Source organism: Schistocerca piceifrons, chromosome 4 (genome assembly GCF_021461385.2).
Source record: "Schistocerca piceifrons isolate TAMUIC-IGC-003096 chromosome 4, iqSchPice1.1, whole genome shotgun sequence".
NCBI lineage: Eukaryota > Metazoa > Arthropoda > Insecta > Orthoptera > Acrididae > Schistocerca > Schistocerca piceifrons.
The window spans coordinates 148,793,503-149,081,860 of NC_060141.1; the positions used below are offsets into that span (position 1 = coordinate 148,793,503).

Sequence of the window (288,358 nt, forward strand, 5' to 3'; positions counted from 1 at the left end):
CCTTCTTAACCCAGCGTGTCACCTTCCTGGATGTTTACCACCACCTCTCCAATGGCTTAGCCCACACTGGACCCACCAATCACCTCCACATAGACAACTGTCACCCCTTTCACACAAAAAGATCCCTCCCGTACAACCTGGCCACCTGTGGGTGGCATATCTGCAGTGACAAGCACTCTCTTGACCAGAATGCTGAAGATCTCATCAAGCCTTTGCAGACAGGCACTATCCCCCAGGCATGGTCTGCAAACAAATCTCTCTCACCCCCCCCCTACCTCCCTCCCCCCACACATGCCCTATCCTCCCACAACACCAAGAACCAGCTACAAAACAAAGGAGTTCCCTTCCTTACCCAATACCACCCTGGAGAAACTGAACCACATCCTCTGTCATGCATCCTAGTACATCTCTATGCCACTCCTGATCCCAACCTCCTGCCACAGGGATCACATCCATGTGGAAGGCCTCAATCCACACCCCCCCCCCCCCCCCCCCAACACTTCCTACTCATATCTTTTCATAGGCTTATCATAACACAGAGGCCCTGCAACCTATGATAGCAGCCATATCATACAACAGCTCTGCAGCAATCATTGCACAGCTGTGAGAATGAACAACTACTGCCGAACTATGGCTAAGAGCATGGTAGGCCACCCTGTGGCACAACATACAGCTGAACATAAATTACATGCGGGATCTCAACAGCTGCTTCACGACGTGGGGCATCTGGATCCTTCCCTCCAGCACCAGCTTTTTTTGAAATGCACAGGTAGGAATTGCACTTACAATGTGTTCTCCACTCCATACATTATCCTGTTTTCAACCTATGGTAACTTACCCTGTGTCCAACAGCTTCCACCCCCTATCCTATCACCTCCTCCCTATTCATGGCCCCTTACTGTCACTGTGTGCCACCCTCTGTCTTTACCCTTCCCTGTTACTCTCCTTTTCTGCTCCTTCCACTTTCCTGCCCCTCAGCCTCCCGACGTTGCTCCATTTATTTAACAATGAAGTTTGCCAACAGCCATGCAATTGAATTGTTAATTTATTTTATTTTTAAAAATAAAATAACAACTCAACTGCACAACTGTTGGCGAATTTCATTGTTAAATACTTGACCAAACACTGCCCCATGTCCACAATGGATCAACAGAGATTGCTCCACTTAGTCCCTACATGCTCTGCCACACAACACTTCTCCTCCCTCCATCTGCACCCTGATATTCCACCCCCTCCCCCCCCCCCCCCCTCTTCCCTACTCCACCCCAGACTGCTACTTCTATGTCTACACGATTACTCTGCAATTCAGTGCCAGGCAGAGGGTTAAACGAATCACATTCAGCTATTTCTCTACCGTTCCATTCTCTAACAGAGCACAGGTGAAACGGATACTAAAATTTTCCTGTGAGAGCTCTGATTTCTTTTAGTATGAGAATCATTCCTCCCTATGTAGGAAGGCAACAAGAAAATATTTTCACGCTCTTGAGGAGAAAGTTAGCGATTGAAATTTCATGAGAAGATCCCGTTGCAACAAAAAATGCCTTCGTTTTAGCGATTGTCACACAAATTCACGTACCTGTGGCTCTCTCTCCCCTATTTCACAGTAGTACAAATTGAGTTGCCCTTCTTTGAGCTATTTGATGTCTTCTGTTGATCCTATCTGACGTGGATCCCACACCACCTGCCAGTACTTTAGAAAAGGAGGTACGAGTTTAGCGTAGGCCTTCTCTTTAGTATTCCTTAGTATTTTGCCAGTCAATCTTAGTCTGGTTTGCTTTACCCACAACATTACCTATGTTAGCATTTCAATTTAAGTTATTTGTAATTGTAATCCCCAAGTATTTAGTTGAATTTACAGCCATCAGATTTATGTAACTGATTGTGCATCCAAAATTTGGAGGATTCTGTTTCGTATTCATGTGGAGGATTTCACACTTTTCATTATTTAGAGTCAATTGCCATTTTTTGCACCTTAGTCATTTTGCAATTTGTTTTGATCATCTGATGATGATAAATGATAGCATCCTCTGCAAACAATTTCAGCTGCTGTTATTAGGACGCACAGAAAATTACTGTTACACAGTTGAGATTGTTACAACATGAACCAAACTGAAATTCCAACCATTAACTCACAGCAACGGTCCACTGAAGGCCGCATTATCCTGCCTCTCAGATCTGTTCAGCTGGAGCTCTCATTAAGACAAACAATTTTTTTTTTTAAAGAAATGTTACTCAATACTTCAATCTTGGTACATGAAAAAGGCCTCCTGCTTTAACAACATGGTCGTTGCAAGAAGACCCTATAATCTCCACTACCTTGTTAAAACATGCCATTGACTTGAAATTAACAAACTAGTGCTTGCTACCTGATTCTTCTTACAACAGCTGGCCTTCACCTCTTTCATGCCTCCACCAAGTAGCAGAGGTTTTCTTTTCTTTCATACTCTTATCCGTAAAAACTGCGAAATACTTTTCTCTTTCTTGTTTTTGTCAATGTACAGAAATACTCTATGGTTATAAGGTTTATCATCAACAAAAACTTTCCAACTAATAGTTATATCTTCAAACTTCCTTCACAGCATCAGTTTTGTATTTGGTGGTGGAAGTAAGATAGAAGTAGGTACATCAGTTTTATCTCAGATAATGTGTCTTCTCTTTACTCAATTGTTACATATACATAAAACAGAAACATATTAAGTCATTACAGTCATACAGATTTAAAACTGTATGCTGGACTGATGTGAAGTTCCAAGTCTGCATCTCCGTTGCCAGTTAACAGAAACCATCACATTAATGCACTTTTAACAAGCAATGAGATTTATTTAAGATATGACATTCAAATTAAGAATAAACAGAAAATAAACAATGTTAATAATCTTTGTAACAATTCACTGTAAACACTAAGTACTTCTCAGTATTTATTAAATGCAATTTACAGATTTGTACAGTCACCTGCAATAACTTACAGAAATGAGAATCTGCCTGCACTAACTACCTCTCCCATTTACACAAAGAACTAATACATCTACTTTCTAGGCACTGCCATATCATAATAAAATTTGAAGGTCATGCCAAGTCCAACAGCACAAAGTCCCAATGTTGTATGGTACAGTAATTTGTCCACAATTCCACCTTTGAGAAAAACGGGAAGGCCATCATTAACCTGGAAAAAGAAACAAAAAAAAAGAGAGTGTTTACTTTATATTATCCAAGCACATGCTATGCAAATCTTACTCTCCATACTTTTTCATGTTTTTCTTATCTTCTATTTTGTGCAAATATTCCCAGTACTTGCACTCAATAGTTTCATTACACATGTTGCTAAGACACTATCTACAATGTTCTATTTGTGGATTACTGTGGGCAGGTGGGTTCAACTGAACATTACTGGCAAGTACAAGTAAACTAAAAAACATACCAAATAATTGTAACTTATGACAGTGTCTGAAGACAATGTCTAGATCAGGTGGCATTTTTATGAATTGTATGAACTGGAAGCAAGGACTACCACTCAACAAATCTGCTATATTTATTTACTTGCTCTCTTGTTCTGAAATTGGAAGCAACAGTACCATGTTATGCCAGATACTGAGAGATTACGGCCATATGAACAACACTAGTGGGACAGTTTTTCTGGTAACTTAATTATTATTATTATTATTGTGTCAAACATATACATCATCATTAATGCATTTCACGGCAATTGTGATTCCAAACACAATTTATAAATTTTTTCATTATGTACAAGAAACTATACACAAAACTTTTATGAGGATGTTCTCCTTGGAAAAAAAAAGTGATTTCCAGCATTGGTTATGTCTATTGAGTAGACAACAAAGAAATTTAAGTTGATCACAGGTAATTCTTCAGCGAGAAGCATGGCAATTCATGCTGTTATGGTTAAGAATAATGAGCAATATGATACAGTAGATTTCACAGTTAAGAGTTAACCTTCGCTACTTTCAAAGGAACTGCAACCACTCATCATTGCTGATTTAATCCATGTTCATGTTATGTGCAGGTCTTGGTCAGAAATGAAAGTGACAGAAATGGAAGCTCCAGAAGGCCAAGGCTTTTTTTTTTTGTTTTTGTTTTTTTTTTTTTTTTTTTTTTTTGGGGGGGGGGGGGGGGGAGATGACACTGCATTTATTGATGTTTTCATAAAAGCCATGAGAAGGAAAGGCGTAAGAAAGTGTATGATTGTAAATATGTTTTCAGGAAGGGATTGTACACTTTAATTATAATCTCTTCTTCCAAAGTTTTTTGCAGAGTCCTTGTGGACTGTAGTGTGTAAAATCCTTTCTCAGATATTTATTTGCCTTTCGTTTTCTTGCCTTTAATGAAAATATTAATAAATAGCTAATATTGAGTATTACATCAATTTTTTGCTGTGTAAGTAAAGTAAAAAAGAGTTTAGAAATTATGCTAACATAAATGGTTCACAAAAATGCCTTTTTTTAACCCTTGGCCATCTGGAGTTCCCACTTCTGTCATTTTCGTTTACAGCCACATCCTGCTTATACCATGAAATTAGGGCCAAATTGGTAATATGTTTCGGTATGATCCACTTGTTTAGAAACTCCTTGAACACAATAACTCATTTTACATGCATGCATACAACACATCCTGATAACCAGGGGCCTTCAAACTCAATCATCTACATTCCACTCACTAGCAAATGTTAGAAGGATTTCTGCACATCTCATGCATTTTCTTTAGCAATTTTGGGTGCTCTTATTCAGAGCTTTACATAGTAGTATCTAAACTGTTAAAATTAAACTAATGAATGAATGATACTATCTTAAAGGATGTGTACCTCATATTCCATCAATTTTGAACACATGCTATACGCCTTGTTTCGGAGTTTGGTAATAATTACTGGCTTGGTTGTACAGAATTTTTTAGAAATCAATCTTTCAATTTTACGTGCCAATGAAAAGCACTATCATATGTCAAGGCATATTCCTGATTTATTTTCTCGGACACCAGGTATTTTACGAGTCTCTTGATATCCAATTCTTCTTATATCATCCTAATTTTTCACCAAGCATGCATACTGCAACAAATATCCATTATCTCTGCAAGACTTTCAAAGATCATAAAGTTTCGCCATAAATTTCTTCACTCATCTAGTATTATGTCTTCTACTTTCAGTCAAAACTGACATCATTCTATTGAGCTTTCCATGGCTCATATTTCACTTCTACACAATGTTGAGTTTCATACCTACACTTTTGATGTTTGATATCAGTACATACCAGTCTCTATTACTGAAATGAACCTATATTTGCCTCCACCAATATTCTGCCTTACTCTCCCCATGTATGCCTGTTTCCACTCTCTGAAACTTTTCACATTCTCCACTGCTTCTTTGACAAACACCAAGCATCTAAAACCTTCCAGACACTACAGTGAACAGACTGTAGTCATACGAACTACATATCCAAGCGTAATTACTTGTAAGTTCAAAAAAAAAAAAATGGCTCCAAGCATTATGGGACTCAACTGCTGAGGTCATTAGTCCCCTAGAACTTAGAACTAGTTAAACCTAACTAACCTAAGGACATCACAAACATCCATGCCCGAGGCAGGATTCGAACCGGCGACCGTAGCGGTCTTGCGGTTCCAGACTGCAGCGCCTTTAACCACACGGCCACTTCGGCCGGCACTTGTAAGTTCACACACACTTCATTACAGTCTTCTTCTGTCACTATCTCTCTGTTGAGTGTGGACCCCAGAGACACCTGACAAATGTAGCTGCTGGCTCATTCCTTGTAGGCTAGCTGAAGTTGAGCTAGAACACTTCATAAGATTTATCAACCAACATAACATCAGATATATTTACCTTTTTTCTTTTAATCCAGTCACCTTAGTTGATTCTCTTGAAGTAGAGGTCCTGCTAATCACTGCCTCTGAAATCACGTGTGAAGGCAAAGAAAGGCCAACTTCTTCATAACTTCTACTCATCTCACATAAAAGCATGTCCACTACTTTCCTTTTACAAATATACATTTGCTTGAATGGGTGTACAAATCATTACAGTGACATCTGAATTAAAGTAGAACACAACTTTGATACTACATGCACCTCTATGGCTCAACATGACATTCAAGATTACAATATATTTCATCTTCCACAAAACCATCTAGTCTTGTTTTATTGTTGGAGATTGTGGTTGCTCTCTAATGGTCAAACCACTGCCAAGCCATAACAAGAAAAGGTAAAAGCCTCTGCTCACAGCAGGTGAAGCAGTTTGTCATCACACCTTGCCATCTTCTCATACTCCACACCTACTCTTTAACGTCTGCACATACAAAAACAACCACCCACTCACACTACATGTTTTCCAACTTACTCCCTACTTAATGTTATTCTGTCACAATCATCCTTCTTTGTACTACACAAGGAGTGAAATGTCATTTGCCTGAATGTCACTATGTTGAGTGTGGACCTCAGAGATGTCTGACAAATGGTGGGCTGTAGTGGATGTAGTGGAGAACGAGTGATGGTCTGCGCTTTGATTGGCAGCAAACTGAATGTGGGTGTTTATGACTATAATTTTAATTTGCAAGCTCCCCAGATAACAAAAGTCTGTAATTTCATATGAACTGTATCTGCCAATCAAGTGAGGGAAATTTGTGGCTGAAGAAAATCAGATGCATTTGCTAGACTGTTCTGCTATCAAAGCTTTATTGCCTCCCATTTAATATTTTTGAGATGAACTAGATAATGAGTTGTGTGCCAGCCAATTCTACAAGTGTGGCTTCAGGAATGAAACAGACATAAGTTGCCTTTATGTGTAATGATCAAATTGTTCTAAGCTCTGATAGCATGTCTAATATTTTATGGATTTTAAACACCAGTTGATGGCCTAGATTCTATACTGACAATTTCAGCAACTCCTAAGGCAACATTTGGAGTTCAAATCCTTCACTATTCTGAATCTCTCGCTAAATTAGTGGTTCCCCTATTATTATGACTTCAACCCCCTAATGTGGGGAGCCACACTGGGAACCAGAAAGAAAGACTAGTTTAGCTTCAGATGTTTTTTTGTTGTAAAAGGAAGTATCCATCGAGAGATTTTGATGCTCCAATAAAGTGCAATTTCTGAGGTGTCAACTAGTGTGTTAATGATTAGACTTGTAAAACTATTAAAATTCCATTACTGATGATTGACACATTTAAAGGGCAAGGACTATCCCTAGCTTCCAGAAATGTTAGTTCCTATCTCGCTGAGAAAAGAGGGATATGATTGGGAGGGTGGAAGGAGGACATGTCTCTGCAACCCTAAGTTAAAAGGGACAACCCCCCCCCCCCCCCTGAAGTGAGCCCAAGTCAAGACGAAGATAATGAGGGAGGCGACAGAATAGGTTACGGTAAAGATGAAAATAAAGCAGGAAAATAACAAAAAAGCTGATGGAAGTTCGGTAAATAAGGAAGTACTGCCAATGAAGAAATATGTAAGGGTAGGAAATGGGGTGGGGGGGGGGGGTTAACAGAGATGAAGCATAAGAAGCTGGTGGAATGCAATATGCTGGAGAAGAAACTTCCACCTCTGGAGTTCTGGGAAAATGGTGCTGGACGGGAGGATCCAAACGGCTCATGTGGTATAGTAGGCACTTGGGCCCAATGAGTCCTACTAAAGAACATACTCAACCAACTGTGTACAGTTATGCCCCCAAGGTATACAATTGTTTTGCAGGCATGCAAGAGTTCAGCCAGTGGCAATTATTCTTATGTAAAAACCCATTTATTGAACATGTTAGTTGGCAAAAAACATTTATTGTTTCACATGTTGCTCTACCTTTCTGAAGTTTTAAGATTAAAAAAACACACACACACACACACACACACACACACACACACACACACGCACGCACGCAGAGAGAGAGAGAGAGAGAGAGAGAGAGAGAGAGAGACAGAGAGAGAGAGAAAATAAATTTTAATTTCCCCAAACAAATTCTTCAAATCAAATTACTCAAATTACTAATGGTGTCATCATGTTGTTGTTGTGGTCTTCAGTCCAGAGACTGGTTTGATGCAGCTCTCCATGCTACTGTATCCTGTGCAAGCTGCTTCATCTCTCAGTACCTACTGCAACCTAAATCCTTCTGAATCTGTTTAGCGTATTCATCTCTTGGTCTCCCTCTACGATTTTACCCTCCACGCTGCCCTCCAATACTAAACTGGTGATCCCTTGATGCCTCACAACATGTCCTACCAACTGATCCCTTCTTCTAATCAAGTTGCATCACAAATTTCTCTACTCCCCAGTTCTATTCAATACCTCCTCATTAGTTATGTGATCTACCCATCTAATCTTCAGCATTCTTCTGTAGCACCACATTTCAAAAGCTTCTATTCTCTTCTTGTCCAAACTATTTACCGTTCATGTTTCACTTCCATATATGGCTACACTCCATACAAATACTTTCAGAAACAACTTCCTGACACTCAGATCTATACTCGATGTTAACAAATATCTCTTCTTCAGAAACGCTTTCCTTGCCATTGCCAGTCTACATTTTATATCCTCTCTACTTCGACCATCATCAGTTATTTTGCTCCCCAAATAGCAAAACTCATCTACTACTGTATGTGTCTCATTTCCTTATCTAATTCCCTCAGCATCACCCGGCTCAATTTGACTACATACCATTATCCTCATTTTGCTTTTGTTGATGTTCATCTTATATCCTCCTTTCAAGACACTGTCCATTCCGCTCAACTGCTCTTCCAAGTCCTTTGCTGTCTCTGACAGAATTACAATGTCATCGGCGAACCTCAAAGTTTTTATTTCTTCTCCATGGATTTTAATACCTACTCTGAATTTTTCTTTTGTTTCCTTTACTGCTTGCTCAATATACAGATTGAATAACATCCTGTCTCACTCCCTTCCCAACCACTACTTCCCCTTCGTGCCCCTTGACTCTTAGAACTGCCATCTGCTTACTGTACAAATTGTAAATAGCTTTTCGCTCCCTGTATTTCACCTCTTCCACCTTCAGAATTCGAAAGAGGGTATTCCAGTCAACATTGTCAAAAGCTTTCTCTAAGTCTACAAATGCTATAAACGTAGGTCTGCCTTTCCTTAATCTATCTTCTAAGATAAGTTGTAGGGTCAGTATTGCCTAACATGTTCCAAAATTTCTACGGAATCCAAACTGATCTTCCCCGAGGTCGGCTTCTACCAGTTTTTCCATTCATCTGTAAAGAACTCGCGTTAGTATTTTGCAGCTGTGACTTATTAAAATGATATTTCAGTAATTTTCACATCTGTCAACACTTGCTTTCTTTGGGATTGGAATTATTATATTCTTCTTGAAGTCTGAGGGTATTTCACCTGTCTCATACATCTTGCTCACCAGATGGTAGAGTTTTGTCAGGACTGGCTCTCCCAAGGCTGTCAGTAGTTCTAATTGGAATGTTGTCTACTCCGGGGGCCTTGTTTCGACTCAGGTCTTTCAGTGCTCTGTCAAACTCTTCACGCAGTATGTTATCTCCCATTTCATCTTCATCTACATCCTCTTCCATTTCCATAATATTGTCCTCAAGTACATCGCCCTTGTATAGACCCTCTATATACTCCTTCCACCTTTCTGCTTTCCCTTCTTTGCTTAGAACTAGGTTTCCATCTGAGCTCTTTATATGCATGCAATTGGTTCTCTTTTCTCCAAAGGTCTCTTTAATTTTCCTGTAGGCAGTATCTATCTTACCCCTAGTGTTATATGCCTCTACATCCTTACATTTGTCCTCTAGCCATCCCTGCTTAGCCACCATATTACATAAAATTTCGAATTGTTAGGAAATAAATCAAAACCCAAAATGCTTAGCATGTTAAAAAGCAGAATGTGCACTTTATAGTGTGTTGTAGGGATCACACTGTGGGCCTGCATAAGCCTAGGTAATAATATCACACAACTGCAAGTCATGTTGAAAATTCCAACAGCTCAGATACCTAGGGCAGGTCGAACCACACATTTTATCAAGTCTTTCCATACCATAAGATGAGCATTGCTTTTTGTACTGTCACTACTGGTTCTGATTCTCACATCTGGACCACGGTAATGAGCTAGAACATGATGTATCAGACTACAGCATACTTTTGCAATTGAAACAAATCCTCCATTCCACACAGGCAACAACAACTAAATCCAGAACATAAACGGCAGTAACAGGAATTTAAGCTTTACTCAAAATATATGGCTCTAGAAAAGTGACCATATATCATTCTTTGTAATTAATGGTAATTCAGGGGATCTGCAGACATTCGACTATGCATACATCTAAAGTCTGCTAAGCACATACCAGAGATGTTTGCAGTCATGGAAATACTTTGATGGCATCTTAACCCTAAGTGGTTTCTTGCAGTAGGACTTAATGATCTGCAATCCCAGTTGTTTGTTGCTGGCACCTGTGTTACTATTCACAATAACAGCATTCTAGTGAAGACAAAGTCTGGCTTATATACAATATCTACAGCTCCACAGAATCTGGTGTCTAGATAATTTGATCACAAAGAGTGCATTTTGTTAATGTTTAATAACACTTGTTCTTTTTGAGAACAAACTGTTCTCCTTTCACTAGTCAGCCTCCTGTGTGTCTACACGTGCATTTGGAACACTGAATTTCTGTTAGTACTAAAATTTAAACTGTGAGAGTCATTCCAAGTATCACTCATCCCATTTTGATTTCAACTACAAATGACGGGGTCAGCAGAAGGAAGAGCCAACCCACATGAGTCTGTTCCTTAAGTTGTTGCACATTATATGCTTGGTTAAATTCAAAGACAAGACATACATAAAATAATCATATATAAATTTGTTTTGGAGACTGTTCTTTCTAATGACACATGTGGAATTAAGTGTTATCAGTTTTTTGAGCATTTGAACATGCAACAGATAATGTGATCAGACTAATCATTGTTAAATAATTGAGAGTAAACATTTTCTTCTGATGACCCCATCAAATGGAACATGTAAGAGCAACAGCAACATTCTTGGAACTTTATATGCAGACGCTGCATTCTTTTTCCAATGTTGTCTTTACTGAATTGTTATTTTATAGCAGGCTTTATTCAACACGATCGCACACTTAAAATAAATAAATTAATTCACAATAAAGGATGGCAGCCAAAAACAGTTGCAGGATAGAATTTTTTTATTAAAATTCTTGACCAAGGTTTCGGTACATATAAATATACTTTCATCAGAAGTACATTTCCTGAATAGAAAGACACATTCATTAGAAAAGCCATATCAACGAAAGTGAGAAACAGAAGCTTAAATAACGGTGAAATTGCTAAAGTAATACAGGCACACAATCTTTAGTACTTACTAAAATTACATCATGCACTGGAGAATAATGAAACAATTATGCCAAAAGGCGTCGTCAGTAATTAAAATATCATCTCCATTTGTACAACATGTGTAATGGGTACAGGATCAAAGCGAACAGTTTAACAATGTTACTTCGCCTATGAACTGTTGAGACACGAGTGTGAAGGCACTAAGGTAGATTGTTTCGCCGAGAGAGGGCACTTGCATATGCCAGACTCGCGCATATTACAATCCATAAATACATACATAAGTGCATCAAAATTATTAAAGGTTGTGTTAATTCAAACTTTGTCTTAATAAATAAAGCGTATCACGCCAATTAAAGACATTTATGTAAACTAGAAATATAGAACCAAATTTACCTGTGTCCTAGTGTCAAACGGATAAAGCTTGCGCTTGGAACATCTAACGAGAGAGGGCACTACTGTAATGCGCGAGAGTCTCGCGTAACATAGGCAGTGAAATACATATTAGCGAAACAACCAAAATGTTATAATAAAACGAAACCATCTGTCTGTATGAATAAAACATAGTAGTCATTTAACCACACATACACATTGAAATTCATAATTAACATACAACACAATATGTAGATCCCAACAAGATAGGAAAAGCGCATTTCACCGGCATCAACAAGCAAGAAAATAACTCCTAGTCAGCCAGACTATATTACATTAAGGCAATGAGGGGTTTGAAACTGTCTAAAAAATTTTTGTTTCGAAGCTGCACCTGTTCATTAAGAACAAAACCATCTTTTAGAGACAGATGCTTGAAAATCTCTAATTCTACGTTTGAGGCTATTATTTACGGAAAAAGCAACTCTATAACCGTATTGTTTCTGTAAAAGATGTTCCAAGCGCAAGCTTTATCCGTTTGACACTAGGACACAGGTAAATTTGGTTCTATATTTCTAGTTTACATAAATGTCTTTAATTGGCGTGATACGCTTTATTTATTAAGACAAAGTTTGAATTAACACAACCTTTAATAATTTTGATGCGCTTATGTATGTATTTATGGATTGTAATATGCGCGAGTCTGGCATATGCAAGTGCCCTCTCTCGGCGAAACAATCTACCTTAGTGCCTTCACACTCGTGTCTCAACAGTTCATAGGCGAAGTAACATTGTTAAACTGTTCGCTTTGATCCTGTACCCATTACACATGTTGTACAAATGGAGATGATATTTTAATTACTGACGACGCCATTTGGCATAATTGTTTCATTATTCTCCAGTGCATGATGTAATTTTAGTAAGTACTAAAGATTGTGTGCCTGTATTACTTTAGCAATTTCACCGTTATTTAAGCTTCTGTTTCTCACTTTCGTTGATATGGCTTTTCTAATGAATGTGTCTTTCTATTCAGGAAATGTACTTCTGATGAAGGTATATTTATATGTACCGAAACCTTGGTCAAGAATTTTAATAAAAAAATTCTATCCTGCAACTGTTTTTGGCTGCCATCCTTTATTGTGAAGAATTTCAACAGTTGCTGCTGCAGCCATGTTTAAAATCTTGAAATAAATTAATTAATATTTTTACAGTTTCAAAACTGATACTATTTTACCTTAGCTAAATGTCACAACCATGTCACATCTCCTCCCCCCCCCCCCCCCTCAATCTTCCTCTCTCATTCATTTACATCGTAATACGCCAGATTAAAATACATTTGCGTTACAATACAAAAGTATCTATATGAAGGGTAAGATAAAAGCAACCAACTAGCCAATGCAGAAAAATGAAGACAACTAGGTTTTACACAAAATTTGAAAACTCTCACATTTGTCTGTCTGTCATCTAAAACATAGGCTTAATCAGTTTTTTTACACAAATGCAGCAAGTAAAAAATGTGGCATATCAAACACTGTGCATCAGCACTACTGGGCTCTGGTGTGCTCTCTTGCAGGGCGAGAATATAAGGGAGCGTATAATTTTAAGTTTTTATTAAATTACTTTCTTTCTTTTAGTGGTTCTCACGAGAAAGACCACAGCTGGGTGAGTGTTATCACTGAACACAGTTTCTTGTCGACCACTTCTAAACATAGTTCTTCCCACTAATATTTAACACTTTGCATTAATTGTAATTTAACAGTACGCAAGGGAACTGTGCTACACTGTGTGCCTCACATGCCACTCATGGTCAGGCTTGGTGGAGGATGTTACTTTTTAAGACAGATTTGCAAATTCCACTGGATGAAGAATCACAGAAAGTATTTGTTGTAAATACACACTTGGGACTGTTCAAGTATTTGTGTTTGCCCTTCAGCAGTGCTTCCACACTGCCATTTTTCAATGTTACTTGGTACAGCTGTCTGCAAAAGTGCCATTTGTTCAAACTATCTTGACAATATTGTAGTCTCAGGTCGTACACCAGCAGAACATGTTGCCAACTTGCACACTCTTTTTCAAGTGTTGTCGGAAGCAGGGCTCAACTGTCATCTCGAAAAGTTGACTTTTTTCAAACTTAGGTCATGTGATAAACAGTCAGGGTGCGCACCTCCTCCAATCTCATTTGCTTGCAATCTGTGACCTGCCTGTTCCTCGCAATGTGTCTGAACTGCAGTCAGTACTAGGCAAGATGACGCACTACATTTGGTTCATACCAAATGCCACCCAGATCACGCCTCCATTGCATTGCTTCTGTCGCAAAAATGCGCCTTTTGTGTGGACTAAAGACTGTCATGATGCATTTCAGAAATTCAAACACGCTTTGCTTTGTGACAGGTGTTCAGTGCATTTTGACCCTGCCAAGCCAGTAGTTTTGCGAGTCAATGCCTATGGAATCGTCGTCGTGCTTTCACACAGAATTGGTACACATGACAGACCTGTTGCTTTTGCTTCAAAGTTGTTAAACTCAGTGCAATTATTCTCAAAGAGAAAAACAGGTTCTCGCTACTGTGTATCGTGTGGCAACATTCCATCACTATGAATGGTTGCAAGTTCTATTTAGCGACAGATCCCAAGCCTTTGTAGTCCTTGTTTCATTTGTCAAAGCTGGTTCCTGCACGCACAGTTGAAAATTTGCAATGCTGGACTTTGTTGCTTTCATAGTATCAGTATGAAATTGTGTACAGACCTACAGCAAAGCATGGCATTGCAGACGCCCTATCTCATCTTGATTGGCCCAGACCCTGATTTTGAGGCATCTGCCACATATTGTTGCCAATCAATGGGCAGGACTCTGAATTACTGGAAACTATTCTCTTGCATTACAGAAAAATAGCATAGGTCATGGAAGCAGACCCAGATCTCAAGATTTTGTTGCATTATATCACATGCCCTGGCCTCATTCATTGAATAGTATACAGAGCTCAACTGAGCGCCGATATTTTGCACATCTTCATTGCCTTTCAGTTCAACAGGGTGTGATTCTAGTTCAAAATGACAATCCCATGTGCTTATTCCAAAAATGTTGCTAAAGGATGTGTTCTGACTGCTCCACCAGGAACATTGGGGAATTGGACGCATTAATAGTTATCACAACGACATTTTACTTGGCAGGGCATGGACGCCCACTCTGAACAGACGATGTCACACTGTCGCGCATGTGCTGAGAACAATCTGCTCTGCAACGGACATTCGCAGCTTGGCCCAAGACTTAATCGCCATAGCAATGAGTGTACACTGACTTTGCAAGACCATTTTGGAACACTCATTGGCTTGTAGCGGTAGACTCTTTTAGCAAGTTCCCATTTGGGGTGCCTAAGAACAGCACATCATGTAGCACCATGTAAGCGTTGTCCTCCATATTTTGCATCGAAGGTTTGCCAGAAGTAACTGTGTCTGACAATGGACCATAGTTCAATTCACATGACTTATCAGTTTCCCCTTCCAAAATGCCACACCATTGTCATGTAGTGAGACTGCAAATGACAATGGGGATGCAGACAGGATGCTGGACTTAGAGATGGGTCAGGAGTCACGACTGTGAAGGATGGTGTACTCGCAACCGTATCCCGCCATCTAGCTTCCGAGGCAACAGAAACATCGTCCGGGAAACTGCTGTGCCAGGGTAAACGTCCAGGCCTGAGGCTATGTACTGGGACTATGATGGCGATGACAGGTCCAGGTCCATGCGGTCAGTGAGTGGGGATGGCAGGGCCAAGTCCACATCGTCCATCCGCTCCTCCAGTGTGCCCTGGTGGCACCAGCGGGTGGCTGGGAAGTCCGTGTGGTCCCACTGGTGAAGGTCCGTCTCGTGGATGGGAGTGATAGGAGACGAGAAAGAGTTGCAGCGCAAGTTTCTAAGTGTGGGTGGTGCAAAGCTTGCCCATCTGTTGCTTGAAAGTGCGTACGAAGCATTATGCTTCTCTGTTGGACTGCGAGTGAAACAGAACACTTGTTACATGACGAATGTCATTGCGTTCCCAAAACTGATCAGTCATGTGAATTGAACTATGGTTCATTGTCAGACACAGTTACTTCTGGCAAACCTTCGATGCAAAATATGGAGGACAACGCTTGAATGGTGCTACATGATGTGCTGTTCATAGGCACCCCAAATGGGAACTTGCTAAAAGAGTCTACCGCTACAAGCACGCGCGCGCCCACACACACACAAACACCAACCTGCTGGACGGGAATCGAACCTGAGACCCCACGGTCCAGAGGCAGCAGGGAGGGGAGGGAGGGGGGGGGGGGACGACATGCTGGTATAAGCTGGCACCAGCAGACCAGGCGGCAAAGAGGTTGTGAAACGACAGAGGCCAACAAAAGACTCCCAAGAAACGCCCTGATAATGCCAACTCTGCCGCCACTATTTAGATTGTCGCTGTGGACCGGAGAGCGAGTATGTTGTGCCAAGCAAGTACCAGTGTCATCAGTTGCAGCCCAGCGGTAATCGCAGTACCACTTAGCTCCACCACTAATTCAGAGACAGGCAGCACATAGCAACCACAATTGTGAACATAGCAGACTTTGTACTTCACCAGCAGTGAGGCTAACATGGAATATTCAGAAGAACTTGTACCATGACTAATTTCTTGAGTTGAATAACTATCCATTCTTATGGATAAAAAATCCAGTTAATGTGTGCAATTTGTGTTTTAGAAGGATGATACCAGCCACCAAACAACATCCTCTCCTTGCTACTATGGTACAGCTCTACAGAGACAAGGCGACATAAAATGAACAAACTTCATTACCTTCTTCAGATTTTAATTTTGCTTTGGGTAATCTTTTTCATTATTGCAATCGTGCAGTTAGATAACAATTGAAGTTAATAATTTTTTGGGAACTTGCTCTACCAGGTGGTGATACTTTGGTGAAGGCCAAGACATGTTATTTCACCCACAAGGTAACTGGAGGAGGGGAATCTAGGACAATGCCAGCTGCCATCATCACTAGTGTCTGGAACATGGGTAGATGGCTACCGTCCAGGTGTGGAGCAGCAGGGAAACATATAGACAATGGGGCAGGACAACTAATGTGAGGACTGTGGGGTACAGACACTTCAATATTGTTTTAGAACAAGCTTTCAGTGCGATCCACCAAGTCCTGAAGACTTTCTGTGTGTTGATGGCAGTCACTTGACCCCACAACATCCCATTTTCTCTTCTGAGAATTAATCTGGCTGATATGCCTTTTGAAGCTTGATTTGCCTCACTATGTGGATACAGATGGGAAACCACTTGCTAAAGATGGATATTCAAATGCTAAAAGGAGGTATTGTGACTGGACTTGTGAGATGGAATTTGCGATTGGCTCATAGTTAAAATCATCCCAAGGGTGGCTGGTTGGTTTGTTTAAAAGAGGGAGGGGAAGGGACCAAACTGCGAGGTCATCAGTCCGTTGTTCCCGGTAAAATAATTACACAACGGAAAGACAAAAAGAAAGGAGACATATAGCACAATAATAGGAGAATAGAACAACCAGAAGAATAACAGGACGACAACCAACACTACCATAGACAAAATAGGAAAAGAAAACCAGAGAGAGAAGCAAGAAACTGATAGAAGGGGTAAAAACAAGAGAGCGTATGACTGACTGGCTGGCTGGCTAGCCACGAGAATAAAGAGGAAAAGCCAGCCACTCTGCGACACATTAAAACATCCACCCTAAAAGCATTAGAGTGGAGAACACGAAGGGACAAAGGACATGCTCTACAACTTATATAAAATGATAAAACCCACCATCACGTATAAAACGTAAAACTAAATTAGCCGATGAGGCGTTGTCAGCTAAAATTAATGGCATGAGTCCGGCAACTGAAGAGTTCGTCGCAGGGCAGCCAAAGAAGGACAGCTCACTAAGATATGGGCCACCGTCAGCCCGGCGCCGCACCGGCACTGAGGTGGGTCATCACAGCGCAGGTTGTAGCTGTGTGTCACCCAAGCGTGGCCAATGCAGAGCCTTGGTGTACAGCATGGAGGTGTACACGAATGGACCACAAGTATAGGTGACAAAGGCAAGGACTCCAGTTCGGGAAGTAGGGATCGGACGCAAACTGCAATTGGAAGCCCTGGCCTGGGCCGCCGATGCACGAGATAAACTGCAATGGGTGGGAAAAGGAGACGGTGATTCAGATGCGCAGGAGAACTACGAACCTGTGTAACATAACTGGCCAGCAGTTCAGCAGTTGTACATGCCTAACCTGCAATGGAGGGACTTGTCCTAAGCTCTCCTGCCACTAGGCGAACGCCACCATGGTGCACCGAGTCGAGTAAATGCAATGCTGAGGGTGCCGCCGAACCATAAACCAGGCTCCCATAGTAAAGGCGGGACTGAACAGGACCCTGCAGAGTTGCAGCAACATAGAGTGTTCTGCACCTCAGTTGGTGTTGCTCAGGCAGCAGAGTGCATTGACGTGCTGCCAGCACTTCCATTTAAGCTGACGTATGTGAGGAAGCCAAGCCAATCGGGCATCAAAAACCAGTCCTAAGAATCAATATGTCTCCACTACAGTGAGTGGAAAATACAAAGCGGCAGGAAATTTTGGATCAAAATCGGGAGCGCGCTTCTGAGACCCCACTCGTATCATGTGGCAAGGGTATGATGTCACCAAGTTATGTCATACGCTTTTTGTAAATCAAAAAAGATGGCAACCAGGTGTTGGCATCTGGAAAAGGCTATTTGGATGGCAGACTCTAGGGACACAACATGATCAGTGGTAGAGTGACCCTGGTGGAAGCCGCCCTGACATGGAGCCAGTAGGCCTCATGACTCCAGGAGCCAACCCAACTGCCGACACACCATACATTCCAGCAGCTAACAAACAATGTTGGTGAGGCTGATGGGCCGATAGCTACCCACATCAAGGAGGTTTTTATACTGGGTTTGAGCACTGGAATAATGTTGCTCTCCCGCCACTGTGATGGAGAGACGCCATTGCACCAGATCCGGTTGAAGATGATGAGGAGATGTCGCTTGTAGTCAGATGAGAGATGTTTAATCATGTGACTGTGGATCCGATCTGGCCGAGGAGCTGTGTCAGGGCAATGTGCAAGAGCACTGAGGAGCTCCCACTCTGTAAATGGGGCATTATAGGATTCACTGTGGCGTGTAGTGAACGAAAGGAATTCCCCTTCCAGCCACCGTTTGAGAAAGCGAAAGGCTGGGGGTAATTCTCTGACGCACGGCAAAGTGCTCGGCACACTGCTTGGAAATCGCGAGTCTGTCGGCAGATAACATGCCATTTATGTTAACACCGGGAACACCTGTTGGGGTCTGGTAACCGAAAACATGTATGATCTTTGCCCAGACTTGGGAAGGTGATGTATGACACCCAATGGTTGAGACATTTATCTCCCAACACTCCTGCTTCAGTCATCTGATAAGTTGGCAAAAGTGGGCACGGAGACATTTAAAGGCTATGAGGTGGTCCAGGGAAGGGTGCCGCTTATACCACTCGCCGACTCTCCTTAATTGCTTCATTGACTTTCGATGACCACCAAGGAACCGCTGGGGGCACCCTAAAGAAACAATTGCTGCACTCACCTGCTCAACCATCACACTGATGTGACCATGTGGGGGGAGATTCAGCAGTGACAGCAGAGGTAAAGGTTTCCCGGTCCACCTTGTTTAAAGCCCATCTGGGTAGGCGTCCGTGGGCCTGATGCTGGGGCAGTGACAGGAAGATGGAGAAGTGGTCACAACCACACAGGTCATCATGTGCTCTCCAGTGGATACATGGGAGAAGTCCTGGGCTGAAAATTGATAAATCAATGGCCGAGTAACTATCACGAGCCACACTGAAATGTGTGTGTGCCTCAGTGTTTAAGACTCAGAGGTCGAACTGAGACAGTAAAGTTTCAACATCTCTGCCTAAGCACTAAGAGATGGGCAAACACTTTCATCCTTGGGAACTAGTTCACTGCTGATCGTTCTTTTTGGGAACCGTTCATTTTTACTTGTTCACCATTCATTTGTGCTTGCTATATGGTTCTTATGAAAAACTGAAAACTAGTAGTGCAGGTGACTGAAGGATGGAGGGCAGCAAGAGGGGGCACTTGCCTCCCTCTGGAGTACAGAGTTTTTATTCATTACAGAATTCTTATACACTTTTAGAAGTGATTTCTGTGATTCTGCAGAACCTCTCGTTTAGCCAATTGTAGCGTTGTGTGGCTGATCGCAGGGAAATAATATACGGTGGCGCAAGGAAAACCGGCCCTGAGTACAGACTGTTCGCCAAATACGGACGATGTGTTGCCTGTTACGAGCACATACAACAAACAGACAAACATGTAATAATTAGACAGTGAAGAAATAACAAGCTAATGCAAGCAACAATTGCAAAACAATTGATGATAATGTGTAGAGAGCTGGAGAATAGAACATGACAAACTCACGCGACGCGCATGGGCTATAGCACATGTAGTCTTGTAAACTTGTTGGTGGCTGTTTCCTAACTTAATAGACCACAAGTGTCTTGTATAAAATTCTTCGTTTCGACTTCCACTACATAGCTATGCTACGTTGAAAACTATAATCGTTTACACCCTATATATACTTCACGTTGTCTCTGTGTTCGAAGGCGAAGTAGACTTCACGGAAGCATAAAATAAAAAGTGGTTTTCTCATCATACTTGCGTCACACGCTTAGTGAAAAATTAGGTTTTTATGTTGCATTATTAAAGTTAATGCAGCAATAATGAGATAATAAGTAAATACGATTTTATGACAATCTATGTCTTTTCAAATGGAGAGGCACCGCTTTTCGTACTGAGCCAAAATGACCCACAATCCACTCCCCCCCCCCCCCCCTCGGTCCTTTTGTTCATCTTGTTGAACCGTTCCTTTGCGCCCGTTCCTTCACAAAGTACCCATCTCTACTAAGTACGGTACCACCCCACTAGGGTTTATAGCGTTAAAATCTTCCAAAAGTAGGAAAGGTTTAGAGAGTTGATCAGACAGTGCAGTTAATGCATTCAGGGACACTGCACCATCTGGAGGAAGATATACATTGCAGGCAGTTATTTCCTGTGTCATCCTTATTCTGACAGCCACAGTGTCAAGGGAGTTTGAAGGGGCACAGTTTCACTACAGACTGAGTTTAGGGCATAAACACAAACTCCACCTGACACTCGATTATAGTTGCTATGGTTCCTGTAGTATCCTTTATAGCCGCGGAGGGCAGGGGTCCGCATTGCTGGGAACCAGGTTTCCTGGAGGGCAATGCAGAAAGAAGGTGTAAGGCTTAACAGTTGCCGTAGCTCAGCCAGGTGGTGGAAGAAACTGCTGCAAAGATGATGTCATTGTGAGACTGAGAAGGCACGGAACATTCAATGAGGTAGTTTACACCTCAGGGTCACCTGCTGCCACCGAATTTTTGCCTGAGCAGTCTATATCCATTGTGTCGGAGGGTCCGAAGAGATGTAGGTCCTCAGTGGACACCAGAATATCCATCTCATATGCAGACACACAGCCTGTAGGTAGCGGTGGTGCGTGTGCCACCGCAATTCCCTTGGTCTTGGGGAACTTCTTTTTGGATTTCTCTCACTGTTCCTTGGGTTTCCCCGGCTGGGAGGACTTCACTGATTCAGTCTGACTCAGGATGAACATGAAGCTCTACGACCAACTTCTTTTGGGCTCTCCAGCCACTGGTGGGTGTCATCTTTCCCACACGCAGAAACCTGGGAATGGAGTGACCCAAGGGACCCCTTCCAAGCGAGAGGAGCTGAAGAAGACTTGCACTTCTCCGTCTCAGAAGTGGGGACTGATACCCCCCATGGTTGGGGGTGGGGGGTGGTGTTGCTTCTGAAGTAGCTCTAGCTGCCCCCCCCCCCCACCAAGGGGGCAGCTAGAGACTTCTGATTCTGTAAGGCGACAGTAAAGCGAGGAACTGACGGGGTGACAACTGTTCTTGTAGTGGCGGCATATTAGGAAGTCATAGCCACAGGACATAGGCGCTCAAATTTTCTCTTAGCCTTGGTGTAGGTCAGTTGGTCCAGGGTCTTAATTTCCACGATTTTCTTCTCTTTCTTTAAAATCCTGCAGTCTGGGGAGCAAGTTGAATGATGCTCTCCACAGTTGACACATGAGAGGCAGGGCACACGGAGTACTGGGATGTGATGGACATCCACAATCTCGATATGTGACGCTGCAAGTACAGTGGGAAGACATATGGCCGAACTTCCAGCACTTAAAGCACCGCATTGGGGGGAGGGATATATGGCTTGACATCACAGCGGTAGACAATCACCTTGACCTTTTCTGGCAATGTGTCACCCTCTAAGGCCAAGATGAAGGCACTGGTGGCAACCTGATTATCCTTCGGACCCCGATGGACTCGCTGGACGAAATGAACACCACGCTGCTCTAAACTTGTGTGCAGCTCATCATCAGACTGCAAAAGAAGGTCCCTGTGGAATATAATACCCTGAGACCATATTTAAGCTCTTATGGGGTGTGATGGTAACAGAAACATCCCCCAACTCCCCCAACTTGTCACAAGCGAGTAATGCCCGGGACTTGGCAGAGGATGCTGTTTTTATCAAGACCGACCCAGAGCACATTTTGGAGAAGCCCTCCACCTCCCCAAACTTGTCCTCCAAATGCTCCACAAAAGACTGAGGCTTCATGGACATGAAAGATTCCATCAACTCTTGTACATACGAGGTGCCGGGGTGAATAAGCTTCACTGCCATCCTGGCATGGTGTGGCCAGGGAGGGGAACGATTTGGGGTAATATTTCTTAGCATTGAAGTTAGACTTTGCTCGCTTAGGACTGCTGGTGCTGGACCACCAGCAAGAGATGACGTACTACACTTCGTGACATGTCATCCACCCTGATGCTACCCACTCCGACCAGGGGGCCTCCCAACGGGTGCCACCTAGCCTCAGCAAGAGCCGCCTGGCAGGATGGTCATTGCCGGGAGTCCCGATGCCTCAGGGAGATGGGCATCTACTCCATGGCATGTGTGGGGAGTTAATGGTGCAGGCATCAGCACAGCGATCCCTGTGTTGTCAGGGGGCTACAACCAACAGGGTACATGGCGGCCCCACCACAACGGACTGGCTACCATGCTGGATATCAGGTGACAAGGAGTCCATGGTCATCGCCTGTGTAGTAAGGCGCCCTTCCCCAATTGGCTCGCTCTTTGGAATAATTTTGAGATATGGAGGTCAAACCCGACAGGGGACCATCACATAAGGGCCGAAACATTTGAGACTCCTTTTAGTCGTCTCTTACGACAGGCAGGAATACCTCAGGCCTATTCGAACTCCCGGAGCTGCAGGTGGGCCTTCTAAGGCTTACCAATGTCTGTACTGTTCGGGTAATTCCTTCATGGTGCACTGTTCCTGCCCCCCCCCCCCCCCCCTTAGGATTTATTTTAGCATAAGAGGCCTGCGGTCTACAATGATCATAAGGAAAGGAATTTGGGGGGGAGGGGGGGAAGGTAGACTGACTGTAATTACAAAAATGTATTATACAAACAGAGTAATGCAACGACAGAGATTTGCATTGTTGTGCCATTCTTCCATCGCATTCTGTGAAACTAAAACCAAAGTCAAGACAGAGCAGAAAGCTCAAAACAGTAAGGTGCCTTTACTGTTGTCAGCAGCATGTACTGTGAGGGGATGGATCCACATTTGCATTGCCTTTCACACATTTTCAGTGCAAGAGAGATCAAACAAAATGGGGTACAGAATTAAACAAAATACAACTGCTCTGTGATGTCAATCAATGGGTATCACAGTTCGCTTATACCAAAATTTTCGGAAAATATGGTTGAAAAACCTCTGAAATTTTGTCAGAATTCACATTCACGCTGCATGTCTTCAGCATAGAAATGAGCAATTTGAGAATACGTAAGTCTTCCAGTACATCATCAGCTATCTTCCTCATACTAATACTTCATTTCCACACAAGTTTTCTGAATCCACTGCAGCAGACAATATCTTTACTTTATCCTTCACCTGAGTGGTAAAGGAAATAGATAAGTTTGTAGACTTATGTTCTCTGAAAAAGGCATTTCAACTGATTAGGAGAATATAGCTTTCAGAACAATAGGTGGACATGATGAGCAAGTGGATATGATCCTACGACTGAGCATTCTGTATACAGCAAAAGTGTAGATGAGACAACCGAGTATGATATGGCCAAAGATCTACTCAACAGAGTGACATTAAGCATAGTCGCCAGTAATTCTGTGCATTTGTTACTTTACTTTCCTTGTGAAGAATAGTGGACCGAGCTCTTCTCCAGTCTCATAAGACTGATCGCAGCGTGTGGGATTATTGACAAATATGGAAAATGATGGGCCAGTCTTGCAGGGCATTTGTTATAGAACCGAAATTTCGTTTGAGCCTGGTTACCTGATCCTTTGAATAGTTTCATATTTTTCCACCAGGCCAAAAATCAGCCAACAAAGACATGAGATCCCGCAAGTTAGGTAAATACACCAATGTACCTGCACATCGTCACACTCAACAAGGAAATTCTATATGCAGTGTTCTATGTAAACTGGGTAAAAAAACAAAAACAAACCCTACCGTAATTACTTGCTGGAATGATGACAGCATTCTACTGAATAACAACCAATAGTTAGTAATGTCAATGGCCAGCCTCAATTATGTACAGGAAACGCAAAGTTATACCTTCGGGCTGACACTTAATAGGACACTCAAGTAAACTTTGCAATAAAACCGCTACATGGCAAACAGAGTGTCACATCCTTTTGCACAGTGTTGGGATCACCTCAATATGCAAGTCTTCTTAATGTTACATTTGTTGCAGACTCCGTCGATGTTTGGCTCGAGCCAATAGAAAACACGTAAAGTAGCCGATATGGTGTGTCAAATCACTGTAGAGTTGCGGGTAGCCACCAGTGATTTAAAAAACGGTAACACTTTCAACAAAAGTCACATGGCACAGTTATTACCGTCCAAAAGGCATCGCTAAGGCAAATAGCCTTCTCCTTTATGTCTATTTCCTACTATCTTACCTGAAATTTTTCCTGTTTCGCCTTCAGCTTTTTGTATCCTGGATGCACATTATCTAACGGAGCGCCGGTTGTGGCTTTCCTCGTCAGCTGTGATGTCGATAATTGCCGTGAACTTAGCTGCAGCAGCTGAACCGCCTTCTGAGGGAAACAAATTTGCCAATGAAATCGTATATCACAATTTTCACTCAACGAATATTTGAAAACATAAGTTATATACCTTAGCCGAATTCATTATCTCCGTTATTTAAGAGCAACAACCCACACCGAACGGACACTCAGTAACTTTATTCGGTTTCGGTTAGATTATCGGCTCGACGGCTATCCTTTTTTTTGCTCCCTTGGCTTATCAAGAGCAAAGATATTAGAAACGTATAACGAGGTGCATGTATCTTCTATCCACAGTTAAATGTTCAGTTTCAGTTAAAAAGTTACATGGAGAATTAACTGGCAGTGGCAAATTGTATTTTATTGTAATACTGCTTATTTAAAAGCTGAAGCTGTTTAGATTGGATACCTCTACTATTTTCTCAATTCAGATGTATTGGCATAATGGCGGATATGTGGTGACTACTGGGAAGTTGTTGAGTAGTCTGAGAGAGTTATGTTTCCTAATGGCTATGATCAGATTGCTGTTTGTATAATTTTACTGGTAACTGCTAAAAGTGTTTTGCACTAATATTTATGAAATTTGGGAAGGCTGGTTTAATGATTTCCAGCATGTTTTGGTTTGATGATGTTTGGTAGCTGACGTCATAAGAGAACTAACATGGCGGGTAAGTGTTTGGTGTTGTGAATGGGTAGGCGTATTTTATGCTGTTACCTACACAATCTCTTCGAATTCTTTTACTAACGCTATTATATTTTGTCTTTCAGATTTATTTGCAAAATATAACTGTACATATTGCCAGGAAGATATCACGGGACTAAGAATAAAGTGTGCAGAATGCCCTGATTTCGATTTGTGCCTACAGGTAGGGCGCTGTACGTCACGTGATGGTGGTGGGGATGCTAATGGGCGGTAAATTTGTAATTCGTAGTGACATTTATGAAAGATGTTTTATTTGTTATGTTTTAGTGCTTCTCTGCTGGAGGAGAGATTGGTCAGCATCGAAATGATCATGCCTACCAGTTCATGGTAAGTACAATTATTATTTATGCGTCGTTGGTTATTAGTGATAAAAATGAAGACTTTACAAGGCATACGGAATTAAAAGGTGATTCATCATCCTGGTAAATAAGTGGTCTCTCTTTCGTGTTACACTAGATTTTTGTTTTACTTTGTTGTAATTAGAAGAGTTTATTTGTGTAAATGTTTTTAATGTTGAGAGATATCACATTTGTTTAACTTGTATTGCAGAGGCAAACATGTAAACTATTAGGTACTGTTATCTTGATTGAAAACGATGAAGGTAAGCAATTACCTAGGCGTATCATTACAGTCCTTGTTTTGCCAGTTAGTTTGCATCCACAAAGTTCGAATTTAGTTTAGGACTACGCTGATATCGTTTTGAAATCAGTGCTGCAATTTCTTTTTAATAATGTTAGTCACAGTACTCGTTATTGTATTGAAACACAATTACAAGCGCCTAGTAAATAGCAACAAAAGATAAAAGTACATTTATTTACTTGTCTGTGTAATGATTAAGTGCTCGACTTTTTGTACTGGCTTGTTGGATCAATAATGATGCAGTGCATCATCATACTGATTATTATTATTTCCCCTGAACTTCATGCAATAGTCTTTTCCCTATTAAATTTACGCGGGAGTAGTAAAAATCCAGTATTGTGCACACAGACCAATGACGTCATTAACATGGTGGAGCTATGAGCTTTAAGAAATAATCAGTGTTTGAGATCACTAGTAACACAAAAATAGTAGCATAACATAAATGACAAAGTAATGGTGTTTCCACAGGAGTGTGGTTAAGGGGAGTGTCGTTATTAATTCCTTGAAACATATTTGAAACTTGAAAATATTAGACCACAGTGGGAAAAAAATTGAGATTTTTGCCATTTACATAATAGCTACTACAGAATGCACACACACCTACACACATCATGCAATACCTTAAATTGTGGTTGGTGGATAATGAGCACAGTGCTAGCAGTGGATAGTTAGATGTTCCTCCGAGTTCAGGCGAATTTGTTGTCCGAAGTGACACCATGTGTTTACTGTAATGCTCCTCAAGCCGCTTCAGCATGATTCTGGCCTTGTGGCACAGACAGTTAGCTACCTTGCTGGAAGATGCCATTTGTCACTGGGAAGAACATCAAACATGAAGGGATGCAGTTAGCCTGCAAGTATGTTTAGTAGTCCACAGCTGTCATGCCCCCTTCGATTACTACAACAGGTTCTGTGGAAGTGCAAGTAAATGTCCCCCATAGCGTAATACTGCCCCAGCTGCACTGCATACAAGATGCGACAATAAAGTAATGAGACTGATGTGAAAAAATATTTGCTTACTATTTTAGTCAAATCTAGTGTTGTCTCCTTCATAGTAGTTCCCTTCTGATTGCACACACTTTTTCCAGTGCTTCTACCATTGATGGTAACATTTCTGGAACTCAATTCCTGTAATATCCTCCAAGGCCCTCGTCACAGCTTTTTGGACATCTTGTGTTGTTTGAAAATGGTGCCCCTTGACTGCCATTTTGACTCTTGGAAATGGAAAAAAGTTGCACAGAGCAATATCTGGTGAATAAGGTGGTTGTGGTAGTACTGAAATTTGTTTTGAGGTTAAAAATTGCTGTACTGACTGAGCAGTATGGGATGGCGCATTATCGTGATGCAGAATCCAATTATCAGCAGTGTTGGCACGGACACAAAGAACTCTTGTACGAAGTCTTTCTGAAATTTCTTTGCAGTAATATTGGTTAACTGTTTGTCCAGGAGGCACCCACCCTTTATGAACAATTCCCTTGGATTCAAAGAAGCACACAAGCATGCATTTCACTTTTGACTTTGACAAGCAAGCTTTTTCTGGTGTGGGTGAGCCCTATGAACACCGTTGCAAACTTTGACGTTTTGTCTCTGGGCGGTACTGAATAAACCAACTTTCATCACCAGTGATAACACGGCTCAACAATCCTGAATTGATTTCCATTTGCTCTGACAGATCGGCTGCCACATTTTTCCGTGATTCTCGCTGTTGTGGTGTGAGATTTTTGAGGGCCATTTTTGCACAAATCTTTCTCATACCAAGACGAACTGTTTTTTGATTGATGTTTAGTTCTTCTGCAATCATTTTCATGGATTATCTTCGATCAGACCGTATGAGTTCACACACCCTGGCCAAGTTGACACCTGTCCGTGAGGTTGATGGTCATCCACTGCAGTCTTCATCTTCAACATTCGTTCTGCCTTCACTAAACATTTTATGCCAACAGAAAACTTGACCGCTTGACATAACCTCCTCTCCAAAAGCCTTCTGACACTTACCATAAGTTGTCATCGAATTTTCACCCAATTTAATGCAAAAAGAAATGGCATACTGTTACGCAATATTATGCGGTTCCATTTCCATGACGAAAGACACAAACACATGCTAACTTATTACAGCACAACGCACGACTGAGCAGTTGCGTCAATGTGCAACTTGGATTAGAAGCAGCTTATAGACCTAGGTCAAAGATATTGTACCTATGCACACCTGCAGGGTTGCCACACCTTGCAAAGAAAATCAGTCTCATAACTTTATTGTTGCACCTTATATGCGGCACGGTGCATGTTTTGAGCAGCCTTTCACTGGGTGGTGATATATCTAGAAAGACCATCAACCTGGACTACCAAGAAACAATGTTCATGTGACTAGGTGACACATTTACAGTGATCCACAATCAAACCTGATGATCCTGTACCCACTGCAGTTGTAATTGGCAATTTCATTGGGTCAGCGTGAGAATGTGTAGGGGTCACTTGCTGCTGAGCCCCATGTTCAACAATGTGACTGAATGGTGTACTCCAAAACACTTACCTGCACCAGCTTTGTAATCTGTTTTCAGATCTGTCACAGATTATCGCCTATCTCACTTTACGGAGTGGGCAAGTCTCTAACTTCTGCAGTTTCTGATGAGGTGTGAGCACCCAACACCTTATCAATTATGTCAGTAGAATTGCCCATTTGTGGCCCAAATCATTGCTATACTATGAATATCTCTCTCTCTCTCTCTCTCTCTCTCTCTCTCTCTGTCTCTCTCTCTCTGTCTCTGTGTGTGTGTGTGTGTGTGTGTGTGTGTGTGTGTGTGTGTGAGAGAGAGAGAAGGGGGGAGCTCTTTTTATTGTGACACATTTGTTGGATTTGTCAACTGATACCCAAAGTAGGGCTGTTACATTGCAACATAACCTAGAGCTCAGGCTACACCACAGAGCAGCCTGTCACCAAAACCACTATTGAGAAAATGCAAAAAGAAAGTAATATTGTGATCATCAATGCACCCTCCACCTCCACTAGTCCTATATGGGTCTGGTACACAACACGATCTATGCTATCACCCACATTAACTAAGACATTTTGTTAAAGAACAAGTACAGTATTTGAATTGAGACATATAAACAGAAACATTGCATATGCCAATTACGTAACATATGATATCACACTTAAGTGGATATACCGATGGTTGGCTTTGTTCACTAGACTGATTTGCGTGTTCTGTGTGTGACCTTTGGTCTTCATTGAGGTTGATATTTCCCCATGTCCAGTGCTTTTCCAGATATTTGTTACCATTAAATCTTTTAATACATGACAATAGGCCTACAGAGATTAGAGATACTGCCTTAGGAAAACATCATAACCATCATGTAAAATTTTGTTTACTATTTTCACTGCCTGACAGAAAAGTGAAGCACCCAGAAGAGGAAAAGAAAATCAAATAAAACTTCAGATACTGAAAGGGTATGTGATGTTATTCTAGTGATTACAAAATAAGTCAGATTTACAAAGAACTTGGCAGTATGAGTCCTCTTTTGTCAGTGTTATGTTGCACACCCTGTGTTGTGGATGCATGGACTGATTCAGTTGGGAAAGCTGTCATAAAGCCATTGTAGCTTCTGAGGCAAATTGACCCACAACTTTCTAATTGGTCCTTGATATCCTGGGTACTGGCACAAGTATGGAGTAGACATCCAAGCTGGTGCCACATATTCTACCAGGGACAGGTCTGGGGACCTTATGGGCCATGAGATTACCATAGCATCATGCAGACATCTCATTGACACGTGCCTTGTGTGATGGACATTGTCTTGTTGAAAAATGTCAACAAGACACTGTTGCCTGAGAGGTAACAAATGAGGATGCAGGATGTCTGTTATGCACCATCAGAGTTCCCTCAGTCACTGCTAGCTGTGAATGAAGTCATACCCAAAGGCTTCCCACACTGACGCAAATATCAACACTGTGCCTGTCCAAAACATTGGATGAGTGGGACCTTTGCCCAGGTCACCGTGATACTCACTGACGAGGATCATCTACGGTGGTTCAGAACCAGTATTCATCCCTAAACAATGCAACACCATTCAGCAGCAGTCCATGTTTGCTGGTGACAGCACTATTCCAAATTCAGCCATTTGTGTTGTGGTGTTAATGGCAGCCTGTGAATGGGCTGGTAATTCCCTGTTCTGGCCACTGCTAGTAGCCAGCCAATGGTGTGAGATGACACACGATGTTGCAGAGAGTCTGTTACTAGTTCTTGAATGGTAGATACTGTTGTGAAGGGGTTACTATATGCTTGGCAAACAATATGGCAATCGTCCCTTTTGGTGATCTACTGGAACCTTGATGAGTATGCTTGCTTTCATGTTTCCATGCAGTCACACATCTGAATGCCCTACATATCTGGATACTGCATGATTTGACCAGCCAGCCAAATGAAGATCCGAAATAAGACCCCTTCCAAACTCTGTTTGATGCTGATAACACTTGGGTTATATGAGTATACAGCACCCTCAGTATTCTTCACAATGATCACTCATCATCTGATAGTCTTCACATCCCTTATGTACTGTACTAGGCCTGGTAATAATGCAAAACATGGACAACACTAAAGTGATCTGCTGGCCATTCTACATCTCATAGAGAATTGAAAGCCTTAATCATTTACATGCCTGCTGATGGCATTTATGTGTACATTGACATGTGACCATGTCTTTTGTGTGCTTCCTTTTTTTATTTATTTATTTTTATTTCAACTTCAGATCACACAAATGGTACCATTTCCGGTTTTGACTTTTTACCATAAGATGATTTGAATACGTTACGTAGTAACTTGTCAACTGGAGAGACACTCACCAAAACAACTTTCTCACATTGTTGTGAAATTGTGCACTGCAGTAAAATTTTTTGATGCCATTAAATTTGTAAACTTTTCTTGTGTACATTATTCTCTGAGAAATGGACAGATGAGATAAATGAGTGCACATGTAGTCCAGATATTAGTGTTACAGTTTGAAAAGTAGTTGGCTCAGATGAAGACATCAGTATGTTCATGTACTGTCTACACGTACCCACATAGACATATACAGAGCTATGCCATCTAAGGGCAATAATAAATTTCAAGCAGCAAGTGTTAACAAAAACTCAAAGAGCAGCAAACCCAGTCAGTGGTTAGAAATTTTCTTGCACGAAATTTTGTGCATTTCTTACAGCTTCGTTAGTTAATATTAACTCTGTGGGAAGGACATGCAATTTTTTTATTATTTGTCTAATTTTATTTATTTTTATGATAGAGGGAAACATTCCACATGGGAAAAATTTATCAAAAAACAAAGATGATGTGACTTACCAAACGAAAGCGCTGGCAGGTCGAAAGACACACAAACAAACACAAACATACACACAAAATTCAAGCTTTCGCAACAAACTGTTGCCTCATCAGGAAAGAGGGATGGAGAGGGAAAGACGAAAGGATGTGGGTTTTAAGGGAGAGGGTAAGGAGGCATTCCAATCCCGGGAGCGTAAAGACTTACCTTAGAGGGAAAAAAGGACGGGTATACACTCGTGCGCACACACACACACACACACACACACACACACACACACACACATATACAGACACAAGCAGACATATTTAAATTCTTACCAATTTTTAATTACAAATATTCAAATTTTTTAATTAGGACAGCTTTTGACAACTGCAGCATCATTTGAAGAATCAACAACTCAATGTGCAGTGTCTTATCCTACATGCTGGCACTCTCACATAGATGATATATGCATTCCCCAACCATTTAACTAATGACATGGTGTCATTCAATTTATGCGAACAAATTGATATTAATTCTGTAATCCTCTTCACTAATGTGGATGTGTACAGAAACTTGGGTGGAACACTTTACCATTGTGTGCACAGGACACTTACCAACATGTCGAGGTACCAGCATGATGACATTTACCATCATCCTCAACAGAAAAATTGCACCCTACACACATTGACTAGTAAGTCGTAATGAACAAATGTTACAGGAAGTGAGATGGAAACTGTGTTCTACTTTGAGCCAACATGTTAGATAATAGAATCAAAACTAATGAAATTGGTGGAGCTTATGTGCAGGTTGACACTATTCCAGCTTTCATTCTAACCGTCAGATGTTGCAGATTTATATTAATCTGAAATGAAAAGAACTCTTACCCCTTACATCACTTTAGGCATGTTCATACAGTTGCCTGGTATAAGTTTACCAACTGTCATATGGGTTGTGTAGCAGTGCCCTTGATACCGTCTACAAAGCCTCCCATGTGACATAATGAGGAAGTTTTGTTTGTGGCACCAAAATCTTGTAGAGAATATGTCAAATTAAAAAAGAATGCAACAATTCCTAATTGTCCGGCACAGCTATCAGATAAGATCTGAATATGTTCCATAATGGGAAACTCTTATTGAAGGATCTTAATTATGTTCTTCATAAAAACCCACACACTGATCTTGTTGTGAGTTAAGTTTTCGCTGATATGTACTAACCTTCTCAGCACTGTTATCATCAAATTGAGCAACAGCAGTGAAGGGAGTGACTTGTTGATATGTACATGCACTCTGTACACCACCCTGAGAAGCATCAGTATAACTGAAGAACAGCTGTTTCATTTTTAACATTTTTATGGAGTCTTCAGAATGTTAGGCCTACATTTTTTAATATATCACTCAGTTTTGAAAGCTGTTAACTGCTTTTCAATTTCTTTCAAACGTCTACTGCTTCTCTGTGTTCATCTACAGTGAATCTTCAACTTTCTGAATCTTCCCTTATCATTCTTCCATTCAGTCTCACTGTCCACAATGCACCGTCCACTAGTCTTTGAATCGAAAACTGTTTACATTCACGTTATTAACAGATGTATAGTATCATGCCCATAACTTTCTTTTCTCAACTTCACTTCAGCTGTATCTGAAAAAGACATCATTAATGATTGTAAGTTTTATAAGTAACTACAGGAATTCTAAACTTCCATCATTAGAGGATTAATCGTTATAGAATTTATTGTGTTAAAATTCGTGATTAAATTTAATATCTAGTAAGCATATTGTATGTATAACATGATGTAAAACCTCCTCTTCTACAGGTCTTCAGCATACATAAATGAAGATCCAGTTTAGAGATATATTTCTAGAATACCTAGGTAGTCAATATAGGAAACAGATCCACCAATGAATTTACCACTCAGCTAACAAAGTTCAAATGTTCTATTTGTGGTAAGATGTATATTTTTATTTTCAAAGACTGTATTTCCATAGGGGTAATGCAGGAGTAAGTTTAATAATGAATAAAAAATAGGAATGCGGGTAATCTACTACAAACAGCATTGTGAACATATTGTTGTGGCCAAGATAGATACGAAGCTCACGCCTACCACAGTAGTACAAGTTTATATCCCAAATAGCTCCTCAGATGACGAACAGATTGATGAAATGTTTGATGAGATAAAAGAAATTTTTCAGATAGTGAAGGGAGACAAAACTTTAAGTCATGGGTGACTGGAATTCGATAGTAGGAAAAGGAAGAGAAGGAAATTAGAAGGTGAATATGGAATGGGGGTAAGGAATGAAAGAGGAAGCCGCCTAGTAGAATTTTGCACAGAGCTTAACTTAATCTTAGCTAACACTTTGTTCAAGAATCATGAAAGAAGGTTTTATGCATGGAAGAAGCCTGGAGATACTGGAAGGTTTCAGATAGATTATATAATGTTAAGACAGAGATTTAGGAACCCGGTTTTAAATTGTAAGACATTTCCAGGGGCAGATGTGGGCTCTGACAATAATCTATTGGTTATGAACCGTAGATTAAAACTGAAGAAATTGCAGTAGAAGAAGAATGGGTAGCTTTGAGAGGTGAAACAGTGAAGGCAGCAGAGGATCAAGTAGGTAAAAAGACGAGGGCTAATAGAAATCCTTGGGTAACAGAAGAGATATTGAATGTAATTGATGAAAGGAGAAAATACAAAAATGTAGTAAATGAAGCAGGCAAAAAGGAATACAAACGTCTCAAAAATGAGATTGACAGGAAGTGCAAAGTGGCTAAGCAGGGATGGCTGGAGGACGAATGTAAGGATGTAGAGGCATATATCACTAGGGGTAAGATAGATGCTGCCTACAGGAAAGTTAGAGACCTTCGGAGAAAAGAGAACCAATTGCATGAATATAAAGAGCTCAGATGGAAACCTAGTTCTAAGCAAAGAAGGGAAAGCAGGAAGGTGGAAGGAGTATATAGAGGGTCTATACAAGGACGATGTTCTCGAGGACAATATTATGGAAATGAAAGAGGGTGTAAATAAAGATGAAATGCGAGATATGATACTGCGTGAAGAGTTTGACAGAGCACTGAAAGACCTAAGTCGAAACTAGGTGCCGGGAGTTGACAACATTCCATTAGAACTACTGATAGCCTTGGGAGAGCCAGCCCTGACAAAACTCTACCATCTAGTGAGCAAGATGTATGAGACAGGCGAAATACCCTCAGACTTAAAGAAGAATATAATAATTCCAATCCCAAAGAAAGCAGGTGTTGACTGATGTGAAAATTACCAAACTATCAGTTTAAGAAGCCACGGCTGCAAAATACTAACACGAATTCTTTACAGATGAATGGGAAAACTGGTAGAAGCCGATCTTGGGGAAGATCAGTTTGGATTCTGTAGAAATGTTGGAACACGTGAGGCAATACTGACCCTACGACTTATCTTAGAAAATAGGTTAAGGAAAGGTAAACCTATGTTTCTAGCATTTGTAGACTTCAAGAAAGCTTTTGACAATGTTGACTGGAATACTCACTTTCAAATTCTGAAGGTGGCAGGGGTAAAATACAGGGAGTGAAAGGCTGTTTACAATTTGTACAGAAACCAGATGGCACTTATAAGAGTCAAGGGACATGAAAGGGAAGCAGTGGTTGGGAAGGGGGTGAGACGGGGTTGTAGCCTATCCCCAATGTTATTCAATCTGTATATTGAGCAAGCAGTAAAGGAAACAAAAGAAAAATTCGGAGTATGAATTAAAATCCATGGAGAAGAAATAAAAACTTTGAGGTTTGCCGATGACATTGTAATTTTGTCAGAGACAGCAAAGGACCTGGATGAGCAGCTGAACGGAATGGACAGTGTCTTGAAAGGAGGATATAAGATGAACATCAACAAAAGCAAAACGAGCATAATGGAACGTAGTCTAATTAAATCAACTGATGCTGTCCGCCCCGGTAGCTGACTGGTCAGCGTGACAGGCTGTCAATCCTAAGGGCCCGTGTTCGATTCCCGGCTGGGTTGGAGATTTTCTCCGCTCAGGGACTCAGTGTTGTGTTGTCCTAATCATCATCATTTCATCCCCATCGACCCGCAGGTCGCCAAAGTGGCGTCAAATCGAAAGACCTGCACCAGGCGAATGGTCTACCTGACGGGAGGCCCTAGCCACACGACATTTCCATTTTCCAACTGATGCTGAGGGAATTATATTAGGAAATGAGACACTTGAAGTAGTAAATGAGTTTTGCTATTTGGGGAGCAAAATAACTAATGATGGTCAAAGTAGATGGGATATAAAATGTAGACCGGCAAAGGCGAGGAAAGCATTTTTGAAGAAGAGAAATTTGTTAACATAGAGTATAGATTTCAGTGTCAGGAAGTCGTTTCTGAAAGTATTTGTATGGACTATAGCCATGTATCGATGTGAAACGTGGCCGATAAATAGTCTGGACAAGAAGAGAATAGAAGCTTTTGAAATGTGGTGCTACAGACGAATGCTGAAGATTAGATGGGTAGATCACATAACTAATGAGGAGGTATTGAATAGAACTGGGGAGAAGAGAAATTTGTGGCACAATTTGACTAGTAGAAGGGATCGGTTGGTAGGACATATTCTGAGGCATCAAGGGATCACCAGTTTAGTATTGGAGGGAAGCGTGGAGGGTAAAAATCATAGAGGGAGACCAAGAGATGAATACACTAAACAGATTCAGTAGGATGTAGGTTGCAGTAGGTACTGAGAGATGAACCTTGCACAGGATAGAGTATCATGGAGAGCTGCATCAAACCAGTCTCTGGACTGAAGACCACAACAACAACAACAACAACAACAACACCAATGACAATATTTCCATGTAGCCTAACATGTTTTGAATACTGTTCCATTAAGAAGAAACGTTTCTGTGGGAAACTAATTTTGAAATAGTGGCCCACGTTTGTATGGAATAACATTGGAGTCTATGAAATATGTGTAAGTGCAGACTAGTACAAACTGTGGAGACGAAGTGACCTGTCGACCTATTAACTGACATCTAACAGAGTTGAGTGATATGTAAGGCTTAGTCAGTGTAGGAATTCAGCAGTGGTAGAACATCCCAATGAGTGTGACATGGCCATACAATTCTAGGAATCTGGCGTATTTGTTAAGTAGCACTTGCCTTAAAGGCAAAGATATGAAAGGCAATTGAGATAATGGAAGTGCCTGCCAACAGAAATCATGACAATGAATACAGGCTTCCATCATATTGACTGCCATCAGTAGAAAGCCTACAAGCCAACTGCAGTCACAAGGCTATTCCATCGGGTACAGCAGCCTAAGCCATGTAGCACATATTGTTTTAGCTGCCATTAAGCATTGCAGGAGTGGTATCGCATCGCATCAGAACACTGGCTTGCCCCTCATTCAACACTATCATTCACACAGCTGTTTTTCGTAGTTTCTTGGTTACTACTGTTCCTAATTATTTTTGAACTTTATTTTTTGCACACATTTTTTGGTTTTTGTAACTACAGACTTTAGGATTTTACAGTAATGTTGGTTACCAAATGAGGATGTGCAGCTGTTAGGATGCTGACCTCGTATTTTAGAGGATGGAGCTGCTCTGCCCAGCCATCCTGATTTGGGCTTTCCGTAGTTTTGGTGGATCACTGTGGCACATTCTGGGACGGTTCCTTAACCTAGGCCATGGCCGATTACCTGTCCTACCCCTGTAAGCTACCTGTTCTATCCCATTAAAGCATAATATGTATGTTGTGTGTTATATTTTGGCCTATTGATTAGTATTGTATTACCTTGACAAATCTTACATCATTTTGAGATTATCCCTGGGTGAATAAAGATAAGCCAGTAATAGAATTTCAGACCTTTACTACATCCTGTCCTGTTAATGGGGTAAAGCTCTTCCTCACTGGTACAAGATACATTAATCGCTGGATTTCTCCTTCCGTGGTTGTGCTTCAGTGACTGGTGTTAAGGTACACAAGTGCCTATATTTGGTTGAAACTGAAACTCCAGCCACTGAAAGGTGCCTGACACAATGTATAGGAAGATGCTAAATATATTTCATCTTTTGGATAGCATTTATCCCATCTAGTAAGAGGTCTGCGTTTTCAGGATTTGGCAAATTTTATTTTATTCTTTAACTTTGTGGCTGGATCTCTTACTGATGCCACAGTTATCAAGGTAACGTAAGGGAAGGAAGCTGTGTGTGTCATCTGTATGTGAATTCACCCATTTCATAGTCTGTGCATTAATGCTTTGGATTTTATTTGGGAATATTAAATCAGTTCATCCTGCTGCAAATGTAGGCTATAAAGCTGCACTCTGTAGAATCAAGTTATTGAAATGTCGCCCACGTTCACTGGGAGGAGGTGGCAGAAAATGAGAGCTTTATTGCCCACCTCATAGACTTACTACCTTATGAAATATAGATAAACAGTGAAGTTGAAGGCCTTTGCATGGGATGTTAAGTGGTGGAGAAATCAAATACTATTCCTATTTCAGGAAGCAAAATATATAAATTATATCTTATTTATAAGAACCATTAATATGATACTGGAAAGTGCTAAATGCAGTATAAATAATAGTTGACTGGCATGCAAACAATACTGAAATCATTACTGAGCTTCTGGGTGTCATTTATCAGGGCTAGCTATATCTACATCTATACTTTGCAAACCAGTGTGAAGTGTGTGGCAGACCTAACAGACTAAGAAAAATGTACATATTCTCTCGCATGATTAAGTTGTGCCAACACTGCAGACCAAATGAGGTTACACTGTCCTACATACTGTTCTTTTGAATATGTAGCCAAGATGTCATATCTTTCTTGCACAATGTTCTGGCAACATAACTGGTCGCCATGAAATGCTGCTTGACGTACTGTGTTGTCCAGGGAAACTACTACTCCCGTTTATATATTCTGATTATCCCCTCCCTTTGTATTGCTGTGATGAAGGGAAGGGAAGGGTTAGACAGTGAATTGAAGGGAGGAGAGGCTTCCCCAGCCAACCCAGTGTGTCATGGAGGACTTGATGGTGGAGTAGTGTGGAAATACTGTCCCAAGAAGACATGACAACCTGGCAGCGTAGCTGAAAGGACATTCTGCACAATGAGTATAAACATAAAGTGAGAATTTACAAATACTATCATATGCTTTGGAAAAAATCATCTTTGGCATGCAATTCATAACTTAGAGGTAATTTGAGTTGCCATTCCTAACTTCTTATGAATTCAGAAGATGGGTACTGGCTCTCTCTAACACATGCTGTGACCTCCACATGTGGTGTTTTTGTCCAGCTAAATGCTCCTATTTCTCCTGCTAAGATTTTTACCTTCCCTTTTCTGTTTAAATTTTGCGCTATCATATGTGCTCTTTGTCCCTTGCCCCCCTCCTTCCTCTTCTGTACCTATTTCTGCTCTCTTATTTATTTTCTCTTCATTTTTGTTGGCCTTAAGTCTGTTTCTTGTGCCCCTCTCCTATTTACTTATCTTTCTTTTGTTTTTCCACATTATGTATTGTTGCCACCTTTGTTTTATTTTGTGTTTCACATTTGGCGCATCCATCTGGCTGTTTACTGCTCATTCTTTAAAGTATTCTGGATATTGAATTGTTACTTTCTAATCATTTCCTTTGCATGGTGTCAGTCTTGCGAGGATTTGGAGAAGTTTCCTCTCCCTTCAGCACCTGTCCATGTTCTGTTTCTTTTCCTTGTTGTCTTAGTTTATTCTAAAGACACAATTAAAAAAACAGAAATCTGATATTCAATGTATAAAAACGAAAAATAAAATAAAGAAATAAGTAAAAACACTTGATGTGTCTGTAAGATCAGCTTTAATTGTTCTGGGTTTTTCATGTGATTCTTGATGTTGCTCTTCTCTTGCAAATATTTTTATTAAGTTCTGTTTTCATTTTGAATGTATTGTCAGTACTAGATTTATCAATATCTGCTGGTGCTATCCTTGACTGCTCAGTCTTTTCTACGATAATTCGTAAGATTTCTGTGATGGGTAACGCAAATGAAACAGGTAAAATGAGTAGCTGATAGTCATTCAGATGTACAAATTTTGCCTGATTAAAACTGGGAGTGTTGCTTTGTGGTGTGGTATGATGTATCTCTTTGGTATAGAGATGTATGTAATACTATGATAAGGCATCGTGTGAGCAATACTGTGTATAAGGACAAATGTGGCAGGTTTGGTGTTTATAATGTTAGTTCCCTCTGTCTGTCCTGCTCTGAATGTTGAACTTGTGATGTCATCCAAATAACATGGTAGTGTATTTTTCATGTGCTTACCAAATTCTTCCTGGCTCTCTCACAAAATGACTTTTGCCGATTACATTTCCTCTTTCACATGATATTATTCCCGTAATATTTAATTTGTATTGTGTCATATGATGCACAGCTACATTTTTCATGTGGATTGTTGATTTAATACCTCGTATGGAGGTAGACTCAGAAACCTGAGCTATTTGTGGCACTATATACTGCATCAGGAATGAAAAAGCATAGGGGAAAAAAAGCTTATTAAAGAATCCCATTTTCAGTGTTAAAGACTTTGCTGAGTCAGTTATTGAATGTTGTATGTTACTCTTTCTTAGGATTCGGGTGCAATTGGAGTTGGTCTTGGACGAGGTGGATGGTCAGCTCGTGAAGAACTGCATTTATTGAATGCCATTGAACAGTATGGCTTTGGAAACTGGGAAGATATAAGCAGACATATAGAGACTCGTACAAGTGAAGGTAATTTATTGTCCAGGAATGCTTGAGCATGTGTGAGGGTTTATGGAGGAGGGTTTTTCAATACATTAAAACAAAGAATTATTTTCTTTGTCTGATTCCAGCTGCTGTTGAATGTTTTGTACTTCTCTATAAAACAAGCAACTCTTTGTTCATTACAATTGCATTTTGTCATGCATGTTTGTTTAACGGCTTCACTGATTACTCTTTGGTTTTCATATAGTGCTTTATATGTGACATTGCATTTTCAAAATTTGATTCCATGGTTAATTTTTTATCATGTATTGGAAATTAACAAATGCACATCTAATTGCAGAAGCCAAGGAAGAATACATATCACGCTTCATAGAGGGAAGCATCGGTCGTTTAACATGGCCTCCTGCACAGAGTTCAAAATCGAAACTGACTGATCAGACATGCACAAATTCTGATCCACTTTCTCCTACACTGACAGCACAGCTGCCGCCAATGGATATTACTCCAGAAGAGGCAACACAGCTTGGATATATGCCACAGCGAGATGATTTTGAGAGGGTATGTTCTTCCAAAGTGTTCTTAACATGGACTTAATTAGAAACATGAAGAATGCAGCTACATAAATGAGACTGGCAAACACTATTGTGGAACAGCTAAATTGGCAGTTTGGGGGCAACGGGAGGGGGGGCAGGCAAGTATTGGAGGTGCACCCTCCTCTTTTCTCCTGCCCCAACCTGTGTTCTCATTTTTGACATCAGTCATCAGAAATGGCCTTCGTGTTGTCTAGCCAAATCCAGCAGACTACGAAGCTTTGTAGCAGCTGAGGAGAGCTCCGCCTACCATCCTAAGGGAGCCATGGGTCTGATGATGGTTATGTAAAAATAACCGAAACCGGTTGCCTATATCATTGAAACATAAATGGTGTGATCAAGACTGAACTTTAGTCAAAATATAATAATCTGTTGATCACTGTATTCCAAAAATGTTTACCAAAATTGTATTAAATATCTATTGAATGTTGTAGAATATTACACCAGTGTTGTGTGTGTTTCATTCATTAGATTAGATTAGATCAGTTTTTCATTCCATAGATCCTCATGGATGTGGAACATGCAATTTTTTTTTAAGCTGAAATAACAATACTAATAGTATGAATATATATACAGTACATCACTTGTTTCTATTAAAAAATTCATCAATGGAGTAGAAGGAGTTGGCCACTAGTAAGTCTTTCAGGCTCCTTTTAAACTGATCTTTATTTGTAACTAAATTTTTTATGTTTGTTGGCAAATTATTGAAGATGAGTGTTCCTGAGTAGTGGGCCCCTTTTTGAGCTAAAGTAAGTGCTTTTAAGTCCTTGTGCAGATCATTTTTGTTCCTGGTATTGTATGTATGGACTGAGCTGTTTGTTGGAAAAAAGAGATATATAAAATGTTCTACGAAGAACACAAAAGACAATTAATTATCTCTGCCTGCTAGTTTCGACATGTGTATAAATTAGAAAACTAAGTCCCCTGCTTCCAGCAAATAAAAGCAACACAAATGTCAGCAGAGGCCATGCACACCTTGTGGCTGTTGGGCTGTCTATTGCTATATTGTTGAGAGGAAAAAGGAAATGGGAAGAAGACAGGAACAGTGTTTACATGTCCTGGTATGAAAAACAAAGTGTAACTTAGAATTCAGGGTCCAAAGACTCATATGAAGCAATGATAATACTTTCTAACAAATTGTTTTAGGCACTTACCTTCAGAAAGTTGTTTTCTTGAAAATTTCTAGTGTGGCCTATGTACTTAACCCAGCTTCCCACAGTAATATTAGCAGTGGCTTCCTCATGTAAATTCTACGCTCATTTAATTCTGAATATGTACTTTTAGATGCAACCTTTCCTTTCATTGTGCCACCATATTTTCAGTTGGGTTGTAGTAGAAGTTGGCCTGGTTTTGAACGGACTTGTGGCATGTGACTTCTCCAACATATCCACTTTTGTATAGCTTCCAAAATTCAAATGTTTCTCTCTTCACCACTGAGTTTCTTTCATCCTTGTGTTTGAATTAGTCATTATCCATGTTGATGACACAACCCTCCTCTGAACTGCATAGTAAATCAGTGATTTGAAATGTCACTATTCATCTTCTCATGATAATTGCTACATTTCTGAATGTAAATATTAGATTTGCATTTTTGATATAACTGTATTCTGATGACTTTTCTTTTGCTAGTGAGCATTTTTCGGGTCGCCATTGCCCTTTGCATCCTGGCAAATATGCTTCTTGGAATAGTTTTGGATGAGTTGGGTATCATTAATATAAATAATTGTCTGACTGATTTTCTATCCCAGTGTTGTGCATTTTATTCAGAAAAGTTGCACAAACTGTTGCAATATTAAATTTCTCCACCAGAACACATCTTTCATTATTGCATTTTCTGTATTTGGATCCTGATGATTTCTGAATCATGCCAACAGAATCTTGTCATGTAAGACATCTGCTATCTTTTGCTGAATGGGTTACATGCCACAGTTGTACAATTCCAGTACAATATGACAGACAGTATCCTTCTGGAAATCATCCAAACCAGTGATATTTCTTCTTCCACTAACATTTTTCCTCAGATATTGAAACTTTGTATCTTGATCAAAAACAATGAGAAGATAATAGTCTTGGTTGCAATGTTGAAATTACTGTTTACGTATTCACAGTGATGCATGTTTCACCTACTTCAAGGCATATTCACATTGTCTGATAAATGTTGATTAGCACATTATGGATATAAATGATAAAATATCTGCAAAAATAAATTGCCCACTTCACGTACAATAAAAATATTCAAGGCAGATATATGCTCCTGTCATGTATTAAAAAGCATAATATCTGATAACTTTGCTGGGACATGTCATACGGTCCAGTGAATACAAGGTAGCATGAGGCCTGTACAATCTGTCAAATGCTAAAATTCTGGAAACGTCATTCTATATCCTCTGACCACATATGCATAAAGTGTGTGTGGTCATGGTATACAGAATTATATTTCCAGCAAGTTTACGATATTACTGGTTCAAAACTCTTATGACCAATGCTGCCAATTTTCTTGTTCACAATAGTAGATATTTGTGCTTCTCATTTGTGTAGCATTTTCTGGTATACGCTCCTGTTCTATGCCAATCAGTTACAGTGCCAGTATGGCTCTTATATACTCTTTGACTTACTCTATGGCACTATATTGTACTTGAATATTCTTATTCCTTACATCTTGGCTCATGACATTACTTTTATTTAGGAATATGACAATGGAGCAGAATCATTGGTGTCGTCATTGTTTGTAAACAACATTGAAGATGAAGAATTGGACATTGGTAAGTGTCTCAAAAATTTTAAGATAGCTCCTTTTTTTTCTTTTTTAAGGCATGAGTTAGACTATGAAAAAATATTTTATTTTAATCAGTTCTAAGCGATTGAATATACATATGCATTCGATTCGTACTCTGATGGCATATTGCTTGCTGAACGAACACTTAGTGTAAAACAAATGGTGATTCATTTATTTAACCAAAAGTAAGTTTTGGTCTAATGTTGTGTCACAAATAGGAATATACTGATGTCATTGTTATAATTTTTCAGCACTGAAACTGGCCCAGGTTGACATGTACACAAGACACCTTCGTGAAAGGGCGAGACGGAAGAGATTGGTGAGAGACTATCAGTTAGTTTCGCAGTTCTTTGCTTCCAACAGGAAAGACAGACCAGTGCAACGGAAGAAGCTTTCTAAAGAGGAAAGGTAAGATTTGGTACCTATGTGTAGCATGTATTGCAGTAATCACTATTGTCACATTGTGACCAAAATAATCCAAATCCAAAATCAGGGTCATCAATAGGGTACAACACTTGGAACTGAAGGCACATTTACTACAAAGTCAACATACAGATAGAAAGAAACAGAACTGAACTGGATGGAGAGTGCTGCTGTTTATAGAAGCATCGAATATTCCAGACTGTACTAACATAAGGACTTTTGAAACCCTTCCATAAATTATAAATACTGACTAACAAATAATTGCTGTTGGTTTGGTGTGACATGTTGACCTGCAGTACGCGATCCAGCGATACTAACTGCTACGCCACATTGCATGCACCACAACTTGTGACATTGCTCTCTCTCCTGGAGAGACCTTCAGACCTTCTCATAAGAACCAATTATAGCCTCCTTGATCTAGATGTTATCAATGGCTGTGCTGACAGAATTTCACAGCCTTGTCATATTGTCATGTGCTCTTCACTATGGTGAGCATTGAAGGCAGACCCTCTGTCAAAACTTCATGTTTGTTGAGCTGGCCTTAAGTTCCCTTGAGCGAGAAGTCCCCATCACTGATTTGTGCCTCAGGACTGCAGCAGGGCTTCGCATGGAGGTCATGGACGACATCTCCACACTTTTGTGTTCGTGATGCAGTGTCATAATCATCCAGAGTAGTGCGTTAGTAACTTTCCTGATATTTCGCATTTCCTCACAGGTGTAAAAATCCATATCGAGTCTCCTATGCTGAGTCTCACCAGCTGCTGATTGGCATTATAGTGCTCTTGATGATTCTCTCGTGTGTCCAGAGTGCATGTCAAGCCAACTGTCTTGCTTCTTCAATCCTGATATGATACATCTCATGTAGTTGCGTTAGTAACATCTGGTTGAAATGGGAACAGTGTATCTGTTGTCATTTTGGCCTTGTGACTGTGGAGCAGAAAGAACAGACTGAAGTCTATAGTATCTTGCTTCTCTGTGTTCTAGGGAACTCTCATTACTGTCAGTGTTCTATCCCAATCTCCATGTTAATCATTAACTTACATTGAGAGCATATCTGCCAGCGTCTTAGCAAAGCATACTGTAGGTGGTAAGCATTTTTCATCCTGCTGGTAATATTACAATGTGAACTTACCTGTGATACTAGTCTTGACTGAAGAACTTTTACACCATCAGAGGTCATCACACTGGGTCTTCTACTAGGGACCTTGCAATTTCTGGAGCGTCAGCATTTGGTACAGCTTTGGTGGCAGCGTAGCAGATGAGGTAGTCAGTGCAGACTATTATCCATCAATTCCCATTTGTTAACTTAAGGAACCTCCCTAAGAAGTTGAGTCCGATCCAGTGGAATAGTGCTGCTACAGGTGGAACTGGTATCAGATGGCTCGAAGGTAATTGCGGCCCATGTTTCAATCAACTGGGTATTCCTGAAGTCTCAGTGCCTATCTCACCAGGTGACTCGATTGGTACTTCGTGCTAGACAATTAGCATAGAGAATGGTGATCTGTCACAACAGTGAATGATTTGCCAAATAAATACAACCAGAACTTGTTAATGGAGCTAACAACTGCCAGGCACTTTCTCCTGGTTGTAGAGTAATTCATCCTAGACTTCTTGAATTTCTACAAAACTGCAGCTATCCGTAACCTCTAGTGTCTGTCTGAAGTTCTGTCTTGGCATTCTCATCATATGTTGCTAGGACTGGAGCTGTTAGTACTTTCTTAAGGACAGGGAAAAAACTTACTTGCACCTCATTCCAGGAAAATTTGGCATTTCTTCAGTATTTCTTTCAACAGATGTTCCTTTGTAAAAGAGCCTTTTGTTAACAGCTGATAGTACGAGCACATTCTGAGAAAACTTCTTATATGACAAATATGCTTAGGAATCAGAAAATTTGTGACTGCTCTAATTTTCTCTGGATCGGGAAAGGCTCCATCACCATTAACTGGATGCTGCAAGATTTTTATTTTGTGGTCAATCAAGATGCACTTTATTAGATTCATGTGGAGGCCTGCAGTTGGAATACACTTCAATGTGGTTGTCAGGTGGCTTAGATGATCTAAAATGTCTGCAATGAGACCGTGAGGCAACTAGCACCTGGACAGGTTGCTCCTCGATGAGATTTCCTAACACCTAGGCAACTGTTGGCCATGGAGATTTTCATCTGTGGTGGCCTCATCTCCATAGATGGTTGCCTTACTTAGTTTTCCTGCATTCTACAGCTAGATGATTGTTGGAACGAGGGGGGGGGGGGGGGGGAGAATCAAATATAAATGGGATTTTTGTTCCTGAACATCAACAGTTGGTAGGACTGGCTCCACACTTCTGCTACACTTAGGCGGGACCGTTAGAAGTGAGGAGATCATGTTGTTAGATATTTCCCTCCATTTCGTCAGTAACACTCATGATGTCTGAGCAACAGGTGCACCCCCTCCATTGCGCAACACATAATTATCAAGTTTCTTGCTCGTGAAGGAGTTAACAGCAGCAGAAATTTGCCAAAGATTGACTGCACAGTTCGATGATAAAACATTATCAAGGACACACGTGTTTGCCTGGCATAAAAAGTTCAAGGAAGGACAAGAATGTGTGGAAAATCAGCAACACGATTCCCATTCTCGGACCAGCATAGCAGACAAAAACATTTGTGCAATTAAAGACATTACTGACGGCGATCGATGGACCATAGTATCAGAAATTGCACAAAAAGACGGAATCAGTTACGGGAGCTGTCAAGCAAACATCACAAATGACCTACAGTTCCGTAAAGTGTGTTCCAGCTGGGTCCCTAAACTTTTGACCTAAAATCTGAAGTTGAGATGTTTGGAGGTCTGTCAGAGGCTCACAGCAGGGTTTGCGGAAGAAGGTGATGCATTTTTGAGTCGGATCGTTACCTGCGACGAAAGATGGGTTCACCACTACACTCCAGAATCCAAACAAGCCAGTAAGGAGTGGCGGAGGAAAGTGGAAGCAGCACCAGTGAAAGCCAAGACTCTACTGTCAGCTGGTAAGGTTATTTCAACAATTTTTTTCAATCAGCAAGGTGTTTTGCTGATTGATTTTTTGCATGAATGATGCACTACCAATGCTGCTTACTACTGCGAACTGTTGAACAAAACGAGAGTTGCATATCGCTGCAAAAGATGAGACCAGTCGATTCGACAGGTCATCCTCCACACACACACACACACACACACACACACACACACACACACACACACACACACACACACACACGGATGGCAAGATGCCAGTATAGCCCATACAAAAGTGTTCCAAAACTGCTCCAGGACCTAAATGTAGACTCTGTAGAAGAAACAGTGTGATTTCCTTGCAAAACGCAGTTCGATAAATTTGTAAACTTCAGTGTTCACCGAAGGCTGCGTGACAGTTCTGAAGTGACCATAGAGAATCATGCATGGGACTACTGAGTATAAGATAGAAGAGATTAGAACATGTGTCAAGACATGACTGCAGTAATTTTTTTTGTCTCAATATGTGAATGGAATTGCCTAGAATGTCACTAACATTGGTATTAAGTACCCACTGTTGTGCACTTTACTGTGACTTGCACAGTGTGTTAGTATATGTGTACATTGATCAGGCAGAGCATTATGATCACCTACATAATAGCCATTATGTCCATCTTTGGTATGATAACAGTGATGACGTGTCGCGAATTTGGGTCTAGAAAATATCGTCCCCTTAATACAGTGCAGTCTGTTAAATGGCCACTAGAACCTTTAGTGCAAGTGATCATTATACCGCGAACCGTATGTTTCTACCTCTCCCCATTTCTGAAATATTTATGGGCAAAGTTGTAAAGATCTTTTTGGAACACCTGTATTTTCCATACGTATTTATGAAGACAATGAAAAGCCTCTGACAGTTGGCAGTCACGTGCACTGTGACGCTGCCCTGCCTGCCAGACAAATGAATATTTTTAGTGTTGTTTGCCTTCTACTCATTGAGCTGGCTTAAAACTAACTAATGTTTCTGTTCCTTATTGGAAAAGAGTACTACATTTGAACATGAACATCTCTATAATGCTCTGTCACAGATCCTTGTTAATCTCATGTGTGATTTATATCTGCTGATCGGTAGGAGATGCGTGCCTGCTGGCATTCTCAGCACTGAAACACAAGCAAGGATACATTGCCCCCTCTCATATCCTTGCTACCCATGGTACATCTTGGCCATCTTATTGCCTACTGACTATGTGTGTCCATAACAGCAATCTGATTTGACCCAGATGTCAGGAGTTTTGTAGGTTTTTGTCTGTAGTTGGCAGTTTAAGTGATAACAGGCCTACCTCAGTGATACGTCAGTTTAATTAGTTATGTTTTAATGGCACTTGGAACAACTTAATCCACAACAATATATGAATCAGTTTTAAATGATGAAAAGAAAAATTACTCCTTTCAGTACATAATTAAAAGACATGTATAATCCTCATTTATAAATTTTGCATATCCCCTGACATATATTTTTCCTTACCTTTGGGGTTAGGGCTACCCTTTGATGGTATATTGTAGCACTGCTTTAGTTCAACTGACGAGTACTGCAGGCTGGTGTCAATCAGAAGAATATACTTTAAAGGAGAGACAGCATTGGTCGTATATTTTTGTTTATTATCGCAAAATCGATTTTCGGTCACTTAGTGACCATCTTCAGTGCTGTAATATATAACTTAAATTAGTAAGCACTGGTGTCACTAAGCTTACGGTGATCACATAGCCGTAAGCTTAGTGACACCAGTGCTTATTAATTTAAGTTATATATTACAGCACTGAAGATGGTCACTAAATGTCCGAAAATCGATTTTGCGATAATAAACAAAAATATACGACCAATGCTGTCTCTCCTTTCAAGTATACCCATTATCTGGTCGTAGTGCACAGGACACTATGGAGTCGCCAATCAATAATCAGAAGAATGATTGGATAGCTCTGTCAGCTAAAACACTAAAGACTGGTTTCGGTCAAACAATGAAAACTCCAGGTAGGAATATGAACAATGCAATAAAAGACAGATTGCTACTCACCTTAAAGAAGACACATCACACTGTAGACAGGCACAAGGCACAATTAAGACACTTATTTAAAGCTCACAAGTAAGTATGCGAAATGACAAGAGTGTCATATGTTTTCATTCAGTTGCTTCCCACATCCTGCTTACACCCACACACACACACACACACACACACACACACACACACACACACACACACAAAGGATAATAATCTAACCTACATGTAAAACTACAACCGAGAGACTTGACTGTTTTCATTCAATTGCTGGTTTCACTCGACTAGTCCAACTGACTGAACAATTATTTTCATTTGGTTGCTCCCCAAAAGCATGAATGAATAATTCAACCGATATGTAAAACTACAACCAAATCAATCGATTGTTTTCATTTAGTTGTTCCCACTACTACAATCATTCATTGACCATCCTGGTATGGCAGTTGAAGATGTTGTTGTTGTTGTTGTTGTTGTTGTTGTGGTCTTCAGTACTGAGACTGGTTTGATGCAGCTCTCCATTCTACTCTATCCTGTGCAGGCTTCTTCATCTCCCAGTACCTACTGCAACCTACATCCTTCTGAATCTGCTTAGTGTATTCATCTCTTGGTCTCCCTCTACGATTTTTACCCTCCACGGTGCCCTCCAATGCTAAATTTGTGATCCCTCGATGCCTCAAAACATGTCCTACCAACCGATCCCTTCTTCTAGTCAAGTTGTGCCACAAACTTCTCTTCTCCCCCATCCTATTCAATACCTCCTCATTAGTTACGTGATCTACCCACCTTATCTTCAGCATTCTTCTGTAGCACCACATTTCGAAAGCTTCTATTCTCTTCTTGTTCAAACTAGTTATCGTCCATGTTTGACTTCCATACATGGCTACACTCCATACAAATACTTTCAGAAACGACTTCCTGACACTTAAATATATACTCGATGTTAACAAATTTCTCTTCTTGAGAAACGCTTTCCTTGCCATTGCCAGTCTACATTTTATATCTTCTCTACTTCGACCATCATCAGTTATTTTGCTCCCTAAATAGCAAAACTCCTTTACTACTTTAACTGTTCCATTTCCTAATCTAATTCCCTCAGCATCACCCGATTTAATTTGAGTACATTCCATTATCCTTGTTTTGCTTTTGTTGATGTTCATCTTATATCCTCCTTTCAAGACACTGTCCATTCCATTCAACTACTCTTCCAAGTCCTTTGCTGTCTCTGACAGATTTACAATGTCATCGGCGAACCTCAAAGTTTTTACTTCTTCTCCATTAATTTTAATACCTACTCCGAATGTTTCTATTGTTTCCTTTACTGCTTGCCCAATATACAGATTGAATAACATCGGGGAAAGGCTACAACCCTGTCTCACTCCTTTCCCAACCACTGCTTCCCTTTCATGCCCCTCGACTCTTATAACTGCCATCTGGTTTCTGTACAAATTGTAAATAGCCTTTCGCTCCCTGTATTTTACCCCTGCCACCTTCAGAATTTGAAAGAGAGTATTCCAGTTAACATTGTCAAAAGCTTTCTCTAAGTCTACAAATGCTAGAAACGTAGGTTTGCCTTTTCTTAATCTTTCTTCTAAGATAAGTCGTAAGGTCAGTATTGCCTCACGTGTTCCAACATTTCTACGGAATCCAAACTGATCTTCCCCGAGGTCGGCTTCTACCAGTTTTTCCATTCGTCTGTAAAGAATTCGCGTTAATATTTTGCAGCTATGACTTATTAAACTGATAGTTCGGTAATTTTCACATATGTCAACACCTGCTTTCTTTGGCATTGGAATTATTATATTCTTCTTGAAGTCTGAGGGTATTTCGCCTGTCTCATACATCTTGCTCACCAGATGGTAGAGTTTTGTCATGACTGGCTCTCCCGAGGCCATCAGTAGTTCTAATGGAATGTTGTCTACTCCCGGGGCCTTGTTTCGACTCAGGTCTTTCAGTGCTCTGTCAAACTCTTCACGCAGTATGTTATCTCCCATTTCGTCTTCATCTACATCCTTTTCCATTTCCATAATATTGTCCTCAAGTACATCGCCCTTGTATAAACCCTCTATATACTCCTTCCACCTTTCTGCCTTCCCTTCTTTGCTTAGAACTGGGTTGCCATCTGAGCTCTTGATATTCATACAAGTGGTTCTCTTCTCTCCAAAGGTCTCTTTAATTTTCCTGTAGGCAGTATCTATCTTACCCCTAGTGAGACAAACCTCTACATCCTTACATTTGTCCTCTAGCCATCCCTGCTTAGCCATTTTGCGCTTCCTGTCGATATCATTTTTGAGACGTTTGTATTCCTTTTTGCCTGCTTCATTTACTACATTTTTATATTTTCTCCTTTCATCAATTAAATTCAATATTTCTTCTGTTACCCAAGGATTGCTATTAGCCCTCGTCTTTTTACCTACTTGATCGTCTGCTGCCTTCACTGCTTCATCCCTCAGAGCTACCCATTCTTCTTGTACTGTATTTCTTTCCCCCATTCCTGTCAATTGTTCCCTTATGCTCTCCCTGAAACTCTGTACAACCTCTGGTTCTTTCAGTTTATCCAGGTCCCATCTCCTTAAATTCCCACCTTTTTGCAGTTTCTTCAGTTTCAATCTGCAGTTCATAACCAATAGATTGTGGTCAGAATCCACATCTGCCCCAGGAAATGTCTTACAATTTAAAACCTGGTTCCTAAATCTCTGTCTTACCATTATCATCTATCTGATACCTTTTAGTATCTCCAGGATTCTTCCAGGTATACAACCTTCTTTTATGATTCTTGAACCAAGTGTTAGCTATGATTAAGTTATGCTCTGTGCAAAATTCTACAAGGCGGCTTCCTCTCTCATTCCTTCCCCCCAATCCATATTCACCTACTACGTTTCCTTCTCTCCCTTTTCCTACTGACGAATTCCAGTCACCCATGACTATTAAATTATCGTCTCCCTTCACTACCTGTATAATTTCTTTTATCTCGTCATACATTTCATCTATTTCTTCATCATCTGCAGAGCTAGTTGGCATATAAACTTGTACTACTGTAGTAGGCATGGGCTTTGTGTCTATCTTGGCCACAATAATGCGTTCACTATGCTGTTTGTAGTAGCTAACCCGCACTCCTATTTTTTTATTCATTATTAAACCTACTCCTGCATTACCCCTATTTGATTTTGTATTTATAAGCCTGTATTCACCTGACCAAAAGTCTTGTTCCTCCTGCTACTGAACTTCACTAATTCCCACTATATCTAACTTTAACCTATCCATTTCCCTTTTTAAATTTTCTAACCTACCTGCCCGATTAAGGGATCTGACATTCCACGCTCCGATCCGTAGAACGCCAGTTTTCTTTCTCCTGATAATGACGTTCTCTTGAGTAGTCCCCACCCGGAGATCCGAATGGGGGACTATTTTACCTCTGGAATATTTTACCCAAGAGGGCGCCATCATCATTTAATCATGCAGTAAAGCTGCATGTCCTCGGGAAAAATTACGGCTGTAGTTTCCCCTTGCTTTCAGCTGTTCGCAGTACCAGCACAGCAAGGCCGTTTTGGTTAATGTTAAAAGGCCAGATCAGTCAGTCATCCAGACTGTTGCCCCTGCAACTACTGAAAAGGCTGCTGCCCCTCTTCAGGAACCACATGTTTGTCTGGCCTCTCAACAGATACCCCTGTATCGCTGAGGCACGCAAGCCTCCCCACCAACGGCAAGGTCCATGGTTCATGGGGGGTTCTTGTCTACTATGTTGTAGTTTATCCATTCTACTACATTCTGCATTGCCATTTGGTGGTACATTGAAATGTGAATTTGCCTGAATATGTTAGATCAGGCGCGGCTCGTAATTAAAGGCTCTGAGGCGGAGCCGCTCCAAAATATATGTTAAAGTAAATTTCGCAAGAACGTATTACATAATTTAAATTATCAGGACGAATTTTGCATATTTCCCATCCCGATTAAAATAACGACGGTCAACGTTTTTGGAACTGTTTGTATTGATAGATGTTTTCCATACGGTTAGTAGTGTTTAGGCTGCGCCTTGGAACGTCCATAAGCTGCATGTAGTAGCGGTTTGGGGGCGTGGCTTCAACATAGTACTGCTCTTTATGGGCGACCCGAAGGCTCAGAGCTTGCAGCCTAAGGGTGTCATACCAACCACCACATGTTTTTCACGTTCCACTGTCTATGTAATAAAGGAATGTAGAGAGGCCGAAACTTTGCTATCCAATCTCTGTCTCTGCACATCTCTACTACACTTCGATGCGTCATTAATCGATGTTTAGTATTATTGTTTTGATAATGTTTTACGTAGTTGTTTTGTTTCTGCCATTGGATATTTTATCCACATTTAGAATAAGTTTGCAAATATCCTGCCAGAGTGCACTACACTACAGCAACATAACAGTATTGCCATCTAACGAGAGTTTCATAAGTGATTAGAGGACAAAGCGCGCGAAATTTGTCCCGTTACTTTACTTTCCTTGCTTGCTGATGGTGACTGCTTTTGTTGATACCGTGTGATATTAGCAAGTTTCTTTTTCGGAGTGTATTTTGCAAGATTTTAGTGAATTTTACTTGCTTGTAAGTATCTGCAAATACCGCGAGTGTGAAACGATCACAGTATGAATTCAGTGTGCAATTTAATAGGTAAAAACCGGAACACGGCCATAGGATGAAAGTGAAAGAACTTGGTGCACCCAGACCAGCTCTAACAATCAATCAAGAACAGAAACAATGGAAATCTAGGCAAGGATACAAACACAGTTTTAATAGAGCAATGTACGATGCAGTTGTGTGGTTGTGAAGTGAAAAATGCATTTTTCTGTTTCACCTGTCTTCTTGCAAATAGTACTGATAGTGCCTGGACTGAAACTGGTATCACTGACTTAAAGAATTTTCACGCAAAGGTGAAAAAACATAATTCCAGTGAAAAATATTTAAATGGTTTCATTGAGTTTTCAATGCTAGGGAAAGTGGACATTATTTGCCAATTAGACAGTGCTTACCGCCGTAATATAGAGATATATAATGAAAATGTATCAAAAAATCGGCATCTTCTGGGTAAACTGATAGACTGTATTAAATTTTGCGGCAAATTCAAGCTTGCCTTAAGGGGCCATGACGAAACAGAAGATTCCAAAAACCCAGGAATTTTTCGAGTATTAGTCAGTCTGATCATAGTATGAAGGCTTTCACGACCGGATGACATATCTTCTGGTAAACCTTCCGGGATGTAAGGTCGTGGTCCATGAAACTCTTCAGCTCCTAACGTTTCGTCCAGAGCTGCACTGGACATCTTCAGAGGGGTGTTTCTCCTCCGGTGAGTCTTGCCGACTGACGAGTCGGGCGTCTGAGAGCGACTTATACATCGTAGAAAGTGTGCGTGACCAGAGTTACACATGATATGCAGAGATAATCTTTGTCAGAGATAAAACTTAACTATCGATCGTAATCTCGTCATGGATAAAACTGTCTAGCAATTCTGTGGCGAGATTACGATCGATAGTTAAGTTTTATCTCTGACAAAGATTATCTCTGCATATCATGTGTAATTCTGGTCACGCCCACTTTCTACGATATATAAGTCGCTCTCAGACGCCTGACCCGTCAGTCGGCAAGACTCACCGGAGGAGAAACACCCCTCTAAAGATGACCAGCGCAACTCTGGACGAAATGTTAGGAGCTGAAGAGTTTCATGGACCACGACATTACATCCCGGAAGGTTTACCAGAAGATATATTAGTCAGTCTGATGCCACAACTGGACTGCATCTTGAAGCAGCACATTGAGAAATCAGAAAACCGTGTTTTCTTAGGCCTATCGAAGACAATTCAAAATGAACTCCTGGAATCAATTTATGAGGGAAATATGGCAGTTGCACGGATTGCTCATGCCACCCAATCACAGCACAAGACCTGTGACATCACCAAAGCATCACAGTATCGTCATGCGAACTCATAAACTTAGAGCTTTGGGGGTAAACCACAATGAACACCTTAAGTTTAGAACTGAAAACACCAAAAATATTAAGCAGCCGCAAAGTTAAGATTCATCGCATTAAAGATCTCTCCGAAACACGTCTTTTCATATGATTTGCTGCAAAGTGACAGAAAATTTAATGATGACGTATAAAAACACTAACTTCAGATTTTAACTCGAAGTTAGCTTCTAATGATATTTAATACCTGATTATAGAAGATACAGTACGTAAAATTATGGGTAGAGTGTGATCTGCCCACCCCCCTCCCCCTGAATTCTTAGTTGTTTATGTCAGACTAATCTGTAGCGTAACACTAGGTCCATGTTGGCTCTGATCGATAAATGCCACAGCCTTCCCAAGTATAGAAACCACGAGCTGCACCTGTGTTAGATATTTTCAATAGTGTCCATAATTAAAGTTCCAGTTTCAAAATGCCGTAGAAAGACGACATGCACACCAACAGATTCGTGGCACACAGCTGTTCCTCAGTTTGCATCCAAGGTGCCCAACATCACTGTCTTTGGGAAGGATACTGCACCACTTGTGAAGCTGTTTTAGAAGAATGGTGACTATGTGCCAGTTGCACTGCAGAGGTTTCGGACTCTCATGTGTATGACAGAAGGCATTGGTCCAATGTCTACCAAGGGTCTGGAGAAAATGATTACCAAATTTTAAAAGACATGTTCTTTTTAAGTGTGGCAGAGGGAGGAAAGCAGTTGATCTGACGTCTGTCGAAAATATGGTCACAGCATTGCAGAGGTGTTGAGTGGTAGTCTGCAAACGTGCAGTGCGTGGGGAAGTGCCCCGCCCGAACGTTGGACATGCCTGTGAGCACAGTGCATCCAACGAAACATAATGCATTGATATCCATACAGAATCACTCATTTTTAGGAGTTGCTGCCTGCTGACCTGCCAGCAAGACAGATGTTAGCTCTGGAATTTCTTGCTCACATGGAAGTGAAAAATAAATGGCCATTGAACAGTCAGTGGACAGACACATTGTTTATCTTAGAACTGTATTTTTTTGGAGAGACGAGTCGTGTGAGTCCTGTTACCTGTACCTTCACTGGTAAACACTATGAGTCTTTTGCGCACCATCATCATTCCCATCTTTCAAGGACGTGGATGTTGGTAGGATCATTTTTATGCAAGGTGACGCTCACCTGCGAATTGCACAGCAACTGAATGGTTGCTGCAGAATCATTTTGAAGATGTTTGAATTATTAGCTGTCATTTCCCTACAGCCTGACCAACTGGATCACCTATCTTAACCTATCTTAATCTGTGTGACTTATGGCTGTGTGGTTTTCGGAAAGATGCTGTGCTTAGTGCTCCCATTATGAACGTAGCTGAACTGTAGGTACGCATTGCGCAACACACACTGTGTGTGGCCCCCCAGGCACTCCAGTCTGTTGTGGAACACACCATTTCTCAACTTCAGCTTTTGGCAGAAAACAGTGGACAGCATGTTGTACATGTCTTACACTAGTGCGGTAACAATTATAAACAGATGTCATTTTGCTTTGTAAGCAGTCCTTGACCCCATGACAACTTTTCCCATCTGATGTGACACAACCTTGCTGTGGTGGATGAGCTTGCATAACTAACAGTGCCACAGCTGTTGACTACCGAACTCAAACCATAGCCATTGTATTACAGTTCATCTGTAATTTGTAGCTGACCCCATCTATGTTAAGACACTTACAGTGCCATTTATTGGAACAATTTTCGTTAAATTTTTTTGTTCCATGATGTTATTGTCTTCCTCACGTCGTAATATGATATTCAAATTTGACGCCATTCTGAGTGGTGGTTCTCCTTCTACAGTATTCTGAAATGGGAACATTAATTATAGACACTGTATAAAAGCAGATTAAAAAAAAAAAGTCAAGAAAAATACTGAACATTTAAAGCATGCTTAATGTTCAGTTTCCATCCCTAAAAAGGCTATTTGGGAAAAAAAAAAAAAAAAAAATTATAGTAAAACCCTGGAGAAGTCCCGGGAAAATCAGGGAAATTTAGTCAGACACAGAGTGGCCACCCTGTCTGTAGTCAGACTTGTGGGCTGAGATTATTGTACTGTCTGTTAAAAAAAGAGAAGAATGAGGGCTCTGGATTTCTGAATCAGCAGAAGTTGTTCTACTTTGGCCTGATCATGTGTCTGGGTGCTGCCAACCTGTGATCTAATATGAAACCTCATGTGTGTAGCCATGTCAAAGTGACTGTTGTGCTGTGTTGCTGTGTCGCACATTAATATGTCTGTGGATCAGTGACAAAGTGGTTCCTGACCCATTATGGGCAATGCCAGATACACTTTACACTTCTTGGTGTAGAGGAAATGTTAGAGCCATACAGAGTGGAGCAAGAAAAGTACTTGATAATGTCACTGGATGTTGAGAGTAGGAGAATGAAAATAAAGAGTTGCTTCACACTCTTCCTCACAGCCGATGAGACAAACAGTGATGTACATAGAAGCAAGTTTCTGTGTTGTGAGAAGAGTTCAGAAATTTTACGCAGATAGCTTGGGAAATCACTTGAAACACCTGGCAAAAAGAGGTAAAATTCAAGAAGCGAACTGATGCAGAATTAGTAGCAAAAAGCACCATTACTCAACATGAAACTATCAATTTCGATTTTACGATCCTGTATGCTTTCGTTATGTCCCTCTGCCAACTTTTACTTTCATAGATGTGCAATGTGTAGCAGTTGACAGCTGGTATGGTGGCTAGTAGATTGCAGCCTCAGCACCACTTGGAGCATAAACGAACATGTGAGTGCGAGTGTTGAGCCAACACTGCTTGGTATAATCGCAGCTCAGGTCTCCTCACTGCCCCTCTCCCCTTGGCAGCAGACAGTGTGCAGGGAGAGGACACTCCTTCCTTCCTCTGCACCCCTCCCCAGTCAGAATTTTTTCTTTTTTTTGTGAATAGACTGTATGTACTTGCCAGTATTGTCCAATTGCTTTTCAGTAGGCCTTGCCCATGTGCCTTCCCTCATCCCACTCTTTGTAAGACAAGAATCGTATATCCGCATAGTCTGAGGCTTTTCTCTGTCCTTTTGAAGTTATTCTGCATATGGCTATCAATGTATTCTTGGAAAAAATAGGTATGGTAATTCCTTTCCACAGATAGAACTTGGATTTCGTGAATTTTAAACACTTTCATGCATCACTTGCTGCACAAGGAGTGAGTAATGTGGAAAATTGTATAAAATTAACCGTAACTCAAGTCTGGGTTCCTTCAGTTCACAACTCCCAATATTCTTACACCCACACTACACTGCTGATGACCCAGGAACTCACACTTACTGTTGGGTCTCTGACAGTCCAACCCATGGCACACTAACTTCGTGCATTCAAAGAGTTTAGCTGGACATGTGGACAGTGCTAAATCTCAGTGTACTCGTGTTCTCAGTAGTCTCAACCATCATCTGAGTGTGCCTGCATATCAAAGCATGCGATCAACGTTACTAATTTCTTTGCTGATCATGCGCTGTCAGATACCTCAAGTCGGTACTGTCATTTAGTAGTGTCTTTGTATGAGTGCAAGCATCTATCAAAACGTATACGCTGTGAGTACAAACAGCTGCATAGCATGCCAGTCTTGGTTGGATATCAAGATTTACACTGCTCAGCCCCCTAATTCCTCACCCACTCCGGGTTCGGGGGTAAGAATAGGTCTGTGGTATTCCTGTCTGTCGTAAGAGACGACTGAAAGGAGTCTCAAACGTTTCGACCCTTATGTGATGGCCCTGTCGGGTTTGACCTACATATCTCAAAATTATTCTGAAGAGTGAGCCAATTGGGGAAGGGCGCCTTACTTGGTGCATTGTGTCCATCGTGCGTTGGGATCTTTCACCAGCTTATTTGTCGTTGCATTGCAGTCCTGCCCGCTCTCCATCCCTTGGGCACGGATATGTTTCTGTGTGCACTTTCCACCATGCAATGTGCAGTGTCACTTTCTGCACAGGCGATGACCATGGACTCCTTGTCACCTAATATCCAGCACGATAGCCAGTCCGTTGTGGTGGGGCCGCCATGTACCCTGTTGGTTGTAGCCCCCTGACAACACAGGGATCGCTCTGCTGATGCCTGCGCTGTTGACTCCCCACGTCTCCCTGGGGCATCGGGACTCCCGGCAATGGCCATCCTGCCAGGTGGCCCTAGCTGAGGCTGGGTGGCGCCCGTGGGGAGGGCCCTTGGTCGGAGTAGCTGGCATCAGGGCGGATGACCCGCAATGAAACGTGGCACATCTTCTCTAGCTGGTGGCCAGCCGCCAGCAGTTCGAGGGCTCACTTTAAAGCTAACGTATATGACCCCAAATTGTCCCCTCCCTGGCCACACCATGGGAGGAACGAAAGGCTATGAATGACAGTGAAACGTATTCGCCCTGGTATCTCATCTGTACCAGAGCTGACAGGGACTACTTTGTGTCTCTGAAGCCTCAGTTCTTTGTCGAGCATTTAGAGGACAAGTTCGGGGAGGTGCAGGGCTTGTCCAAAATGTGGTCAGGGTCAGTCTTGATAAAAACAGCATCCTCTACTCAGTCACGAGCCTTACTCACTTGTACGAAGCTGGGGGATGTTTCTGTTACCATCACCCCCCCATGAAAGCTTAAATATGGCCCAGGGCATTGTTTTCCACAGAGATCTTCTTTTACAGTCCGATGACGAGCTGTGTGCCAACTTAGAGCGATGAGGTGTCCATTTCGTCTGGCGGCGTCCACCGGTGCCTTCATCTTGGCCTTCAAGGGTGACGCATTACCTGAGAAGGTCAAGGTGATGGTCTACCGTTGTGATGTCAAGTCATATATCCCTCCCCCGATGCGGTGCTTCAAGTGTTGGAAGTTCGGCCATATGTCTTCCTGCTGTACTTCCAGCCTCATATGTTGTGATTGTGGTCGTCCATCCCGTCCTGATACTCCATGTGCCCCGCCACCCATCTGTGTCAACTGCAGAGAGCACCCTCCCCCTTGCCGGACTGTAAGATTCTCCAGAAGGAACGGAAAATAGTGGAATACAAGACCCTAGATTGACTGACCTACACTGAGGCTAAGTGGAAATTTGAACAACTTCATCCAGTACGCATGACGTCATCTTATGCCGCCACTGTCACTCCTGCTACAGTTCCCATAGCTGCACCACATACCGTCAGCTCTCAGAGCCAGAGGACCACACCTGCCCCTTGATGGTGGGGGCCACTTCTCTCTCTGTTGCTCCCGCACCACGTACCTCGGGAGCAGCACCCCATCAACCACCGGGGACACCAGTCCCCACGTCTAAGCTGGAGAAGTGTAAGTCTTCTTCGGCTTCTCTTGCTCGGAAGGGATCCCTTGGGTCACTCCTTTCCCAGGTTCCTACCAGCAGCACAGCAGCTTCGCGATCCTCTTTGGTCCCGGAGACTGACTCTGAAAAGCCCTCCCGGCAAGGGCAACTGAGGGAACTGCGCGAGAAAGCGAAATTGAAGACCCCTAAGACCAAGGAACCTGCGGTGGCACCTACTCCACCGCTACCTACAAGCTCTGCGTCTGAGTATGAGGTGGAGATTCTTGCATCCGCTGAGGACCTCGATCTCTCCGGTCCCTCGGACGTGATGGATGTTGCTCCTGTCGGTACTCAGTCGGTGGCAGCAGGTGACCCAGCAACGTAATTTGCCTCCTCAGTCCCTTCACGCCTTTCTCGGCCATGGACAATGTCATCCTCCAGTGGAACTGTAGCGGTTTCTTTCACCATCTTGCTGAGCTCAGACAACTTCTCAGCCTTCACCCTTTCTTCTGCATTGCTCTTCAAGAATCTTGGTTCCCAGCGATGTGAACCCCCTCCCTCTGTGGCTATCGGGGCTACTATAGGAAACTGGCAGCTTATGAGAGGGTATCTGGTGGCGTCTGCATCTACGTCCTTCACACTCTTCACAGCGAGTCTGTCCCTTTACAAACACCTTTAGAGGCTGTTGCTGTTCGGGTGTGGACGACTCAGGCTGTCAGTGTCTGCAGTCTGTATCTTCCACCAGATGGTGATGTCTCACAGCATGTCCTGGCTGCGCTCATAGCCCAATTGCCGCCACCTAATCTGTTACTGGGTGACTTCAATGCCCATAACCCCCTGTGGGGTGGATCAGTGGCAACGGGCAGAGTCAGCACCATTGAGCATGTGTTGGCACAGCTCGACCTTTCCATTTTAAATGATGGTGCCTTCACATATTTCAGTGTGGCGCATGGCACATACTCAACCATCGACCTTTCGATCTGCAGCCCTAGCCTCTTACCGTCTGTCCAGTGGAGTGTGCACGATGACTTATATGGTAGTGACCACTTTCCGATCTTTCTGTCACTGCCACAGTGTCACTCTTCTGGGCGTCCTTGCAGATGTGATATGAATAAGGCTGACTGGGACTTGTTCTCTTCCATTGTCACTATTGAGCCTCTTTCCAATGAAGCCGTTGATGTGGTGGTTCACTCGGGTCACCACCAGCATTTGTTACTGCCGCAGAATCTGCCGTTCCCCGTTCTTCTGGGTCTCCTCGGGAGAGGACTGTGCCTTGGTGGTCGCCTGAGATCGCTGAGTCGATTAAATATCACCGGCGAGCGCTCCAGCGTCAGAAGCGACATCCCTCATTAGAACACCTAATCGCCTTTAAACAGCTGCATGCGTGGGCCTGCCGCATCATTCACCAACACAACAGGAGTGCTGGGAAAAGTATGTGTCCACCATTGGCCTCCATATCTCTCATCGCAGGTTTGGGCCAAGATTTGGCACCTCTATGGCTATCAGACCCCTGTCAGTGTCCCTGTGCTCTCACTGAATTGAGCAGTTTGTACTGACTCCAACATAATCGCAAACTGCTTGGCAGAGCATTTTGCTCTGAGTTCTGCTTCTGCAAATTACCCACAGGCCTTCTGCTCCCTGAAAGAGCGGTTGGAATGTCGGAGCCTTTCATTTCACATGCGCCACCCTGCATCCTACAATGTTCCGTTCAGTGAGTGGGAATTCCAAAGTGGCCTAGCTGCTTGCCCTGATACAGCTCCCGGGCCAGATCGCATCCACTGTCAGATGCTCAAACACCTCTCGGCGGACTGCCAGTGACGCCTCCTAGACCTTTACGACCGTATCTGGGTCGAGGGTGAGTTCCCGTTGCAATGGCGGGAAAGCATCGTCACCCCCGTTCTAAAACCTGGCAAGAACCCACTGGAGGTGGACAGCTACCGCCCCATTAGCCTCACCAATGTTATTTGCAAGTTGCTTGAATGCTTGGTGAGCCGGCGGCTGAGTTGGGTACTCGAGTCTCGGGGCCTTCTGGCCCTGTCTCAGGGTGGGTTCCGTAAGGGCCACTTTGCCACCAATAATCTGGTGAGCCTGGAATCTGCCATCCGTACGGCCTTTGCCCACTGTCAGCTCCTCGTCGCTGTCTTTTTTGACATGCGGAAGGCATATGATACGACATGGCGGCATCACATCCTCTCTAGGCTTCATGGTTGGGGTCTTTGGGGTCCGCTGCCAATATTCATACGAAATTTTCTGTCACATCGTACCTTCTGTGTGCAAGTTTCGGCATCCCATAGTTCCCCATGAGTTCAGGAGAACGGGGTACCGCAGGGATCTGTCTTAAGTGTCTGCCTGTTTTTAATTGCAATTAATGGGCTCGCTGCGGCAGTGGGAACGTGTCTCTCAGCATGCTTGTATGCTGATGACTTCTGCCTCTACTATAGCTCCATTGGCATTGCAGCTGCTGAACGTCAGCTGCAGGGTGCTATCCGCAAGGCGCAATCTTGGGCTGTAGTGCAAGGCTTCCAGTTTTCAGCTGCCAAGACCTGCATTTCTGCCAGCGACGCATTGTTCACCCTAAGCCATGACTTTATCTTGTCGGAAAACCTCTTGCTGTGATGGAGACCCATCGGTTTTTGGGTGTGGTTTTTGATGCGCGGTTGACTTGGTTCCCTCACATTCCGCAGCTTAAACAGATGTGTTGGCGGCATCTTAATGCTCTGCGATGCTTGAGACATACCAGCTGGGGAGCCGAGCGATCTACCCTCTTACGGCTCTACCAGGCGTTAATTCAGTCCCGTCTGGATTATGGGAGCCTAACTTATGGTTCAGCATCCCCTTCTGCGTTGCAGGTGCTGGACCCCATCCTTCACAGTGGGATCCAACTTGCCACTGGATCTTTCCGGATCAGCCCTGTGAACAGCATACTTGTGGAGGCAGGTGTCCCTCCGCTGCGGTTACGGCGCCAGTGTTTACTGGTTGCTTATGCTACACACATTTGTAGCTTGCCCGGGCATCCTAATTATCATCTCCTGTTCCCTCAGTTGGTCGTCTATCTCCCAGAACGTCGGCCCCGGTTGGGCTGTACGATCGCAGTCCGTGTCAGAGAGCTTCTCTCCGGCTTGGGGTTTTCCCTCTTCCACCTCCTTACTGGGCCCCTCTGCGTACTCCCCCATGGTGTGTGCCCCGCCCATGCCTTCAGCTCGATTTGGCACAGGGCCCGAAGGACTCAGTCCCTCCTGAGGCCTTCCGCCGCCGCTTTCTTTCTACCCTTGCCACGTATCAAGGCTCTGGTGTTGTTTATGCTGACAGTTCGATGGGTGCTGGTTGTGTCGGTTATGCTCTCACTCTAGGGGACCATTACGAACAACACTCATTGCCGGCTGGCTGCAGCATTTTCACTGCTGAGCTGGTCGCCATCTTTCGTGCCCTAGAGTATATCCACTCCTGCTCAGGTGAGTCCTTTGTTATCTGTAGCGACTCCCTGAGCGGTTTACGAGCTATCGACCAGTGTTTCCCTCGCTCTCGTCTGGTGATGGCTATCCAGGAGTCGCTCCATACTCTTCCCCGTTGCGGCCGCTCTTTGGTGTTTGTGTGGACACTGGTCATGTTGGCATCCCAGGAAATGAACGTGTTGACATGCTGGCCAAGCAGGCTGCCGATGCACCAGCCTTATCAATTGGTCTTTTGGAGAATGACCTCAGATCCGTTTTACGGCAGAAGTTACTTCGCACCTGGGGTGAAGAATGGCGCTCCCTCCCTTCACCCAACAAACTTTGGGTCATCAATGAGGCTACCGGTGCGTGGCGCTCCTCCTTGCTGGTCTCTCGCAAGGAGTCTGTTGTCCTCTGCAGGCTGCGCATTGGGCACACCCGGATGATGCAGAGCCACTTATTGTGCTGTGAGGACCCACCTCTATGTCGCTGCGGATCCGCTTTGACGGTGGTCCACATTTTGTTGACCTGTCCCCTTTTAACTGCGCTCAGGCAGACGTTTGCGGTGCCTGATACGCTCCCTGCACTTTTAACGGATGACACTGCCATGGCAGACTTAGTTTTGCGTTTTATTTGTGCAGGGGGCTATTATCACTTGATCTAAGTGTTTGTCTTTATTTTGTGTTGAATCTGGCCATTGGCCTACGACTTTAGACTGAGTTTTTTAGTGTGTTTCTTGGTGGTTGGCTTTTCCTTTTTTTATCTCTATGGTCGGCCATCCACTGTCACACTTTGTGTGATTTTAATTCCTCTTGTCTGGTCTCTGTTTGAGTCTTTTTTTGTCCTGTGTTGTCTCTTGTCGTCTCCATTGTTAGTTTTTATTCTTTGTGTGTGTTTGAAGGTTTCGGAAAAGGGAACCGATGGCCCTAGCAGTCTGGTCCCTTCAATCCCACTATCCAACCAACCAACCAACCTAATTCCTCACTAAGACATAATTAAGGATTCTCTTGGGCGTAGTAACCTTCTGTGAAGACTAAATAGATGTAACGTGAAACTGCAATGATAAATGGCAGCATTTAGTTACCTGAATTTATACATTTTAATGCATTGTGATTATCTGTACAGATATAAGACAATACAGTTGTAGGCAGCTAGATAGATGGTACCCATAATGTGTGTACAATTGTTATGTTCTAAAATTCAGTGTATCTTCATATAGATTGATGTAAAGTGTCCAATTGTTCTAGGGAATTCCAGGATCGTATGAGGGTTTTCACTCAGTTTCATACTGCTCAAGAACATGAGCACTTCCTAAACAACCTTCAGAGGGAGAGAGAACTTAGACTACGCATCAGCGAGTTGATGAGGTATCGACGCAATGGCTTAACTCAGCATGAAGAGTGCACTCATTTTGAGCAGCAACGTCTACAGTTTGAGGAGTGGAAGGAAAAACGATCTGTAAGCATGTCACAGACTTTATTCCTGTACTTATTTACTTTCAGATACAATGTGTCTGATAAATCGAATAAGTCGGTATGTTAAAGTTAAATCTGAACTAGGCTGTTACATTTCAGATGTCTTCTTGTTTCTTGTACAGATTTTTGCCTAGTGAATTTCCAAATTAGGTGTAAATACAAATGAAACTTCTTATGGTGCTTGATAGTTGTAAAACAGTTAACTTTTTCATTGTATTATTTCAATCCTGATGCATATTTTGACATGACTGATAGCACTTATATTCATGTTTACAGTTGTAAAATTTCTTCATATGTAAACTTAATATGAATTTTTGTATTACCACTTTGGTAATACTGTGCATTGTTTTATATATACGGGGGTCACTCCAAAAGAAATGCACACAATTTTTTTTTATCCATCTTTTATTCTATATGTTTGAAAGTTTTACAGTGTGTAGATACATCCTTTAGGAACAATATTCTCATTTCAACACATAATTTCCATCCCTCTCAACTGCTTTATGTCATCTTGGAACCAGTGCCTGTATACCCGCACGGTAAAATTCTGGACCAACCTGTTGGAGCCACTGTTTGGCAGCATGCGCAAGGGAGTCATCATCTTCAAACCTTGTTCCACGAAGAGAGTCTTTCAGTTTCCCAAAGAAATGATAGTCACATGGAGCCTAGTCAGGACTGTAAGGCGGGTGTTTCAGTATTGTCCATCCAAGTTTTGTGCTCGCTTCCATGGTTTTTTGACTGACATGTGGCCGTGCATTGTCGTGCAACAGAAAAACATCCTGCTTTTGCTGATGCGGCTGAACACGACTCAGTCAAGCTTGAAGTTTCTTCAGTGTCGTCACATATGTGTCTGTCAGCAGTCACCAATTTGTTAACTCTCTGCACATTGTCTGGAGTGAGTGCAGTATGAGGCCTGCCTCTGCGAGGACAATCCTCAATATTTCCGTGCCCGCTTTCATCCCGTAGCCTGCTTGCCCACCAACTGAATGTACTGTGATCGACAGCAGCATCTCCATACACCTTTTTCAATCTCTTGTGGATGTTTCCCACTGTCTCGTTTTTACAGCACAGGAATTCTATGACCGCACGTTGCTTCTAATGAATGTCAAGTGTAGCGACCATCTTGAAGACATGCTGTGACAGCGCCACTCACGGGAACAGGATGAACTAAGTTTGAAAACAAGCAAGAAGGATGTATCTACACGCTGAAAAACTTTCACAAATGCAGAATGAAAACTGTATTTTTACAAAAATAGTGTGCATTTCTTTTGGAGTGACCCTCGTAGATATACGAGGGTAATTCAGAAAGTAAGGTCCGATTGGCCATGAAATGGAAAGCACAGTGAAAATCCAATGAAGCTTTGCACAGATGTGTGGGGCAGTGTTTGTAGTATTCTTTTCAATTATGAGCACACAGCAAGCATGTAAAGACGCTTAGAAAATAGTCTCTCCCACCAGCTGTGTGTGTCTGCTGAGAAATTTTGCCTGATTTCATGCAACCCCACATAACTTAGCAATCACACATTCTCAGCTGCTTACTGCAGGGACAAGAAAGAAGCTTCTGCAGAATTTTCAATGGAAAGTGTTTTATCACCAACTATACAGCTCTGACTTGGCTCCCTTTGATTTTCATCTCTGCTCACATGAACTGCTGGCTATAAAGAAAACATTATGACACAGACAACAAACGGAAGACCAGCATAGAGAATTGATGGAAAGCACAGACAGCTGCCTTATATGACGAGTGTGTTTGAAAGCTGGTGCAACACTATGACAGAAATCGTAAGTCAGAGCAGTGACTGTGTAGAGAAGTAGCTGGAAGGTGTGGGTAACTGTTGCAAGTAAAACATTTTTGATTTTCACTGTGACTTCTATTTCGCAGCCAATCAGACCTTACTTTTCATATAACCCTTGTAAAAGCAGATGCTTATAACGGATGATACCATGATGGAGATGGAAAAAATCTGCCATACTTAACCAAATATGATGACAAATGACAGAGCTACATGTAAACAGACCTTTCCTGTTCAACTGGTGTGAGATATCAGCATAAAATGCTCATTTTTGGCTACACTGTAGAAACCGATTGCTCTCTCTCTATTCCTCCTCTTTCTTTTTTACTGCTCTTTCAGTGGTAGCTTCTTGTAATCTCCATCATTGGAACACCTCTTGTTCCTGTTCTCTGTGTTGCTTGAGTCTGTTTTCTTCTTTTAATTGTCTTGTCTCTATCTTTTCTCTCTACTGTGCATTTTACAGTGATGTAATTTTGTTATTGCAGCTCCACAGAAAGGTACTCCTGTCTCCTGTTCGGGAGCGATCAAAATGTTCCTTTATAAGCTACTTCACTTTGTATTCATGATATGCAAGAGTAAAATAAGGAGAGCCAAAATATTTTTAATTTCTTTATGGGAACCTGTTGAAACTTTGCGAATTACAGTGTAGAAGAAAAGTTTGCATAGCCTCTTTTTAGAGGATTACCAATTGTGAATCCGTTTCTTGAAAATAGACAAGATAAATATTATGTTTTGCAGGGGTGGTTATTTTCTCTGCTCCCTTCATGTGCATAGTAACAACATTTTATGGATGCCTCTGTATATTTTCCAAAGTGTGGAGTACTCCACCTACACAGTATGCTGCTTTTTATGCTCGCAGCAAAATTGGGTAATCAGTTCTTTTGCTGACATCTCGTATTTTAATGGGTCGATATAATTATTTTACCCGATTAATATTTTAGTCAAAGACTGCCAGATTTCACTATATAATATGGCATAATTTATCAAATGAAGTGCACAAATACAAATCCATGATCATTTGTAACTGCCTCACAAATAAGCGGCAAACTTACTTAAATTTTTTAAAGTTGAGGGTTTTTATCCTGCCATTAATTAAATGATGGATGTTTAGTAGTGTAATTTGTCATATAAGATTCTAATTATTGTTCTCTTAGTCATAAATTCAGACTATAAGTAGTAATTCTACCACAATGTTACTGTTAATGGCATCTGATTTGCTTTTGCCTAAGCTGATACTTGTCCATTGAGCGTAACAGGCAGGATTCCAGTTGTAAAAATTTAAAAAATGCTGCTGTTTATTTTGTTGGATCTATGATTTTTCACAGTGACAATGTGAATTGTTTTTTGAATTATACACTATCTCCCAACTAATCAGTTTGGTGTTATATAAGGAACACTCAAAAAGTTTCCATTTCAGGTTACAGTCCAGAATCAGTATGCCGAACAGGCACAATTGCTGTGACCTTCGAGGCAGTCACTCAACCAATGCACCAGGTTGAAAGTACCCATTTGGTGAAACACCAGGTCCTACTGCATGAAGAAGCCCAGAACTGCCTGCAGCTTATCTTCATCCGACAAGTCATTTTTAAGGGATCAAGGGCATGATAAACACACAGGGAGAGATTAGGACTATAGGGCATGATGAACTTCACACTTTTTGGCCATAATGGATGAGGCTGGCCTCTTAGATCGACCAGCATCTTGTGTCGAATTGCGAGCAGCACAGAACTTGGCACACCAACCCACAACAGAAGTTTTTGACAGACATGCTGCCTTGTACATACTCTTTATTCTCCGATGGATGTCTATTCTTGTTTGTCCTCTGGCAGCCAAGAAAAGAATAATAGCATGTTGGTCCTATTTGGATGCATTTCACAATAACGCCGCCATAGTTCTTGTTTCTGCATTTACCACATGCACTTTGGGAAGACGTGCATGCCATGTTAATCCCTTGGGTAAACGTCGATGCATTGGGGTCGCTAATTGCATATACGCTGCAGCAACCCCCTCAGATGGAAACTTTTTGATCACCCCTTACACACATCTTTATTTCCAAAATCTGGTGTGACTTACATGAAAAAATCTGTTTCATAATTCTGAACAACTGCTAAGGGAAAGATCTGTCCTGTTAAGGATACTTGTGTATTGTTCAAGCAGAGAGCTGAGTGTGTTGACTTGTAGACTTAAATAATTGAGTTATATCAATGGTAAATATTTTGATTGTATCAGTTTGCCTTTTACCTAGGGCAGCAGTGGGTCCATCCTCTCATCGCAATCAAGAAAAAGGTAAGCATACAATTATATATTTTTTCAAACCATTCTGTTTTTGAGATAAGTCATTATTAATTTGTATACTATAATTTTGTCCTTGTATTAATGGTACGTTTTTTAGTTTTATTAAAACTCTACCAAAGTTAAAGGAATCATGAAGATGGAAGGGCAATAGTTTGCAGCACAGTATTTCTTTAATTATTTTATTTTATTTCAGCTATTTTCTCTTTTTCTTAAAATTCCTATTTTAAATGTGGCATATCAGATTGTCAGTGGACATTTTGTATTTTGCACTCTTATGTCCAGAAAATATTGTAATGAATTCATTGTGTTGTTTCTTTATTCTTACAGTTTTCACAAGTTTTGTTTTAAAGTCTCTTAATGAAATCTTAATCAGTTACTAATATTTCAAATGTGCCTCCTTTTCATAGTATGTCACTTGTGATGTTTATATTGTGTAGACCTTCTTTCGTCGGTCTCTTCTGATCAGTTAATCTTCACTGTCTTTGAAATGATCATGTTAAATGGTGAGTCTTAGTATGCAAATATGTCCATAGAAACTGAAGAATCTTGGGTATACTGAATTGTTGATTTGGGTGCAGAGATCTGCAAGGAAGTGTACATAAATGATCAGATGGACAGCGTGAGCACCAATCTCTGGCTGGGTGTTGATGCACTGTTGTGTATCAGAAGGTGTCATTGTTGAGTAATTGTAGGAGGATACTATATGACTTAGACAAAATTTCTAGTTGGTGTGATAAATGGCAGCTTGCTCTAAATGTGGAAAAATGTAAGTTAATGGATATGAGTAGGGCAAATATCCCATAATGTTCAAATACAGCATTAGTAGGCTGGTGCTAGACGGTCACATTAATCAAATATTTATATCTAAAAACAAAGATGATGTAACTTACCAAACGAAAGCGTTGGAATGTTGATAGAGACACAAACACACACACAAAATTCAAGCTTTCGCAACCCATGATTGTTTCATCAGGAAAGAGGGAAGGAGAGGGAAAGACGAAAGGATATGGGTTTTAAGGGAGAGGGTAAGGAATCATTCCAATCCCGGGAGCGGAAAGACTTACCTTAGAGGGAAAATCCTGCTCCCGGGATTGGAATGATTCCTTACCCTCTCCCTTAAAACCCATATCCTTTCGTCTTTCCCTCTCCTTCCCTCTTTCCTGATGAAACAACCATGGGTTGCGAAAGCTTGAATTTTGTGTGTTTGTTAGTGTCTCTATCAACATACCAATGCTTTCGTGTGGTAAGTTACATCATCTTTGCTTTTTGATATATTTTTCCCACGTGGAATGTTTTCCTCTATTATATTCATATCATTAATTAAATATTTAGGCGTAAGATTTGCAAAGTGATATTAAGTAGAACAAACACAAAAGGGTGGTAGTACAAAAGGTGAATAGTCAGTAGGCTTCGATTTATTGGGACAATTTTAGGAAAGTGTGATTCATCTGTCAAGGAGACTATGCATAGAACTCTAAAGTGACCCTTTCTCGAACACTGCTCAAGTTTGGGATTGTCACCAGGTAGGATCAAAAGAAGACAATTAAGTAATTCAGAAGTGGGCTGCTAGGTTTGTTATCGATAGGTTCAATCAACATTCGAGCATTATGGAAATGCTTTGTGAACTCAATTGGGAATCCCTGGAGAGAAAACGATGTTCTTTTCGTGGGACATTATTGAGAACATTTATACAACCGGCATTTGAAGCTAACTGCAGAACGATTCTGCTGCCGCCGACATCCATTTTACATTAGGACCATGAAGATAGAGAAAGTAGGGCTCTGACGAAGGCGTACGAATAGTCGTTTTTTCTGCTGCTCTATTTGCGAGTGGAACAGGAAAGAAATGACTACTAGTGGTACCATCTGGTGACTTGTGGGATATGTATGCAGGTGCTAGTTTTCCATTGAGTCAAATTTCAGTTTGTTATGTGAAACCATACATTTACCTAACAACTTTACATTCTTGTTATTTGGTGCAAAATTAGTTTGACCAATAATGGCTATGGCCTCTGATGCATACAAAACTGCTAGTGGGATAACTTTCTTGTAACATCATAATTTTCTTTTGTTTTAGTCCATGTTATTGTCTGTGTCACTTGGAATGCTATGGCTCATCGTAAATTCTTTGCACCATCCAACCCTGATGGGGAACTAAGGTAGAGCAAATGGATAAGTGTGAAATCATTATATACACCATCTCAAGCAGAGCTTTCCTGCAATTCTGACGTAAATTTTCAATGTAATAGGGTTTCTTGTACTAAATGTAGTCATCCGATTTAGTCATTAATATTGCACATGCTCTATAGTTTGTCTACTTTTATTCTTAATGTATAAATGCTTAGTAGATCACTAGATAAAGCATTTTTCAAAGCTAGCAGTTCACCTTGATTTTTACATCAAGAATTTACTGTGTGTAATCATTTATTTCTTTTTCATATTCTCCGTAGTTTTGTCTATAATCTATTCGAAAAAGGCAGGAGGATTGTGTCTTGCCACGCATCAGTACGTGTTTTTAAATGCTTTGAAATATGTATGTGTAATATGTCTTTAGATATTGTAGTTGTGTGTGTTTGATGGATTAGATATATAGTCTTCTTATTAACTCTAGAATTTTCCTTCGTACTAAATTACTGAATACCGAGACCATAACATACCTCACTGATGGAAGAATTACAGTAATCTGTCCATATTTAGAGTTCAAATTTGATTTATTATTCATCAGTGGTTTTACTGTGATTTAACATTCACTTTTGGAAAGAGCACTTTATTTACTTCAACATGGTGCATTGCAAATAAGAGTCTTATGTTGTATGCTCTGACTTCCTCGCATCATCTTCACATGAGAGTGTGTACACATTCCAGAAGTCAAGACTTAATTACACTTTGGATAGTTATAAATTTTGCACTGTTAAATTTGCTCTTACTAAATGCACACACCATTCACATTTGAGCTGTAGCATTAAATAATTCATTGGAGAAAATCAGATGCATGTTGCATAATCATCCAGTGAGAATACTACACACATTTAGAAAGTACACTATTAAGCTAGCAAAATATGTGCTCATCACAAAAATGAATAAAAGAATTTGTGTGAGATTTCCCTAACAACATTAAAAAGAAGAAAGAAGTTGTAATGGAGCCAGAACAAACATCATCAGGACTCTTAAACTCATTGTTTAGTGTATTTTTTTTTAAATAGAAAATCAATCCTCAGCCCCAGGTACTCTCAATGTCTGTTGAGGCTATATTTATTCTGGTACATCCTCTTTAGCCCCACATCTATTTTGCGGTTGCCAACCTTCCTTAAACTAGCATTGTACAACTGTCATGTGGTATGTCAATTTTTATCAGTTTAGGAGATCTGTAAAATATGTTTTTAGGCAGCAACAAAGTGGAAGAATTTTTGCAGTAGTTCAGACCCACCTTGATGTACTTCTTTTGCAGTGGTTTTTTCCAGTCCTGTTGTACAGATTCCTGGAACTCGGTTAACAATTTATTGAGTTTCAGGAATTTCTTCTCTGATTTCAAAGTACATCTAGTGTTACTTTTTTTTAAGGCAGACCTTGTTTTGGTGAATCAGTCACTAATGTTCCATCTGCTTCACAGAAACACAGGTGATTAATGGTAATGGTGCAAATTCTCACAAAAGTCCTTTCAAACATTACCTGCTCCATTTGTGAGGAAATCTTCTCTAAATTCTATGAGACTGCCTTTGTTAAAAGTTTGTTTTTACTTTCAGACATTATGTTTGAAATTTGTTGCAAGGGATTAGCAAGTTTTTATGATCCAGTTCTTGTATGTGCAGTAGTCTACGGAGAGGTCAATCAAAAAGTTTTCTGGTTTCCAGAATTCTGGAAGGCATGACGTCAGCAACTATTCTGCCTAACGAAATTACGCAAGTTGCAGAGAACCATCAAATAACAATTTCCTTTATTATTTGACAGACTAGTTTCAACTTTATGCTCATTATCAAATCATCCAGTAAGCTATGCAATAATTTTCATTATGACAGCCACATGAATGTTCATTGTCGTTACACATATCTTTAATATAAAGCAGTAAAGGGCTGAACTTCATTCACCAGTTAGGTGCAATATCATGAAAACAAATGGTACTCATTACAACTTAAGAAACTCAGGACCCTACTAATCATTGTGAAAAGTAGGTCATATAAAAGTGGTCGGGACAAGGATAAGTACATAAAAACATGGAAAAACTGTAGAGATTCCAAAAATGGTTCAAATGGCTCTGAGCAATATGGGACTTAACATCTATGGTCATCAGTCCCCTAGAACTTAGAACTACTTAAACCTAACTAACCTAAGGACATCACACACATCCATGCCCGAGGCAGGATTCGAACCTGCGATCGTAGCAGTCGCGCAGTTCCCGACTGAGTGCCTAGAACCACTAGACCACTGTGGCCGGCTATAGATTCCAAATCAAAGTTGTGAAGTGCAGTGCAAATGATGACTATATTTAAATTCTAAATATAAGTGCAATGCTGCCTGGAGTGTTATTAAAAGGGAAATTAATAATTTTGATAAATAAATCTGTATCCTTGTTGACTATGATACTTTCAAAGAATGTTTTGTAAATAGTGGCAGTACCATCACGCCACATAATAATTCTGCCTTAGATGTAGAAGCCTGGGTCACATCATGTGAAACGGACAAGATGTGAGAAATTTACTTGGGCCTTAATCACATTAAATTACATTCGCAAATTCACAAACAAACTAACCAATTCTAAGCCAAAAGACAATTTACATTCAGTAATTACATCATAACGTGTATAGCAAAGAAAATCAAAATATCACTTCTCTCAATGTCAGAGTATTCAATGATGAAATTTCCTCAAAAGTCTTAAACTCGCAGTTACATTGTCTATGTATACAAAAGGTACTAATCATATTTATGATAATAGAAAATTGCATGTGTAGAAAGATGTATAGCTATTTTGAAAACAATGGAATTTTAAGTGAAAAGCAGTTAAAGATTCAGGTCTCACCTGTCAACTGTAGAAGCAGTTGGAACATTGATGAAGAGTGTTTATGAAGGGTATGGAACAAGGATACTGTGTTTGGAACATTTATTGATTTAAGCAAAGGATCTGACTCAGTCTCATACAATATGATTATCTAAAAGTTGGACTCCTAGGGCATGGAAGATAAATCATGCCATTTATTCAAATCTTATTCAAGCAATGGGTTACAAAAGGCAGAGGGGCAAACAGTTTACACACAGGCAGTTTTGCATCAGGCCATAGTATTTGCAATTGTTGGTTGGTTGGTTGATTTTGGGAAGGGGACCAAACAGAGAGGTCATTGGTCCCATTGGATTAGGGAAGGAAAGGGAAGGAAATCGGTTGTGCTCTGTCAAAGGAACCATCCCGGTATTTGCGTAAAGCGATTTAGAGAATTTAGGACTACCTAAATCAGGACAGCTGGACACGGGTGTTAACTGCCGTCGTCCTGAATGCAAGTCCAGTGTGTTAACCACTACGACACCTCACTTGATTCTGCAGTTTTATTGCACTGACTAAGAGCAGGTGGGCAGAGGTGGCCAAGCAGGTCACACATGTGCAGAATGCATGCAATAGGGCCATCTGGCAAGTAGCCTACCTGCACCTGTCCATGAATGAATGAGCTGGTGGGCACTTGTGGCTGCCCTGGCCTCATAGGGCAGTATTGGAACAACCTGGTTTACAGCTTTTATATGCAAATAAGAGAGACCATGATACTCCCAGTAAAAAAGAGAAATGCCCAAGGCCCTGTTCTTGGCAGAGAACCCAGCAGAAACTTGTTTAAATGTCTTGGCATTCTGACAGTGCCCAGCCTGTATATATATAAATTTTTAATCTCTACTGGAAAAAATTTGGAAAAATTCAACACGAATTATGATGTGCATGTACACAGTCACTTGTTGGATTTGCCCTCTGCAAGACTTGCTATAGTCCATAATAACTACAAGCACTTACACATAAATTTTTTCAATAAATTACCACCTACAGCTGGTATAATGGCACTAAACAAATATAAGAGCATAGTACAAACTTAGCTAAATTGCAATTAATTCCTAGAAACTAATAATTATAACGTGTTTTCCTTAAGTGATAATAGAGTATATTTTAGTTCTTTAATAAGCTAGTTATTTTGTGTTTTCTTTTCTGTGTTCATAATTGATTATTGTATAAAACTTGTCACCACTGTAAACTTTGATGAAGGTACTTGTATAAAAAAATATTGAAAGTCTAATAATGATTCTGGTTATGATAATATCCTCAGAAAAAATGGCAGTTTCTTCATTAACAATAAAACAGTGTATATGATATCACAGATTTATTATTATTATTATTATTGTTATTATTTTTGCTTCTTCTGAGCAGCAACTTGTCGCACAGGTATGAAACCTATTGTTTCAGGGATTAAATTAACGTTACATATAAACTGTTGTGCATTAGGTTTTGCAGTTTTGTGTTATCAGTAGTAATTCAGTAGTATCATATTTGTTTAACATGCGGAATATGTCCCATCACTGGTACAGATGTTCTCTTCGTATTAATATGAATCCATAATGACACAGAGGACGAAAAACATTTTAATATCATATCTATTTATATGTTGAGTATAGGCACCAATATTTGCATTGTGTTTTATGTTGCTGATTTATTATGTCATTGTCATGTTTTCACTGTAGAGAGACATGTGACTTAAATGGGATACATAAATTATTTATTAGAGAAAGAAACGACGACGGCTCATCTTCTATCGAAGAAAGGTCCACCTGCAGAAGCAGCAGAAGTCCCAGCCACGATAGCAGTGGAGATGGGGTGGAGACGATGACACCAGAGGAGATCTCCACCCTGCCAGAATACCATCTCCTGACACCTCATGAAGTTAAGGTAATACAACCTATTTATCTAGCCTTTGTTACTGCTGCTGTAACTTTGATTACATTCTCTTATGCTTTGAGATCATAATGTTCCCAAATTTATGCTTTTAACACTACAGTAACAATGTCAACTTCGTATGTAGAAATGCACAGTCATGTTATTTTTACGTACAATTACCACACACCGGTAACTGAGATAGTATAGTGATGTTAAAATCTTCCTAGAACTAGTATTCATGAAGCAATGAAACTGAAGACTACATATAATTTTTGGTAACATTCAAAATGCTATCAGAGATGTGACAGTTGTCGTAGTATGCAAATGGACAGGACATTGTCTGTAAATTGTCGAATAGACTGTGAATTACTTAATTATATAACAGTTGATGTGCTTATACATCAAATAGTAGTATTTTATGATAGAAAAATGAGAAACAAATATAGGCTTCTGAATATTATATGTTTTGAGTAGATGACATGTAACTTTACTTGGAGAAACAGTCTCTTGTGAAGCATGTTAGAAACCTTTTTGATGTTATAGTCTTTATTTTCTAACAGTGCGATGATCGTACAAGAGTGTTTGGGATGTACCTTTCCAAACAGTGAAGAAAGTTTATGTATGGGGAAATATTCTTCTGGAGTGAAAAGAAAGGTGCCTTTGCAGCACCTCTTCCCTTTCTGTGCTGCATATCTCTCCTCCTGCTATTCTTTTTTCCCTCCCTTGGGGAACAAGTCTGGGATATTTGTGAGAATGTGTTAGTTTCAATAACCCGATAGTTGGAACAGTCCCACATTTCCCGCCTCCCCCTCCCCCCCTCCTACCCTTCCTCTGCTTTGGCATTTGTGGTATGTCTTTCTCTCTTCTTTCTCCCTGTGCACTCCTGAATGCCGGCCCATACATTTGGTGTGGAACAGGCGACTGGGTAATGCATAATTTCCAACCTCAGGTCGATGGGTAGGGTTCACCTGACAGGCACTTGCGGCTGCCCCTGCCCCGTACCGTAATGCATCCCCCCAGTTGGAAGGAGTGCACCATTGGAGCTTCTGGCAATCATGGGGGATTTTTTTGTAATGAGCCAGTCGTCGTCGTCATCATCATCATCATCATCTTCATCATCATCATCTCAGTCTCCATGTTACTAAATGTAAATGGAACGAGGCTAAAGATTCAAAGACTCTCCTGGCTGCACTTCGGTTCCTTGTTGTATCACATACTGAAGGAGGTCAGTCCTATGCTATGGTTAATCTGTTTATTATTCAGAAAGGTGCTGCAGTTGTGAGACCTGTGAAGTCATGCTCTTGTTAATGTGTTGGGACTTTGCTTCTGGAGACCAATTGTGATTTTCAAACCCAACAGCTGCTTACAGCTTCTCTCCTCCATGGCTCTCCTGTTTGTGTTGATGACCACCAATGCTAAATTCTTTGCATGGTGTTGTTTGCACTCAGGTGCTTGATGGTTGACAGAGGGAGAAATCCAAACTTACCTGTCTGATCAGGGCGTCACTGCACTCCATGGAGTAGTGAAAAATGTTGATGCAATCCTATTGCCCACATGCACTCTTTTTCTCACACTTTATCGAGTAGTGCTTCCACCGAAGATCAAAGCAGGCTACAAAGTCATCATGCTCCAACCTTATATTCCAAACCTGATGCATTGCTACCAATGTCAACCTTACAACCACCTTTGCTTGTCCTTTCAAAACATGACCAAATGTGTTACTTGTGTAGGGATTCTCATGAGGGTGATTGACTGTCTCCCTGCTGCATCAATTGTGATGTCTCATACTGAGACTGTCCCGTGTATTTCAATGAGCGGACAGTCTAGGAAATCTGTGCGAAGAAAAGGTACTTCACCCTGTCACTTGCAAGTTGTTGGCTTCTCGAAAGCGCAGCATCTTGCCATCCGGCACTTACAGTACCGATCTTGATATGCCTTGCTCCAAAAAGGACAGGGCCAAACAGATTTGCAACCTCTAATTCAGCACTGCGGTTGTAAAATTGCCCAGTATCATGGTAGCATCCCCATCTCCTTTTCCTACAGCTGAGCAACAAGCCACCAAATCTTTGCCCCTGGCAGCAAAATCACCTGCTACACAACTGGCAAGCTGGAAAGGACTTTTTACGTCCTTCCAGCCAACAAACATCTTTGAAGGGCGGCACTCAGTGGCCGCCAAGGTACCTACCCTTCATATGCTCTCTCCTTCCCATGCCCTGTTAGGACTCTTTTTCCAATGGAACATTCACAACATTAGATCAAACAAGGAGGAATTACAGCTGCTCTTGAAATCGCAACGTCTGCTTGTTTACTGCCTCCAAGAAACAAAATTGGGTCCTCACAAGAGCTTTGACCTGCCCCATTTCCTTGCAGTCCTCTTTGATCTTCTCCCTGAGGGTGGACTCATCCGGAATTATGTCCATAGCCAAACCATCTCACTGAACACTCGGTTGCAAGCTGTTGCAGTCCGCATTGCCCTACCTTGATTCACCTTTTCTCTTTGCAACGTCTACATCCCTCCGTCATCCAGTGTCACCAGGGCAGACTTCCTCCACCCTGTTGGGCAGCTCCCTCAACCCTTTTTGCTGCTCAGTTAGTTTATTGCTCACCATCCCTTTTGGGGCTCTCCCTTAACCTGTCTGAGAGGTTCTCTCTTGGCTGACCTCAATCAACTCAACCTCATCTGTCTTAACACTGGAGCACTTATGTACTTTCAGACTCAGTGCACACCTGTGCCCATTTAGACCTCTTGTTCTGCACTGTTCAGCTTGCCTGTCATCTCCAGAGGTTTGTTCCCTGTGACATGTACTTGAGCGACCATTTCCCATGCGGTATCCATTTGCTGACTCCTACCCCCACCCATGTATAAAACCCAATTGGCAGCTTTCTAAGGCTGACCGGAGGCTTTACTCCTCCCCAGCAACCTTTGACGTACAACAATTTCCCAGCTGTGATGACCAGGTAGAGCACCTTAACAACATTCTCCTTACCGCTGCAGAACGTTCCATACCTCACACTTAAGCTTTACCATGCCATGTCCCAGTCCTCTGATGGAATGAGGCATGCCATGATGCAATTTGCATTTGGAGACGTGCTCTCCATGTTTTTAACTGTCATAATACCATGACGAACTGTACTCGTTATAAACAGTTGTCTGTGCAGTGTCATTGCATTCTTTGGGATAACAAAAGAGCTAGTTGGGTTTTATTTACTAGTTCTTTCAACAGATTCATTCCCTCTTCCATCGTGTGGGGCAATCTCAGTCGGCTGTCTGTCCATTCCCCAATTTCTGGCCTGATTGTAGCAGATGTCATTGTGGACCGTATTGCTATCTCCAAAACCTTTGGCCACTATTTTGTGGAGATTTTGAGTTCTGCTCACTATCACCACAGCTTCCTCCCTTGGAAATGAGTGGAGGCGGCTTGGGCGATACCCCTCTCGTTTCAGAATTTTGAATGCTGCAATGCCGTCTTTACTATGAGGGAGCTAGATGATCCTCTCACTTCATCCTGATCTTCTATCCCAGGTTTGGACAATGTTTGCATTTAGATGTTTCAGCACGTTTCTCTTGCGGGCAAGCAGTTTCTCCTTCGTACATGCAGTCACATGTGGGCAGATGGCACATTTCCCAGATACTGGCGTGAAGCCACTTCCATACCCATACCTAATCCCGGTAAGGAGAACCACCTTCCTTTTAGCTACTGACCCATTTTTCTCACCAGCTGTGTTTCCAAGTCGGTGGAACATACGATTCATGGCCACCTGGTATGGTGGCTTGGATCTCGCGCTCTACTAACCACTTCACAGTGTGGATTTTGAGCTCGCCATTCTGTAGTTGACCACCTTGTCACTTTGTCCACCCATGTCATGAATGGTTTTCTGTGGAAATACCAGACTGTGGTTGGATTTTTCAATTTGGAGAAAGCTTATAACACCTGCTGGAGTGTTGATATCCTCCTCCTCTCTACATGTTGGACTTCCAAGGCTGCCTGCCCCGTTTCCTCCAGGAATTTTTAAAAGATAGGGTTTTCAAGGTACATGTGGGTTCTGCTTTGTTGGATACCTTCATCCAGGAGAATAGGGTACCTCAAGGGTCTGTCCAGAGTTCGTATTCTTTGCTATAGCCATTAATCCTATCATGGCGTGTCTCCCACCATGCATCTCTAGCTCCCTTTTCGTCAATGGCTTTGTGATCTATTGCTGTTCTCCTTGAGCGGCTTCTTCAGCATTATCTTGACCATCCTTATTTGTGGGGCATCAACAATGGCTTTTGCTTTTCCATCGACAAAACTGTTTGTATGAATTTCTGGCAGCACAGTGGGTTTCTTCCACCATCTTTACATCTTGGGCCTGTTGCCCTTTCATTTGCTGAAACTACAAAATTCCTGGGACTCGTGCTCGATAGAAAACTTTCTTTGTCCTCCCACATGTCTTACCTGGCCACCTGCTGTACCCAGTTCCTCAGTGTCCTACGTGACCTAAGCAGTACTTCCTGGAGTGTGGATCCCTTGTCCATTCGAAACTAGACTATGGGTGTTTCGTTCATTCATCTGCACATCTGTTCATCTTACGCCTTCTTAATACAATCCACCATTGTGGAATCCATTGGCCACTGACGCCTTTTACACTAGCCTGGTTGAGAGTTTCCATGCAGAAGCTGTTGAACTACTGCTGTCATACCAGCATGATGTTCCCCAGTGGATGCACGTGACGTTTGTCTGTCACGCCTGGCTAACCATCCTATGCCTCCATTTTTGATGATTCCCTTCACTGCCAGTATGTAGTGTGCCCTTCTTGTCTGTTACCTCCTGGAATTCGCTTTTTACTCCTACTCCAGCAGCTTAACTGCATGCTACTGGCCAGGTTCCGGTTGGCGTGAACCCTTCACTGCCTTGGCTTCATGCATCAGCCTGTGTCCATCTTCATTCGCTTCCTAAGGAAATTAATCCATGTCCGATCTACCGCTACAAGTTTTACAACATTTGCACGCAACTTAGCAGTAGCACCTTTATGTACACTGATGGCCCTAAGACCAACAGTGGTGTTGAGTGTGCCCTCATCTTTGGCACTAACCATTATCGGTATCAGCTTCCAGAACATTGCTCAATATTTACAGCAGAGCTCTTCGCCCTCTATCAGACCACTCAGTACATCCAATGACTCAGACTTTTTAATTGTGTCATATGCTCCAATTCTCTTAGCGCTCTTCAGAGCCTCTGTGTGCTGTATACAATCCATCTCTTAGTGCAACGAGTCCACGGGAGCCACTGTGATGCTCATGTGGATTTCTGTTCATGTCAGTCTGACAGGAAATGAGGCTGCTGACGCTGCAACCAAGCCTGCAGTCCTCCTACCTCGGCTCGCTAGCTCTTCCATTCCTCTCCTTGATCTCCTTGTTGCTGTCTGTCGGTAGGTGGTGTCACTTTGGCATTACCATTGATTTTCTCTTCATGGGGACAACTTCCAGGGAATTAAAAACTTTTCCCAGCAGCTACTTGGCTGACCTCCTCTAGGCCCTCTCACCATGAGGAGATCATTTTTTTAGTCATCTCCATCTGTCTCCATCTGTGCTCGTTGTCGTCAATCCTTGGCGGTTCACCATTTCTCGAGTGAATGCCCTTTTTTTAACCAGTTACATTCTAGTGTATGTTTGTCATCTGAGTTATGAGCCATTTTAGCGAATGACATGCGGGCTGTTGACCACATTTTAATTTTTATCCATCGTAGCAATATGGCAAAGGACATTTAATCTTTGTTCGTGACTTCCGCTGTCTCTACGGCGTATTTTGTGGCCCTCTCTCAAAGAGGAAGTCCTTGGTCTTAACTCTCTTTCCTTCCATTGATTGGGCGTAATGTGTAGCTGCTTTTAACTTCTTTTTTGTATTAGTGTTCTAAGGCTATAACATGGGCACTTATCCCCGAAAAAGAAAAACACACACACACACACACACACACACACACACACACACACACACACACACACAGCTACACTGTGCCAGCTGAATCCACTGTGCTGGGATTTCAGTTAGGTAGGTAAATTTTAGTGAGTTATTGTTGTGCAAGTGGGGGAGTGGAAGAGGGGTTTGGGAAGTAGTGCTTAATGGCTTGGAAGGAGGCAGCAGATGTGCGAGATAGATATGGGGAAAGTGAGGCACCAGGTGTACAGGATAGGAATGTGGTACGCTGGAGCCAATGAGTTCCCTTTACTACTATCTAACACTTACATCTGTCCATTTCCTACATTTGTATTAAACTTTCACTTTTTCCTGCTAGCAACATCCTATTCACAATGGAATCATGCTCCATCTACCTGTGCCAGTTCAGAAAAGTATCCCTAGTTAAAACCCAATCTCACATGAAATCCATCTCCCTGACCCCTTCCCCCCCACCTCCCCTTGTCCCCTACTCTCTAACCATAAAAATTCTCTTCTCTGGGTGCTACCTCCTTTCATAATGATCTTCAGATTCTCAGATTTTATGAATCCCTATACTTCATCAATCTAATGCTATAAAAGCAAATATCCTGGGTGCAGACATCCCTCAACCAACTCTCCTCCCTCTCAAGACACCTACACCATACCTCCAAATTGAATCTGTTGCCCTACAATATCTGAAAGAGCACTCCAGACACTATCTGTAAAAGTAATCAGATTTATTGATATCTTACTCCTGCCTCAGAGCACCACTACCATTCAGTGCCTATCCTACCCCCATTGAAACACATCTCAGCTTCTCATAGCACCCACACCCTGCTTTGCTGACATTTTCCATCTGCCACATACTTCAGAATTCCCACCCAGCATCCCATGAAACAGAGAACCAAAACAAGCTAGTGTTGTCAACATATCCATCAGAAAACTCAGTCCTACAGAACTTTCAGTCCTATCCAAAGGACTTACCTTCAGCCACACTCCCAAGTTCGACCATGCTGGACTCGTCAGAGACCTGTTTCTTTCTCCTGATCCCCACAGTGGAACCTGTCTTTGATACCAGTGGTTTCAATGAAAGGCAATCTAATCCCAACAATGAACCTTCCCCTCCCCCCCCCCCCCTCTCTCTCCCCCTCTCCCTCCCCCCCCCCCCCCTATGTAACCAGCCCCTGGTTACCTTCCAGGAATTCCTTACTTCCAAACTGGCCTCACCATCCTTCTCCAGGTCCCGTCACAAGAACTCAAACCAGCCAATGGAAGAAAGAACAGCTGTCTGCAACCTCACAACAGGCCCATATTTAATCATCCTTCCTGGAGAAGAAGCTTCCACCAATGTCATGATGAATTGCAGTGACTAGCTGACAGAAAACATCTGCCAGCTTCCTGACTCCTCCATCTACAAGGCCTGCCATAGTGATCCCATCCCAGCTGTCCAGCATAAACTCCAATCCCTACTCAAATCCGTAGGCCCATCTCTCAATTCTTCCCCTGAATTCATCTACCTCTTCAACCCAACGACTCCCCACATGCCCACTTTCTATATGCTTCCCAACATTCATAAACCTAACAATCCTGGCTGCCCAATTGCAGCTGGTTATTGTGTTCCCACTGAAAGAATCTCCACTCTAGTTGACATCCAACCAACTGCTTGTAGCCTAGCCTCTCATATTAAGGACATAAACATCTCCCTTCACTGACTCTCAGAACTGACCTTACCCCATTTCCACCTAAATTCCTACTCATCACTGTTGATGCCACTGTCTCATACATCAACATTCCCCATGCCTGGGCCTTGTTGCTGTCGAACACTGTCTCTCCCCAAGTACTTCCGACTCAATACCCACCAGCTCATTCCATATACATTAACCAGTTACATCCTCATACAAAACTATTTCTTCTTTGAAGGGTAGATATACCCACAGATCAGCAGCATGGCCATGAGCACCCACGTAGCACTCTTCTGTGCCAATCTGTATATGGTCCACCTGGAAGAAACCTTCCTAGACCCCTAAACCCCCACATCCCTTGTCTGATTTAGATCCATTGATGTGGACTCAGAGCCAAAACACTTGACCCCCATTCCTCCACAGAGTCAACATTTTCTCTCCCATTTCACTTCACCTAGTTCTCCTCAGCCCAACAGGTCACTTCATGGGACATTAACTCCACCTCTCTAAGAACTTCTTCCTTACTGTCACCTATATCAAGGCCACTAACCATTAACGGTGCCTGCATTTTGACTGTCATCCCTTCCACATAATCAAGTGAGATGGTACAGGGGTTAGCATACTGGACTTGTATTCGGGAGGATGACGGTTCAAAACCTGCATCTGGCCACCCTGATTTAGGTTTTCCGTGATTTCCCTAAACTGTTTGAGACAAATGCGGATGGTTCCTTTGAAAGGACACAGCCGGCTTTCTTCCCCTTCCTTCCCTAATTGTAGGGGAGCGATAAGCTCGCTGTTTGGTCCCCTCCCCCAAATCAACAAACCCTTGCACACAAAAAAAATCTCCCGTTTGTATGGCACCTGTTGACGGTGTATCTGCAGTGATGAGAAGTCCCTTGCCCATAATGCTGAGGGTCTCGCAATGCACACTAGCCCCCAAATGTAGTCTGTAAAGATGTCCTGTGCCATATACTCACACCCCCTAACCATATAAGCACCTCCAACCCCCCCCCTCCCCCCCCCGCCCCCCACGCGCAGTGGAAGCACCCCTCTCATCACCCGATATCATTCTGGACTGCAGCAGCTGTAGCACGGTGTTTGCCAGGAATTTGGCTATCTGTGCTCAGAAATATGGGACATCCTACCCATAACCCTTCACATCTATACAGACGTAATATTTTGTATCCTGTCCAACCTACAAACTGTCATAGTCAATCCCTATGCCACTCTCACTCTCAACTACTTGCTATATGGGTCACATCCCTGTGGGAGACCCAAGTGCAGAACTTACCTGATTCGTCCACCCATAATGTTGTATTCCAGGCTTATCCTTTCCCATAAGAGGCAGGGATACCTTGAAAGCAGCCACAACACGCACTCACATGGTGTTTGTAGAGGTTTTCAGTGCCATGACCAGCCGCAGATTGACATGTCTGTTAACCATGTAAACAAAGAGCTGAGTAGATCGGTTCTGACTGAAACAGTCTCATATATGTGTGATGCCTGTTTCTCAGTTTGGAAATGGGGATACATGGATCATGATCAGCACACGAGTTGGAGGGGGAAACTTGCAGAAAGTGTATGGGAGCCCACAGGCACACAATACAAAATCCCTTTGGTTACGGGTGTCAAAGAGGCATATTTTTAGGTTAGATTCAGGTTGCAGACAGAGAGTATTGAAAGAAATTAGAACAGAACATAACCACAATATATGTAACAGTTTCCAGAAAAATAAAATTAATTTGTTTTACCAGAACAATAGGTGATTAAAAACAGGATAGATGAGCTGCTTGTTATCTAGAAGATGTGGAAAATTCTGAAATTCAATATGTTGTGTGCCTCTCTAAACACCATGTAACTGCACCTCTGAATGCCTTATAACCACTGGGATGAATAAGTTAAATATAAGGGGTTGTAGACTAGCATCATTTTCGTGTAGAGTTTAACATGAAAAAAGGAGGAGGAGTTGCAACATAATATGTAAAAGTTGGACAAAAGACAAAATTTTAACACAAATAGTTTTTGATCAATCAGAACCTAGAGGCTTGTGCTTGCGGGTTGTTGCTGCAGAGTACTTTTCTGGTAATTGTAACAGTCTACAGATACCCTGTACGAAACTTTCAGTTATTTTTGAGAAGTCTAGATGCATTATTGAGCTACCTGTCAGAAAGAAGAAATGGTTAGTATGTAAGTCTGCAGGCTTTTGTGACCATTGCCACTGAAGTTAAAATCTTCTGGGTTGTTAGGCCGCATTGTATTTTTTCAAACAATCAATGTTTCAGCCCCTCTGCTGGAATTTTCTGCAGGATCTTCTGGTGTCCACTGTAGATTGATCACTGTCAGAGACCAGTGTTGCTTTCTCTCATAAAGGGGGGGTTTTCCACAGTTGTGCTAAAGAAGTGGGATTATTGGGTAAAAATCTTGGGCCACCATTGGCAGGCCATTGTCATTAACTATCTGTGCTCAGAAATATGGGATATCCTACCCACAACCCCTGACACCTGTACAGTGCCAAAGATACAGTGCCAAAGAGGACTTCATGCTAGCAACTCCAGATGCAGTGCGCTGGATTGAAGGACTGGATATTCAGTTGTAAAGACAAACTTAAGTTTCTTGTGTGTCGATATGTACATATGTATATGTAATTTAATTTCATGATATGTCTGTATTAGCCATATGCTAAATAAATAATAAGTAAGAGGTATTTTGCTGTGCTAATGTCGAAGAAGGGGTTTATTGGCTAAAACTCCCATGGTTACCATTGGTGGGCCAACGTCATTGGTTAGAAAGGGATTTCCCCCTGCACTTAAGCTGGGGAAGAGTTATTGGTTAAGATTCCTCCAGCTGCTGTTGGTGAACCCACATCATTGGCTAGAAGTGAAATGGGCAGAGCTTGAGAGGGGGTATGTTTATCCAAAATACTATTGTCCACAGTGCAAACAACTTCCTGGAAGCCACCTCTGTGGACAATAATATTTGGATAAACATTCTCCCCCTCATGCTCTGTCCGTTTCATTTCTAGCCTAGAATTGGGGCTCACCAATAGCAGCAGGAGGAATTGTAACCGATAACTCTTCTCCAGCATAAGTGCAGGGAAAAATCCCTCTCTAAGCAATGACATTGGTCCACCAATGGTAGCCCTAGGTTTTTACCAAATAATCCCACTTCTTGCATAAGTGTGGAAAAAACCCTTTTTATAAGAGAAGGCGACATTGGTCTCTTACGGTGCTCGGTCTACAGGGGACACTACAAGATCCTGAAGAAGATCTCAACAGAGGGTCAGAATGTCAATTGTCTGAAGAAATATGATGCAGCCTTACAAACGAGATGATTTTAATTTAAGCAGTTAAGTAGTTTGTGGGGACATCAGTGTAGACTCATTAAAAGATACAGACAGAAAAAATTAACTGGGATCATTATTTGGGCATTTCAATCTAATTTCAATAGTAAGTTTTCCAACTCATTTGCAGCAAGATAGTAAGACACTGATTGATTTATATAGTCAGTGCCCAGGCTGAAACAATTAATGTGAACCCAGTTGGTAATGGGACTATCTGACCATGTTGCACACTCAGTGGGGATAAACAGTACAGAACATACAGCCCTGGAACAGTTTCATAGGAAGCAGTGTGTCTTATTAATGAGAACAGAATACAGTGTTTCAAGAGTAAGTTAAAAGAGATGGTATGGGATGAGGTAAAAATAGATAAAGATGCTAATGTGAGATCCAGTTTACTCCCTATAAAATTTTTGTCAGTATTTGAAAGTTGCTTTCCTAAAAAGTTATCCATAAAATCCATAAAAAGAAAGTGATAAGCTATGGATAACTAAGGGAATTAAAATCTCAGGTCAAAGGAAGAGGGAAATTCATATAAAGGCCAGGAATAAGTAAAAATCTGACATTGTGCATTCTGCAAAAAATAAATCAGAAAATAAATACTATAACATTTTAAGGAAATCATTTCAAGAAATATGTCCTGACAGAAATCAATAATGCTTTATTTATTAATTTATTTACTAAACACTTTCACAAAAATAAATCTTCTGCAAACTCTTTTACACGTTTTCATTAAAAAGACCATGTTCTAAACCATCTATAAAACTATTTTTGGTTTTGGAATAAGAGCATATAAGACCAAAAAAAAAGAATGAGGTGGAGGTGCATTGAAAATGGGGCCCCATATTCTGCTGGTACTCAAATTAGATCTTTTAGTATTTTTTATAATTTCTTAGAACTCTCTAAGGAAGATAATATTAAGCCTTGGTGACTAGGAAATGAGCATTAGTCAGAAAAACTGCAAGTAAGTAGTCTTTTTTGTTTTTTTAGACATCTCTGCAACATTCAGATCTACAAAATTCTTTTTATAAAAAATGGAATGGAATAAGGGACCTAATATTAAAAAGTTTCTCTTTTTTGTGTCTCTGAAAGTTTGAGGGAATCACACCTGAAAAGTGCAATTTTTTGGGTTCTTTTCTCTTAACATTCTTTGCCAAGCAGTCCCATCAATGACATTATGTGGTCGGCAGTATAGCTTTCTTCATGACATTCTACAGCAAATTAATGAAACCTGTAAAAAACCAAGTAGCTTGGAGTAATCATTAGCATAAGATCGTTAAAAGGACCTCTTCTAGTGCTGACCCCTGACACTTACAGAAATGTATCAGCACCTTCAAATCCTGTGTAAGAAACCCTTACCAGGTTTGGGAACCTGTGGCAAAGAAACCCACCTGTGACTACTGTTGCACAGGTACAGGGCATGGCCACTATGGCAATGGAGATGCTGGTTTTCCAACTTTTAAAAGGAACCGTCAGTTGTTTAGCCACTACAGAACATACCAACACATTTATACGATTTTTTCATGTGGACACTAATGTTCCACATTAACTGCTAACTTTGTTGACACACAGTACCAGAATTAAAGCAGCACATCAATAGCATTACACAATCAAAAAAATAATTTTTTTAAAGACTAATTGTTCTCTATTACATGAATCCAATCCAAAAAAAAATCCCAGGAAGACTGCTGTGAACTTCACCAAAATTTACACAATGTGACAATGGTGTAAAACCTGCAGACCGTTTTATACAATGTGTACTGTAGCTGTTATGTAACAATTGTACTACCATAATTTCCATTCCATTGGTAACACACTATTAAGTTGTGAAGTTTATAACTAGTTTCACTTTGAAGTTATAGCAGAGAACAACTAAGTGAAGCAAAGTTGACTGAAGAAATTCAGGTTCAGCTTTTTATATCTCCAGAAGTAACTGTGGGATAAGCCTGAAACTCTGCATGTAATAACTTACCAACACAAGTTCTCAGGATATAAATACGACATGATGAGTGTTCACAAAAGGAACAACCCCACCTCCCATCTTTTATTCCCCAAGTTATTCGCACTTTGACACTTCCTGGTCATCAAGACTTTTGATATTGTCTGCACCAGAGAATAAATAAACAATTATAGAATGTAATAACAGATGTCAGATTTGAGTACCAGTGGAATATGGTCCCATATTCAGTGCACCTCCACCTTGTCGTTTCTTAGGGCCTTATATGTCTGATTGCAAAAAGAAATATAGTGTTTTAGGTTGTTTAGAACATGGTCTCTTCTAATGAAAATGATTTGAAAGAGTTTGCGGAAGACTTTTTTTGTAAAAGTCGGTCAAAAATAACCATTTTTTTGGCATTTTTTGTAAAAATCTTCAATTTTGTCCATAGTTTTATGAACTATTGGAAAGTTATAGGAGGATGAAATTTTGTCTTCTAAGACCTTGGTTTTGGTAAGTTATTATGGTGCAAAGTTTCAGATGTATCCTGCAATTACTTTTGAAGATATAAAAGCTAAACTTCACGTTTTTTTAAAAAAAATTAGTCTCTTTTTTTCCAGCCGACTTTACTTCAAATTATCCTTATGCAAATCGCTCAGGAAATCTTTCTTTGTTATTTCACTAAGATGAGTGCAAAAAATTTACCCAGTAGCCAAGTTTTATTTCTTTCAAGACACTATTGCTGGAGGTGGTAGGTCTCGAAGTTGCCAAAAACTTGTGGATGCACTATTGATAGCTGTGCTATGAGGCAGCAAAATGACTGTATCTCCTGAAGTATTGAATTAATGACCGTGAAACTTTACCAACGTTCATTGGGAACATGTGTGATTGTTCATACAAAATTTAATCTAAATCTGTGATGGTTATGTGGAAACCTCTAGACCATTTGACATTTTATGGCCCAGCTGTAGTTTCCCCTTGCTTTCAGCTGGTCTCAACTACTAACAAAGCAAGGTAATGTTGGTTATGTTACTAGGCTGATCAGTCAATCATGCAGACTGTTGGCCTTGCACCTACAGTACGGATATCAGGATCATTGGGGCACACAAGCCACCTCACCTGTGCAAGGTCATGATTCATGAGGGGAATATCAGGCACACTGACACATAAAACACACTGCTCAGAGAAATGTGTGTACAATGAAAACCAAATAACAAATTATAGTGGAGCAGTATGACAACAGTTAATAGAAGAAGGAATGTCAAGCTTAATTTTGTTATTTGATGCTATATGGTAGATATAACGTAAACAAATGGCTTCATTATTCTGAACTAGTTATAGATGGTCGTTAACTATTTGACCTGAAGTTCCACAGTCACCTGCATGTTCACAAAATTCTTGCTCGTGTAGAAAACATTTTGCTCGCGTATGATGTCTCTTCATATTTTTGGCTTCCATCCATGAAATATTGCAATAGAATAGTCTATCCTAGGAAGAACATCCATTATTTTTCTGCTTTCTTCCAGGTCAAAATTTAGGATTAATTGGAGTTTGTTTCTAAAGAGCTCGTTGTAAATTTGATGATATCGGTGTTGTTAATTGGGACTCTCTACTGTGGAATATTTTATCTTTGTTCACTTGCACATTTTTGCCTGTTATAATCTTAGCCTGGAGATGAAGACATTGGCTAGAAAATGAGTGTGGGTTTTAGGCCCCCCCCTCCCCTCTCTCCTTGCACAGTCCATATGCTGGTCTGCTAGTAGCACTTTGGAACCCACAATCGATTCTGTCTGCTGGTTTCATGCAAGTTTTTTCACAACCAACCTTTGAAGTGCTCAAAGGTCCCTGTCTATCAGTATATGAACTCTGCCTTGTCTTGGTTCAGCTTTAGTTGTCCCTTGACATTTCCACTTCGCAATTACATAACCAGCTTCAGCAGCTTTAGGACTGAAATGTACCTGATGGATATGTTACACATGGGACATACAATGACTAGTGCATGTTCAGAGTCACTGACACCAAAACCTCCAGATGTCAGACACTCAGATCGATACCAAATGTTGTGTGTCGATAGAGTAACAACCAAGATATTGATTTTGTTTGTGCTGTGTGCGGTCATCCAGTAGAAAATGCATAAACGATAATTAAAAGTAACACCACAACTTGGGAGTATAGGAAAAGCGTGTCTGTGAGTTAATAATGTGAAGATCTCTGGTAGGTGAGTTGGTAGAGCATCAGATCATCATACTAAAGGTCACTAGTTCGAAACCTACAGGTAGCTTCTTCTTTTTCTTCTTCTTCTCCTCCTTCTCTCTCTCTCTCTCTCAGTTTAGGAATGACCTTCCATTCAGCACAGGAACAATCACAATAGCAGCACACCAGCACAATATACCAAGGTGACTCAAAACTGTTCTTGATGTGTGTATTTACAATTGTGGTTTGAGTTCTAGAGCTGAAAACAGTGTATATCACAAGGTACGTAAGTTTGATATTTACTTTGTGCATTTTGTGTTACTTGTGCCTACATGAAATTGGTATCTGCATGCGTATTCTCCAAGTATTCTTGCAGTTTGAATTGGTGTTTTGACCTCGTATCATACTAATGATAAATGCAAGACTATCTGGGAAACGTGCAAGCAGGCAATATACATATATAAGCCAAGGTTGCTTCATCAGGAAAAGGAAAGAGGGAAAGACGAAAGGATGTGGGTTTTAAGGGAGAGGATAAGGAGTCATTCCAATCCCGGGAGCGGAAAGACTTACACACACATATCCATCCGCACTTATACAGAGACAGGCAGACATATGTAAATGCAAAGAGGTTGGGCAGAGATCTCAGTTGAGGCGGAAGTACAGAGGCAAAGATGTTTTTGAATGACAGGTGAGGTACGAGCAGCGGCAACTTGAAATTAGTGGAGGTCGCGGCCTGGTGGGTAACGGGAAATGAAATATTGAAGGGCAAGTTCCCATCTCCGGAGTTCTGATAGGTTGGTGTTAGTGGGAAGTATCCAGATAACCCGGACGGTGTAACACTGTGCCAAGATGTGCTGGCCGTGCACCGAGGCATGTTTAGCCATAGGGTGATCCTCATTACCAACAAATACTGTCTGCCTGTGTCTGTTCATGCGAATGGGACAGTTTGTTGCTGGTCATTCCCACATAGAACTCTTCACAGTGTAGGCATGTCAGTTTGTAAATCACGTGGGTGCTTTCACACGTGGCTCTGCCTTTGATCATGTACACCTTCCTGGTTACAGGACTGGAGTAGGTGGTGGTGGGAGGGTGCATGGGACAGGTATTACACCGGGGCAGTTACAAGGGTAGGAGCGAGAGGGTAGGGAAGGTGGTTTGGGGATTTCACAGGGATGAACCAAGAGGCTACGAAGGTTAGGTGGACGACGGAAAGACACTCTTGGTGGAGTAGGGAGGATTTCATGAAGGATGGATCTCATTTCAGGGCGGGATTTGAGGAAGTTGTATCCCTGCTTGAGAGCCACATTCAGAGTCTGATCCAGTCCCGGAAAGTATCCTATCACCAGTGGGGCACTTTTGGGGTTCTTCTGTGGGAGGTTCCGGGTTTGAGGGGATGAGGAAGTGGCTCTAGCTATTTGCTTCTGTACCAGGTCGGGAGGTAGTTGCGGGATGCGAAAGCTGTTTTCAGGCTATTGGTGTAATGGTTCAGGGATTCAAGACTGGAGCAGATTCGTTTGCCACAAAGACCTAAGTTGTTGGGAAGGGACCATTTCATATGGAATGGGTGGCAGCTGTCATAATGGAGGTACTGTTGCTTGTTAGTGGGTTTGATGTGGACGGATGTGTGAAGCTGGCCATTGGACAGATGGAGGTCAACATTGAGGAAAGTGGCATGGGATCTGGAGTAGGAGCAGGTGAATAAAAATGTAATACTACATGCTATTAATTAGTTTATTATTTGTTCTAAAACATTTTCTCTTTCTTACATAATTCTCTCTCTCTCTCTCTCTCTCTCTCTCTCTCTCTCTCTCTCTCTCTCTCTCTCTCTATATATATATATATATATATATATATATATATATATATATATATATATATATATATATAATGGAAGGAAACATTCCACGTGGGAAAAATTATATATAAATACAAAGATGAGGTGACTTACCGAACAAAAACGCTGGCAGGTCGATAGACACACAAACAAACACAAACATACACACAAAATTCAAGCTTTCGCAACAAACTGTTGCCTCATCAGGAAAGAGGGAAGGAGAGGGGAAGACGAAGGGAAGTGGGTTTTAAAGGAGAGGGTAAGGAGTCATTCCAATCCCGGGAGCGGAAAGACTTACCTTAGGGGGAAAAAAGGACAGGTATACACTCGCACACACGCACATATCCATCCACACATACAGACACAAGCCTGTGTCTGCATGTGTGGACGGACATGCGCGCGTGCGCGAGCGCACACCTGTCCCTTCCCCCCCCCCCCCCCCCCCCCCCCCCCCAAGGCAAGTCCCCCCGCTCCCGGGACTGGAACGACTCCCCACCCTCTCCCCCCAAAAAACCCACCTCCCCCCCCCCCCCCCCCTCCCCCCCGATGAGGCAACAGTTTGTTGCGAAAGCCCGAATCCCGTGTGTATGTTTGTGTTTGCCCGTGCGTCCATCGACCCGCCAGCGCTCCTGCTCGGCAAGTCACCTCATCTTTGTTTTTATATATAATTTTTCCCACGTGGAATATTTCCTTCCATTATATATATATATATATATATATATATATATATATATATATATATATATATATATATATATATATATATATATAAAAAAATACAAAGATGAGGTGACCCACCGAACAAAAACGCCGGCAGGCCCGATAGACACACAAACAAACACAAACACACACACAAAATTCAAGCCTTCGCAACAAACTGCCGCCCCCACCAGGAAAGAGGGAAGGAGAGGGGAAGACGAAAGGAAGTGGGTTCCAAAGGAGAGGGCAAGGAGCCACTCCAATCCCAGGAGCGGAAAGACCCACCCTAGGGGGAAAAAAGGACAGGTACACACTCGCACACACGCACACATCCATCCACACACACAGACACAAGCAGACATATTTAAAGACAAAGAGTTTGGGGCAGAGATGTCAGTCGAGGCAGAAGTGTAGAGGCAAAGAAGTTGTTGAAAGACAGGTGAGATATGAGTGGCGGCAACTTGAAATTAGTGGAGATTGAGGCCTGGTAGATAACGGGAAGAGAGGATATATTGAAGGGCAAGTTCCCATCTCTGGAGTTCGGATAGGTTGGTGTTAGTGGGAAGTATCCAGATAACCCGGACGGTGTAACACTGTGCCAAGATGTGCTGGCCGTGCACCAAGGCATGTTTAGCCACAGGGTGATCCTCATTACCAACAAACACTGTCTGCCTGTGTCCATTCATGCGAATGGACAGTTTGTTGCTGGTCATTCCCACATAGAACGCTTCACAGTGTAGGCAGGTCAGTTGGTAAATCACGTGGGTGCTTTCACACGTGGCTCTGCCTTTGATCGTGTACTCCTTCCGGGTTACAGGACTGGAATAGGTGGTGGTGGGAGGGTGCATGGGACAGGTTTTACACCGGGGACGGTTACAGGGGTAGGAGCCAGAGGGTAGGGAAGGTGGTTTGGGGATTTCATAGGGATGAACTAAGAGGTTGCGAAGGTTAGGTGGACGGCGGAAAGACACTCTTGGTGGAGTGGGGAGGATTTCATGAAGGATGGATCTCATTTCAGGGCAGGATTTGAGGAAGTCGTATCCCTGCTGGAGAGCCACATTCAGAATCTGATCCAGTCCCGGAAAGTATCCTGTCACAAGTGGGGCACTTTTGGGGTTCTTCTGTGGAAGGTTCCGGGTTTGAGGAGATGAGGATGTGGCTCTGGTTATTTGCTTCTGTACCAGGTCGGGAGTGTAGTTGCGGGATGCAAAAGCTGTTTTTAGGTTGTTGGTGTAATGGTTCAAGGATTCCGGACTGGAGCAGATTCGTTTGCCACGAAGACCTAGGCTGTAGGGAAGGGACCGTTTGATGTGGAATGGGTGGCAGCTGTCATAATGGAGGTACTGTTGCTTGTTGGTGGGTTTAATGTGGACGGACGTGTGAAGCTGGCCATTGGACAGGTGGAGGTCAACGTCAAGGAAAGTGGCATGGGATTTGGAGTAGGACCAGGTGAATCTGATGGAACCAAAGGAGTTGAGGTTGGAGAGGAAATTCTGGAGTTCTTCTTCACTGTGAGTCCAGATCACGAAAATGTCATCAATAAATCTGTACCAAACTTCGGGTTGGCAGGCCTGGGTAACCAGGAAGGCTTCCTCTAAGCGACCCATGAATAGGTTGGCATACGAGGGGGCCATCCTGGTACCCATGGCTGTTCCCTTTAATTGTTGGTATGTCTGGTCTTCAAAAGTGAAGAAGTTGTGGGTCAGGATGAAGCTGGCTAAGGTAATGAGGAAAGAGGTTTTAGGTAGGGCGGCAGGTGATCGGCGTGAAAGGAAGTGCTCCATCGCAGCGAGGCCCTGGACATGCGGAATATTTGTGTATAAGGAAGTGGCATCAATGGTTACAAGGATGGTTTCCGGGGGTAACAGACTGGGTAGGGATTCCAGGCGTTTGAGAAAGTTTGGTGTACACGATCAAAGGCAGAGCCACGTGTGAAAGCACCCACGTGATTTACCAACTGACCTGCCTACACTGTGAAGCGTTCTATGTGGGAATGACCAGCAACAAACTGTCCATTCGCATGAATGGACACAGGCAGACAGTGTTTGTTGGTAATGAGGATCACCCTGTGGCTAAACATGCCTTGGTGCACGGCCAGCACATCTTGGCACAGTGTTACACCGTCCGGGTTATCTGGATACTTCCCACTAACACCAACCTGTCAGAACTCCGGAGATGGGAACTTGCCCTTCAGCATATCCTTTCTTCTCGCTATCCGCCAGGCCTCAATCTCCGCTAATTTCTAATTTCAATTTGCCGCCGCTCATACCTCACCTGTCTTTCAACTTCATCTTTGCCTCTGTACATCCGCCCCGACTGACATCTCTGCCCAAACTCTTTGCCTTTACAAATGTCTGCTTGTGTCTGTGTATGTGTGGATGGATATGTGTGTGTGTGCGCGAGTGTGTACCTGTCCTTTTTTCCCCCCTAAGGTGGGTCTTTCCGCTCCCGGGATTGGAGTGACTCCTTGCCCTCTCTCTTAAAACCCATATCCTTTTGTCTTTCCTTCTCCTTCCCTCTTTCCTGGCAGGGCGGCCATTGGTTGCGAGGGCTGGAATTTTGTGTGTGTGTTTGTGTTTGTCTGTGTGTCTATCGACCTGCCAGCGCTTTTGTTTGGTGGGTTTCATCATCTTTCTTTTTGGATATGTGTATGTATGTATATATATATATATATATATATATATATATATATATATATATATATATATATATATATATATATATATATATATGAAGGGAAAGATGATGAAACTTACCAAACGGGAGCGCTGGCGGGTCGATGGACGCACGGACGAGCACAGGCATGCACACGGAATTCTAGCTTTCGCGGCCAGTGGTTGCCTCGTCGGGGGGGAGGGAGGGAGAGGGAAGGACGGGAGGATGTGGGTTTTGAGGGAGAGGGTGGGGAGTCGTTCCGGTCCCGGGAGCGGAGGGACTTGCCTTGGGGGGAGAAAGGGACGGGTGTGCGCTCGCGCACGCGCACATGTCCATCCGCACATGCACAGACACAAGCAGATGTCTGCTTGTGTCTGTGCATGTGTGGATGGATATGTGTGTGTGTGCGAGTGTATACCTGTCCTTTTTTCCCCCTAAGGTAAGTCTTTCCGCTCCCGGGATTGGAATGACTCCTTACCCTCTCCCTTAAAACCCATATCCTTTTGTCTTTCCTTCTCCTTCCCTCTTTCCTGACGAGGCAACCATTGGTTGCGAAAGCTAGAATTTTGTGTGTATGTTTGTGTTTGTCTGTGTGTCTATCGACCTGCCAGCGCTTTTGTTTGGTAAGTTTCATCATCTTTCTTTTTAGATATATTTTTCCCACGTGGAATGTTTCCCTCTATTATATATAATAGAGGGAAACACTCCACGCAGGAAAAATACATCTAAAAACAAAGATGTAGTGACCCACCAAACGAAAGCGCCGGCAGGCCGACAGACACACAAACAAACACACGCACAAAATTCAAGCCTTTGCAACAAACCGCCGCCCCACCAGGAAAGAGGGAAGGAGAGGGAAAGACGAAAGGATGCGGGCCTCAAGGGAGAGGGCAAGGAGTCACTCCAATCCCGGGAGCGGAAAGACCCACCCTAGGGGGAAAAAAGGACGGGTACACACACACACACACACACACACACACACACACACACACACACACACATATCCATCCACACATACACAGACACAAGCAGACATATTTAAAGACCTATATATATCTTTGTTTTATATATATATATATAAAAAACAAAGATGATGTGACTTACCAAATGAAAGTGCTGGCAGGTCGACAGACACACAAACATACACACAAAATTCTAGCTTTCGCAACCAATGGTTGCTTCGTCAGGAAAGAAGGAAGGAGAGGGAAAGACGAAAGGATGTGGGTTTTAAGGGAGAGGGTAAGGAGTCACTCCAATCCCGGGAGCGGAAAGACCCACCCTAAGGGGGAAAAAAGGACAGGTATACACCCGCGCGCGCACACACACACACACACACACACACACACACACACACACACATTGGTGTATGTGCGGATGGACATGCGCGAGTGCATACCCGTCCCCTCCTCCCCCCAAGGCAAGTCCTTCCACTCCCGGGACTGGAACAACTCCCCACCCTCTCCCCCAAAACCCACATCCCCCGTCCCTCCCCCTCCCTCATATATATATAAGAGTGGGAAGTCTTTAAACTGTGTTGGTTCTTGCTATGTACACGTGACACTAGTTCAGTATGTTTCATACCTCATATGTGGAAGACGCCAAGTGATTTTGCCTTTACTGATTTCGCTAAGATGCTCTTGATTTTCTGTGAATGTAAACTACAGTATAATTGACACATTTGGGCAATAAATTGGATTGAATCAAACAGCCTCTTTTGAAAAGTACAAATAAATTCGGTGCAGTATATGAAGGAGTAACCAGTTGGGGGTAACAGCTGTAATTTATTCATAGTCACAGTTTTTCAGTCATGTTTGATTGCAATGCTCAACTTATAATAGCAAGGCTGTGATTGTTTATTAACCCCTTAAATATAGATTTTTTCACATTACATTCTAAAAAAATAATATATTTTTATTAATGAAAATCCTCCTGTAGTGAATGACATTACATACAGACATATAAAGACAGCTATAAAGCTCAAAATAATGAGTTACAAAATTTTGAAGATCACCAATAATAAAATCCCAAGTACACTTGTGCACTGGACCTTGACTAAAATATTCTGAAACTTGAAGTAATTTTTTAGTCTCTGTGTAGATATGAAGTTCAACTATGTAGTTTACAGTGGTTTCCTGTGAACATAAATCTTGTAGGAGCTGGCTGGAGCACGGTGGATGTATTTATCTTGTACCACTGGCGAGCACTTGCCACTCAACTGACAAACTGTCATCACTTTGTCTCTAATAAAGTAACATCACATTCTTCTTCACTTCCTGAGCCTCTAAATTCAGTGTCAAACTCAAGATCACAATATCCATCCGTATTTGAAAGTATTGCCTAAACAACAATACAGGAGAGACTCTGAAAGTGCGCATTTTGTTATAGAGTATCCAAAGCAGCACACAGTAAAGACGATATCTCGTGGCAACCACCTCTGTCAAAACAGGACAGCCACACTACAGCTGTAGTACCAGGTGCTCTCTAGCCACTGAACACTTTAGATATAAGTGCTGAAATGGATGTAAGTGGGATTTGTTTTTACCAGTGTTAAGTTGCCTGAGTATACTCGGGATTTTAAGTTTCTGTCAAAATAATAAAAATGAGCTTGGGGGTTTATTGCACACAAAGCAGTTAGACGTGCCATGTCTTCACAAAAGTATTGTTTAGTAATCAATCATTCCTCACCATAATTCAGTAAAAGCCACTTTCTTCAGTCATTTGTAGCTGATATTTCAGCTCCTCTATACTTGTAAATCGTTTACCGAATCTCAGCAATTTTAATCACTTGGAATGAAGTTCTGTACTCCATCTTCATACACCTTTATCGCCAACTTTTAGTCCTTGAGTCATTGAAATCATCATTTTCATACATTTAATGTTTATAAAATCTCACATCAACCTTCTGTTTCTTTCCATATTCTTTCAACTGCCTGTTCCTCCTCCATGGGGATATCACCCATACAAAAGAAAATGTGCTTGTATAATACGTACATACAAAAAAAATGTACATCTTTTAGGTAACATAGATGATATTTATTAAAGGAAAATAAATGAAAAAAATAAACACACACTGGGAAAATTCCATCTTAGGAACAAAAATCAGATTAAACTGCAGAAAGTAAAAATCGCACTTCAGTTTGATATGGAATACATTGTTTTTAAATCTGGAACTGCAACCAAAACTGTAAATATCTTGGTTTTCAGACCGCTGATGGTCTTTTAAATTAATGAAATGAAACACAGATGATAAAATAAACAAACATGCATTTTTAGTAGTTCCAAGGACGGATTTGAAGTATCGTATATAATCTAAACAAATACTTTAAGTTCCATTAAGTTTCGGGTGTGCAGCCGCAAGAAATCTCCTTCTTCTTCTAATATTTCGGCTGTGTAACGTTCAGCCATCTTCAGAGTGAGCCGTAAGACTGCCGCTCCAGTGCTCGCTTTGTCCCTTTATACTGTTTTACCGCGCGACTGCACATGCGGCCACAGATGCAAATGCGCCAGAGACGTTGGGCGGCAGAGGCGTGCATAATGCGCGAGTTGTATCTATGACTCCGCAGTTGATCTGTGTTGGCATATCGATATATCATTGTGAGCTGCACTGTGACGACGTCTTTGTGTGTTTATTACAGCAAGTGCCGGATTCCAGGATTTATCAAGATTGAAACCACTATCTCTATTAATTAAATTCGTCGTCAGGCGAATTTCAATTGCCTCCTTTACTATTGAGTCCCAAAAGGATGATGTAGTTGCCAAAATTTCGAGGTTGTCATACAACATACTGTGACCATTATCAATACAGTGCTCTGCCGTTGCTGACTTGTTAGGTTGTAAAAGTCGTGAGTACCTCTGGTGTTCGGTACATCTTTCTTGGACAGTAAGAGTTGTTTGTCCGATGTAAGAAAGGCCACATTCACATGGAATTTTGTAAACTCCAGATTTTCGGAGCAGTAAATCATCTTTGATGGAGCCCACGAGTGCAGCTGTCTTGGTTGGAGGACGATAAATCACTTTTACTTTGTGTTTGCCGAGAATGCGTCCTATTTTTGATGAGAGGCTACCCACATATGCCAAGAAGGCCATCGATTTACAGGTTTCTTCATCTTCTTCTGCTTTCTTTGTGGCCTCTTTCAGTTTCATTTTCGGTGCCCCCTGTATTTGTTGTGGAGAGTACCCATTGTCTTCAAACACACTTTGTAAGTGGGAAAGTCCACTTTGCGGACTGCTTTTGTCAGAAATAATATGCGCTCTGTGAGTCAAAGTTCGGAGAACACTCATTGTCTGGGCAGGATGGTGGCAGCTATTTGCACGTAAATACAGATCGGTGTGCGGTGGCTTCCTATAAACTTCATGTCCCAAAGTGCCATCCTCTCTGCGCCGAACCAAAACATCCAAGAATGGAAGGCATCCCTCCTTTTCAATTTCCATTGTGAACTTTATTTGATCGTGGAGGGAGTTCAGATATCTTAAAAAGTCTTGCAAGTTGTCTTCACCATGGGGCCAAACTACAAAGGTGTCATCAACATACCGCCAGAATACCGTGGGTTTCAAGTCGAAATTTTGGCAACTACATCATCCTTTTGGGACTCGATAGTAAAGGAGGCAATTGAAATTCACTTGACGACGAATTTAATTAATAGAGATAGTGGTTTCAATCTTGATAAATCCTGGAATCCGGCACATGCTGTAATAAACCCGCAAAGACGTCGTCACAGGGCAGCTCACAATGATATATCGATATGCCAACACAGATCAACTGCGGAGTCATAGATACAACTCGCGCATTATGCACGTCTCTGGCGCATTTGCATCTGTGGCCGCATGTGCAGTCGCGCGGTAAAACAGTATAAAGGGACGAAGCGAGGACTGGAGCGGAAGTCTTACGGCTCACTCTGAAGATGGCTGAACGTTACACAGCCGAAATATTAGAAGAAGAAGAAGAAGGAGATTTCTTACGGCTGCGCACTCGAAACTTAATGGAACAGTCTTTGCGCCGCCAAAACCTGAAGATTCAACTACTTTAAGATTTCTGGTCACTTAAATTGCTATTTGATGATTTGATGTTTACCATCCCCCCCCCCCCCCCCCCCCCCCTCTCAAAAAAAAAAAAAAAAGGAAGGATGCTATTTCCACCACCAATTGTTCTGCTACTGCAATAATACAACACATCTACTACTTTTATAATTCCATTTACAAATCTAATTTCCTCAGCATCACCTGGCTTAATTCAGTTACATTCCATTACCCTTGGTTTATTTTTGTTGGTGTTCCTCTTATAACTTCTTTTAAGGATACTATCTCTTCTGTTCAAGTCCTTTGACATGTCTGACAGAAGTACTGTGTCTACAGGAAACCTTAAACTTTTTATTTCGTTTCTTTATTTGTTAAGTAGAAATTTGGGAAGGGTATGGGTTCCTGTGTTTGCTCAATCTCCAGATTGAAACATAGGCAATAGACTAAAATCCTGTTTCTCTCAGTTGCTACCTCCCTTTCATGCCTTTCGACTCTCATAACTACAGACTGTTTTCTTTGCAATTGTATATTACCTTTCATTCCCTGTAGTTTATCACTAATTACTTCAGGCTTTCAAAGAGTGTGTTCTAGTCAACATTTTCAAATGATTTTTCTAAATTATAATGCTGTAAACACGTTTGCTTTTCTTCATCGTAGTTCCTAAAATAAATTGTAGGGTCATTATTACATTTTCCCAGAAACCAAATGATCTTCTTCCTGGTTGGCTTCTTCTAGATATTTTGCTCTTGTGTATATATCTCATAATAGCATTTTACAATTATAATTTATCACGTGGTTCAGTAGTACTGACTGCGGTCAGTTTGGTTTAGGATTACTACATTCTTCTAGAAATTTAAGGATATTTTGCCTCTGTCAAATATGCTGAGACCCAGGTGGAACAGTTTTGTCATGGTTGTAGAAACATGGATGACAAGGGGAAAGATAGCTGCCATGTCTAGGAAAATTAGAGAGACCTTTGGAGATAATAGAAGCAGTTGTATGAATATTAAAAGCTCCAATGGCAAGGCGGTACTGTGCAAAGAGGAGAAAACTGAAAAGTAGAAGAAATATGTAGAAAGTTTGTATAGGGGAAATAAACTTGAGGACAGTGTTGTTGTTGTTGTTGTGGTCTTCAGTCCAGAGACTGATTTGATACAGCTCTCCATGCTTCCCTATCCCGTGCAAGCTTCTTAATCTCAGAGTACCTTCTGCAACTGACATCCTTCTGAATCTGCTAAGTGTAGTCATCTCTTGGTCTCTCTCTACGATTTTTACCCTCCACGCTGCCCTCCAATACAAAATTGGTGATCCATTGAGCCTCAGAACATATCCTACCAACCGATCCCTTCTTCTAGTCAAGTTGTGCCACAAATTTCTCTTCTCTCCAATTCTGTTCAATACCTCTTCATTAGTTATGTGATCTAACCATCTAATCTTCAGCATTCTTCTGTAACACCACATTTCGAAAGCTTCTGTTCTCTTCTTGTCTAAACTATTTATCGTCCACGTTTCACTTCCGTACATGGCTACATTCCATGCAAATACTTTCAGAAAATACTTCCTGACACTTAAATCTATACTCGATGTTAACAAATTTCTCTTCTTCAGAAACGCTTTCGTTACCATTGCCAGTCTACATTTTATATCCTCTCTACTTCGACCATCATCAGTTATTTTGCTCCCCAAATAGCACAGACCATCTACTACTTTAAGTGTCTCATTTCCTAACCTAATTCCCTCAGCATCACCTGATATAATTCAACTGCATTCCATTATCCTCGCCGCACGGGATTAGCCAAGCGGTCTAAGGCGCTGCAGTCATGGACTGTGCGGCTTGTCCCAGCGGAGGTTCGAGTCCTCCCTCGGGCATGGGTGTGTGTGTTTGTCCTTAGGATAGTTTAGGTTAAGTAGTGTGTAAGCTTAGGGACTGATGACCTTAGCAGTTAAGTCCCATAAGATTTCACACACATTTGAACATCCGTTGTCCTCATTTTGCTTTTGTATAGACAGTAGGACAGTGTTATAGAAAGAGAAGAGGAACTCGGTAAAAATGAGAAGCGACAAATTGCAAGAATAATTTGCCAGAGCATTGAAAAACCTATGTGAAAACAAAGTCCCTGGAATAAAAGACATATGTGGAAACAAGGCTACTGGAGTGTTCAACATTCCTTCAGAATTACTGAGATCTTTGGGAGAGTCAACCATGACAAACTATTCTATCTGGTGTGCAAGATGAGATGGGACAAATATCTTCAGACTTGAAGAGGAATGTAATAATTAAATTTCAGAGAAGGCAGGTGCTGACAGGTGTAAATAGTACTGAAACATCATTTTTATAAGTCATGGTTGCAAAGGTGACACAAATTATTTACAGAAGACTGTAAAAAACTGATAGAATCCAACCTTGTTGAAACTCAGTTTGAGTTCCAGAGGAACATAGAAACATGAGGCAATGCTACACCTATATTAAGGTAGTTTGAAGAAAGAAAAGTCTACATTTATAGCATTTGTAGATTTACAGAAAGCTATTGACAATGCTGATTGAACTGTATTATTGAGAGTATAAAATACAGGGGTAATAGATAATTCACAACTTTTACAGAAACCACACTGCAGTTATGAGATAAAGGACTTCAAGGAGAAGATAAAGTAGTGAGACAAGGTTATAGCCTATCCTGGATGTTATTCAATCTGTACATTGAGCAAGCAGTAAAGGTAACCAAAGAGAAATTTGGAAAGGGAAGCACTATTTGGAGAGAAGAAATCAAAACATTGGGGTTTGCAAATGGTGTTGTAACTCTGTCAGAGACGGTAAAGGAATTGAAAGAGCTGTGTCTTGAAAAGAGGTTACAAGATGGCAATGCCGAAGGAACTAGATTAGGAAAAGATATTCTAAAAATAGATGCTGACAGCAAAATAACCAGTGATGGCTAAAATAGAGAGGTTATAAAATGCAGACCAGCAATAGCAAGAAAAGCCAATAGCCTTTCCGCAGCGGTGATGCCAATTCCTGTCAGATCACTGAAGTTAAGTGCTGACAGGCTTGGCTAGTAGTTGGATGGGTGAAAGTCTGTATCTGCTCAGTGCTGTTGATGAGCTGGGTGCACCCAGCCCTTGTGAGGACAATTCAGGAGCTACTTAATTCAGAAGTCGTGGCTCTGGTCACAAAAACACACAATGGCAGGGAGAGCAGTGTGCTGACCACATGCCTATTGATATCCACATCCATTGGCGCCTAAAGGACTGAGGATGACATGGCAGTTGCTCGATATTGTTTGGCCTTCTGAGGCCTGTTTGGATGGAGTTTAGTTCTTAAGCCTAGTTGACACGACGACATTGGGTTGCGCCACTCTTTGTGTGGAATGAGTTGCATGCAAATGGTTTCATATTTGACTGTAGACACGGCGAAACCAGTATATACTTCAGTTTTGTCGTTTTGTGGTTTCCTGAGTCGTGTCTAAAATGAAAGTTTTGGCAGCTGCACATCGCACTAGTTGTAATGGAATTAAAGCTTGTTGCATGGAATCGCTGCATAAGAAAAAAATAAGAAACGTGTTTCGATTCGTGACTGAATGAAGAAAAGACGTCAGCTCGGTTGCTCAGCATCCTTGCTGAAATAATTTGTAATAGAAGACCAAAGATGTTTTTTTACATATCTTAGAATGGCACTAGAACTGTTAACAATTATCCTAAATAGAGTTAATTATGCAATAAGTAATAAAGATATTGTAATGCATGAATCACTGTCGCCAGAACTGAAATTACATATCACATTGCATGCATTACAATTGAGAACACTCGGCATGCTATAAGATGCGGTTTTAGTTGATGACACTTTTTCATTAATACCAATAATTATTAACAGTAATAATTATTAACATTAACAGCAGTAATTATTTGAAGCAGGCCACATTAAGAAGAGAATGGTTTGCAAACTACTCTCTTGAAGACAGATCTGTACAATGGCAATATTTCAAAATTCAAACATTTGTGAATGGGGAGCACTGCTGCGACATTTTAAATAGATGAATATTGAACAAAGAATGTAGCAGTTTGCTTTGCGTAGTCTTCCCTCCAGTCAACAATATTCCTTGAAAAAGAGTGGGCCAACTTGGATTTTAGTCTTGTAGACAAGAGCATTTCTACAGCTAGAATTACATTTGCTTGTATTTTTCTTAATTCATATGTATATGTGCTCCTAATTCAATAAATTTTGCCCTGCAGCTCAGATATTGTCAAACTACCTATGTTCGGATTGCACATGATGGTCCCAGGAGCAGCAGTATGTTACTTATTTTTGCAACCAGTATCACTGAAATCCCAAAAACACCTATGCATAGCATAGATACCCAAAAAGCGAACATTATTCTCCGTTCCTCACTTCATATTTCAGTTTGTCTGCACTCTGCGGACACAAATAACCTCAAAACTCATGCAACTAGTGTCGCCAAAGTTGGAACATGCCAAAACTGTTTAGTTTCACCGATGAGTTCCGCAAATGCGCAGCGCGCATGCGTAGTGACCAGTAGCGCAGTTGCCTGCAACCTTGTGTCGTTGTGTAAACTAGGCTTTAGTTTAATAACAAGAGAAATATTTCTGAAAAACAGAAATTTGCTAACAACAGATATAAGTTTAAATGTTAGGAAGTCTTTTCTGAAGATATTTATCTAGAGTGTAACCTTGTATGAAAGTAAAATGTGGACGAGAAAAAAATAAAAATTTGTGAAATTTTGTGTACAGAAAAATGCTGAAGATGGACTAGACTGATCAAATAACTAATGATGAGATACTGAATCAAACTGGATAAAAAGGAATTTTGGCTTAACCAGACTAAAAGAAGGGATTGTTTGATAGGACATGTCCTGAGGTATCATCAGTTTTGGTGATGGTGGGACGTGTGGCAGGAGGGGGCTGTCGTAGAGGGAGATCGAGGCCCAAATATAGGTAAACATGTTCAAATGTATGTAAGCTGCAGAGATGTAGATACTTGCGTGGGATTAGATTAGTGTTATTAGCTGCATCAAACCCGCCTTCAGACTGCAGACCAAAACAGTGGTATGGTTCTTTTAAGAATATTAACAACACTGGCACAAAGTATCTCATTTCAGCCAAAGACTTTCAGTTCTCTGTTAAATTATTCTCGCAGTGTCACATCACACTTCTCACCTCCATCCATTTTCTCTTTGCGTTCCATAATATTGTCATCAAGTTTCTTTCCTTCGTATAGTAGTTATGTGCATTCCTCCATCCATATAGCTTTCTATTCTTTCTTAATGCTGGCTTGCCATCTGAGGTCTTGGTGCTAATATAAAAAGAGTGGTGATACAGTTCATTATGTTCCAGTATTATTATGCATCTCTTATTGTCTTATTGTCATTTGATGTGCTGTTTCCTGTGTAATTATTACAGACACAGAATCTCATAACAAATTTTTATCGGTATCAACTTTGGATTTTGTGAATAGGGGTGGAATCTCTGCCACATTTTTGCAAAAAGTACCTTTCTGGTTGGTTTTCCCCACAAATATCTTTATATGCTTGTTCAGTATAATAATTTATGATAGAGGAATATCTTGTGCTACAGGCAGTGAAGTTGCTAGTTAATAACGACTTTTTTCCCCCATTACATTTTACCAGCTGCTGGTTGAAAACTAGAGTAATGTCTTACACGAACATGAAAACTTACACATCAGACAAGGGTTTGTTGGCAACATCTTTGAATCAGTGTTAAAAAAAAATGAAACTTTTGTCCTTATTTTGGCAATTAATAAAGATCTAGGATACAGTTTATGATCTTGTGAAATCTTATATGCATATATATCAACAATATTATGAAAAGGATAGATTGCTGTTCACCATAAAGATGACATGTTGAGTTGCAGACAGGCATGATGGTAAGGTGGCTATACATGAACTTTTGGCTGAAGCCTTCTTGATGTGGTATACGTATACAGGGTGAAAAGTATTTAAACCGCCGAACTCTGGGAGGTTGTAGGGGACATCAAAACAAATATTTTCCCCCAATGTCATTTTTTCCTACAAGGATTATTTAAACCATTGGAGGCCGTATTACGCTCTTCAGTTGATAGAGGCCGTATTACGATCTTCAGTAGTTAGATGGCGTATTACGCTCCTCAATTGTAGGCAACTGGTGTCCACCAGTGTAGTAGTGCGTTGTCTCTGTTTACTAACGGAGCAATACACCTGGAGTGAGTACACTGATATGGTTGGTGCGTACTACGTAGCGCACCACAACGGACGAGCTGCACAGTGGGTTTATCAACAACAATATCCTAATCGCCGTATCCTGCATAATACGACATTTGATGCTGTGTATCAATGTCTGCGTGAGACCAGGTCATTTAGCAGATTACCTGGACAGGGACGCCGTCGCACGGTAAGAACGCTGCAATTTGAGGAAGCTGTCTTGCAGCATGTGGAGCGGGATCCTTCAATCAGCGCTCATGCAATTGCACGTCACATGGGGACGAATCAGACGACTGTAAGAACAGTCCTTCGAGAGCAATTGTTACATCCATTTCACTTACAGCGTGTCCACAACCTGGAACCAGTTGATTATCCACCCAGAGCACAGTTTCCACAGTGGTACCTGGAACAGTGTGAAATGCATCGTAGATTTCCATCCTCTGTGTTGTTTACCGATGAAGCAATGTTCGGGCGTGATGGAGTCTTCAACACGAGTGAGGATAACCCACATGCCACAGTTACTAGCGCTCATAAAGTGCGGTTCTTCGTTAATGTGTGGGTCGGTGTTGTTGGAGACTGTTTAATTGGGCTGTATTTGCTACCTAGTTGTTGTCTCTTGGTCATAAAAAAATGGAAAAGTGTTTATTGGTTTAATTAATTTGCCGCCAGAGAAATCTTCCTCTACCGGTTTAAATACTCCTCATAGGAAAAAATGACATTAGGGAACAATATTTGTTTTGATGTCCCCTACAACCTCCCAGAGTTTGTCGGTTTAAATACTTTTCACCCTGTATATGTGCTTATGTGAATGCATGTGTGCTTTTCTTTTCTGAAGAAGGCTTTCAATGAAAGATCATATGCAACAATCTTTTCATCATCTCTGGCTGCAACTCGCATGCCGTCTTTACAGTTAGTAGCAATATATCCATTTCATAATATTGTTGACATTCCAACCTAGACTTTCCATTATATACATATATTGTGTTTGAAATATTATGTTGTTCCGTAATAAAGTAAAGCAAATAAAGAGAAGGCAATTGAATTGTTGTAAAATACACTTTTTCCTGTGTTCCTGTGGCTGATTTCCATTGACTTCCATAATTGTATGTTTATGTTAATACATGACGTTTTGAACAACTTGTTTCATTTTTGCACATTATCCTTAAGCCCCAAATGCAGAACCCATTTTTCAAATGTTTTGAATTGCATAAATTTAATGGCAGTGTCATTTATCTTAATGCAAAATATACTAACAGAATACGAAACTAATTCAGAAATGTTATTTTATACACGCTGTGACTCGAACAGAATGCAAATGTCAGTGTGGTGATGATTTACACTTCCTTACCATGTGTGTGACGGCAGACATCAATGTCCATATAACAGGGTGTATACGACCCGAGACAACCGGGAGATCCAGGAGAAAACCGGGAAAAACCCAGGAATTTTTCATTGTTTTAGTTTTCAGTTAAATTTTTGTAATTTTGTTGGTGAAAACTGATACTCTAACAAAGGATATTACTGTATCCCACTACTGCAGAATAATACTGCAGCAATAAAACATGAACGGGAGAAAAAAATGAAAATAAAAGTTAAATTACTAAGGAAATGTGCCACATACAACAACAAAACACAGTGCTTGTACAAGCATCTGTCAGCAGCAAAATGTGTCAGAGGCTTTAGGAAGACTATGCAATGCTTCATGACGACAAATTGCCTCCATGAGCGTGATGTCACAACTGTTTACATTAGATTCGTTTGATCAGTTAGGAGTGGGCTCGTGGGGATGTGTGGTCGAGTTGCGTATGAGTAGTACCTTCTCCCACTTCTGGGTACAGAAATTTGCCCGTTGGCTGTGTAAACAGTAGCAGCAATCAGCGAGATGCTACCTGGAGAAATTTTACTAGCCCAAGGTGTCAGATTCACGCATGAGCAGCGTATTCTTGAGGAAAAAACCTTGTTTCACAAAGCTCCTAGCATCCAGCACACGTTGGTCTGTCGATTATTCATATGATTTTAAATGCATCGCTGTCGGTTTTTGAACATTTTTGAACACATTCTAAATTGATTTCTGAATGAATCTAAGTTGATTTTTGAATCCGTGCGTAGTGTACTTGATGTCTCTGTCAGGGGAATCCTTGTCGCATGTAGAAATAAACTTTGCTGTAGACAAAATGGGATGGGGCCATATGAGCTGAGCTGAATAAAGCCGAATTGATGAATGCCAATCGCTGTTTGTCTATGTGGTTGACTGGGTTTGCGAACGATCGGTGTTGTTATAATTACTAGCGAAATCCACAGATTCTGACTACCAGAGTGGAAATAATTGACTAACAGGAATAACAGGTAAGAAAGATTACGTATTATCTTTTGGGTGTATCCAAGAAAATGAAATTTTGACAGACAATTTTTAGCTAGGTTGCTACACTAGTAAGGGCCAGTTTGTACAGTCCCCGGCTAGTAGCCGCTTATGATCTATTCTAAGAATAACGTGGAAAACGCGTTGTACGAACACATTATAACCCCTAACCGGAGAATAATTGTGGGAGAACTATACCGGTGATTCTGGCAGGGTTATTGAAGTCAACTGGAAAATAAGTTTTGACAATGGCAGGAATAGTTACAGAATTAGTGATGACAAGATTGTTTGTTAGGACGAGAATGGAGAAGAAACATTGGTTGACTACATCACGTGTCCTATGCTCTGAATATCTGCTGTCATCAGCTGGTGAGATCATGTGACATGAGCTAAAATTGGCTTACAAAAGTGCATTGCAATCTTGATTTCAATGCTGCGGAAAGTAACATTCAGTGTCCGGTGTAATTTGAATTTATACTTTCGCAATACGAAAATATGTAGTGCACATGTTGCTGCACATCAAAGATCTTTCCAAAACATGTTTTTTCTCCTGAGTTTCGTTTTTTAAAGTGCCGGGAAATTCTATGGTGGCGTATAAAACTATAACCATTCAAAGGATTGATAAGTTTCGCAGTTCCTAGGGAAAGTATAATGTCACTTAACTCACCCAGGAGAAAGTGTATTTTTAACCGGGAAATCTGAGAAAAATCCGAGAATTTTTTTTTCCTTGTCCGCGTATACATGCTGATACAAGTACTTTACCTGATTGAACACATCCAGAAAGCAGTTGTGATTTGTTGTGTCTTACTGTTTGAGGTTCTACTGGTAAATCTGCCATCTCTTATGCTGATCAGTAGATCATAGGAGATTTCATAATGTATTTTTTCATTATTTGTGACTAAGGCCAAACAAAATATCACTAAGTGTTTAAAGTTATTCTTGTTATATGTTTCTTAGGTATATTATATTGATATAGGAGCAATGTGGGAATATACAGGTGTGTAGTACCAAGATTCTTATTCAAGTGTACTGTACATATACTGTCTGTGGCTGAGAAGAATACACACTGGAGGAATGCGGCTGTGAGTCAGGAGCGCATCATGACATGCTCTAGACTGGATAGTATGATCTGTTCTAAAAACATTTGCAATGAATGCAATTATATCAGCACTATAAATGTGAGTAACTTGAAGAGGTTTCTGTGATGCAAACACAAAAAAGCATGTCACCTTTTCAGTTCCTGTGTACATGGTGTCAGTAGTTACCTTATCAATAATTTATTAATACTCGTGTTGTATATGCAGTAACTTAAATATGTTTCTTTGGATACACATTTCAGTTTATTCAGTTAAAACATTGTTAATGCCAAGGTTTTCTCATCCATTTTCTTGCTTATAATGTGGATGTGATGTCTGCATACACTTTTCACTAGAAATTTCCTCTTTCTCACTAGTGCTGTACATAAAAAAATAAAGGAAACTGGGAGAACATACATGGCTAACAGTGAAAGACAATGAGGCTAAAGATGGCAGGGAAAGGAGCAAGGGGAAACACTTCCTGCCTCACTCCTTGCAGGTCTCCTTCTCAGCTGCCTACAGTACTTTATTTGTGAGTTTGCATGACTAGCTGAAGATCAAATGTCAGCATCTGTCTTCAGCCCTTGTTTGATCTATTCCATGTGTTTGGATCCTGAGTTGATGGGAGCTTTAAGACTTAAACTTGATTATCTGTAAATGTACAATGTGAGCAAAAGCCTCAAGGTCTAAATATTGTCATATTTTGCTGTTTGGTATTCTTTCAGTTTTGGGGTAGTTGTTCCCTCTTCCATGACCATAAATCACACACTTCTATTCCTTTAGTCTTGTAAGTGAAACCCAATATAAATTAAAGATTTCTGTGTTTTATTGTGCCTTAAGTGCTTTGTATTTTAATTGTAGGCAGAAATCAGCTGCAAGACTTGCAGTTACATATTAACATTAAAACTATTTTATTTATTGTCTGATTAGTCACTTTGTTTGATTCTATGAAAAATAAGAGTTGTGTTTTTTATATGTTTTAGCTGTGTACATCATTGAATATGAAGCCTTCCCAATACCTTACGTGGAAGACACTACTACTTCGTGTAAGTTTCTTTTTTGTTATAAAAATTACTAATATGGTATATGTATGTATGTGCATGTGTTTCTGCCTGTGTGCTTAAGGTAGAATTCAGTAATTACAAACTACAGTCAGTATTGTACTTAACTTATTCCTCCTGAACTGTAAAACTGCACAGGTATTTCATTTGTCTAGAGATTGTATTTCAGGTGTAGGTTTTCAAGTGAGCACATAAGTGCTTTCCAACTTTCATGCTGAAACAGTTAAAAAGTACTTTTGCCCCCAAACATAGCCACTTTTGTAAGTCATGTTCTAAACTTAACTGGGATTGCTGTACTTCCAAAACTAGCATCTAGAAGAAGAGCAGTGTGTAAGACATATGTAACTGGAACAAACTTTTACATCACATATTAGCTTCCCCTGAGGGTCCCGGGGTTAGAACAGACCTGAGGTATTCCTGTCTGTCGTAAGAGGCGACTAAAAGGAGGCTCACACATTTCAGCCTTTATGTGATGGTCCCCTGTCAGGTTTGACCTCCATCTTTCTAAATTTTCCCGAAGAGCGAGCCGGTTGGGGAAGGGTGCCTTACATGGTGCGTTGTGTCAATTGTGCACTGAGATCTTTAGCCCACTTTCTCATTGTCACATTGCAGTCCCGCTCATTCTCCATCTCTTGGGCGAGGACGCCTTCCTGGGTGCATTTTCCACCATGCACTATGCAGTGTTGGCTTTCTGCGCCGACAATGACCATGGAATTCTTAGCACCACATATCCAGCATGGTAGCTAGTCCATTGTGGTGGGGCCACCATGTACCCTGTCGGTTGTAGCCCCCTGACAACACGGGGATCGCTGTGCTGATGCCTGCACTGTTAACTCCCCACATATACCATGGAGTAGATGCCCGTCTCCCTGGGGCGTCGGGACTCCCGGTAATGGCCATCCTGCCAGGTGGCCGTTGCTGAGGCTGGGTGGTGCCTGTGGGGTAGGGCCCCTGGTCAGAGTGGGTGGCATCAGGGCAGATGACATGCCGTGAAGCGTAGTACGTCATCTCTTGCTGGTGGTCTGCCGCCAGCAGTCTCTAAGCAGGCAAAGTCTAACTTCAATGCTAAGAAATATGACCCCAAATCATTCCCCTCGCTGGCCACACAATGGGAGGAACACCGGGCTGTGGATGGCAGTTAAGCTTACTTGTCCCGGTACCTCATATGTACAAGAATTGATGGAATCTTTCATGTCCATGAAGCCTCAGTTTTTTGTGGAGCATTTGGAGGACAAGTTTGGGGAGGTGGAGGGCTTGTCCAAAATGCGCTCTGGGTCGGTCTTGATAAAAACAGCATCCTCTGCCCAGTCACAGGCATTACTCGCTTGTGACAAGTAGGGGGATGTTTCTGTTACCATCGCGCCTCATAAGAGCTTAAATACGGTCCAGAGTATTATATTCCACAGGGACCTTCTTTTGCAGTCTGACGATAAGCTGCATGCCAGTTTAGAGCAGCGAAGTGTTCATTTCGTCCGGTGAGTCCTTCAGGGTCCAAGGGATAATCAGGTTGCCACCGGTGCCTTCATCTTGGCCTTCATGAGCGACACATTGCCCGAGAAGGTCGAAGTGATTGTCTAACACTGTGACGTCAAGCCATATATCCCTCCCCCAATGTGGTACTTTAAGTGCTGGAAGTTCAGCCATATGTCTTCCTGCTGTACTTCTAGCGTCACATATTGAGATTGTGGATGTCCATCACATCCCAGTACTCCATGTTCCCTGCCTCCCATCTGTGTCAACTGTGGAGAGCATCATTCACCTTATTTGCCATATTGCAGCATTTGACAGAAAGAGAGGAAAATCATTGAATCTAAGACCCTGGACTAACTGACCTACACTGAGGCTAAGAGGAAATTTGAGCACCTACATCCTGTGGCTATGACCTCCTCTTATGCCGCTGCTATGAGAACAATTGTCGCCCCATCAATTCCTTGCATTTCTGTTGCCTCTCAGAACCAGAGGTCTATACCTGCCCTCTTGATGGTGGGGGGCACTTCCCTCCCTGTTGCTCCTGCACCACCTACATCTGGAGCAATACCCCCCCCCCCCCCCCCCCAACCATCAGGGATATCAGTCCCCACTTCTGAGCCGGAGAAGTGTAAGTCTTCTTCTGCTTCTCTCACTAGGAAGGGGTCCTTTGGGTCACTCCATTCCCAGGTTTCTGCTTGTGGGAAAGATGACACCCACCAGTGACTGAAGAGCCCAAAAGAAGCTGGTCATAGAGCTTCACGCTCATACTGAATCAGTGAAGTCCTCCCAGCCAGGGAAACCCAAGGAGCAGTGAGAGAAATCCAAAAAGAAGTTCTCCAAGACCAAGGGAATTGCAGTGCCACCCACACCACCGCTACCTACAAGCTCTGCGACTGCGGATGTGGTGGAGATTCTGGTGTCCACTGAGGACCTAGATCTCTCCGGACCCTCAGACACAATGGATATAGACTGCTCAGGAAAAAAGTCAGTGGCAGCAGGTGACCCTGAGATGTAAACTACCTTATTGAATGTTCCATGCCTTCCCTGTCACAATGACGTCATCCTCCAGTGGAACTGTGACGGTTTTTTCCAAGGCCTGGCTGAGCTATGGCAACCGTTAAGCCTTACACCTGCTTTCTGCATTGTCCTCCAGGAAACCTGGTTCGCGACAATGCAGACCTCTGCCCTCCACGGCTACAAGGGATACTACAGGAACCGTAGCGACTATAATCGAGTGTCAGGTGGAGTTTGCGCTTATGTCCTAAACTCAGTCTGTAGTGAAACTGTGCCCCTTCAAACTCCTCTTGACGCTGTGGCTGCCAGAATAAGGACGACACAGGAAATAACTGTCTGCAATGTATATCTTCCTCCAGATGGTGCAGTGTCCCTGAATGTATTAACTGTACTAATTGATCAACTCTCTAAACCTTTCCTTCTGTTGGAAGATTTTAATGACCATAACCCCTAGTGGGGTGGTACCGTGCTTAGGAAGAGATGTTGGAACTTTACTGTCTCAGTTCGACCTCTGAGCCTTAAACACTGAGGCCCCCACACATTTCAGTGTGGCTCATGATAGTTACTCGGCCATTGATTTATCAATTTTCAGCCCAGGACTTCTCCCATCTATCCACTGGAGAGCACATGATAACCTGAGTGGTTGTGACCACTTCTCCATCTTCCTGTCACTGTCCCAGCATCAAGCCCACGGACACCTGCCCAGATGGGCTTTAAACAAGGTGGACTGGGAAACTTTCACCTCTGTGCTGTCACTGCTGAATCTCCCCCACACAGTAACATCGATGTGATGGTTGAGGAGGTGACTACAACAATAGTTTCTGTGGCAGAAAACACGATCCCTCGCTCTTTAGGCTGCCCCCTGGCGAAAGGCAGTTCCTCGGTGGTCGCTGAAAGTCAGTGAAGCAATTAAGGAGCGATGGCGAGCTCTACAGTGGCATAAGCAGCAACCTTCCCTTGAGCACCTCATAGCCTTGAAATGTTTCTGTGCCCATGTTCACCAACTTATCAAACAACGGAAGCAGGCGTGTTGGGAGATATGTTTGACCATTGGGTGCCATACGTCACCTTCCCAAGTCTGGGCAAAGATCAAATGTGTTTTCGGATACCAGACACCAGTAGGTGTTCCCGGTGTTAACATAAATGGCGTGTTATCTACTGATATCAACGCGATTGCTGAGCGCTTTGCTCGAGCCTCTACATTGGAGAATTACCCCCCAGCCTTTTGCACTTTCAAACGGCGGCTGGAGGGGAAAGTCCTCTCATTCACTACATGCCACAGTGAATCCTATAATGCCCCATTTACAGACTGGGAGCTCCTCAGTGCCCTTGCACATTGCCCTGACACAGCTCCTGTGCCAGATCGGATCCACAGTCACATGATTAAACATCTCTCATCTGACTACAAGTGACATCTCCTCGTCATCTTCAACCGGATCTGGTGCGATGGTGTCTTTCCATCACAGCGGCGGGAGAGCACCATCATTCCCGGTGCTTGAATACGGTAAAAACCTGCTTGATGTGGATAGCTATCAGCCCATCAACCTCACCAACATTCTGCTGGAATGTATGGTGTTTTGGCGGTTGGATTGGGTCCTAGAGTCACGTGGCCTACTGGCTCCATGTCAGGGCGGCTTGCGCTAGGGTAGCTCTACCACTGATAATCTTGTCCCTCGAGTCTGCCATCCGAACATCCTTTTCCAGACATCGAAACCTGGTTGCCGTCGTTTTTGATTTATGAAAAGCGTATGGCACCACCTGGCGACATCATGTGCTTGCCACATTATACGAGTTGGGTCTCCGAGGCTCGCTCCCGGTTTTTATCCAAAATTTCCAGTCGCCTCGTATTTTCCGTGTCCAAGTTGGTGCCTCCCATAGTTCCCCCATATCCAGGAGAATGGGGTCCTGCCGCAGGGCTCTGTATCGAGTGAAACTCTATTTTTAGTGGCCATTAATGGTCTAGCAGCATTGGTCTCACCTTCTCTGTATGCAGACGACTTCTGCATTTCATACTGCTTCACCAGTACTGGTGTTGCTGAGCGGCGCCTGCAGGGAGCCATCCACAAGGCACAGTCATGGGCTCTAGCCTACGGTTTCCAGTTTTCGGCCGCAAAGTTGTGTGATATGCACTTCTGTCGGTGTCATACTGTTCATCCAGAACCAGAACTTTACCTTAATAATGATCCACTCACTGTAGTGGAGACATATCGATGACATTGCACATGTTTGTAGTTCTCCTGCGCATCGGAATCACTGTCTACTTTTCTCACCTACAGCGATTCATCTCCTGCATCAGCGGCACACGTCAGGGCTTCCAATTGCAGTTCTTGTCTGATGCCTTCTTTCTGAACTAGAGTTCTTGTCTTTACCACCTGTACTTGAGGTCCATTCATGTACAGATCCATGGTGTATGCCTAGGCCACGGCTTTGCCTGGGCCTTTCACATGGCCCTAAGGACTCAGTTAACCCCAAGGATCTCCACTGCCATTTCCCCTCGATTCTTGACATGTACCAAGGCCACGAAGTGTTTACATCAATGGCTCGATGGCTGATGCTCACATCATTCATTGCCTGATGGCTGCAGTGTTTTCACTGCCTAGCTGGTGGCTATATCTCGTGCTCTTGAACACGTCCATTCATGCCCTGAGGAGTCGTTTCGTCTGTGTACTGACTCCTTGAGCAGTCTACAAGCTATCAACCTCGTCATCCCTCGGTAGTAACCATCCAGGAGTCCATCTATACTCAGAAACGGTCCAGTCATTCAGTGGTGTTTGTCTGGACCCCAGGTCAAGTCGGAATCCCAGGCAACGAACTTGCCGACAGGTTGGCCAAACAGGCTGCGCGGAAACAGCTTATAGAGATCGGTTTCTCTGCAACTGACCTGCGTTCAGTACTACGCCGCAAGGTTTTGTGGCTTTGGGAGACGAAATGGCATAACCTCAGCATGCACAACAAATTGCGTGCCATTAAGGAGACTATGAATGTTTGGCAGTCCTCCATGTTGGCTCTCAAAGGGACTCTGTGGTTCTCTGCCAGCTCCACATTGGCCACACTTGGGTGACACACGGCTGCCCCCTGCGCCGTGATGACCCACGTCAGTGTCGGTGCAGCGCCCGGCTGACAGTAGCCCATATCTTGCTGAGCTGTCCTTCTTTGGCTGCCTTGCGATGGAATCTTCAGTTACCGGACTCTTTGCCCTTAATTTTAGCTGATAATGCCTCATCGGCTAATTTAGTTTTACATTTTATACATGACAGTGGGTTTTATCATTCTATATAAGTTTTAGTGCATGTCTGTTGCCCCTTTGTGTTCTCCACTCTAATGCTTTTTTTAGGGTGGCTGTTTTAATGTGTCACAGAGCGGCTGGCTTTTCCTTTTTATTCTCGTGGCCAGCCAGCTCTCTTGGTTACCTTTGTGCCTTTGGTGACCATTGTACCTGTAGCAGGATTGTCATCATTAATCCCTCTCTCTCTTTGATGACATTCTAAAAATGATTAGGTTTGTCTGTAACCAGATTAAACATATTACTGTGACATGTGGGTTGTCAGACTAGTTGTTAGAGGCAGTTAACTGAAACTGTGCTTAGCATTTCATTACAGTATTCTTGGCCTTTAATACTTTTGATGGAAGCATAATTTTCCAATCAATATTGGACAAATTAAAGTAATAATCTCTACTGTTACCATACATTTAAAGTATTTCCACACATTAGATTATCTTTGAGTGAAACTGTAAGAGTCATGTGTGCATCTGATGGCTTATAGAAACATTTGATTATTATTGAAAGTCCACTGACCCATATTATCCTTGTCATAAGAGGTCACAGTTGGCTATATTTTGGAAATCACTGGACTTAATGTTTCTGCTAATCACTATAAACACTCCATTGAGTGGGAGATGATTTTTCCCAATATAAGTACCACTTGCTGAAAATTTCTGTAATCTATACTTTGATCTTCAACCATTTCTTGGTTCCTAATATCTGGGAGGGAATGCTGTCTTGAAGGTATATGATGTTTTGTAGTTTACTGCAAACACTCTGGCAATTCAAAACTAGCATTTCACTATCCATATGTTCTACATGATTTGTTTCACTAATTGTGTTGTCCAGTGGAGATGTTTGAATAGGCACGTGGTAGTTTCACCTAACCAAAACAAATAAGTGTGCCACACATGCTGTGCAACTTAAGACATTGATGGCACATTTGATTGGCTCTCCTCCTGTGACACTATTTCTCTTGGAAGGTTCATCACACACCTCAAATTCAAGCTGTCTACAACTGGCAGCCTCTTCTTCCCCCACCCTGCGTGGGGCTCAGAACTCTTATGTGCATGCTTGGTGAGCATGGGACCCCAAGCTATTGTAGTACTTTTTCCTTGCCTGTGTTGTAGTTTTACCTTCTGACTGTATGTTTTCTCTGAATTATTGTGTTAAGAAGATTTTCTTCTGGCAATCTATTTGTAATAAAGTTCCTGAATGTACTGCCCTCCAGGAAAGTTCTCGCACCCAAATTATTCTTGGGACTAAGAACTGGCTGAAACCCGAAGTGGAAAGCTCTTGAGACATTTAGCGAGTCATGGAACATGTATCAGAAAGACAGATTAGAGGCCACAGGATGCGGAGTGTTCATTGCAGTTGACAGAAATTTCTCTCTATTGAGGTCAAAGTTGAGTGTGACAGTGAAGTGATCTGGTTGTGTATAACAGGCGCAGGTCAAACCGAGTAAATTGTTGGATGTTTTTACCAACCACTCAATTCTGTCAAATACCCAGATCATGCAATGCTAGTTCGAGCCAACTTTAACCTACTGAGTATAGACGGAGACATCTACAGGTCCGTTGCAGGGAGCCGCACACAGACAGTCATGCAAAATACTTTTGAACACACCTTCTGAAAACTGTCGTAAGCAACTAACTTGACAGTCCACGCACAATGGAAATGTCTTAGACCTTGTAGTAACAAATAGGCCCTACTTTATTGACAATGTCACTATAGAAATGGGGATTAGCAATCATGATGTCATTGTAGCAACTATGTTTACAAAAGTTAATAAATCAGTCAAGAAGACTAGGAGAGTGTTTCTGTTGGATAGGGCAGGTAAGTAGTTATTACCATCTCTCTTAGACAGATCCAGTAAAGTTGATGTAGAGGAATTATGTGCAGAGTTTAATCAGATTGTAAATTGTGGTCTGGAGAGTTATGTGCCTAATAAGTGGATAAAGGATGGAAAGGATCCATCATGGTTTACTTATGACATTCAGAGGATGCTGAGGAGGCAGAGGCTGTTGCATTCTTGGTTCAAATGATGTCAAGTGAAGGTTGGTAGAGATTTTTCTAAGCTGGTCTAAGGCTTCCAGTCAGTCCCTTGTTGACTAGTCTGGTGTGGCAGTTGAATATACCAAAACAAAAGCCAATGTTATAAATTTCACAGTCAAGAAATCATTCACGCAGGAGAATCATACAAATATACCATAATTTGACCATCATATAGACACCCATATGAATGACACAGTAATAAGCATCCCTGGTGTAGAGAAACAACTGAAAGATTTGAAAGCAAATCACAAGGTCCGGTTGGAATCCCAGTTTGATTTTACAAAGAGTATTGTACGGCATTGGTCCCTCACCGAGTTTGCATTTATCGTGAATATCTCGCCCAGCAGAAAGTCCCAAGCAACTGGAAAATAAGCACAGTTGACTCCAGTGTATAAGAAGGGTAAAAGAACCGACCCGCAAACTTACATACCAATATCCCTAAGTTTGGTTTGCTGCAGAATCTGTGAACACATTCTCAGTTTGAATATAGTAAACTTTCTTGTGACTGAAATTATTATGTCCATAAATCAGCATGATTTTAGAAAGTATCACTCACGCGAAACTCAGCTTAACCTCTTCTCACATGATATACTGCAAACTGCAGATGAAGGGCAACAGACAGATTCCATATTTCTAGATTTCTGGAAAGCGTTTGACGCGGTGCCCCATTGGAGTCTGTTAATGAAGATATGAGCATATAGAATAAGTTCACCGATATGTGAGCATCTTAAATAATAAATCCCAGTATTTTGGCCTTGACAACAAGTGTTCCTCAGAGACAAGGGTATCATCAGGAGTGCCCTAGGGATGTGTGATAGGACCACTGTTGTTCTCGGTATACATAAATAATTTGATGGACAAGGTGGGCAGTAATCTGTGGTGGTTTGCTGATGATGCTGTGGTGTATGGTAAGGTGTCAAATTCAAGTGACTGTAGGAAAATACAAGATGACTTAGACAAAATTTCTAGTTGTGATGAATGGCAGCTAGCCCCAAATGTGGAAAAATGTAAGTTAATGTGAATGAGTAGGAAGATCAAACCCATAATGTTCGGATACAGTATTCCTAGTGTCCTGATTGACACAGTCAAGTCATTTAAATATCTGGGTGCCACATTGCGGAGCAATATGAGATGGAACGAGCATGTGAGAACTGTGTCAGGCAGGGCAGATGGCCAACTTCGGTTTACTGTGGGAATTTCAGGAAGTAGTGGTTCAGCTGTAATGTGACTTCATGTAGGAGACTGGTGCGACCTATTCTTGATTGCTGCTAGAATGTTTGGGATCCGTACCAAGTTGGATTGAAGGAAGACATTGAAGCAATTCAGAGGCAGTCTGCTAGATTTGTGACCGGTAGGTTCAAGCAATACAGGGTTGAGAAAATTTAGAGAACTGGCATTTGATGAAGCTGCGGAAAGATTCTGCTTCTGGCAACATTACATTGCACATAATAAACATGAACATAAGGTACGAGAAATTAGGGCTCATATGAAGGCATACAGTCATTTATCCCTCGCTCTGTTTGTGAATGGAACAGGAAAGGAAATGGCTAGTAGTGGTACAGGGTACCCTCCGTCACGCACCGTATGGTGGCTTGCAGAATATCTATGTAGATGTGGATGTTCTAGGGTGCAGGTCATATGTAATGGCATTGACTAATACATAAATAAAAGATTGCAATCATGATTCAGTCCAATTCTCAAAAGTCTGCTCGTCCTGCAATCTAGTGACGCCTGTTGGTACTACTTGCACGGTGGGTCTAAACAGTATATTTTATTTTCATAATGTTCCAGTCAGTTTAATATGATTTATTTTGTTTGTAGACACGTCAGGAGTCACAATAGGGTGTAGGGCTTTACATCAGGAAAGAAATGGAACCCAGCGTAGTTGCAGTAAGGTATGTAAACGAACGACTGATGTGGATGGATGTGACAGTGTTTAGCAAGAAAATTAGGATTGTGTCAGTATATTCGCATTGTGAAGGGACAGATCAAGATAAGATGGATAGTTTTTATGAGGCACTCAGTGATGTAGTTGTTAGAGTAAAGCACAAGGACAGTGTTCTGCTCATGGGTGATTTTAACGCCAGGATTGGAAATCGAAGAGAAGGGTATGAAAAGGTTATAGGTAAATTTGGAGAGGATATGGAGGCCAACAGGAACGGGAAACAACTCTTGGATTTCTGTGCCAGTATGGGCTTAGTAATCACAAACTCCTTTTTTAAACATAAGAACATTCACCGGTATACTTGGGAAGGCAGGGGAACCAGATCTGTCATTGACTATATAATAAAAGATCAGGAATTCAGGAAGGCTGTGAGGGACACACGTGTATTCAGGGGATTCTTTGATGACACTGATCATTATTTAATCTGCAGTGAAATTGCGATTGTGAGGCCGAAAGTGCAGGAGGTCAGGTCCATAAGTAGGAGGATAAGAGTGGAGAAACTTCAGGATAAGGAAATCAGGCACAAGTACATAACAGCGATCTCAGAAAGGTACCAGTTAGTTGAATGTAGTCAATTACAGTCATTGGAAAAGGAATGGACAAGGTACAGGGACACAGTACTAGAAGTGGCTAAAGAATGTCTTGGAACAGTAGTGTATAAAAGTAGGATGAAGCAAACAGCTTGGTGGAATGACACAGTCAAGGCAGCCTGTAAAAGGAAAAAGAAGGCGTATCAAAAATGGCTACATACTAGAACTCAGGTAGACAGAGAAAGTTATGTTGAAGAAAGAAACAAAGCCAAACAGATAACTGCAGCATCCAAGAAGAAATCTTGGGAAGACTTTGGAAACAGGTTGGAGACTATGGGTCAAGCTGCTGGAAAACCATTCTGGAGTGTAATTAGCAGTCTTCGAAAGGGAGGTAAGAAGGAAATGACAAGTATTTTGGACAGGTCAGGAAAACTGCTGGTGAATCCTGTGGATGTCTTGGGCAGAGGGAGGAAATATTTTGAAGAGTTGCTCAATGTAGGTGAAAATACGATCAGTAATGTTTCAGATTTCGAGGTAGAATGGGATAGGAACGATGATGGAAATAGGATCACAGTTGAGGAAGTGGAGAAAATGGTCAATAGATTGCAGTGCAATAAAGCAGCTGGGGTGGATGAAATTAAGTCGGAACTCATCAAATACAGTGGAATGTCAGGTATTAAATGGCTACACAGGATAATTGAAATGGCCTGGGAGTCGGGACAGGTTCCATCAGACTGGACAAAAGCAGTAATCACATCAATCTTTAAACATGGAAACAGAAAAGATTGTAACAACTACAGAGGTATCTCTTTAATCAGCGTTGTGGGTAAAATCTTCTCAGGTGTTGTTGAAAGGAAAGTGCGAGTATTAGTTGAGGAGCAGTTGGATGAAAATCAGTGTGGGTTTAGGCCTCTTAGAGGTTGTCAGGACCAGATCTTTAGCTTACGACAAATAATGGAGAAGTGTTATGAGTGGAACAGGGAATTGTATCTATGCTTTATAGATCTAGAAAAGGCATATGACCGGGTTCCTAGGAGGAAGTTATTGTCTGTTCAACAAGATTATGGAATAGGAGGCAAACTTTTGCAAGCAATTAAAGGTCTTTACATGGATAGTCAGGCAGCAGTTAGAGTTGACGGTAAATTGAGTTCATGGTTCAGAGTAGTTTCAGGGGTAAGACAAGGCTGCAACCTGTCTCCACTCTTGTTCATATTATTTATGGATCATATGTTGAATACAATAGACTGGCTGGGTGAGATTAAGATATGTGAACACAAAATAAGCAGTCTTGCATATGCAGATGACAGTTGTGATGGCAGATTCGATTGAAAGTTTGCAAAGTAATATTTCAGAGCTAGATCAGAAATGTAAGGACTATGGTATAAAGATTAGCATCTCCAAAACAAAAGTAATGTCAGTGGGAAAGAAATATAAACGGATTGAGTGCCAAATAGGAGGAACAAAGTTAGAACAGGTGGACGGTTTCTAGTACTTAGGATGCATATTCTCACAGGATGGCAACATAGTGAAAGAACTGGAAGCGAGGTGTAGCAAAGCTAATGCAATGAGTGCTCAGCTACGACCTGCTCTCTTCTGCAAGAAGGAAGTCAGTACCAAGACTAAGTTATCTGTGCACCGTTCAATCTTTCGACCAACTTTGTTGTATGGGAGCGAAAGCTGGGTGGATTCAGGTTACCTTATCAACAAGGTTGAGGTTACGGATATAAAAGTAGCTAGGATGATTGCAGGTACTAGTAGATGGGAACAGTGGCAGGAGGGTGTCCACAATGAGGAAATCAAAGAAAAAACTGGGAATGAACTCTATAGATGTAGCAGTTAGGGCGAACAGGCTTAGATGGTGGGGTCATGTTACACGCATGGGAGAAGCAAGGTTACCCAAGAGACTCATGGGTTCAGCAGTAGGAGGAGTCGGGGCAGACCAAGGAGAAGGTACCTGGATTCGGTTAAGAATAATTTTGAAGTAATAGGTTTAACATCAGAAGAGGCACCAATGTTAGCACTGAATAGGGGATCATGGAGGAATTTTATAAGGGGGCTATGCTCCAGACTGAACGCTGAAAGGCATAATCAGTCTTAAATGATGATGATGGTGATGATGAAGATGAAGATGAAGATGAAGATGATGGTAGACATTTAATTCTGAATTAATTTTCCTACTTGCTGCATCTGAATGTCGCCATCTTGTTCTTAAGTTGATAGAAAGGTTGTAACATTTTTACTCGGTATTCTAATACATGAACAGCGACTGAACTTCTCATTTGCAATTCACTTGGTATATCATTACAGTCTCCAATAACCAAATAAAGTATTGACTTGCATTCAGAATCAAGTAATGTTTTTTGAAGGATAACAATTTTGCCTCTCAATATTAGCATCAATAAAAAGCACCATAAATATCTGTATACAGTAGCCATACATGTATGAGAACTTTTATTGAAAATGTGTTTAGATACAACAAGAGTCTATAAGATGATATAATCTAATGCGTCGTCCTCTAGTATTTTACAAAATTGTCAAATTTTAAGCAGAGCAATAGATTGTAGACTGTAGTGGTGGCTGGTTCACAATTTCTCATGTATCCCTTGCATTGGTGCCACGTGAGTCAGATGTCACACGATTGTTTCAGGAAGGGTGACACTGTATTGAATGCTTCATTGTATCGAGAAATCTCAAGCATATTTGAGCATGAGAATTTTTTGCTTCACCTACCCTTCCGAATTCATCAAAATAAATCTGTGTGTGACATCAATAGCCAAAGTTTTATCTGTAAATGTAAAATGACCCTTATATCAATATAGTAATGTAAAAATGTTGATCTCAGCAGCAATCATTTAATGCACAAATATGAAACGAACCTATATTCTTTGACTAATGCTTTTGGGAAAGAAACCTCATCTTATAATCGAGCACATACGGTATCCCACTGGTTATCTAGGCTGGAGATGCTACATAATTCAACTCCCCAAGAGTCCAAGAGAACGGCTTCTCGCAGAGTTCAGTGCTGAGTGTTAGGCTTTTCCTCACTCCCACCAATGGGCAAATGACTTCATTGGATCACTGGTCACTCCCATGCCGTATGTCGATGACTTTTGCTTTTGGTATAACTCCCAGTCTGTAGCCTTGATTGAGTGCCAGGTCCAAGATGCCATTCAAAGGGCGTCCATTTAAACCCCTTCTCACAGCTTCCAGATCACTCTTGCAAAAACTCGAATAACTCATTTCTGTTGTCATACCATAGCCTGTCCTGACCCAGAACTCTACTGGGATACCCAGCCCATGGATACTGTCACACAGTCCCAGCTTTTGGTATTCCTCTTTAATAAAAAGTTGATATGATGCCTCATATTCATTAACAAAAGGCAACTGCAGGCGAAAGCTTAATGCTCTCTGTTTCCTTGCCCAACTCTCATCCATATTTACTGGCGCCTGGTCACGTCTTAGTTGGATTACAGTTGCAAGGTTTATATCTCAGGGGCACTTTCAGCTTTGAAGTCGTTGGACGCAGTTCACCACTGTGCTGTAAGAGTGGCCACTTTGCCTAACATCCTCCTTAGAATGTCCCCTCCCCCCACCCTCCCTTTCTGCTCTGTACACAGACCACGAATTAGGGCAATCTATTTCAAGATCCTAATGTGTGTGGTCCCCATGATCTTTCAGTGACTGTTCCTCACAGTTCTTCAGGAGTGTCAGGGTGGTATATTCATTTACTCAAGCCTTTAAAATCATGGATAGAATGGGATAAGTTTTTACATCTTCCACCAGTCAGAAATAACATTTGTTGCTGGGAACATGTAGGTGGTTTTACGGTGGAGCTGAAGGCCATTAACAGAGTCCACCATTTACTAAACAGATTTCCTTTGACAATATTTTAATTAGTAGTGACTTGATGAGGAGTCACCAGCCTATTGTTTGATGTTATCTTGTCACTCTGTGATATCTGCTATTCGTGAGCTTTCCTCTGCCCTTAGTCACATTGCCTGCTCAGTCATCTTTCTCTGAGCCCCAAGTCATGTGGCTATCTCAGGGAAGGCAGTCCTGACGGTATGGCTGTAGAACTGATTACTTCTCTGATTGTTTGTGACCTTTGGGTCGCTTTGACGATCCCGTTGTTGTTGTTGTGGTCTTCAGTTCTGAGACTGGTTTGATGCAGCTCTCCATGCTACTCTATCCTGTGCAAGCTTTTTCATCTCCCAGTACCTACTGCAACCTACATCCTTCTGAATCTGCTTAGTGTATTCATCTCTTGGTCTCCCTCTACGATTTTTACCCTCCACGCTGCCCTCCAATACTAAATTGGTGATCCCTTGATGCCTCAGAACATGTCCTACCAACCGATCCCTTCTTCTGGTCAAGTTGTGCCACAAACTTCTCTTCTCCCCAATCCTATTCAATACTTCCTCATTAGTTATGTGATCTACCCATCTAATCTTCAGCATTCTTCTGTAGCACCACATTTCGAAAGCTTCTATTCTCTTCTTGTCCAAACTATTTATCGTCCATGTTTCACTTCCATACATGGCTACACTCCATACGAATACTTTCAGAAATGACTTCCTGACACTTAAATCTATACTGGATGTTAACAAATTTCTCTTCTTCAGAAACGCTTTCCTTGCCATTGCCAGCCTACATTTTATATCCTCTCTACTTCGACCATCATCAGTTATTTTGCTCCCCAAATAGCAAAACTCCTTTACTACTTTAAGTGCCTCATTTCCTAATCTAATTCCCTCAGCATCACCCGACTTAATTAGACTACATTCCATTATCCTTGTTTTGCTTTTGTTGATGTTCATCTTATATCCTCCTTTCAAGACACTGTCCATTCCATTCAACTGCTCTTCCAAGTCCTTTGCTGTCTCTGACAGAATTACAATGTCATCGGCGAACCTCAAAGTTTTTATTTCTTCTCCATGAATTTTAATACCTACTCCGAATTTTTCTTTTGTTTCCTTTACTGCTTGCTCAATATACAGATTGAATAACATCGGGGAGAGGCTACAACCCTGTCTTACTCCCTTCCCAACCACTGCTTCCCTTTCATGTCCCTCGACTCTTATAACTGCCATCTGGTTTCTGTACAAATTGTAAATAGCCTTTCGCTCCCTGTATTTTACTCCTGCCACCTTTAGAATTTGAAAGAGAGTATTCCAGTCAACATTGTCAAAAGCTTTCTCTAAGTCTACAAATGCTAGAAACGTAAGTTTGCCTTTCCTTAATCTTTCTTCTAAGATAAGTCGTAAGGTCAGTATTGCCTCACGTGTTCCAGTGTTTCTACGGAATCCAAACTGATCTTCCCCGAGGTTGGCTTCTACTAGTTTTTCCATTCGTCTGTAAAGAATTCGTGTTAGTATTTTGCAGCTGTGACTTATTAAGCTGATAGTTCGGTAATTTTCACATCTGTCAACACCTGCTTTCTTTGGGATTGGAATTATTATATTCTTCTTGAAGTCTGAGGGTATTTCGCCTGTTTCATACATCTTGCTCACCAGATGGTAGAGTTTTGTCAGGACTGGCTCTCCCACGGCCGTCAGTAGTTCCAATGGAATATTGTCTACTCCGGGAGCCTTGTTTCGACTCAGGTCTTTCAGTGCTCTGTCAAACTCTTCACGCAGTATCATATCTCCCATTTCATCTTCATCTACATCCTCTTCCATTTCCATAATATTTTCCTCAAGTACATCGCCCTTGTATAGACCCTCTATATACTCCTTCCACCTTTCTGCTTTCCCTTCTTTGCTTAGAACTGGGTTTCCATCTGAGCTCTTGATATTCATACAAGTCGTTCTCTTATCTCCAAAGGTCTCTTTAATTTTCCTGTAGGCGGTATCTATCTTACCCCTAGTGAGATAGGCCTCTACATCCTTACATTTGTCCTCTAGCCATCCCTGCTTAGCCATTTTGCACTTCCTGTCGATCTCATTTTTGAGACGTTTGTATTCCTTTTTGCCTGTTTCACTTACTGCATTTTTATATTTTCTCCTTTCATCAATTAAATTCAATATTTCTTCTGTTACCCAAGGATTTCTACTAGCCCTCGTCTTTTTACCTACTTGATCCTCTGCTGCCTTCACTACTTCATCCCTCAAAGCTACCCATTCTTCTTCTACTGTATTTATTTCCCCCATTCCTGTCAGTTGCTCCCTTATGCTCTCCCTGAATCTCTGTACAACCTCTGGTTCTTTTAGTTTATCCAGGTCCCATCTCCTTAAATTCCCACCTTTTTGCAGTTTCTTCAGTTTTAATCTACAGGTCATAACCAATAGATTGTGGTCAGAGTCCACATCTGCCCCTGGAAATGTCTTACAATTTAAAACCTGGTTCCTAAATCTCTGTCTTACCATTATATAATCTATCTGATACCTTTTAGTATCGCCAGGGTTCTTCCATGTATACAACCTTCTTTCATGATTCTTAAACCAAGTGTTAGTTATGATTATGTTGTGCTCTGTGCAAAATTCGACCAGGCGGCTTCCTCTTTCATTTCTGTCCCCCAATCCATATTCACCTACTATGTTTCCTTCTCTCCGTTTTCCTGCACTCGAATTCCAGTCACCCATGACTATTAAATTTTCGTCTCCCTTCACAATCTGAATAATTTCTTTTATTTCATCATACATTTCTTCAATTTCTTCGTCATCTGCAGAGCTAGTTGGCATATAAACTTGTACTACTGTAGTAGGCGTGGGCTTCGTATCTATCTTGGCCACAATAATGCGTTCACTATGCTGTTTGTAGTAGCTTACCCTCATTCCTATTTTCCTATTCATTATTAAACCTACTCCTGCATTACCCCTATTTGATTTTGTGTTTATAACCCTGTAGTCACCTGACCAGAAGTCTTGTTCCTCCTGCCACCGAACTTCACTAATTCCCACTATGTCTAACTTCAACCTATCCATTTCCCTTTTTAAATTTTCTAACCTACCTGCCCGATTAAGGGATCTGACATTCCACGCTCCGATCCGTAGAACGCCAGTTTTCTTTCTCCTGATAACGACATCCTCTTGAGTAGTCCCCGCCCGGAGATCCGAATGGGGGACTATTTTACCTCCGGAATATTTTACCCAAGAGGACGCCATCATCATGTAATCATACAGTAAAGCTGCATGCCCTCGGGAAAAATTACGGCTGTAGTTTCCCCTTGCTTTCAGCCGTTCGCAGTACCAGCACAGCAAGGCCGTTTTGGTTATTATTACAAGGCCAGATCAGTCAATCATCCAGACTGTTGCCCTTGCAACTACTGAAAAGGCTGCTGCCCCTCTTCAGGAACCACACGTTTGTCTGGCCTCTCAACAGATACCCCTCCGTTGTGGTTGCACCTACGGTACGGCTATCTGTATCGCTGAGGCACGCAAGCCTCCCCACCAACGGCAAGGTCCATGGTTCATGGGGAAAAGATGGAAAAACATCTGGTTTCCCCATGTAATAGACTCCCCACTATTAAGGATACTACTGCTGCAAGGCATTCCTCCTTCCATTCCTTCCAGATGGAATACACTATCCTATGTTGCCCACGCATACCATATTAACCCATATTTTTATTTTATGTAACTATCCACTGCCACATTGTAGTTGTGGAGCCTTACAGACTAGCTCACATCTTGGTGGAATTTTGCCTTTTTCTGGCTCTCCGTGCTAAGCATGGTCTTCTGTATTCTTTGTCTCTAATATTAGTGGATGACCCATGGTGTTTTTCTGTGAATTCTTCTCTCATATGTAACATTTTAAATAACTTTCGAGTTGGGGTGGGTGGGTTAGAGATGTCTGCCACTGCATGCTAAGTCCTATCTCTTTTGCCAACTGTTTTGGTCATCCCTCTTCTACTGTGTTTTAACTGCTTGTAGGTGCAGTTAGCCTCTTTCTCTACCACGTTCTGTTTTCCATTTTAGTTATAGCACTCTGATGAATACTGGCGTTATTTTCCTTTCTAATGCTTTGACTATAACAGATCATGGTTGGGATGGTTCCTTTCTCACACGAGGACACTCGACTGGTCCCACCCACCTGCTGACCTGTTATTTCCCATACTGTGTTTAATTATTGTCAGTTCAACTGGTTTCCATTACATTTTTAGTCTTCTCAATTTTACTGTTATGGATCTTCCAGCTAGAAGGATTCTTTACTCTGTAACTGCCTACACCCTTAATCATGTTGGTGGGAGGTTGGATGCCGGCAGGGTTTCTCTAACCACATATGAGCTTCAAGAGACCCCTCATCTGCTCTTACCTACATACCAACCTGACCCATATACCTTTACTTGTCCTTAAATTGTTTCTCAGCTCTTGTATCAATATTGTTTCATTCCCTCGATTCAGGCATAAAATATGATCAGATTTCTGGCAGACGTTACTAACTGCAGATGAACTACCTCTTGATCGAGGAACTGATGACCTTGCTGTTTAGTTCCATAACAACTACCACCAGCCAACCAACACACCGACCCAACCTTCTTTTCTCCTCCTGGCTGCTTGGATTCAACATAGGGGAGACTGGTACTTGAGCATGAGTGGTAACACCCAGTGGCTCTGACTCACCAGCATAAGGCAATGCCTCTACTCTAACCTATTCATGACTAATGTGGAGTTAACCTACTGGCCATTTAGTTTCCCTACAGATCATCAGACCAGGGCGTGACACAACAACAATGCTCAGGTGAACACTTAGTACTAGATTAGGGTTCTCTGCAAGCCACATCGGTAAAAAAAAAAAAAAAAAGTTTCAGCTGGAGACTATCCTACCAATACATCACTGATATGATTACAGTGGCCACATGAAGCAATTCAGCAGTTTCCAATGCAGCTTCCAGCTGTTTGCGCACAACAGTCAGCTTCTTCAGCAAGATGCCTCAACAGCCACAATCCCTCATTATCATCGGTTTTCCAGTCCAGTTGCCCAGATGTGGTTTAAGGGTGCTCTCCACTTGTATCTGTCCACATACCATTCTTTTCTCATGACTTTATTCCAGTTTTTTTTCCTATATCCTCCTTCACATGGTCCAACCATCTCTTTCTTGATCCTCCTACCAGTCACATCTGTGTATAGCCATTGTTGTGCTTTCCTTTCCTCGTCCATTCATTTGCCTCCAAACCGTCTCAAAGAGGCCCTTGTTACTGTTTCTTTCAAGGATGTGTACACTTCAGCTTCTTCCTAATTTTTTTGTTTCTTACCTTATCCTTTCTAGTTTTCCGACCATAATTTGTAAGAAATTAATTTCTACAGCTCACGGTTCATTGTTGATCTGTTTGGTGGTTGTTCAGGTTTCTAAACCATTTCATGTTATGGAGATAAAGTATGACTGAAGGAGAGTCTGTTTTGATCTTAAAGCGACTTACTGATTCCACAGCAGATTCCGAACTACAGTATAGAACTGAGCTGATTTTTGAGTTTGGTTATTGATGTGCTATCACTTGAAATGATCCACTCAAGATATATCTATTGGTCTACTATTTCCAGCTGTATATCTAGCAGCTTCTCAGACTTTTAATAGTTAAGTACAAATCAAGAAACAATTTTGTTACCTTAAATAAATCTCGTTGGTGAAATTTGAGATCTTCAAATTTATACAAAGATTATTGTTCCTGCACAACTTAATGAATGCCATCTGAAAGGGATGGTGGTGGCCCTATAGTGCATCCTGTGGAAACTAATGCTAAATGGGGGTGGGGGGTGAAGTACAAATATAGATGCATGTTCCATTAATCATTTCTGTGCAAAACACTTGTTCATTTAGCAATATAACAGGGAAGTAAACCAAAAGATGCTCTGTCATCATGGTTGTTTTTCCTCCTAAACGATTTCAATAATGTATGATTTCTGCTGAAATCTTAGGCATCTGAAACATGTCTACTCTGTCTTTAATGGCCTGTGACATCTGCAGTATATATTTATTATTTGCACATTGATATGTGGTTTGATGTGCAAGTTTCAAGACTAGAAGTCCAAAGGCTCAACATTGTCCAATTCACAAGTGGTCTAAAAGAATTTTTTCAGTCATTTATTGCTTCTTTCACAATGATTTTACAAAGTTGAAAGGTCAGAGGAAGGCAAGGACATATGGACCTAAGTATGATGATGTGTATCGAAGCACTGGCGTTCATGCCAACCTTCAGGTTGAGAACAACTTTAATTTTACTTGTATATTCATTTGCTTTCCACACATCACTTGGAACTGTAGCTGATGACCCTTTTTGTGTATAAATCTACGATAAGTTGTGAAACAAATCATTAGTGCAGATAGTAGTAATCCTTTGATTTGATGACTCCAAAAAGAATAATTTATTTTCCAGAACTTAATATTCACACATACACGGGAAATTGAAGTTTGTGTAGCGCGTTCTAAAGTTAAAGATGAAGAATGTAATGTGTGATTCAGCACAGTAATTGCTTTTAACTTTTTATTTTATAGTAGGTGCATAAAAGGTTGCATGTAACAGTACCTTCTGCACATTAAATATTAAGTGATAGTGAATCTGTACTAAACAGAAACACAAACCTGAAAGATACTGCAGATTTTAAGTGTTATGTTAAAAGCTGCTAGAATTTTATTAAAATGTGTAACTGATCCTGTATTGTTAGTTACTATTCTATTGTGACTCTTGAAATTACTTCACAATATTTAATTCTTTAATTTTAAAGGAAGTTTTTAATCCACAGGAACATGGGAGAAAGGGAGCAAAGAAGGAAGACTTTTTATCTAGTGAAAATTCTGGCCCAGAGACCCAGATCTTACATTACCTTGTTAATAGTGGCTGGATCACTGCCCGCTAAATAATCTTCGTTTAATAAGGGTACAGTTGTGGACCATAACTAAAACATAATGTGATTAAGTGAAGTAGGCCATCTTTCTCTTCCTTTCAACGTATGTCCACTGTTGTTGGCTTATGCATAGACCACTGAACATATATTTACTGTGTACATATATGAACTATGTAATCAGAAGCATTTGGTGATCTCAGCTACCTTTTATTAGCTCATGTAGTACAATTCTTATTAAGTCATTGGCTAGGGGGAGAAATGCACCAAATATTTCTTTCATAGTTATTTTTGATATGCATATTGTCTGTAAGTGTACAGTGTAAAGCTAACGTATAAATATTACCAACTATCAGTAAATAAACCAAATGAAATTTCGTAAATAAGGCAGAGAGAAATCAGTGCCATTAATTAAAATATTATGTACTTTCTGTACATAAGAGCTTCAGTGATTTCACCTTTTAAACAAAAGCCAAATCGTAAAAATAGAGGGACAGGCAGAAGTATAATGCTTTTGGTAGCAGGCCTTCATCTTTCTTTATTTCTTTGCAGATTCTTTGCAACACTGATTGTTTAAACAATAGGAAGCTATTTAATTTACTTTATATTGTATGGGTTGTCCATTTCTTTATGGTCAATATTGATTCCTCATACATGAATTTTGTGATATTTGATGTGGAAACATGTAAGAACTTGGTTGTATATAGTGTACCTGAAATGTGTTGTATATATTTTGTGGAGTTGCAGTTCGGAATATGTTCATTATGTTGTTGTGCAATCACTTCAAAGATAAAAAATTGTCAGTACGTTATTAAACAACTAATACTTCCATAAATGCTATGTAGTGACAGTTTGCAGTTGTTTTAATATTCTGGCTCTTATGCATCTGTTTTGCATTTATAATGCATGAAGTAATGCAGTTTTTTTGGTAATCAGAGAAAGTACAATGTTTTGTGAAAAAATTCATTATCAAGCTATGGCTAAAATGATAACACTGTAAAAATGTTACGAAAATCAAGTGAATAGTGGGCTTCATGTAGTTACAGTCACATGCCCTTATTACAATCTTAATTTCATGTGTAACTCTGTAATATCTAGTCCATGTACCATCTCCTAGTTCTGTAAGTTTAATTTAAATTTATAGACAGTATGCTCTGTCATTAAAAACTTTTACCTCAATGTTGCTTGTTAGTGTCATTGTCAAAGTATACAAATATTATAGGAAAAAGACTTTAAAGCTCTAGATGAAATGTGAAACGAAGTCTGTGACAATACCAATACAATCTGCTGAGCTGTTTCAGAAATGTATTGCTCTTTTTTGAGTTTATGGAGTACAAGTTTGAATCATGGCTTCACCTGGAGATATGACATTTTAGCTTCTACTATATAAATGGAATTAATTCAGTTCCAATTTGTGGCATTTTGAGTAAGAAATATCACATTGTTATCAATTATATATTTGCCAGAAGTGATCATAATAGTAAAAATTCTTAACAATATTGAACTTGGCATGATGCAAATATAGTTGTTTATTATGGCATAGAAATTGACTTGATTTTTTAAAGTTTTTCACTTTTTGTATTACCACCACCATTAGACATTGATTAATGCCATGCCTCGTGACAAAGCAGCTATGAATTAGTCTTAGATGGCTAAACACTCAATTTTTGGTTAAGAAATTATTGTTCTGTTTGCTGGTTAGAAGTCCCATGAAACATGTAGTAATGCATCAATCTCTCTGAACAGTAAAACTGGTGCACTCCTGTAAATCAGTTGATAAGTAAGCAAGCTATCAAACACTGAGTTACATAAAAGTCTTCTGCTCCATACTTACAGGGAAAAACTGCAAATTCATCTTTCTTTTGCTTCCTTTCCAATTCTATAAATACTTAACAGGCTTGCAATTTGCCAGTAACACCTGGAACTCTCAAGAGTGTTCGTTTTACCTTGCAGTGTCTGGTAGAAACTTTTGTGATTATTTTTTTGAATTATTTTAAACATCTAGTTCCACAGGAGCAAACTGAGGAGCAAATCTCCGTGGTCATGGAATTAGTCAGTATGTGCAATTAACATCATAAAAGTTAATAGAAAAAATTACACAAATCCTATTCAGAGAACAAGCTGCTGAGTATACACTGATCAGCCAGAACATTATCACCACTGACAGAGTATCGATATAAGCCCATCCAGGTGATAGGAGTGTCACCTGCCGAGGAATGACTGCTAGTCAGACACATGCACGGTGCATGTAGTATCAGTGAGTGTGTTGTCCCTGTGTAGAATGGGGAAGGCGCATGATCTATCAGAGTTTGACCAAGTGCAGACTGTGATGGCCCAGAGGCTCGGCATGAGCATTTCGGAAACTGCACTATTTATTGAGTGTTTGAGGAGTGCTGTGGTGAGTGTCTTCAACACATGGTGAAACCAAGTTGAAACCATGTCCAGATGTCATGGGGTTGGGCGGCCACCCCTCATTACAGATGTCATATGTCATAGGCTGGGCAGACAGGTAAAACAGTACAGGTGGCAAAATGTGGCAGTACTAACATTAGACTTAAATGCTGGGCAGAGTATAAGTGTGTCTGAACACACAGTGCACCAGACCCTCCTAATGATAAGCCTGCGTATCCGATGACCCAATGTTACCATCATGACACTGGCAACTTTGATGCATATGGGCAAGTGACCATCAGCGCCAGATGTTGGCTCATTGGTAGAGCTTTGCGTGGTCTGATGAATCCTGATACCCTGTTCATCATGCTGATGGAAGGGCATAAATCCATCATCTTCCAGGGAAACAGCTCCTTGACACTTGTACTGTGGGACGGAGTCAAGCTGGCGTCAGCTCCGTTATGCTCTGGGAAACATTCACGTGGAGCATCCATGGATCAAGTGGAGCTCTTGCAGGACACCATGACACCCAAGGAATACTGGTTGCAGGCTATGTACACCCCTTCATGATCATCATGTCTCCCAATGGCAGTGGCATTTTTCAGCAAGATAATGCGCCATGTCATAAGGCCAGGAGTGTGATAGAGTGATTTGAGGAACACAGTGGCAAGTTCCAATAGAGGTACTGGCGACTCAACTCACCAGATCTAAACTTGATTGAACACATCACGGATGTGATTGAACATGGCGTCAGAGCTGACAGACCCCCCCCCCCCCCCCCGAGAATTTATGTGAATGAAATGACTTGTGTGTGGTTCTGGCTGATTAGTGTATATTATTAAAAAAATAAAAATAAAAAAAACAGCAATATAGCACAGGAATTAGCTTAATTTCTTACCCAGGAGGTCCCTGACAGAATAGAACGAATGAGCCAGGAGGAAGTTCTTCAGTTTAAGTTTGACAGTACGATGATTAATGCTAAGAGTTTTTAGTTGTGGTAGCTTGTTAAAAATCTATGCAGCAGAATCCTCTACACCTTTCTGCATGCAAGTCAAGTTGGGTACCATCCAGATGCAGATTGAATCTCTGCCAAGAATTAACTGTGTCAAAGTTGCTAATTCTTGGAAACAAGGTCATATTGTTACAACAAATGACCGTAAAGACAATATTATTGGGAGGCCAATGTCAGAATTCCCAGACTGCTTAACTGGGATTGACAAGAGTTTCACAAACTTACACTACATATTGCTCCAACTGCCCATTTCTGAGCCAAAAATACCCTTCATGAGTGGGAAGATTACTCCAGAACGTAATGCTGTATGACATAAATGAGTGAAAATAAGCAAAATAGACTAATTTTTGAGTTGGACTTGTTGATTGCAGACACTGTTCTGATGGTAAATGAAGCAGCACTCAGTTTTTGAACAAGATCCTGAGCATTGGCTTTCCATGACAACTTACCATCCATACCTAGGGATTGGGATTGTATGCCCAGTATGTGCAATCAAAATTTCAGTTTGTTTCAGACAATGAATTTAGCACAGTGGGCTTGTATCAGTCTTACTTATATTGCACTGTAGTGACCGCTGTTTGAAACGTGTTCCTTTCAGGATTCATTATAAATGCAGGCGATAATTTCGAAAGCCAAAAAAGAAGCAAGAACTTATAATTGCATTGTTACCATACAGAAGCACAAATATAACAAATCTCTCAGGCACACAGGTAAAAATCTGTTGAGGAGAAAATCATAATGCTGAGAAAAAAAATTTGCAACACCAAGAAAGAGCTGTGCAACATAAACAAAAGTTGATAGGCATATTTCTATATCTGTAAGATTTCTATTCAGATTTTGTACCAGTGAATAGTTACCTTTGAGGCTGGATATTGTGAGTTGATGTTAGTAAAGAATGCATTTAAAGTGACAGAGACACCATTATCAGTATCTCACTGAGTTTGATGAAGGTCATGTAATAGGGCTACGAGAAGCTGGATGTTCCTTCAACGATACTGCAGAAAGACTTGGCAGGAATGTAGTGGCTGTACATAATTGCTGGCAGTAATGGTTGCGAGAATGCACGAATGCAAGGAAATAGGGCTCGAGATGGCCATGTGGCACTACTGAGGGGGAAGACCATTGTCTTAAGCATATGGCTGTGGCAGATCATTCTGTATCTGCAGCAACAATTTGAGCAGCAGTTGGCACCACAGGGACACAGTGAACTGTTATAAACTAGTTACTTCAAGTACAGCTCCGAGCATGACACCCTGTAGCATCCATTCCACTGACTACAAACCACCGCCACTTGCAACTTAAGTGGTGTCAAGCTCCAGCCCATTGGAGGGCAGAGTGGAGGTCTATTGTGTTTTCTGATGAAATGTGGACCTGCCTTGGTGCCATTGATGGCTGTGTTTTGGTTAGACTCAGGCTCGTTAACGGCATGCAACCAACCTCTCTGCATCCTAGACGCACTGCAACTACATCTGGAATTATGGTTTGGGATGCAGTTATGTAAGACAACAGGAGCACTCTCATGGTGGTCCCACACACCCTGACTGCAAATTTGTATGCCATGATTCGACCTGTTGTGCTGTCATTCATGAACAGCATTCCTCAGGGAGTATTCTAACAGAACAACACTTGGCCACGTACCTCTGTTGTAACCCAATGTACTGTACAGTGTTGACATGTTGCCTTGGCCTGCTCGATCACTGGATCTGTCTCCAATTGAGAAGATAAGAGACATCATCGGATGACATCTCCAGCATCATCCACAACCAGCCTTAACCGTCACTGTATTGACCGACCAAGTGCAATGGGTGGCATGGAGCTCCATCCCAAAAACTGACATTTCGGCACCTGTACAACACAATGCATGCTCACAGTCAACATTCTGACATTTGCGCAAGTTATTAATGTACTAGCATTTTACATTTGCAATGACGTATCTCGTGCTTGCATTAACTTGTGATCTTGCGATGTTAACTGATTAAATTGTTACCTAGACAAATGTATTCCTGAGACTTCATTACTCTACATTTATAATTTTTTTGGTGTTGCAATATTTTGGACCAGAACTAGGTCACATATTTTCTGCCTCTTGGTGAAGGTTCTCTCATGTGCAGTAGGCTGGACACAGTGAACAGTGAAGCATATGTTGAACAGTCTTTGTCTTCTGCACAATCATACTGAATGTTTTTTGTTTTTTGGGTGTTGCACCATCCTACAAGATTAACCCTTGATCTGTCAACTTATGATCCCAGCTTATAAAGAGCCAGTTGTCTTTGTTGCTAGTGAGTGATGTTCTAAAAATCTTTTCCTACCCAAGAGGATGGGTGGCCTTAGGCCTTCTTTTTGTAATCTGACTTGCAACAATAGTTCTAAGTTCTTCTGATGTTGTGTAGTGATCCAAGAATTTCTGTGTATTCTAGAACCTCTGTTTTCTACTGTCTCGAACACATGATATTCTAGATAGGAGTGTGGGATGGTAGAATTCTACCCACTGCGCGTCACGTGTTTGTGTCTGCAGGTTTAAAGTCAGTCGCGAGAAGAAAGTAGACAGAGCGGTTGAACAGCATCGACAAGTACTTGTCGGACAATCCATGGATGTGTTAGTGAGTGTGTATGGAAGAACAATGGAATCTATATGGAGCTCTGTGCCTATTGTGTCGCTGACTATTGTTATGTGAAAGATGAGCAGTTGAAAAAGTAATCTTGTGGACTCTTAATCCAGCCTTGTTATAGGGAAGACCTATTTTATGATTCATGTAGAGTAGAGTCATGGTTATTAAGCCAACTCTTTTATAAATGTAATTACATTTGTTTCTGACGTTGGATGGAGCGAGTGACTTACTGTAAGTCATATACATATGTGGAAATCGAGAATTTTATTCTCTATGGAGTTCAGATATACCGTTGGTTGATGTATCATGGTTCATGTATCTACTTATTTCACAAGTAGAAAGAGAGGCTTAAATATTCCTGTACCTAGCATCATTCTGCGGAGAAGAAGTCAAGAGGGTTTTCCAGCAGCCAGCTAGCTAGCAAAGAAGATCAGCTGTGAATGTCAAGTAAGTCACCTCGTATAAGAGAAGTGGGAAGTTTGTGCGTCTACTTCATGCGCTTTAAATCGGCATCAAAAATGTTAGAACGTGGCAACCTGTGTGAAAGGACCCGAGAAAACTGGAATTTAAAGTCAAAACTAGAGAAGAAGTTGTTATGTGTTGCCCTAGCAACCAAACATAACACGACAACCGATTTACTCTGAGACATTGGAATATGTTCAAGTATCCAATGTAGCAAAATTTGAATCAAAAATGGTGAAGACATGGAAAATTCACAACTATAAAACAGCAAAGAAGATTTCGACGCATTTGTCTAAGAAGAAATATGCGTAGAACACTTCAACCAAGAAGATCCAGTGCAGGGAGTATACAGCTCTTGCACCCATCTCGGGTATGCAGACGCGGAAGCCAACTTACATCTGACACCGCCGGCACCAGATGCTGTGCACCGGTGCTGACCTGCCCATACATCCGCTAACCTATGCAAAGAGACTTGTAGACTGAGTGAGCGTGAAACAGAACTTCATTACTTTAGTTCGAAGTGGTACATACTGTCGATTGAACATTTATTGTGTAATTATAGTATTTAAAGTTAGTTTTAAATGCTTACTAGGTCTAAAGCATATAAAAGCATGGGCAGTATACAACAACGAGTTGAGGACACTCAAGAACCAGCTATCACTATGAAAGTTAGTAAAGAAGTGCCAAACTGGGCTGAGTTGATAAATTTAATTAAAGCCCAGAGTCTGCAATCAAATGCTCAGAATGAGACTATAAGGAAAGAATTAGGCGTGGTAAATTCTCAGTTAAGTACCTAGAGTGATGCATTAAATGCTCAGAAGGAAACTCTAAATGCCCAGAGTGACACTAAATAGTCAAGCGACAAATCTAGGTTTGCTAAATGCTAAAGTCAACTCGCAAAGCAAAGAATTTAGTAATCTATGTGAAGGCATGGGTACACTTAAGATTGAAATGGACACCTTAAATAGTAGAGCAGAAAATTTAAAAACAGATTTAAAGAATGAACTGACTAATTCTGTGACTATTCAAGTAAATCAAATGTTTACTGACTTTAGTCATAAACAGAATGACAATTTCCAAGATTTGTCAAGAAGGTTAGAATTTAACATTGAGGACAGATGTAATAATGTGGAATCCGAAATTAATGAAAAGTTAGGATCTTTTGAAAATGTGTGCAATTTTAAGTTTAATGCTGTGAAGCAGGGATTGAATTCTTTGAAAGAGAATGTAGAGAAGAATAATGAATTAATACCGATTATTCAATTTGCAAATTACAAGTGTCAGTACACGAGTAAATAATGTAGAAAGAAATTTCAATGAGAAAATAATGAACTCTGTTATCATAAATGTAAGTAGCTTGGAGGAACAATTTGAAGAAATTATAGATCAAAAAGTTAACGAGAGAATAACTTCCAGAAAGGTATCGCTTATTCTGTCTTCTGAACTCAGTGATACCAGGAAGGGTATAAACGACTTGTGGAGAGATTCAAGATTATCCAAGATAAAGAAGAATAAAGGGTAACATCAGCTAATGTGTGATGTGGTGTTAACTAGTGAAGCTGTGACTGATTTATAGTGGGGGGCTAATTCAGGGTTATGTAGACAATTCCCTAAATTTGAGCCGGACGGAGATGTATATCCGACCCATTTCTTGAAAAGGTTTTACCAAGCGTTACCAAAAGATTAGGAAGATTCTAAGAAAATTGAATTTGCTGTGGGGTACCTTCTAGGGGAAGCGTCAGAATGGGGAATGGTAAATATTGAGAATATTTCCTCTTGGGGGGACTTTCAAAAGAAATTTAAAGAGAAATGCTTGTCTGCCAGTGCCCAAGAAAAGTTGATATCAGATCTATGGGATCCAAAATATTACAATAATACTGGGGTACTATGTGGAAATATTTCTATTGACATTTAACACGAGCAAAGTATTTAGATAAGCCACTGGAAGAAGAGGGATTGATACGTATTTTAATTAGACAATTCTCCATCTATGTGAGAAAAGACATCTTATGTAGTGGTTGGAAAACGATAGACGAGTTGTTGTCTTATGTTGATGCACTCGATGCAATAAATAAGGACTGCAAAGAAACTTTACACCGAGGTGGAAGTTCAAACTATAAAAGAAATAGCGGGAATAACTTTAAAAAGCGTGAGACAAACTTAGCAAAAGTACACCTCTACAATAAGAAAAGTTGTAAGGATAATTATCAAAAGAAACATCCACATTCAAATTTAAATCCAGTAACTTCTCAAGAGTTTGCACTGAGTAACCTAAAAACACAAAATGGGAATGTACTGGGTGGCCCAAAAAGGATGGTCGGATTTGAACTGCGTAGTACCATTGAAAGGTGAGGAGGGGGGACCACTGCCGGCCGTCTGCAAGTCGGCCATTACACCCAGTTTGCCACGAGATGGCGCAGTGGACGGTCGAGCATCGTGTTTTTGCTGTGGAACAGTTTTTCAGAAATGATGAATCGTTTATTACTGTGCAACGATTGTTTCGACAACGTTTGGTGTAGCGCGTGATGGACCCATTCCAGATCGCAGATCCATATCACGTTGGGTGACTGCATTCCGGACAACAGGGTCTGTCAAAAGTGGTAAATCTACAGGGCGTACACGTACGGCAGTTACTCCACAGAACATTGATGATGTTAGAGCGTCAGTGCTGCAAAGCCCGCGTCGTTCCACTAGGCGTCGTGCTCAAACTTTAGGCCTCAGCCGTAGTTCGTTGCAGCGTATTTTAAGCCGTGAGTTACAGTTTCACCCATACAAAATTATGATCACGCAAAAGCTGTATGATCGTGATTTTGAGCAGCGAAGACGATTTTGTGAATCAATGCTTGACATTTTGTACTCTAATAATGATGTTGTGCTTCTTATGTCAGATGAAGCCCATTTCCATTTAGACGGCTATGTCAATAAACAAAACTGCAGGTATTGGGCAGCAGATAATCCCAGAGAATTGCACCAAAAGCCTCTTCATAGTGCTAAGGTAACAGTCTGGTGTGGAATTTCAAGATTGGGGATTGTTGGTCCTTATTTTTTTGAGGAGAACAACGCTACAGTCACAGTGAACTCGAAACGTTACGTTAACATGCTACGTAGCTTTTTGGTGCCGAAACTGCGAGAGTTACATGTAAATCGAGATCGAATTTGGTTTCAACAGGACGGGGCCACGGCCCACACAGCCAATGACTCCATGTGTGTTTTAAGGCGGATGTTCCCCCACCACATCATCTCGCGTTTTGGAGATGTCCACTGGCCCGCGAGATCACCTGACCTCTCAGCCTGTGATTTTTTTCTTTGGGGATACCTAAAGTCAAAAGTCTACGTAAAGAAGCCCCGAAACTTAATTGATCTGAAGGAGGCAATCAGTGCGGAAATTATGGCAATTCAAGAAGAAACAGTAGTGAAAGTGATGGAAAATTTCGAGGAAAGACTTGTGGAATGCATCACCGAGGAAGGACACCATCTTCCGGAAGTCATTTTCCGTACATGATTTTTTGTGGTTAGTTCTTGTAATCGGGTGCCTGGGAGCATTTAGTTACGTAATTGAATAAAATTAATTTGTAAAACTGATGGAGTTATAGTTATTTAAAATGTGACCATCCTTTTTGGGCCACCCTGTAGTACCACGTTACGGTTACCAACCCATAATTAGAAGTAATGAGGAAAACGTTGTTCGACATGGATCAAGGGCTGGGGCCCAGGTCGTGGAGATACAAGAGGTCTTGTTCCATACAAGTATGTTAATTTTACACACAAAATACCCTCAACCTGTAATAGCAGAGACAGTGGAAAATTCCGAGGTTAATATATTTATAGATTCAGGGAGTGAGGTATCACTCCTCTCAAATACATTCTTTAACTCGATACAGAATAAACTGCACTTACCGCTGTTGCCAGTGACTGGAGTATACATAGTCAGTATAACAGGAACAAAAAGTAAACTTGTGAAATATGAAACTAAAGTGAACTGCAGTTCAGTTGAGAATATTAATAGAGAAGTACAGTTTGTTTTGGTAAAGGGGACAGTAGATGTTGGACACCATTTGTGACACATAGTTACCTTGGAAAACAATTTTCACCAAAGACTGATAATATAGATCAAGGACCACGTAGGACTGATATACAAGACAACATTAATGAAGCCCTAATATTAACCGATCAACAAAGGCAAGATTTATATAAAATTTTAATGGACTATGAAGTATTGTTTTCTGACTGTCCGGGTAACATCAGCTACTATAACTGTAACTTCGAAATCAAGGATGACACTCCATTTTTTTTGTAAACCGTAACCAATACCAGTGAGTTTGAAGAAGTAGTTAGGGATTAAATCAACAAAATGATTGATAATATTATTATAGAACGAAGTTCCAGCATAATAAATAATCCTCTAGTCATGGTAAAGAAAACTACAGGCAGGGTACGATTAATTTTAGACGCTCGTACATTGAATCAACATATAGAGACAGAGAGAGACTGACCGATTAATATTGACGAATTGTTATCCAAATTTGAAAAGGCAAGGTTCTTTAGCACAATGGATTTGACTGTGGGATATTGGCAAAATTACATCCAGAATCCAAAAAGTATACAGCATTTTTGTTTGATGGGAAATCATATCATTTCAATGTATTGCCATTTGGACTTAATATCTTTGTGTCTGTATTTATATGTGCGTTAGATGAAACACTAGGGAGAGATTTATTGAAGAATTTGATAATATACATAGACAATAGCCTAATAATATGACCTACTTGGGAGGAACATTGTCTCACCTTGCGCAAGACTGAAAAAATTTAAAGAGAAAGGTATTATGATGAATCTGTCGAAATCGTTTTTGCCCGCCAAGAACTTAAGTTCTTAGGTCATATTATAGGGGTACAGGGTATTAGACCGGGCCAAGAATGCATCAAAGCTATAAAAGAAAGTCCACACCCCAAGGATGTGAGACAATTAAAAGGATTTATAGGTATGGCCTGATACTATCAACGGTACATACAAGGGCAAGAACTAAATGACCCAAAAATTTTGTTTGTTAGAAAAGGGAGTACTATGGACTTGGGATCAAGGTGCAAATAATGTGCTGGAAAACGTTAAAAGACCTCTTGTTGAACCACCCATATTACGTCATCCAGTTATGGGTGAACCATTTAAATTGTCAACAGATACGTCTGATTATGGTTTTGCTGCCGAATTGTTCCAAGGAGAATGGGATGCAACTAATGTAGAACACAGAACCATAGTTTTTGCTAGCTGTAGCCTAAATTAGCAAGAGCTAAATTACATAGCTACCAAAAAGGAACTATTGGCAATGGTATGGAGTATTCAAAAATTTCAAACACGTGTATGGGGATCAGAAATCCATGTTTATACAGATCATCAAGCTTTATCCTTTCTGATGAGTAGTCGATTATTACGCAGTAGGTTAGTGCGATGGATGCTTTTCCTAAAGGAATACGATATTAAGGTACAATATGTAAAAGGTTCCGAAAATATTGTACCTGATGCTTGTCTAGGCTACCCATAGGAATGGAAGAATTGAAGCATACGGCAGGATCTGGTGTTACTTTTGCCATTAATTTTATGTCAGCAGAATATCTAAACATCAGAGTAAAGGAAATGGCTCAAAGAATAACAGAAAATATCAATCATGATCCCTATTTCACAAAAATATTTTCTATGTGCATCCGGAACTCATTACCTCCTAATCAATTAGGGAAGTGGAGAATTATAGATCATAACTTGTTTTGGAGAGACAGCGTAACCTCACAGCGTTGGCACTTATTCATTCCGAAGGTAATAGGAGATGAACTTGTGTGGTACATTCATGTTGTTGTTGTTGTTGTTGTTGTGGTCTTCAGTCCTGAGACTGGTTTGATGCAGCTCTCCATGCTACTCTATCCTGTGCAAGCTTCTTCATCTCCCAGTATGTGCTGCAACCTACATCCTTTTGAATCTGCTGTCCTCCAATACTAAATTGGTGATCCCTTGATGCCTCAGAACATGTCCTACCAACCGATCCCTTCTAGTCAAGTTGTGCCACAAACTTCTCTTCTCCCCAATCCTATTCAATACCTCCTCATTAGTTATGTGATCTACCCATCTAATCTTCAGCATTCTTCTGTAGCACCACATTTCGAAAGCTTCTATTCTGTTCTTGTCCCAACTATTTATCGTCCATGTTTCACTTCCATACATGGCCACACTCCATACAAATACTTTCAGAAATGACTTCCTGACACTTAAATCTATATTCGATGTTAACAAATTTCTCTTCTTCAGAAATGCTTTCCTTGCCATTGCCAGTCTACATTTTATATCCTATCCTCTCTACCTCGACCATCATCAGTTATTTTGCTCCCCAAATAACAAAACTCCTTTACTACTTTAAGTGTCTCATTTCCTAATCTAATTCCCTCAGCATCACCCGACTTAATTCGACTATATTCCATTATCCTCGTTTTGCTTCTGTTGATGTTTATCTTATATCCTCCTTTCAAAACACTATCCATTCTGTTTAATTACTCTTCCAAGTCCTCTGCTGTCTCTGACAGAATTACAATGTCATCGGCAAACCTCAAAGTTTTTACTTCTTCTCCATGGATTTTAATACCTACTCTGAATTTTTCTTTTGTTTTCTTCACTGCTTGCTCAATATAAAGATTGAATAACATCGGGGATAGGCTACAACCCTGTCTCACTCCTCACTCCCTTCCCAACCACTGCTTCCCTTTCATGTCCCTTGACTCTTATAACTGCCATCTGGTTTCTGTACAAATTGTAAATAGCCTTTCGCTCCCTGTATTTTACCCCTGCCACCTTCAGAATTTGAAAGAGAGTATTCCAGTCAACATTGTCGAAAGCTTTCTCTAAGTCTAGAATGCTAGAAACGTAGGTTTGCCTTTCCGTAATTTAGCTTCTAAGATAAGTCGTAGGGTCAGTATTGCCTCACATGTTCCAATATTTCTTCGGAATCCAAACTGATCTTCCCCGAGGTCGGCTTCTATCGGTTTTTCCAATTGTCTGTAAAGAATTCGCATTAGTATTTTGCAGCTGTGGCTTATTAAACTGATAGTTTGGTAATTTTCACATGTGTCAACACCTGCTTTCTTTGGGATTGGAATTATTATATTCTTCTTGAAGTCTGAGGGTATTTCGCCTGTCTCATACATCTTGCTCACCAAATGGTAGAGTTTCGTCAGTAGTTCTAATGGAATGTTGTCTACTCCTGGGGCCTTGTTTCGACTCAGATCTTTCAGTGCTGTGTCAAACTCTTCACACTACATTCATACACTTCGGAATCAAAGGGTATATAACCCATATGAATAAGTATTATTATTTTAAGAAGCTAGGGCATAGAATAGCATCTTTGATTAGAACCTGTGAAATTTGCCAGAATAATTTATTACGCAACCTCACAGCGGCAGACTTTTTTGGACCAATTCCACAAGGAAAGGGAGAAGTATCGTATATTTCGGTTATCATAGAATGCTGGTCAAAATATGTTAAACTATATTCTATTAAAAAAGTAAATGTGCAAATGATTATACACTGTTTACAACAATACGTCCTAGAAGTAGGTAAAGCAAAACGGTCTCTTACACGTAATGGATGACAGTTTGTGAGTAACGACTTTAGAGAATTCCCAGCATGGGAAGGTATTCAACAAGTGTTAATATCCAATTATAACCATTATCAAATCCGTGTGAATGAGTAATGAAGGAAATTGTATAATTATGTCGTACTTACTGACATGAAAAACATACTTCATGGGCAACAAAAATGAAAGAGTTTGAACTTATCCTAAATGAGTTACCACATTTATCGACTGGGTTGACACCTTTAGAAGTTATAGGCAAACCTTTTATAGGAGAACCTTTAATTAATTGTTTTAATTGGCCTTATCAACCTAGGGTCAATTACAAAGTAAATCAGGAAATACTTTCTAAGAATGTAATTGAAAAGGCACAACAAAGAGTAAGTAATCATAATGAAAAGGCTGTGGAACCTCAGTACCAAGCCAATGACATGGTTCTTATAAAACATCATCTTCGCAGCTCGACTCTGAAGAAAGAGACTAATAATTTTTTTCAAAAATATGAGGGACCGTACCGGGTATGAACTGTGGTCCATCCTAAGACGTTATTTTTAGTAGAGCCCACAACTGGATTAGAGAAAGGGAAATACAATGTAAATGATGGAAAACTGTATATCCCCCAGGGACATTAACATTCTGAGTTAACGGGCGGAGTGACAACCGTCGGATCCCGAGTTGTTTCCAGTGTTTCTTCCAAAATAGTTTTCTTGCACCTAATTCCTCTAAAATCTAAAACTATCCTATAATCTTATTACTTAAAAAACCGGATATGACCTTAAAATAGAGAACAACTTAAGAGAATCACAGAAAAAAGGTGATATCTAGATGAAATAAATTGACTAGAGTATTATATTTGTGGGAAATGTAATATGATGTGACTAATTGAACAGTTGTTATACCGAAGTGTATAGCTTTTCTATTTTGCATAGAGTATTTTATACCTTTTATGAGATGTGATATAGATGAGAGGTTTTGTATAAATTTTGAAACCGGTGGGTATTGTAGCTAAAAGCATGATATACAAGAACAAATAAATCGTGACTAACACAAAACACACATCACACCTTTCAAACAACCCTCACAAACAAGTGTGCCTGATTCTTCATCATTTGCCATTTCCGTAGGGGTGCTAGGATTTTCTTCGAGGACCTCGACAGTGAAGGTGGGACAAGTCTGTTCTGTAGGAGACGATTTAACACCAAACCTCCTCCGGGGTCTCACTCAAGTACGAGGGTATTTCGGAAAGTAATGATACACCATACGCCAGAGGAACAGAAGAGTTTTGGCGAGCAAGTTGGCAACACTGGTGTTAACCTTGAACCATTAGCTTTCTCCTTGCGGGCGTTCGGCAGTTGAACGTTGCTTCTAGTTGGAGTAGGTCGTGTTTCAAATGGCTGCGCCAGTTCAGAATCCTGCCAAATGCGAAGTGCGCCTTTTCATACATTTTCTTCATGCAAAACGTCAGCGACCAGCGGATATTCACAAAGAAATTGTTTCCGTTTATGGGAACATTATGAATCGACAGAATGTAACAAAAGGGGGTCATCATTTCTCTGAAGGTAGGACTGATGTTCATGATGAACAAAGAACAGGTGTGATCTCTGATGCCCTTCTTCAGAGAACGGAGGAAGCAATTCATGCGAACAGATGTCTCACATTGAAAGAATTGCTTCAGATCATACCGGACGTGTTAATGACAACTCTTTATGACGTTGTGACTGTCAAGTTAGGGTACAGGAAATTGTCTGCACGCTGGGTTCCAAAACTGTTAACGGAAGAACACAAAAAGAAAAGGATGGGCTTTGCACTCGACTTCCTCACACACTATGCTGAAGCAGGTGATGAGTTCCTTGATCACACTGTGACAGGTGACGAGACGTGGGCTTATCACCATACACCTGAATCCAAGCAACAATCAATGCAATGGCGCCATTCGAATTCACCAAAAGCCAAGAAATGCAAAACGTCGATTTCAGCTAAGAAAATCATGGTTTCTGTTTTTTGGGACAGACAAGGCATTCTTCTGTTGGAATTTATGCCTCCTGGAACGACAATTAATGCTGCTGCATATTGCCAGACTTTGAAACGTCTTCGAAGGGCAATTCAAAACACACAGAGGGGAATGCTGACAAGTGAAGTCCGCTTGCATCATGACCACGCTCGGCCTCACACAGCGCTCATAACCAAAGCCCTACTCAAACAATTCAAATTGGACGTAGTGGACCATCCACCATACAGCCCGGACCTTGCACCCACTGACTTCCATGTCTTCCATTACTTGAAGTCACATCTTGGTGGAAAATCATTCCACGACGATGAAGAGATCAAAGATGAAGTTGAAATGTGGTTCCGACAACAGGCGGCAACCTTCTATGACTGTGGGATACAAAAGCTTGTGCACCAACTTAACAAATGTTTGGATAACGGGGGGGATTATGTCGAAAAATAACAAATAATCCAGTTAATAAAATGTAACTGACGTTTTCTAAATAAATGTTCTATTTAAGGACTGCAAGCCATTGTATCTTTACTTTACGAAATGCCCTCGTACCTGAGAGGTAGGGATCCTGGGGAAGGGGGCTGGGAAGGGTTTCCTGTCTTTGGGGCTATCTTCTTTCTCTTCTTTGATCCTAGCATCCACATCTATTTTTTCCTTTCTTACTTCTCATTTGAGGACCTGTCTACTTTTCCCTCATTCCATATTCATAAACTTCTATCGCTGAAGTTCTTCCTTATTTCTATGGTTTCTAATAACCCACATCATATCTCTAGATAAGAAGGCCGAAGAATCAGACTACACAAACACACAACTGCATATACACAAGTGTACACTTGGACACAAACATACATTTACAGACTAGAAAGCCTGTCACGATGTGAGAACAAGTGTTGTACGGGAAAATGTGGGTACATCTAGAAATATGCACACAAATGTATGAAGTTATGATGGTTCTACATCGAATATACATAAAAAAGGTGTATATATTCTAAGAAAGAGGCATGAGCAAAGCGAGAAAACGAAAGCAGGAGAGTAGGGAACCGCACTGCTGCTACAGTCGCAGGTTCGAATCCTGCCTCAGGCATGTATGTGTGCAATGTCCTTAGGTTAGTTAGGTTTAAGTAGTTCTATGTCTAGGAGACTATGATCTCAGATGTTAAGTCTCATAGTGCTTAGAGCCATTTGCAGCATCTGAAAGCAAGAGAGAATGTTAATTATGCTGATCAATAAGAAATGTCAGTATAATAAATACTCTAATGAATTGAAGGATAGTGGGACATGAATAGCTTATGTTGACATAGTATCTATTGAAAGTATAGAAGTTGATAAGTAGAGGAGGACTCTAGGGAGTAATTTATGTATTAAAGAATAAATTCGAAGCTTAAGATAGAAAACACTTAATTATGTTATACATAGAAATGTAATGAACCGTGAGGCATACTCAGAAAGGATATGGAGGGCGTACCCAGCATTCACTGAGTATAAAAGGTAGGTGTACCTATGTGGAGATAGGACGACCTGTGACCTAAAGGTCAACCCACAAGCAAGGTATAGGTACTGATCCTTGGAGAAGGGGACTGTATCATGACAAAAGTCACAAATTTTATAGGGATTATTCTGGAAAGTGTGAATTCTATGGAAGACTAGCATTATTAAGTTTCGTGTAAATAAATGAGTGTCCAAAAGAACACTTTCAGTTTGCCCAGAGTTCCTACAATTAAAAGAGAGAGAGAGAGAGAGAGAGAGAGAGAGAGAGAGAGAGAGAGAAGTGATAATAGTACATACTAAGGAAAATTTAGTACAAAGGAGAAAAATAGGATACAGATTAGTCATGTGTCATAAACACCTGAAGTTTTCAATTGAAAAAGAAAATAAAGTGTCCTAATGGTATCTTCAATTTTTGTGGTCCTGTCCTCCTCAGTTGCGCATAATACTGCGGTATATTGATAATTTTCACTTATGGAACGTCTGACAGCAACTGAATAAAAGACAATTTTAGTGCCATACGCGTGTCCTAATGGTTCCTAAATGTGAAGAAACCTGACTAAAACCTCGAGTGAATGCCCATGTCTTAATGTCAAAGTAAAATAAGAATGAGTAGCAAAACAGTAAGCAAAAGATTGTTCACAGTTATTGAAAGAAAAGAAATGAATACTGTTAAAATATAAAATGTTATTATGTGTGATATTAGTTGCATAATGATTATGTATCAAATGTCACGTGTTCGATCTGAGGGGAGGGGGGGTGGGGAGATATGTAGTGATTTGAGAATTTCTGTGTAAATTCTAGAACCACTCATCTTCCACTGTCTCGAACACACGATATTCTAGACATGAGTGTGGAATGGTAGAATCCTACCCACTGCGCGTCACATGTTTGTGTGTGCAGGTTTAAAGTCAGTCGCGAGAAGAAAGTAGACATGGCGGTTGAACAGTACCGACAAATACTTGTCAGACAATCCATAGATGTGTTAGTGAGTGAAAGAACCATGGAATCTATATGCGTGAAAGAAGAACAGTTGAAAAAGTAATCTTGTGCACTCTTAATCCAGCCTTGTTAGAGGCAAGACCTATTTTATGACTGATGTGAATTAGAGATATGGTTATTAAGCTAACTCTTTTATAAATGTAATTACATTTGTTTATGACGTTGGACGGAGCAAGTGACTTACTGTAAGTCATATATGTATGTGGAAAGTGAGAATTTTATCCTGTGTGGAGTTAAAATATACCGTTGGATGACGAAAAATAAAGTTTGCATATCTACTTATTTCACAAGTAGAGAGAGAGGCTTAAATATTCCTGTACCTAGCATCATTCTACGGAGAAGAACCAAGAGGGCTTTCCAGCAGCCAGCTAGCCAGCAAAGAATATCGGCTGTGAATCTCAAGTAAGTCACCTCATATAAAAGAAGTGGGAAGTTTGTACGTCTACTTCATGCTTTAAATCAGCGCGAAAAATGTTGAAGTTGTTATGAAACTCTTTGTTGATTCAGTTGCAGGGTATGGTTCATGCCCATACAGTGGATGGGTTCTTTCCTGATCCACTTTCTTTCCTTGTTCGTAGTCATTTCCCTACGAATAGAAGGTGGTGATATTTCTGCTATGTAGTAAATCCGTTTGGAACTGATTCCAAGCAACCTTTTCTAATTAGCTACATACACTATGCTAGATATGATGTGACATCTATAACATCATTTTACAAATCTGTGTGCTCTGCCTCCCCTACCCTGTAAAAATGTATAGCAAAAAAACATAAGTTCAATTGAAATGGCCTACTGTGGCAGCGCGTACCATACAAGACTATCCCTTGAGCAGGCGTGCCATTGTTAAATGGACAACAGCAGTAATTTTCAACTCTAATCAATGCGTTAACCTTGTGTATTCCATTGGTGATTTCTTGACAATGTTAAAGTGGCTTCAGTTCCTTTGTTTAGCTTTGTCAGTTTGCTTTCTGAATTTTTAAACAACAATATGTCAAATGTTGTAAAGTACAATCATTGCCTGCTGGTGTGACAGGTGCAAGCTTTGTTCCACCAGTCAGTATGCAGAGGTAAGTGTAATAAAAAGTTAACTATAATTATTCTTTTTTTTCCATTTTGTACATTAGATGCTGATTTGGTTATACTGGTGTCAGAATTTATTTGTTTGTTTCATTTCTTTCAATGTTTTATTTCAGTTCAAAGGGCATATCAGATGAGGAAATTCACAAACTACTCAAGAAAGTGATGAGTGAAGTCTGTCCAGACATTTCAGAGCTGGAAGAAAGAGAAGTGGATTTGATTGATGAAAACATTCGATACGAGGACTGTTGCAGTGAATTTGAACTTGATGATGAGGATACTAATGATCTCAAAGAGATACCAGATGTGCGGAAAAGACAAAGTTACACGTTGGTGTAAAAGAGAGAGTGCAAAAACATCAAAAACCAACAGAAGAAACCTTGTGAAAATTATATGAGGTCCAAAGAGAAATATGATGGATATAACTGATTTAAGTTAGTGCTTTTCTGAAAATAATTGACCTTGACATTATTGTTGAAGTCATGAACTAGACAAGTATGTATATAAAAAGACACCAGGACACATATCAATTCAAATAATAAAGAAACATCAAGACTGCAACTGCTTAGGACTTCAATGAGTTACAAAAGGTTTCTGTTTCTTCTATGCTGTATGCAGTTTGATGATTTTGGAAGGAGGAATGACAGACGAAAAACTGGTTAATTGACTGCAATTCTTGCAATATTGGACGCTTTTGTCACTAACTGTCAAAGTTCTTACAGCCAGAGTGAGTTCAGCACAACAGATGAAGAGCTTCACCCTTTCAGAGCTAAATATAGGATAACAATGTTTACACTATGTGATGCCAAAAAAACATTTTATTGCAGTAATCTGGAGGTTTACTATGGCATACAACCAGAACTGAGGACATAGTAAAAAGTCTATTGTTGCCTATTGAAAATTCTAATAGGAAACTTACAACTGACCATTCATGCACAACCTACCGCCTTTCTGAATATATGCTGCAGAAGAAAATCACTTGCATTGGTACAATGAGGGAGAGCGGATGTGAAATTCTTCCAGAATTTCTAAAAAAAAAAAAAAAAAAAAAAAAAAAAAAAAAAAAAAAAAAAAAAAAAAAAAAAAAATTGGAAGTGCAGGGTTTGGTTTTCAACCGGATAAGAGTTTAGTTTCACATGTTCCTCATAAAAACCGTGCTGTATATTTTTGCGTAATATGTATGACACAGTGACAGTTCATGAAGAAACACACAAACCTGAAATCAGAATTAACTAGAGTGTGATAAAAGATGGAGTTGACGTTGTAGATAAACTGCTTGCCTATTACTCAGATGCAAGAATTACAAGGAGATCACCAATGACGTTTTTTTCCTTTTTTTGAACATGGCGGAAATTAATTCACGAGTATTGTTTTCCTTCACGAAGCCCTAGTTGTGACTGGCACATGTAGGTAGAGGTTGGCACACCTCCTGTTGACTTTGTTATGTATACGATCGTTGAGAATCTCAGCAGTCTAGATAGTTGTCATTTTTTTCGCCAACTTATTGCATTGTATTACAACTATTTTAATTTAATTTGATATCATTTGCTACAATTAAGAGGGTTGGAACTAATAGTGGCAACCATTTATTTACAGCTTGTACAAAATAGATAAGTGTTTCAAAGTTTTACTGACCTTCAAACTAGTCACCGGCATCGTGTATAACTCGTTGCCAGAGATGTGGAAGTTGTAGGATGGCTGTGCCAGTTGTGTTGACAGTTCGAGCGGCGCAGTCTGTTGCCCGACGAATTTGTAGCAGTTCTGAAGTAAATGCCGTGAAGTGTTTCCTTCAGTTTGGAAATCGAGTTGAATTTACAAGGGCTTAAGTCAGGCGAGTGCAGTAGGTGGTATAGCACTTAGCAGCCCCATCAGCCAAACAAATCACTGTACGTGCTTGAGCATTGTGCTGCAAAATGATGGTTAGGTCCTGCAGAAAGTGTCATCACTTTGTCTCTTTGCTGTTCATTTTTGGAACACAACCTATGAACAGTGATGACACTTTCTGCAGGACCTGACCATCATTTTGCAGGACAATGCTCAAGCACACGTGCAAGCTGTTACTGATTTGTTTGACTGATGGGGCTGCTAAGTGCTATACCACCTACTGCACTCCCCTGACTTAAGCCCTCGTGAGTTCAACTTGATTTCTAAACTGACGGAAACACTTCACGGAATTTGCTACAGAACTGCTACAAATTTGTCGGATACTAGACCGCGCTGCTCGAACTGTCAACACAAGTGGCACTGCTAAGAGTATCCTACGACTTCCATGTCACTGGCGATGGGTTATACAAAATGCTGGTGAGTACTCTGAAGCTCAGTAAAAGTTTGAAACACGTATCTATTTTGTTGCCACTGTTAATGTCCCAACCCTCGTATGTACCAGATTTGAAGATAGCTGTGTCTATAATATGCATTCAGGAATTCCTGTTACTTCAGTGTTGGATACATACTGGGATTTTCTGACATTTAGCACATCTGCTATTTTTTTTCTCAGAGGTGTTCAGATGCCTCATACAACTCAAACACCTTTTGTGGCTTCATATGTTCAGTGTCGGGGTTGGAAAACAGGGATAGGATTAGGGTCTCGTTTGCTTAAGACTCATGCAATTAAACGAACTTCTTTACATAGGTCCAACACACACACACACACACACACACACACACACACACACACACACACACACCTTTATTGGAGCACCATTCAACAACAGTCTGAAATCACTCCTCCATGAAAGGGTGTTTGCTGTCATGGACCCCGCGTATGGTGCTACAGGTACCGAGAGTATCGTTGTGTGAAGAAACTCTGGGCCAGATTTTTGGATGTGAATAATAAGCGAAAGAGATAGGGGTAGAAAAAAGATAGATAGAGATATGATCAGACTCCTAGTGAGTAGAGGGAACAGGTAACGCCAAGTTCCAAGCTCTCAGTGCTCCATTTTCTCTCTCTCTCTCTATCTGTCTCTATCTATCTATCTATCTGTATCTACCTACCTCTATTCAGAATTGCAATCACAATTCTTTTCGTAAAATTCTACAGACCCATGCACAGAAAATGTCATCAAGGTGTTCTGTAGAACTCTTGAGGAGCTATTTAGAATTGTGATTATTATTTTTGCGCAAATTTGGTAGTTAATTTTTTGTAAAAGACTAAAATTTTCCCGATTTCTAGTGATTTTTCTAGAAATTCTGCAGCACCATTCAAGATAACTGTAGAACTATGGCATTAATATCAAGAGCGCTGAAAAAATGTATATTTCTCGCATGTCAGGTGCCAACTTCACTTGACTGCCGGAACTGCCTACCTCCTTTTATTGTACACAATGGTAAGATTCTCGTTGAGATTCGCGTTGGTCCTCTTGATATATTACTGTATTCCATCATTCAACCGTTGCATCTCAGACACACCTTTCACAGCCGTTGCATTGATAATATTTTCCAATTAAATTTACCATGTGTTGGCTGCTTGCTTGCTTCGATGGATTCAGCTGAGATTCACCTTTCTCAGCCGCTGCCGTGACACTGCAGTCCAATTCTGATAATCTTGCATTGATTGTGTCGATTTTTTTCGGTCGATGCATAATCGTATGTTTGGCTTACGCTTTATGACATTGGGATGAGCACACTGCACAAGGTTTCTGACTAATTTTCCGTAAATTTAATTTTGACATTTTCTTAATTTTTCAAGGTTTCTTGTTCAACTGAAATTTTCCCTCTTTTTCTTCCTGTTAATTTTACTTTTTCCTTCTACCTTTGGGAAATACAGAGCAGGAAATATAATAAGTTCAGTAACACAATTTATTCTCCAATAATTATAAGTTCATCCATGTTCTAGGGGTAGTGTCTTTGAATACTAATCAAAACTTCCTGTGATGCAGCGAAACTACTGCTTAAATTTTGAATAAAATCACTAGCAGTGGTATCTAAAGACTTCTGGCACAAAAAGTCACTCTGTCAAAAAGGGCAAAGGAGCAGACAGAGCTTCAGGGCACTCTCTTGCCCTTGGGGAGGGAAACTGCCCCTAAAAGGTGGAAGAATCAGCTGGGATCAACGGCATGAGAGTGGAGAAGGCAATGGAAACCACAGCATTAAAGGTACATTAGGTGTATTCCAGGACATGTGGCCTGTAATTGGAGAAAGTGTTATGATGATCTCCACGTTGCCAAAAGATTCCCGATTATTCCATCATTTGGATCTTGGGGAGTGGACTGCCAAGGGAGAAGTGACCATGAGAAAACAATATAAAGAAAATGGGATAACATTCTTTAAGTTGAATCACTGAATGTCAGAAGTCTGAACAAAGTAGAAAAACTGAAAAGGAAATGCAGAGGCTGAATCTAGATGTAGTGGGATCAGTGAAGGGAAATCGAATGAATAAAAGGGTTTCTGGCCAGACACATATAGGGTAATATCAGCAGCAGCATAAGATCGTATAATGTGGGACTGAGCGAGGTGGCGTAGTGGTTAGCACACTGGACTCGCATTCGGGAGGACGTCGGTTCAATCCAGCATCCGGCCATTGTGATTCAGGTTTTCTGTGATTTCCCTAAATCGCTTCAGGCAAATGCTGGGATGGTTCCTTTGAAAGGACGCGGCTGACTTCCTTCCCCATCCTTCCTTAATCCGATGAGACGGATGACCTCGCAGTTTGGTCTCCTCCCCCAAATCAACCCAACTGTATAATGTGGGTAAGATTCATTATCAATATGGTAATTGTAGTAGTTAGTTCTTTATTGACAAAAACACCAGAATTGCACAAGAATGAGAGAACATTACCTGAAGAGCATAAGAGCAGGTCAAGTTGATCAAATGAAAAGTTTGTCCTACAACACACAACAGTCCACGTTGATGAGTAGAACTTTCACCTAACATGGTTAAAGCACAAGAGAGCAATGCTGCAGTGGCAGTGTGCCCAGGAACAATCGTCCAGGGATAACTCTCCCACCAAGTGAACAGCACTCCCATATTCCCTTCTTGCAGACAGTGCTGAGTACGAATGTTGCGGTCATTGGGGCATATGTGGATGCTCTGCCACAGTAATAGCAAATGCTCTGTTCAAGAATCACAAAACAAGGAAGTATACTTGGAAAAGACCGGGGCACAGGGGAAGTTTCCAATTGGATTACATCATGGGCACCCAGAGATTCCGAAATCAGGTATTGGATTATAAAGCATGCCCAGATACAGACATAGACTCAGGTTACAATTTAGTAACAATGAAGAGTACAGTACTGAGGAATGATGAGAGTGTTTGAAGTTCACTAAGGATGTGGATACTGCCACAAGGAGCAACAGAGCAGGCAGCTCAGTTGAGGAATGGACATCTCTAAAAAGGGCAATCACAGATGTTAGGCAGGCAAACATAGGAAAAAGCAAAGTAACTGTGAATAAACCTTGGATAACAGAAGAAATATTTCAACTGATCAGCAGAAGAAGGAAGTACAGAAATGTTCAGGCAGGATGGAAATACAGAAATATAAATCTCTTATAAATGAAACACGAAGAAACTGCAGAGCAGCCAAAGCAAAATGGCTGCAGGGAAACTTTCAAGTAATCTAAAAGGAACGATCATCAGAAGGATTGATATAGCATTTAGAAAAGTTAAAACAATCTTCGGTTGAATTAAAAGTAGGTCAGTAACATTAAGATTGCGGTGGGAATTCCACTGTAAAGCGCAGAAGCAAGACCAGATAGGTGGAAAGAGTACACTGAAGGCCTCTATGAGGGGGAAAGTTTTTTCTGATGTGATAGAAGAAGACACAGGAGTCAATTCAGAAGAGATAGGGGATACAGAACGACTATTGATGTTGGTGCATAGAATCTATGAGATTGACAAGGTGCTGGCAAACTTTCGGAGAAAAATCATCCACACAATTCCAAAGATAGCAAGGGCAGATAAGTGTGAAAACTATTACACAACAAGCTTAACAGCCATGCATCTAAGTTCCTGACAACTACAATACACAGAAGAATGGAAAAGAAAACCGAGGATGACTTAGATATCAATCAGTTTGACTTTAGGAAAGGTAAAGGCTTCAGAGGGGCAGTTCTCACATTGCACTTTATAATGGAAGCAAAGCTGAAGACAAATCAAGACATGCTCATAACATTCGTTGACCTAGAAAAAGTGTGAACAATGTAAAATGGTGCAAGATGTTGGAAATTCTGAGAAAAATACGAGTAAGCATTAAAAATGGCAATGTGCTGTGCACAAATGACCACACTTCAGATAAGCAATAGTTTTAAGAACTTTATTCGGTAGCTAAGAATATGAGGTGGCTTCAGATTGCAACCCGGATGTTGTATGGGCAATGAAACTAAAGTTATAGCATTTTTAATAAAGTGAGCGCGGATTAGAATGCAGGGGGATAGCAGACAGGCGGACAGCCAGAGCGGGGGTAGCGTGCCGAAGGGTTACGATAAGAGCCGAGCCAGGTGCAGTAGGCCCGCACAGTGGCTTGCAAGAGCGTGAAAGCAGGACACAGAAAAGCCAGGGGTAGCTTAGAATACGACTCAGCATCCACAGGTGGACACTCCTTAGGTATGGAGAAGGTGGATTGGTCTGACCAGAGGCTGCCAAAGGGTAATAAAGTAGTTCATTTGAAAAACTTTAAATTAGAGCAGAGGGCCAGAGTAAAATTGGCAGAAGAGTGTAAATCAAAAGTGTATATGTGCAGAGAACAACAGGAAAAGTATAGGGTAGAATGTGGCTGTTTTAAGTGAAAAGATGCTGGCTGATGTCACAAGCGGTTTAGTCGGGGAGAAGGGCACACAACACGCCACTGTTGAGGACTAGCTGTTCGACCAGGGAGCAGTATGGATGGCCGGCAGTTGCGATCCCGCAAGATTACAAACTAAGCTTTGCTATTTGGCTAAGTCTGAATAAGACCATGACAAAGTAACATTCGCGTAGGTTGTGAAGTTATTTTGACTGTGAATGAATGTTTATCTTAATATGTGACAATTACTGAGGCACAGACGCAAGTAGTTAATTGAGTAAAGCTTATTGTGTGCAACAAAACGACAGTCAGTAAACACAGCAAGTCAGTTGCAATTCTTTTTTTGTTTTCTGCCAATGAACATTATGACCAACTGGTTATGATCACGCTTATTTTTATGTGGGGTATCAAGTGTAAGTCAAGACTGAGCTCCGTGGCATCCGGTAATACAAGATCCTGCCCTTGTGCATTAAAAAAACCGTGTGGCAGCTGAGTGAATTATATTAACATTATATTAACATTATCACAATTGGAATTAGCCTGATTGAGACAACAACTAAATGCAATCGGTATCTGACAGTGGTCTCGAACCTACTTAGAGGGGTGGACAGTGGAACAGTTGAAGGTGTGAAAACAAGATATCTTCAACTGTTCCACTGTCTGCCATCTTGTTTTCACACCTCAACTGCTCCACTGTCCGCCATCTCATTATTACAGCTGGTAAACAGTGACAGTGACAACTTGACAATGAAGAAGATGACGAAAAAAGAAACTGTAAGTGAAACATAATGTAAATAGTTACCATATCATGTGATAAGAAGGTATGAATACACAATTTTATGTGCTTTCCAAAAATCTGTAATTACGATTTAGAAACTAATATTTATATGTATTTAAACAGTAAAGAACATACCTTATGTTTAACAGCCGTAATAATAAAAAAACCACTGATGATGCTGCAACTGCAATGAAACATTTCTGGGACAAAAAACAAAATTGCGTTTTGCTACAGGCGGACCCCACCCAAAAAATATGCTATTATCTATCATGGTTTTCCCAAAGATGAGCACTTGGAATGCGAATGGATAGTTCGATGCAAGTACACAGACGAAGTGACTATGAAAACTGCGGTTATGTGTTCAATTCATTTTCAGTGAGAAGATTATGAACGACATTTGCGAAACATGGTTACCTTCAAGAATGAAGCTACTACCCAGAACAACCCCCAGCGTAAACATTTCGAACTGGAATGGGGAAGAAGTTACAGAAAGCAGAGGTGCAAGCGGAAAGATAAGAAGTTAGTACGTAAATAACTCTCAAAATAGTTATAACACAAAAATTACCTTAAAGTAAATTAAAGTCACATACATTGTTTGCTTTTTTCATGCGTACTGGATTATCCTATGACAGTGGAAAATTGGAAATTTGCTAAGTTCCTATGGCACCAATCTGGTGAGCTCATTGGTCCCTAGGCTTACACACTACTTAATCTAACTGATGCTAAGGTCAAAACACACACACACACACACACACACACACACACACACGCCTGAGCGAGGACTCGAACCTCCGACGGGAGAACCCGCGCAAACCGTGACAGGGCTCCTCAGACTGCATGGTTACCCCACGCGGCTCTCTACGACAGCGAATGACTCGCTGTATTGTGTAGGAAATAAATAATGTTGTTCAGGTTTATTAGCTTTTGCTCCTGGTTACTATAGCTTCATTTCTCATGGAAGTAGCCAATATATTTTTCGTACTGTCGATGTGTGATAACTATGTCAGTGTAAGAATATAATACAACTCACGATTGAACTCTTTTCTTTTATGTGCAAGTTTCGTGTGCTGCTCTATTGGCCTAAAAAATAAGAGTGTAACTCCAAGTGACTGCATAGCTCACCAGAGAAGATTTGCGCCTAACATATTGAATGTTGTGAATTCGAAACCCGTCGACTACTTGAAATATTTATGCAGGTAACCTATTTCGGCGATTTATGTCACTGATATTTATCCCTTTTATCTACCATTTATTTATTAATGATGAAAAACTAATGTAGTTGTATAATACTTAGTAAATAATAAAAGCAATAATAAAAGTTATTTCATTCCTTAGAGGCCTGGAAGTCATAGACAACACTATGTGGCAAAGATACAAGTTTGCAAAAATGAGCTTTGACGAGTTTAGAAACAGGGTTACCCAAAAAAAAAACAACAGCCAGTGATCCTGTTCATGAGCTAAGTGAAATAGTGAGTAAGGATTTAGAAGTTAATGATCTGAAGGCTGAGACTGAGCTTCTAATAAAACTAAATGCTCAGTAAGAAGCAGCACTTAGGATATATGATGTAGTTTTATGAAATAAAACAAATGCTCTTCGCCATGTTGTTTTGTTAAAGCGGACAAAAAGATCGTATGACGCAAAAGAAGAAAACTAAAATACCCCTTCGAAATGTGTTATACCGCTGCAAATTCGATGTCTGTTGAATGAAAACATAAGGGTGAAGTGGAATTCATAGGAAATTGCCTATGCATTGACTTCAAGGGCTCAATCGCCAAAAGCAAATGCTTATTTGCGAAAGCGAAAAATAGCAGTGCTTGCAGGGCAACACTTTAGAAATGGATGAATGCATTTAAATGGTGACGAGATACGTTCGAAGATATCCTATGTTTACTGAAGACCAACTCGAACACTTTCACTGTACAAAAGAAACCAGCAGTTTTGATCTTTAGCGAAACGAGTGTTGATGTTCGCATGTCGCAATTCGTCGGAGGACATCCTAGTCAGTCCACATTCCAACGTTCAAGTTTACATGATTCGTGGATTGTGAAAGCATTCGAAGCAACCAGTTTAGTGCGACTTCGCCACTATTATGACAAGTATTTTGCTACGAAGTAGGACTGTTGATATTTAAAAAAAAATCAGGAATACAATTTATCGGTATTAGAAATGTATCATTATCGACACTCGATATCCCGAAAACATCGATATATCGCCGAAAAAGTACTGACATACAAAAAAAAAGTCGGCTGCACATTGTAAATATACTGCCAGTTTTAGAGCTGTGTATTTGAGTATCGAATTATTAATAGACATTCTGCATCAAAAAGCTAACAACCTGCTTATCCCCATTAGAGCAAGAAGTGAAAGGAAAACTATGCATATTCGTGCTTGGAGGTAACGGTTTGCTATCAATGGTAACTGTATGTTAGTAGCACAATGAAAGGTGTCAATCGTTAGGTTTTGTCACATATCGGACTTGTCCGGAACATTTCATGTCGACTAACCTATTTCTTCATTTGTGCAAACGCCAGCGAACTTGCTGTCGTAGTGTCAAAATTTCGTTGCAATTACTGTTGGTAGCGCCGATTACGTCACAACTTCCCTCACACGTGTCCGCTCACTGCCACGACCAACCTTGTCATTTAGATTTTCGTTCATCAGTTGCAGCAACTGGTTTTGAAATATGCCGATATGGAGAAATAGCACACTAGTTGCGTTAAAAGTTCTTTTCGTAACGCAACTGGTGTGCTATTTTTTCATAACTTGTTATTCCATTCACACCGCCCCCCCCCCCAGTGCAATCGGACTTCTTCCTTGTACCATCTATACTTCCTTCACAAAATCAAAGAGAAAGACTGGACGTGATGAAAGCTAAAAAGTAGTAAGACTCCTTCACACAGTTTAAGTAAAATTATGTGCGACTACAATTACAAAAGAACAATTTCAAATATTTACCGAAAATTGTGAAAAAATATAATATAAAAGTATCTGCATTAGACACTGCCCCTTCGATATAGATATATCTGTGAAAAAGGATCGCCGACACATATCGATGTATTTTGGAAGAGATCTCGATATTTTATCAACAGCCCTACTTCAGAGTATCATCAAGGCAGTTGAGGAATTGGGAATAAAAGCTCTAAATGCTACAAGTGATATGTGTGGTAAAACTAAAAAAGTTTGAAAGGAATAGTGTGTTGATAGAGATAAAACATATTTCATAGATCCAGCGGATGATACTAAGAAATGCATGGGTTCTCTTCGATGTACCACATCTGATAAAATTATTGAGGAACCATTTATTTACGCTACCTAATGGGTCCATAATAAATAAAGCGGCTATCAAAGAACTTTTTAAACATAAAAACTAACCTAGTGATAACACACCACATAACCGAAGCACACTTAAACATAACTGGACGAGTGCATGCTTCTTTTTTTCACGACAAAAAGCTTAGGGCTTAAAATATGTTCTTCACAAAGACATTGAAAGTAGTTTTATTTCCAGGGCTCTCGGGTGTCCAGCCGGATGCGATCGTTGAAGTCCCACGATATTTCGACGAATAACCTTTCCGCCATCATCAGGTGGTTGTGATGGAATGGTCTGTTTGCTCTCTCACTCACCTTTTACTTTCCCCTCTTTGGGGAAGTGTATGGAGGAGTTTATACCCTGTTGGCTTTTACTCCACAATGTATGATGTTTGTGTATGATTATCTTGGATAGTTTTGGCTGTATTGTGGTGGTGTTCTGAAGGTGTCCTGTACTTGCCTGAGGTTAGCGAGATGTTCGGTATTTTGAGGATTAAGGATTGGTATTAGGACTTGCAGATTTTGCGATTTCTCTCTTCGACTTAGTCGTCGAAGATCGTCATAGGTCGTTTATGCTTATCACAGGACATGTCATACCGACATAGGGAGTGGATGAGGTTATTTCCAGATCTGGAAAATCTCTCGAAGAAAGCCCTTGCCAGATCTAGGAATCTTTCTTTGAGGAGGGGGATTTCGGAAGTGGCGTGCAGATTGTCGGTGGGGAATTCCATGAGTAGATGCAGTGCCCTCCTGAGGGTGTGGTTCTCCAGCCTCTGGAGTTTGTCCAGATGCTGCTTCACTGCATATCCCCAGACAGCACATACATACTCCATTATTGGCCATATAAGGGCCTGATAGACATTTAGGGAAGGGAGCTGCCTGTGAAGGCGACTGGGTATAGGATGGACATTCTGGCAGAGACCTTCTTGTGAACCTTGTCTATGTAAGGTTTCCACATTAGTCTCGAGTCCAAGGATATGCCGAGACACTTGGCAGATCTGCGCCAGGGGAGTCGGGATCAATGTAGGTGCAGGTGAAGGGGGGAGGACGTAGAGGGCATCCGCATCTCCTTAGGCTCTGTGTGATCAGCATAGCCTGCATCTTTTCAGGGTTGATGGTGATGCACCAGCGATGGGCCCAGGCTTCTGTGTCATCTAAAACCCTTTGTAGCCTACGAATGACCAGGTCCTTATTCACATTACGAGTGTAAAAGGCTATGTCGTCAGCATACTGTGCAGTGTGCACCAGGGGGACTGTGGGAGTGTCCACTGTGTACAGAATGTACAAAATGGGCCCCAGGACCGATTCCTTTGGCACCCCAGCACGAATACGCCTTTTGGTGGAGGTGGCAGTTTCACCATTGACAGAGAAAGTTCTGTTCGTGAGATAACTTTGGATTAACCTGACTATGCTCCTGGGGAACCCCTGTGTGTATAACATGTATAAAGCAGTAGGAGGCGGAGCGCGAGCGATGTTAGAGGCGACAGTTTCTCGGTATCGCTCCCGGTCTGTACGTTCGTAAGACGCCTGGTACTGTGGGAGTACTACCCATTCTCCCACATCTACCTCTAGAGTCACTGGGTTGTGGTTGGAGGATATTCTATTGATTGTCCTTGCGGTCACAAACCTCGTGATCCTCCTAGTTAGGGCTATGTCTAACATGTGAGGCCTACCTCCATTTTTTGGAAATCGTGTGGGCTCGTCCCGACCCTATGTTTCGAAGTGGTGGTTGCACGCTAGTTGTTGCAGTTTGGTGCCTGCTCTAGAGGCTACTCTAGAGTTCCAATTGTGGTGTTTGGCATTGAAGTCGCCTCCAATTATGAGTTTGTCTTCAATTTGCCCAAGACCAGCTATGTCTTCCTCGTCTATGACGTCTTGTGGGGGTCGGTAGATTGCAACAATTGTTAGGGGCCCAGTGGCAGTGGTTACTTCCATCGCCACTGCTTCGATTTTATTGGTAGCTGGTAAAGTATACCTGGTCGTGGGGATCCCTGTTTTTATGTATGTGGCCACTCCTCCACCTTTGGGTGGAACTGTCACTTTTATTCCTGGTTTTGGAGGATTTCCCCCATCATGCATATGTAGATGGAGTTCTCTTAACTCGATCTCTTGATTAACAATGGTGTCTGCATTAAAGACGCACATTGTCAGGTTTGGATATTTGGTCATCTATCCATGAGGGGGTTTTGAAACTGCTGAGGAAGTCGCAGAGGTGAGTGACAGCTGGACTGCTGCTTGAAGGGCAGTGAGGATCTGTATGTTTTGCCTCGGGGCCTCCCTGAATTCCTTCATCATTTCCATGTCGAGATTCTTGGTCTGGACCATAATGTCGAACAACTGATCCTAGAGGGTGGATTGAGTGTCAGGTTCCCTAGAACTTCCCCTGTCTTGGTGGACCTGCTTGTTTTGTTTTTCCTGGTGTTTAAAAAAAAAATGCGTGTGAAATCTTATGGGACTTAACTGCTAAGGTCGTCAGTCCCTAAGCTTACACACTACTTAACCTAAATTATCCTAAGGACAAACACATACAACCATGCCCTAGGGAGGACCCAAACCTCTGGTGGGACCAGCCGCACAGTCCATGACTGCAGTGCCTTAGACTGGTGTTTTCTTGCATGTGTGTCTGCTGTTGTGGTGATAGGGCTTGCATCGATTTCTCGACGTCTTTGTGGCTTTTTGGTGGAGAAACCACATCCACGTATGTTGCCCTTGGTGTGTCGGGCCTTGGTTTTACGCATTTTTTGCCTGTGTTTGTGGTCCTGTTTTTGTCTCTCTCTCGTGGTGTGATGGGGTGGTAGTATCTTGTTTTCGTGTGTGGGGGGCGGCCTTTGCACCCTTTACCTTCTGTTTGTATTTTTTGTGGACCTCACAGCCTTGGTACCCTGCCGTGTGGTTTTTCCCACCTAGTACGCAGTTTATCTGCGGGTCCATGTGTTTCATGTTGCAAGTCCTTGTGTCATTGGGTTTGGCGCATTTTCTTCAGCACACAGGCATCTGGCAGTAGGCGGCAATGTACTCTTGTCCCTGACACCTGAAGCATTGCACCACCTTGTTCTTGTGGCAGAGTGACTGTGGTGGGAGGGACTGCCACAACAATCTTAATCTCACGCCTTCCTGGGATAATGGCCACTTACTCTCTGCCCTATTTTTGCCCAGCTGCTCGACAGTGTTTATGACAAATCTCTGGGCTGTCAGGTCTGTTTTGACTGCCTGAGGGGAGACCCTCTGGGGATGTCCCTAATGATGATGTTTTTGTTTTTTGTCTTGGTGGTGGGGAACGTGTAGTGTGGTATATTTTTGTCAGTGAGCGCCTTTTTTAAGGTGTTGTAGTCTTCTATGTTGTGTAGTGTGATTTTTATTTTGTCCCCCCCCCCCCCCCCTGTAGGTTTGCTGTGAAGTTGTCCCCCTTGATTTGTGTTTTGAGCATGTCGTGGAGTTCCTTGTAGTTGTGGGGAAACTCTACGACGATCTTTGGGATGCGGTGTGATGTGTGATTCTGTTTTGTTGCTTCGTGCAGTTCCTCTGGCGCTTCGGCCACCGCCTGAAACCTGTTTGGGGTGGGTTCCACTCCCCAAGTAGGTGGAAGCCTCGGCTGGTGAAAGGTTTTTTTCTCGCCAGCACATAGCCCTCCAAATCCTCGCCAGTTTCATGGTTCCCTTCCAGGGCAGCAGTTCCTGGTTTCCTTCCAGGACGACGACAGGTGCTGTCGGTGGCTCAGGAACCGCGGCCTCCTCAGTGGTAGGGGGGGCGATTTGGGTCAGAGTGGTGGGATTCCTGCTCTTCTTATACCTATCTTCATGGTCCTGCAACTGTCTGCTCATTGTCGGTGTTATTTATGTCCGTCAGTCGGACTTCGACTTCCTGCGCCGACGGTCCGATTGCGGCCGCCGACATTCCGATTGCGGGCGCCGACCCAGGTCCGCGCCTCCCATATTCTTGCAAACTTCAGGCTAAAGCGAAAATTATACAAACTCTTCAAACACGCAATATGACCACCACAAAACGGAATGGAAGAGACTAAACACTCTCGTCAGACAACAACTTCCCGACTATAGAAATCAAAGATGGGCACAAACTTGTAGAAAACTAGACCACAGGCAGGTGGAACTATGCTGGAAAACATTCAAACGAGTCTGTGGCCACTCACTCGCATCTGAACCACCTATTATAGACAATGACATCGTCATAACACAAAACGAAGACAAAGCAGAAATATTAAAAAAGATGCTAGAGAACGTCCACAAACTCCATGAGGATGACAGATTCGATCTCGAACACGAAACAATGGTAGAAAAAGAGCTACCAACCCTAGTGTCCTGCCCCACAGTATGCAATGCAGAAGAAGCAAACCTTATGGTGGAAATCAGCAGCAAGAAATTGCGGAGGCAGAAGAACTCAACCTATGCGATATCCCATCGACACTGATGCTAGACATGGAAAGGGCCTTCGATAAGGTGTGGCAAACCAGCGTATACTGCAAGCTGCTGAAAATGGGACTCCCTCAAAGAGTAATCACCCTGCTTAAAAACATACTAGACAAAAGGCCGACCAGAATGTACGTTAACAGCAAACACTCGAACACCTTCTATCCAGAGGCAGGGTACTGCAAGGTTCCATACATTCGCCACTGCTCTACTCACTGTACACATACGCCGATGACACGGCACATAAATGCCATTCTGTGACAGTGGCAAGACTCTCAGAAATGACCACGCCTTACATACAAAAGCTAGAACCATGGCTCGCAAAGTGGAAAATACGACCGAACGCCCTCTAGAGTCAGCTCGTCGTATCCCAGCACAGAAATAGGACAATGGAGAGAAACAAAACCCGAAAAGATGTCACCGTCCAACAATGGGGCCAAAGCATCACACCTAAAGACACAGGGAAATACCTAGGCATCACGCTAGACAGAACTCTGTCTTGGAACCAACACATCACAGAGAATCTATCAAAAGTGCGGCGCAGAATGGGATTAATCAAGATCATCAGGGGCAGGGCACATGGAGCTAGCACTGAGACAATGCTACACAAAATACAAGGTTTTCATCAGGCTGGTCTAAAATATACAGCCCCAGTCTGGATAGCACACAACTCACAAACGCAGAGTGTAAGTGCAACCAAAAGACGAATCGTTAGAATCGTCCTGAATGTACAATGCAGCACAGGAGGAGCAAGAGTCTACAGCCAAGCGAAAATAGAACCACAGAGAGTAATAAAACTAAGTAATAAAACTAAGAGAGTAATAAAACTAAGAGAGTAATAAACTAAGCTCAAGAATAGGACTAAACAGACTAAAATGCAATACCCTAACAACAGAAGAATGAAGAAAGAATACCACACAGCAAACTTTCCTGCATACAGATAGGCACTACCAACATGGAACATAATACCAGCAATCAGCATAGAAGAACCACAAAACGAGGACATTGCGACACTACACATAGGCCAACAAATACTGCAACACCTACTTCCAGCGGAAGGGAACGAGTGAAAACAAACCCACAAAGACAAGAAATGAATAACAGAAGCCACACAGAAGGATGCAAACACCCAAACCTTGCTCGGTTTTTAAGGAGGTTTTCCCTCAGTAGTAAGGCAAATGCCAGGGTTGTGAATATTCCATTCAATAAGACATGATGAACCAAAATAACAATTAAAAAAAAGAGAGGTCAAGATAAATGAAGAGAGACCGACTAAATAAATAAATTACCAATCAATGCCGTTCCTGGCGTCGCGCCGGCTGGTGGAAGGTGCAAAGTCCTGTGGAGTGTCCCCAGCGGCTGTCGATGGATCGTGTGTTTGCTTGAGGTGTGACTCCCTGACGGAGCTACATAATGGTTTCCATGCCTTGCTGAGTTGAAAACCTGTGTCTCGGCTTTCGAGATTGTCCGTTACGCGAATTTCAAAAGCCTCCTTGAACATTCTGTCCCAGAAGAAGCTGGTAGGAGCCAGAATCTTGGCGTCTTCGTATTTAGCGTTGTGTCCAGTTTCCAAGCAGTGTTCTACCAGTTGGACTGGCCTAGGCGCATGTGGCATGGGTGTTCTTTGCAGAGGTCTTTGGCTGTTCGGATTGTTTGACCCGCGTAGGATTTGCTGCAACCACACGGAATATTATATATCCCCGTTTTCGTGAGGCCAAATCCGCCTTTCACTGTCCCCAGTAAGGTGCGTATCATGGACGGTGGTGAGAAGACCGTGTCAATCTTGTGTTGTTTTAGCAGTCTCTCAATTTTTGACGTCACGTTGCCTGCATACGGTAGAGAGGCAAGGCCTGGTTCCTCATCTTTAGATTGCTCTTCAGCTGTGTTTGTGCAGTGTTTCCATCGTCTGAGGGCTGTCTGCATCTGTCGATTGCTGTACCTGTTCTTGTGGAACACATTTTCTAGGTGTTTGAGTTCTTTGTGCAGATTTTGTTCATCCGATATCAATTATGCCCTGTGAACCAGTGTGCTGAACATCACGTTGAGTTGTGTAGGGTGGTGGCAACTCGAGGCACGTAAATATAAGTCCGTATGTGTATGCTTGTGGTATACGCTATGACCCAGTGTGCCATTTGATCTCCGCTCTACAAGTACATCAAGAAAGGGTAATTTCCCTTCCTTCTCGATTCCATGGTGAATCGTATGTTGTCGTGGACGGAATTTAGATGTTCTAAAAACGTGTTTAGATGATCAGGTCCATGGGGCCAGATGAAAAATGTGTCGTCCACATATCGGAAAAAACACACAGGTTTCTGTTCTGCTGCTTGTAGTGTCTCCTCTTCATAACTCTCCATAAATAAGTTGGCAACCACTGGTGAGAGTGGGCCCCCCATAGACACGCCGTCGGTCTGCTCATGGTATTGGCCGTTGAAGACGAAGTAGATGGATGTAAGTAAGTCCTGAAAAGTTGTGTCAACTCGGGACCAAATTTCTCGCTGATAAGGTGGATTGAATCTTCTAGTGGCACCCGTGTGAAAAGTGGCACAACATAAAAGGTGACCATCATGTCTGTTTCTCGAAGGGTCAGCTCCTTAAGACGACGAATGAAGTCCATTGGGCCGCGGTGGCCATGCGGTTCTAGGCGCTGTAGTCCGGAACCGCGCGACTGCTACGGTCGCAGGTTCGAATCCTGCCTCGGGCATGGATGTGTGTGATGTCCTTAGGTTAGTTAGGTTTCAGTAGTTCTAAGTTCTAGGGGACTGATGACCTCAGATGTTAAGTCCCATAGTGCTCAAAGCCATTTTTTTGAAGTCCATTGAGTTCCAAATATGGTGTTCACCCTTTCCCACATACAAGACGAGCAGGCCTGCAAGGCGTTGTGCGAGAGGGTAGTAGGTATCCCTATGATGCTGACAATGGGATGCATCCTTTCCTTATGTGTCTCAGGGAGGCCTATATTCTCGGAGCTACTGCGGAGCGCTGTCGAAGTCTCTTGATATCCTTATCCTCAATTGCGCCATTTTTCAGTAGGTTGGCAGTGCTTAGTTGTATCTTGTTGGTTGGGTCCGTCATGATCTTTTGGTATGCTGAGTCGTCAGGTAGTTGGTGCATCTTCTGTTCATAGTTCCGTCTGTTCAGAACGACTGTGGTGGTTCCTTGTCAGCGGTCAGAACGACAGTCTCTTTGTCTTCTCTGAGGGCCCGGAGTGTCGCTATTTCTTCCTGTGAGAGGTTGCTGGTGGTTGGTTTTGCCTTGGGGAGAATCTGGCATGATTCCTCCCCCCCCCCCCCCAGCTTCTTCAGCCTTGTCCTTGGTTAAGCATCAGACCACCTGTTCCACTGCGGAGATGATCTCAGTGGAGGGGAGGTGAGCTGGCGTTGGTGCATTTTCGAGTATGGAAGTGGCTGTGTCGTCCAATGGCTTCCTCATGAGGTTAATTACGGTTTGTTTCATTGGCTCTGTCTCTTCTTGTTGTTTGCCTGGCAGCCTTGCAAGCTTGTCAGCCTGTTTTTCAGTGGATTTCAAGTGTGTCCAGTCAGCCTGGGCCCATGTGACGGCATCCACCCATCCCCAGGAATGGTTTGAAGCGTGGATGCTAATTGTAGGTGAAGGTGCAGCAGTTCTTTGTCATTCTTGTCGAGTTGTTGCCGAGTGTAGCGAATCCTTTCCCTGACCAAGGCCAGGTGACTCCTTTCTTGATCCAGTTTGCTGCGAGTGTGCATATATGGTGCACCATTTTGGCAAACGTAGGTATAGTGTTTTTGTCCCTACACCTTAGTAAAAAGGCGAGTTAACTTAGCAGACGTCCTTTCTGGTTCCGAAGCTTATTTAGTTTCTTCACCAGGTGGTACATATCCTCCCCATGGAGGTTACTGATATGTGATCGGAGGCTTTCCCGGTGTATGTATTGTTTCCAGGGCTCTCGGGTGTCCAGCTGGATGCGATCGTTGAAATCCCACGATATTTCGGCGAATAACCTTTCCGCCATCATCAGGTGATTCTGATGGAATGATCTGTCTTCTTTCTCACATTTTACTTTCCCCTCCTTGGGGAATGTGTTGAGGAGTTTATAGCCTGTTGGCTTTTACTCCACATTGTATGCTTGTGTATGTGTGATTATCTTGGATAGTTTTGGTTGTTTGTGTATTGTGATGAAGTTCTGGATTTGTCTTGTACTTGCCAGATGTTGAGAGATGTTCAGTGTTTTAACGATTAAGGATTGGTGTTAGGACTTGGAGATTTTGGGAATTTTCTCTTCGACTGAGTCGTCGAAGATCGTCATAGGGCGTTTGTGCTTACCACAAGACATGTCATACCGACTTAGGGAGTGGATGAGATTATTCCCAGAGTCCCAGATCTTGGACTGTATCTTTGTGGATGGGGATATCAGCAGCGGCATTCAAGTCGTCTGTTGGAAACCCATAGGGTAGATGCAGAGCCCTCTTGAGGGTGCAGTTCTGCAGCCTCTGGAGCATATCCAGGTGCTGCTTTACGCATACCCCAAGCAGGACACGCATATTCCGTTATTGGATGTATAAGTGATCAGTATATATTCACCCCTATCGAGCACGAGAGGGATCTGGTTGTGTTCAGGATTGGGTATAGGATGGACCTTCCTGTGGACCTCGTCTATGTGGGGTTTCCACATTAGTCTCGAGTCCAAGAATACACTGATATACTTGGCAGATCTGCACCAGAGGAGTCGGCATCCATGTAGATGTAGGTGAAAGGGGGGGGGGTCTCCTGAGCCTCTGGGTGATCAGCATAGCCTGTGTCTTTTTAGAGTTGTTGGTGATTCACCAGTGACGGGCCAGGTTTATGTGTCACCTGAAACCCTTTGTAGCTTACAAATGACCAGGTTCTTATTTGCATTACGAGTGTAAAAGGCTGTGTCATCAGCATACTGTGCGGTGTGCACCAGGGAGGCTGTGGGGGTGTCCGCAGTGTACAGAATATACATCCCTTTGGCACCCCAGCACGAATACACCTTTTCGTGGAGTTGACGGTTTCTATTTTAACAGAGAAAGTTCTATCCGTGAGATAGCTTTTAATCTGCTTAACTATGCTCCTAGGGAACCCTTGTGTGTACAACTTGTAGAGTCGCCCTCTATACCATACTGAGTCGAAGGCTATGGCTACATATAGTAGCACTATCCCGCACTAGCCTCTATGGTTGAAGCCCTCTGTGTCTGCTTCAACCACTCTTAGGATCTGTTTCAGGGCAGAATGGTTCTGCCGGAATCTGAATTGTAAATTCGGCAGAAGTTGCTCTCTGGTAATATGTCCCTGTATGGGTATTAGCAGGAGGTGCTCACAAATCTTGCTGAGAGTTGGCAAGAGGCTAATGGGCCTGTAGTGTTGAGGAATAGAGGATCTTTCCCTGTTTTATGTATCACGACCACTTCTGCATGTTTCCAGTTAGCTGGGAACTCGCGGAAACTAGTAATCTCGTTGAAGACGTTCACGAGGTGTGCGACCGCCGAGGGTTGGCGATTTTTAACTAACTGATTGGTGACACTGTCGTGTCCTGGAGCCTTTTTTGTATGGAGGAACCTAATTACTTTTGCCATGTCTTCGGGGGGTGAAAAGTGTAGGTTTGTCCTCTGGGTCCTCCTCAGGATTAAGGAAGACAGCCAGTTGACGACGGACCACCTCTTCATGTTCATCATCCTGGGGTTCTGCCGCTTGAAACTGCTTTTCGAAGGAGTCGGCGATGGCGTTGACCTTTCCAGCTGGCTGTAGGTCAGATCTCACTCGTCGTGCAACGGCGGCATCCTAGCGCGTCGTTTGGTGAATTGCTGGGTTCTTGCCACAGTGTGTGATGGGTTCCTTTGAGAGCTGTGAGGCGGATTGCCATGGCTGGTTTCTGTGCTCATTGGGCGCTACCTTCAGCGCTCTCTGTAGACGACCGAGCAGCCACCTGGTAATCTGATTTCTGATGATATTCCACTGTTTTGCCGATCTGTTCAGATGGTTCAAATGGCTCTGAGCACTATGGGACTTAACGTATGAGGTCATCAGTCCCCTAGAACTTAGAACTACTTAAACCTATCTAACCTAAGGACATCACATACATCCATTCCCGAGGCAGGATTCGAACCTGCGACCATAGCCTCTTCTGCTGCCTGCAGAATGGTGCCTGTTAGGTCTTGTAATGCTTGTTCTACTTTTTCGGTAGTAGGTGGTGGAATGCGAGTGATGTCCGTGGAGACAATTTCTTGGTATCGCTCTCAGTCTGTATGTTTGTGAGATGACTGGTAGTGTGGGAGTGCTACCAATTCTCCCACATCGACCTGGAAGATGACAGGATTGTTGTCGGAGGTCATTCTGTTGACTGTCCTTGTAGCCACAAACCCTGTGATCCTCCTAGTGAGAGCTATGTCTAATATGTCGGGCCTACCTCCATTTTTAGGATAGTGAGTGGGCTCGACTGGACCCCATGTTACGAAGTGGTGGTTGCGCGCTATCTGCTCAAGTTTGGTGCGTGCTCTGGGGTTATTCTAGAGTTCCAGTCTGGGTGTTTGGTAATAAAGTCGCCTCCAATTAGGAGTTTGCCTTTAATTTGGCCTAAAGCTGCTATATCTCCATCATCAATCTCGTCATTTTGGGGTTGGTAGATTGCAACTACTGTTAGCGGTCTGGTGGCAGTGGTTACTTCTATTGCCACTGCTTCGACTTTATTGGTAGCTGGTATGTATACCTGGTGGTGGGGAATCCCTCTTTTTATGTATATGGCCACTCCACCACCTTGTGTTGGCCTGTCTACATGGTAACTATTGTAGTTGGGAACTGACACTTTGATTCCTGACTTGATGTGGGTTTCTGCCATAATGCATATGTCGATTGCGAATTCCTTAATGAACTCTCTGATTTTGACCACTTGATTATCAATGCTGACTGCATTGAAGACACACATTGTCAGGTCATCTATCCATGCTGGGGTTTTTCTGCTACTGCTAAAGTCTCAGAGGGGAGCGACTGCTGGACTGCTGCCAGAAGAGCAACGAGGATTTACACGTTTTGCCTCGGGGCCTCCCTGAATTCCTTCATCATCTCAATGACAAGGTTCATGGTGTGGACCATCATGCCTAGCAGCTAATTCGAGTGGGAGGCGGGGGGGGGGGGGATGTTGGGGAACTGCTGGGGTGAGGTTTACACTGTCTGTTGCAGGTTGTGTTACAGGTCCCTTGTGCTTTCTCTTTTGGGGACCTGGTCGCTGTTGTTTTGTCTTACCCAGTGTTGTTTTTGTATTTTTGGTTGATGTTGTGGTGACTGGTCTACCTTTGGTGGCTTCTTTCTGGAGAAACCGCTTTGGCATATGCTGCCTTTAGCATGTCAGGTCTTGGTTTTAACACAAGTCTTGTTTGCGTGTGTTGATGTGTTTGATTTCTTTGTGTGTCTAGATGTGGTGATGGTGTTTTGTTTTTGTGTGTGGGGGGCAGCCTTAGCGCCTTTTATCTGCTGTGTGTGTCTTCTATGGACCTCATAACCTTGCTAACCGGCTGTATGGTTTTTGCCACACAGTGCGCACCTTATTTGTGGGTCTGTGGGTTTCAGTGTGTAGGAACTCGTGGTGTGGGCTTTGGCGCACTTCCTGTATCTTACCGCCATGGTGCAGTGTGTGGCGACATCGTTCATTCCCTGACACCTGAAGCACAGCACCATCTTGATTTTGCGGCACAGTGGCTCGGTGATGACAGGCACAGCCATGACCGTTTTCATCTCCCTTTTGTTCTGGGGGATATCTGGCAGTGTGACCTGGAATAAAGGCCATTTGCTTTCAACTTTGCCCATCTGCTGAACGCCCTTGATGACAGATCCCTGGGCAGTCAGGTCTGTTTTAATAGCCTGAGGGGACAGGCATCTTGGGAGGTCTCTGATGACAATATTTTTGTTGCGTGTTTTTGTTGTAAGAACGAGTAGTGGGGTATTTTTTGGTGAAAAGTGTTTTGACTGTGTTGTAGTATTCCAGTGTGTGAAGAGTAATTTTTATTTTGTTACCACCAGCGGTTTTGCCTTGAAACTGTCTTCCCCGATTTCCCTCTTGAACAGCTCGAAGAGTTCTCTTAATTTCGAGGAAACTCCGCGACAATCGGAGGGAGATGGTGGGTGACATGTTTCTGTGTTTGTGCTTCTGTTGTGTTGTTTTGTGTTGCCTCTGGCTCATCAGCCACCATCTGAAATCTGTTCGGGAAGGGTTCTACTACCTGGGCCGCCAGAATCTTTGGCTGGTGAAAGGGTTTCCTCACCAACACGAAACGATCCGAATCTTGCCCTATTACTCAGTTCCCTTCCAGGGCGATGGTTTCCTGGTTCCCTCCCAGGGCGACAACAGGTACTGTTGGGGGCGCAGGCTGCTCAGAGTGTGAAGGAGTGGTTGGGGTAGGTGTGGTGGACATTTTCTTGCTCTTGGAGTGCTTATCCTTGCGTTCCTTCTTTCCACACCGCTATTTGGATGAAGTGGACTTGTGTGGAGGGGATTTTAGGTATTTGGATCGCTTGGAGGGTTGGGTCGAGGCAGTAGGTTTGGGAAGAATTTCAATCGGCTGATGGGTCGTCTGCTTGCCTTTACTCAGGGATGATATGTAACCTGTGATGTTATTTGTGGCACTGGCAATCAGGAGCAGACTTAGGACAAGGGGAGGAGGGGTGGGATTGCAAGTACTGACTATGTATGGTTGTATTGGGATTTTGTGTATTACAGCATTACATGTGTCTGTGCAAATGTCTTGAGCGGAAAAGGGCGCTGCTGCCAGGGGGGTGTCAGTTACAACCTTCGTTGGCACCGTTAGGTTACCCGGTTGCATTGCTAGCCCTGTTGTGCTGGTGGATGCGGAGGTCTATATGGCAGTGGCGGGAACCTTCTCGTTGATTCCACGGCCAGCTTCCGGGTCATGACCCACGATTTTCCTAACCTTAGGATGAGCAGAGACTGACTCTGCAGCAGCTGAGATGCTCGAAACGGCCGGCGACTCGGCCCACGGCAACAAGACGCGAGTTATATATCCTGCCTGCCGTAATTGCTATACTGCAGACCACGATGTGAGCACCCGCCATGCTTTAATAACAGCAAAGCCAGAAGAGACTTGGAGATTTTGCGATTTTTCTCTTTGACTTAGTCATCGAAGATCATCATAGGGCGTTTGTGCTTATCACAGAACATGACATTCTGACACAGGGAGTGGATGAAGCTATTTCCAGATCTGGAAGAGTTCTCGTAGAAAGCCCTTGCAGATCTTTTAATCTATCTCTGAGGAGGGGGATTGCGGCAGCGGTGTGCAGATCGTCGGTGGGGATTCCCATGGGTAGATGCAGTACCCTCCTGAGGGCACGGTTCTGCAGCCTCTGAATTTTATCCAGAAGCTGCTTCACCTCGTATCCCCTGACAGGGCATGCACACTCCATTACTGGCTGTATAAAGGCCTGATATACATTTACTCCTACAGAGCAGGAAAGGGAGCTGGTTGTGTAGGCGACTGCATATAGGATGGACATTCTACCACAGGCCTTCCTGTGGACCTCGTCTATGTGGGGTTTTTATGTTAGTCTCGAGTCCAAGGTTACTCTGAAATACTAGGCGCATCTGCGCAAGGGGAGTCGGGATCAATATCTTTCCTTGGTTTTTGTATCGCAACCATTTCCGTATGTTTCCAGTTAGCTGCGAACTCGCGGGTACGAGTAATCTCGTTGAAGACGTTCGCGAGGTGTTCGATAGCCGAGGGCGGGATGTTTTTAACTAGCTGGTTGGTGACACTGTCATGTACTGGCGCCTTCTTTGTAGGGAGGGAACTAATTACTTTTGCCACGTCTTTTGGTGCAAAAAGTGGGGGTTCCCCCACTCTGTACTCCTCAGCATTGAGGAAGACAGCTAGTTGACGATAGACTATCTCTTCATGTCCACGTTCTGCCCTTTGAAACTGCTTCTCGATGGAGTTGGGGAGCGCATTGTCCTTTTCAGCATGGCTGTACACTAGACCTCGATCGCCGTGCAGTGGCAGCATCCTAGTGCGTGTTTTGGTGAATTGCTTTGTTGCTTGCCATAGAGTGTGATTGTCTACTTTGAGATTTGTGAGGCGGTTTTGCCACTGCTGATTTATGTGCTCATTGAGCGATACCTTCAACTCACATCACTTCTATGTGAGGGGCCCAGAAGAACCCTTACATTTCTCCTTCAACGGAATTCATGCAGATGCCTCAGACATGGCCATGACAAAGAGGGTACCGGGTTTTGTGACAACAAGTTCACTGAACAGAATGTCATCCAAACACAATCCCATCCTCCTCGAACTCGATGTAGGTGAATGGCTCCTCATAATGCAGCGTCAGTACTCATACAAACACGCCAACTGGGAGCAATTCCGTGACGACTTGGCCACGGACATTGCCGACACCCCGCCTCCCACCGCAGAAACCACAGAACAGGCTCTGCATCACCTCACTGGAACGATCGCACAAGCAGCTCAGGAAACCACACCCAGGCCTTTAGAAAGCGATCTCCCCTCTAAACAGCTCCCACCGCGCCTGCTTGCTCAGATTAGGAACAAAAACAGGATCGCGAAGGAATGGAAATTAAAAAGAAAATCCAGGCACCAGAAGACTGCTTAACAGGCTCCAGAGAGAGCTGAAAGCAGCCCTCATGGAACACAGTAACCAGGAATGGTCTGCACGTCTCTCCACTCTTGAAGTGGAAGACAACAGCCTTTGCCAGGCAACCAAACAGTTTACCAAAAGACGCGCAAAAATGCCCCCTTTGCATGGTGAGCGAGGCCTCTCGTTTAGTGCTGCTGACAAGGCTAACGCCCTCGTGGACGTCTTTGGAAAACAATTCCAACCTGCAGAGTCACAGAATAGGGAACACGACGCCATCATCATTGGGCAATTGGCCTCCTTCCTCGCAGCAGAAGACGATGAAAATGACATGCTACCACTCTTCACCGCAGAAGACGTAGTGGCAATAATAAAATAGCTATCAACTAGCAAGGTGCCTGGCCACGACACAGTCACAAACAAGCTGTTGAAACAACTGCCCCCCCCCTCCCCCCCAGTAGCGATTACGCACATCGCGAACATTTTAAATGAGATCACGCAATCATGCAAGTTTCCCAAGGAATGGAAACATGCATAAGTGATCGCGATTGCGAAATCAGGCAAAGATCCAATCTTTCCACAATATTAGGGCCCATAGTGAAACTCATAGAAAGCTACCTGTCAGGCAGAAGTTTCACTGTAAAAATCGACAACACACACTCAACAAAACGGCGCATACGAGCAGGAGTACCCCATGGTAGCGTCGTAGGACTCATCCTATACAACTTATACACAGCAGGCACCTGCACCAAACCAGAAGTATAAAAAGCGCAGTTTTCTGTATTTTTTTCCGAATTTCCGCGTAAATGTCTTCGCATGCGTGACAAGTTTCTAGTTAGTCAGTGGTTTACAGCACACTCCACCTAGTTAAGGTTTTGGTTTGCAGAGAAATAATTTCCAGTCTATATCTTCGGAATTATGTTGTGTGAGCGATCAGTAGGATACTACTGTGTGCTAAATATCGAGAAGTACCGCGAAAATGGTATAATATTATGGCAAACCATGTGAAAATACATGTGTTCTTCTAATCCCAGAGTCTGGAGATGGGTGTAGCAAAGCAAGCAGGTCCAGACCGACCAGAAAAAGTAATGCGTTTGCGCTGAGAGGGAACGAGCCCGTATTTGTAGAATGGTTCTGAGAGTGACTTCGGTCCGCTGAGGGTGCTCTGGTCATCCATAAGGGTTGAATGACTACTGACCTCGCAGGGAAATATCTAGTGCTGCGAGGGGTATATACAGTGCTGTCTGTCTTTGCAGTATATGTACAAACGATGTAAAAGGGGCGATTTTGTATGACACAGAATACAAATGGTATGTTTACTACATGGACATGGTACTCGGTGATATATTGCTGCATTGGAGATCAGTTTCACACTCTAATATTCAAGCTCCTGTCCTCCGTTGGACAGCAGTGTAATTGAGTGCTGGTGCAATAGTTATGGGGAGTGGGTGACATGGAGCAAAACAGCAGGTTAAGTGCAGAGCACTATGTTAATTTGCAAATTTTTTATGTAAACACAGTACATATTAATGGTATTTTTACTACATGGACATCGTTCTCGGTGATATATTGCTGGGTTGGAGATCAGTTTCACACTCTAATATTCAAGCTTCTGTCCTCTGTTGGACAGCAGTGTAATTGATTAAGAGTCTTTCCATATTTGACGATATGCAGGGCACTTCGCAAGGTTTAATTGTGGGTGCAATATGGATATCTGTATAAAATAGTTTTTGTGGTTGTAGGTCTCGTCTGCAGAAAGAAAAAAAAGGTGTACAGTGCTTCCACACTGGCGGCATCAGTAATTCTGTGGATAAATTCGATAAGAGCCAATCATAATCCCCCATTCATTAACAAGACATCCTTTGTGCTGGGATATTGGAGTCTCTACATAGTGGTGAGAACGTTTGTGTATGTTGAAAGAAGGGAGGGTTAGACGTGATGGATGGGATGCCACGTTAGGTCCATCAGGAGGAATGCATTCGGCATTATTCCGCGCTGTTTTCGTAAACAGGTTGTGTTAGGACAAGAATTTCCATACGGACAAGCTGGAAAATCATAAAAGCTCCTACAAAAGCGACCATTAACTATTATTGGGACACTATACAATTTCCGAGAGGTCGACTTCGCTCTTACTTTACATAGCCATGTGACATCAGTATAACATTGAGAACCTTTTAAATGGTGAGTTGTCATGCGGAATGTTCCTCGGTGATACGTCAGTCACGCTGGGGCAGGTAAGCACAGCTAGACACAGCTCCTATGTCCCATTAGGATCGCTAGGGAGAAAGCAGCCTGTGCTATTCTGGAACATATTTCTATAGTGTGATCTGTGATGTCAGTATCCACCAGTATAGCATCAGCAACGGTAAACACTTGTGCTGGCCAGAGGCATTTCGTGTATGGGATTGGTGTGAGCGCACCTTGGAGTTCTGTGGCTAGCTGGAAAGGGGTGTGTGCTGTACCTCAAGTGATCGGCAAGGATGTGACGACAGAGTAGGAGACACTGCGAAATCGGGCTGCTGCGAGCAGCCTGGTTGCTGTAGCCCTAACCCACTGGCCTGAGGGAGGGCAACCCACTGATGCCAGAGCAATGCTGTGGCAGCTGTTGCCGGGCATGGTTGGGGCCGGGTGGCAGCAGCGGCGGTGTTGGCAGCAGTGGGTGTGGTGGTAGCATCGGGTGTCGAGTGGTGGGATGCATTTTTACTAGTGATCTTTTGTTTAAACTGTATTCCACAGATTTCACCGCCCAATAGGATGCTGTGAATTAAAAAAAAAAACTACCCCATACATGTGAAAAATATCAATTTAATTAATTTGTATAAATTTTTTATATCAACATGGTGTTAGTGGTGCAATAGTTACGGGGAGAGTGTGCGTGAGTGGGTGACATGGAGAAAAACAGCAGGTTACGTGCAGAACACTAGGTTAATTTGCATAATTTTTATGTTAACACAGTACAATAATTTAAGGGGGTGGGTGGCAAAGAAGAATGCGCCAGAAATGGCGTTCAAAAGTATGTGAAATTCGAAAAGTGTACCAGAAAATGGTGGGAGGACATAACTAATTACTTAATTTGATATCAAAGGTTGTACAATAGTTTAAGGAAATGAGGATGACATGGAAAACCACATAACAGAACAAGAGATTAAGTGCCGACAAAGGGCCAAACATTAGGTTAGGACACCCAGAGTATAGTGCCAAACATTAGTCTATGCAACATGTTAGCCCCATGTAATTACTTCTTACAAGAGCTACATGTTTCCCAAAAGCAGAGAATGATGGGCTAGAGAAATCCAACCCCCAGAAACTGATTTTTTATAAATAAACAATATACACTTGAATTTACTGTTATGGGATCCTTCCTCTCCACTACCAGACCGTCATCTTGGATTATGTCACAGAAGAGATGACAGCACCCTCTGGTGGGGTACTGTGTGCTAGGCCCAGACCTCGTGGCGAACACACTGTTTCCCGCCATTTTCCCCCACCCCAGACCGCCATCTTGATTTACATTACAGAACGAATAACAGTGACTCTGGTGGCAGCACTGTGTACTATGTCAGTTAGATTCTGAACCTTGTGGTTAACACACTGGATGGAGGTACTGCCTCTAATTGTTTAAATAAAGACTGAAAATAAAGACTTATGTCCAGCACAGGTCGAGTCCTCTTCCCACCATTTCCTAGGAAGAGGTGGCAGTCGGTTCACTTAGGTTAGTGGAGGTAGCCAAAGCGACCTATTTTCCCAATATTTTCTTAGGTTAGTAGAGGTTGCATTGTCCCGATGGAATTTCAACTTCCCACCAGGGGGACATGCCGGGGGGGTGTGGCACTTTCCCGCCAGAGAGGATAATTAATTGATCAATTTAATTAGTCATTCAAATTGATAAGACTGAGAGGGGGCCTATTCCAATAACTCAGACCTGAAAGTGTAACTTTAGCAGTGAAGGGGCTGGGGGTTGAGGAAGGGTGATGGGGCAGGGGGAGCAATAGGTTCAGTGCCTGTCAATCAAAAGGAAGGATCCTTTTAGCAGCACAGTAGGTTAAGTGCCTGTCAGTCTAAGGAGAACAATAGGTACACCCCTGAATGCATACTTGCCCCTGATGTATGCAACCCATACTACCAAATTGCGCTCGTATGAAGGTAGTTCCACTACTGATGGTACTGTTAATCAAGAGATCGAGTTCAGAGAACTCATGAAGGAGTTCTCCATCGACATATGCATGATAGAGAAACCCATCTAGAACCAGGAATAAAAGCGACCCCAACTACATTAGCTACCATAAATACAGGCCAACCCAAGGTGGAGGAGTGGCCATATACATAAAAAGAGAGATCCCCCACCACCAGGTATACCTACCAGCAACCAATAAGACTGAAGCACTGGTGGTGGAAGTAACCACTGCCACCGGACCCCTAACAATTGTTGCAATCTACCGACCCCCACAAGACATCATAGACGAGGGAGACGTAGCTGCTCTAGGACAAATTGAAGCCAAACTCATAATAGGTGGCACTTCAATGCCAAACACCCCAATTGGCACTCAGAGTAACCTCCAGAGCAGGCGCCAAACTACAGCAGCTAGTGCGCGACCACCACTGCAAAACATGAGGTCCAGTCGAGCCCACACATTTTCCAACAAATGGAGGTAGGCCCGACGTGTTAGACATACCCCTAACTAAGAGGATCATAGGGTTTGTGGCCGCAAGGACAATCAACAGAATGCCCACCGACCACAACCAAATGATTCTAGAGCTCGATGTAGGAGAATGGGAAGCACTCCCATGGTACCAGACGTCTTACAAACGTACAGACCAGGAGCAATACCGAGAAACTGTGGCCTCTGATATCACTCATGCTCCGCCACCTACTGCCGAATAAGTAGAACAAGCGCTACAAGACCTAACAGGCACCATCTAGCAGGCAGCGGAAGATGCCACTCATCCACAAAGGGACATCCCGCAACTGCAATTACAACTCCCAGAACATTTGCTACCCGAAATCCGACACAAGAACAGGTTGGCAAAAGAGTGGAAGATCACCAGAAATCAAGCCACCAGGAGGCTGCTCAATCGTCTACAGAGAGAGCTGGATGTAGCGCTCAATGAGCACAGAAACCAGCAATGGCAAAACCGCCTCACAGTTCTCAGAGTAGACAGTCACACACTATGGGAAGCAACCAAGCAAATCACCAAAAGCTGCACTAGAATGTCGCCACTGCACAGCGAGCGGGCTCTGGCCTACATCAATGCTAAAAAGGACAACGCGAACCCCAACACCTCTGGGAAGCAGTTTCAAGTGGCAGAACCCCAGGATGACGAACATGAAGAGGTAGTCCGTAGTCTACTGGCCGTCTTCCCCAATGCTGAGGAGTACAGAGCGGGCGAACCCCCACTTTTTGCACCCTAAGACGTGGCAAAAGTAATAAGATCCATCCCTACAAATAAGGCGTCAGGACACAATACTGTCACCAACTACCTAGTCAAAAACCTCCCGCCTTGGCTATCGGACACCTCACTAACGTACCCGTGAGTTCCCATCTTACTGGAAACACGCACAAGTGGTCACAATACACAAACCAAGGAAAGACCCTTTATTCCCTCAGCACTACAGGCCGGTTAGCTTCTTGCCAACTCTCAGCAAGATCTATCAGACCCTCCTGCTAATACCCATACGAGATCACATCACCATCGAGCGACTTCTGTCGGATTTCCATTTCTGATTGTGACAGAAGCACTTTACCCCGTAACAGATCATGAGACTGGTGGAAGCAGCTGCAGAGGGCTTCAAACAAGGAGGGTTCTGTGGGATAGTGCTATTTGATGTAGCCAAAGCCTTCGACTCAGTATGGCATAAAGGGCTACTATACAAGTTATTTACACAGGGGTTCCCCGGGAGCATATTCAGGTTAATCCAAAGCCATTTCACGAACAGAACTTTCTCTGTGAAGGTAGAAACAGCCACCTCCACCTCCACCTCCTCAGGAGGGCACTGCATGTACCCATGGGATTCTCTGCCGACACCGCTGCCGAAATCCCCCTCCTCTAAGAAAGATTCCAAGATCTGGCAAGGGCTTTCTACGAGAGCTCTTCCAGCTCTGGAAATAACCTCATCCACTCTCTCCTTCATGACATGTCCTATGATAAGCACAAACGCCCTATGACGATCTTCGACGACCAAGTCGAAGAGAAAAATCGCAAAATCTGCAAGTTCTAATACCAATCCTTAATCCTCAAAATACCCAACATCTCGCCAAACTCAGGCAAGTACAAAACAGAACCAGAACGCCATCTCATTTCACAGACAGCCAAAACTATCCAAGATAATCACACACACACAACATAAAATGTGGAGTTAAAGCCAACAGGCTCAGACTCCTCCATCCACTTCCCCAAGGAAGGGGCCAGCCCACAGACAGACCATCGCTGCTGCTCTCACTCACTGTGACAACATGCCTGGACCCAGGAAGGGAACACGAGGAGAACAAGTTGCCACAATCGTTAGCCTCCTGGGCCAAGTGCTCGGGCTGGACGGCAAGTAGAAGAGGAAGAAGCAAGTACAGTGCCTCTGCTGTCAGAGGCTGGGGCACTTCGCCACGGATTGCACTAGCACACTCGCGTGTTTAAAGTGTGCAAAGCCGCACCTCACACGCTAGAGTAAAAAGTCGAGGTACGCCGCGACCACATGTGCCAACTGCGGCGGCGCACTTGCCGCCAACTGCCTTGCCTGCAGTTATCTCAAGAGCTGTGGCCGCGGGAAGGGGCGGTACACATGCCGACAGCTAGCCACCGCGCAAGACGAGGTGGCAATGGATCAAGATGCAGCAGATGCCCCGTTCGCGCACTACATCATCGGTACCTTTGCCGGTGTTGGCGTGGGTGGAGGGCCATGCTGCTGCACTCCCGACAGCATTCGCAAGAGCGAAGACGCTGCTTTCAAATTAGCCATGGCGGAAGAGAGGGCTGCCCTCCGGGCCGAGGCGGAGGAGGCGCGCCGCCAGCTCACGCAACAGCGCGAGTCGCTGGCCTGCGAGTCTCCCAAGGCGCGAGATGTTACGACTGCCACCATCGCCACACAGACGGACGCTCTCCCGGTCCCTGCTGCAACACTTGTCGCTGTCGAAGTCTCCATGGAGGTAGCGACAGAGATGTCTGCCCCCTCCCCGAAGGGGGAGGGCCTGCAGATACAAGACATGGACCCAGCCCCATCAGCAACACAGGATGTTGTGGCTATAGACACCGAACCGCCCGCCTGCTCTCCTGAGGACGAAACGGAACAGCCGCTGCCGGGAGAAGAAGCCCCAAACTGCTGCGCCCAGCGAAGAACGGGGAGCAGAAGAGGTTGTCTATAAGCAGCCAGGGAGACAACCGCGCCACAACTACTGAAGATGGTCACGAAAGCATTGCATGACAAGACATAAACGCACCACAATACCCCCTACCATTTCACCCTCCCTAATATGCCTAACCACCCCTCCCCACCCCTACCCCACAAACCTTACGACTTCGAGTCGGCCATTGTAAACCTGACCGCTGTCATTCCCAAGAGAGACCTGGACGTTATAAACAGCTTCCCTATTTTTACCTAATACGACGGGCAACGTATTATCGATGCTACGCCAAGGATCAAGCAGAAGCAGAAGAAGAAGAAGATACATTCCTCTACCTCGCACCACTAGTTACCTAGCACCTACGGTTATTTTATTCTGTCTAGCTCTGACAAGTTTTAGTCAATCCTTTTTAATCCCAGACAAATATTCTCATTTTAGCCGCGTGGAGTAAATGTCAACCGACAAAAACTCCAATACTGTAGACTACCTCAGGTGAGGTTGTCAATACTAGAGCACAGAGAGAGCAGACAGATCATTCCATCAGGATCACCTAATGATGGCGGAAATGTTATTCGCCGAAATATCGTGGGACTTCAATGATCACATATGGCTGGACACCCGAGAGCCCTGGAAAAAACACATACACTGGGAAAGCCTCTGATCACATATAACATTGAAAGTAATTTAATTGAGCTCGTTAATAAAGTATCTTTAACTCTACAGTTCCACAAGATGAATGTTCACTCCTATGTAGTGGATTTGGAATGAATCTCAGTATTCAGGTGAATACAATACACAGTTTTCTAGACATTAGTTCAGCATTGCAAGCTAGTGATAGAGAAATTGTTGCCTTTCTAAAAGAGTTTCATCAGGACGATAAAATCTCTCTCTGATCTTTTCGAAGGCCTAAGAAGTATGAAGGCCAGCTATTAATTTAACTTCCATACCCAATCAAGATTTCTTGGACATTTTTTTCTATGGTACTAGGATTAGGTACATTTTACAATAATCCTAAGCCATTTGAAGTAAGAAATAGGGTGTGTTGCCTTATACTGACATGTAACACAAGAGAAAGTAGAGAAGGATTTCGGGTCAGATGAGTATAAGGTAATATCGAGAGCAGCAGAAAATAGTGTAATGGGAGTGGGATTCGTTAAGAATAGGAAGGTAGAGTGGCTTACTGTGAACAGTTCAGTGATAGGGTTATTCTCATTGGAACTGACAGCAAACCACCACCGACTACCATAGTTCAGGTGTATATGCCGACGTCATAAGCAGAAGAGGAAAGGATAGAGAAAGTATATGAGGATATGTAACAGGTAATTCAGCATGTAAAGGGAGATGAAAATCTAATCGTAATTGCGGATTGGAAAGTGGTTGTAGGGGAAGAAGTGTAAGAAAGGGTTATGGGAGAATATTGACCTGGTACTAATAATGAGAGAGGAGAAAGACTAATGGAGTTCTGCAATAAATTTCAGCTAGTAATGGTGAATAATTTGTTCAAGAACCACGAAAGGAGGAGGTATATTTAGAAAAGGCTTGAATATACAGGAAGAGTTTAGTTACATTATATCATGGTCATGCAGAGATTCAGAGACCAGATATTGAATTGTAAGGGCTGCATGGGAACCGATTGGGTCTCAAATCACAATTTAATAATGATGAAGAGTAAACTGAAGTTTAAGAGAGTAGGCAGGAATAATCAGTGTGCAAAGAAATGGGATACAGAAGTACTAAGCAAAGAAGATGTACATTTGAAGTTCTCTGAGCCTATAGAAACTGTGATAAGGATTAGCTCAGTAGGTAGTTCAGTTGAAGAGGAATGGTCACCTCTAAAAAGGGAAATAACAGAAGTTGGAAAGAGAAAGGTCAGTACATAGAAGGTAACTACAAAGAAACTAAGGATCACAGAAGAAATACATCAGTTGGTCGATAAAAGAAGAGAGTACAAAACCGTTCAGAGACATTCAGGAATACAGAAACACACATCACTTAGAAAGGAAATAAACAGTAAGTGCAGGAGAGCTAAGGCGAAATGGCTGCAAGAAATCGAAAAGTAAATGATTATCGGAAGTCTGAGTCACCCTATGGAATGCTCAAAACAACCTTCGATGAAATTATAAGCAAGGATAGTAACATTGTGAGTGCGATGTGCATTCCGTTGTTAGATGCAGAGGAGAGAGTGGTGAGGTGGAAAGAGTACACAAAAGGCCTCTATGAGAGGTAAGACTTGTCTGATGATGTGACAGAAGAAGAAACAGGAGTCGATATAGAAGAGACAGGGGATCCAACATTAGAATCAGAATTTAAAAGAGCTCTGGAAGTCTTGAAACTGAAAAGGCAGTAGGGATAGACAACATTCCACAAGAGTTTCTAAAATCACTGGGGAAAGTGGTAACAGAACGACTATTGATGCTGGTGTGTACAATGTATGAGTCTGGTGATTACCATCAGACTTTCAGAGCAACATCATCAGTACAATCTCGAAGATAGCAAGAACCGACAAGGGCGAGAATCATGGCACAATCAGGTTAACAGCTCATGCATCCAAGTTGCTGACAAGAATAATATACAGAAAAATGGAAAAGAAAATTGGGGATGTGTTAGATGACGATCAGTTTGGATTTAGGAAAGATAAAGGCACCATATAGTCAGTTCTGACTCTGTGGTTGATAATAAAGGCAAGACTGAGGAAAAATCGAGACACGTTCATAGGATTTCTTGACCTGCAAAAAGCGTTTGACAATGTAAAATGGTGGAAGATGTTCGAAATTCTTGGAGGAATAGGGTAAGCTATAGGGAAAGACTGGTAATATACAATATTTACGAGGGCCAAGAGGGAACAGTAAGAATGGAAGACGACGAACAAAGTGTTCGGATTACAAATGGTGTAAGAAAGGAATGTAGGCCCTCGCCCCTACCATTGAACCTATACATCGAAGAAGCACCAACGGAAATAAAAGAAAGGTTCAAGAATGGAATTAAAAGTAAAGGTGAAAGGATATCAACGATCCACCCAAAGGCGTATTCGTGCTGGGGTGCCACAGGGATCGGTCCATCCTATACCCAGTCGTCTACACAACCAGCTCCCTTCCCTGCTCTGTAGGAGTAAATGTACGCTACTGGCCATTAAAATTGCTATACCACGAAGATGAAGTGCTACAGACGCGAAATTTAACAGACAGGAAGAAGATGCGGTGATATGCAAATGATTATCTTTCCAGAGCATTCACACAAGGTTGGCGCCGGTGGCGACACCTACAACGTTCTGACATGAGGAAAGTTTCCAACCGATTTCTCATACAAAAACAGCAGTTGACCGGCGTTGCCTGGTGAAACGTTGTTGTGATGCCTCGTGTAAGGAGGAGAAATGCGTACCATCACGTTTCCGACTTTGATAAAGGTCTGATTGTAGCCTATCGCGATTGCGGTTTATCGTATCGCGACATTGGTGCTCGCGTTGGTCGAGATCCAATGACTGTTAGCAGAATATGGAATCGGTGGGTTCAGGAGGGTAATACGGAACACCGTGCTGGACCCCAACGGCCTCGTATCACTAGCAGTCGAGATGACAGGCATCTTATCCGCATGGCTGTAGCGGATCGTGCAGCCACGTCTCTTTCCCTGAGTCAACAGATGGGGACGTTTGCAAGACAGAAACCATCTGCACGAACAGTTCGACGACGTTTGCAGCAGCATGGAGTATCAGCTCGGAGACCGTGGCTTCGGTTACCCTTGACGCTGCATCACAGACAGGAACGCCTGCGATAGTGTACTCAACGACGAACCTGGGTGCACGAATGACAAAACGTCATTTTTTCGGATGAATGCAGGTTCTGTTTACAGCATCATGATGGTCGCATCCGTGTTTGGTGACATCGCGGTGAACGCACATTGGAAGCGTGTATTCGTCATCGCCATACTGGCGTATCACCTGGCGTGATGGTATGTGGTGCCATTGGTTATACGTCTCGCTCACCTCTTGTTCGCATTGACGGCACTTTGAACAGTGGACGTTACATTTCAGATGTGTTACGACCCGTGGCTCTACCCTTCATTCGATCCCTGCGAAACCCTACATTTCAGCAGGATAATGCACGACCGCATGTTGCAGGTCCTGTACGGGCCTTTCTGGACACAGAAAATGTTCGACTGCTGCCCTGACCAGCACATTCTCCTGATCTCTCACCAACTGAAAACGTCTGGTCAATGGTGGCCGAGCAACTGGCTCGTCACAATAGCCAGTCACTACTCTTGATGAACTGTGGTGTCGTCTTGAAGCTGCATGGGCAGCTGTACCTGTACACGCCATCCAAGCTCTGTTTTACTCAATGCCCAGGCGTATCAAGGTCGTTATTACGGCCAGAGGTGGTTGTTCTGGGTAGGGATTTCTCAGGATCTATGTACCCCAACTGTGTGAAAATGTAATCACATGTCAGTTCTAGTATAATATATTTGTCCAATGAATACCCGTTTATCATCTGCATTTCTTCTTTTAATGGCCAGTAGTGTATGAACGGTCTATACTCATCGTCATAGAAACCATGAAGTAAAGAAATAAGTCATTAAAAAAGTAACAGCATCTTACTTGGTAACAGAACAGACATCATTATTATTGATCTTTTCCGCCACACACCCAATGGAACACATTTTAATTGATGGTGGTCCATCAATCTGGCATAGAGCATTCGAGTTAAAGTGCTTAAAGTGGGGCTCATCCCTTTTAAATATATCAGGTGGAAAATAAAAAATATATATCACACAGTAATGGTACAAGTCGTGTAGGGCACATGTAGTAATCAAAAGTATTCACCTGTAAGCAGTAACATTCTCATTTTCCCTGCTGATCCGTAGTCCTCAGGGCTAATTGTAGTAATATATTTTTTCTAATAAGTGACTACAGCTCTGTTCTTGAATAAGCAGAGTTATGCAGTCACTGTCCCCCTCTAATAGCGGTTACTAAAGCATCACCTTACCTGCACAATACATTCGCTGCTACTCCTCAAATTCGCTATCAGAATTACGGCATTGCCTTATTCACAGCCATCGTGCATACACTTGAAGCTGGATGACTGAATGGCGGTGGATTCATAGCGATTATTCAGTTACACACAGCTGGTGCGCTGAAAGGGAAAAACAGAAGTCTATTGTACGCTTGGAATAAAGCATTCTTTGCATTCAGGGCTATAGAAGGTTTCTACATAACATGGTATTCCTTTTTGAAAATTCAGTTCCCACACACACACATTATAGGGTCTAAACAGGTTTGTATCATTAAGTTGCCGTTACCCGCATATGTAACAAAAATTCTTTGTATGACTCTCTAACAAGCTCTTTTGTTTCTTTGGAACAGACTCAATTTTGCCAGCTGCAACAACAGATCCATCTCGCAGTGATCCACTTCCTGCTTCAAAGTGTTAAATAGGTGTGATGCTTAGCAACAGGAACTTAAAGTGTTGCGGTTTCTCCACCCATCTGCTAGGCCCATGTAAATTAAAGCTGAATGGATGACTCTAGTATATATTATCCTCACAATGATTTCTTAGTCAGCGGACATTTGTATGATCTGGCTGGTGGTAGGGAGGTCTACGGTAGCTATGCGTGGAATGCACTCTCACAAACTCGAACTTGGCATTCTGAATATATAAAAAAGACGCCTCTGTGTGTTGGTTGGATATCGAAAATACGAAAAGGTTTTGTGTAAGTGGTGAAATACGCTAGGGCTTTTTTGTATTGTAGCTATATTCTTTATTCATCGGCAAATATGTAATGGCGGGAGGATTTTTGCTACTCGGGAGTGTGAAAACGACATCCAGCTGGCGTGGTCGTGGACGTATCATAATTTTCTTGTACACCTATAATTAATACTCAGAAATGTTATGCTGCTGCTTGAACATGAAGGTACTGTGGCTTATGTTCCGACATACCACCAGACGTATGTGGGAAGTAATCAAACTACTATTCATGTAAAAAAAATTACCCATGTCTAATCGTAAGGGAAGATTGATTTGATGTGGTTAATTGTGATTTCAACGCTTTGAGGAATATATCCAAACGTAAGGGGTGACAGATTCATTTTGTAAACAGCTGCACAATACAGGGTGAGTCACCTAACGTTACCGCTGGATATATTTCGTAAACCACATCAAATACTGACGAGCCGATTCCACAGACCGAACGTGAGGAGAGGGGCTAGTCTAATTGTTTAATACAAACCATAAAAAATGCACGGAAGTATGTTTTTTAACACAAACCTACGTTTTTTTAAATAGAACCACGTTAGTTTTGTTAGCACATCTGAACATATAAACAAATACGTAATCAGTGCCGTTTGTTGCATTGTAAAATGTTAATTACATCCGGAGATATTGTAACCTAAAGTTGACCCTTGAGTACCACTCCTCCGCTGTTCGATCGTGTGTATCGGAGAGCACCGAATTACGTAGGGATCCAAAGGGAACGGTGATGGACCTTAGGTACAGAAGAGACTGGAACAGCACATTACGTCCACATGTTAACACCTTTTTACTGGTCTTTTTCACTGACGCACATGTACATTACCATGAGGGGTGAGGTACACGTACACACATGGTTTCCGTTTTCAATTACGAAGTGGAATAGAGTGTGTCCCGACATGTTAGGCAAATAGATGTTCAATGTGGTGGCCATCATGTACCGTGTGTACCGTGATGTGCCTACAAGCCCAGAGGATATGAAACAGCGCATTGTGGCAGCCTGCGGCGACATTACACCAGATGTACTGCGGCGTGTACGACATTCATTACGCCAGAGATTGCAATTGTGTGCAGCAAATGATGGCCACCACATCGAACATCTATTGGTCTGACATGTCGGGACACACTCTATTCCACTCCGTAATTGAAAACGGAAACCACGTGTGTACGTGTACCTCACCCCTCATGGTAATGTACGTGTGCGTCAGTGAAAAAGACCAGTAAAAAGGTGTTAACATGTGGACGTAATGTGCTGTTCCAGTCTCTTCTGTACCTAAGGTCCATCACCGTTCCCTTTAGATCCCTACGTAATTCGGTGCTCTCCGATACACACGATCGAACAGCGGAGGAGTGGTACTCAAGCGTCAACTTTAGGTTACAATATCTCCGGATGTAATTAACATTTTATAATGCAACAAACGGCACTGATTACGTATTTGTTTATATGTTCAGATGTGCTAACAAAACTAACGGGGTTCCATTTAAAAAAACGTAGGTTTGTGTTAATAAACATACTTCCGTGCATTTTTTTATGGTTTGTATTAACCAATTACACTAGCCCCTCTCTTCACGTTCGGTCTGTGGAATCGATTCGTCAGTATTTGATGTGGTTTACGAAATATATCCAGCGGTAATGTTAGGTGACTCACCCTATATAGCAGTGCAAGTATTTAACTGGACATGCTATAGTGTACAAACAGGACGGAAAAGATGGCTGTAAAAAATGGATACACAGAACGTCCCTTCATCGACACTCATAAGTGTAAGCTTGCGTTTTCCTTGTTGCACTCTCGACAGTGATCTTGATTACAATACACCGTCCCATATCAGTGATATCTTTCCAACCCTTTCGTCTGCGGGAGTGTTGTTGATTATCACATGGTCTGGATGCCTGTGCTTTATAACAATTGTTTGAGAGAGTCTTGGCAGGATGCAGCACCTTCCCGAAGTGCTGACTGATAAATGTCATACAATTTGCTACAAGTGAAGAGAGTCATGACACATAGCTGGTGTGTGTGTAGGCGTACCATAATATCTTCGAGTGCTGTAAACATATAAACGATAACTTTACTGTTTCTCCGAAATGTGTATATGTTTCAGTGTAAAGTTACTATGGCTGATGTTCCGGTATGTCCAGAAAAAATGTCTGTGTGTCCTAATGTGAGGGAGGTATAGATGCAGCACATCGATAGCAGTAAGGGTACGGCTGAGATTTTGTGCGGAAAATTGTGCGTGTTATAGATATTCAGATTCATTCCAGGACTGCAGCCTTTAAGAGGAGGCATTCCCAATACAATGATCGCTGTCAGACTGCAGCGGCCATCGTAACATTTAATTGTAGCTACACTGATAAATATGTGCCTGGTTTCCAATATTCTTTTGAGTCTGGAGATGGCCATACAAAGCACAGCACAAGCAAGCAGGTCGGGCCTGGAAACAGCATCTCAATGGATGCCTGTGTTCTGGGTTGGGGCTTGCCCACCCCTTGTACACCAGTTCAGAGAGTCCGAGAGAGCTTCTGGCTTAGGACGATTTGGCTCATAGCTGCCCCTGGATGGGCGAATAGTGAACTAATACCCAGTTTGAATTGAGTTGCCTTCAGGACAGCGTGTGTCGCTTGTATATTCTGTGGAAACTTGAGAAAATGCAATATGACGAGTGTTTGCACTGGAAGTATCGATAGCGTTCGAACTCCTACTACTCATGTCCCTCCGGGGTGGGGGCGCTCCACGGCCGGCTAGCATCTCCCTGGCTGACACGCTTCTGCTGCTGTAGTCGTGGGCCGTGATTACAGCCAGTCTCAGACTGCTTGCACCCTACTGCAGCATTGCGTGTGTAGGTGAGTACATGGGATGTTAGAGTGTTTTCAACATTGTCAGTCATCTATCCGTGTTCCTAAATACATTGCAGCAGTTTTTGCTGTCGTTGAGGTAGACCCTTTACTCCATCCTTCTTCATCATGGTGTAGTGGAGAGAACCAGTCAATTTAGGAATTCTATACTACTTTTAAAAAAGCAACTATACTCAGCAGACCTGTAGTGGTCTGGAACTCTTTAACCATGACAGTATAAATTCACGTCGAAATTTGAAATTCCTGCTATCGTTTCGTTCATCAGCCGTTCCAATCGTAACGTCAAAAATAACATGTTCGGATTATTTAATGAAATTTCTCATCAAAAACGTAACATTGTTGTTTATGCAAGCAAACTACTGTGCAGTGTCAATTTTTTTTATTTCGAGTAATTTTAAACTGTGTGAACCAAACTGTGTAAATGCTAAATTAACGATTTCGTTAATATTTCCCCTGACATATCTTCTGAAGCACCGTTTGTGACATCTTCAAGATGCGACATTTCGCACCAGATTTAATAACTCCCGAAGCAGTTCGTGAACTGTTCCTCAAGAAAAGTGCACAAGAATGCTGGGATCGTTTATAATCCATGGCAGAATGAAATATCTCATGCTAGTTCCCACATTATTTGCAAGGCAAACTACAGATCTCTCTCTCTCTCTCAATCTCTCTCTCTTTTACACACACACTGTCTCTGTCTCTCTCTTCCTCTCTCTCCCTCTCCCTCTGTATGCAACTACCTTCTTTTAAAAGTGTATTTCGAGTCAGCCGACTACTAGTTTTGTGACATCGTCGATTTGTGTGTGTGAGATAGCTATCGTGTCTGCCTTACATCCCATACATCACGATCCAATGAAGAGCGGCGCGTTTCGTCACAGGGTTATTTGGTAAGCGTGATAGCGTTACGGAGATGTTTAGCAAACTCAAGTGGCAGACTCTGCAAGAGAGGCGCTCTGCATCGCAGTGTAGCTTGCTGTCCAGGTTTCGAGAGGGGGCGTTTCTGGATGAGGTATCGAATATATTGCTTCCCTCTACTTATAACTCCCGAGGAGATCACGAATGTAAAATTAGAGAGATTCGAGCGCGCACGGAGGCTTTCCGGCATTCGTTCTTCGCGCGAACCATACGCGACTGGAACAGGAAAGGGAGGTAATGACAGTGGCACGTAAAGTGCCCTCTGCTACACACCGTTGGGTGGCTTGCGGAGTATGAATGTAGATGTAGATGTTGATGTTGATCATATGACTAGAAATTAATTATTTATGTGCTTCACCAGTATTTGCCCTGGACGGAAGGCGTCTCACATGTGTTGGTATTCCACAGGGGTTTACAGGGTAAACACTGCTTTGTTTGCGGTTCAGTCCAACCTCGACCGACGGGACTTACAGGCCTGGCAGTGGCACGTTGTACGAGGAGAAATAGAGAGAGAGCACTTATTTTGACAGGAATTTCTCGGGTGCTTTTATTCGGGGATTAGCGTGACGTCCAGTCTGTCAGTCGCAGGGCCTGAGCGAGCCACCACCTCTCAGGCTCTCGCCATTGTGGCGTGGCCTGGCAGCCAACGCAGGGCCTGGATTGCACGACTGTGGCAGCCTGCACAGGTGGCGAGACATGGGAGAGTTTTTCAGATATGTCTAAGAGATCTGTGATGGTGTAATTAGTGTGATGGGTGTTTCATGACAGTATTTATTGCGCGATCGGCTTAAAAAGAAAGGCGATCGATTTAACTACCTTGCAAGACCTGCTCTTCCCAAAGAGCTGAGGATGACAAGGAAGAGGGATCCAACCCCATGCAAAGTGCATTTTTTTTTATAAACAAACAATATACCTTCTGCTATGCAATTGAATTTGCTATCATGAGATCCTTCCTTTCCAGCATAGAGCCGCCAATTTTCAGGTAGAGGAGGGGGAGAGGGGAGGCGAGAATTGAATTGGGTGATTTACCAGAGGGGAGGGGTTAATTAAATGATCAGTTTAATGAAGTAGTCAATCAAAGTGATATCAAATGTGCACTTGTATCGGTGAGGCGAGTTCCCAGAGAGGTGGAGGTGGAGGAGGGATCAGGGGAGGAGGAGGGGGAGGAGGATTGGTGGGGGAATAATATGTTAAGGACCTGTCGGTCAAAAGAAGAATTATCGCCAGAGGGTCATAATCCTCTTAGCAGAACAAAAGGCTAAGAACCTGTCAATCAAGGAGAACAACAGGTTTGCCCATGAATGTAAGCAATCCACACTAACCAATTGTGCTGATACCCCCTTGTTCTACTACTAAGGTCCCTGTGCTCTATTTCGAAACAAAAGTTATCTGAGGTTCATGTCATAGTTATTGCTTTTTATGTAAAAATAAGAATGTTTATAGAGATTAGCAAAGTTGGGGGCTGTGCAGAAATTTGCCATAAGGAGAAAGCAGCTATGCATCTTCATTTGGTAAAGAGCAACATAAATATAGAACAGGCTTCAGTAATCTGCTTCTTTATCAAGCTAGAGAATGTTTTTCATCTTAATTATCATTTAGTTGGTGCTAATATGTAATAGATATGTCATGTCTTGATTTCATTTGTCCAGCTGTGAACTGAACCAAACCGAAATTAAAGTGGACGAGTAACACGTCAAAGCGTCTGTGGTGCGGCGCTTTTGCCATATAATCACAGCCCACTGCTACAGCAACCTGACTCTGACTGTGTCGGGGAGCTCCAACCAGTAACAAAAGCGTTTCTGCTGCAATCCCCCCCCCCCCCCCCCCCCCCCCAGAGAAAAAGGGCACTCACAGGGACTGTAAAGGTTAAAAAATCTTTAGAAGAGTTAAAGAATTTTGTAAATATCGCGGAAAGAGAAGTTCGGGAAGAATACAATGAACGTCTCCTGAGGTTACTCAATAGAAAGGTTGACGAACTTGAGAGAGCCGTGTAAGATGCGTGTAATCGGTATGCGCCAATGTCGACAAAACGTAATGTCATACAAGCGTGGAAAGCCATTTGACGCAAGCTACATGTCTTACAACTGGGGCAGCTGGATCGTCAACAGTCACTCTCTGAAAAATTTAGATTCCAAACAGAAAGCATTAAACAGATCTCAAACATGGTGGCTGTGTCGGATAGCGGTGGAAGAAGAAGAAGAAGAGAAGATGATGAAGATGAAGGATGTACTATTTCCGATTTCATCAAATGTGCTAACGAATTAGACTATACGGGTCAGACAATATCAGGCAATTATGCTGAGAAAGCTACCTATACGCATGAAGCTGGTGACAGGGAATTTTAGCGAACCTCTGGTTCAGTGGAGCTAATATTCCTAAAAAACGCAAATAGGAGAGAGAACACTCCATAAGGAAGAGTAAAAAGCACAAACAGTAGGAAATACATTAACATTATTAGGCCACTGTTAAGCAATGAACTTAGCCAAGGCCATGGCTTTGATGTTCAACATCAAAAGGTGAGCACACCATTTCTGCAGGAATGGTCGTCAAAGTGCGCCCCTAATAAAGTATTCGCGCGGCCCGCGGTTCTCGGCCGTATTTTTTAACGCTGTGCGTCTAGCAACCAACAGCTGAATCAAAAGACGTCAAATAACGTTAAGAGCATCTTAAGAGTGTAGTTTCCCTGCTTGTAATCAGTAACAAATATCAACACTTAGAGCGACGTTAATATTTGAAGATGCGCTTACTGTTTACAGCCGTTGCTGACAACTCATGGCCACGTGTGCCACATACTGATCAATTGCTCAGTTGCTATGGTATAAATTTCAAGCTGCCTTGTTATACATTTCAAACAGAAGTAACATGGAATCTTGGATGCGCATTATAGAGACAGTCATCTTCAAATGTGGTACATATTTGTAGCAAAGAATATGAAATTAAGGTGTAATATAACACAATGAGTGGAAGAAAAACAACATTAAAACATTTAGTAAATACTTATGGCTGTGTTTCATGTCGCTTTTAAATATAAGTACAATTAATGTTATTAATCAGTTAATCATTTGCTCACGCAACACAACAACACTTCGACAGGCAGTTACAGTATCACAGCTTAGGGATGCCTGTAGGTGACAGTATTCTGAAACAGAACAGTCAACACGAAGTGTTCCAAGTGGTTCCGACTTCTGACGATCAGTACCTGGGGTCTGGCAGCCAGCTTACCGCATCCTTACTAAATAAAGCTAATCTATTGCGGACTCGAAACATACTAATTTATGTAGGTCATCAGCGAATAATAAGATCAGTATTCAAGCATTCCGAGATGCTGCCCCTTAATGTGAATTTGGCTCTTGAACCAAAAAGTCCCTAATGAAATTGTAAACCTGCTACGGCTATTGAGCATCAGCTGCAGCTGGAAATGCGGGGCACACGAACGAAATGACATCAGTCATCTTGGAGCTTCGAGAAAGACGCATTACTGAATAATGATGAACTTCATAGGCCCGTTCGCAGGTTGTTACAGTGCAAATGAATCGTAATATGTGATTTGGATGATTTATGGCAGGCTGATCTCGTGGATAGGAGAGAATATTCATGATCGAATAAAGGTTTCAGATATATCTTAATGATCAAGAAAACATTCCAGAATCGCCTGGAACCTTCCTGTGAAGGCAAAGATTTGGAGCTACGTGGTACAATCTTTTGAACAACTGATTCAGATTGATGTCCTGGCAACCTACAGACCGACCAAGAAGGTGAATTTTACAATAAGGATTTCAAGTCGGTAATGGAAAGATACGGGATAAACCACCATTTAACATTCTCCCACATGAAAGCTAATATTATGGAGCATCTGAACAGCACTATTAAGAACTGTATTTGGATACAGTTTAATCTTCGTGTCTCATACAAATGGCTAGACCTCCTCCCACAAATTATTAGGGAGCGTAATTGAATTGAACAAAAAAACCATTAGGAAGAGACCTGTCGATGTATGTGACAATGGACTTTTGAATACACAGTAGAATCGTTGGTGGATCCACGCAAGAAGTTCAAAGTAGGTGATTTGGTGCATATTTCAAAATACAAAATTGCATTTGAGAAGTCTTATCATTCTAGCTGGTCAATAGAGAAATTTACAGTATCCACTGTACAGGGGACAAATCCAAGAACTTACATCTCAAAGTACAGTGACAGTGCAGAAATCAAAGTGAGTATTTACACAGATGAATTACGGAAAAGTTCTGAACTGAACATGTTTCTTGTAGAGCGTGTCGCAAATTGTCGCAGAAACAGAGCATTAGCGAAATGGCTTGGATTTCTAGAATGACAAAACAATTGGGTGAACACTAGTGATTTGCTATATAACAAGGTGCGGTAACTTCAGACAAGGTAGTAGCATACCATGAGTGCCAAGAAGCGCATCAGCAGAAATTGTGGCATTCGCGATAAACTGTCAGTTGAGCTGCATCTTCCTGGATGTAGCTGACCTGCGAACAAATTGAAAAAGCACCTGGCTCATGGTGACACGGGGAGTAATTTACTTGACGACGCATGCGAGGAGCATGATTTAGTGTACGCTGCAAAGCAAGGTTTGGCAGAACGTCATGCTGCAGGTAGAATTTTAGCCAATAAGGCGAAGGAAACACGTTACAGAAGGGACGTAGGCATAGGACAGTGTATTTCAGCTTCACAGCTCATAAAGCGATGCGTAACAGACTTAAACTGATTGCTGGAATAAATTTCAAACAAATGAATGAGGCTCGTCACACTCTGAAGAAGAAGAAACCAACTGGATATTTAAAAAAAATTTTACCCAGTCAGCGGTGGTGGTTGCAAAAGATGTCATGAAGAAGAAAGAAGAAGGGAGTAAGAAGAAGTCGTGTTAAAGCACCTAGGTTCTTGCCACTACCTCAGACGTTTCGTGGAGTTATCCCATTTCTAATTCCAGCATTGGTGCGGCTATTAGCAGTTAGGTCGTTTGCCGTGGCGCCACCGTCGTAGCATGAACAGTGAAGAATGCACAAAACGCTCAAGAGCACCTAATGGAATCTAAAAGGCACAATAGGGTGGTGGAGGCTGTCGCTATTGGTAGGGGACTATATTTAAAACCATACAAGAAAGGACTTGAGCTGTTTATCCTAAAAATGCCCTCTAAGTATAATACCTAACAGACCATTTACCAACACTGATCTGATTAAATTCGTTAAGAAACTCAAAATCCCAGGATTTTGTGGGTTTTTTTTAATGCAGAATACTTTGCAGAAGAAATTTGGAGATGCAAAGAATGTGGGATCACAAATTCAGATGTCGCAGGAGAAACTGGAATGCACTGGGTTGCGTATGCTAAGAGAAAACAGAATAACGTGTTGTGGCTTGACTTGTACAGGGATTACTCCGGACAGAAGAATTGCTCCAATACTTCGCCAAAGGTTGTGTGCTCTACCGTTTTCGATGCTGTTTCACGTGACGAATGCATAAAACCAAGCAGTATGTAAATCATCACATCATTTGAGCCTGAGATGTCATGTCGTACACTCTGTTGTTAAGAGACCGCTCATCTGAGTTAAGTGCAGATTATCCCTCCCCCCTCCCCTCCTCGACCCTCCCCCCCCCCCCCACCACCACCATTAGACCTAACCAAGGGTGAGTGGAGCATTGAACTGACTGATCTGGAAACTTGTAACAGCATTCCAAACATCATTGAGGCGAACAATAAACTTCACCTAGCTGGCGGCAAGGGTATGGAGATTTATCTTGGATCATACGATATTGATGATCTAAATGTAGTTATAAAACGATCTGTAAAAGAATTCGACTTATGTGCAAACGTTAATACTTTTAAAGCAGAGATAAAAACGACAAGACATATAGTAGACTTTAGCCAGAAAGGTAGAACAGAATCAATACTCGGTTTCTAGAAGATAATACTCAGAAAATTTACGAGTCGGTCCATCCACTGGACACGCTTCCTGTTAGTATGATCCGTTATTGAGTGCAATATCGCTATGAATTCGTACACCAATCACGCATTAATACATACAGTTTACGAGTTTTTTCCTATAGTGTTGCCAGGGTACAAACTCCCAGTAGTCCAATATATCGCCCAGTGACTGTTCAGACATTAGACCATCTCGAGTTGAACATCGTTGAATAGGACGTGAAAATGGTTGATTTTCGGGGAGAGGAAATTATGGTATGTCTTCATTTGAAGCAGCACCATGTGATTAACTTATAAAAACAACCAATTTACCAATCAGTATAGCATTCTGCAGCGGAAGGACAAGGTGATAACACGTCAGAATTATGAGTTCCACAAGTCGAGTGGATTGAAACCTCGCAATGCCGTCACTCGAATAAAAACACCAGTCCAGTACAATGAATGAGTCACTCATCAAGAACATGTGACTCACAAACCATGCGCTTTGACAGTGGTCAATTATAATGTCGAGATACGTATACTGATTGAGCAAGAAGATGGATTAAAAATTCCAATCAGTATTTCCCTACACTCGGAAGGCACAGTTCTGATGAACAAAGGAAGTGCTCCAGCGCAAACCTCAAGACTTACCTGAAATGTGTTTGCCTTCTTGTTCAAGAGATAAAATATGAACTTAAACGCATTGAGGTCAACAGAACGAGATATACTGGAATGTATCTTCATCAAATTCCGACCGGAATGTTGTACAAAAGGAGCACGATGGTTCATTGACAGGTTGATAAGTAATCGCTTTAGTATGTGCATCCATCTCAAAATACTTATGGGATTCTTTGAAGACAATAAGAGAGTCATTGTGAACGCTATACAGGCACTGATTCTCGTTTGAAGTGCACCAGATAGTAATGCATACTTTCAAGAAACGCAAGCACTGGAAAATAAAACTGTTTTTTTATAAAATATTGTGAAAAGCACAGCACATTTCTGTATCAGATGAGACACGTCTGAAATTTTTACCTGTGCTGAACACTGGAGTTCAACCACCATTAATTGTCTATTCATGGGAACTCCATGAGTATCCAGCTCTACCGACGACTTCAAATCATATCTGGTTGATTAAGATGGCAATTCAAATAGAAACCAATTCATTATTATTTGATTGCAAACAGGCAGGAGAGGGAATGTGACTAAGGATACTAGCGTATTCGACAATTGTAACCTAACCAATGCAATAGTGTTCCTGAATTCTCTATGAGACCAATACGATAATCTGCAACTAGAACAATGACAATTTCGGTCTCCTGTAAGACATTTACTCGAGATTTCTATCTTCTTACTATGAGGGCCATGAATTTGGATGTCTGCTCAGTCCACAGAAGTTTAAAGAATTGGTACCAGTTGTTGCGATTGATTGCTTGAAGCAAAACGAAAGTATCAAGATAGACCCTATAGACATCTACAACGAATTTGATCCTTCGGGCAACTTCCCACCAAGTAAAGCAGCATACACATTATTGTTGCACAGTTATATTATTAATTACTCACCTCTCACAGGAGTTTTGCAGCAAATATTATATACATGGAGGAAGCCTGGAGATACTATAAGGTATCAGATAGATTATATAATGGTAAGACAGAGATTTAGGAACCAGGTTTTAAATTGTAAGACATTTCCAGGGGCAGATGTGGACTCTGACAACAATCTATTGGTTATGAACTGTAGATTAAAACTGAAGAAACTGGAGAATTTAAAGAGATGGGAGATGGATAAACTGAAAGAACCAGAGGTTGTAGAGAGCTCCAGGGAGAGATTAGGGAACGATTGACAAGAATGGGGGAAAGAAATACAGTAGAAGAAGAATGGGTAGCTTTGAGAGATGAAATAGTGAAGGTAGCAGAGGATCAAGTAGGTCAATAGACGAGGGCTAATAGAAATCCTTGGATAACAGAAGAGATATTGAATTTAATTGATGAAAGGAGAAAATTTAAAAATGCAGTAAATGAAGCAGGCAAAAAGGAATACAAACGTCTCAAAAATGATGTCGACAGGAAGTGCAAAATGGCTAAGCAGGTATGGCTAGATGACAAATGTAAGGATGTAGAGGCGAACATCACTAGGGGTAAGATAGATTCTGCCTACAGGAAAATTAAAGAAACCTTTGGAGAAAAGAGTACCACTTGCATGAATATCAAGAGCTCAGATGGAAACCTAGTTCTAAGTAAAGAAGGTAAAGCAGGAAGGTGGAAGGAGTATATAGAGGGTCTATACAAGGCGATGTTCTTGAGGACAATATTATAGAAATGGAATAGAATGTAGATGAAGATGAAATAGGAGATATGACATTGCGTGAAGAGTTTGCCAGAGCACTGAAAGACCTAAGTCGAAACAAGGCCCCGGGAGTAGACAACATTCCATTAGAACTACTGACAGCCTTGGGAGAGCCAGTCCTAACAAAACTCTACCATCTAGTGAGCAAGATGTATGAGACAGGCGAAATACCCTCAGACTTCAAGAAGAATATAATAATTCCAATCCCAAAGAAAGCAGGTGTTGATAGATGTGAAAATTACCGAACTATCAATTTAATAAGCCACGGCTGCAAAATACTAACGCGAATTCTTTACAGACGAATGGGAAAACTGGTAGAAGCCGACCTCGGGGAAGATCAGTTTGGATTGCGTAGAAATGTCGGAACACGTGAGGCAATACTGACCCTACGACTTATCTTAGAACATAGATTAAGGGAAGGCAAACCTACGTTTCTAGCATTTGTAGACTTAGAGAAAGTTTTTGACAATGTTGAATGGAATACTCTCTTTCAAATTCTGAAGGTGGCAGGGGTAAAATAGAGGGAGCGAAAGGTTATTTACAATATGTACAGAAATCAGATGGCAGTTATAAGAGTCGAGGCGCATGAAAGGCAAGCAGTGATTGGGAATGGAGTGAGACGGGGGTGTAGCCTATACCCGATGTTATTTAATCTCTATACTGAGCAAGCAGTAAAGGAAACAAAAGAAAAATTCGGAGTAGGAATTAAAATCCATAGAGAAGAAAGAAAAACTTTGAGGTTCGCCGATGACATTGTAATTCTGTCAGAGACAGCAAAGGTCCTGGAAGAGCAGCTGAACAGAATGGATAGTGTCTTGAAAGGAGGATATAAGATGAACATCAACAAAAGCAAAACGAGGGTAATGGAATGTAGTCGAATTAAATAGGGTGATGCTGCGGGAATTAGATTAGGAAATGAGACATTTAAAGTAGTAAATGAGTTTTGCTATTTGGGGAGCAAAATAACTGATGATGGTCGAAGTAGAGAGGATATAAAATATAGACTGGCAATGGCAAGGAAAGCATTTCTGGAGAAGAAAAATTTGTTAACTTCGCGTATATATTTAAGTGTCAGGAAGTCGTTTCTGAAAGTATTTGTATGGAGTGTAGCCATGTATGGAAGTGAAACATGGACGATAAATAGTTTAGACAAGAAGAGAATAGAAGCATTCGAAATGTGGTGCTATAGAACAATGCTGAAGATTAGATGGGTAGATCACATAACTAATGAGAAGGCACTGAATAGAATTGGAGAGAAGAGAAATTTGTGGCTCAACTTGACTAGAAGAAGGGATCGATTGGTAGGGCTATTCTGAGCCATCAAGGGATCACCAATTTAGTATTGGAGTTCAGCGTGGAGGGTAAAAATCGTAGAGGGAGACCAAGAAATGAATACACTAAACAGATCCAGAAGGATGTAGGTTGCAGTAGGTACTGGGAGATGAAGAAGTTTGCACGGGATAGAGTAGCATGGAGAGCTGCATCAAACCAGTCTCTGGACTGAAGACCACAACAACAACATTATAAACGTAGTGATACTGCTTCACACCTCAAAGTGTGAGCATCTTCGCAAGTGTGCAGGGCATTCAGGACAAGTGTGGGCAATTTGTGCTCAAAGATGTTGCATTTCTTGCATTTGAACACACCGGACAAGACATGACGTTCTCAACAATCATCGTTTCGCCCAAACCATTCACAACAGTGCAGATTGCCAAGAGTCGCCAGACAGCAACCTGGTTAACCGACAATCTCCACAGAAGGCTACGGGATGATGACTGTCTACAGTATGAAGAGATGGTGCCAATACTCCGAATCTATGATCATTAAGACAACATTGTTGACATCAGAGGACATGAAAAAGCTGTGTGGTTTTGTAACATTTTCAAAAGTGAGTCAGTAAGGAACCTTGAAGATCGTAAATGCTCAGCCCTTCGGAAACTGTGGACACATAAGTAATATTTGTGTGTCAGGAAATGTACAAATACTTGTAAGTTGGATATCTGATAAATGATACTGTACTTCTAAGTCGGATAATAGATAAATGATATTGTATTTTTTTAAAAAAAGATGTTATTTTATTTATTTATTCAGTTCCTCACCTTTTACAGGGTTTAGATAAGTATTCATGATATGCTGTCTGTGGAGTTCGCTGAGTACTGGACTTATAATTCTTGAAATGTCCTCAATACGTTACTGAAAGCACCACCTGTCAGCAATCGCATGCGTCCAACGACCCAAACGAGCCTCTCTCTATACGGTAAGTGATGAATCATCTAATACGTGAACTACAGTGAATAACTCTTCTAAAAATGTATGTTTCCAAGTTTTATATCTCCAGCTGACTTTGAATAATTCTGTGTCTGCTGTTGTTGCTTCCGGCAGCGGAAAACGCTTGATTATTAACTTCTTCTCTACCAGGTTAGTTTCTCCAGAATAAATTCGCATTTCGAATAAATTAAAGGTTTATATTCATAGCATCCATACATATCAATTTTGAGAATAGTTCGAAAATTATGCTGTCAGAAACACTTGTATTAGGAGAGCATGCATCATCCTAATACGGCATAGGGAGGGTAGGGGGTTTCATCGGCTAGACTTTGTCGAACACAGCTGTCGTAAGTCTCCAGTGAATTGGGGGGGGGGGGGGGGGAGTCTCTTTACAAACCGACTATGTGTCAAAAATGAGATCGACAGGAAGTGCAAAATGGCTAAGCAGGGATGGCTAGAGGACAAATGTAAGGATGTAGAGGCTTATCTCGCTAGGGGTAAGATAGATACTGCCTACAGGAAGATTAAAGAGACCTTCCAAATTCTTAAGGTGGCAGGGGTAAAATACAGGGAGCGAAAGGCTATTTACAAGTTGTACAGAAACCATATGGCAGTTATAAGAGTCGAGGGACATGAAAGTGAAGCAGTGGTTGGGAAGGGAGTAAGACAGTGTTGTAGCCTCTCCCCAATGTTATTCAATCTGTATATTGAGCAAGCAGTAAAGGAAACAAAAGAAAATTCGGAGTAGGTATTAAAATCCATGGAGAAGAAATAAAAACTTTGAGGTTCGCCGATGACATTGTAATTCTATCAGAGACAGCAAAGGACTTGGAAGAGCAGTTGAACGGAATGGACAGTGTCTTGAAAGGACGATATAAGATGAACATCAACAAAAGCAAAACGAGGATAATGGAATGTAGTCGAATTGAGTCGGGTGAAGCTGTGGGAATTAGATTAGGAAATGAGACACTTAAAGTAGTAAAGAAGTTTTGCTACTTGGGGAGCAAAATAACTGATGATGGTCGAAGTAGATAAGATATAAAATGTAGACTAGCAATGGCAAGGAAAGCATTTCTGAAGAAGAGAAATTTGTTAACATCGAGTATAAATTTAAGTGTCAGGAAGTCGTTTCTGAAAGTATTTGTATGGAGTGTAGCCATGTATGGAAGTGAAACATGGACGATAAATAGTTTGGACAGGAAGAGAAAAGAAGCTTTCAAAATGTGGTGCTACAGAAGAATGCTGAAGATTAGATGGGTAGATCACATAACTAATGAGGAGGTACTGAATAGAATTGGGGAGAAGAGGAGTTTGTGGCACAACTTGAGAGAAGAAGGGACCGGTTGGTAGGAAATGTTCTGACCCATCAAGGGATCACAAATTTAGCATTGGAGGGCAGCGTGGAGGGTAAAAATCGTAGAGGGAGACCAAGAGATGAATACATTAAGCAGATTGAGAAGGATGTAGATTGCAGTAGGTACTGGGAGATGAAGAAACTTGCACAGGATAGGGTAGCATGGAGAGCTGCATCAAACCAGTCTCAGGACTGAAGACCACAACAACAACAATGCGTGCACATGAGTACTTTTTCGCTGTGCTATTTCGGGAGAATAATACGGTAAGCTGCCGAACCATTAGCACATCCTCGTTTTTGGCCACTATCCACCGTCGTTGTTTCATTGTTAACATATTGCTTCTACGTGAGTGCTTGTTTGCGTTATTGTTTTGTTGGTGTCTACACTGTGATATTGTGGTTAAGAAAAGTGAGCAATATATAACTGCCGAATAAAAAGCGAAGCCAGGAACTTCGTCTACTTCTTGCGTATTTTCGAGAGGGTGTGACTGGACTACAATGATGAAAGCATGGGGCGAGTTGTGGATTAAGGAGAATTTTATTCAACGTATAGAACTAACTTTAGGAGACAAGTGTCAAAATAAGCAGTCCTGGAATACAAACTGAAGACAAGACTTTTCTTATCTGCTCAACGCCAACAATGTTATCGTTGTCTCATGCCCGCAAAAGACCCTAAGAAAGATCATGCAAGTGTTCTTGTGAATTGAGGCTATATTTTAGTGTCAGTGCTTAAGAGGGCATAACAGGAGAAAATCTGCCAAAAAGCCACACATTTGGAGTCGCTTTTGATACACCACTCTACATTATTAAAAAAATAAGTCCAATAAAATCGTAAGTCTTAACCTTCCGCATTATTAGTGATTTTCTTTATTTATCCGGAAGAATTATTTCAAAATTCTTCGAATCGGGTGAGTGTTTAATTTTCGTGAGTGCTAATTCACTAGGGCTTTAACTTTACTCTGCACTTTCTTCTCCCAATTTTAGTGCAAACCGTTACGAGTTTAGGTCTGCATCCCCTGCTGGCGACTGGCTTAGTAATAAAATATTTTGTGTAGTATCACAAAATCTAGAAACCGCTGGGATGGGTTGTTAATGTCATAAGAGAATTTACTGTAAAATCCCGTTGGGAGTTTTGCCTGATTATTTTAGAAAGTACTTAAAATACTAAAATATGGTATATTACTAAAATAGATATTACTAAATAGCTTATCTGGGACATGTTCACCAGGATCCAGTTTCAGGTTGTTTACCTAACGGCTGGCAGTATTTCATATAGTTACTGATCGAATTTAAAAACTTAAATTGCTGTCAAGATTAACTAATGAAGAGGTATAATCTTATATCGCCGGGTTAACACTATAATACAAATTCCAGGTGTTTCAAAACGAATATTGGACTTTTAAGGCTGTGTAACATATGGTGTTTCAAAACGAATATTGGTCTTTTAAGGCTGAGTAACATATATTACATTCATCTTACAATTATAAATAATACATCAAATGGAAGAGCAACGCAAACATTTTTTCTTACAAGTGTTCAGTGTGTGCACCATTTGTCAAATGGCACACATCGAGTCGATATACAAGTTCTTCTCAAACCTTGATCAATATGTCTAGAATAATTGTTGCAACAACTTCAGTTTTGTTCCTTAAGCTGGGTAGGTAGATTGGCTGATAGGAGTCACAGTCATGTGATCGTTTATGAAGTCCAAAGGTAAAAACCGCATGGTGTCAGAAGATGGAAGCATGGAGGGCATCTGAAACAAGCTCTGTCCCTCCCCCTACCCCTCGTGGCCAATCCAGCGGTCGAGTACAACATCGTTTAACCAATCGTGTACTGAGTTATGCCAGTGAGGCGGCGCAATATCTTCCTACCAAATTCTGTGGTTCAGCTTTTTCCAATTGAGAAAAGGGCCATTGTTCTAGTTCAGCAAGATAAGGGACGCTAGTTACATTTGCTTCACCGAAAAACAAAAGGTCCATAAACTTTCTGCTGTGGTGTGGCACAGAAAACATTCAATTTAGGAGAGTCTCGTAGCACCTGTACCACGTCGTGCGGCTTTCATGCCCTATGCATATTATGAATATCCCCAGTTCCACTTAGATGAAATGTCGGTTCATCACAGAAGATGACATGATCCAAAAAATCTTTATCATGCTGTGACATTTCATTTGGATAGTTGGCACGTAAACCACCGCCTTTAGGCTTTAGAGCTTGTAACAACTGCAAACTATAACAATGTAGTTGTAAGCGTGTCCTTAAAAGTCTCCATATGGGCGTCAATGAAACTGCTAATTTACGACTAGCCTTCTGATCTGATTATTTTGGGAATATGCGTGAAAGACTTTCTCGCTCGATCAACACGGTATTGAGTCATTCTTGGTCATACCGTAGTCTCCCCTTTGGAAAGACAGCCGGTTTTCTCAAACTGATAATACCGTCTACGGATGTTATTATCATTTGAAGGATTACAATGGAACTTAATACGGAACTCACGTTGCCCTGTAACAACAGATTTAGTCCTTTCGAACTGCAAAACTAAGTTGAGTGTGACAAATGCTACAAAGCACAACAGCCCCGGTATTCGTTTTGAAACATCCGGTATTACACTTAGAGGCTGCACTAAACAGCCAGAATATTGTGACCGCCGACTAGCTATCGACACAAAGCCGTACATACGAGAGCAGCGTCACCTGGCGAGAAAAGACAGCTAGTCAGACATACGCACGTTGCGTGTAATATCAGTGAGCTTGCTATCAGTGTTTATAATGGAGAAGGCGCACGAGCTATCTGAGTTTGACTGAGGGCAGATTGTAATGGCCTGGACGCTCGGCACGAGAATTTCGGAAACTGCACAAATTGTCGAGTGTTCGAGGACTGCTGTGATGAGTGTCTTCAACACGGGGCGAAACCAAGGTGAAAACATGTGCAGACATTGTGGGTTTGGGTGGCCAACCCTCATTACAGATGTCGGACGTCGTAGGCTGGGCAGACTGGTAAAACAGGACAGGCGGCGAACTGTGGTGGAACTAGCATCAGACTTTAAAGCTGAGCAAAGAACAAGCGTGTGTGAACACACAGTGCACCGAATACACCTAATGATGCGCCTCCGCAACCGATGACCCACTCATGTGGCAATGTTAACACGACGACATCCGCAACTACGACTGAAATGGGCACGTGACCATGGGACTGAACGTTGGCTCAGTGGCAGAGCGTTGTGTGGACTGATGAATTCCGATGCCTTCTTCATCGTGCCTATGGGACGGTGTCTTATGAGGGAAAAGCTCCTTGACACGTGTACTGGGCCCCATTATGTTCTGGGGAATATTCACGTGGGCATCCATGGGCCCAGTGGAGCTCATGCAGTGCATCATAACCGGCAAGGTGTGTCGTATACTAGTTGCAGACCACGTACACCCCTCCTTGACGATCATGTTTCCTGACAGTAGTGGCATTTTTCAAGAAGATAATGCTCCATGTCACAAGGCCAAGAGTTTTATGGAGTGGTTCGAGGAACACAGTGGCATGTTCCAGTTGATGTGCTGGCCCCACAACCCGCCAGATCTGGACCCGATCGAACACATGTGGGATGTGATTGAAGGTGACGTCAGAGTTTATTACCTCCCCCTCCCCCTCCGGAATTTACGAGAATTAGGAGACTTGTGGGTGCAAATGAGGTGCCATCTCCATCCAGCGACCAGCCAAAACCTCACTGCTTCCATGCCACGAGGCGTCGCTGCTGTTTTCAGTGCCCAAGGTGGACATACAAGCTTTTAGGTACTTGGTCATAACGTCTCCGGTAGCGGTCGCGTCACGTATTCTTGGTGCGGTCTGTTGGATTCTGAGGGCTGCAGCCAGGACGCGGAAAGCCATTATCCATCCTCTCTGTTCATGTTGTTAAGGTGTTTTATTATTTCTGTGGCTTCCCTGATCTTGCGTTTCGTCAAAGCCGGCTGCTTAGTCAATACACGGGTTTCGTTAAATTTGATTTCCTTGCCGCAGTCTTGTCGTTGTTCGCCACTGCAGATTTACTGTGCTGCCCCAGACGAATGTAGCGCTCATGTCTGCGTATGCGTCTTGCTGTCGACCTGCCCGTGTGTTATGTATACTTCTTCACACTGACATACCACCCTACACAACTGTAGAGTCCAAAACATCTGTCTTGTCCTTCGTGGAACCTAGCACACCCTGGATCTTGTGGCTGCTATGGTAGACAGGGCGGACGCCAACCAGGCAAAGGAGTTTATCAGTCCGGTCAGTGGCGTGTTTCATGTAAGGTAAGCACGCTGCTATTTGCAGTCTGTCGTTTTCTTGCCTAACTCGCTTCCTTTTGTTTGCTATCATGGCTGTTTCGAATTATTTATGGCTGTAACCATTGGGTAAGAAAGTTGTGCGCAGCCTTTTGAGATCATGTGTTATGTTTTGAACAATGGCTGGCCAAAGAATGGATAACTGAGTTTTTCTGTACTGAGTGGTGGTTGGATTAGGTGTGCAACAACCTGTCCGGTAAACTCCGTGCCCTAGCGTGCCGTTCAAATGTGTGTGAAATCTTATGGGACTTAACTGCTAAGGTCATCAGTCCCTAAGCTTACACACTACTTAAATTAAATTACCCTAAGGACAAACACACACACCCATGCCCGAGGGAGGACTCGAACCTCCGCCGGGACCAGCCGCACAGTCCATACTGCAGCCCCATAGACCGCTCGGCTAATCTCTCGCGGCTGCCCTGCACGTTTCCACATCTCTGAAAATTAATAGGCTGCCCACAATCGCGATGGTGCCGCGGTAATGCCGTTCTTTTGTGCAGGCCCAATCGAACAAAGCGATCATGCTCTTCTAGGCGGGTGCTCACGAGCCTTCCAGTTTCCTCACTGTAGGCTTTCGCATTGTATCCCCTATATACCTGTGTCCCCTATACACCCGTAGAGGTGGATCCATCGGTCACTCCAGAGAACTGGCTTGATGCATCCTTGACGAAGCACCTTGCCTGCTCGATCACTGACGCCACTGATGTAAGGTAAGTGCACCACTGGGAGCTGTTCTTTTATATCACTTTCTGTTGATCCTTGTAGCTCTTCTTATTGTTTTACTGTCGTATCCGTTGGCTCGGAAGATGTTACGCAGTTCTTTCAATCTAATATTGAAGCAACCATTCCCCGAACTTCGCAGTTAATTAGTCCGTTCCCTGACGAACGCCTCTGTAACAGAGTCGAGACATCGATTATCTTAGTATTCTAAGCGTTTTATAAGATTGCGCGACGGTACACCCAGAGGAATTGGTTATCCTACTCCTCGAAAGTATGAACGGGATGAGTGTACGGATGTTAGAAAATCTTGTAGCTATATTTAAAATGTTTCTTTCCGCCCAAATGAAACTATTTGCACCTCGCATACGTCATAACTTCTTTCCTACGTGATATTGTTTTGCATTTTGTTAATTTTAAGTGTTTTTGTTCTGCTGTTAGTGTTCTGTTATTAGTGTTCTGTTAGTTGCACTTCTTTCCCGTGTGTTTCCTTATTGTTCTAGTCAGCTTATCGTTCTTTGCCGCACTTCTTTTCTTAAGGATTAACATTTCGATCTCTGTTTGCATTTATAAGATTACGCGGCAGTACAGCCGGAAGGTTTTTAACGAAAGAAGCCAACGTAATATGTATCAAAGTGTCTACAGAAAGTACAAGACATGGAGAAAAAGTTCTCGCAACATCATAGTTACTGATACAACACCAGAATTCCAGCTGGAAAAAAGAAATAAAATTCTGAAGGATGTTTACGATTGGCCAATATCTGGTAAACACTGAACATAAGGAAAAAATAAAGAACAGTGTAGACTTCTCCATAAAGAGGGGAAACAAGTCTGTTACATTAAGCATAGTTGGTAAATCTATAGATTGTGTAACGAAGTTTTTAGGGATAAACATTGATTGTCAGCTAACATGGAATGGACACACAAAGATATTGCAAAATGTCATCAATATGTTAAGCTCTTAGGGTTTTAGCATCAGCTTCTAATAGTCAGTGCCTTGCCATATTGTGCTTATGTACACTCAACTCAGCTGTGAGACTGTTTTCTGGGGATCGAAGGCACAAAACAAGGACACAGTTTTTAAACTACAGAGAATAATAAATATAACTAGTAGTCGGGTTCGTTGTAAAGGGATATTTAAAAGATTGGGCATTCTTGCTACATGAAATGAGTGTATCCACCAAAGTATGGTGCATATCAGGGAAAACATTACTAAGCATTTCACTAATCATTCTTTACATATTTGTGGAACAAGAGCCAGTTTTGACTTAACTTCACCACAAAAAATAGACAAAAAACTCAAACAGCATTTTATATCAGAGAATAAAATTGTATAATAATTTGCCAAACGAAATGAGAAATATTTATGAAATACATCTGTTTAAAAAGGGAGCTTCATAAGTAATGCACACTATACAATCAGAGATTACTAAGAGGACTCAGAGTAGTGGGTAGTAACGAAAAGGATAGCTACAACACCCTGTTGCATTTCAATACACCATCACGATTTATTGATTTCACGAGGAAATCGTGTGTCGAGGTGTAAAATGCATGATACTCGTAGTAATATCCTGTTATTCTTCAGAGTTCGACATCTCGATCGTCAGGGAACAATACTGATATAGTTTTTCAGGTGGTCTGAGGAGCGTAGTCGAAAATATGTGGGCTTGGAGGTGGCTATCCAAACAGACTGGAGTTTGTGCAAGAGGAAGATAAATAAGAAAATAAATTTATATTGTAAGAGAATTACTGACATTCATTTTCCACATTACCTCATGGTTATCTTACTGGACACACTGAACAAGGTGGCGCAGTGGTTAGCACATTGTAACCGATTCAGGAAAATGACGGTTCAAAACCCCGTCTGGCCATTCAGATTTAGGTTTTCGTTGCTTTCCCTAGATCGCTCAGGGAAAAAACCGGGATGGCTCCTTTGAAATGTCGCGGCCGATTTCTTTCTATGTTTTTGCAACGTTCCGAACCTGTGCTCGGTCTCTAATGACCTCGATATCGACGGGAGGTTAAATCCTGATCTTACTTCCTTCGTCCTTCCTTCTTCCTACTTAACAGCATAAACTCGATGAGTGCACAGATCTTGGTAAATTTTTTTTTTTAATACTACCTAGTTTTCTTGCTTTTGAAGTTTCCCCCTCTCAATTATATATATATATGCAGTTCTTGTATGTTTTATGCGGGACTGCTGAACTTATTGTTTTCTTATAATAATTGTTTCCAATGCTTCTTACAGACAGTGTACAGGGTGTTCAGAAAAAAAATTTCCCAATTATGCTTATCCATTACGGATATTTTAGAACCGTGACTGTATATTAATGTAAATAAATTATACACAGCTGCAACCAGTGACTGGTTGCAGTTGTGTATAATTTATTTACAAAAAATTTCCCAGTTATAAGTTTTAATAGAATCAACTGTAAGCATAGTAGAGTGTTGGATCAAGGTATTAATTAAAGAGTATCTCAGACAGTTTTAGCTCAGTCCATCCGCGAGTACTATTTTGCTATTTCCCCACTTGCAACGCTACACGCGCAAAATGGCGACTCCTGAGCATAAAACGTTTTATATTCCGCTGTTTGTTAAAAGTGAATCTGTAATTTCAGTCCAACTTCCGTTCCGTTTGAGGTTTAATTGTGATCCCCCACGTGGCAAAAACATCTACCGATGGATCGCAGTTCGAAACGACCGGATGTGTGAATAAAGAGAAAAGGGTATCGACCGTGTCAGAGCATCTTATCTTTGTAGTTCTAAGAAGTCTGTTCGGAAAGTAACTATGAACTTCAGTTGCCAGTGACAACAGTGTGAAAGATTTTAGTTCACACATGAGTTCTTACTAATTGCTGTTGGTACGTGCTTTAAAGCCAGCAGATGCGGTGTATATTATAACTTTGCAAGTGAAGTGTTGCAGTGGGAAGATGAGTTTCTTGATCGTGCGATGATCAATGACAAGGCAACTTTTCATCCAAGTAGAAAGGCAAGTCCCATGATGTTCGTGTTTGGGGATGGAAAATCCTCATGCGTCTGTACAATCTCAAAGAGGTTCCCCTGAAGTAAACGTTTTCTGTACTGTGTCCCAACGTCAAGTGTACGGATTATTCTTTTTTTTTTCGCTGAAGCTACCGTAACAGGGGTAGGCTTATCTGGATGCTTTGCAAGAATGGCTCTTTTCCCGAATAGAAGGTGAGTTTGAAAACTTTGTTTGGCAGCAAGATGAGGTCCCTCCTCATTGGCATCCTCTCGTATGAGACTGGCTGAACGTCGAAATCCTTGGTCGTTGGATTGGTCGTAATGGTCAATACGACAATGGTCAGTACGACAGAACTATTTCCCGTGTCTCCACTTTCACCTGACCTCACGCCGTGTGATTTTTTTTCCCTTTTGGGCTTTGTAAAAGATCGTGTCTTACGTTCCGCCAATACCTAATCGTCTGCCAGAGTTGAGACACTGAATTGAAAAGGCTATTGCTTCCATTACTCCGAACTTGGTAACCAAAGTGTGAGAAGATTTGGATTTTAGGCTGGATGCGTGCCGTATAACTGAAGGTGTACATATTTTTAAAAAACTAGGTTACTTTACCGTCAATGTGATGTATTACTTGTTTAAATAGTGTACATTAAACTGTTATAATATACCACTGAAACTGGGACATTCTTTTATGGACACCATGTACTTCAAGTGCTTGGATAATACTTATTGAAATATGTTCTTTAAGTGTTCCGCGTATTTTACTTCGTTGACCCTCAGAAGTCAAGCAGATACTAATTTCCTCCTGGACCGTTTCTTTCTAAGGGCTCTTTTGTTTCCAAACAAAAAGAGCAGCCCGTACAAGACTATCTGTACTAAGTTGATACTGGTTTACCATTCAGTGGCTTCTAAATATACCCGTGCCTATTAACAAGATCTGGTCTGTTTCATTCATCTTGAAGCTGGCGCGTCTGTCTTCGTTAGTGCGAGCGAAGACAGTGAAAACCAGGAGCGCGGCCGACTTGCTCCTTAGCGCGCGTCACTACGCAGCAATTAAGCAGCCGCAGTGTCAATTTTAGTGAGATATATAGCTACGTCACACGATATCGCGGCAGCAGGGACCTTGCCCAATTACCATAATAAAACATATCCGGTAGTGGACCCCTGACCTTAGGCAAGCGCATTCCTCGCGCTTGACGCATCCTCATCCACGCCTACAAAAAGCCTCACGCCACACACGACGTACTCATCGCAGCGCTATCGATTGTTGCTGACGACTAGACTCAGAATTTTTAGATGCAAAAATGTGACCGATAAAGGTGCGATACTTTGGGCGTAAAGGCTCCAATTCCAAATGTGATAATTTATCACTGAATGATATTGTTAACATTTTGCAGCCATTCATCCTCAGTTGCCAAAACTGTACTTACATTGCCGGCCGGAGTGGCCGAGCGGTTCTAGGCGTTACAGTCTGGAGCCGCGCGACCGCTACGGTCGCAGGTTCGAATCCTGCCTCGGGCATGGATGTGTGTGATGTCCTTAGGTTGGTTAGGTTTAGGTAGTTCTAAGTTCTATGGGACTGATGACCTCAGAAGTTAAGTCCCATAGTGCTCAGAGCCATTTGAACCATTTTTTTGGTACTTACATTGTTTTTGTCATGTACACGGTGGTACACAAAAAACGACCCCGAGTGCAGACTGCTCGCCAATTACGCACGAATTGTTGCCTGCCACGTGCAGATACAACAACAAATAGATAAACATGTAATAATTAGATAATAAAGAAATAACAGTAAGCTAATTCAAAGGTCTATATTTGCTGAATTGATCTTGTCTTTTACGTTACATTACACTAAGTTCTGAAAATGACTATGAGTCTTCTGACGTTATTGGGTTATTTGCGAACACTTTTCGCTTTAGACTGCCCCCGTAGATAAAAGCTAGAAGTGGTTAGGTCTGGCGAGTGCGCCAACCTCAATCCTTTGCTGACAGCCCTTTATTTTGTGAATCATTCATGAATTCGTGAGACTGAGTCGCGTGAAGTGTGACAGATCGCCCCATACTATTGAAAGACGGCATACGTACGTCCATGAATATCTGTGTGTGTGTGTGGGGGGGGGTCAACTATACGTAAAATTCCTCAGAGAGTCGCATGTAGACAGGAGTGTTTAATGCTGTTTCAAAAAATATGGCATCCACAACACACTTGCTGGCACGGCACAACACACTCCGACTTTTCACTGTGAAGAGGTTTCTCATTTATCGAATATGGATCGTTTGTTGACCAGTATCTGGTGTTCTGGGAGCTCACATATCGTGTCAGATGGAACCAGGTTTCATCACTCATGAAAGACAGCAGCATATCCAGCATTTCACTCTCAATTGTTTGACATAACCACCTACAATAATTCACACACTTTGCCTCATCTTCCTCCTTCAGTTCTTGGGACACTTGTCATTCTGTAGAGCTTCAACTATACTTGGTGTAAGGCACGTTGACAAGGCCTACTCGATACATTCACATGTTGCGAGAATGTATGGTGCAGGTTTCTTTGTACTCTGGATCATTCACGCTCGAATATATGCGGTCACGAACGGTGCTCGATCCTTTTTTGCGTTTCCAGTTGACTCTGTAGTATTCCACTTCGTCATCAAATCTTGTATCCTCTTTGCTGGTATAGAAAGGCCAGGGAACTTCTTTGCAACAATGCGCCCTTTTGCTTAAATGAACCGGTAGGTAGGTACGCTTCTACTATTGCGATTCTTTCTTGAAGAGGATACATGTCGCTAAGATATTTACTTCAGATGTCAACCAAGTCGCAAAGGCTTTCGTACTAACAGTACAAAAGGTACTCGCAACAGCTTCGAAACAATACATGACACTTCCTGGCAGATTAAAAACTGTGTGCCGAACCGTGACTCGAACTCGGGACCTTTGCCATTCGCGGGCAAGTGCTCTACCAACTGAGCTACTCAAGCACGACTCACGCCCCGTCCTCACAGCTTTACTTCTGCCTGTACCTCGTCGACGGGGCGTGAGTCGTGCTTGGGTAGCTCAGTTGGTAGAGCACTTGCCCGTGAAAGGCAAAGGTCCCGAGTTCGAGTGTCGGTCCAGCACACAGTTTTAATCTGCCAGGAAGTTTCATATCAGCGCACACTCCGCTGCAGAGTGAAAATCTCATTCTGAATACATGACAGTTGGCGGGCGACAACGAGCAGTGTAGTACTTCGGGGCCGGTTTCCCGTGCCCTTGTAGATCAGAGCAAATATTATCCGTCTTTTGCAGTGTAATGTTTATTTTATTTGTAACCGAACACGTTCCACCTATTAATATTAGGCATCAAGAGTCGCTTATAAAATAAAAGATAATTAACTATGTATATGTTTTTATGAGACATACCCCCATTATACAACATTGGTTCAAATGGCTCTAAGCACTATGAGACTTAACATCTGAGGTCGTCAGTCATCAGTCCCCGAGACTTAGAACTACTTAAACCTAACGAACCTAAGGGCGTCGCACACATCCATGCCCGAGGCAGGATTCGAACCTGCGACCGTATATACACCACTGATGATGCCTAACGTAAACAGGTAAAAATGTTTGCTTAAAAAGAAAATAATCATTCAGTTGCAAAAGACAGATAATATTTGTTCTTAACTATAAGTTAAGCGTGATATTATAGAACCCATATGTAAATCATTAAATCACAAACCTCAAGCATTGAAAAGTCTACGCAGATACATTTGTAAACACACTGATCTACTTCTGTCGATCATTCAGGGAACATATAATAATAAACAGTTTTGTTCATGAGACTGCATCCGCGAACACTCAACAATTATTTGTAAATAGAAAAGGAACGTTCTACATTATCAGACACAAGAAGTGTGTATTTTCTATTGAAATCAACATTCTTGCGTTGCACCGTACTTCACATCAGAGTTTTTGGCCAAGGTTTGATCGTGCTTCTGTTTCCCAATACCTCCTGCTGAGAAAATGCTCCACTACGATTCTTCCTCGAAGCACTGTTACCTGAAGAAACACACAACTCTGAAAAGTTCTCGGTCTGATAGTGCAAACGATACTTTATGCTTTCAAAGAAGTTTTATTGTTCAACATTATCTCCTCTAATATCAATACATTTCATCCAGTGGTGTTCCACTGCTATTATCACCTTTCTGTAGTGTTCCTGAGTAAGTGCTACAAACTACTCATGTACAGATGGAAGTCCGAGGGAGCCAAATCTGGGGAATCCGTTGGATATTCTATAACACTTCTGTCCGCTACTGTTATACCATAACCTTAAAGTTGGAGTCGGGTCGTGAAATAAAACTATCTTATTAAAGCAATTATGGTATAAAGCAACAGAGCAGTGTTACCCTCTGAGAGGAATTTTGTTATGTTGACCGTGTTGTACCTAACGGAGGTGGCTTATCGGAAGTGAAAGTCAGAATTAAGTAAATATTCAAACAGTAACAAACAATATTTTACCTAGCTACACTGTTCAAAGAATAAAGAAAACGGTCACCATCCTAATTCAGCGAGAGAATGATTGACAGTCTTGTTCAAGAAAATAGGTATGAGTAATTTTAACGGACAGACACAACCTATACTTTGCCACACGCGAGTGCAATGAACTCTGACACCTGAATACCGTATGTTCACGTTAAGGTTGGCGCTAACAGATCAGAACAAACTATTTGCATAAATATAACAGACACACTATTACCTTGAGGACTTAGTCAAACTGAATGGTCTCAACAACGTTACTATTAATATTCACTGTAGAATCGTAAATTGGACATAGGTTTAGTATTACTTTTCAAACAAATTCCTATCTGACATGAAATATGGATATGGTTCACAGCAAGTTTAGTTACTGCACATAGATTAATTCTCTCACTACCAAACACCTTTCTACTTAGAATGAAAATTAAATGTAGTTCACTAACAAATTACTACTCACTGTCCTTTTATTAAGAAGTTACTGTTTTCCTAGGTAGTGGTTTTTCTGTTACTTGTTACCTAGCATAAGCACAATAGACAAACTGTTGATCCTGTTACAACATTAATATGCACTTTTAATATACAAGAGGAACCCAATATTGTACAGAATTTGACTTGAATAGCAAGATTAACTGAAACTTTCTATAATTAAGTAACTTGGTGTATTTGAACTACTTTCAATGGAGGGGGCCCTTAATCTTGACCACTGTAGCAGAGCAAACTAAACACACTTTCAATACACTAGAGAAACAAGTACTCAGCAAGCATGAACATATAACTCTCAACAGTTGCAGTTCTGAACTTTTACTGCACTGAAACACAAATTTGAAATATTTGTAAGATCATTTCAACAAACAATATTAATTTTAGCACTCTCTATTGCCATATTAATTTTAATATGCCTTCAATAAAGGACACTCGGCAAACACTTTAGTTCAGAGAGGAACCTGAGAGGTGTTATGATAAGGAAAAAATCAAGGTAGGTACACAAATTCAGTTATAAATTACCTTATATTTGAGCACACTAACACATCCAATGAGCTGATCCTTCACTGTACATTACTATAGTGTTCCATTACAGTTACTGCGCAATGTGGTGGCGCGTGCATGTTGGTAGGTGGATTTGCAGGTAGAATTGCTGGACTGTGTCATTTCTTGGTGACGATGATAGATACCAATTTCAGATTAGTTCCAGCTCTTTATCCATCCATCCGAGGCATTGGATAGCGTCGGTAAAAGCCTCTCTCGGAACCAGCACAATACACAACTTTTACATGAGCAGTTGACAGTTTGGTAGCTCGTCCCCGACTAACTCTTTGTTCCACCTTTTTATCCATGCCAACCACATTTTGCGCGCGCTACACAGTTCCGTTCCCGAGGGGAACCACAACACCTTTTACATACGAAATAACTAAGAACCCTAAGTGAAGGTCAGCAGTTTACATAACAGCAACCAAACATATTAAATAAAACAGAACATTTGCACATATTGACATTTCCACAAAAATATGATTCACCCAAATTCCAAATATATGCAGTAAGTTTTGTCTCCCTCCAATTGGGACAAAGAATTTAAATGACAGATACACTACACTGCATAGAATCAAACTAAGACATCAAAGTTTTTACAAAGAAAGGCGTATACAATTTTGTGTTATCGATTCAACCAAACACATTTACAGAAGCTCAACGATGTCACATTAAATAAAACAAAAGGTAAAATAAATTGTACAGAATTAGAGCTGTGGTGTTACAATTCCTTCACCTCATTGTGCTAATTCTTCAATTTTCCTACTGACAAGGCAGTTTTGTGGGCAGCTGCGTTGTCTCGATGGAAGATTATTTTTTTCTTCTTTAAGCCAAGGTCCGTTTTCACGAATGCTTGTGTCAAGTTACGTTAGAAGTTGAGAGTAATATTCTCCTGTTATGGTTTTCTCTTTATCAATGCTTGCGTCCAGTTTCGTTAGAAGTTGAGAGTAGTGTTCTCCAGTTACAGTTTTATCTTTATCAAGGTAGTCAACCAACAAAATTCATTTGATGGCCCCAGTTGCCATGTTTGGAGCTGAAGGACTGGCTACCATACACTGCATACGCTGCTGTTTGGATTCGTGGGTGTCACGGTGAGTCCATGTTTCATCCACTGTCAGATATTGACGCAAAAATTCGCTTCTGTTTTTCTTAAAACTCGCCAAGTACTTTTGGGAAAGTGTCATGCGAATGCGTTTGTGATCCACAATGAGCACACCCGTAAAGCTTCTCATATTCATCTCCTACAGCAAGACTTGACCAGCACGTTCCTTTGGTATCCCTAGAGCATCATCAATTTCACGTACCTTTATACATTGATTTTCCTAAATCATACAATTGAATTTGTCGATGATATCCGCCGTGCCTGTACTTTATGGACGTCCTTCACGTGGATCATCTTGGACGCTTTCACGGCCACGTTTAAACTCGGCCGCCCATTTCTTTACGATGGAAATTGGAGGTGAAAAGCCACCATACATATTTAACAAGCCGCAAATGAATTTCGGTCGGTGTTAAACCTTCTTTTACAAAGAATTTAATCACTGAACCAACCGCGATTTTTTTTCCATTTTCAATACCACACGCACCACAACTGCTTCAAACGACTGCCTACAGCCAACTGCCGCCTGGAATGACTTGCAGTTTTACTTGGCGTCTACTAACACTAGTCCAATGTCAGGGGAAGAAAATGACACGAGCCCTCATAGAATCAATAGCGAACAACCTTGTCTAAGCTTTCAGGTCAACAGCCGATAAGAGATTCAGTGGAAGTGCAAAAATTTAATAGCGTAAGGTGAAACGAGCGTCTCAGCGATATGACTCATAATCTCAACCATTTACAGCTTTGGTAATACAAGAGGGGTCAAACATAGTTTGATAGGATATTGCCAGAACTACTCAAATACTGCGGATCTGCTACAAAATGCTGGCTGGCTTGCATCCCTTTTCAGCTGTACGTGTATATTAGAATCAGGCAAATTACCAACACTTTTTAAGCACACTGCTGAAACTAGAGAAAGATCCAGACGTTCCATAACCTTTCATAAATCTGCAGATCAATCGCACTGCTATCAATCAAAATTGAATTAATCGAAAGGTTGATTCTAAATAGAATAGCATCGACAACTGAAGCGTTAATCCTAACAAAACAATCGTGACTGCACTGACCAGGTCATCTCTTTAATCAACTGCTTGTAAACTAGCTTTGAGAAGAAAGAAAAAAGTGTTGCTGTCTTCTTAGATCTGTGAGTCTGCCCCAAGCTTCAATTCTAATCCTTACACTGTCCAACCTTTACACCCACGACCAACCAGAAACTGTGTCCCGCAAATTTAGATACCCCAATGGTATCTGTATAGTAACTCAACAGACCAGTTTCGCAGGGGCAAGGGAAATAGTGGCCAAGCACTTGAGTATACTGGATGTCTGTTACTGGAGATGGAAGCTAAAACCAAACCAATTGAAGACAGACAGAAGTTGCAGCATTCCACTAGGGCAACAAATATTCAAACAACTGTCCGTAGAATATATTAAGAGAAAATAAACAATGCATTGCAACAGCGTCGAAAGTACGTGGGCCTCACTTCGTAGGGTCACTTGCCTACTGGCACCATCTAAGGAAAGCAGGTACGAAAGTTAGGAGACGCAGTCCGTACTCCAAAAGCTAATTGGAACTTCGTGGGATGAGTGACGATAGTAAATCATGTGTAAAGTGCTAAAAAGTAGCTAAAAGCGTTGTAATGTCTATATTATGGTGTAGAAAATTGTTCCACAGTTATTGTGTAGGGCTAAGTAATAGTGAAGCTCGTGCTGTGACGTGTTCAAAAAAGCGAATCAAATTTCATTGTGAAGCCTGCGAGAAGAGGTTAGACTTCGAACTTTTCGAAGAAAAAGAACACAGAAACCTAGGAAAAAAAAAACAGAGAATTGTGTAAGCACTTGCGTCAACTTATTGGAGTTACTACAAAATCTAGTCACGTTAACAAATGAACTATCGAACGACAACACAGCAATAAATAAAAAACTAAACACAGTTCTCAGTTCAAATGCAAGATTAGAAAAACATTTATTGCAGTCATAAAAGTGCACAGAAAAGCTGAGTGACGACAGCGTGGACTTCGTGGAAACTAATTCTATGAAACTAAAAACAAAAATTAGTGAGAAAAAGGACGACACGAACACACGCAAGCAAAGAAAAGTAGAAACAGCAACCAAATGAAGTGCTGTGCATCTGAGTTCTCAAGGCAACAACAAACTGAAGATGACAGTTCGTCGCATATTGAATGTGGTCGCCCCGATAAATTTACGGATAGTCAGCAACAAAACGCTACAGAAGGGGATGCAGTTCAAATGTAAGTAAGCAATAAACAAAAAAAAAAAAAAAAAGAAATGTGTGCTGTGATTTAATACATACGAATAAGATCTCACGCAAACAAAAACACGCAGCAACACTGACGTGCACTGAGGTGACCAAAAGTAGTGCGATAGGTCCTAAAACAGTGCCAGACCTCCTTTTTGCCGAGCGTAGTGCATAAGCTCGACGAGGCATGAACTCAGTACGTAGCTGGAAGTCCCCTGCAGAAATACTAAGCCATGCTGCTTCTGTAAGCATCCATAATTGCCAAAGTGTTGCTGGTGCAGGATTTTGTGCACGAACTGATCTCTCAATTATGTCCCATACATACACTCCTGGAAATTGAAATAAGAACACCGTGAATTCATTGTCCCAGGAAGGGGAAACTTTATTGACACATTCCTGGGGTCAGATACATCACATGATCACACTGACAGAACCACAGGCACATAGACACAGGCAACAGAGCATGCACAATGTCGGCACTAGTACAGTGTATATCCACCTTTCGCAGCAATGCAGGCTGCTATTCTCCCATGGAGACGATCGTAGAGATGCTGGATGTAGTCCTGTGGAACGGCTTGCCATGCCATTTCCACCTGGCGCCTCAGTTGGACCAGCGTTCGTGCTGGACGTGCAGACCGCGTGAGACGACGCTTCATCCAGTCCCAAACATGCTCAATGGGAGACAAATCCGGAGATCTTGCTGGCCAGGGTAGTTGACTTACACCTTCTAGAGCACGTTGGGTGGCACGGGATACATGCGGACGTGCATTGTCCTGTTGGAACAGCAAGTTCTCTTGCCTGTCTAGGAATGGTAGAACGATGGGTTCGATGACGGTTTGGATGTACCGTGCACTATTCAGTGTCCCCTCGACGATCACCAGTGGTGTACGGCCAGTGTAGGAGATCGCTCCCCACACCATGATGCCGGGTGTTGGCCCTGTGTGCCTCGGTCGTATGCAGTCCTGATTGTGGCGCTCACCTGCACGGCGCCAAACACGCATACGACCATCATTGGCACCACGGCAGAAACGACTCTCATCGCTGAAGACGACACGTCTCCATTCGTCCCTCCGTTCACGCCTGTCGCGACACCACTGGAGGCGGGCTGCACGATGTTGGGGCGTGAGCGGAAGACGGCCTAACGGTGTGCGGGACCGTAGCCCAGCTTCATGGAGACGGTTGCGAATGGTCCTCGCCGATACCCCAGGAGCAACAGTGTCCCTAATTTGCTGGGAAGTGGCGGTGCGGTCCCCTACGGCACTGCGTAGGATCCTACGGTCTTGGCGTGCATCCGTGCGTCGCTGCGGTCCGGTCCCAGGTCGACGGGCACGTGCACCTTCCGCCGACCACTGGCGACAACATCGATGTACTGTGGAGACCTCACGCCCCACGTGTTGAGCAATTCGGCGGTACGTCCACCCGGCCTCCCGCATGCCCACTATACGCCCTCGCTCAAAGTCCGTCAACTGCACATACGGTTCACGTCCACGCTGTCGCGGCATGCTACCAGTGTTAAAGACTGCGATGGAGCTCCGTATGCCACGGCAAACTGGCTGACACTGACGGCGGCGGTGCACAAATGCTGCGCAGCTAGCGCCATTCGACGGCCAACACCGCGGTTCCTGGTGTGTCCGCTGTGCTGTGCGTGTGATCATTGCTTGTACAGCCCTCTCGCAGTGTCCGGAGCAAGTATGGTGGGTCTGACACACCGGTGTCAATGTGTTCTTTTTTCCATTTCCAGGAGTGTATTTATGTGATTCATGTTGGGCGGTCTGATGGCCATATCATTTTCTCGAATTGTCCAGAACGTTCTTCAAACCAATTGCAAACAACTGTGGCCCCTTGCAATGGCACATTGCCATCCATAAAAATTCCGTCGTTTTTTGGTAACATGAAGTACATGAATGGCTGCAAATGGTGTCTGAGTAGCTGAACATAAACGTTTCTAGTCAATCATCGATAGCACTCCATGTAATCACAGCCTATACCATTACGGAGCCACGATCAGCTTGCAAAGTGCCTTGTTGACTTCTTGGGTCCATTTCTTCAGTGTCTGCGCCACAACTGGAACCTTACCTTCAGCTCTTCCAACTGAAATTGGGCATGATTTGACCAGGCCACGGGTTTCCAGTCGTTTACGGTTCACCAATATTGTCACGAGCCCAAGAGAGGCTCTGCAGGTGATATCGTACTGTTAGAAAAGGCACTCACGTGGGTAGTCTGCTACTGTAGCCCATCAACGCTAAATTTAGATGCACTGTCCTAACGCATATTTTCGTCATACATCCCTCATTGAATTCTACGGTAATTTCCAGCAGTGTTGCTTGTCTGTTAGCACTGACAACTCTACACAAATGCTGCTGCTCTCGGTTTTAAGTGAAGGCCCTCGGCCCATGCGTTAGTAGTAGGGCAAGGAAGGTGTGGGGCATGAAGACAGTTTGTTAGTGCTGGTTGCCCCCCCCCTTCCCCCCAACTCTCAAGAAACCTCCAAACCTCCCACCTCCCCCTCCCCCAGACTGATACAGGTACACTATCAAGCCTGAATTATTCGAATAGCCTCCTTCCTATCACTCTTACCAATTTGATTGACTACTTAATTAAATTGATCAACTAATTAACCCCTCCCCTTCTGGTAAACCTCCCAACCCTCGCCTCAACTCCCCCCATCCCCTCCCCTACCTCGAAATTTGGCGGCTCTGTGCTGGAGAGGAAGAATCTCATGACAAGAAATTCAATTAAGTAGCAGAGGATATAATATTACTTATAAAAATTTCAGTTTGCGGGGATTGGATCTCTCTTGCTCATCATTCTCTGCTGTTTGGGAAGATGCAGGTCTTGTAAAGACGTAATTAAATAGATAGCTTTTTTCTATTCCGATGGTGCAAGAAACACCGTCATGAAACAGTCATCATGTGTAAGTTCACTTTTAAGAACCTTTCGATCATGAAGCACGCACCGTCCACCAACCCATTGTGCCACCCACGCAGGATGCCCCGGCCGCACTCCCCAGGGCCCACTTCGGCTACCAGGCTGCGCCACACTGGTGCTTGGGCCCCGCGAGTGACAGACCGGATGTCATGCTAACCCCTGGACAGAAGCGCCTGAGAAATTGCTGTCGAAACAAGTGCCCTTGGAGAATAATGAGTCACATGAGAACTCTTCCAAGGCAAATTCCTGACTGAGAATGGATTCCGCCAGGGGCCCTAAGCTGCAATCTATGCCAGAGAGAAAGGATCCTACGACAATAAAATTCCATTATATAGCATAGGAAGCAGCCAAAAAGGAATACAAACGTCTCAAAAATGAGATCGACAGGACGTGCAAAATGGCTAAGCAGGGATGGCTAGAGGACAAATGTAAGGATGTAAAGGCTTATCTCACGAGGGGTAAGGTAGATACTGCCTACAGGAAAATTAAAGAGACCTTTGGAGAAAAGAGAACCACTTGCATGAATATCAAGAGCTCAGATGGAAACCCAGTTCTAAGCAAAGAAGGGAAAGCAGAAAGGTGGAAGGAGTATATAGAGGGTCTATACAGGGGCGATGTTCTTGAGGACAATATTATGGAAATGGAAGAGGATGTAGATGAAGATGAAATGGGAGACATGATACTGCGTGAAGAGTTCGACAGAGCACTGAAAGACCTGAGTCGAAACAAGGCCCCGGGAGTAGACAACATTCCATTAGAACTACTGATAGCCTTGGGAGAGCCAGTCCTGACAAAACTCTACCATCTGGTGAGCAAGATGTATGAGACAGGCGAAATTCCCTCAGACTTCAAGAAGAATATAATAATTCCAACCCCAAAGAAAGCAGGTGTTGACAGATGTGAAAATTACCGAACTATCAGTTTAATAAGTCACAGCTGCAAAATACTAATGCGAGAGGATATAAAATGTAGACTGGCAATGGCAAGGAAAGCGTTTCTGAAGAAGAGAAATTTGTTAACATCGAGTATAGATTTAAGTGTCAGAAAGTCATTTCTGAAAGTAATTGTATGGAGTGTAGCCATGTACGGAAGTGAAACATGAACGATAAATAGTTTAAACATGAAGAGAATAGAAGCTTTCGAAATGTGGTGCTACAGAAGAATGCTGAAGATTAGATGGATAGATCACATAACTAATGAGTAGGTACTGAATAGAATTGGGGAGAGGAGGAATTTGTGGCACAACTTGACTAGAAGAAGGGATTGATTGGTAGGACATGTTCTGAGGCATCAAGGAATCACCAATTTAGTACTGGAGGGCAGCGTGGAGGGTAGAAATCGTAGAGGGAGGTCAAGAGATCAATACACTAAGCAGATTCTGAAGGATGTAGGCTGCAATAGGTACTGGGAGATGAAGAAGCTTGTACAGAATAGCATGGAGAGCTGCATCAAACCAGTCTCAGGACTGAAGACCACAAAAACAACAACAACAGCAGCAGCATAGTATATATTGTTTATTTATAAAATATAATTTACAATGGCTGGATCTCACTTTTATTTGGTGGGAAAAGCTTGACATGCAGGGATCGACTGAGCTAGTGCACAGTGCCACCACCAGAGGACGTTCCATCTCCTTACCCCCCACCCCCTCCCACGCCCACCTCTCCCAGAAGAAAATGGTAATAAAAAGACTCACTCTATTCTGGAGAAAGAGGATCTCACGACATGAAATTAAAATCAAAATCAAAAACATATTGATACCTATTCTTTATTTAATTAGTTTGTTGCAGATGGGGTTCCCCCAGTTGGGTAGACATCATGACTGCACTCCCCCACCTTTGCTCCCCATAAGATAACTGTAATCACAAGGGAATGGTATTAAGTGCGATATACTAGCAACCGTTTGGGATCTCCAGAGTGTGTATCGTCAGGGTGTCGCCACGAAGGTCGAAACAACGCAGTGTTCTATTTACAGATGACATTACTAAATACCACCGACCACAGACTGGACATCGACCTCCTCTGATCGCGCTGTCCCCAAACAAAGCATCAAGTGGCAGCATTCTGTTTATCGGCAAATTCCAGATTCATTTCCCGTTTCTGTCGCTCTCAAGATGCCACTCCCTACTTGTCTCTGTGAACCAACGTCTCCAAGCACGAAGATGGAGGCTTTCCGCTTTCCTCAGAATATTGTATTCCTACTGACTAATGCTGGAGACAAAGGGAAAGCTGGAAATTTCGATATAAAAAATAGATTGAACAATCCATTTGAACTACCCCAACAAATTAATTGTTTAACAATTTTCAGGCTCCAAATAGATCGCTTGAAACACTCACTTCCACCTTACAATGAACCTTCTACATAATAAAACATATTTTCAACGTTTGAGCATCACACGCAAACATTATGCAAGTCGAATACCGAAATTTTCGTCACAAATAGATCGTAGCGTTAAATATATCCGAGATCTTGTACGTGCCCTCCTCCACCATAACGTTTCAACTAAACATATCTGGCGAAAAAAGTCCTGACCATCACACAAAGTAACGATCGTGAGCCACGCGCCATTCGCCATCTACAGCATAGCCCCCACTCTCACCGGCCGAGAGAGATGCTTACCCGAACGCATGCATACACGCAATACAACTATTGGAAACAATAAATTGATCATTCAGTTATTGGACGTTATGACTGGGTTTCTAAAAGTTGAAAGGTCTCTGCTGGATTCCTTTCATGTTAATTTCTTAAATCTGTTGTCATTTACGGCATAAATTCCCCTACTAAATTTACTGTGGTGTTTCTGACTATCTGGGAGGAGAATGAGCAGTGAAATGTGTTACTTTTACACATAAACAAGAACGATCTGTCACACTACTACACTTTAAAACACAGTTTATATGTAATTCATGTCACACAGTCTCATACGGAACCTACATCCGCTTTCTTTTATATACTGTATATGATAAGATACTGTCATCCCCCTTCCCTTCTGTGTGAGAGGATGAATGAGCAAATGTATTTCTAGTTGCATGCTTGAGGGTAGCAGACAAGCCTGTCTGCTAGAGAACAGTAGGACCAACGTTGGAACAGGTAGCTACGCTTACTAAAAGCAGAGAGGTTTCTATTCTTAGTATGGTCCTGTCCGTCCCTTGTCATGTTGGTATAGGAAGCTGCCCCTCTGGCCACTTCCGTTTGTATTTGTGAGCCACCCTCAGGAAGGGACCACGGCAGTCCGTCCGTGGCGAGTGTCTGAAGTGGTAAGATCTCTGGCTAAGCGCGTCTCTGCTAAGTCCGTAGGACAATGGATTTCTTAAGTTCAGCCTAACTGAAAATTTAATCACCTTTATTTCAGGTTTAGTTCTAAAATATCTAATGTTATCTTAAATTGCAACGCAGTGTAATTCGCGTGTGAAGTTCAGAATATATTCCGGTAGTTGCTTTGTCACTACTTTGTGAGTAAAGTGGAACCACGTGTTGATCAGTAACTCTAACTAAGTTCATCAATCTTAAATGCGAATGTACGTGAGATTATAACGTCTCATCTTGACAATATTTTTCAATATAGCAACTTTTCTTTATGTTCAACCCACGTGGGGTGTACTTTGTGAAACCAGTACCACGTGCTTATACAATTGTTTGACCCATAAGGTTAATAGTAAGACGATAGTAACCAGTTCGAGGTTTTTCTTTTGTAAATTGCTTTTCGATCTAATTTATTTTAATTATCAAAATTATTGTGGAGTTACACTCTTTGTATAAACCAAGTTGACCACGTGAAGCATGTGGTGCAATCATCAAAGTAGCCCTCAGGTGTTCTTTTCGGGAAGATTTCACAAAGAGTTAATAAGAATTTAGTATACCAGTGCGTGGTAATTACATGACGGACAGGATTGTGCTACGAACGTAACTTCTTTGGGTGAAAATTGAATCGGTTGGTTGTGGTTAATTTCCTCTTGCATATGTTTCAATGTTCTTCGTGTGTTATTTTATGAATGCAGTGTTGTATGTAGTCTCCCAATCTTGGCTCGGTATTTGATGTGTTCCGTAAGATTACAAACTCACATTTTCATAGTCCTAAATAAGGCACCAGCTTAGTTATGACTCAAGTTTAATATGCTGAAATTTCAATGATCAATGTTAAAATAAATTTCCAAATATAAACTGATTTATTTCTTTTTATTTAAATTCTCTTATATATATATATATATATATATATATATATATATATATATATATATATATATATATCACCAGTTGTCGTATGACTATTAAAAGATTATAATTAATGTTAGTCTAGTTGGGAATTTCGTAAGCTAGACTGGATACCTGGTGAAACAGTTGCTCAGTAATGCAAGGTTAACTTCCCCAGATAGCTCACAGCTTTTAACCCACTTGTATGGTCGTGAATAGCAGCACCGCTTGCAGAACAAATTAAAGCAACAACGTTACACATGGCAACCCTGTTCTGTGATTCCGCTAGACTCTGGAATGTCCGAAACGTTAGATTGCGAGCGTTGAATAATCTTAATTTTTTTCCCTGCAGCGCTCAAATAACTTCTGCATTGTTTCTGAGCAGACTTTCAAATGATTCACGGCGTTATTGAGCGGCGTTGTGTTGTTTGTCTTGTTGTTTTGTTTTCTTTATTTGTGTGTTTTATATGTGTGTGTGTGGTTTTTTTTCTCGCTTGTAAATTGCACTGCTTCGACCAAAGATAAATATTTGTTTTGCGTGTGAAAAAGTGCGTACTAGGTTGGGTACCTTTCGTGTGACTGTCGTAAGTTTTGGGGGATACGTTTACCAGGTATAAATTGAACTAATGCAGACACGTAACCAAGCTAAAAGTAGGCGGTCCAATAACTTAAGCAACATGGACCAAGGGGGTAATTTGATTTCGAATATTAACGCGTCGGACGGTTCCAAAAATGCGTTGGGGAATACTTCACAGGAAATGCAAAATAGGACGAACGGGCTCACATCAGAGCCAGAAATTAATTTGCCTCCAACTAACCAAATTGATTTGGCAGAACTCATGAAAGCCTTATTGCAACAAAATAAAGAAAACGCAGAAAAATCATAAAAATCGTTCCGAGAACAACAAGAATCATCCGAAAAATCGATCCGAGAGCTAGGCGAACAAATGACGCAGAAATCTGAAAAATCGATCCGCGAGCTAGGCGAACAAATGACGCAGAAATCTGAAAAATCGATCCGCAAGCTAGGCGAACAAATAGACGCAAAACTAATCCAGCAGACAAATAAAGTCGACAAGTCGATGCAGAGAGTGTCCGATGATATCTCACAAAGAATAAACACTCTGGCAAGTGAAATAAAAAGTGATATTATGAAAGAATTAGGCCGTACATTTGAACAAATCGATGATCGTCTGCAAGCCTTAGAACAGGGCAAGCGGGAATCGAAAGAGAGCGAGGAACCGCTACTTAGGAATTTCCAAGCGCTGAGAGAAGAATGCCAAAGGGAACGCCAGCAGGTACTCTCGAGGGTCCAGGAGGCGGAAACGCATTGTCCCACATCCGTTAGCAACACAGTAGCGGACAAAAGTCAAGCGATTCACGCACTCGAACAGCAAGTAGAACAATTGAAGCAGACTGGGGCGGAGGACAACAGACAAATACATGACAAGATTGCAGCATTAGCGGACATCGTAGGCACGATGGAGGTGACGGAAAGCGAGAACAATACTACACCGGTAGCGGTCGCAGAGACCGAAGAAGTGCGTTCGCTTCTTAGATTTCAGAAGGGACAGTTAGAAGTGAACAGGGGGCACAAAGCTGTAACAGGCGAATTACAAGAACGCGTGGCGCATCTGGAAAACCGTATGGCGTGTGATTCCGAACTCGCCAATAGCACTAAAAATAGCCGTACGAACAGTGCAGAGAGGGACTCCGGCCACGAGGGAGATTTTGACGACAGGGAAGAATGTATTTTGAGGGGCAGACATGAGAAAAATAGAAACATTCAAGGGCCTCGCCAGGAGGAAATGCAGGGATTTTATTTCAAACATTTCCTTACGGTGAGAAAGTTTGAGATATTTCGAAATTCGCAAAAAGGAATACATCCACGAGCATGGCTCGAGCAATTTGAGTTTTGTCTTCCCCCCGACTGGGCAAGTTCACATAAGATAGAATATATGTGTGGCTATTTGGAAGGCGAACCGGCGATTCGCATGAGGTCGGCAGCGCGTCACTGCAACTCCACTCGGGAGTTTCGACAAGCCTTTCTGTTCGCCTATTGGTCGGGAGCGGCACAAGATAGGGTCAAGCATGGCATAATTATGCTGCCAAATTTGAACCAGTCTGGTTTCGGCAGCCCAGCATGCCTATTCGACCACATGCTGCAGGCAATTCAATTTCTATACGACCCATACGGGCCTGCGGAACTAATTAGGATATGCATCACCAAATTGCCGATGCACTTGCGCCACCTTATTCTTGCGGGACGATGCAAGGAGGACGTGGAAATGTTTAAGACACTTCTCCAAGAGTTGGAATATAATACAGCAGAATGCCCGCGTAATCAGGCACAAAGCTATTACGGGGCACAGCAGTGCGACCGCAGTCGTGCCCGTAGTACTAATCAACGGCGTGACTGGTCGTCGCGACGCGAACGGAACAATAATTGGGGCCGGCCGTATGGAAACTGGGGTAACAGTCGCGAACACAGTTGGAACAACGGAAATTATCGTGGACGTGGACAAGATCGTGAACGCAACAGGTACGGCAACCAGAATCGATACTACGATGAACACGGTGGGAATAGGATCGTAGGTGGAGCACCACATGGTTTTGAAATTCGGCCGACCAACCCTAGACATAATCCAGCAAATGGAAATGAACAAAACCGGCAATGACAGATGATCAGAGCAGAAGGCGCCCAATCAGAACAAATGAGCGACATGGCAAATGAGTACATAGGGTATATAGAGAGGACGGTGAGGATAAAGAATTTATTAGTTTACATTTGTGACATACACATTTTGAATAAAATGTTAGTAAAAATAATTATAAAGATGTTTCTATGTGATTGATTGAAGTGATGTTTTTAGTTTTTTTTTCTTTCCTTGTGCAATTAGGATTTAGGTTGGTTCAAATGTGAAGATAAAAGGTTTCTTTGTGAACGAGTAAAATGCTGTTTATGGTTTTTTTGTGTAAATTGAAAAGAGTCGCTCCTGAGAGAAGCAAGATCTGTGTTGAATTAACGCAAAACTCAGGGGAATATCCGATCTGTGGGTATTACGGGTCTGGCAAACCCAGGTCCCCAGCTGTTAGTAGCCTTGTTTCCGATTTTATGCTTTCAGTGCTACTATCTATCTATTACTATTCTATATCTGTCAGTATAAATGAGGATCTCTTACTATAGTATGCGTGCTGTATGAATATTTTAAGATAGGAGAACTCTGAGAAGGGAATGAGGAAGTTTACAATCTTGAAAACAGGATGCGATAATACGATTGTTTAACCATTGGCTTCCCAATATGCGATGATATCTTAATATTGATGATATATGTCTTTTTTGTTCTTTATAGCTGAGTACATAAAGTGCTGTCTGTGGATTTCGTAAGTAGATTGATTTTTTCAAGGTGAAAGAAGAGTTGTGGTCTGTGTAATTTACGTGGCCCTGAAATATTATTGTGGTAGTCAAATACGAGCAGTTTTTCAGCAAATGTAGAATGGAACAGAAATATGGATCCTTTCTGTAGTCTTGATTGATGTTGAGCCAGAGCCTGAAAAATTATTCTGCGTTAATGCTTGTCCTAGAAAAGCGACGTTTATGTGTTTTGCTGATGCTGTGAGCATTGCAGCTTACTGTTTTCGCTGGTGCGGGATGCACTGCAGCCTATATGATTTGCACTGAGGAAATTTCCCTCTTGAAGGTAGAGGGTGATTAAATAATTTTGATTATGGGACCGAAGGAAAGCTTGGTTTAATGTAATAAGGATGAAGCAAAACATTTGTCATTTAAACTACAGGAGGATTCGGATCTTCTGTGTCTGTTGTAAGATGAAACTGTTTTACAGAATAGAGGAGACCACAATTTTGCCATTCATGAGAAATGAATCCAGAATGACCACCACAGGCGAAATAACTGATTTGGAAGCGAAAGGTAACTTAAAGAAGGAACGAATTGGGTAAGAAAATGTAATATAACCTGTATAATGAGAACATTTTTTACCCTTCTCAGAGTCATCTGTGTTATTCATTCTTGTGATAACGTAATTTTAGATGAAATTGTGTTACTGTTTTATGTATAAACGTATGAGTATGATAAATGTATAATTGAGAGTCTCTTATCAGGTTGTAATGGTACTTTGACTACCGCGCCTCCGCCAATACAAAGATATAATTTACGATCGCGCACACAGAAGAGCGCTGCGCCAGCGACCGATTTTTATAAATAATTTTGTTCGTTTCTTTTTTTTTTACTTTTGCGTAGGTTTTTGTTTTTAACAACTAATTGATTACACTCTCTCTCTTGTCTTCATACGAAAGACGTGTATTTTTCGGCGATGTGTTGAATGTGCTTTTGGGTGGAAATTAAAATTACATTACAAAGTGAGGTTATTTCAATAGTGATTCGAGGTGGTTATCATCAAATTTGTAAATTGATCATGACAGTGACAACTTGAAGAAGTTTTCAACAGACGGAGAAAAGTGAAAGACGGGTCGTCCTACAAGAGAAATTAGGAGGACAGCCATGAAGACTACATTGTAACTAATACTGCGTATCTAACAAGATTATAAGGTAAATTTCAATTAGTTTCTGATGCTATTTCCGTACAGTCGCTTTTTGTAGTGTTGCCGACCCGGTCTGCCATTCACGGTCAAGTTACAGCACGATCTCAATCAATAATATCCGTAACTGAAACCACCAAAATTCCAAACCCAATCAGATTTTCTATTTTATATTTTTCACGGCAGAACCCCGAGGAGAAGGGTACACTACAATTGGCGTCCTGGTGACAGGACTTGCAATCTTCGGATTTGATACAGGTGAAATTATTATAAATTTTGGGCATTTTATCTAATTTTAATCACTTAATAGCATCAGAAAATGAATTAGTCTTATTCATTTAAATTGTAACGTTACGTGCATGAAATTTACAACAACATTGTTTTCCCTGTTATTAATTCGTGTTAATTTTCATTTTCATGCTGAGGAAATTAATTTGGTAAAAAAAAGGGAAAAGGATAACGTTCCATAAAATAATTTGCACGGACGCGAAAGAAAAATTTTGGATTGAAAACTGTATATTTGACCTTACATTTGCAACATAAGACTGAAAAAAAAATTGGTGAGTACAGAAATTTACATTTTTTCCAGTTTCAAGCAGCCATCTGTACTTCCTTTATTTCGATCCATTTATTTCGAAATTATTTTTTCAAATTGTAGTTAAAATTGATTTACTACTATTATTGCAAATGATAAGTGAAGAACATATTCAGTCATTTATTTGTGAGAGGGAAATTTCAGTACCAGTTTAATAATTCAATTTCTAATTAAAAATCATATAGAAATATCCATTTCCATAAGAGAAATTTCAGATTTCAACATATATTTTAAATTTTTTTTGCCATTGGAAAATTTTATTTGCAATTAATTACGAAAATCGCAAGATGGACGCTAGACGCGTAGAAATTGTTTCCGCGGACGAGCTTAGTGAAAGTGACGCATTGCAAAACATGTCCGACAGTCAAATGAATATTGAACTTAATTGTGAGGATGTTCAAGACATAATTTTACCGGATCGATTAAGACAACAACCCCTATATTTAAACAGATATACAGGCGAATGGAGAGTGAGTACTACGCGACAAAACGTGACATTGACAACGTCAACTTCAGAACCAGACATCAATCGGACACGAAAAAATGACGAAACTAAGACACAGGACTCTGACATGTTCAACCAGATTCTGAAGTTACTTGGTGACCAAAACAGAAAATTTGACACTTTAGACAAAAGATTTGACGCTTTAGACGACAATTTAAAACGTGACATTGGGAAATTTGACACTAAATTCGATGAACTGACACGGGACATAAAACAAAATTTTGAAAAACAATCGAGACAAATTGCCGACTTGACAGAAATCACCAGTAGTCTTGGAAGGAAATTTACTGACTTATCAGACAAGGTTACGAGACAAGAAAAGGTATTTGTGGAATTCAGTGACGAGACAAAAACTGACTTACAACGATGTAATGAGAAATTGTTAACAATAGTTTTTGAACAACAGAAAACCAGTACCCAAGTTGACGAATTACGACAGTTACACAATTCCGTAAAAACAAACCAAGAACACTTAGACTTGACGATTACAGACCTTTCAGACAGATTAAATGATGTAACATTGGAGCAGAACTCCTTACAGGAAAAGTTAGAAAAACTTGAAGACAGAGCAGATGTAGCATCTTTAAAGAATGACACAACTCTAGCAGAGAAACGTGTACATGAATGCAAATTATGTGATGATTATTTAGATGAGAAGTTTGAGACAATGACACAGATCATGTTAGATAAGACAAAGGAACAAGTAAAGGGAGAAACAGATAATATTCAGAAAGAGGTACGTAAACTTAAAGAAAATGTAATACCAAGTTCGTCAGTGATACCAAAACCTATAACAGGCAACCAAAACATAAATGAGAATCATAATAATGCTAGACCCAGCACACAGCCGAAAATAGAATTACCAATGAGTGATACAAATCCCAGTGAACCATTTTCAATGCTACCATAAGATCAAAATTACTATCAGACATCACCACATACTATGCACAGTTTGACACAAAATGCAGGACCCATAATACCATCGGGAGTAGCTGATGAAACATTAATACGACATGGATACTTTCAGACATTTTCATGTGATGAGAAAGACAAAGTGCATCCGATTGTTTTCATCCGCTCTTTTGATGGTATTTTCCCGAGACATAGGTTAGAAGCCGATAAAATTCGATATGTTACAAATTTCTTACGTGGAAGAGCAGCTAAGTGGGGAGCAGCAATGAAAAGACGATGTTTAACATTTGAACAGTTTGAACAAGCATTTCTTGAGGAACTCTGGTCGATCACAGAACAGCAAAGTTTAAAACGAGAAGTATACAATCCAGAAATTTACAACCCGAAGAAAGAGACTTTACGTCAATACTTTGAACGCTACCTAGACAAAACATTATATTGGACAAAACCAGCAGATTTACCAGACGTAATTAGAACACTTAAAAGCCACTTACCATTTCCTTACCGTGATAAATTAATAGGAGTGTCCGAGGACAACATAAAGAATTTTTTTTTAGTTATGTTGATGAGATAGATGTTGTTTACAGAGATGAGATCAGGAATTTCAATCAAATGTATCCGATCCATCCAAGCAATTCGCGTACGCACAACAGAAATGACAGAGGCTATTGGAATCCGCCTCCGACACCACAACAAAACACTCAAAGAAACAATTCGCACTACACTGGGACAAATCCATTCAATCTTAGGAGAAACAACTCGCAGCATTGGCAAGGAAACAGTAATTATTACTATAATGGTTATCTGAACAGTAATTACAATCAGAGCAATAACAGTTATATTCAAAATAACAACAGAAGAAGGAACCGAAATCATAGAGATCAAAGAAGAGAGGATAACAGGTACCATCCAGGATATTTTCAGAGAAACAACGTCCAACAACATCCAAACATGTATTTATTGCAGGAATAACAGTAATGACAATACCAGTTACAGTCATGGGCGAAATAATGTATGGGGAAATCACGATGGACCACCGCCACGACACATGCAATACAGCAACCCTCAATTCCTACATAACGGAACTCCCAATGCGACGCGAGGTAATGTCAACAACCAAACAGCTGATACTTTGGGCAATGAACCCAACCCGCAGCAACAACCGAATTTGCCGGAAAACGACCGACGACCGAGCTAAGCGCTCGAGTTACGGTCGATAGGGAGCAGAGCGCAACGGAACCGACGATTTGTTTTCTCCGATATGATGACAGTAAGAAAATAGAAAAAGAATTATATCAGGATGTAGATTTTAATAGTACCAGTAAAACAAAGAAGATTATTCAGGCTATAACACGAGTTATGATTGGTAGTTATGAAGTGGAAGTAATGTTAGATACACGAGCAGCAGCAAGTGTCATTTCAATAGCCTTATATAATGAACTCAAACAAATAATGAACATACAAACATTGGCAGTACAGAATTGTCACATTATAAGTGCCACCGGTAACAAATCAAAGAATGTGAAATTTCAAGTGCTAATTAACTTCACATTTTCAAATATACCACACAATTACAGTTTTCTGGTAGTAGACAAATTAGTTATGCATTGCATATTAGGAATTGACTTTTTGAATGAATATCAAGCAATCATAGATTTAGGAAAAGGGAAATGTCATTTAACCGTAAACCAACAACAACTGACAATAGAGTTAACACAGCGTAAAAACTTAAACAGTAAACAAGGTAAATTTGAACAGTTACATTTTGTGTATCCACCAGCAACAAACATATGTGATTTAACTTTTAATGAAGCTGTATCTCAGGGAATTAAACCTAATGATTTATATGAGAAATGCACAGAATCTGAATATCTGACAAAGAGACGAAGAAACAACAACTTGTATTACTTGAAGTTTTGCAGCAATTTGCTGAGGTATTTGTGGAGAAACCTGGAATTATTAAAGGCTATACTTATGAGATGGATGTTAAACCACACAAAACATACTGTAGAACATATTATAATATTCCTTGGTCAAAGAAACCCGCAGTTTTGAAAGAGGTTGAAAAAATGCAAGCTTGGGGTATCATTGAAAGGTCACATTCACCACATTGCAGTCCGATACTAGCAGTTAATAAAGAGGATGGTAGTGTAAGGTTAGTGCTGGACGCACGAGAAATTAAAAAAGTTATAATCCCAATCAACACACGACCTATAAATTTGGAAGAACAACTTTTAAAATTTCATAATGTACAGTATTTAACCAATATCGACCTCCGCTCCTCATTTTGGCAGGTGAAACTCCATAAAAACAGTCGTAAATACACTGCATTTCTATGTGAGGGACGTACTTATCAATTTTGTGTTCTACCCTTTGGTCTACGAATGAGTGCTGGAGTATTTATTGAAGCCTTAGATGCTGTTCTAGGACCACAATTGTTATCGCAAATCAGTTTATGTTGACGAGATTGTCATTGCCACCACTACTTGGGAAGAACATGTAAATCTTTTGAAGCAACTTCTGACTAAATTTTCTGACGCAGGTGTCACTATCAGTTTATCAAAGACGAAATTAGGGAGGAGAGAAGTCAAATTCCTTGGTCACATCATATCAACTGAAGGCATTTATCCAGACTCAAGAAAAATTGATGCAATAAAGAATTTTCCATCCCCACAGAACCGTAAACAACTCAAAGCCTTTCTTGGTCTATTTTCATTCTTCAGGAAATTTGTACCCTACCACCTTCTTAACAGTCCACATCTTCTATCTTTACTCAAAAGAAATAATATTTGGAAATGGACAGAGTTCTGTCAGACATATTTTGAAGCGATTAAGAATGCTTTAGTTAATGCACCGTTGTTATGTCATCCTGACATGACGTCAGACTTTTGCCTAGTAACAGATGAAAGTTCCTATGGGCTCGGAGCATTTTTATTCCAAATTCATGAAGAAGATGAACAAACAGTCATCAAACCTATAAGTTTTGCTAGCCGCACGCTCACTGAATGCGAAAAGTCATGTTCAGTGACCGAGCTCGAAACACTTGCCATAGTATGGGCATTTCGCAAGTTTCGCTACTTTCTATGGGGAAAACGCACTAAGCTTTACACTGATCATCAAGCCCTTTCTTTCCTGCTATCATGCAAGTTATTACATTCACGTCTTGCACGCTGGTGTGCATCACTACAAGAATATGATTTTGATATTATATATATAAAAGGAGAATCCAACATTATAGCCGATGCTCTATCTCGTTTGCCACAAGGCCTACAAGAATTTTCAGATGTGACAGAACAAACATCAGATTTCAAAATTTTACTCATGTATGACAGTACATTTGCACCTTACTACAAAAACATGTGCAGGAAGTTAGCCATATTGCAGGACAATGATCCCAGGTGGATCCAGATAAAGAATAAATTACGTGCAGGAACAGACCCACATCTGGAAAAATATTACACATTACACAAAGACGTATTATTTCACCGACGAAACCCTGAATCACAGCATTGGTGTGTTTGCTTACCTGAAGCTCATGTTGATGATTCTATTTTATTTACACACAGAACTTGGGGACACTATGGTGTAACCAAATGTACAGATATGATTATACAATATTGCTATTTTCCAAATTTAAGGCGAAGAATATTGAGTAATATTAGGAAATGCATCATATGTCAGAAAGCCAAATATTCTAATCGCACAAGCATGAATGAATTGCACCCAATCATACCTAAGAGGCCATTACAGCTAATTTCTTTAGATATTGCAGGACCATATCCACAAGCACGTGGAGGAATGAAATACATACTTGCTGTGTTAGATGTTTTCACAAAGTATTTAAAATTATATGCTTTACGTTCAGTTTCTTCCACTGCTATTACCAGACGTCTATTAACAGATTATTTTGTAAGAATAGGAAAACCTGAAGTTATGATCACGGATAATGCAGCATATTTTACCAGTTTAAAATGGAAGACTTTTATTGAAGAACAGAATGTTAAACATATTTTAATTTCAAGACTTCACGCAGCAGGAAACCCAGTAGAAAGAACATTTCGAGAATTTGGACAGTTTATGAGAACACACACACCAGAGAAGCACACAAAAAGGGTAGAATACCTAGCACCATTTGAACAAATAGTGAACAATTTAACTCACATTTCTACTGGATACACACCAACTGAATTAATTATGGATAAAACAGAAAGAAATGAATGGACAGACCCTTTACCTAAATTTACAGCAACAACAAATCATGTTAGTTTAGAAGAAAAGGTAAGACAAGCTTACACAACATTATGTGACAAAGCTAAGGAAAGAAAGCAGAAATATGACAGAGGTGTCAGGAAAGCACAAACATTTCAAGTTGATGAGTTAGTTTTACTAAGAACACATCCTAAACCCACAAAACTGAAACATTTAAACAGGAAATGGCAGATCTTATACTCTGGACCATACTGAATTGCAAATATTCCACACCCTGACTGTTATTCATTAAAATATCCATTAACACATAAACCCAGAGGCCTACATCCACACAGACATTTGAAAAAATACATACAGTAAAATGTTAGCTAATGAGGAGAAGATAATTAATATGATATACAGTTATGATGAGCCTACATTTAAGTTATACAGATACTTACAATCTAATGAATGCAGGTAAGTCTAGAAAGCAATGTGAACCATCCAATAACTAATAAGATATTTGGTTATAAGAGGAGCTGCTATTGAGGCATATACACATTAGAGGAGGCATATACACATTAGAGGAGGCAGAGAACTGAACAGAATTATTTTCTTTAGGAGGCATGTGATAATAGTAATGTTGATATGAGTGATGTGAGTGACTGAATGAGATGAGTGAATGTAATTTTAGTTTAATAAGAGGACAAATAGTAATACGGAGAGAGGTAAATGGAATATAAGATGAGAAAAGGGTATTATTATTATTATTGTTGTTGTTGTTGAAGTAAAAGGTAAGTGGTGATGAATAAGAGGAAAATATATATATGATGCTGAGGAATAAGTATATGTTATTTTGTGAAGAATGAATATTAGATACGTGAGAATGTTATGAGTAATTGAGAATATGTTGAGAGGAGAGAAACTAGATTTGAACGCTATATCACATGTACTCATGGAATACAGAATGAAAGTAGTGGAAAGAATATTATTTATTGAAAGATTGGTATGCCTGAGATAATAACTTATGTGATGTCTTATATATTCTTATAACTAAAGGTGAAAGTATAGATTTATGTGGAAAGAATTATTTACAGCAGCCACTGTTGGAAATATACCAGAAGATTTAAATCTATAACACTTTAACACTAATCTAATGGGAACTTGTAATGAAATTTTTGGAGTTATGTAGGCTTGACACTTCAGACTGGAAGAATTATTTAAGAGAACATATTTAGCAGTCATCTAATGACATAATTAAAGCTCATCTACTGAACTGAACTAATGCACCATTAAATAGAAAGGAGAATAAGGAGAAAACAAGACGTCAGTCCTCTGTTGCGGCTCATACTCTCATCCCTCCCTTAGAAAAATTTATACATGTTGATGAAATATTTGACATTATTTAATTCGTGATTATCTGACAGTATGGAGAGACATACACACATATTTATTTATGAATAGAATTTTACAGGTACCACAAGGTAAATACAGAATGGATATACAGCATGGAACACAGCAGCAATTGTCTAAGAAGATTTATTTATTTATTAAGTAAAATATTTATTTATATTGCTTGATACTCATGAAAGGAAGGAGATTAACTACACAAACTTTATAGGAACATGACTGACTTGAACTATATATATATATATATATATGTACATATCTAAAAACAAAGATGATGTGACTTACCAAATGAAAGTGCTGGCAGGTCGACAGACACACATATATACAGTTACCACACTGATGTACAGACTTGTAGGATCCTAAGATATTTAGAGGGGCACCACTCTTAGAAACGATAATAGAGGGGTACCACTCTTAGAAACAGCAATAGTGGGGACACCACACTTAGAAACGGTATTAGGTATAGGAACTTTTACATTATATCAAGTTAACATGTATTTTTTTATCATATTTTATTTTGTGTAGTCCACTGTAGGAGATGACTTTACTAGTATTTATGAAGTAGTTAGCAACCATCCCATGAACATATCCTCCTACAGAGGGCTGTCTTGAAGCTTGTAATATGTGTAAATTGTATTCCCGGAGGCGAGATGAATTTTAAGTTGAATATTCTAGCGAGTTGCCACAATTATCTTCAAATGTTGCAAGTGTAACGAAAGGGAAAGGAACAAAAAAAAAGGGGGAAAGAAAAGAAAAAAGAATGAGCTAACAAATAAAATAAATAAAATGTATATTTCAATCTGAATGTAATGTAATTCACATGTCAGCACAATGATATCGAATGTAACGTAAAATTTTACTATATTGTTCATTTAATTCTGTATATGTGCTATATGACAACAATGTAACTATCTCATGTAATGATTAATTGTAAATATTTGTATATTTATGTACTTACTATATCAAGAAATGTATTTTAAGGAGATGTTAGTGAACTGCAAAGGACTTGTGCATGTAGCACATGATTCATATAAATGGAACTGAAAATGCAAAGAAGAAACCAACGTGATGGAACACTGGTCAAGAAATATTTACGTAGTGTCAATATGCCTTGAAGTGTATGGTGTAGTGGAAGCCGGCAGGTCTTCAGGTTGGTGTAAAAGACAAGCTCATCACCTGTTGTAGGCAGTGAGGTGTTTCCTGTGCCCTCATTGACCATTTATACCCCGGTAGACGCCACCAAAATTCGACTGCTGGAGATCACAATTTCGTGTTGACACATTGAACAAACTTTGGATTTTCTTCAAGTCACACGCAAGAGATCCAGGCAGTACACACACGCTCAGAATCCGATACTACGTTTAAAGACATTGGAGCAATATAATAGAAACATTTATTGCTCGAATTAATTCCATTGTTAACACGAATCATGTGAACTGAATTCAAACGCTGTGCTAAGCAACGATAATACGCTGCAATTCAAAGACATTAATGTTACGACTCCTAAAGAAGATACACGCCAAAAAGACTGTATACAAAGACTGATATGCAAAGAGCATTGTGCTCAGAAATATTTTTTGTATTATGTAAATTTCTTATTTTCGCATATGTATCTATGTAAATTTTCTATACTGCCACGCTCGCTTGCGGAGCGTGTCAGTAGAGGAGGCATTGTAATGGTACTTTGACTACCGCGCCTCCGCCAATACAAAGATATAATTTACGATCGCACACGCAAAAGAGCGCTGCGCCAGCGACCGATTTTTATAAATAATTTTGTTCGTTTCTTTTTTTTTTTACTTTTGCGTAGGTTTTTGTTTTTAACAACTAATTGATTACACTCTCTCTCTTGTCTTCATACGAAAGACGTGTATTTTTCGGCGATGTGTTGAATGTGCTTTTGGGTGGAAATTAAAATTACATTACAAAGCGAGGTTGTTTCAATAGTGATTCGAGGTGGTTATCATCAAATTTGTAAATTGATCATGACAGTGACAACTTGAAGAAGTTTTCAACAGACGGAGAAAAGTGAAAGACGGGTCGTCCTACAAGAGAAATTAGGAGGACAGCCATGAAGACTACACTGTAATTAATACTGCGTATCTAACAAGATTATAAGGTAAATTTCAATTAGTTTCTGATGCTATTTCCGTACAGTCGTTTTTTGTAGTGTTGCCGACCCGGTCTGCCATGCACGGTCAAATTACAGCACGATCTCAATCAATAATACGAAGTCCGCCTTATCCGTAACTGAAACCACCAAAATTCCAAACCCAATCAGATTTTCTATTTTATATTTTTCACGGCAGAACCCCGAGGAGAAGGGTACACTACAAGGTGTGTCAACTGGTATAAATGTTTTGGCGTGCAAATAACCATTGTTCTTTTTACTATGTATGTTTAAGGAAAGTTTCTCCATATTTATCATGTGACAAGACATATGCCGCGAACGTCAAGAAGAGGACGAATTAGAACAATGTTGTAGTGGTATAAACACTGTGTTGAAGTAGCATTGAAGTAGCTTGTTGGATTAACTAGTAGTGAATTGAAGTAAAATTTTGAGTAATGCATGTTTATGGGTAGTTAGTTTGTAGTATAGACAACAGGTGTGCTTATGTGTGTGTGTAAATAACATGTGAACCCTATGCTGTCCTGACCTATACTTCCACAAGGCATAATCCTATTCATTTTAGTGAATTAATAAGTAGTATTTGATTTATTAAAACGCAAGTGAACCACATTAGTGATGTGGATTTAGGTATTATATTGTCAGTTCATTTAATTTTTATTTTTATACTGTCAAGTCATTTCACTTTTATTTTTTATATTGTCAAGTCATTTAACTTTTATTTTTATATTGTCGATTCATCGAACTTTTTTATTTTAAATAAAAAATTAAGTCTCACTTTTGTTCTTAAAAATTGTGAAAGACAATATTAAGTGGTATTATGTATGACATTTTGTAATCACATAACTATGATGAACAATTTCTGAGAATGCAGTTGAGAACGTGAAAGCGAACCGGCTAAACTCTTACGAGACAGCGGGAGCAGCGAGGAGGAGGGCTAGTTGTAAACTGGCGGGTTTCCCAGCAGGACACACTGTCAACCGGGCCACTTCGGGAGCGCGGTCGACCACAAAAGAAGGGTACGCGGCAAACACATTCCCTTGCAACCAGAGCTAATGGCCGGCCGTACCAGTGCGACACTTCGTGGAGGCGATGACCTGAGATGGCCGAGCGGTCCACCGCGCGGAAATCCATCTGCTGGCAACGCACCACACGCACGCGTCCGTGATGAGGCGGCCGCGGTGAAACGACCAAAGACAGGGGATAAAGGGGCGTGGAGCTTTTTGACACGTACTGTCCAGAGAAATTGGCAGACTTCAACGACGCCTATCAACATTTCCTGACGGATGCCCACTGTCAAGCGACAGTAAATCATGGTTCGATGTTCTCTGATCGCTAAGGGTGGCACAAAGAAGAGCCATTAAGTGTCATCCTTGCCCAGGAATATCAAACCGGCGAGCCAATTGAGAATAACTCAAGAATGTAGCAACACAAGGGGCGTGGAGCCTTTTGACACGTACTGTCCAGAGAAATTGGCAGACTTCAACGACGCCTATCAACATTTCCTGACGGATGCCCACTGTCAAGCGACAGTAAATCATGGTTCGATGTTCTCTGGTCGCTTAGGGTGGCACAAAGAAGAGCCATTAAGTTTCATCCTTGCCCAGGAATATCAAACCGGCGAGCTAATTGAGGATAACTCAAGAATGTAATAACACAAGGGGCGTGGAGCCTTTTGACACATACTGTCCAGAGAAACTGGCAGACTTCAACGACGCCTATCAACATTTCCTGCCGGATGCCCACTGTCAAGCGACAGTAAATCTTAGTTCGATGTTCGCTGGTAGCTAAGGGTGGTAAAAAGAAGAGCCATTAAGTGTCATCCTCGCCCAGGAATATCAACCTGGCATGTCAAATGAGGATACCGCACGAATTTGACAACACAAACATGGAACCAAATCGAGATGTACGTGACACGGGCCACCAAGAGAAACTTCATGAGAGGGCAGAGACGGCGGGATTGCACACAACAGATTAACAAAAATCCCTACTGACAGCTGCGGCGACGAACCCCCCCCCCCTTCCCCTTATATTATGCCTCGGAACAGTGGAACTACTGAGTGTGTCAGTGAACAGTGATTATACGGTTCTTAGTTCAATGCATATACGTGTGTTTCTGTCAGAGAAACTTTGACTCGTGTGTTTTGCAGGGGTTCGATTTATTGGTGTTTATTAGACTGACTCTTGTATTTTGCAGGTGTTCTATTTATTGTTTTTTTTTAGACTTTGACTCTTGTATTTTGCAGGTGTTTTATTTATTGTTTTTTTTTTTAGATGTTGACTATTGTACTTTCAGAGCTGTTTTATTGATCAATGTTTGTTCTTGTGTGATGTATTAGATTTGTGATATTTTGTTTTGTAAATTCATTCAAGTGGCATTGCTTCATTTATCAGTCAGATAGCTATTCATTCTCATTGGACTGTGATCGATTAGCCTTTGCATGGGGCATATTTATTGTGAGGAACCCCTTAAGGGTAACAATCACATAATTAATTGTAGTTTCAGTATAATGACACAGTGGTCATTGTTTGCTAACTAACTGAAATATAGTAGAGTGATTAAATTAGTGCCACAAAGTTGTTTTAATTCTACAAATTATTAGTTTTATAAGATATAGAATTTTTTTGTGATAACCACTTTGTAAAACATGTTTTTTTTTCTTCTATCACTTTTTTTGCTTTTGCGGATTGTGCATTGTAATGTTCTGCTTTATAATACTAATGTTATTTTCATGTTCTTTTTTAATTGCTGTGCCACCTTTGCTATTTTCATAAATTTTACTTGTTAATAAACAGTCATAAATTTTCCTGTGATCAATTGGCTCTTGCAATGAGCAAATACTGGTGAACTCCATAAGGGTAACAACCAGAAATTGTTTTCATATTAATGACACAGGGACAATTGTTTTTACTTGCTGACCGAATTAGGTCTACACGATCTTTTAAATAGGTGTCACAGATTGTGTTCTTTTTCTGTTTGAAATTGGTAGATTTTAAAGATTTGTTGAAATTATTGTGTTTTAGCAAGTAGCTGGTGCCCTTTTGCCTTTTCTTTACACTTTTGGTTTAAGTAGGGTGTGAGAAGCCTGCTTGGGAATGTCCTAGCATGGCCAGAAAATTCCCTGCACAGTCTTTTCCCAGAGCGTTGGGGTTATGAAAGATCTCTGCTGGATTCCTTTCATGTTAATTTCTTAAATCTGTTGTCATTTACGGCATAAATTCCCCTACTAAATTTACTGTGATGTTTCTGACTATCTGGGAGGAGACTGAGCAGTGAAACGTGTTACTTTTACACATAAACAAGAACGATCTGTCACACTACTACACTTTAAAACACGGTTTATATGTAATTCATGTCACACAGTCTGATACGGAACCTACATCCGCTTTCTTTTATATACTGTATATGATAAGATACTGTCATCCCCCTTCCCTTCTGTGTGAGAGGATGAGTGAGCAAATGTATTACTAGTTGCTTGCTTGAGGGTAGCAGACAAGCCTGTCTGCTAGAGAACAGTAGGACCAACGTTGGAACAGGTAGCTACGCTTTCTAAAAGCAGAGAGGTTTCTATTCTTAGTATGGTCCTGTCCGTCCCTTGTCATGTTGGTATAGGAAGCTGCCCCTCTGGCCACTTCCGTTTGTATTTGTGAGCCACCCTCAGGAAGGGACCACGGCAGTCTGTCCGCGGCGAGCGTCTGAAGTGGTAAGATCTCCGGCTAAGCGCGTCTCTGCTAAGTCCGTAGAACAATGGATTTCTTAAGTTCAGCCTAACTGAAAATTTAATCACCTTTATTTCAGGTTTAGCTCTAAAACATCTAATGTTATCTTAAATTGCAACGCAGTGTAATTCGCGTGTGAAGTTCAGAATATATTCCGGTAGTTGCTTTGTCACTACTTTGTGAGTAAAGTGGAACCACGTGTTGATCAGTAACTCTAACTAAGTTCATCAATCTTAAATGCGAATGTGCGTGAGATTATAACGTCTCGTCTTGACAATATTTTTCAATATAGCAACTTTTCTTTATGTTCAACCCACGTGGGGTGTACTTTGTGAAACCAGTACCACGTGCTTATACAATTGTTTGACCCATCAGGTTAATAGTAAGACGATAGTAACCAGTTCGAGGTTTTTCTTTTGTAAATTGCTTTTCGATTTAATTTATTTTAATTATCAAAATTATTATGGAGTTACACTCTTTGTATAAACCAAGTTGACCACGTGAAGCATGTGGTGCAATCATCAAAGTAGCCCTCAGGTATTCTTTTCGGGAAGATTTCACAAAGAGTTAGTAAGAATTTAGTATAGCAGTGTGTGGTAATTACATGACGGACAGGATTGTGCTACGAACGTAACTTCTTTGGGTGAAAATTGAATCGGTTGGTTGTGGTTAATTTCCTCTTGCATATGTTTCAACGTTCTTCGTGTGTTATTTTATGAATGCAGTGTTGTATGTAGTCTACCAATCTTGGCTCGGTATTTGATGTGTTCCGTAAGATTACTACTCACATTTTCACAGTCCTAAATAAGGCACCAGCTTAGTTATGACTCAAGTTTAATATGCTGAAATTTCAATGATCAATGTTAAAATAAATTTCCAAATATAAACTGATTTATTTCTTTTTATTTAAATTCTCTTATATATATATATATATATATATATATATATATATATATATATATATATATATATATATATATATATATATATATATATATATATATCACCAGTTGTCGTATGACTATTAAAAGATTATAATTAATGTTAGTCTGGTTGGGAATTTGGTAAGCTAGACTGGATACCTGGTGAAACAGTTGCTCAGTAATGCAAGGTTAACTTCCCCAGACAGCTCACAGCTTTTAACCCACTTGTATGGTCGTGAATAGCAGCACCGCTTGCAGAACAAATTAAAGCAACAACATTACAAAGTACTATAGACTTCCTAAACTGATTCTCTCCACTACATTTGGAAGGCTGGAGGAAGATTCTACTGCGTGATAAAATAGTAACAACAACAAATACCACTGCAAGGCAGAGTCCACAGTGATGTATTGAGAAGCACTAAACACAACAACTTCAGCCACGATCCAGTCCGTAGCAATGAGCTGTCATTGCTAGTTGTCGGAACAGCTAAAAACACTCGCACAACTCAGGCACTCGCCTGCGAGACGTCCACATGCAGCGCCCCCATCACCCTCGCACACAGCCAGCGCTGATATAAAGATGTCAGTGAAAATTTTCGCCACGCCCGCAGTCGCAGTCTCGGACGCGCATGTATGCCACAGTGCACCACCCCCGGCCATTGAGGGCATCCGGGTCTGTTTGGTTTGGTAGGAATTCGGATTTTATCAATACGTCCAGTGCAGTCGTCCATCATTTTGAATCTTCTCTCATGCAACACACACACATCTGCTTCTGTCGCACTCATCCAGCACACTGGTCACTTCACCAGCCCTCACTGCCGCGGACAAGATCAGGCAGGTAGGCGTATTCTTTGAAAAAATCCAAGGCTGAGCTAATTCGTTACTTCTGGATGCCGACTCCTCATGACTGCCCTTGCAGGCAACCACAGTGCACTGCAAAACAAGCTGCTGCAGCTCGGGTGTCGACAGTTGTTCTAAGCAATTCCACACCGGCATAGAGCCACCAGTTTAAAAAATCTACTTCACTCAATACGAGGCAAATATGTTGTTGACCATACACCTCGAATTTCTCACGCGAAATGTGGATTCCTCCCATTTATACGAGTTATTTTCGAAGATAGACGAAATCAGACAATACACACGTTTTCACGTCGCTAAAGTATCGTTACCTGTTGTTCAAATAAATGTTCAAATGTGTGTGAAATCTTAAGGGACGTAACTGCTAAGGTCATGAGTCCCTAAGCTTACACACTACTTAACCTAACTTATCCTAAGGACAAACACACACACCCATGCCCGAGTGAGGACTCGAACCTCGGTCGGGACCGTTACCTGTTGTGAAAATCCTGTACAGGACTATGGCATAGCCACTATTCCCTATAAGTATTCTTTCATCAGTTAGAGAAATATCCTTCCTTATCTGTCACGTCATGCACCACAGGACTAGAAAATTAAACTCATTTTTGGCTCATGACAGAGTGGTAAGATCTGCCGCTGTCACTGGACGCCCCCTAGCTTTCGAACTCTTAAAGTAAAGAAATGTCTCGCCACATACGAAGTCTCTCAAGGTAACAGCACAGAGACGTTGTAAATATAAGTTTTATACTACGTATCACTTTATAAATTCGGTAACACATCTGATTTTATTACGATAGTTGTCTTTCCCTGTATAGGTCGACGATTGAAATATCGTCAAAATATATCGCCGCAACGAAAAAAATACCAAGTGCAAAATGATATCCGTGGTGCTCTAGCCATCGCCTACGACCGCCAGTCGGCATGTCACTGATATCAAATCCACAGGCTAATTAATTAAATTGATCATGAGACTCACTTGGTATGGCGAGTAATTTTCCTTTTTTCAGTAGTCGGATTACATTCACCATGTAGTTCGAATGGGAATCCCTGGAGGGAAGACGATGTTCTTTTTGAGGAACACTACTGACAGCCGACATTGCAGCTGACTGCAGAAGGATTCTACTGTCAGCAAATACATTATGCCTAAGGACCACGCTATTAAAAACACGATCACAACGACTATGCTACCGTCACCCTGCACAAACAGCGGTCTTGGTTCTACAGACACACACAAGAGTCGCTGATAGTGTTACGCTTTCTGGTAGAAATGCTGTATGCGATTTGGAATCAAGTCTTTCCATTCAACCACATACATGCGTTGGATCCTGTGGAGATGTCTTTTCATGATTACAGCCACTAGTGAATCATATTCGTGGCACTCTCATATCTCGAAACGAGTCACTTTTTTGAACCTATCTGCAACATTAAAACTCCAACTTGTTTTAGATAGTCCCTATGCATCTTGTAACTGCTCCTGAGACTCTCCCCGCCGCCCCTGCAGCTTTGTGAATGTGATCGTTCCAATTTAAGTCGGAACTGAGCACAAGACGGAGAGCGCTATATCTGCCACCTTCTGTAAGCCGTGTAGAAGCAGGGTAAGCTGAGTTAATGCGGCAGGACCTGTTATGACCACTCGATGGAAATGGGAACATGTCGTTGTAGTTTCGCCAACACTGTACAATGTCTTAGGTCAGCGCCAAAGTGAAGTTTTCTCCTGCAACACAAGGTAGTATAAAAGGCACTATCAACAGCTGCGGTGGTGTTTCTAGCCGGGAAAATCTGGAAGACTCCACATCATACAGCAACTGGAAGAAGAACAAGGATTTTGCTTTTGCATTGCGATGTGTTTCCAAACTACATACAGGAACTACAGTCCGAAGCAGATCTGCGTCCCTCTTGTTTCATTCACGTCTGTCACCCAAACATTCTGACAACGTTATTTTGCACCATCCAACAGAGAAAAATTACAAACTATAAAAGCTCAACTAACTTCATGCGACAGAGAACTCCATAAGATTTTTACTGCATCTCTCTCTTCTGATACATCGAAAAAAAAAAAATACCGTCTGTGTGCTGGCAATCCGCACTGAGGCTTTTTGCGGATGATGCTGTAGTATATCGAGAGGTTGTAACAATGGAAAATTGTACTGAAATGCAGGAGGATCTGCAACGAATTGACGCATGGTGCAGGGAATGGCAATTGAATCTCAATGTAGACAAGTGTAATGTGTTGCGAAAACACAGAAAGAAAGATCCTTTATCATTTAGCTACAATATAGCAGGTCAGCAACTGGAAGCAGTTAATTCCGTGAATTATCTGGGAGTAGGTATTAGGAGCGATTTAAAATGGAATGATCATATAAAGTTGATCGTCGGTAAAGCGGATGCCAGACTGAGATTCATTTGAAGAATCCTAAGGAAATGCAATCCGAAAACAAAGGAAGTAGGTTACAGTACACTTGTTCGCCCACTGCTTGAATATTGCTCACCAATGTGGGATCCGTACCAGATAGGGTTGATAGAAGAGATAGAGAAGATCCAACGAAGAGCAGCGCGGTTCGTTAGAGGATCATTCAGTAATCGCGAAAGCGTTACGGAGATGATAGATAAGCTCCAGTGGAAGACTCTACAGGAGAGACGCTCAGTAGCTCGGTACGGGCTTTTGTTGAAGTTTCTAGAACATACCTTCACCGAGGAGTCAAGCGGTATATTGCTCCCTCCTACGTACATGTCGCGAAGAGACCATGAGGATAGAATCAGAGAGATTAGAGCCCACACAGAGGCATACCGACAATCTTTCTTTCCACGAATAATACGAGACTGGAATAGAAGGGAGAACCGAGAGAGGTACTCAAAGTACCCTCCGCCACACACCGTCAGGTGGCTTGCGGAGTATGGAAGTAGATGTAGATGTAGATGCAGATATGTGGTGATCCTTTTAAATATACAGGTACTGATCCATTGGAGCAGGTGGTCAGTGAGCGAAGTCGCTTGCACAGATCAGTGCAAAGATTCATAGCTTGTGCTGTATGAGGACCATATCCCACAGGCTATCAGTCACAAGAGAGGGTCCCTGTTTTGTTGTTCGATACATTGTTTTTTTTCTGCTGTAACATGCTTTGTACACTGCCATGCACTTTGTTTTTTCTGCCACGACTTCGAGGTCTGTGTTAGATTCGAAACTGACATTAACACGTTCTCATCCATTGCCTCTTGCAGGAAACTAGATGTTACATGGTGTAAATCATGTTGTTACTGCTGCTATCATAACACACCACACACACTGGATGATTTTAAATAAGAGACAGTTACAACATAAGGAAACTGGAACAGATTGGCGGCGTTGTGGATCGTTTCCAAACTGCAGTCCAAAGGTGATTCATGACCTTTACATTTAAACTCATCTGTCACAGTTATGGAATAGCTGATGGCTCTGCATCCTGTTTCAACTGATTCCTCGTATTGTAGTCATGTAAGCGATCACTGTTTCGGTGCTAGCCATCTCCAGAAGGTGTTGCCCCTCCACCAAAACTCTTTCTCCATCTCAAACAAATGATGTCAGTCAGTCATTATGTGGTGACCAATGGCATACCAGTGGACAGAAGGGATGGCTAAGATACCGTCGATGTACTATTATAATAAGCTTCACAGTTGATCGTGTGAACAACTTTAGCAATTTTACAGTAATTTCAACACCAACCAATGATGCGACAGCATGTTTCCCAATTTCAGTACCATCGCTAAACCGCCCATTCTCTAATCTGCGAGTATCATTACGAATGTAGATAGGTGATTGTGCAGTACGTCCATTCACTGTTAATTCTCAAACATATATACATCATTAAAGTATACCAGACAGCACTCTACATATTTCTAGCACCTCGAGAATAGTGCATAATTTACGATCTATCTCTATGCGGATAGCAGTCACAGAGCTTTCTCGTAGTCTTAGTATAAAATTAGAGACTGAAAGACACCCTCACACTGTCTTTGACTAACCCACCCTGCAGCACCGTTCGCGATTTAATTTGCAGCTGACCAGAACTACCGCTACGTTCTGCGACTCGTGAATGAATGGACCTTGCGGAGTGCTCGCCCATCCAAGTGCACAAGATTTCTCCAGATACGCCCATGTGGAGGAGTTTAACACTTCTTATGGTGTGTAGTAAGAGATCTGAAAGTGTTGTAATAGCAGACGATTAAGAACAACAAGAAAGAGTTGGTTTTTATGCATAATCGTGCTCCAGACGGATGGAGTTAGAAGCCAAGAACAACACACACACCCATATGCGAGGGAGGACTCGAACCTCCGGCGGGAACGGCCGCGCAGTACGTGACATGACGCCTCAAATCACGCGGCCACTCCGTGCGGCCTATAATGTTCGATTGCTTCAGTTTCTGACCTATCAGTCGTGTGGAATGCAGCGCTGTTAATATCCCACTGTAAGAAATATATTTCCAGCGCATCACATACATTCTTCTTGCAGGTTTCACTACGATAAACTATGGTAACAAACTTTAAAATGAAAAAAAAACTACTTCCTTAAAACAGTGGCTCTGTGTGATACACGGGCAATATAGCTTTCCAGATACGTATAGCGTCCACTGCTCACATCCAGTCACGGTTTAGAAAGTATACTATGCCCGAATCAGTCCTATATAAAATGATCGTTAGTAACGGAGAATACCTCTTACAAGGAAACAGATAAACATATAGCAGCGGCGTCTGACATGTGAAATTACACGTCATGCCACCACTAACTCTGTAAACAGCACATCTGTCAAGTAGATGTATACACGGGGATTGCAGTGTCTCACAAACACCTATTGCTAACTTAGAATCACCTTAGGTATGAAACTGATGTCTCGAGTTTATACCCAAGATGCGAGAGGGGAATGGAGTACATCGCATAAATCTTCGTTCAGTTAGAGGAATGTGTCGAAACACACGGAGAGTCGCGTTTCATCACACATGAGATGGAAGTCCTCTGATAACCGAGAGGTTTGCTGTTATCGATCGCAAGTAGACAGTGCTCTCAGTCACATACAGGACACGTGGTTTTACATGAATTGAATGCAGGCTATGTTACGCGACCGTTGCATTCTGACAGAACAGCGGAAAAAATGGTCAAATGACCTGCAGCAACATCTCCCTCTCTAGAATGAATCATCAGTCTGCCATTAAATCGTACCTCATTACAGACCCATCTCAATTGATCACCCCGTCCACTCACTTTTACCCTACAATGCAGATGCATGTAAGTTTAGAGGAAGATGGTTCTCTGTTTACCTGAAAAGCGTCAAATACAGTAGTCAACTCGCATGTATCACTGTTACCTTAATAGATATATAGTAGAATGCTGCCTCGACGGAAAAAGTGACTGTTTCCCTGGTTTCCTTCCATTCCATGTCGACGTTTTCTCGGATTCCTCTTGTAGTCACATACTTGTTGCCATGTAAAAGAAAGAGAGGCGCCATCGTCTTACAAACCGCAAAATGTTAAAAAAAACACGACCGCAATGACCATATTACTATCACAAGCAGTCTTGGTTCTACAGGTGCAGAGAAGCATCCATGTTAAAAGCTGGGTCGGCTTTATAAATCGAGGTATGGCATTATCTCCGAATTAAGTACTTCTTCCAGATAAATACCACGACATTGGATATAGACGGTGATCGCCGGAGTGTATATTATCAGGCCAACAGTGCGGTTACACGTCTCTGACGGTGCAACCTCGTAATAAAATTATCGAATTTAGAAAGTGATTTGGCTAAGAAACGTGGTATGAAACCGGTATTTGCAACTCCCTCATACCACCGCTAGATATTTCTCCAGTATTTGTAAACTTTCTGTCTCTCGATGCCATGTCAGAGGTTCTGCGATATATCCACTGGGTTATAGACGAAGGTTGATTGAGAAGGATCGCAAACAACAGATAGTGTCATGATTGAGGTCATAAGAAATGTACACAGGCTTTTCAGATCTCTAGTGTTACGCTATCCCTTAGAAGTGCTGTCTCCCAATAAACCGAGGTCGACCATTCACCTTCCTACCGCAAGCCTCATTGTTCGACCCATTTCATACCGCTTTGCAGTGCTACCCCCAGATATTTTAAAGACGTGACTGTGTCAAGCAGCAAACTACTAATGCTGTTTTCGAGCACTACGTGTTTGTTTTTTCCTAATCATCCCCATTAACTTACATTTTTCTACGTTTAGAGCCAGTTGCCATCCATCATACCAACTAGAAGTTTTGTCTAAATCGTCTTGTATCAGTCTACAGTCAGCAAACGACGATGTCTTCCCGTACACCACAGTATCACCAGCCAACACCATAGATTGCTGCCCACCCCGCACGCCAGATCATTTATGTGTATATAAAATAAGAGCGGTCCTATCACACTTCTCTGCGGTACTCCTGACGATTCCCTTGTCCCTGATGAACACCCGCCGTCGACAACGAAATACTGGATGCTATTACATAAGAAGTCTTCGAGCGAGTCATATCTGGTAACCCATTACGTATACTCGTACCTTCGTTAACGGTCTGTGTTGGGGTACAGTGTCAAATGGTTTTCGGAAATCTAGGAATATGGAATTTGCCTATTGCCCTTCATCGATAGTTCGCAGTCGCAATATATCATGTGAGAAAAGGGCAAGTGAGTTTCGCATGAGCGATGACTTCTAAAACCGTGATGATTCGTGGAAATTAGCTTTCCCGTCTCTAGGAAATTTATTACATCCGAACTCGGAATATGTTCTAGAATTCTGCAGCAAATGAATGTTAAGGATATTGGTCAGTAATTTTGTAGGTCCTTAGTTTTACATTTCTTATACACGGGAATCACCTGTTCTTTTTTCCTGTCACTCGGGACTTCGTGCCGGCGTGAGATTCGCGATAAATGCAATAAAGTAAGGGACCAGTGCCACAGAGTACTCTTTGTGAAACCAAACTGGGATTCTATCCGGACCTGGCGACACACTTGTTTCCAACTCTTTCAGTTATTTCTCTACGCCAGGGATGCCTATTATTATGTCGTCCATACGGGAGTCTGTGTGGTGATCAAACGACGGGATGTTTGTACGACTCTCCTTTGTGAACGATTTCTTAAACGCGAAAATTGAAATTTCGGTTTACCTTTCGCTATATTCTACTGCCACACCAGACTGGTCAACAAGTAAATGGATAGAAGCCTTAGACCCACTTAGCGATTTTACGGGATTCAAATGTTTTCGGTTTCTCAGCCAGATCATTTGTTAAGGTGTGATGGTGGTATTTGTTACATGCTTCACGCATACATCTTTTCACGGACGCAAGAATGTCTACTAACCTTTGCCTGACGTCATTTGCGCGTTCTCTTTTGAACCTAGAGTGGAACACCCTTTGCTTCCTCAGCATTTTCCGAATTCCGTTGTTAAACTCCGGTGGGTCTTATTTCGTCCTTAACCCTATCAGACCTGAATTTTTTGTGGAGGAAGTAAAATTTTTCTCTATGTGGTAAGCTTTTAGGCGGTTTTTTAATGATTTAAATGCAAGATTTATACAGGAACATGCACACGTTTTCAAAAAATACTTCGTACACTTCGTTTCACATTCCGCACTAAAATAAATAACAACGAAAAATTCTCTGTTGTAATAAACAGTAAAATGCCACAATGAAATTTTCACTCTGCAGTGGAGTGTGCGCTGGTATGAAACTTCCCGGCAGGTTAAAACTGTGTGCCGGACCGAGACTCGAACTCGGGACTTTTGCCTTTCGCGGGCAAGTGCTCTACCAAATCTTTTTTTTTAAATCTCGTTTTGTTCGTTGTATTTGTTAGGTGCGGACGTCGCAAGACACCTGTTTCAGTTCGTCATTGATCCATTAACTCAGTTTTTTTTTATTACAGAGGGCAGCTAACCCTCCGACCGGACACGCTGTTACCGTCCCGGCTCCCAACTGAGTTACGCAAGCACGACTCACGACCCCAGGAGTTGGTAGAGCACTTGCCCGCGAAAGGCAAAGGTCCCGAGTTCGAGTCTCGGTCCAACACACAGTTTTAATCTGCCAGGAAGTTTCATAACAGTAAAATGATCATTCAGTAATTGCCATGCAATATAACAACAACATTATTCAGTTACACAGTGGAATATAGCAAGCCAACCACATACGTGCATTCTGGTGGTTACGAGCTGATGCACACTGCGTCACTGACTTGTTGATATTTTCATAGCGATGCCCAAAGTTGGCAACCCTTGTGGATGATGAAAAAGTTGAACATTCACAAATGTGTACCTCAGGTTTCCAGTGGGAAAACGTACTTCTGTTACAGGTAAGACACAGTAAAAGTTAATGTACACAATTGTAGCCAAAGCGTCTGAAAGGATTAATGCACTCATTAGGCACATATTTCTCCAGAGCACGATTTACAGTCCAGAGTAATATGAGGCTGCTACCGAAACAGAACCGTTTAACCGAAATCATGGGCCATAGTACACTGCAAATTGAAACGCCGTATCAGGTACTACTAGTTTTCTTCCCCCATATACTGTATCATTAACGAATACCCGTTAGTAAGACAAATAAAATACATTTAGAAATAGTGTGAACCCATCGATCCGTGATTTGTTACTATGTTAGCAGACGACGCATCCATTTACAGTTCCTGCTCGTGCACAGTCCTCAGCATACTCAAGATTTTAGAACTCTCCACTCAACACAACCAGTTGATCATTGACATCACCTATCCAGCTGCGACGTGACTGACAACTGATATATACGTTGGCAACTGACGCGCTCCCACCACAAGTAGTCGATTTGGAGATAAAGTCGGGCATGCTAAACAGGCTTTGTACAGTCGTTGCCTCTTCAGCACAGGTACGAGTGATTCTTCAGCGGGAGCTTCACTGAAGGTAATAGCTGATACGGAGTATCGATTTGAAGCGTACGATAGACCGTGATTTTGCTTAAACGGTTCTTTTTCTGTGGCAGCTTCGTATTACTCATACATTGGTGGCCTAATGGCTGGACGAGGAGCTGTTCAAGTAAACAGAGTTGTAGAGAATTTGCAACTTGAGTCTAGACTAATTTTTCCGTGGAAGCTGAAGCATTTGAGCTTGGTGTGATTTTATGATTTTCGTACCTGTGAATTCTCAACCCAAGGCTTTTATGTAGAGAGATTGCCGTATACGTTGTATTGAGCAAGTTGGAGGATGAATACGGACTGTTCACAATATGAAGAAAGACATTGAAAATATATGGGGAGAAAGAAAAAGACCTGCTAAAGTGTTTCTAGATTTGGTGAAGACGTATCACAGTGCGACGAGGATATAAAATATGGGACTGCTTGGAAACATGGAAAATTTCAGACTCCCTAATTACAAAAAACTGAGATGATGTATGATAATTTTAAGAACAACGTTGAAATAGGAGATGGAAGGTCAAAGTGGCCACTACTAAGCATCACACTCGTGGATACAAATACGAAGGACAACAAGGAAGTGGAAAAATAAGATCCACATGCTCTTATATTCGGAATGATGTCACCCTTTGGGGTGGAAAAAACATGGAGGAACAGAGAAAAATGTTTGTGTGGAATTGCAGATTCAAAGAGTTCGACTCATCTGTGAAGGAAAACGGGACAGTGGGAATGCAAATGAGTAGAGCACCCACTCCATGCAATCTGATTTTGGAGAGAGTATAGAAACGAAAAAATTCATATATCTTGATACTGTTGTGGCAAGTTAAGGTCCTGAAAAAGGTGACCAGTGGATACAAATTCTTCAGTCTATTGCGAAGACTTGTCTGTGATAAGAATGTTCCTTTAAGAGCTAAACAGACCTGGTCAAAAACTTTCCTTCTGCCCATGACATTCTATAGTCTGGAGAACTACATCGTAGCCAAAGGACACACAAATGAACTACAAGCTTGTGAAATGAAATTCCTTCGGTCTGTTCAACAAAAGTCAAGGAGAGACAAGATCAGAAACGAGTACATAACGAGAGACCTGGAAGTGGAAATGGCCATGGAGGAAAGGATAAGTGCAGCTACTCTGAGGTGGTTTGGTCGTGTAAAACTGATGCAGCCTAACCCAATTCCCCGTCAGTAATTCGAAAGAAACTTGTCAGTACGAAGATGAGTTGGACGTCTAAGCAAGAGGTCGCTGGACCAGAGTGAACGCTGCACCAGAGTGAATAAGATGGTGGTGGTGGTTAGTGTTTAACGTCCCGTCGACAACGAGGTCATTAGAGACGGAGCGCAAGCTCGGGTTAGGGAAGGATTGGGAAGGAAATCGGCCGTGCCCTTTCAAAGGAACCATCTCGGCATTCGCCTGAAACCATTTAGGGAAATCACGGAAAACCTAAATCAGGATGGCCGGAGACGGGATTGAACCGTCGTCCTCCCGAATGCGAGTCAAGTGTGCTAACCACTGCGCCACCTCGCTCGGTAGTGAATAAGAACCTGAGAGGAAAGGAAAAACGAGAGACGCTGTGGTGAGGGATGACATCTACTGAGAGAGACACATACTGAGGCAAATTGTTAGACAGCATCCTATCTGTTTTGTTAAAAAGAATCCCTGATGACGATGGGATTCATAAAGGTGATGATATTCCACTGCTGCATCATAAATGTCGCTCAGGGATAAAGAAAACAGTGTATGAGCAATTAGGGCACATGCAGACACACAAACAGCCATTTTCCGTCTCTCAATTCGCTAGTAGAATAGGAGAGAAAATCGGTAATACTGGCGCGACGTACTCATTACCAAGTACTGTAGAGTCATTCCATGCAAGTGTAAATCAGAAAAGTCTAGCAGATGAATACTAGTTCTCAGTGATCTCAAATCGCCTATCATTAAGGAGGACTACTGCTAACAATGAAGTAATTCATCATAAGTGACGTCATAGCCGCTGTAGCCGAGCGGTTCTAGGCGCTTCAGTCCGGAACCGCGCTGCTACGGCCGCAGGTTCGAATCCTGCCTCGAGCATGGATGTGTGTAATGTTCTTAGGTTAGTTAGGTTTAAGTAGTTCTAAGTATAGGGGACTGATGACCTCAGATGTTAAGTCCCATAGTGCTTAGAGCCATTTGAACCATTTTGACGTCATAGCTCAGAATTCTAACAACCAGTTTTTGCAGTCACAGCCCGATGATAGCTGCATTAATGTTAATTCGTAGCTGGGTGACTGCATGGAAATCTCCTAGCCTCTCATCACCACAACTAAGGTGTTGGGACAGCGATAAATGGACTAATGGTGACTGATGAAAGCAATATTGTCTCATTCTATGATGACTGTATCGTGATTCTACCATACTATAGCTTGCACACAACCGAGAGTGAATAGTAATAGTCGCAGCAGTCTTGTTTACTCAAATAATGGAATATTTCGGCTGTGGTTGTCCTATATGTAAGGTAAAGCGAGAGTGAACTGCCTTAACTACACTGATGTGCAAAACTTAAGGATGAAAGTAACTTTCACATGGAGTGTGACTCCCAAGTAACATAGCTCGATGTAACTTGGAGCATAGATAGAAAGTGCTACTACAGTATAGCATAGAAAGCGATTGAAAGAAATGCGCAATGAGACGGACGGAAATGACACTTTTATTCAAAGACCATAATTACATTGAAGTCATATCGATTTATGATGGTCCCTTGGACTTTATAAAAGGTGAGACATGGTTCTTAATTGGGATGTGATCGCCACGGACGTCAATGCATTCTCTGTGCTCTGTGCTCCCATGCTGGACACAATGTTGGTAAGGACTTCTTGTGGTAGTGCGTTCCATTCCTGCATCAGAGTGCTTGAGAACCTTGGACGATCGTTGGTGGATGTGGTCACGTGCTGTAATACATCTCCCCATAGCATCAAACAACTGATACATGGATTTAAGTTGGGGAAACGGGCAGGTCAGTCCATTCGCTGAATATCCTCTCGTTCCAGGAGCCGTTCCACCAGCGCTGTTCGATGCAGTTGCACAGTGTCATCCGTAAAAATGAAGTCCCTGGGAAAGGTGTACAGTGTCGCAGCGGCGAACCGGTGAGGGTACCGTGTTCAAAGATGTGGAGGTCAGCACGCTCATGCAACATTATGCCTCCACATACCGTAAAAGCTGAACCACCGAAACGATCACATTCGACAGTGTTGGACGTACCCTCATATGGAGAGAGGTGGGAAGACTAATGCAACCCAGGAACATTGCCGAACATGATTTTGTATTCGTGGTTCAGGTGTTGTGGTATGAGGAGGGATAAAGTTACATTGGCGTACTGACCTCCAAATCTTTGAACACGTGTGACAGTGTATTCCTTCCCCATGTGCGTCTCTTCAGAGGTACATTCGGCCGTAACTTCATTTCTATGGATGGCAATGTCCGACCACATCGAACCGAGCTAGAGGAGGAGCTCTTGGAACGAGAGGATCTCGGCAAATGGAGGACCTGCCCGTAACCCCGTTTTAAACCGAGTCGAGCACATGTGGGATACAATAGGGAATGTACAGGGTGGCGCACGAAATGTGTTACCATTTTGTTTTTGAATATAAACTTTATTGTCAATACAATCTGAAAGGAACATATGCTACAATGAAGAGCCGTCCATGGAGATTTGTTCTAACTCAGCACATGCTCAATATGTCCACCATTTCGTTCCCTAACTTCCTTCAAACAAACACTGAAGTTAGTGATTACCCTACGGCACATGTTTTCCGTAATTTCACTGCAAGCTTCAAGGATAAGTCTTCTGAGCTCCATTAAATCACGTGGACGTTTTGGGAAAAATTTTTCCTTTAAGTACCCCCAAAGAAAAAAGTCACATGCATTGAAGTCTGGACTATTGGGGGGCCAATTTTGTCCGTCATTGAAGCGACCTGGAAACCTGAGTGAAATGATCCGCATGTCGAAATGCTCGTGTAAATACTCCAACAAAGTGTTTTCAGTATGTGGCCTTGCTCCATCTTACACGAACCTCTGCGTGTTGAAGGGCAAGGAAGTAGCAAGAAGCTGTGGAATGAAGCTATTGCGAAGCATGCTCAAATAACGCTCGCTGTTCACAGTTTCTTCAGAGAAAAAGGTCCAATAAGCCCGTGACTGGAAATTGCTGCCCACGCTGTAACCCTCGGAGCATAATGTTGTCGTTCATGAAGCACTTGTGAGTTTTCAGTGGCCCAAAAGCGTACATTTTGTTTGCTAACCACACCGTCTAAATGAAAATGCGCCTCGTCTGAAAACCAAACGTTGTTGAGAGTTTCTTCCCTATGCTCCGCCCACTGACCAAACAGTAGTCTGTGTTGCTTGTGTTCTTCAGTGAGCTTCTGTGCACAGGTAATCTTGTATGGGTACATGTGGAGGTCACTTTTAAGAATGCGTTGAACGGAGCGTCTGGATATTCTCAGTTGCACTGCTGCCTTTCTACACGATTTCCGGGGACTTCTCTGTACAGCAACTCGTACCGCTTCAATATTCTCCGGCGAACAAACAGGCTTAGGCCTAGGTCGCTTCGCTTCCAATACTGTTCCTTCCTGTACAGATTTATCGTACAACCTGTGAATGGTCTTCTTGTAAGGGACCCATCGTGTGTTAAATTGTTGTCGAAAACGCCTCTGAGTCACAACAAGGCTTTCCGTTTCATGGGAAAGTAACACAATTGCCGATCGTTGCTGTGTCGTCAGTCTTCCATTGTCAGCCATTGCTGCTTACTAGTCTCCTAGAGGCAGTATCGTGAATTACACGTCATTTCGTAACTCATTTGTTTTTCCAAGCTCTGCTGGTACTGCTGTGGAGATCCCAGCGGGATATCTAATGTGCGTCGTAAATTGTGAAAGAAACAATTGGTAACACATTTCGTGCGCCACCCTGTATTTTAGCTCATCCAAACGCAGCAACCACCATCCGGCAGTTTTCAATCGCTCTGGTGGAGGAATGGAACGCCCTACCACAAGAACTCCTAACCAATCTTGTGATCAGGATGGCAGCATCTTGCAGAGCTTGCACTGCCGTCCGTGGTGATCACACATGCCATTAAGAAGCATGTCCCGTCTTTTGCAATGGCGATTTCAGTTTAGTAATTATTGTCTTTGAATAAAAGTGTCGTTCCTGTTCGTCTCACTGCGTATTTTTTTGCACTTACCTTCTTCAGTATACCGCAGCAGTTCTTTCGGTGTATGGCCCAAGTTACATCGAGCTATATTACTTGGCAGTGACCTATCATGCGAAAGTTACTTTCGTCCTTAACTTCGTCCTTTACACATCAGTCTAATTTTATTCGGGAAGTTCCGTCTAAAGCACTCTTGTGGAACTGAAAAAAAGCGACCATCCAATGAGATGGACTGGATGGTAATCTCCTAACCTCTCATTACCACAACGAAGATATTGGGAGTGTGGAAAATGGACTAATGACGACTGAATAGAGCAATATTGTCTCGTGATTCGTCTTCTTTCCTTCTACTGGTTGCTCACAAAAAGAGTCAGTTACTTTAAGTAATTTTATACGCAAGTTCAGTCTGATGCACTTTTGTGGAACTCGAAAGAAGTGAGCATCCAGCTTACTCAACTCAATACTCTGCACTCACTGCTAGCAGGGCCCAGTATCAAAGCGAGAGAGGTGGCGCAGTGGCTAGCACACTGGACTCGCATTCGGCAGGACGACGGTTCAATCCCGCGTCCGGCCATCCTGATTTAAGTTTTCCGTGATTTCCCTAAATCACTCCAGGCAAATGCCGGGATGGTTCCTTTGAAAGGGCAAGGCCGACTTCCTTCCCTGTCCTTACTTAATCCGATGAGACCGATGACCTCGCTGTCTGGTCTCCTCCCCGAAACAACCCCAACCCAATATCAAAACTTGGTTAGACCATTCTGATTTAAGTGTCCTGAATCAACCCAGGCGAACGACAAGATGTTTCTTCGAACTGACATAGACATATCTGTTGCCTGAAATCGTTTCTGGTTCACCACAATCATTTGAACCCATGAAACCGTCCCTGCTTCTCTCCCAGAACTCGTTAAGATATACACAAAATTTATCTTACGTCGCTGTTAACGTCATGAGGTTAACAAGGTATCCATAACGTCCCGCTATCATTTTAAAAAAATCATAACATGGAAACTAATGGAAATGGAAATGAAGTCCCATGCTTCTTGCCAGAGCGTAGGAGAACGATGCAGGAGACCCGCACCGCCGTACTAGGCAAAGTCCTAATGGAGGTGGTTTGGCGTTGCCTTCCTACGACCATAATGGGAATGAATGATGATGATGAAGACGACACAACAACACCCACTCATCTCGGGGCAGGGGAAAATCTCTGACCCTGCGGGGAATCTAACCCGGGACCCCGTGTTCGGGAAGCGAGAACGCTACCGCGAGACCTCGAGCTGCGGACTGGAAACTAATAGAGATGGAAAATAGTAGTTTGTTTTAAAACTTTTAGCAGCTCTCAAAGTTTTTTCCTTTGTCCTTTGTTGCAGAATTGACTTGTAGTGCATCAAAATGGCGGCTGGTCACCTGGTGTGCAGAATCCAAATCGGAGAATGGTACTGAGGAACTTTCAGCACCAAAAAGATGCATAATGAAGTGATTCGAAAACTTTAAAAAGACATGCAGTGTCAAAGACCGTCCTGTAAGTGGGCATCACCCTGTGTCCCAAGCTCATGTTGACAGACTGCAGCTACATTTTGATGCAGAAATTGTAAGAAGCAAGATGAACTGTCCGTAAAGTGTGACATAATCGTTTACGTCTCTTTGCGTTCAAAATGAAAATGGCCCGAGCACTGTAGCTAACGAACGTTCTTTACAGCGTATATTTACGTGTTCCATGCTGGCTTCCATAAATGCTGGCAATGACTATTTGGAAAAGTGCTTATTTTCAGGTAAACCAAGTTTTCTCATTTTGAACATGTTAATCGCCGCAGCTCCTAAAACCCACAGAAAACATGAACAAATCCGTGATAGCCCGAAGCTTAATGTTTGGTGTGGCCTTATCAACGATACGGTGATGGTCCCTTTTCTTCTTTGCAGAGATAACCACAGCGGGAAATGTTTACCTGGACATACTTGAACAGTTTATCCTGTCACAGATCGAAGAACTGTAGCTGTCCATCTTTTTCCAGCGTGATGGCGGAGCCTCCGTTGGAGTGAGAACGTGCGGGTTGTGCTAAAAGACACTTCTACTGAGAGGTGGATGGGTCGCGATGGTCAAATCGCATAGCCGCCGTGCTCTCCCGACGTTACGCCGTTGGGCCTCAAAGATCGCGTCTGCACAACACCAGTCAGGGTCCCTCATGTACGAATCAATGAAGTAATCAGAATGTCGATCGTTTGGATCGACCAAAGTGTTGAGATTTTAGGATTTGGTGTTGCAATTCTGACCGATATAGGAGCGAAAGTTCAACATCGCCTCGATGTTCTACGAGCAACTAGTGGGAGATACAATGAAATTCTTGTGTAACAAAAAAAAAAAAAAAAAAAAAAAAAAAAAAAAAAAAAAAAAAAAAAAAAAAAAAAAAAACTTTGGGAGCTGCTAGACATTTTATGAATGACCACGAGGCTCTATCTCTAACAATTTCCAAGTTAGAATATTTTGAAATGACTGCGGGACTTTGTGGACACTGCGATCTAACATCCCAAAGATGTTTGGGCTCATCTGAGGTTCCTCTTCGTCGAAATGTCTTGGCTCAAACTCGTCTAGGGGTTGAACCACACGTGTCGCATTACACGCCCTAAATTAGACGCTCGTGACCATTTGGTTAAATTGTCTAGCTGATGGCAAGTTTGCGAAATACAAAGTTAACATAACATATAATAACTGTAATAATAATATCGGGAACTAAATTAGCGATTTGGTTAGAAGAATGTTTATTCAGAGAGCAAACTGTAGAGAAAGTGGTCGTATTTAGAGTTAATGTTAAACTCGATCGCATATCCATTTGATACAGTTCGATCATTCATAATCTCATCACGAAACACAAGTCCCATACTCCGCCTCCTTAACCACGCGAAAAGTTAAGAGTTCACACCAGGCGCGTGGCTGCTCACCGCTCAGAGACTTAAGTCTCGCGATGCCACACAACGCGAAGTTTTCTATGTCGTTTCACTTCCTAACTGCCTAATGACCGACCGTCCGCTTTCGCGTCTCCACCTCTGCCCGTCCCCGGCCGCGTTTCCGGCTCGCCGAATATCCTCGCTCAACCGACTAGGGCCGTTCCCTTTCCTGAAGCCGTCCATTTGGTTGGCTACAGCTTATTCTACATTATTTTACATTTTAACATATTTAAATAATCAAAGCTTGACCACTTTCGAGTTCTAAATAAAGTAACAATAATATCCGTTGCATAATAAACGTTAAATTCTTTTACATAAAACCAATACAATTTCCTTCATAACTTTGAATGTCACGGCCAGTAGCCTTGCACCAATGTGCTTTCTAATAAATAAATAAAGAACAAAGTAAGTATTATGCACTAAACTTTACAACAAATATTCTGTTGTCTAATGATACAATAAGGCGTCCAGTTGCCATCGTTCATTGTGTTTTGTGCAGAGGAAATGATGATCTGATGCTTAACTGAAAATACTGATAATTTAAATTTACTGTATCTATTGAACAAATAAAGTTACAAAGTCGATATTAACATCACTTGTCATTTTAATGATGCGCTTCTATATGAAATGTCGATCGTTTGGATCGACCAAAGCGTTGAGATTTTAGAATTCAGGTCTTTGTTACAAAATCTGTGAATTTCACTTTAACAGTAAACTATTATAGAAATGATCAGTATTCGGGTTTTATTGGGATCGCCATGAAGATTTATGAAGGATGGTAGATTAATATTACTGTGGTTTCATTCCCTGCGTTACAACAGAATTAAAGACACTTATGCTCATAAATTAAAGATAATTGCAGAATGTGGTGCACTACACAAAACTGGCGCTAATAGCATAGGTACATAGGGAACACACACGACTCAGATCTGTAAGTCCACGGTATTGATGATAAGTTGAGGAAACCGACCCGAAACACATGTGCTACAAAACGCCACTGTTCCCTGCGCATGTACCCCGACTTCAATATGGGATATGATCACCATGCACACGTACACAGGCCGCACACGGGTTAGCATACTCCGGATCAGGTGGTCGAGCAGCTGCTGGGGCATAGCCCCCCATTCTTGCACAAGTGCCCGTCGGAGCTACTGAAGTGTCGTAGGGGTTTCAAGACGTGCAGTGATACGTCGACCGAGAGCATCCAAGACGTGCTCGGTGGGGTTTAGGTCTGGAGAACAGGAAGGCCACTCCATTCGCCTGATATCTTGCGTTTCAAGGCACTCCTCCACGATGGCAGCTCGGTGGGGCCGTGCGTTATCATCCATCAGGAGGAAGGTGGGACCCACTGCACCCTTGAAATGGCTGACATACTGGTGCAAAATGACGTTCCGATACACCTTACCTGTTACAGTTCCTCTGTCAAAGACATGCAGGGGTGTACGTGCACCAATCATAATCCCACCCCACACCATAAAACCACGACCTCCATACAGGTTCCTTTCAAGGACATCAAGGGGTTGGTATCTGGTTCCTGGTTCACACCATATGAAAACCCAGCGAGAATCACTGTTCAGACTATAGCTGGACTCGTCCGTGAACATAACCTGGGACCACTGTTCCAATGACCATGTACTGTGTTCTTGACACCAGGCTTTAAGGGCTCTCCTGTGACCAGGGGTCAGTGGAATGCACCTTGCAGGTCTCAGGGGGAATAAACCATGTCTGTTCATTCGTCTGTAGACTGTGTGTATGGAGACAACTGTTCCAGTGGCTGCGGTAAGGTCCCGAGCAAGGCTACCTGCCGTACTCCGTGGCCGTCTGCGGGCACTAATGGTGAGATAACGGTCTTCTTGTGGTGTTGTACACTGTGGACATCCCGTACTGTAGCGCCTGGGCACGTTTCCTGTCTGCTAGAATCGTTGCCATAATCTTGAGATCACACTTTGTGGCACACGAAGAGCCTGTGCTATGACCTGCTGTGTATGACTAGCCTCCAGTCGCCCTAGTATTCTACCACTCATAACGTCAGCAATATGTGTTCTTTGGGCCATTTTCAACACACAGTCACCATTAGCACCTCTGAAAAAGTCTACACACTTACTCGCTGCACCGTACTCTGGCACGCGTATGTGGACTGCTGCCAGCGCCACCGTGCGACGACCGCAGGTCAAATGCACTGCATGGTCATACCCCGAGGTGATTTAAACCCGCAAACTGCGCACCATAGGGTTGCTTCACCATGTATCAGCATTATCCTTAATTTATGAGCATGAGAGAATATAGTTTGTATAATATTAGTGCATATAGTTTCCATAAATGTTACCCTTTATGGCCAATCTTAGGTCCGCCATATTTAACGCTACTATGTCTCCTTCGTCACAAAGGGCTTCTACTAGGTTTCCCCATGACGTAGGTTCTCTTCTGTCTCACTCGCACACTACAGCGTTTAGGCCTCATTCAGCACAATATCCCCATCTTGTGGCGAAGATTTTCGTTTCACAATTCCTGAAGGCTGATCCTTTCGGCCATATACTTAAATGAGAGCGAAATGCTCGTTAACTCACAACACCCCGTAATTATGGTACTGGTGATCATTTATACCGGTGTGAATCTCAGAAGTTAGACTGTGTTTTCGAAGGCACAGAACTTCACAAATGCTGAAAACATAAGTATTTAATCCCTGATCCGATGCCCATCTGAGAACCAAAAACTGCAAATCGTTTCACGTGACCGTCAGATACTTTTAACACTATGACACTTTTGTAGGATAAATCAGAAAAAAGGAGTAATGGGTCACTGACAACTGGCAGGCATCTTCTCAAGTTTTCTGCACTGAGCGAGAGCTGGACACGTGTGGGCACCCACGGGTTGCGAATGGCGCGCGGCTAATCGTCAACGTGCCATTCCGAGCCTTGTCTAATGCGGAAATCCTCATAGATTACAACAGCGGCGTGTGGAAACAATAACTAGGACAATTGCGCTCGCCGCCATTGCTCAACGGACGGCTTCCAAGGTCCCCAGTAAGCCACCAACCCAGTTCTTCATTACTGCTACAGTCCTATGGGCATTCCGCGTGAGCCCCAAATACGAAATCGGACAAAAATAATTTAGACGAAATACGTTGATGTAATAAGCATCATTTAATAGGCGCGAGTTTTTATATTCAACCTACACGTGGTTAGAAAAGCAATACGATCATATATTCACTTATTAACTCAGCTATAGTAACATTTTCGGTATCCAAATAGACGTAAATCTTGCTTTTCCAGTTTGTTAAAGGAATCTGGGAAAGGCCAGAACAACAAATGCTACCGCTTTATACTAGGTGCCTACTACCTACAACGTCCTTAAATGAGAGAATATAGTTTGTATAATATTAGTGCATATTATTTTGCTGTTGGGGATGTAACATTCAGATGCATGAGAACAATTTCCGTATTCACATTTTAGTAGCTCTTGACTCTGGCGAAAGACGTATAGAAAATTGAGGTCTAGTGCTGCTGAAACCTTACAGAACCAAGTCGTCTGGTATTTTCAGTTTCATGGAGACTCACGTGGACTAATGTAATACTCTGAGATTTCACGGAAGATGGCTCTACTTGCTACTAGTAAATATCCATAAAATTTTCTACTTTTCTTCCAAAAAATGGCTTTGAGCACTATGGGACTTAACATCTATGGTCATCAGTCCCCTAGAGCTTAGAACTACTTAAACCTAACTAATCTAAGGACATCACACAACACCCAGTCATCACGAGGCAGAGAAAATCCCTGACCCCGCCGGGAATCGAACCCGGGAACCCGGTTTTCTTCCAACTGATGCCGAACTGATACCTCGGACTGTTACAGTGCTGCAGTCTAGTTCAATATGCGAAGACTTTTTTTTTTTTTAAGACGGGGGTGGGTTGGCATTATCGTCCCCTGCCCCTCTCTGGGCACACCCTTGGAGAAGTGTAACAGGCCGTTAATTGTTTTCCCAGTACATACTGCAATGGAACAGTGGAGGGTGGGCACTACCCTCTCCTGCCCTCGCTGGGTACACTCTAGGAGAAGTGCAACAGGCCTTTAATTATTTTCCCTGTACATACTACAATGGATCAATAACAAACAAATTCAGCGATTGTGGAATAAATTTTGTCTCATTCTTATGTTCCCAAATCCAGACTTGGCGTTCCCAGTCGTGTGAGTAACTACATCATCATATAGCAAAAAAAGAATTTGCTGCTGGGAACATTTTCAGCTTCACTTAGTGAATGTGGGTAATTGGAAAAAAGAGGAAGATTAAGGACTGCAGCTGCGTAAACGACGTGGTGATTACAGACGGATAACAACTCTGCGTTCCACCCTGAGGGTCATGTTATACCGACCGGCCGCCTTGTCACCCTCGGCCAATGGCGTCCTTTGGATGTTGAGTGGAGGAGCATGAGATCAGTACATCACTCTCTTAAACGTTGTTAGCTTTCTAGACTTTGGAGACGCTCTTTCTCATTCAAGCAGCTACTCATTTGAGTTCACGAGTCTGAGTGCGCCGTCTTCTAATTCTCCCGCCAAGGAAAAACCACTCCGCTACAGAAGAGTGAACGTAAGTTCTCTGCATGACAGGCAGACACGCTCAGATACGGAAGCTGGCAATTAGAGATGGATGGTCATATAAAATTATATCGCAGGCCTTAGTGACTACATTTCGTTTCAGCGTGATGCGGATCCGCTCAAAACCACAACACGACGGTCCAATCCGTTATTTAGGCTCGAGTGCGCTTCACAGCTGGAAGAAGACAGTGTGGTCTGTACGTTTCCCTTGGTGGTTTGAAAATGAAAATACGCCTCGTGCTAGGGAACAACATAAAAACAGACTCGTTGCACCACTCCATGTGTTTCCATTGAACAGTGCTCCACGTCTTACACTGCTCGCACCACTGAAGCGCTTTCTTTAAATGTTGTTGGTTTCACAATAGCAGCTATAGTGTGAGTGTTTTATTCATGCTGGTAAGGCTGCACGTCTACTGTGTGATCGGTAGATCGATATTAGGCTCAGCACTTAATTGCATGAAACTATCATCACACTAGATACTGATGCTATGTCAAATCTTGGTTATTTTGTGAACTAACATTTAGAGATCACCACCACATTGATAGGGAAGAGTGAACAGATGTTGTTGTAACTAAGTACACTCTTTCCGGAATAAAGTTTAATTGTTTCTTTTTTCACTGAAGAATGCTGATCCGGTTTTCTTTTCTGAATGTTTCCTTTCTTGTAGATGTCAGTATCTAGTAAGTTAAGGAATTTTTATTTATTCAATTAGCGTGTGGCAAAACTATAGTAGCATGTGACACATGCAAAACAGAAAAATAAGGTACGTACAAACATATTAAATATTAACGGACTAGCATCAAACTTTAGGGAGTGGACATTTAGAGACGTCATTAAAGTCACAGTTCCATCATGTGATGTGTCCACAGAACTGATCTACGTAATAACCAAAGAAGAATCGTCTTTAAACCTTCTTCCTGGGTACTCGCGAGTAATGTGATCTTAACGTATATTCCATTGTACCATAGTCACAGTTAGGGCTATGTGAGATTCCCCATTTACAGAGGGATGCTTTGCGCCTTGAATGCCTGGCTCCGGTGCGGCTGAGCCGGCTCCAGATCTGTCTTGAATAGTATGTAATTAATGAACTCCGCAATTGTCACTCGATTTGGTATTAGAAAAAAATTCACAGGCGGATGCTTTTCGTAGGCAGACTACCAGATTGTGAGAATGGTAAAGGTAAGAACCCGCAGTATTTTAGACCAATGTTATTCTACAACTGTTTGTTACAGGATTTCACAGCTAATTGTAAGTCAGAATATAATGACCTTTAAGAAGATGAGAATCCCTTCAAAACATCAGCATGGGTGCAGGATACACAATGATTTTGCTTGAATACCTTGGCGTAATTAATAATGTGAACTTTATATATTTGAACGATGTCTGTCATATAAGAGCGCGACGGTTCCTTGACGTTTGTTTCAGTGCGGATGCGTTAATGTCATCCGAACGCACAGGAATCAATAATTTGCAGGCTGGGGGTTGACAGACGACGAAGGCTACATTGCAGCGTGCGATAAGTTGGAAATTCGAGTGTACGGATGGCCAAAGCGGTTGAGGCATCCCCTCATGAGATGCTGTAAATCCGTGTTCGAGTCCCGGCCCGGGCCAATTTTCAATTTTCGCCGTTGCATAACCACAATGCCCTACGCGGCTCGGAGTCACGAATTTCCACCAATTCCTCTTCTTTCCCTGTTCTCTATATCACATAAATAGTACCATGAAACTATAGGGAATTGAGGGAACAAGCAAAGTCACTAATAGAGGAGGCAAACGATTAGCTTTGATTTGCTGACAATATTCTGGGAAAGTTCAATGCATCTGTTAACGAAATCGCAAAGACTGTAATTTAGTGTTTTCTAGAGTACTTTTCCAGTGTTTGACACCCTTATCAAGTTGGACACAAGGAAGACGCCGAATGAAGGCAGAGTTGTGCTGCTAGGATCGTAAACGGCCCATATGAAGGTGCAGGATAGACGCTCAGGCAATTCAAATCAGAACTGATGAAAGAAAAATAACGGTGATCCTGCGAAACCCTATTGCACAAATTTCGAGTACCGCTATTCGAAGGAATCTGTGCAACAGTTCCACTGTTACCGCTGTACGACCAGCGTGAGGTTCACAATAGTAACATATGTCAGATTACAACATCCGCAGAGACACAGACAATGATTTTTTATTCTCGTTCATTATGCCGATGGAACAGAGTAAAGAGTGATGGCTCGACGAGAAATCAGCTGTCTCTTGATAAATTTTTGAATATAACTTTTAAGTCAAAAGGCTTAAATTTATCTTTTGGACGAAGAGTATTGTTCTGAAATACTCTCCGACGTGCAGAACACAGTGATTCGGGGGACCCATTTTCTTACTGTGCAAACTGCAAACAGAAAAACGACAGTTAACTCACCTGACAAAAATATGTGCCGGGCCGGTAATCGAACCAGGTCTCAGGTTCGAGTTCCGGTTCGGCACACAGTTTTAATCTGCAGGTAGTTTCAAATCAGCGCACACTTCGCTGAAGAGTGAAAATACTTTCTGAAGAAACGATGGCGCAAAACATGTAACATTAACTTATAGTGGTGCGAGTTTGTACTGCTGTGATAACGTAAAAGATAAGAACGTCACTCTATGAACGACTACCAAGGGAAACCTCAAATTATGTTTGATGGTGTGGCGATTTACCATCACAAGTACGCAATTTTTTGTATTTTTTAGAATTAAAAGCGTTTTCCTTGATCGAACAGTAATATTTTATTACTATTACAGCAACAGAAAGGCGTTTCATTTTTAAAGTAGTTCTTAAAGTATGAGTATGTGCAAAATGTGTAATTTTTTTAAGCCGTCCTTGGAAAACACTCGAGATACTGAATTTAATTAACGAAAGCAAAAAGTGTATAAATCAAACAGACAAAAGAGAATACAGACGTCTAAAAATCGACATTGGCAGAAAGTACAAAATGGCAAAGCAGTAATCGCTACAAGAAATATGCAAAGTTGTGGACGCATGCTTGACGATGGGAAAGACGGGAAACATCTGTTGGCTGGTTGCCTGATACGGGGGAGAGGACCGAACAGCGAGATCATCGGTCCCATCGGATTAGGAAAGGATGTGGAAGGAAGTCGGCCGTGCCGTTCCAGACGAACCATCCCGGCATTTGCCTGAAGCGATTTAGCGAAATCACGGAAAACTTAAATCAGGACGCGGGTTTGAACCGTCGTCCTCCCGAACGCGGGTCCAGTGTGCTAACCACTGCGAAACCTCGCTCAGCGAAACATCTATGATGATAAAGTGAAATCTGGTCGTTTCACATACGAGTGCAAATGTTTCATTCATGTTTATTCAGTACAAAATTTCGTGTTACACGAAAAGATTGCGTCTTCGAAGCAACTAAAACGCATTCACTAGCGCCATAGCATTCAAAGCATTCAACATTAACAGCTCGTCCTTTAAATACACTCCTGGAAATTGAAATAAGAACACCGTGAACTCATTGTCCCAGGAAGGGGAAGCTTTATTCACACATTCCTGGGGTCAGATACATCACATGATCACACTGACAGAATCACAGGCACATAGACACAGGCAACAGAGCATGCACAATGTCGGCACTAGTACAGTGTATATCCACCTTTCGCAGCAATGCAGGCTGCTATTCTCCCATGGAGACGATCGTAGGGATGCTGGATGTAGTCCTGTGGAACGGCTTGCCATGCCATTTCCACCTGGCGCCTCAGTTGGACCAGCGTTCGTGCTGGACGTGCAGACCGCGTGAGACGACGCTTCATCCAGTCCCAAACATGCTCAATGGGGGACAGATCCGGAGATCTTGCTGGCCAGGGTAGTTGACTTACACCTTCTAGAGCACGTTGGGTGGCACGGGATACATGCGGACGTGCATTGTCCTGTTGGAACAGCACGTTCCCTTGCCGGTCTAGGAATGGTAGAACGATGGGTTCGATGACGGTTTGGATGTACCGTGCACTATTCAGTGTCCCCTCGACGATCACCAGTGGTGTACGGCCAGTGTAGGAGATCGCTCCCCACACCATGATGCCGGGTGTTGGCCCTGTGTGCCTCGGTCGTATGCAGTCCTGATTGTGGCGCTCACCTGCACGGCGCCAAACACGCATACGACCATCATTGGCACCAAGGCAGAAGCGACTCTCATCGCTGAAGACGACACGTCTCCATTCGTCCCTCCATTCACGCCTGTCGCGACACCACTGGAGGCGGGCTGCACGATGTTGGGGCGTGAGCGGAAGACGGCCTAACGGTGTGCGGGACCGTAGCCCAGCTTCATGGAGACGGTTGCCAATGGTCCTCGCCGATACCTCAGGAGCAACAGTGTCCCTAATTTGCTGGGAAGTGGCGGTGCGGTCCCCTACGGCACTGCGTAGGATCCTACGGTCTTGGCGTGCATCCGTGCGTCGCTGCGGTCCGGTCCCAGGTCGACGGGCACGTGCACCTTCCGCCGACCACTGGCGACAACATCGATGTACTGTGGAGACCTCACGCCCCACGTGTTGAGCAATTCGGCGGTACGTCCACCCGGCCTCCCGCATGCCCACTATACGCCCTCGCTCAAAGTCCGTCAACTGCACATACGGTTCACGTCCACGCTGTCGCGGCATGCTACCAGCGTTAAAGACTGCGATGGAGCTCCGTATGCCACGGCAAACTGGCTGACACTGACGGCGGCGGTGCACAAACGCTGCGCAGCTAGCGCCATTCGACGGCCAACACCGCGGTTCCTGGTGTGCCCGCTGTGCCGTGCGTGTGATCATTGCTTGTACAGCCCTCTCGCAGTGTCCGGAGCAAGTATGGTGGGTCTGACACACCGGTGTCAATGTGTTCTTTTTTCCATTTCCAGGAGTGTACAATGCAGCCGTCTGATGATGAACAAAAAATTCGAAATTGACAACGGAGTGAGAAAGGAAAATGCATTAAACAAAATTGTCATCAAGTTGTTGGTTGTTACTTGTTTTTCATCATGCCTTGTACACCTTCGAGTCGTATTAATGTGTCCACGTGCAATAACCACCAACAGACAGCAGCATTAGCAATGAGGGTATATAAAGCGTGTCGGAGGGGACGTGTTAAACAGTGCAGTCGTTGTTCTAATGCGGAAACAGAGCGGTTTATCTGATGTCCAAAAGGGCGTGATCATTGACTTTCGCGCAAGTCGCCGAAGTGGCGTCAAATCGAAAGACTTGCACCAGGCGAGCGGTCTACCCGACGGGAGGCCCTCCTCACACGCCATTGACTTTCGGGCCGAGGGTGGAAGCATTTCCGAAACGGCTAAGTCTGTAAACCGTTCGCGTACCGCCGTTGTTAAAGTACACCGAGGTGACAAAAGTCATGAGATACCTCCTAATATCGCGCCGGACCTCATTTTGCCCGGCTTAGTACAGCAACCCGACGTGGCTAGAACTCAACAAGTCATCAGAAGCCTCTGCAGGAATATTAAACATGCTGCCTCTATAGCCGTCCTGTCCGCCCCGATAGCTGAGTGGTCAGCGTGACGGATTACCGTCCTACGGGCCCGGGTTCGATTCCCGGCTGGGTCGGGGATTTTCTCCGCTCAGGGACTGGTTGTTGTGTTGTCTTCATCATCATTTCATCCCTATCCGGCTCGCAGGTCTCCCAATGTGGCGTCGAATGTAATATGACCTGCACCAAGGCGGCCGGACCTGTCCCGTCAGGGGCCTCCCGACCAATGACGCCAAACGCTCATTTACATATAGCCGTTCTTAATTGCGAAAGTGTTGCGGTACAGGATGTTGTTCACGAATTGACCTCTTGGTTACGTTCCATAAATGTTCGATGGGATTCAAGTCGGGCGATATGGGTGGCCAAATCATCCACTCTCATTGCCCAGAATATTCTTCAAACCTATCGCGAACAATTGGTCCTGGTGACAATGCCATCGTAGTTTGGAAACTTGAAGCTCTTGAATGGGTGCAAATGGTCTGAAAGTAGCCGACCATAGCTATTTCAGTCAATCACCGAATCAGCTGGACCAGAGGACCCAGCCCATTCCATGTAAACACAGCCCAAGCTATTATGGAGCCACCAGCCTGCACAGTGCCTTGTTGACAACTTGGGTTCATGGCTTCGTGGGGTCTGCGCCACAATCGAACTCTACCATCAGCTCTTACCAACTTGAATCGGGACTCATCTGACCAGGCCACGGCTTCCAAAGCGCCTGGCGTTCAACCGATATGGTCACGAGCACAGGAGTGCTGCAGGCGATGTCGTGCTGTTAGCAAAAGTACTCGCATCGGTCGATTGCTGCCGTAGCCCGTTAACTCAAATTTCGCCGCACTGTCCTAATGGATACGTTCGTCGTCCGTTCCACGTTGATTTCTGCGGTCATTTCACGAAGTGTTGCTTGTCTGTTAGCACTGACATCTCTACGCAAAATCTGCTATCGGTCGTTAAGTGAAGGCCGACGGTCACTGTGTTGTCCGTGGTGAAAGGTAATGCCTGAAATTTAGTATTCTCGGCACGCTCTTGACTCTCTGGCTCTCGGAGTATTGAATTCCCTAATGATTTCAGAGTTGGAATGAGTCATGTCTCTAGCTCTATTCCGCGTTCAAAGTCTGTTCATTCTACTCGTGCTGGCCATAATCACGTCGGCAACCTTTTCACATGAATCACATCAGTACAAATGACAGTTCCGCCAATGCACTGCCCTCTTATACGAGGTGTTCAAAAATTCTCTCCGCAATGCCGTATGATTGTTAGCCGCGCGTGCCGTATGCCGCAGTGAATATACCGAAATGAAACTCAGCGAAATACAAGTTATTAATTTATTGAATATTAATTTTTCCTTACAAATTTTCCCATTAAATGTTGAAAATGTCCCCCCTCATCTACATCTACATCTACATCTACATTCATACTCCGCCAGCCACCTGACGGTGTGTGGCGGAGGGTACTTTGAGTACCTCTATCGATTCTCACTTCTATTCCAGTCTCGTATTGTTCGTGGAAAGAAGGATTGTAGGTATGCCTCTGTGTGGGCTCTAATCTCTCTGATTTTATCCTCATGGTCTCTTCGCGAGATATACGTAGGAGGGAGCAATATACTGCTTGTTGACTCCTCGGTGAAGGTATGTTCTCGAAACTTCAACAAAAGCCCGTACCGAGCTACTGAGCGTCTCTCCTGCAGAGTCTTCCACTGGAGCTTATCTATCATCTCCGTAACGCTTTCGCGATTACTAAATAATCCTGTAACGAACTGCGCTGCTCTCCGTTGGATCTTCTCTATCTCTTCTATCAACCCTATCTGGTACGGATCCCACACTGATGAGCAGTATTCAAGCGGTGGGCGAACAAGCGTACTGTAACCTACTTCCTTTGTTTTCGGATTGCATTTCCTTAGGATTCTTCCAATGAATCTAAGTCTGGCATCTGCTTTACCGACGATCAACTTTATATGATCATTCCATTTTAAATCACTCCTAATGCGTACTCCCAGGTAATTTATGGAATTAACTGCTTCCAGTTGCTGACCTGCTATATTGTAGCTAAATGACAAGGGACCTTTCTTTCTGTGTATTCGCAGCACATTACACTTGTCTACATTAAGATTCGATTGCCATTCCCTGCAGCATGCGTCAATTCGCTGCAGATCCTCCTGCATTTCAGTACGATTTTCCATTGTTACAACCTCTCGATATACCACAGCATCATCCGCAAAAAGCTTCAGTGAACTTCCGATGTCATCCACAAGGTCATTTACGTGTATTGTGAATAGCAACGGTTCTACGACACTCCACTGCGGCACACCTGAAATCACTCTTACTTCGGAAGACTTCTCTCCAATGAGAATGACATGCTGCGTTCTGTTATCTAGGAACTCTTCAATCCAGTCACACAATTGATCTGATAGTCCATATGCTCTTACTTTGTTCATTAAACGATTATGGGGAACTGTATCGAACGCAATTCGTCTAACTACGTTTTCAAACACAAGCTGTAACGTTTCTTCTGTAACAGAAGCAGTGAATGTGGATATTGCAGTTTTCAATTTATCGATGGATTTTGGACGGTTTTTATAGACAGTTGCTTTCGCTGCACCCCAGAAGAAAAAATCAGGTGGTGTTAGGTCAGGCGATCGTAGAGGCCAAAGTCCCTGTGAAATTATGCGATCACTAAAAACATCAGCAAGCAGTGATATTGAAACGCAAGCTGTATGCGTGGTTGCACCATCTGGTTGAAAATAACCGTTCAGTATTTCACTTAACACAAGATCTCCTATGAAAGGGCACAGAATATCACTGCAGTATCGTTGTTCGTTTATTGTTTCGTTGAAAAATGTGGGACTCACAATCCTACGTCTAGAAATTGCAATCCAAACTCCTATTTTCACAGAATGAAGTGGTTCCTCATTAACGCACAATGGATTTGCAGTACTCCACATACGAGAATTTTGCGAGTTCATGTACCCGTATAAATGAAACCACGCCTCAACAGTGAAAAACGTTTCATTAAGAATATCCCTTCCATTTTGTTGAACGAAATTTTTGAACCATTGACAATAATGCAGTCTCTTTCCATGATCAGTATTTTTCAGTTCTTGCACGACTGTCACTTTGTATGGGAAAAGTTCTAATTTTTTCCTTACAGCTGACTTGTTCGTACCCATGGATATTTTATCGGAAATATCGAGTAGTGTTATCATCAGACAAAACGCTAAGAGGACCACTTCTCGGTGCATCTGTCACTGAACCCGTACTTCGTAATTGGTTAGTCAAATCACGCTCAGTATCGCGATGTGGGAGTGTTGTCTCCGGGAAAACTGAATTAAATGTTTGACGAACTGAAACTGTGTATTTACCGCCAGCTTTGAACACTTGTTCGACTAAAAACACACGTTCTTCAATGTTTAGCATTTTAACAGTGACAGAAACGAAACAAACGAACAAAGGAACTAAACTTAAACGTTCACGTCAACACGTAACGACACATACCAACGATACTACTGACGCTGGCGGAGATAAAAGGAAACAGTGGAATGTTGGGAGAGTCCACTTGAAGGGGAGTAACCCAGGCAGGCGAACAATCATACGGCACGCGCGGCTAACAGTCATACGGGACTGCGGAGAGACTTTTTGAACACCCCGTACCTTGTGTACGCTGTACTACCGTCATCTCTACAAGGCGCTCCAATGATCGTGACCGGACCAAATATCTCACGAAATAAACGTCAAACGAAAAAACTACAAAGAACGAAACTTGTCTAGCTTGAAGGGGGAAAACAGATGGCGCTATGGTTAGCCCGCTAGATGGCGCTGCGTTTTTTTAAATAGGAACCCCCATTTTTATTACATATTCGTGTAGTACGTAAAGAAATATGAATGTTTTAGTTGGACCACTTTTTTCGCTTTATGATAGGTGGCGCTGTAATAGTCACAAACATATGGCTCACAATTTTAGACGAACAGTTGGTACCAGGTAGGTTTTTTAAATTAAAATACAGAACTTAGGTACGTTTGAACATTTTATTTCGGTTGTTCCAATGTGATACATGTACCTTTGTGAACTTATCATTTCTGAGAACGCATGCTGTTACAGCGTGATTACCTGTAAATACCACATTAATGCAATAAATGCTCAAAATGATGTCCGCCAACCTCCATGCATTTGGCAATACGTGTAACGACATTCCTCTCAACAGCGAGTAATTCGCCTTCCGTAATGTTCGCACATCCATTGACAATGCGCTGACGCATGTTGTCAGGCGTTGTCGGTGGATCACGATAGCAAATATCCTTCAACTTTCCCCACAGAAAGAAATTCAGGGACGTCAGATCCGGTGAACGTGCGGGCCACGGTATGGTGCTTCGACGACCAATACACCTGTCATGAAATATGCTATTCAATAGCGCTTCAACCGCACGCGAGCTGTGTGCTGGACATCCATCATGTTGGAAGTACATCGCCATTCTGTCATGCAGTGAAACATCTTGTAGTAACATCGGTAGAACATTACGTAGGAAATCAGCATACATCGTACCATTTAGATCGCCATCGATGAAATGGGGGCCAATTATCCTTCCTCCCATAATGGCGCACCATACATTAGCCCGCCAAGGTCGCTGATGTTTCACTTGTCGCATGCCCAATAGTGCATATTATGCCGGTTTACGTTATCGCTATTGGTGAATGACGCTTCGTCGCTAAATAGAACGCGTGCAAAAAATCTGTCACCGTCCCGTAATTTCTCTTGTGCCTAGTGGCAGAACTGTACAAGACGTTCAGAGTCGTCGCCATGGGCGCATAGAAATATGGTACTGGTGCAATCGACGTTGATGTAGCATTCTCAACACCGACGTTTTTGAGATTCCCGATTCTCGCGCAATTTGTCTGCTACTGATGTGCGGATTAGCCGCGACAGCAGCTAAAACACCTACTTGGGCTTCATCATTTGTTGCAGGTCGTGGTTGACGTTTCACATGTGGCTGAACACTTTCTGTTTCCTTAAATGACGTAACTATCCGGCGAACGGTCCGGACACTTGGATGATGTCGTCCAGGATACCGAGCAGCATACATAGCACACGCCCGTTTGGCATTTTGACCACAATAGTCATACATCAACACGATATCGACCTTTTCCGCAATTGGTTAAAAAAAATGGTTCAAATGGCTCTGAGCACTATGGGACTTAACAGCTATGCTCATCAGTCCCCTAGAACTTAGAACTACTTAAACCTAACTAACCTAAGGACATCACACAACACCCAGTCATCACGAGGCAGAGAAAATCCCTGACCCCGCCGGAAATCGAACCCGGGAACCCGGGCGTGGGACCGCAATTGGTAAACGGTCCAATTTAACACGGGTAATGCATCACGAAGCAAATAACGTCCGCACTGGCGGAATGTTACGTGATAACACGTACTTATACGTTTGTGACTATTACAGCGCCATCTATCACAGAGCGAAAAAGTGGTCCAACTAAAACATTCATATTTCTTTACTTACTACACGAATATGTAATAAAAAATGGGGGTTCTTATTTTAAAAAAACGCAGTTGATATCCGTTTGACCTATGGCAGCGCCATCTAGCGGGCCAACCATAGCTCCATCTGGTTTCCCCGTTCAAGCTTGACGAGTTTCGTTCTTTGCAGTTTTTTCGTTTGATGCTTATTTCGTGATACATTTGGCCCGGTCACTATCAATGGACCACCCTGTATATGTGCACATCGCTATCCCATGACTTCTATCACCTCAGTGTATACTGTGCTTGGCAAAATGGCACTACCCAAAACCAGCGCCGAGGCAAGTGTGGTGTGCTACAGGCTATAGATAAGAAGGGTGAGCGACAGCTGCGGTCTCGCCACCTTGATCCCCCTTACCCCCTGGTTGCTCCTCTCCTTTCCCATCCCCGCCCCCCTGCCACGTCTTCACTGTTGTGTCCCACTTACCCTCCATCTCTATACCCTTCATCTCCTTTCCCAAGGTGGCTTCCATCAACTCCCCCTCCCGGATGATGCCCTCTCTCCCTCCATTTATCCCTCATATCAACTCTGATCCTCACTCCCCCTCCTTTCCCCTGTCCTTCTGCTGGGCTCCCTCTCCCCCCCCTTCCATCCTCTTTTTTCCCCGCCTCCCATCTGTCTGCCCCCCTCTCTGCCCGAGTCCTTCTGCATTTCCCTCCTCTGCCTCTTCTCATTCCCTCTCGCATCTGCCCGGCCCCTCTCCCCTCTTATGAGTCCTCTCCCTCCTTGGTTCCCCCCCTTTTCGTTTTTTCCTCTCCTCCCTCCTTGTTTTTTCCCCCTCCTCCAGGTCCCCCCCCCCCATCTGCCTTTGGCTCGGGAGTGTCATCTTTGTGCCGCCCTTTTTGTGCAGTGCTTTACAGTGAGTGTTTTTACAGTGAGTGTTCCGTGTTGTGTCTTTTGGGAATTGTTGCGAACGGCCATCATACTGTCGCTGGGTGTGATTTTTTATTTCTTGCGAACAAAAACCAGACTGTCGCCATGTTTTTTAATTGTGTGTCTACTATGTTACTTGTCTGATTCCTGTGTATTTTATTAACATTGCCAACCCCCTTTTGCTTTCTGTTTTAACTTTCCGCATTTTTCCGCTATTTTACACTTTAACTCACCATTTTATCACCTGTTTTTCTTGTTTCTTTCTTCTTCCGTTTTTTAAAAAAGTCTGTAGGCTGTAGAGCAGCGTACTAAGCTGCTGCCAGCCCGCCACCTTCGGGGGGAATTGAAATTCAATAAAGAAAAAAAAAAAAAGACAGCTGCGGAAATGTGTACGGACGAATAGACGTGCAACTGTTCAGCAACTTACCGTTCAGATGAACGAAGGGGCTACCAGCAGTGTCTCCTCAACGACCATTCAGAGAACGTTGCCGCGAGTGGGCCTCCGCAACAGGTGCCTGGTTCACGCACTCGTACTGAGTGCTGTTCAGCGGCGACAAAGGCTGAAATTTGCACTCCAGTACCGCAACTGGACGTCCACTGAGTGGCGTCAGGTGACCTTTTCCGATGAATCACGTTTTATGCTCCATAATAGATGGCCTTTGGCGTGCATGGCATGGAACGTCTGAAAGCAAACAACCGGCAACAATCGTTGGAAGAGTCCAGGCTGAAGGAGGGAACTTTATGGTCTCGGAAATTTTTTCGTGACATTCCCTGGCTGACCTCATTATTCTGAAGCTCACACTTGATCAACACACAAAAAAACAAACACCGACCGAACAGGCCTCGAAGGCACAACGGCACCGAACGCCCACCATGTCATCCTCAGTCCTCAGGCTTCACTGGATGGGGATACAGAGGGGCATGTGGTCAACACACCGCTCTCCAGGCCTTTGTCAGTTTTCGTGACCGGTGTTGCTACTCCTCTGTCTAGTAGCTCTTCAATTGGCTTCACAAAGGCTGAGTGCACCCCGCTTGCCAACAGCACTCGGCAGACCCGGACGGTGACCCATCCAGGTACTAGCCAAGCCCGACAGCGCTTAACTTCTGTGCTCTAACGGAAACCCGTGTTACCGCTGCGGGAAGGCCGTTGGCATTGATAAACAAAAGTCTGTCTTCATCCTTGGGGACCATTTCAACCCCTTCATGCATTTTGTATCTCTTCGACATGATGGTACCTACCAGCAGGGCACTGCATGTGGTACAAAAAATGTTCAGATGTGTGTGAAATCTTATGGGACTTAACTGCTAAGGTCATCAGTCCCTAAGCTTAAACACTACTTAACCTAATTTATCCTAAGGACAAACACACACACCCATGCCCGAAGGAGGACTCCAACCTCCGCCGGGACCAGCCGCACAGTCCATGATTGCAGCGCCTTAGACTGCTTGGCTAATTCCGCGCGACCATGTGGTACAAAACTCGCAGTGTCCATGCATGGTTCAAAGAGCACTGGGATGATTCCAGAATGCGATTTTTACTCTGCAGCGGAGTGTGCGCTGATATGAAACTTCCTGGCAGATTAAAATGTGTGCCGGACCGAGAGTGGAACTCGGGACCTTTGCCTTTCGCGGGTGCTCTGCCATCTGAGCTACCCATGCATAACTCACGCCCCGACCTCACAGCTTTACTTCTGCCAGTACCTCGTCTCCTACCTTCCAAACTTACCAGAAGCTCTCCTGCGAAACTTGCAGAACTACCACTCCTGAAAGAAAGGATATTGCGAAGAATGGCTTAGCCACAGCCTGGGGGATGTTTCCAGAATGAGATTTTCTCTCTCCAGCGGAGTGTGCGCTGATATGAAACTTCCTGGCAGATTAAAACTGTATATCGGACAGAGACTCGAACTCAGGACCTTTGCCTTTCGCGGGCAAGTGCTCTACCGTCTGAGCTACCCATTCACAACTCACGCCCCGACCTCACAGCTTTACGTCTGCCAGTACCTTGTCTCCCACCCTCCAAACTTATCAGAAGCTCTCGTGCGAAACTTGCAAAACTAGCACTCCCGAAAGAAAGGATTTTTTAGCACTAGGATGAGTTTACAGTACTTCCATGGCCACCAACGCCCCGGATTTAGACCGAATCAAGAATCTGTGGGACCACGTAGATCGGACTGTGCGTGCCATGTATCCTCAGCCGAAAAACCTAGCATAGCTGTCCACGGCTCTGGAGTCGGCCGCACGGCTCTGGAGTCCGCCCCTGGCTCCACATCCCAGTCGGTAGCTTCCAGAACCTCATTCACTTTCTCCCCTCACGTCTCGAAGAGGACCACACAGCAAAAAGTGATTATTCATGCTTTTGGCAGTGTAAAACATTAACAGAACCCTCATATCATCTACTGACAAAACAGCTTAGTAACTCTTTGTTATTTGCTACTCTTCCTAGTGTTGCAATATTAACGGCCTCCAGTCTATAAAGGGGATAGATGCAGTCGATCTGTTTTTTCTCTGACGAAGGCAGTTGTCTTTCCTCCAGCATTGTTACCTTGCTGCCTTGTGTAAGGTGCAAGAGTAACTGCTGCTGCTGCGTACGTGTTGCTACTGCTAAGCGCTGCAAATCTCTTAATCAGGCTGCACCCACAAATTACAATCGAGACGCCGCATTAGCGCTGAGTGGCGGGCGCCCGTCGTCTCGCCACCCCTGCACTCCAGGGCGGAGCCCGCTGGAGTTGGCTGGACGTTCCCACGGCCCAGGCCCCTACTTCCCTTTGGGACCGCCCCCTACCTCCAGCCCGGATATTACGCGGGGCCATACATCTCGTATTATCAGCCGATGAAGGGTTCCTCGGTATCTCATTACCTTAATAAGACTCTCATAGGAGGTGTGAACTCTCACATTAGTTCACGGCCCGTGAAAATATGTCGAAGATTGGGTTAATAAGCAATATCACCTAACGCATCTACACAAGAACGATACGGATCATTGCGTATGGATAATTTGGTATCAATAGTTTTGCCTGTAAACGTGTTATTCAAGTTATCAGTGGTGTGATAAGTTACTTTCGACAATGTAGCCTGAAAGTTTCGCTTACCTCGAGTGTCCTTACCCTTATATGCTGTGGAGTGTCTGCTGCCGACTGGATGTGTACAAACGTACGATGGAGTCCGGCGCTGAGGAACCTCTACGTAACTAGTTGGTAACAATAAGTAATCATTTAAAGTTTCACATTGTAACGTCTGTCATTAACATAGATGGTCACTAGAGCTAATGTGTCCCACTTAATAGAGTAAAAATTAGTTAAACACTACATTTCACAATTGAGGGTTGAAATGAAATACGAGTATGTATGTAAATGAAAATGTAAATGTTCGTTTCTTCAAAATCTTAATTCTCCGGAAGCTCTTCATTGACTCCTCTGAAACGTTGACACAACGTTGCATTAAACTTCGCGAGTGTTTATATATACCTACTGGGACGCCATATGGTAATAAATATTTATATTATACAGGGCGTTTCAAAAAGAAAGAGCAGATTTCAAACATTTATTTCTCAAAAACTACAAATGATAGAAACACAATTCAAACGTTTCTTGTCAGAGAAAGGTTCAAAGTTTTTCAATGGTCCGCGCAGAAGTTCCATGCAAATCCGCAGTGGCGCTGGCGTTTGTTTGTAGGAAAATGGCGACGACACCACAGGAACGATCATTTTGTGTGCTGCAATTTGCAAAGTTAGAGTCCATTGTTGGTGTGCAACGT

The 288,358-nt window shown here is 42.1% G+C and overlaps 2 protein-coding genes and 1 pseudogene across 5 annotated transcripts; 1 reads left to right on the forward strand and 2 right to left on the reverse strand.

Moving 5' to 3' along the window:
* Positions 1-2,905: 2,905 nt before the first annotated feature.
* On the reverse strand, positions 2,906-25,103 carry LOC124794870 (cytochrome c oxidase subunit 7A, mitochondrial-like). 2 transcript variants are annotated; one of them, XM_047258549.1, is made up of 3 exons: positions 24,944-25,103; positions 24,727-24,864; positions 2,906-3,163 (listed from the first exon to the last, which is right to left on the reverse strand). In XM_047258549.1, the coding sequence occupies exons 1-3, from the start codon at positions 24,956-24,958 to the stop codon at positions 3,026-3,028; spliced, it is 291 nt and encodes a 96-aa protein (XP_047114505.1). In that variant the 5' UTR covers positions 24,959-25,103; the 3' UTR covers positions 2,906-3,025. The 2 variants fall into 2 exon arrangements, with proteins under 2 accessions (XP_047114505.1, XP_047114506.1); XM_047258550.1 differs by having other exon boundaries at positions 24,727-24,861; positions 24,944-25,089.
* LOC124794869 (transcriptional adapter 2B-like) lies at positions 25,097-134,641 on the forward strand. Of its 3 annotated transcripts, XM_047258548.1 has the most exons (12): positions 25,097-25,499; positions 25,600-25,697; positions 25,802-25,861; positions 40,043-40,184; positions 40,498-40,715; positions 43,434-43,509; positions 43,775-43,931; positions 64,881-65,091; positions 69,147-69,187; positions 75,940-76,102; positions 111,979-112,041; positions 133,010-134,641. In XM_047258548.1, exons 1-12 carry the CDS (start codon positions 25,493-25,495, stop codon positions 133,121-133,123), a joined length of 1,350 nt encoding a protein of 449 aa, XP_047114504.1. In that variant the 5' UTR covers positions 25,097-25,492; the 3' UTR covers positions 133,124-134,641. The 3 variants fall into 3 exon arrangements, 1 of the variants encoding a protein (XP_047114504.1); XR_007016621.1 differs by lacking the exon at positions 133,010-134,641 and having other exon boundaries at positions 69,131-69,187; positions 111,979-112,040; XR_007016622.1 differs by lacking the exon at positions 133,010-134,641 and having other exon boundaries at positions 69,152-69,187; positions 111,979-112,040.
* A 150,997-nt stretch (positions 134,642-285,638) lies between these two features.
* Positions 285,639-285,757, reverse strand: LOC124796784 (annotated as a pseudogene).
* Positions 285,758-288,358: the final 2,601 nt, after the last annotated feature.

What these genes read in the sequence shown, in the direction of transcription:
- LOC124794869 (XM_047258548.1), top strand. An exon ending in ATCATGCCTACCAGTTCATG is followed by an intron (nt 25,862 to 40,042) that starts GTAAGTACAATT and finishes ACTCTTTCTTAG; the next exon opens with GATTCGGGTGCAATTGGAGT. An exon ending in AGATGAAGAATTGGACATTG is followed by an intron (nt 43,510 to 43,774) that starts GTAAGTGTCTCA and finishes ATAATTTTTCAG; the next exon opens with CACTGAAACTGGCCCAGGTT.
- LOC124794870 (XM_047258549.1), bottom strand. An exon ending in CGAAACAGGAAAAATTTCAG is followed by an intron (nt 3,164 to 24,726) that starts GTAAGATAGTAG and finishes TTCTTTTTCCAG; the next exon opens with GTTAATGATGGCCTTCCCGT.